General features: G+C 43.8%; 1 protein-coding gene across 7 annotated transcripts; it reads right to left on the bottom strand.

Moving 5' to 3' along the window:
- Positions 1-34,201: 34,201 nt before the first annotated feature.
- Positions 34,202-163,589, bottom strand: CRHR2 (corticotropin releasing hormone receptor 2). 7 transcript variants are annotated; one of them, XM_052693688.1, is made up of 14 exons: positions 163,489-163,581; positions 153,669-153,762; positions 126,179-126,298; positions 92,431-92,516; positions 85,931-86,037; positions 72,939-73,056; positions 67,799-67,952; positions 67,020-67,080; positions 61,957-62,029; positions 49,527-49,612; positions 46,434-46,569; positions 44,696-44,737; positions 37,538-37,603; positions 35,225-35,331 (listed from the first exon to the last, which is right to left on the bottom strand). In XM_052693688.1, the coding sequence occupies exons 1-13, from the start codon at positions 163,552-163,554 to the stop codon at positions 37,565-37,567; spliced, it is 1,182 nt and encodes a 393-aa protein (XP_052549648.1). In that variant the 5' UTR covers positions 163,555-163,581; the 3' UTR covers positions 35,225-35,331; positions 37,538-37,564. The 7 variants fall into 7 exon arrangements, with proteins under 7 accessions (XP_052549644.1, XP_052549646.1, XP_052549649.1 ...); XM_052693684.1 differs by lacking the exon at positions 37,538-37,603 and having other exon boundaries at positions 34,202-35,331; positions 163,489-163,589; XM_052693686.1 differs by lacking the exons at positions 37,538-37,603; positions 163,489-163,581 and adding an exon at positions 161,056-161,219 and having other exon boundaries at positions 34,202-35,331.
- Positions 163,590-261,893: the final 98,304 nt, after the last annotated feature.

Here is a 261,893-nt window from a genome sequence, read left to right as displayed (position 1 = left end):
TTTGCATTATTGCAATGCAATTGTTGCAATTTCTCCCCCAAGCCCCTAAGAAAACAAAACTTGGCACTGCTTGCAGAACAAACTTTGCTGCTTTGTGCTAGCAGACCTCCATGCACAGGGGAAGTGGGGTCAGTGTACATCTGGAGAAGTGGGATGCAGAAAGCTGAAGTGACTTTGTCCCTTTCAGAGAAGGGTCAGTATGCTGCAGGATCTGGCTCCTATGTGCTGCCATTAGACAAAAGGAAGGGCCAACAGATGTGAGCAGCATCTCCTCTCAAGACTGTGAATTCCAGCTGGGAAAAGATCAAGAAAGACGTAGGGGAGGAACATTATTGCTGGAGGTGACTGCCAACAAAGCCATATGGCTGGCCAAGCTTACACTGGAGGTGCTGCTGCCAAACCTACCAGTTATGGGGTGGCTGCCAACATGGACATGGGTTGCCAGTGGGACCTCCCCTGGAGCTCTGGGAGGGTGTGACTGGGAAGATGAGTCCCTGGGGAGATGGCCACCAAGGCACGAGGGATGCAGGGATGTGCCATGGATCAGGAGATTCAATGGGAGATTGGGCGCACGGACATCCCAACACAATGGTGGTGAGGAGATTGTAACTGCGTGCTCCTCAAAGGAAAGGCTCAGAGAGGTAAATGAAGAGGGACAGCTATTTCAGAGGGCAGTTATAATGAGAAAAGTTATTTCAAATGTAGTCCCCTTCAGCAAACCCAGGATCCCCACTGATGTCTGGAGATCCACCTCTGAAGCACAATGATGCTCCTGTCCAGGCAGAACTAGACAGACTGGGACAGAAGAACTGGTGGAAAAAGTAAAATATATGTAAAAAGCAACAACCTACAAGCTTTTCTAGGGTGAGAAGAGACAAAACATACAGACTTGGAGCAGGACACAGGCAGAGATTGACAGTGGGGGGTGGAAGCTCCCAAGGAACCAGAACCCTCCTGGGTGGGGAGCTGATATCTGACCCTACAACAAATTTTAATCCAGCAGACAAAGCCTCAGCATTGGCCAGGCTGCTAAGAGGGCTCAGAAAAGTTCCAAAGCACGCTGTTACCCAGAAAGGCCATCCACCCCCTGGGCAGGCAGCAGAGTCAGCCCCTGACCACCAATGGTTAGGAAATCTGCAGCAGCACTTCGCTGGGTTTTGTTACCCCTGGATTTTGGCAAAAAGCAACACATTCCGACTGGTGTTAAAGTAAAAATCCCTGTCTGCTTTCTTTCTTTCTCTTTATTTCCAAGCATCCAGATTCCTACCAATCCAAAGCCCGCCTTTCCTTCCAGCTCAGCAACCAAGGACAGCATCCCAGCGAGAGCCAATTTGCCTTTTCCTCAGCCTACCCGGACACATGGAGATGGGGCTGTCAGAAAAGCACCTTACCTGGATGAGCTGTCAGTCTGGGGCTGGCATCATCCCTCTGCCTGGGGGCAACCAAGGCACAGCGTGCTGCTGCCTCCCCGCATCCGCAGCCCGAACGACAGAAAGGAAGTCTGCAGGCAGAGCAGCGAGAGCTGCCGGAGGAAGGGTGAATTGAACAAAGGCAGAGAGCAAAGAGCCGAGGGGATGGGGTGCCAATGGGTGGGATTCCCAAGCGTGAGTCTCACTGCTGGCTGCAGCACTGGGGGGGAAGGAGGAAAGCTGAGGGCTGGAGCTCCGCGCTGCCTGCTGGGGATTGTAGTTCTTGGGGATTGTAGTTCTTGGGGATTGTAGTTCTTGGGGACTGTAGTTGTTGCCCTTTTGCGGTCAGGATGCGGATGCTTTGGAATGAAAGCATTTGCTTTGTATGAGGGAGGATGTATTTATCCAGTGGTTCTCTGTCCGCAGCAGCTGGCAGCCCCCAGAATGGAAGCAGAAAGGCTCGTGCCTTGCAAGCAGCACAGCAGCCCTTGTGTTGCTCAATGAAGGCACAAAGATTGTGCAGGTGGTGCAAGGTGAACGCTGAGGCAGTGCAGTGACAGAGAAATCACTGCAATGTCACCAGACAGGCTCCTGTGAGCAATATATTCTTAACTTCTAGATATAAGTTTGCAATAATGGTGGTGGTGGGTCGACAGTTGGAATAAATGTTCTTGAAGGTGTTTTCCAACCTCGACAATTCTATGATTCTATGATTCTATAATACTTAACCTGATAACAAATCAATATTTTGGTGGGTTGTTTGGAATCTCCCTGAAACTTAGGAGTGATCTAACACAACAGCTAAACAAAATATAATAATATCAAAGAAGGAATCTGCCTCAGGACATTTTTTAATGCAACATTGAGTCGCACAAAAATATCTTTAATTATAGCAGTAATTATTAAAAAGTAATGATGTTCATCTTAGATCTGCATATTTTAAATGGATAGATGTCAACAGCAGTTGGGAATTAGCAAGTGCTTCTCTTGCCCTGACATTTGAACTAGGACCTAAATGATTCTATGATTTAGCAGAGTGATGAGCACCACTTGGGTGAGGCTGAGGCTCAGCAAGACCTCAGAGAAATCACTCAGACCCTCCTGGATCTTCCTGGTAGAGAGGTTTCGAGACTCAGCAGGAAGCTCTGTCTTAAGGGTGGCACAAGGCTGCAAACATCCTATTCTCCTGCTCTTTGATTTTGGGAAACTGAGGCAGGGGAGGGTGAGATGCCTGCTCAGCTCACACACTTTTGTGTTGCAAGGCCCCTGGAGTTCAGAAGCTGTCTATACCTTGTCTGTGTCTTGGTTAAAGTCTGCTCATGTGTTTTCTACCCCACCACAAACCACCAACATCAAGCTTGCCTTACTCAAGTCTTCTGTTTTGATGCATGAGGTTGTACCACAGCAAGTCCTAAGCAGGACAGACCATGATGGAAAGCCACAGGTGTGTTGCAGCAAGATCCCTCACATGCAGGACTGCTTTGGCAACATTCCCCTTTTCCCATCCTTCCCATTATCACAATACATTCACCCTAACCTCACCTTGCACTCTCTGGATGGTGCCAATCATCAGCTCCACCAACAACCTCACCCTGGCGTGCCCTAGCTTTTGTGCTATCAAAAATGGACTCAGGGACCCTCATATTCATTCCTAAAAGTGCTTCATGGCTGAAGTCACTGGGGCATGTTTAGGATCCAAAAATGCCTCTTTATACTCCCAGTTTGGAAGTGGTGACCTCTTAGTGTGAATGAAATCTCTGCTACTCCACAGTGACCCATTTTGGAGGTGAAGCTGTACAGTTGGCTGCAGTGACTGCCTCTGCAACATGCCACTAGATGCCAGTGGAAGCTTTTCCCAGCCTGCTCCTGCCGAGGGGAATCTCACACTTCTGACAATTTGATTTGTTTCATTGTATTTTCCAGAAGCTAACTCTTCACTTTTGATTTAATAAGGCCTCCTTGCATTTGGGAATTTGGGTAGTTACATGTAAATATTATATGTGTGCTTTCTGTATCTTCTCCCTCTCTCTTTTTCACTCTCTGTATCTCCCTCTGTTTATTAAATGTATATAGATATAGCTACTATTTAGATAGGAACTCTTTCTAAATGGCTCCACAGACAAGGATTTCACCCTCATGCTCCTTCCCTCATCCCCCTTCCTATCAAACACCCAACTCCCCAGACTCTTCACCTGCCAACTCCTCTAGGCCATCATGGCCAATGACCTAACATGGACAGTAGAAACAGAATCCTAGAGTCATTAAGGTTGGAAAAGACCACTAAGATCATTGAATCAGTTTACCCATCACCACCATGCCCCCTAACCCGTATCCCTCGGTGCCACATCAATCCTTTATACATACAGGTGTTGGCATGGCGTGTCCAAGCCCTGTCCTGTGCTGGGAGATGTTCCCAATAACCAGCTTGTGTAGTTTGACATTTAGCAGGAAGATGGATGAATGAAATTGGATGGATGGATGGGTGGATGACTGGTAGATGCTATAATACCAAAATGCTATTTGCTGCTGGAACAAGCCATTAGGCTTGGTGGAGGAAAGATCCAACCCAGTCTGGCAATTCACGTGTTGTTTTTTCAGACAAATCCAACTCTGTGTTTGACCAACCAGCTGTGTCCAATGAGGCTGCGCACGAGAAGTGAGAACTAAATATAAGACAAGCTGTCACGTGCTCCAGTGGCTGATTAATTATACAATGAAATAAAAATGGAATTTGGCAAAGTAAAGGAGAAGAGGAAGAAAAATGAAATCTTTGCCCTGCTTTACAATGGAAATATTGCTGCAGGTTTTATTAAAGATGCCACAGTTAATCACATCAGGAGGCTGAAAGGAGTGAGGTTGCTGGGTACACACAAAGCAGGAGAGCTGGACAATGCAACGAGGGGAGATAAGGGAGGCAGGAACCCAAACTATTATTTGTTCAGACCATGATTGTTCCTGAGATTAGCGAACACGTTAGGTGCTAGCTGAGGCTCAGGACACCATAGATTGTTATTAATTTAGGAAACAGCTCTCATAATAAGGCAAATGTGACAAAGGAGAATAAAATTTTTCCCCCACTCTACCTTCTCTAATTGCTTTTGAGCATCTGATTAAGAAGAAAAGCTCTTTTGTTTTCAGTAGCTTCACTCAGGTTCTCTTACAGCTTCATTGTGCAGCCCAAGCTCACCTCTTCCCATCCTGATGCCATGAGAATCATGACAGAGTCTGTGGCTGCTTCTGTATCTGCCACACTCAGATGATAAGGGCCTGAAATGAAAAAGTGACTTGAGCACAATAAGTGCCAGAACTGATTTCAACCCATCCAGCTCACCATTACCTGTCCATGTCTGTCTTGTGAGTACAAGCATGCCTGGGGCTGGAAGTGGGCTCTCAGTGTCTTGGTCTGGCTGTCTGGAGTTGCTCAGCACGATAGCACCAGCATGGACAGCGGTGGACTTCTTATATGTGGGCATGGTGAGAGGGATCCAACACCTCCAGATGTCCAACACAAGGAGCAAAGAGCTGGGGCTTTACAAGGACTTTGGGACCTGGCCACCCTTAATCCCTCGAGTCACATTCCCTTCACCCTGGCTACAACGTCCCTTTCTCAAAACATGTCCACCATCTTCTTTCAATAGCTGTTTGCTGTCATCTCTCCGAGCCTTCTGTTCCTCAGGCTCACTCTTCCTCAGTTGAAGAAGGGCAGGGACTTCCATATATAAAGTCTACAAAACTAGATGATCTACAAGACAAGGGTAATAGAAACATTTTTAGGGAGTGGAAGTACTCAAGTTTGAAGTGTTTTTAACTACAGAGCAGAAGGACAATGGGCTGGTGAAGGAGAGAACTCAAGCAAGACCACACATCAGCTTATCTGACTTCCTCAAATGCCTAGAGAATAGCAAACAAATTTGCTTATTCTAAGCACTGTGAAGTGCCAGTGGAATTGAAGTCTTTTGCATTGTTCTCCAAAGACTCATTTGAGGATGCTACATCCCTGGAGGCAATCAAGGCCAGGCTGAATGGATGGAGCCCTGGGCAGCCTCACCTGGTGGCTGGCAATCCTGACCACAGCAGAGGGGATGGAACTGGATGATCTTTAAGGTCCTTTCCAACTCAAGCCATTCTATGATATTATTCATGTTTAGAGTGTGGTCCAAACTAGCAAAAAAACAGTCAAAAAACCCTGTGGATTCAAGCCATGCTGTCTTAAAAACCAGTCTTAACAACCTAGGAAGAAATGAGGTCTCTATAGAACATACAGTAGGATGCAGAGGGAGGCCAGTGTACAAAGAAAAATGTTTGGGAGCCTTTCTGCTCAAGGACACGTAGGACCTCCATACCTGGGGTATTTTAGAGGTGTGGCAGATGTGGCAAATGGGAAATGGTAGTCAGGTTGTTGGTTGGACTTGTTGATCCTGAAGGTCTTTTCCAACCTAATTGATTCTCTGATTCTAATGTACACATGCTCCTAGAGATTCAGGCACCAGAGGCATCGTTTGCTCTTCTGAGTCCCCAGAGCTTTAGGCCCCACTGGGTGCCTATGGTGAGAGACTCATCAACAAAACTTTTTGACATTTAATTATGGATACTTATCATCCTGCCCAAGTTTCATGATAAAATGCCTACATAGTCACAGTGCAGCATCTTCCAGTCTGAGCTTACAGTGTCACAATGATTTGTTGGGAGCTGACTCAAGGGAGAAAAGATTTTTGACATTTCGTGCTTTATTGTCTTCCTTTCTTACTCTTCTTTTGGAGGTGGAGAAAAAGCTGGAAACACACACTCTCTTGGTTTGTGGTTTTTTTTTCTGTTTTCTTTGAAATATCTTTTATTTGAAGCAAAACCTTGAACAAGCACTGGTTCTCAAAATTGACAAAATAATGACATCCAACTGTGATTCTTTGCGAGCACATAATGGATGTGAAAACAGTATGAGTAGCATTGCTCTTTGGACATGTGATTTCTTTCTCTGTGCTATTAATTTGAAGCTCCTAGACTTACCTCGTTTGCTGGCATTGTTTTAGGGTAAGAGACATGCTTCTCTGAGACAGTAAATATAAAGATATTTCTTCCACCTCAAAGCAAACAAGCCATGTTCTATAGCAGTGTTCCACCTGAGCACATGGTTGCTGTTTGGCTGTATCTTGTATCACTGGAAATCTGACACGACTGATGTGAGATGAGACTTCAGAGCAAGATTTGTTTTTATAATCATAGAATCATAGGACTGTGTGAGTTGGAAGGGATCCGTAAGGGCCGTCTGCTCCAACCCCACTGCAATGAACAGGGACACCTACAGCTCCATCAGGTGCTCAGAGCCCTGTTCAGCCTGATCTATCTCCAAGGATGGAGATGTCTCCATGAATGGAGAAACGCAGAGTTACTTTGTGTGTGTGCATATAAGACCATGGGCTGTCCTTGTTGTTATCCAACTCTCACCATGAAAACTTGCTGCATGGAAACATATCCAAAAGTGAAGCTCTGATTAATAGCCTGTCTCTAGAAAGACACCCAGTCTTGATTGGGTTCAACAGACAGTTCATTCCTTACCTACAGGTATTTGACAGAGTCACAGAATGGGTAAGGTTGAAAGGGACCTCAGGAGTTCTCCTCATACTTGAGCAAACCTGCTGGACTGTGTTCAGAAAGCTTTGAATATCCCCAGTTTCCAGGATTATAAGTAAAATAAAAAGAAGTTTTTGTTGCATTCAAGAGTTGTCTCAGCTTTAAAAACACCTGAGAATGGATGCTCTTAAGCCATGGTGAGAAGGCATGCTCTCAGGCCATGCTGTTCCGACCTCCACAGAGGACTTGTACATCTCCTTAACCAATACTAATTGTGCATTAATAAGTCCCAATTAGTGTTAATCCAAGCACTCTGTGGACTGGGCTGAGTTAGCAACTTGTGCCACAGAACTGAAAAATGTGAGGACTCTCAACACAAGCACAATGAATTTGATGGAAGTAAACCCCCTGTTGATTCTCAAGAGCTCCATGGTAAGGGGGGAGGCTGTCTGTCCCTCCCTGACAGTGTGGGGGAACTGCTGTGATTACATAAATTTGGGCCATGCCCATGGAGACATCAGGAAACTGGTGGATGGCTCCCTGTTGAAAGGAGCAGATGGTGCTTATTTGCAGGATAAGAACCACAAAAGGCACCTTTGAAGCATCAGAGCTTTGTTGTTCTGCTATTGAAGTCAATGAGAACTTTAATACTGTCTTCAGCTGGAGTGGAGCTGGGCTCTTGTCACAGGTCTTGAAGCACATACTTAAGCAGAATATATTCTCTGATCTTCCAGTCCCTCAAATCTACTGCAGGGATGCCCCTGACAGGGGAATGGGAACTGAAGGTTTTTGCCACTTCGTCCAGTTTCACTGGTGGGAAAGCCAAGGCTTAGGGGAGGGAAGTAATTTCTCTCCACACTGTTGAAACATGAATGCAGTGGTAGATATTGAAGCCACGTTTGCACCCACTTTTCTAGGTATGTATATGAAGAAGGACTTTTATGTAATCACAGAATCATAGGGGTTGGAAGGGAACTCTGGAGATCATCAGGTCCAACCCCCTGCCAAAGCCATTCCCTACAGTACACCACACAGGAAAGCATCCAGGCAGGTTTTGAATCTCCCTGGGCTGTCTAACACCTGCTTAAAAACTTCCAGTGATGGAGAAACAATTTTCCTCCCCAGGCAACCCATTGCAGTGCTTCTTCCAGTAGGAAGCTTTCACAGTGCCCCTAACACAACCTCACCTGGCTGTGGGGAGGAGGCTCCTTTCATAACGAATCCTTTCTTTCTGATCCTCTGGTTTTATTTACCATGCAGTGGTGCCCTTTTTCTGCAGTTGTTCCTGACCCAGCTAGGCTGTTGAAGATAAGTGGGCTGAGATATCTCCTAGAGAGCATCCTTTTTCCCTCTACTGACCAAATAGGGAACCTGGGCATCTGGCTTAGGTTAGACACATAAGGCTGTTTAAGGCAGGCCACCAGAGGTAGGTGAGATGAAGTCTGCAAAGAGTCTTGCTTACATCTGTGAGGCTGGTGTAGGAAAATAGAGTAGCCTTTGCTCAGTGGATAAACCATGAACGTGTAATGCCTTTGGAGATGTTCATGTCTCAGCAGCTCCAACTTTTGCTCAAGTACAAGTCTCCAAAGGCTCTATTTCATATTTCTTTTCTTTGTGTGGTATCTGGAATACCCTGAGGCCATTCAAATGGCAGTGAACACCCACATTTAGATTCCTAATTTGAAACTCTGGTGTGAGTACACATGATGTGGTGCACACATATGGGGCAATTGCTTTTGTGTGATTCCAATGTCCTCACGGCAAAGAAATTTCACTTGTGCTGTACATCTCTGTTGAATTCTTCCAATGGAAAAATATTATTTGGACCTTCTTACAATCAGGGACTCTCAAGAGACCTCTCTGCTCACTGCTGGAGGTACAGAGAGAATTTTTTCCTGGGGAAATTGTTGAATGAACCATGTGAAGGCATTGGATTTAGAAACAATCCAACAAGCTGTTGTTTTGGGTAACTTGTAGACTTCCACCTATCAGGAATGAAGGTACTTGTTATGAATTAGAATTTCTCTGTACATTTGTGCTGATGGGGAGGTGTCAGCTGCTCCTTAGAAATGCTTGTTGAAAATACAAAGCCCAAATTAAACCTGTCTGAACTGTGCCTCATGTCCCATTGACTAAATTGACTCGATCTCTACTGGCTTCAGATCTGATGGTGACTAGCTCAGATGGAGACAGCTCCTTCCCACGTGCTTGCTCTTGACCAAATATTCCTCCCTCCATCTTCTTCAGCCATTGTGCACCTGACATTTAGCACAGAAGGCCCACATCTCTGCTTATTTGTTTTCAACTTATATTTAACTATGTTTGTAGCAACTGCCTTCTGTTTCTTGATTTAATCCACAGTAATAGTAGGATTGTGGGAGGAGAGCATGATCTTGCCAGCTCTGCTCTTCCTGCATTGTACTGAATTCATGTACGAACACAGTGCAACAAAAGCCATGTCCAGTGGTGATGAATGCTTTTGTGAGCTGTCAGGGGGAGAAAAAGGGAAATTAGTTGGATGAAAATTCATGGGATGCACAACACTAGCCTTCTCAGAGGAGCTATTCCAGTTACTGGTGCAAAGTTTTAACCCATTCTCTTTGTGGTCTGCAAAGAGAGGCTGTGTTAAGGCTGGCTGCTAAGCTTTGAGAGTTCATGAGCCAAGCTTCAAAAAGGTGATGATTACTGCCAACATGCTCAACATAAAATTTGTCATTAGGAATAACTGCTTCACAATTAGCCTCAGATAGCCCATACACTTATATTTCCTGTAACACTAAGTAGGGTAATGCATTGTAGGACAACTGATAACTGGTCCTGGAGAAAGCTGGCTCCATCAAATGCAGCTGGGTTATCTGGAACAGATTAATGCAGCATGGTGCTCTACTCTGGTGAGCAAAGCCTGGGCAGCCCGAGCTGATGGCACATCCTCCTTGAGCTCATACCTAAGAACTACAGAGATTTCCCTGGAAACCTCCAAGGAAATTTCTAATTGTTGGTGACATCATTTCTGCAGAGAGGATGACTCTTAAGGAAAAACATGCCAAACTCCTGTAGCCTCCCTTTGAAAAGCTTGGGCAGTGAGAGAGCAAAGGCCTATTTACAGAAACATTTGCCCATAGTAACTTCAAAAGAGAAGAGAGGGGAGCTCCTGGAAGATTCAGGTTGTGCCCTTGCACTGGCTTTAGCATACTGGGTATCAGTTATCAGGTCTCCTGCCAGTGTCCTGCTTCAGGGACCTCTAGGACCCCTGGAGCCAGCTGCTTCATCTGTGCCAACTCTTCTAGACTGCTGCCAAGAAGGTTGTGGTGCTGCGGTTTCCTTCTCAGGAGGGCGCTGCCACTGTCTGCCACACGGACACAGAGCATTTCTTTACCTGAAGCTTTGTCTGTCTGTCAGAGGGGAAAAAGAGCCAAGAAACAGGTGAAAACCTGGCTATTGGTCTAGTAGAGAACTGCTGTACTGATCCAGAACCATACACCAGGATACATTTGGATGTCACTGACCTGTGAGTGCCTTTTGGTCAAAGGCAAATCTAACATCTACAATCCCTGGAGCTGGGGACATCATAGCCAGCAATATGTTCCATGCTGCAAGGAAGAAAGTATCACCAGGATATTTTTCCATGCTCGCCAGTGATTTAAGAAGGCTGATGTGTTAGCTCCCAGTGATGCATTAGCTCCTATCCCTGCAGTTACTCGAGGCCAGGTTGGATGGATCCCTGGGCAGCCTGATCTGGTGCCTGATTTGGTGGCTGGTAACCAGCCCATGGCAGGGGGGTTGGAACTGGATCATCTTTGAGGTCCTTTCCAACCCAAGACATTCTATGATTATCAGTGGATGAGCACATGTTGAGACCAAGTCCTCACAATATTTCATAGCAAACACAACAGGGTGCTCCAGATTCAGCAGCTGCGGTCTCTGAATTATGCACTGATGCTCTTCACTTCTTATTCATCAATGCAGGAAGGGATATTGTCTGATCTGTGTGGACAGCACAGCGTAGGCACCAGGAACCCATTATTTTCTTTGTCACTCACTGGAGATTAGCATTAATTGATGGTCATTAACTGAGAAATGCTTCTAATCAGTCAGGATTTTATCAAGTTATATACCCAACCTTTCCAGAAATTGAAGGCATCCTGTCTGACTTGCAATTGAAATTGAACAAAACAGAGAAAGACACAGCCTTCAACCTCTCCCCCCAAACACCCAGGAATACATTATTAGCCGCTCCTTTTCTTAGCCATCCATTTGCTCTTGTGGGCTCAGTCTCAAGGGATTAAGATTAGAAGACATTATGTAGCATGGAGTTTTGCTAGGTATCTGTTTCTTGCAAGAAACAACTAGATTCAGAAGAAAAAAAAAAGACTTATGAAGTGTTATTATAGAGCTATCTATTGAAAGGGAAAGTTAAGATAATTCACGTAGGAAGACGGCGAAACATTAACCAACTTGTTTTAGGGACAGTCCCCATGCTTTGCCTTACAAGAGCATTTACATTTCAAGGAACGGATCATGGAAGACATTTCAGTGTGACTTAGGTGCTTAATTTAGTAGAAGCAGGCAGGGTTTCAGACACACTTTCCTGTGAGCCCCCGATGAGTGGTGACTTATCATGGATCTATGGGGATCCCGATGGATTCATGTCTATGGAAGACTCTGCTGGCAGTGACTTCTCTGTGGAATGGAGAAGGACCTGAGTGTGTGCCAAACTCACCCAGTTGGGCCACTTGGCATGTGGGGATGGTGGCACTTCACGTCTATGCCTAGATGATCTTAGTGGACTTTTCCAACCTCAATGATTCTATGATCCGATAATTCTAAAAGATATCAGGATAAGAATGAAACCTTTACCCAGAACACATATAAATCCCTTTGTAAGTGACTCCCTCCAAATTTTTCTGAAGCACAACTAATCTGGGCTGAAAGCAGACCTGAAGAAAAAGACACGTGCTCCACAAATGCCCTCTTACCTCAGTGGTACTGTGCAGGGAAGGGCAGACATGCTGTGTAATGCTCAGACACATACTACAGAGCCCAAAGTTAGATGAGACAACTTCTTATTGGTGCTTGATAATGAAAAAACCTTTTTCTATGCTGACAGACTGCTCTCCTATACCAGAGGAACCAGCAACTGGGTTGGTTCACCAAACCCTTTAAAAGTGATGGCTCATTGCTATGTGAGGAATGATTGGGTTTGCAGGAATGCAAAACGCAAAGCATTTGATTTTGACAGGGTGCTGTTTTGTGGGCTTTCTTTCCTTGCTCTGTTCTTTTTATTCTTACGTTAATCTGTGACAATAATAACAGCCTAACAGAGGGAGGGGAAAAAAAAAATTGTTAGCATAAAACCAGAAAAAGCTTCTTTGGAAAACAGCGGTGCATCGTTTGACATATTTTTGCATACAAATGAGATTCATTGCTATAGAATTAACCCACGTGTGGGATCTGAGGTTTTAGGCAAAGTAAGGCTTTAATAAAAAACAGATATTAAAAAGTGATGATGAGGGCATGAACTGGAATTGCTTGGGGATATTGTTTATCCTTTAAAGAATCTGGGAGCTCAGATGGCATGCTTCTGAGGCTTTCTAGCATGTTTTTATTACTTGTAGTGCTACAACATTTAATTTCTGGAGACCTCAGCAAGAGAGAGGTGGTCCTGTCACAGGAAGAACAGCTCAGATGGCAAGGAGGGAAGCAAATCAACAGAGAAGGGCTCACCAATGTAATACTGAGAACTGCTAAAGCCAGGAGGGGACCTCCAGCCCCTGCCTGGTGGGCTCTTTTCCCTCTTACGTTGCCACTTTACAGCAGGGAGTTTGCATTTCTTGAAGTCAGTGAATGCCAAGACACTTTCCAAATCCATAAATTTTGGATCAGTGAAGTGCTTTTTAAAAGGAACTTCAGCAGGTGCCCACATGCTCACAGGTTCATAGAGCTGCAGGAGAGGAGACAAAGCACAGCACAGTCAAGGGCTGCATGCATTTTCAGCCCAGCTCAGTCATCTCCCAAACGCTCGGGATAACATCATTCATTTCTAAAGCATCTTTTGAATGAGGCCCCTTTTTCCATTAACTTCACCTTGTGCAGGCATCTGACTCTTGTTTGAGGCATCTTGTCCACTGATAAGCAGAGGGTACACAGTTCTTCAGTGACATGGGCAAAATGTTCCCAAGCACGTCATTTTATCTCAGGAAATGGCACCCGTGTGCTTCTTTTTTTTTTCTCTCCTCCTCCACCCCTCCCAGCATCCTGCCTTTGAAATCACACTCTGTCTTCCCAGCTCCCCTGGGCTTCCAGGCAGCTGGCCTGTCAGAAGAGGAAAGCTTAATTGCTTTGACCTTGACAAAAGTAAAAATGCACAGGAAGAAATGGAAAAACAAGGAGGCAAGCTCTTCAGTCATTAATTTCAACAGTAGTTAAAATGAACCAGTTATCATGATTACATTTAATGAGAGTTAGTTATTTTTTAAATAATAAAATAATTTCACTCAATGAAAGCCTAAAAGAATGCTTTTAAAGATGGCACAGCAGAGAATTGTTATTTTCCTTCCCAAACAATAAGACTTCATGTGTAAAATTCTTACTGGTATAAGAGGTCAATTGTTTTACATCACTGCAAGCATCATTTTATGATTAAATGCTTTGTGTTTAAAAGATACAGCTTAATTGAAAAATATGTATGTATCAGGTTCCTAACTTCAGTTTCTCCTGAGACAAAAATCTTCCACATCTCTATGAAGGGGATGGTTGTGTTAGTTTCAATTCCTACTGCACCAGAGTAAGACTCCCTAGGGAAGAAATTTCAAACTCTCTTTTCTGCATTCAAAATTCAAAGTGCTTTACTCAGTGGCTCCATCCTTTACCTAGTAAGTTCTCAGAAAAGATTTCCCTTCTACAGACTTTGAACTAAGGAAGCCAAGAAGGGCTGTGTCATCCTGGCACACAGCCTCTGGTAAGGGCCAGGTCAAGCACTGTGCCTGGCTGCTAAACCTGATTTCTCCCATGAGGTGACCAGGGATTACTTGGAGTTGATGCTTCCATTTACATTTAATGACAAAGCTCAAGCTCACTGCTGGAATCAAAGCAAAATATTCTACTGTGCAGCTCAGGTTCTAAGACTTTTTCTAAAACAATGTCCTTAACCAGAGCAGAGACTTCTTACCTTGATGCAGCCTGTCTGCAGGCATGGGGTTGACAGAATATTTTTGTTTTTGTTGGGACCCAGCCCAGCTTGGCTCTGCATACCCAGATATTTGCTTTCTCAAGAACTATCTATGTCTCCTGAAGTAGTCAGGAAAGAAAATACACAGTCTGAATTGAGGTGCTCAAGGCCAGGCTGAATGGGGCTTTGAGAAACCTGGCCTACTGGGAGGTATTGGAACTTGTTGATCACACAGGTCCCTTCCAAACCAAACCACTCTATGATTCTATGATTGATGATCTGGCATTACTGGAAATAGAGAGGGATGCACTGCTGTCCTGTGTCACTCACAAATAGCTGTGCTTAATTGACCTGTGCTTGCTGCAAACTCCAGGGAGCTGTAACATGAAGATTTGCAGAATATTTTTTCCTGATTTCCTCCCTCTGATACATTTCTTGCTGGTGTTGTTTCTATTTATAAGATTCACAGGAGGTGTGACCAAAAATTATCCTAAAGTTCTTCACCATTTCTACAAGGAATATTTCTATTGCAATAATTCAGTGATTACTAGCACACTCTCAAAGGTTTGCTTCAGTCTGTTATTATCTGAACAATGTCTTTCCATACAGGTTTAATTGTGACAGCAGGAGAGCAATCACAGAGCTGACACGTCTTGTCTTCTCATCAAACGTGGGAAATTTTGGTCACAGCTTGTCTTTCCCTTTCCTCCTCTGGAGCTATGAAGTTTTCAGGGCTGTTCCTCCACCTTCCAAATTACACCAGATTTCCTCTCCCAAGGAAGAGGAGAGGCCCCAGAGAAGAAGGCATCTGTGTTTGCCTGCCCATACAAGGTCCAGTGACATCTCCTTGGCAGGCAAGCAGAAGACCAAGGGTAACATTTAATCCCTAATGCAATTCTTCAATTAATCACTCAATTAGACTGCAATTAGACTAAAACAAGCTTATCAGCTACCTGGGTCAGGCCTTTCATTTCTACTTCCATCCACCAGTCATTATCTCAGTCAGATAGAGGGAGTGATAGGGCTTATACTGCAGTGAAGGTAACTCATTTCTGTATGGTAATTAGAGGTATCAGCATTAAAAATGCAGTTGTACTTCCTCTCACAAGCTTATTGTTTTGAGTGACTCAATTCGAATGTGTCCAATACAACCTAATGCGCTTATTAGCCTTCATGATAATTTTTCAGAGCTGTGACTGTGCATGAAACTATTCCATCTATGAAGTGTCCCATCTGCCACTTACTCTGTGTTTATCTGTGATGCAAAAGCATGTGAGAAGAATGCACATGGCACTGGGAGTTGGACTAGATGACCTTTGAAAATGATTCTGTGATTCTATGATAACTGCAGGACTGAAGAGGGTCGTAAGGGGTATTATGGTTTTGTGTATTCACACTGGACCTTCAAAGGATGCTGGTGTCAAACCTGTGCTCTGCTAAGCATCACAGAGGAAAACTGTTACATAGGGGAGTTCAGCTGGTGCACACCTCTCTGTGTTGGGAGGACGTGCTCTGAAGGAGAAGAGAGGAGGTCAAGGATGCACCTCACCCAGGCTGCTTTCACATCAGCATAAGGCATTGATCCCTGGTGTCAAAGGGCAGGTGATTCAGAGAGGCCAGCAGATCCTGCATATGATTGTAGAATATCTCATCCAAGATGAGGGGCGTGATGAAGTGTTCACTGTTGCTAGTTTACATGGGTTGGCCAGTGAAGGTTTGGCTCTCTAGTTTTCATATTCCTACATGTGCACACAGATAGTCTATTGCACATGTTCTGAATATACAGCGTTGTGTATGCTGAACATTTATATCACATGTACTCAGTACAGCCAAATGTCAGCACAGTTCTGGCATGAGAGCCCATGGGTACCACAACTGGCACTGGTAGAGAAGGTGAGCACCTTGTCAGCAATATCGCTTTCCAGCTTTGTGCCATGGACTTCTCTGAGTCATGTAGTATTCATGATGAGTCTCTTGCTCTCTGAAATGCTTTTTGCAAACGTGGGAAATTTTGGTCATAGAATCATAGAATTGTTTTATTTAGAAGGGACCTTTAAAGGTCATCTGGTCCTACTGCCCTGCAATGAACAGGGACAGCCACAGCTGGGTCAGGTTGCTCCTGAACAGTGACAGCGTTAGCCTCATTCCTGCTTTTGGCATAAGAAGCTCAGATACAGAATCATAGAATCCTTAAGGTTGGAAAAGACCACTAAGATCCTCTAGTCCAACCTCCAACTTATCCCCACCATGCCCACTTAAGGAATCACAGAATCATTAGAATTAGGAAAAACCTTGAGGTCATGAAGTCCACCCACAGAGCTGTATGATCACTACTTAAAGACCCTATAGACATACATTTTCTTTGTCTTTTCTCCTTCGCTGACTTCAACGCTAACTGAAGATCCTCTAAGGTAGCTGCTCAATCTAAGAGCTTCTGGGAGACCTTCCAGTGACACAAAGTTCAGTCTAAAAATGTTGGTCTGTTTTGACTGAGCTATTTCACCCAGCTGCAGTGAACCTCCCCCAGCGTGAAGAAGGCTCTTCCTTTCAGTCCTTAGGTGCTAGGAGTGGTGAGTTTCCCAGCCCTGTGCTGGCTCAGAGATAAGAAGCCAGGGGCATCAAACTCTACATGGGACTGATGAGGCCAACAGGAATGCCAGGCTCCCTCATCACTTGCAGACACCAAATCCAATACACCACCCCGAATTTTGTTTGTTCGCTGGTCTAAGTTCCTTTTGGCTTCCTTATGAGTCACCACTAACCCCAGATAAAAATAAACATGAAATATTTTGCCTTCTCCCTCTCCGTCCAGCAAATCACACTCATACACATATGTACGCCCCTCCCTGGCAAGCATCCTGCATTTCTTATGAACGTAGGAAAACAAGGAAACCCTGTTTTTCTGCCAGATTTAGCCACTGATTATGTTCCGCATGACTTCTCAAAATCACTTTATTTTGAAGGCCAAATAGCAGGCTGCAGAAAGGAACAGCCTGTGTGCCCAACAGCTTGTCTGCTTTCTTGAGATGCACCAATTAGATTAACAAAAGATATTGTTTCTACTCACCACCCTTCTCTTGCTACAAACTTTAACCACAATTTCTGTGCTAAAAGAGGTTCAGGGAACCCTTTGCATCATCTTAAGGCCAGGTGAGGGTTTGTGGGAACCTTAATGCTGTCCAGGCAATGTGACTTACATTGCTTAGCACAGTACAAGCTTAAAAGATTTGTTGATGAGGAAAATCTGTTTCTTTATATCCTTACTGACTGTAGAGCACCAGTAGTTCCTGGCTTTGTGCTGAAGAAGAGAAAGGACAGAGTGAGCAGATGCATGGCTTGGCTTTGAGTGATTTTGCTTAGGAACATCTTGGTCGATTGATCCTGAGAATCAGCTCAGAACCTGCTGCTGGATCAGGTTTGTGTAATGCAAGGGATATAGGAGAAGAAAAGCAGAGGCAAGTGGGAGCAGAAGCAGGTGGGATATTATTTGGTTTATTTCCTGTCATGGTAAGTACTGGTCTATTTGCACGGACAGGGTTTGCTCCTGGGCAGTCTGATCTAGTGGCTGGCAACCCTGCCCATGGTAAGGGTGTGATCTTTGAGGTCCATTCCAACCCAAGCCATTCTATAAAAGCAAATAAAACATATGGGTTGCTCTGTCACCAGAGCAACTCCAAGTCACTTCTTCAGAACATTTTAGTACTGCCTGTGGAGTCAGCGTGGATCTCACACTGCTTCAGCCAAGCTCTGACAGTGTAAGGATGTGCCCTCTAGGTCTTGCACAAATGTGACACCAGAGAATGTCTTGGATAAGAACCAGTTTTGTCAATGAGTCAGAAATGTGCTGGCATCCTTGGAGGTAAGTTGTATGTTCTTCCTTCCCTCCTGGTCTTCTCCAGTGTCAGTTGCCTTCCTTGCATGATACAGACGACTCAAAGAAATTGCAAGGTCAGACATGGACTTTTCATCAGCTTCCCTGCCTTTCCCTAATGCCATTGCTCTGCTCAAGGCACTCCACATGAAAAAGTCATGGAATCACAGAATCACTAATGTCAGAAAAGATCTCTAAGTTCAAATCCAACACGAATCCACCTCCACCACACCCACTGACCGTGTCCCTGAGTGCCACATCTACACTTTTATCCAAAACCTCCAGGAGAGGACAGACAGAATTCTCCTTTGGTCTGGAGTTACTCAACAGTACTGCTGCTGGAACAGTGCAATGGGTGAGAAAGTAATATCTGGGCAGATTATCAGCTGAATTGAGATGGGTAGGAGTGAAGCAGCACTCTGCTACCAGCACACTGAGGGGTATAGAAATGCTTCTTCATCGCAGCTGACTACTCAAGCAATCATTTCATTTTAGAAGAGAAGCTGCCAGTATTTTGTTCTGAAAAAAAAAAAAATAAAAAATTGGAGACAGTAAAAAACAGCATAAGATTCTGTACCTCTTCTGAGATGGTTTTACATTTTTAATGGAAAAATTGGCTTCTAATAGGACAAGGCATGGAAAAGCTTCTGCAGGGATAATGCATTGCACAGCTCGTATAATTCTCTGTTGATATCTGTTTTGAGTCAGGATGTAGGGAGTTCAGTTTTTGGCACCCACTTGAGCTCTCTGCAATGCAGTGAGAAAGAGCTGAAGGAATTTTCGGAGGCTGAGAACCCACTGAGCAGCTCTGACAGAATGGTGGGAATTGACCCAAAGGGACATGGCAGCACTTGTGGGCTCCTTCTTGGGAAAGCTTCAGAGAAGTGATTTACAATGTGTTTTGACATCACAGACTCCATGGAGAGCTCCTCAGGAAGCCTTAGAGGACGTGATAGAAGGAAATAGTGCACACTACAAAGGGGAAAAGATGGAGCCAGCATGACCTGCTAAGGGTCTTAGGTTAATTGAGGAAAGCTTGCAAACACAGGGGGAGACGCCAGGGCTCAGGGGTCCTGTAGGAGAGGCACTCAGCAGAGACACTGCAGCCTTGTTGGAATAGCTCAGAGACAGCACACGGGGCTGGGGAGCAATGGGCTGCCCCTCCCCATGACCCCATCAGTCCGGTGCAGACCTCACAGCACACTAAATCCTTCACCACCTACAAAGATTACAGGCTTGGTGATAAGGGAACAAGATGGTCTTCCCAAAGCTTTGGTGGTGTGAACCTACCCTGGGCAGGACTGGGATTCTCTCAGCTTTGTCACCTTCTTATAGCAGGATACAGACTCGCAGGAGATACAAGCAAAGGATCAGAAGGAGATTCTCCTTCTGATATAACTTCATCATTTGGGAATGGAACCAGGCTGATCTTGGAATCCAGGCTTGCCTTGCTTTGCTTTGTGTCCTTCACAGGGCCACTAAGTGGCTCCTGAAGGCAAGGGGTCAAGGCTGTGACAGCTGAAGCTGGGAAAAGGATCTTTATGGCGAATGCCCTACTGTCACAGAGACATTTCTGATGGGACAGAGGCACACTCAAGAATGCATGTTTTCTGTACCTAGCTTTAATTTGTGTTTAGCAATTTGTGGTTTTCACTTGGTGCTTAACAGTTTAATGAGTTTAATGCATTCATTTGCGTCCTTTAACCTTGATTCCTTTTAGAGGTTGTCAGACTAATTTATGTTCCATCCTGATGGTTCAGTTCAGCAGCAGACACCTAAGTGGGAAAGGGTCCATTTGTCAGTGGTGTAAACCAGAAGGGAGCCAGCCAGACGGTCCCTGTGCAACCCCTGTTGTCCCTTGGTGGTGACACATCAAATAGAACTCCATCCTAAGCATTGACATCTTCCTTTCTTGCTCTCCTGGTGTGTATGTGCTTCTCTTGGGCTTGGCTTCTGGGCATTTCTGGAGAAGCTGAGTGTGAACAGGTGTGAATATTCCTGCAAGGGGAATCCTCACCCATTTTGCTTTGCTGCTTTCAGGAAACAGCCACGTTCTTGTTGTGACTTCACAGTCAGGCTGGCTGGTGCCAAAATCAGGGCTGTTCAAAATACTAAACAAGAACACGGTGACTCCATTAGCTCATTGCCTGGTCTGTGCTTTCTGCACTGCACCTATTCATGTGGCAAGAGGGCCAACATTTAGTTATGTGGGGTATTTTTAATACAGGTATCAGAATAATTTGCTCAATTAGTTAAAGCTAACTGAGAGTTACTCAAATGCCACTTTACTTTTTGGGCTACCAATATTTCTGTTCTCCAAAAATGCACTGCAGTTTGGGCAGAGATGGATCACTGTGAGCTGGGGGGTGAGTTGGCTCATCTTGTACAACCCTCTTTAGAGCCACTTACGAAGCCAAAATACTGCCAGAAAACTGTTGGGATCATCCTACAAGCTATAGGATTATTTGATATCGGGACTTGTGGGCGTGCATAACCGCATTAAGTTACATTTAGATCATAGAATTGCAGAAGCATAGAATCATTGAGGTTGCACCTCTGAGATCTTCCAGTCCATCTCCTCCGTGCCCACTGACCACAGTGCCACATCCCCACAGTTCTGGAACACTTCCAGGGACGGAGACCTCACCAGCATCATGGACAGCCTGTGCCACTGCACCACCACTATTTCTGAGAAGGAATATCTTTCAATATCCAACCTGATCACTTTATGAAGTCTTCTATAACACTAAATTCTGGGCTCCTGATTCCTCTTCCACATAGAAAATATTTTCAAATCTTGGCCATTGTGCTGCTGGTGGTGTCAGAAGTTGCAATCATAGCATCATAGTCTCATTAAGGTTGGAAAAGACCACTAAGATCACCTAATCCAGCCATTAACCCATCACCACCAAGCCCACTAACCCAGTGCTAACACAGACCCATAGGTCTCCTCATGCTAGGTGTTGGTAGCAAATAGCTTGTTTCAGCTGCGACATGTCTGGAAGCAGTGTGGGAGGATGGGATAGGCTCATAGTGTGGGTTTTCTTCTCTCTGTGGAACGCAAGGATTAGGCTGGTATCTTCCATCTAGCATAGATCTTACAATAGACTCCAGCATGACAGCTCCCCAGCTCCTCCATCCGCAGATGGCTGCAGACAGAAAGGCTGTCAAAGTCTGGCATTAAGGAAGCCTCTCTTGCTTTGACTCAGCTAAAAATTTTATATTAAATCCAGAGTGGCAATTTGAACATGGATCAAAGCATTAAGACAGCTGCCAGCCTTTGAGACAAGGTTTTCATTGGAAAAAGCGGTGGAAGGAACGCAGCTCATGTGTTATCGGTGGATAATGGATTTTAAATTGCACATACCTTGAAAGGTTGGGATTTTTGCTGAGAGCTCTTGATGTTTTTGTACAGACTACAGTATGTTTCTGCTCCAGGAAAAATGGGTTTTCAGGACTGGTTTCAAGGCTGCACCAATGCTTTGTTAAATTGAAAATGTTTAGCAAGACCTTGAACAGACAAAAAAAGCCTATTTCCCCCCCACCCTCTACTTGTAGTCCTAAGTCAACAAAGCATTTAAACACAACGAAATTGCTGCTACTTACAGTTTTACAGCATGCCAGTTTTACATTATCCTACGTTGCTGCTGTGGTTACAGGCTTGCTCCTTGTGAGTGCCTTGAATCCTCAGCTGTGTGGAGCAGGTCCTGTGTGGGTTGTGTGCAACCACATCAAAAGCCAGACCAGTGTGATTTATCATCCTCATAAATGCCTACAGAGGAGCCAGTCCTCCTCAGCTCCCTTCACTTCCAGCAGGGAGAAAAAGACATGGCAGATGCCTAAAAATTGATTTCAGATGCCCATGTTCAGATGAGGTAACACATGCTCTGGACTCCTGATTGCCCAGACACAGGGAAGTTAACTCAAAAGAGATGCTTCCACACAGTGAAGTGCCATGAGCTGGTGTGACAGTGTACATCCTCCCAGGATGAGCAGAATATCCAACAACAAACCTGGCTGTGATGGTTGAATCACCATCTATGGGTGCTGTGCTTATGATTTTAACCCAACCTATTTACTGACCAGCAGTGGTGCTAAACATAAAAATGAAGGCATGATGGAAGTCTCCTTTATTTTCATGGGGTAGCTTGTTTGGAATTCCCTGCCAAGATGATTTTCTATTTTTATTGCAGTCCATGGGATGGGAAACGGAAATGCTGTGCCCATGCTGCTATCCCAACGCTGAAGGGGCAAGAATTTTGGCAAGAAGAGGAAGAGGAAACTATGTTTACAGAAAAGAACAGCACTCCTGCTGTCAGCTTTTGTAAAAGTGGAATGGGAAAGAGGCAGTAGATGATGAGTGGTTGGTTGGTTTTTTTTTTTAGTTTCTGGGCTTTTCTTTTTTCAGCTGGAGGTTGTTTTGTCCCCACTCCTCAAGAACAGATTTATTATTTTACTTTATTTTCGCTGCGTGCTTTTGTGTGTGCAAATAAATTCTCATTCAAGAATACAGCTGATAGCATAAAATAAATATTTCAGTGTCCCACTTCACAAAATATATTTGTAGTGACAGACTGATTGAGGGAATGGTTTTCTCAAGAGGAATGACGACCTCATCAGTCGTTTTCTACTCTCACTTCTGCCACCCTTCATCAAGTGGAGCTCTGTGGAAAACTGTAGGTGTGATTCATCATTACTGTACATATTGTACTAATGTAAAAATGGGATGATACATCAATTAGGTGATCCTAGTGGGCCTAAACAAGTTCAGAATATGGGCTGTTTCTGTGTTGAGGAATAAAGGATGAATTATTTGACTGCTCAATGAGAATCTTTTCATTTTTAATAGAGAAGTCAATGTTGTAGTTCATGGAGCCCCAGACACCTGAGGCAGGATCTGTAAGAGGATGAGTGCTAGAACAGGCTGCCCAAGCAGGCTGTGGATGCCCCATCCCTGCAGGCATTCAAGGCCAGGCTGGATGTGGCTGTGGGCAGCCTGGTCTGCTGGTTGGTGACGCTGCACATAGCAGGAGGATTGAAACTAGATGAGCATTGTGCTCCTTTTCAACCCAGGCCATTCTACGATTCCATGATTCTATGAGTGAGTTGAGGCCACAGACTGCCCATTATTTTCCCTTGCATTGATTGAGCAGCTCAAAGGTAGATTTGCACATCATGGACATTCCACGTGACATGAGATGAATCTTTCTATCCAACAGCTCTGAGATATGTAGGAAAGTGATTGCTTAGAAACTGGACATGCTCTGTAGTGTTGTACACATGGACTTGGAATAGCATAGGGTGGTGAGGTGCTGGCATGGCTGCCCAGAGGGGCTGTGGTATGGGTGCCCCATCCCTGGAGGTGCTCAAGACTGAAATGGATGGGGCCCTTGGCAGCCTGATCTATTGGGAGCAACCAGACCCATGGCAGGGATTGGAGCCCAATGATCTCTAGGGTCCCTTCCAACCCAAGCCATTCTATGATTCTGTGATTCCATGATGCTATGATCTTATGATGGGAGCACTGTGCAAGCTAAAAAGCCTGGACTTTCCCTGTAGAACTGTAATAGAACTGTAGAACTGTAAGTACCCACTGTGTTGATACTGTGAGAGGTCTACGTGACCATTGTGGAGAATGGAGATTAAGGCAAAATCAAGTTCAATGAATACAGGTGCTCAGAGGAATGCCAGTCTGGATGTTGAGCCTGCTTGTCTGAACCAGAGGGAGATGATAAAAGATCTGATCATGACCTAGAGAAGAAATCAAAGAGAAAGCTTTGTGATCATATATGGTTCTCCAGCAAAGTAGACGTGAGCACAGGCAAAACTGAAGCTGGATCAGTTCAAACTAGACTAACACAGCAGTATGATGATGATAATTATGACAATTCCATTATTTGCAGTAGTTAGAAACAATGTGGCAAATGCAGGTGAGATTAAGAATTCATCTGCGCTCACCCTACAGCAGTCAGACTTGGATATTTGGTTGGATATTAGGAATTATTTATTCTCAGTATGAGAGGTGATGCAGTGGCACAGGCTGCCCAGTGAGGTGGTGGGGTCACCATCTCTGGGGGTGTTCCAGAACCATGGAGATGTGGCACTGAGGGATGTGGTCAGTGAGCATGGTGGGGTGGGTTGGGTTGGACTTGGGGATCTCAGAGGTCTTTTTCCAACCTTAATGACTCTGTGATTCTAAGAGTTGTCTCATGGGGACAAGAGAGTCCTGGGTCCTTTCTGGTTGATAGCTGGGTGCTCCTTGAAGGCACCCAGCTGGCAAGATGGCACAGACATGAGTCAGTTAAACTCACTGATGTTTCCACAGGGCTACAGACATTTGGCAGCAAGAGATGGGGAAAAATACTCATATGTGAGAAAGAAAAGGTTTTTTTAAATTTCCACATGTCTGACTATCAAATACTGCTGCCTGTGCATTTACTAATTCGTATAAAAACTTGAATTTCAATTTTCTTTCAATTTTCTGCTGAGCTCTAATTGAACCAACTAATTATTCTTTACTTAGAGTGAATTTGTGCTGGCAAAACACGATGTAATTACTCTTGATCCAGGCTGTGTTTGCATTATCTAATAAACCCAACAGAGAAGACCGCAGCCAAATCCTGCACTGGGCAAATTGTGAAGCCCTGCTTTGTTTACCTTCTTGCACATGATAGACGCACAGAAGTTCACTGAAAACCACAGTCAGATGGAGATTGTCATGGCCAGTGTTTGAGATGGAAAGAGAGGGGAAGGCAGAGAGCTGGGGGTGGGGGATGCATGCACAGTTCACTGGTTTCTGAAAGTCAGAGAGTCCTTAGGACGCAGCATTAGATCCAAACACACTATAGCTTAGTCACGCATATTTGAATGCAGTCAGTCTTTACTTATCCTCAGATGAGATCTGACATCTAAACTTTTCTACGCAAGCAGAATCCGATATTCATTTATTCTTGCAGCCTCTACTGACCCTACAGACTGGTCTGACTTGCTCTAATACAGCTTCTAGGCTGAGGGCATCTACAGTCAGATGCATCCCCAACGTCTCTGGGGAGAAAGATTGCTCAGGTAGAGGTTTCTGCAGTTTAGCTGGGACGTAAGCAATTTTATTTTTTCATCCATGAGGCAAAGTGTTGAAACGCATTACCCAGGAAAAATGATGTGCATGGACTCTGCAAGTATCAGTAATCAAGTATTCATCAATAACACAAGAGATGTAATGTAGAAAGAGTATCATGTGTGCGAAACCTCCATGAAAGTCAATAAAATATTATGTCCACTGTACTTGCTGCACAGTCTGGAATTTAAATGTAGAGAATAGGAGATAATGAACATGACAGGAGGTCAGATGTGAGGGTTGTTGCTTTCCAGTGGAAGTGCTTTGATGTTCACTTTGTTCTTCACTCTGAACTGTGAATGAGGGAATGTAATGATGATGCTACTGAAATATTATTTGGTGGCTCCTGGGGAACAAGCACAGCAGGGCAGAGACTGTCCTACATATGGGCTTCAGGCTCCTAGCAGGGAAACACAGTGAGCAGGAACGATGGGCAATAGGTAGGTGCAGGAACATTGTGGAGGACATATCTGGGAGAACATGTGAGACCTGTGGGATCTGGTCCAGTGCACCCATGTTGCTGATAATGCCAGTGGGAGTTGTGTGCAGGCTCCTGGACCCCCAAACCAGAGGGCAGCCAGGTCCCACGTGCAGCTGCTGAGCCCCTGAAGGTGATATGCTGTCGTACTGCTGGAGAAGAGGCATTCTCTTGTCTCCATCTTGGGAAATATGCCCTTCTAACTTACCTGCTAAAGTAAGTAGTGGTATTTTTCATTTCTTGTGAGTAACTTGGTGGTAGAAAATCTGGTGATGGTGGGCTCCAGAGAGTGTCTTTTTCTGTTAGAACTGCAATCCCTTCACAGGGGTGAGAACCCAGCATGCAACACCTGCCTGTATAACAGAAAACATGCTGGTGCCACACTGTACATTTCTTCATTACTTTGCACCCTTCCCTGACACTGCTGTCTCATCAGATGAAGCCCAAGCCAGCACCAAGCCCACATCTGAGTTTGCATGTACTGGTCTCTTTGTGCTGCACTGTCCCGGATTAGTTGTCACAGCACAATGAGAAATAACTCTGCTGGCATTCCCTCTCCTTTCCCCAGTGCCATCCAAAGCTGTGATAAAATAACAAAATGAATAAAAGTCTTCATTTAGGACATGACAAAGGGAGGAAAATTGGATGACTAATTCAGGGTAATCAAAGCATTTCAACTGCAGATGAAGAGCAGAAGGTACAAGAGAGCCTAAATAAATACAACATGGTTTTCTTTGGCTTGACACAAAATGATAGTGTCACATAGCACTCCTGATACAGAAAAGCCCTAAACAAGTGATTCACCTACGGGTGGTATCTACTGCCTTTGGAGACCCACTCAGCCTCTGGTTTCCCACACTGTCAGCCCTGTGGATGTTTCAGATGCCATAGGCCACCTCAGGTGCCCTTGGCAGCTAAGTGTAGGCAAGTCAACCAGCTTCTGAGATGTAGCTTGAGAGACTTATCTTTGTACATGCAGGTGTCTACAAGTCAGCCTCCAAACTCCTCATATGGCCAGCAGGAATATCACCTCTGAAAAGCCAACACCAGTGTAGGGTCACCCAATGGCCAACACCTACACATGGACAGTACGAGTCTTTCACGTGCTTCTGGAGAGAGATGTGATCTGGACCAAGAGTGGGATATATGGGATTCTCAAGGGGTACACAGACACTGTCTTTCCAACAAACTGCCTGTAAACAGTAAGTTGAGACAGTTTGATTGGGTTGTTATTCTGTATGGGAATAACCAATAAATAACACCATTCAAGATGGTGCTGATGAGTCACTGATAGAGGAAGAACGTGTGATCCTTTCTTGCTGAAGCATGTTTCGGGAGCTTTGATGTATCTGTTTTTTAACTGCCTTTGACTGCACAAACTTTTGGTGTTATGCTGCAGATGGGACTGCTTGTAATCATTTCCCAAGGAGCCTGTCCTGTATGAATCATAAATGTCTTGTGGCTAGGAGCTAATATAATTTCAGAACATGTGGGAAGGGCTGATTTATTGAAGGAGTTGCTTGATGAGGTTGAGGTCTGCAGAAGCTTGAGGCTTTCCTTTCAGTTCTTTGGAGTAAAGTGGGGGGAAGGGGGTGGCAGATTGAATCTGTTTCATTCCACATCTCTGCCTATGTGGATTCAGCAGGAGGGAAACTACAACCTTCCTGGAAGATCTTTGAAGTTGGAAACTTTGATAAAATGCAACATTTGCAACATTTTGTCTTTACTGCTTCGCAAGCAGCTTCCCAATATTTGTCAGTGCTGACAAAAGCAAAAATGCTTTGACAACCTCTATACACTGAGAGGGGGAAATGAATGAGGATGAGCAAGCAAGCTGCTGTTAACAAGGTGAAGTCTCGCCTGGAGGACAGCATGCTTGTGGAGATGTACAGCTAGTCAAGGATATGAAGCATTGAGCATGGAAAACGTGCGAGGAGAATAATCTCAAAGGTTCTACAATGAGAAAATACAAATCTGAATCACAACCTTCAAGCAACTTCATTGGTTATAGCATTGGACGTTTGTTGTCCCATGCTACTCATCCCAGGCAATGAACTTCCCTTGCACATAAGGAGCTGCCCATGACCAGCACAAGAACATCACTGCCTATTCCAGCTCCAGGACTACTTTCCATGGAGTTTCCTATGCCTTCCGACCATTCAGCATTTGCCACGTACTCAAGCTAGCTAACAAAATCCAGGAGAAAAAAAGTCTTGGATGCATTAAGAGTGTGCTGGGTGCCATCTGGTAGGAGGGAGGAGGAGGAGCTCTGTAAAAAGCTAAATGTTATGCTTCTCTAGTGAAATTTGAATGCAAGACAAATAAAACCACACTGTATAGTACATGAAGAAGGAGAAATGATGTGACCAAAGCTTACTGACATTTTCCAGTGGTGCCAATATCTCTAACAAAAGACACTGTTATATTATATGAGAGAACTGTGTAAGCCAAGCATCTGTCTGTATGTCCAAAGATGATGTGGCTTTTGGGATCTGAAATAAATCTGTGTTTTCATAGAATCATAAAGGTTGGAAAAGATCTCTAGGACCTCTAGTCCAGCCCCAACCCACCCCCCATGCCCACTTACCATGTCCCTCAGTGCCACATCTACCCTTTTTTTGGAGAATGTTTTGTCACATGCTGGTTGGGCAGGTTGGGGAGGAGACATAAGAGTCATGGTCACTGCAGTGCTACACATCTCCATAGGCTGCTGACCTCCTGAAAGGAAAGCCACCACGAAGCATCCTGTTGGGAACAGGCAGTGCATGGCAGTCAGACTGACCAAACAACTGGTTAAACAGTTTTCATCTCTGATGTCTAAGGCAGAAAGGAAAGACCAGTTAGAATTTCCCCTTTTCACAGGTCCATTTTACAAGGTGTGGGTGCAAGGATTAAGTCTGTAGACATTCATGTAAACAGAAGAAAGCACCAGGTAATGAAATTCCTTCTTATTTCACATAAGTAGTTTTGAAGATCCTCTCTCTCTCCCTCTCTAAATCTTGGTCCAATTTAGAATTTTTTTATTATTATTATTATTATTATTTTTAAATGAAAAGCCAGTGTTTATACTGACCTGTGAAATGCAGTGCTTAGTCACCAGGAACTGCATTTTGAACCACCTGTTTCCCTTCAGTTTTGTGAATAGCCTCAGCTTCTGTGAAATTCTCTTTCAGGAATGAGACACGAATTTGCTAACTATTGGGAAAATGTCAAGTTGTTCTGGTTCAGCCACAAACTGATGTGGGGGATGGATCTAGATATATAAGTGGTATCACCTGCACATACCAGCTCCTGCAAAACAAAAACACTGCCTACAGAAAAATCTGAAGAGAGAAAATAAAAAAAAAAAAAAATAAAAAAAAAAAAAGCAAGTGAAAAACAGGTCTTTTGTATTTTCATATACACCACTTTATAATCAATGGATATTAAGATGATATAATCACAAAAAGAACAAGAGAGGGAGGCAAAGTAGACTAAAATAATAAGAGAGAATAAATGGAAGGCTTACCCGTATGCTAGGCTCACCTACAAACACCAGAAGAGGGGATCTCCAGATGAGATCCTTCCCCACTGGTAGCCAGCTCTTAAATAGGTCTAGGAGGGGTGCAGCCAGGCTCCAGCCCTTCCAGCAGCACAGGTGAATTGCCTTCAGCTGTGCTCCTCTGGCTGGCTCATGGCTCGCCTCAGGTGATCAATCAGAGGTTCAGGGTGACTCAGCAGTTCCCATACAACCACCATCAAAGAAATCTAAAATGACTTTGGGAAAAAGTCCCTTGCTGTTTTCCCAAGCTGTAAGACTATGGGTTCAAAAGCTCAATTCAGATCTTCAAAGCTCTCAGTGGGTCAGACAGAACTGATCAATACAGAAAAGCAGTAAATTTTTGGCTGCAGTTAGTTATTTCTGCCCATGCAATGGAGCTTGGGAGCTTTCTGCCATACGGACGGCTCGGCACTCGGCCTCACGGCTGGGTTTGTCCAAAGGGACACAGCCATGTCCAGCACTGCATGCTGAGCTCCAGCAGAGCCTTTCTGTCCAGTTCATGGGACATTTCTATTTGTTGCTGAAAGACATGCATGCACCAAAGGACTGACCTTAGGAATTCTACGCTTCTACGGTTCTAAATCTGATAGGTACTCAGCTCCACCAGAAATCAATGAGAATTGATCAGGCATCTCAGCTGAAAGTCTCATTAGGTGTCCATCTGCATGCCTAGATCCCAACACCGGTTGCTAGCTTGAAAAATTATTTATTTTCACATTATTTATGAGCAACAGTGTGTTCATCAACCGCTCCTAGCAGGGCTTGTTGTTAGCACAATGGACAAAACTCATATTTCTGCTGTCTGTGATGAGTCACCGCTCTGACCCAGAGCTGTATGCCAGGTTTCAGATGTGCACTGAACTGTACACCTCTCTGATTATTATATTTTTTGTATTTTGGTTTTGCACTTTGAAAAAGAGCCCATGCTACCTTAGGTGCTGGATGTTTTACGGACATCCACCAAGGGAGGTCTGTGCCCCAGAGAACTTCTAAGTGCTCAGCTGGACAAATGGAGGAAGAAGCCAATAAAGGAAAAAAAGGAAAGAATCTTCCTTGGAGTGACACCAAAAGTCTGCAGAAGTGGAGGAGAGAGTGCACAGGGGTCCTATTCCCAATTTAGCACTTACTTGCTTTCTGAGAGTTTCTTGCTCTGTGAGTCATCCTCTAGCCACAAGACATCTTCTTAAGTAAGCAACAGGATTATAAAAATGTGTGCTTCTATATATACATGCAAACAAACTGAGGGCCAAGAAAAGGCATCATTAGCTATTCAGAGTGAACTCCAACCTTCCCTCGAGTGTTGCTATTGTGGCAACACAGTACAGGATGAGTAGTTGGTGGAGTTGTGGTTTGTTTGTTTGTTTTCATCTCCCAGAATGACGTATAATCTATCTTTTAACTGAGGAGAGGCTCTTCATGACCTGATGGCTTATCTGAAATGCATGCACACACTGAGAATGGAGAAATTCCCAGCCTGGATAGCAGGCAAAGAGAAGAGAATGGCAGGGATGCCCATAACCATGAAATCACAGCAATCAGCAGATCTCATAAACAATTCTGGAGCCAGGCAGCACTTAGGGTGCCCCAGGGGTCCTCACTGGCTTGGTTGTGTGCTGCTGCTGAGTTGGCTAAAATGCTGCTTTCCTTGTGCTAGGGAGAAACAACCCCTGCTTCAGACCCTGAAGAAGATTAGCTAGTGATTCAGTACCCATGGGTGGATAAGGCTGTGAGGCAGTGACTGCTTTAGCTGACCAGTGAGTGAATTCCTGAGCTGTAAGCCAGCAGTCAATGTGTATGGCCAAGGTCAAGCTGAGTCAACCCCTAAATCACAAGCAAGACATCTGAAGGATGTTCAGAAGTTTCCACCATCTACATGTGCTCTCAGGCTGGATGTGGCAGGGAGCTGTGCTCCCTGCTCAGCCTGGATCAGGCAGCTCATTAGCAGCCACGCCAAGAAAACACTACTGGATTCTGAGCAAAGCATCCCTGCAGAGTGTTGTTGCTGTTTCATATGACCTTGCCAGCAGCTTTATAATTTGCCAGTTTTCTCCCCCAGAAGACGAAATCACTCATTTGGCATACCCAGAGTGCAATTAATGGCTTCAGCCTCTGACATGGCCCTGTGCAGCCTGGGAGCACTGAGGAGAGATGTGTCAGAAGGGTCAGATGTTCATTTCACAGCCTTGGAGACAGTGGAGCACTGATACCTTTAATGGAAGCTGGCCTGCTCGTTAGCATCTGGGGAATTCATTAAAGTTTTATGAGTTCTTTTTTAAAGCTCTGGCTTCTCGTAGTTGAAGGTCACTACAGCAGTGCTCTGTGGCAATTATACTAATCGGAAGCATTCTCCTCCTGCTACGTTAATTAGCACGTGGAGAAATGTAAGAAACTGATGTAAGCCTCAAAGCAATAATAACTCCAATATGCATATTTTTTGTTTTAACCACGTATTTTGTTACCAGTCCACCATTTGTAGGTGTGCTTTGTTTTCCGCAAGTTTCTCCAGAGATGCCAGCTATCTTCCAACTGTTCTGCATCAGATGAGAAAAGGAATGAAATGAACTAATCCATGAAAATCTGAAGGATTTCAGTGAAGTCTTCAGTGAAGAAGTTTGTGAACCTACAACAACCTTTTTGCATGGGTAAATGCCACTTTCTGGGTGGGGAGCTCAGAGGACTGCGATCTCCAAAGTATTGGCTGCTCTCCACGAGCTAAAAGGAAAGTCTACGGGGATTGTTTGATGAAGCAAACTTCTGTTTGCAGAACAGAACATGTGAGGCAGCATAGGGCTGTCCCAAACCTCCTCTTCTCATATCTGCTACTGTTGGGATGCTGGGAGTGCTGAAGAAGTTTAACTCCTCTGTATGCTGAAGAGGAGCCTTGGCACTGCTGCTGCTCAGAGCCTGTTCCCCATTCTGGGAAGACTTCTCTAGAGGACATCTCCTATTTGCTGTGTTCATCCTTGAGACCTTCTCCAGGGGACACTGCCTATTTGCTTGAGACCTCAACGTCTTCACCTGAGCAAACAGAGTCAGCCTGCAGAAAGCAGTGGTTCCTTCTTTCTTCCTCTGGTTCTTAAGCCACATTGACCTTGGTGCCCTGGAAGTACATCCTTCCATCTCCCTGCCCAGGCAGGTGGTGGAGTCACCAACCCTGGCAGTGTCCAAGAGGCATCCAGATGAGGTGCTACAAGACGTGGTTTAGTAGCTTAGTGGGTAGTAATGGTGACAGGGGGATGGCTGGACTAGATGATCTTGTAGGCCCTCTCCAACTTTGTGATTCTATGATTTCCCAGTGTACAGACATGGTCTCAGAGAATGGTTCCATGCCTCTTTCTTTTTCTCATCATCCAACAGAGTGCCCCCAGGCTTGCTGTGTCTTTCAAAATGGCACATCTTCATTTTCTTCTTTTTTGGCATTTTGACCTTTGAAAACCACTCTGCTGTGATCTGGTGGCTAGCACAGTCCTTATGTGCTCCCATGGAACGGCTTGTATCAGTGCTTAACGACCATCTGTTCCAGGTGCAGAGGGTTTTTACTGGTATCTCCTGGGGGCTGGAGCTCAGTCTGGAAGCAAAAGACATCAGAGAAGGACACCATGTGCCATGCACTTCAAATGGCGTTTGCCATCTGACACAAATCTCTTCAGTATCAAACACAGTCCCTAAGCTGATAGCCTCGCATCCATGGAACTGCAGTGCAGCATTGCTGACTCCCAGAGGCCACAGTCAGGAGGACACAGGACGTCCTTTCCACTGCGAGCTGGAAAGGGGGGGTGAAAAGGCTGAAATAACATCAGAAAGAAGCAATTAGTCCAGATCCAAAGTAAGCTTACACTTGTTCTCACATGGCATTTAGCATGTGTATTATCTGCAACACTCAGCGCTGCAAGCTTTTTCCTGGAAGAGCTCTTAGGAATTCTGTTTCAAGTGCTTCAGTTCACGGATGCTCGTTTCCATAATAACTCAGTAAAACCAAGAAACCTTCTTTTCTTCCTGAACAATATGCTGTAAATCTGATGTAACTTTTCTGCTTTTGTTCATGTACACAGACATACATTCACCCACCTGCAAACAGATATGCAGGTACCGATGCATACACTGGTATGCAAAGACACACAAACAGTTTGTCACTCCATCATATCCACAGCCATTTTCCTGGCACACTGAGAGTTCTCCTGCTGATCCAGAAGGCACATATGAATCATCCCAAATCCACATGTTGAGTGATTATTCTATTGAAGGGAGATAGGGGAATGAAAGGTATTGCAGTATCAGGGAGTCTTGCCTAAAGCACATGAGACCCGATTCATCTTTGCACCCTTACCAAGAGAAAGCAATGGAAGAAGCTTCTTTTGAAGACAGAGCATGAGCAAATTTCCAAGCCCCCCTGATGTGCATTGAAAGAAATACAGCAGCTACAGCATGCTCATGTTCACTCCCTTATTAACAGTAGTACAGCTTGAGAATAATTCAGGGAATAATGTTTAGAGATGAAGATGAAGCAACCTCACTGGGCAACCATCCCATTGCTCTCCATCTACGTGCTGATGTTAAATGCTTGGTGAGTATTTACTGTGAGTGAAAATAAGGCATCCTGGAAACAGCCCTGAGAAGATTGGTACGAGGTTGGTACCCTAAGTAATTTAGCACTGATGCACTGCAGTGGTTTACTGTAAGGTTGTGAAAGCTGAGGGGCTATTGATAGAGACATTATTTCACTTCTTCAGGTGCCAGACGTCTGGGTTTGGTCTGGACAATATGGATTTGGAGTCAGCTGTATTGATTACTGCACTCCTGCTAAAGTTTGGGCTGTTCAGCTCACAGAGTATAAGACTTATTTCTTTAGCCACACCATGCAACTAGAAAGAAGCATGACTAACAACATCCAGGTTCAGATCTGGCAATTCTTCGGTTGCAGTTCTGTCCCTGGACTCCCCAGATATTATCCTGAAACTGGATTTCTTTTTTAATCTTGGATACAAGAACAATCTCAAGTCTACAGTTAGTCAGGGCTCATTTTTTTCCCAGATTAAAGAAAATGATGCCTGGTTTTATTGAAACCAACCCAGAGTAGTGTTTATTATTGAAAATATACAGTATTTCTGAACATCACATAAAAAGCCTAGTAGATACAACTGCTCTAGTTCAAAATGCTGAGTAGATAATCTTTGTGCAGCATAGAGCACTATCTTCAGAATGCAAACATCCTCTTCTCATGGTTGTTTTTTACAGTGCTTCCCTTTTCTATTTTTCAAACCCAGAAATCATGTCCTGCTGCCCTTCCCCAGCCCAATCCTCTTAGCTAAAACCAAACACTTCCCAAAGGCTACTTACATTGTGTGGAAAACACAGGGGTGAGAGGGTTAAGGATACTTTATAGAGCTATCAAGAGATACTGCTGTCCTTTTCAACATCTTATGCATGAACAGGGCACGGTTCTTGCAAGGCAAAACACCCCATGTGTAACAGTCCAGCAATGCCCTGGACAACTCCCAGTCTATCAAAGGGAGAAACGGGGAAGGTAGATAAATTCAGATTCTTCACAGCATTTCTCAGATACTCTTTTTCTCGCAAAGAAGAAACTTCTGCAAAGAACCAACAATGAGATGGGCTATCTACACATGAAATCTGTTGAAATCACTGGGATCCAATGTACAGGGTAGAGATGGGCAAAGTGTCAAAAATAGTTTTGTTCGCCACACTATGGGAGGGAAAAACAAAAAAAATAGAGAATGAATTTATTGTTCCTGCCACTGTGCTGTTTTAGACTGTGCCGTGGACTTCCTCGAGGTGCAGTCAGTGTTAAATCTCTTCTTTGAATCTGCTTTGCCACCCCTTCCTCCAGGAGGCTTTTGCCTGGTTGCCTTAAAGCAGCATCATGAAGGTGGGAAACGAGAGTCCACAAAAATATGACGGGCACCTCGTTGCCGAAAAAGCGCAGTGCAGAGTAAAGGAAGAGAGTCTGAAGAAAGGGGCTTGGGGAGACTGAAGAAAGAACCCTGAAGGCCACCCGGTGGTGCAGACATGTGCAGGGTGTATCACACAGCTGCGGTCTGTTTGATGCTATGGAAGCTGATCCGTGTTGGGGATGTGGGGATGGACATGGCACGTGCCACACGCACTCGGAGCGAGTGATGGTCCTGCCAGCGGTGCCATCTTTTCCTGGCAGCAGAACGGACCTGGTGAAAAAAGAAAAAGGAAAGGACGTGAACGCACGGAACAAACGGGTGTCCTCAGTAAAGGGACACCGTACAGCACCGAGAAACATGATGACAGCTGTTGAGCCACTGGAACACAGGGCTTGATTCGGATTACTACATGTGTGCATCCAGTTCAGTCAGTACTCTCCTGAGCACTGCGCTCAGAGGAAAGTGGGTTTCTCAGACCTCGCCTCTCATATCTGATGTCTCAAATGTGCCAGAGCATTTCAAATGGCAATACGTATCTAAGCTTAAGACAGTCAAATCAAGCCCTCAGAATGGATGGTCCTGATGGTTGTCTTACAGAGACCTGTTGCAGGCAGATGTCTCTGCTTTCCTTGTATATGATGGAGAATCCCAGACCATCTAAGTGAACACTGGCATCTACGGTGCAGACATACCTGAGCCTGTGGGCTCCCAGTACAGTCAATGGAAGCATCATCCTCCAGCAGATACTTACAACAGGCTAGATGAATCCTAAGTGTGTATTTTTTTGCATAGACCATAGAGGGAGCCCAGGGCCTCTAGCTGGAATATGCATGTATATAAGCAAGAGACAGATAGCAGGAATCCTAAAACACAATGGGTGAAAAGGCTGGAAATGCTCCTAACACCAAATGTAACTTTTTTTTCTGCCAAAACACTGGCAGATAAGACTCAAAGTTAGAGCCTGAAATAAAGTAATTAGACCAATTTCTGGATATTCCTCTTGATCTCTATTACTATAGGATCTCCTATGGAACTTACTGTTGAGTCTCAATTCAGTTCCCTAACCTAAGCAGCCAGGTAAGTCTTCAAAATTACAGTAGGTATTATACCTCAGCTATCAACCCCCAGTTCTCTTCCTGACCAAGAGAGAACCACTCAATATGTCAAAAGTCATGACTCATCTTCTCCTAAAGCAGATCTTCTCCAACCCTGGTGATTCTATGATTCTGTGATTCCTGTTTCTTTTGAAGCTTGTATCCTGTCTTCAGGTGCTGTGTGAAGCCTATTTGAGTTCCTGTATGAGGAACTCACACTCACCAGACCCATCTCAGACCAGCTCCAACAGGCTGTCTGTAATGGATGCTCAAATGAGTGGATGAGCTCCAGTAGAAGGGAATTCCTCACCCAAACCTGACACTGTGAGTATGAAGTGTCTCAGATGAACAGGAATGATGGATGACCCGATGGTTAAAACATACAGTCTATAAGCATGGCACAGGAAGGGAGGAACTGCACTCCATTTCTCAGCTGATTTCAATCCTATCATTTCCTGGTAGGCTTTCATAGAATTGTATCTAAGTGCCTGTAGCACTTAGGAACTCCGACCCCTCATCCCCAGCTTTGCTTGTGTATCACAGAATCATAGAATATCTCCAGTTGGAAGTGACCCATGAGGATGAAATACACCCCATTTTTTGGATGGCAAGTATCAGTCTGGAAAACAGTTTTGCAATTGCACCCTTAGATGTCTTGTCAAGGGAATCCTGAAGCTGGAAATGTGAATTTTCTACCAGAGTCCTTCTAGAAGGTGCAGACTGGGCAAAAAGGACCTGAGGATCTCTTTCTTTGGTTATTTTCTTGGTTCTGTGTGAGCTGTGCTGCTTACTCTGTTCTACCTGGAGTGGCAATGGGGTACTTCTTTCTGCTTCTGGATTTAAGGGTATGTAGTACATACCATAGGGGCCCTAATATATCATGAACATGCCAGGGGGATGTGTATCATCTGAAAGCTTCATACATAGTCTTGTCCAATTATTTATGCCTTCAATGCAGTCAATGCAGAAAGAAAGATGTTCCCCCAAAGAAGGTGATTTATATATGGGGAATTAAATTAGTTCAACTTGTTCCACTGAGTGCAAAACTATCTCAGCTAGATGTTGGGCACCTAAGGCAAATGCTATTAGTAATATGTAAAGTGTCACAGGGTAACTAATGTCTTGAAAGTGTCCTGTGAAGAACGTCTGCAGAGGGATGGTGGCTACTGAATGCTCATTTCTCCTCATATAACACTGAGGTTTTGTTAGAAAAGGTTTTTTTCCCATTCTGTAAGTGTGAAATTCACCCCTTTACAGAGAGCCTGGGACCCACTCAACTCCTTCAAGGTGGTCCTCTGGGAGCATTTCATGGGGCCAAGGAAAGGAGGAGCGACTTCATGCGCTTTTGTGTTTCTGAGCAACTTGTGTGAACAGGTACTTACTCAGCCAGTGAAGCCAGATTAGATTTATCATTTGAGCTTCAAACCAATCAAGTCATAAAGAGACACCTGGAGATAAAGATGTGAGTCTAAACAAGCAGTTGTCTGAATGCCGTTTATGACACGGTTTGCTTATGAGCTTTGAGATAGGATAAAGAGTAGTAACAAAAGTGCTGTCTTGTGCAGTTGGAGCCATTCCTAACGGTCTGGGCATATGAAAATCCACTCTGCACTTACAAGGCTGAGTGAAAGTTATTTTTTAATGGGAGAATAAGTCACTGCAATTAGGATGTGAACAAAGCAGAAGCAGAAATGGTTAAGCTTGAATTTATCTCTTAACTGAACTCAGACACAAAAAGATTGCTTAACTTCAAGTCAGAAAAGAAGAAATAGGGCTGTGACTGCTCCAATAACATTTATTAAAAAAAAGGAAAAAAAAATCTATTATACAGGGAGAGAAGTAGAGCATAAAAAGATAAAGCAAAGTAGCATCTTCAAAGCCAGCAGTTAACTGTGAGAGGCACTACTCCAATTCATTAAGCATTTGTAAAGTCAACACCAAATCCCAGAGTCAGCACTAGCTCCTCTATGACCCAAAATTAACAGCATTAGCTAGCAGCAGTCAAAAGAAGTACGTAGATTATCATCAGTGCTTAAAGCCTATCAAGCAGCCTCATAAATAAAATTATAAGCTTCATTCCTGTGCACCTTTAGTTGCTTGACATGGCAAAGTTTCTCCGTGCTGCTCAGCAAACAGCTCAGTTCTGTCTGACTCTGTCATTTTTTTCCCAATAGCTGCTCCCTACTACTTTAAACACTACATTTTGCCTATTATGAACAATAACAGTTCTCAAATGTGTGTTCAAATCAGATTTACCATCATTCTTCTGCCTATGGAGTGTGGGCACTGTTCTCCTTTGGCTTGTTTTTGGACAGCGAAGAGAAGGAATTTGGGTGATGGAGAGACAGATGTCAGAGGGTGGTGGTGGCTGGATTGCAAAACTGAGGAGCTTTCAAACCTTGAGATCACATATGAAAACCACTAAAATTCACATCTGGTCTGAAAAAATTGTCAAAAAAATTTCTCAGTGAAGAAGCAGTGACAGCATATAATCCCCTTGGGGTATGGAGGGGATGTAGTCAAAACGGTCTGCAAAACTCAAAGGAAACATGGTAATAAAGCCTGTAATTTTGCACAAAAAGGTGCAGATAGGTCCCTCAAATAGCCAACATCACACTGCTATTTTATGTACCAAAGTTTCTCTTTCTCCCTCAAAATTACCCATTTTAAGTGGTTTCCAGCTGTATTTTTCTTTTTTCCAAGAATCTTTAGCAGCATTCCTGTACATTCTAGTAACAGGGTCATACTTCTACAGCACCTGCCAGACTAAGACACAGAAGATAATTTCCAGAGATCACAACAGTGTGATTTCCTTTTAATGTATATAACAGCTCAAAAAGACATCAAATTCTGACTAGCTGAAAAGATTTGTTGCATGTTTCGTGCAGGAGGTAAATGCTGCTCCCTTTTTCTGAGCCTGCTAAAAAGCAGAACCAGACACCTGAGGGGAAGGCCATGAATGCCATCAACCCAAGGCACAGCTATGTGCTTTTGTCATGGAGTGCTCTCTGCCACTGTCGTGACAGCAGATAAAGGAAAATAAGGTTTGGAAGGATCTTTAGATGACTTCCTATTCTTCCCTATGCTTTGGCTCATTCTTCTCTGCTTTGTAGGATATCAGTCTGAGGAGACCTAATGGAGTCACAGGTGGTTTTCTGTGAAGGTGAATTTCTTCCAGAACACACTTGGGTGAGGAGATGGATACAAGGAGGAGACTGTAGTAAACTGTGGCCTTATGGTCCCAAAGGGAAGGCTTTATTCTTTCACTTGACTTTATATTGACCAGCCATCCGCGGGGACATTTAGCAGTAGTGCTCATATGTATTAGTAGTACTAATTGCTGGGCCCCTTTGTTGAAAAAGCAATAATTGTGGAAGATGGAATTAAATTTTAGCCCTCAAAGTCCAGCCCTATATTCATATTTATTCAGTGCTTTAAAGGAATGTTTAATGCATGTCTTTGGGTTGGGAATGATTAATGTGAAGGCTGCTTAGATTGATGGGCTAACCATTTAGGTCATGATTCATAGCTGGCTATTATAATGAATAGCCTCCCAAGATGATCAGATCAAAGTAAGCCACTTTGAGCTTAATAGATTTTGAGAGACAGATGGTGCCTGGGTAAAGGGCCAATATATAAAAGAAATAAATAAACATATTTATCCTCGACTTGCATCTAGTTGTGAGAATAATTTACAGTGCCATATAATGAAGTAACTTCTACTCCTCTTTAGGAATAATTGCTTTCTTTCTTAAATGTTAATTTATAGTAGATCCTTGGTTTTGACCTGATAGTACTAGAATCTGCTTGAGCTGAGAATTCACTCTTTGCAGGATAATTTCTGACACAGCCCTTGCTAGTTCTGCATCCTACCAGGAATGGCTGGAGATAAAGGACAACCACCTTATTACAGATAAAGGATTCATGAATTGTAGAATTAGAAGGGACCTCAGAAGGCTTCAGGTTTAACACTATGATCAAAGCAAGACCAGCGCAGAATTTATGTCCAGATTAAGCAATTTTTCAAGGCCTTATCCAGTCATTTTGAATATATCCAAAGATAAACGTCACAATATACCTCTTGACCTCTCTTCAAGTGCTTACCCATCCTCATAAGATCTTTTCTCACAATGTTTGATCAAGATTTGACTCATTTCTGTCATTCAGTTCGATAGTGGGGACTTCTGTGTCTATCCATTCATCAAGCACTATCACTTCATAAACGAGGGTCATTTTCACACATCACCACCTCCATTCCTAAGCATCTTGCTATGGTACAGTGTTATTATCTCCTATTCTGGTTGCGAGGTTTTCCAAGGATCACAGAACTTTCTCAAGAGTCAACTCCGATGGTCATTGAAAATTGCATGGAGCATTCAGCAACTATTAGATATTCTCTGGAGGCAAGGATCCTTCCCCTTTAATGATCTTGTTTCCACCATGCTTTTGATGAGGTAAGAGGACTGGAGTAGGGCCTATCGTGAAGTTCTCATTTTTCTGAAGGGTTACCAGAGGCTGACCAGAAATACTTTATTTCATTCTGGGAGGAAGGTGAAGCATCTGAGGTCTGATCTCCTGCTCTTTAGACTGCAACCAACAGCAGCTGCAAGACCAAGGCTAACAGATTCCTACAGGCAGGTATATTTGGAATATGAAATATAATAACTGAACTCTTTTACCTCTCTTTTCTCTCTCAGGAAAAGATCATTGCTGGAAAGGAGGTCTGGATACCACAGTGGAAAGAAAGCTAGAGGGAAGACCCATTTTCTTTAAAGATATTTTATCAGGAATCAATTAATAACCTAATAGAAATGCTGCCTGTGAGCAGAAGCTAATAAAAAGCCTGGAGACAAAAGTACAAAGAACCCCCAGATGAGCAGTGAGCCTAGAGATGAACAGTGATTAAATTGCTACAGAGCATCGCTATGGCTTCCCCGATGCTCCCCTACACAAAGCCCATGGGCTATGAAGCCCAATTAAACTGTCCTCATTGATTAGTTGTTAGGCCTCCTAAGTGAGCTTCTTCTGGGAATGAAGTTATAACAAATATTTTTCCTGGATTTCATGTAGTGAAAAGCAAGCAACTCTAAGGATCCTCCACGTATGTCTAGAACCTTCACCAAGCCTTCTTCCAATTTCAGATCTGGCTGTGACCTCGATAGGTAGTGATGTTTTCTTTCAACATTCACTCCTGAAGATTACTGTCAGAAAAGTAAGATGTGCCCTGTGAGATTCTTCCCACGCTACACATCCCTCTAAAAAACTTCAATTAAACACACACTATCAGTTACTGGATGAATTCACTGCAGAGGCTAAAGACACGATGTAGTGAGTTTTATAAATCTGTATGCTCATCTGTACTTACATGAAGATGAAATAACATGAAAGCATAACACTGCTTATACACTATTATATTGTTACAAGCAAAAGGATCTAGATAGAATAAATTTCAACTCAAAAATCCTAAATATTTTTCAGTGAAGTGCAGTAAGAATCATCCAGTGTTCTGCAAAGGTGTATTCCATTCAGTACAGCTTCAAGACAACAACACCACCTTATGTAAAGCTGAATTCAGCACTGAGATCATCAGTTTCATAGTTTGTTCTTCTCTTCAGTGATTCCACTGCAGAACTGTCAGACCAAAGCACTGCAAAATCAAGGCCAGGACCTTTTATGGTGAAGTCTTGTATTACATATGTACCATCTTCAGCTGGAGTGCTGGAGTGCCTTCTCCAACTGGAAATTAGAATTATTCAAGTAATACATCTTGTGTCATGTCTCTGATCTGGGGCAAATGAGCACACAAGGAGAAACAAATTTCTGCTCTATATCATAAGGACAAGTTGGTTTAAATCTAGGGAGGCTACAAGATGTTACACAGCAAAAACTCCTTCCTGCTTTCTCTTTTGCCAAATGTAACAGGTAGAACACTGACACCAAAAAAAAAGACAGAAACTTTGGTGTCATCTGTGATCCATATTGTGAGTGCTACTGCCAATGGTTGCTAGCTCTACTATAGACAGTTACTGGCATCAGTGTCAAATATGAAATGGCAGAGATGCAGCTGAGATCACAGCATTATTAAAGCTTTAAATTAATGTATTTTCTATTCTTTTGCTTGTGTCATAATTAAGAGTAGGACAGGCATTGCGTGGGCTGAATAACCTGCTGAAGACTATTACTTGCATTCAAAGCACCCAAGTCTGTCACAACTGGAGAACTTGAAGTATTTATAAACTTCTGAGATAGCAAATCATCAGCCCATCTATCACACAGACAGGAATACTAGGTTGATTGAAGAGATGATAATTCGTCAGGGCTTCGGTGATATTTATAAAGATTTCGTGCAGTTCTACAAGGAAGAAATTTATGAAAGTTCTGCAATCATAATTCCATATGAATATTTATGCAGATTCACTTCTCCAACAAAAGTCTTCGTAGCATGGCACTCCTCATGTTATGCAGTTAACTATTCAATGAGCCAAATCTGCTGTGGATTTTACTTATGGTGCTGGGAGATGGAGTGGCATTCCCTTCATCACTGCTCCTACTGGGGATGACTGTCAGAGGGCAACTGAAGTCAGGACAATGCAAATGGCATTTTGGTACTTCTTTTCCAATGCGATGCCACTAGCATGGACTAAGAAATGCAGACACTGCATATCTAACTGAGCAATAAGTCAATATGGCATTCACTGCTGAGACATGGAAGTTAACAAGAAGGAGAAGCTCTTTTACTATGCTAACCACCAAGGCCCTTATCTGTGCCTTTGGCTGGCAATTCGAAGGCCTTTCCCTTTGCAAGGAGGTAAGACACAGCATAATAGCAAAGTTTTGCAATGGGATGTGATGTGGCCTTCAGAATGCGATGAGAGAAACATCATCAGTTCTTGGAATGCTTTATGAGTGCGTGGAGATCTGGGGAGGATAGGCACTATCACCAGGGAGAGGTTTTATAACAGTGCACTATAAGATACAATCTTTTTCTGGGCAGAGGCACTGAAAACTCAAAAGTCTCTGAAATTTAATTGAATTTTCTACTTGTTTCTAAGCTTTGCAGATCTGAAGCTAGAACTGAGCGTGTAACTTCACCCTTTCAAATCCTTATGAATTTAAAATCATACCCATAGTACCATAAGATGAGTCCACATTTCTTTTACTCTTTTGAAAGAGAAAATGCTGCAATATTTAGGAACTTAGCCTTAAGTTTTATCTCAAAAAAGCAGATATAATGATTTAGCCAGTCAACCTGAATTTGCACAAGAGATGTAAACATGGATATAGGGAAGGTTTAACTCACAACTTCAGCTGTTTGTAGGTGTCTGCACGGGAGCCAAATATCTAAGCAAGCATTAGAGTGAGTAGAGAGCTAGTCCATACTGTCAGTGAAGTCTAGAATTGCTTAAGTGAGCAAATCTATTGTAGACTATGCTGATGAGAAAGAGATTGTACTGACCGGTTTGAAGTAATTGCACAGAAACCCCATTGTATCCCCTTTGGTTTCCCACTGCCCACCCAGAAGATGTGGATTTCTTACAGGTCATAAATCCCATCTGGTAGAGCCACAGGGATGACTCAAATACTTGACAGCCTCTCAAGTGACACTAGATACCCATTTCTGGGAAAATGAATCAAGACTCACATCACTCCAGTTGGGTATCTTAACCTTGAACTGACTACCAAAGAAGTGAAAAATGTAAATTGCAATGGTAGTGTGATATAACTGGGAAAATCACTGGTACAGAAATCCTTCCAGATCTGCTAGGTTGCTATCAAGGCATAGAGGAGAAACATAAATAATTCATACTGCCTTGTCTGATTATGTCTGAACTTCCTAACGTTGGAAGAGATGGGAAGTGGGCTCATGATCTTAGACAGTGATCTTCCAGATCTTCCAGAGAACTTTAACTGGACAAAGAAGATGTGTTAATGCAGATAAATCAGATGCAGGCATTGCAACCACAGAAAAAAATGTAATTTTCTGAGACTTTAGGGTGTAAGTCAAACATTAATAGGTATTAGTGAAACATTCCTTACATGAATATTAGTTCCCAAAACTAATCCAAAGTAGCACAGTGACCTTGTTCCCAACCCTTCTACAGCAGGGATTGTTCATTTAGAGAGAACCTCACAGAAAAGCTCACTCACCTCAGGATGGCATCCCTTTATAAAAAATGGGTCACCCTTAGCATAGTCCTTAACAAGAGCCCAGATGAGAAGTAAGGCTTATTTATGCCCAGAAATCGTATTTGGAATTACTGAGAAAATGGAAAGAAGTCTTAAAATGAGGAAAAAAATATATAATCTGGGAATATTTCTTTTCCTCTGCCCTTGCCTCCCAGTTGGAGCAGAATGGGTTAAAGCCTTCTGAACAAAGGACACTCACTAAGAGAGCTGGGAAATTCAGATGCACGTTAACAGAGAACAGACTGATGGGACTGCAGCCCCATGTGAAAACATCCCGTGTTGCACAAGCAAGCACTGAAGTAGGTTCCACCTCCTGAGAACTAATGGCACTGACAGCAGAGGACACTACTTACCTCACCGTTCAAGAAGCAGTAAAATACTGACACAAAGAAACCCTGGAAAGAACAGAAAACAATCAATTATTCGGTATTTGAACACGCAGAACTGGGGGCTGTGTTTTATCCTGGCATCATCCTGAGCATAAACACAACCTTGTTGATGTCTTAATGATCCTCTTACAGCCAGACAAAATCTTTGCCCTACAATTTCATGAGATTCCAGGTGTCTTGCAGCAAGCTCTTAAAACACGAGAGCTACAACCCAGACACTGATAGAGCAAATTATCCATCCAGATGTGCTAAAGCCTCTCTCCAGCTTCCAGCTGTCTCCCCCAAAATGGCAGAGTGGCAGAGCCCTTCACAGGTCCTGGGTCATGCCTGCCAACTCAGTGCAGATGTCTTACATACCACATTGGGTGTCAAATGGCCTCAGATGCTCTTGTGGGGGCAAGTGCATCTCTGGATTGCTTACATTCAAGTGAGCTGCAGTGCTCTGAGGAATCAATTGACTGCACCTCTCTAATGACTGCAAAGATTGTAATGACTGTAATATAAGATTAGGTGACAACATGATGACATTTCCATTTTTAGACCCATGAGCAGAGTCCCATTTCTTCTGTTTTCAGCAATGGTCTGCAATTATTGCCACCATAAAGGAGATATTCACCATGCATCCTTTCCTACGTATGCCTTTGTAATGCTAAGAATAAGACAAGCAGTGTAGCAGTTTTTGAGTAATAGAGTTAATTTTAGGGAATGAAAAACATGAGTTGATTCACTGTAAAGGTCTGAAGTCCTTTTGTTTGTTGATTAAAACTGTCACTTTCCTTTTTGACTTTCAATTTCTGGTAGGATGCTCTGTGCTTTAAAGCTAAACATGCAGTCAGTAAATACAGTAATCCAAAACTTCTGGTTTCCAGAGCCTTAGATTTGGCTTGACAGCCTGTGTACTGTACATTTGAATTGATATTCTGGGCATCAGAGTGTTTGCTCCTGTAGATATCATAACTAAAATTTTAATAACAGCAATAATTCCACTCCTGCTGAAGAGAATCTTCAAGCAGAAACAAGGTTATAGAACACACCTAAGCAGAGGTAAATGACTGAACATAACTTAATGATCTCAGCCACCTTGCCTTTTTTATGGTATTTTTTTTAACCAGATTCAGAAAGCTGGGACAATTACCTTCCACTGTATTTTACATACTGGCAGAAATCCTCTAAAATTCAGTGGAAGGAGGAAATAGAGTACAGCTATTCATAGAGCTGGTTAGTCTGGTGCTGCAGGAGAGCTGGAGTGGGAGCTGGGTAATATGGAAGACATCGTTAATGTCTTAATCAAGTATCCCCAACAGGCAGGAGCTGTTTTCCTTTGTTTTGGAAACATCTAGTTTAAATCTCAGCTCAATCTGTGAAGAGAGAGAGGCAGTTTGGAAGCATGACTCATCATCCTCTCTGAGGCAATTCGTGATGGGATGAAACATTATCTCTGTGCTGATTTTAGATGGGGCTGTAGCTATAGAGTGAACACAGTGCTGATAAGGGAGGTGAATGAATCCCTCTGGAACACACCTGGGAGATCTCCACTCCATGAGATATGCTGTATACATCTATTAAGTAAGCATAAATAACAAAGCTGAGTTCTTTTCAACTGTAATCGTTTGCCATGTAATTAATTGCTGTAAGGTGGTTGAAAAGCACTAAGGATCCTTTTAGCAGTAGCCAATACCCAAATATAAAATTGTCCTCCTACCTGAAAAGACTGCAGAAATGAATTGAAGTAGATGAAGACAATTTGGGAAATGTCATCTTCACCAGGGTTGACGAAGAAAAGCATGTATGTGATGCCTAGCAGAGGCAGAAGAACTAAAGTTGCTTTGACTGCCTTCCTGTTGGGAGAAAATAACCACCAGTGAACACAGGAGAGAACCATGCTTGTTACCTGACATTATACCACTCTGTAATGACACAGACCAAAAAAATCCAGTCCTTTAATGAGGAGAGAGCACAAGACACAGAGCAATTCAGAGGGAAGTACCTATATTGGCTGGAGGGGGAACTTAGGTGCCTGCTTAAGTTATTCAGCACCTCATCGTGTTGAACACGGGGTAGCTGAGAAGAAGCAGAAGGACGTACTGAGACACGGCTACTCAGTTCTGTCCAATATGTACAGTCACAAGAGAAAAGAACCATTTTCAGATAGGCATTCACATGTAAAATTCTGCCCAGTGTTTAACACAGGTGTTCGGAGTTAAGGCATACAAGTACTCCCAGTAGGAAGCTCCATTTTCCACCAGAAAGAGCTGTGATGCAGTGGCCACAGGCTGCCCAGGGAGGTGGTGGAGTCACCATCCCTGGAGGTGTCGTAGAGCCATGGAGATGTGGCACTGAGGGATGTGGGCAGTGGGCACGGTGGGATGGGCTGCTATTGGACTTGGTGCTCTTAGTGGTCTATTCCAACTTTCAGGATTCTGTGGCTCTCAGAGCATGCTGCTGAGGCATTTTCTAAGGGCAGCAGCAGTGGTCTCTATTTGCATAATGGCCAAAGAACTTGAGCATTTGCTCAGGTGGACAGCCAAGCTTTGGACACTTCTTGGCCTCCATCTACAGGAACAGGCCTGAGGTTCAAGACCTTATTGTGCGATGCAAAGTGAATGCTCCTGGAGCCCTCAGGCAAAGGGCAACACAAGTTCAGCACAAAAGACTGGATTGAGTTTAGCAGGGAGAAGGGAAAAACCATCAGCCTTCACTTTGAAACCAGGAGTGAGCATGTGAATTGTTTCTGACCAGTGCTGGATGACCTGAAGCAGTGTTCTGGGAAAGCCTTTGTCTTTCAATCCTCTTTGTCCCCTGAACAAACTGAAATCTTTTTTACACCCTTCTTTCTCTTTCTACTTCCTCCAGGCTGTTTCTGTCCTATCTCCATGACAATTAGGCTGAAGCCAAGTGAGTGAGCCCTTATACCTCAGGAGGATAACTGATAAATCCTGCACCTGGCCAGGACTGCCAAGCAAGACCTGCCTTATGCCCACCTTTTGATTCTGTCTGGAGTGTAAATGCTCCCTCTGCAGCATCTGTATCCTCAACACAGTGGTTTAGGGCCATCTTACAATAACAAATGTATGGTGCACACTGAAGCATAAGTTATTATTAATAGAATTATCAGAGGCTAATCTTTCTTTTTGGGGCTATAACAGTGCCTTGGGATGCTACAAGCAGAACAGCCTCATTCTGTAGAATACTTTGCAAGCACACACAACACATTTTGCTAAGTCTCTTCAGATCTCTTACAGATAGTAAGGCTGTAAGAGATGGATAAAGACAGGTAGGCAAGCAGGGGAGCACAAAAACACTACCAATATCATGAGACAGCAGTGGTCTTAACAAACTACCTGCCACACTGCCACACTACTTATAACTTGCTTAACAAATGTTAAGCAAGGCTTGCTCCAGGTTCCAGGAATCCAAAAGGTTCCTATTTCAGCTGTGAAATAGAAGATTCACCAACAGAGCTTGTAGTGTGGATATCATCTGTTCAAGGACAAAGGCAGTTACTTTAGATTGCCTCCAAATCTAATATCTCTAATCCCTGCCAACTGCAGCAGGGAGTACAATATAATGAGATTTGAATTGGTGCTGGGTAGGGCTTATTTTTTGGTGTACTTTTTTTTTTTAAAAGCTAACTTCAGTTTCATGGCATCAGCTTTGAGCACGAAAAAAGGATTCTTTTTTCCCCCTTTCGTTTCTCGTGAAATGCACAGAGAAGAATGTGAGCAAAGGAATCAGAGCACTGCATTAATTTCACGTTTGTCCCCAGGCCCAAGACAGGAGTGAAAGAAAGCAACCAGGTAGAAAAACAAAATTCCATTACTGCAGAACTGCCTCTGAAGTCAAGAGCAGGCTGATTTGAGGACATCAGAATTCAAGCCTCAGTTTGATGCACTGAGATTTTGTCTAGAAATGATGTTATGGACAATATTACCCCACAAAAACGGTGCTATTTCTCAGAGTGATAACCTGTCTGTCCATAAATGATCCAAAACACTGGCCCATTTGGCAAGGCACTACAAATGGCAATAGAGGAAAGGCACTCAGCGTCTCCTTATTTCTAAGAATTTTCTTTTGGGACTGTTGGGGTCTGATCTAAGTTCACAGCACTGCCAGAGGGGCCAGGCTGCCTTCCTTCTGCTGTGTTGGGCTAAACATCCCCATCCTTCTCTTTCTGCCACACTGTTTGGGAGGTGGCATGGTCCTGGGAACTGCTCTGCCTGAGAAGGAATCCCATAAACTGGTAGTTGATGGTTGGTGCCCTGATGCAGCCCACTGAGTGGTTACACTAATGCTGGTGCTGAAGGAAAGAGCACTAACAGCCTTCTGTCCCACACTCAGCACTAAAAAATATAATTAAACTCTACTGCATTGTGCACAGTAATCAGCAGTAATACTGCTATTGATTACAGATATGATATGAATGCTTTGCAGGCTCTGTTTTTCTTTAAATCCTGGCTCTGTTAGAATCTTATTATGAATGTAGATCTTAATATGCACACACACGTGATTTATTGGGAAGTCTTGATATTGCATTGTTCTGCATCTACAAAGCTGGAGCCTGGGATAGAGATCTAGAAGGGACAGAACATTTTTCCACTGATCCACCATATTAACTAAATAAATGATCTAACCCTCACTGTCATGACATATTTATATAGTAAATATACTTGTGGGGCGAGAAGGACACCCTCTGAGATCATAGTGGCATCTGGAAAGACAAACATGGGACGAGGACAGGATGGGCAAGGCAGTTCTTTGCTACCACACAAGGAGCAAGAAGCACCAGCTGACTTACCTGTACTGTATTGTTTCTGAAGTGGTTGAAGCTCTCAGCTTTGTCATTAAAATTCTAACTATGTTAAACAGAAATACAAAATTGATCTGGAAAAGAAGGAAGAGAGAGGAAAAAGTAAGATCAGTGAGTCAAACAGAGTCTTAAAGGATGATACACCTTAAAAGGCACATTTTGCAGTTCCAATCTGATCAAACCCAGCCACCTGGCTTTATCACCGACTGCAGCAGTTACCAGAAATACCAGATAATGCAGCAAATACCCAACAGTTATTAATCCCTTCAAAAGAGGAATGAACAAAATGGATGGTCCCAGCAAGCAGCTTTATTTCCACACCCTTTTACTCCTTCCGTGGGGCCGCGAGGAGGTGAGGGTGGGCTTTGTTTGGCTCTTTGCACTGACTCTGGCTCAGCTCACCCAGGCTCCCTGCATGGTGCATTTGGCAGTTCTATGGTGTGCTGACATGGCAGGCTGTAATGGCTGGGTAGGACTCCCCACACCCAAAGTACAAGACTGCAGTGCAGAAATCCAAATATAAGCTAGTCACACCAGACTCCCATCAGTTTCAATGGAGTCTACTCATTGCACTCTACAAGAGACATTTAAAACAAAGCAGATGAATCCCACTTACAAATATGTGGTGGTTTTTTTTTGCACTGTCTCTAAAGGTGAGACGATGGATTTATCATTTCCCTTTTTAATCTGCTGAGGCGGGTAATGATTATTTCCATTACAACATCACTGCTGAGAATTGAGATTTGCTCTAATTGCTGTTTTTGCATCTGCTAGCGAGTTTCTTACACAAGTTTCCTCCCAGTGTAAACAGGAAAGAGAAAAAAAAAAAAAAAATCTGAAAAGAAGATTCTGAATTGTAGACTGTGATATGCAGAGGAATTTGGCACCTAGAAACAAGTTGTGTGTTGCTTCCAGCACAAAGTAGGAAAGCCTGCAACATCCTGAATTGTCTCAAATTTGTTGGCGGTGCACTGTGATAGGGCTGCAGGACAATTATCTCTGGATTGCTGAGGTCACAACCTAAGCTTGTGAGAAAAGATGCTTATCAACATATTTCTCTCTCATTTCCTGAGTCTTGGCATTCTGTAGTCTGTGAACAGAGCGATTCCGACTGACTTCCAACTATTTATGGGCACTGCAGCAGAGGTGCTAATATAAAGGTGTTCTCAAAATATGCTCTTTATTTTCCCCAATGAAATGTGATATATTTCCATCATTACAATATCTTGGCATCCATCAAAGCATTCCCTGTGGTTTACAGTAGTATTATTTATAACAAATGGTGCAGTAAGCACTCAATGGGAGACTGGCAGTGTTGGGAATTTTGTACGTTAAATGCTTGTTAAGTGAGATAGCAAAATGCTGCTCTGAGACCAAAACGTTGCTCTAAGACCACAATATTGCTCTAAGAGTCATGTGACATTTTAAGAAATGTTTTTCTTAGCAGAGCAGGGCCATAGGGAGTCCAAGAAATAAATAAAACAGCGCAGTTTGTGTACGTGTTCTTACTAGAATTGTCTTTGTTGCATTTCAGAAATTGAAGTCAACTCAATTTGACTTTTGTTTCTCACTTCAGTCATCAGAGACAGATGCCTCAAATCACTGGTTTGATGTGGATCTTAAACTCTTCACATTTGTGACTGCATCGTCCTTCAGTAACAGAAACATTTGGACTCTACTGAGGGGCAGGAGATGGGGGTCTTCACCCACAGAAAGAAAACCTTTGCCTCTGGAATTAAACCAAGTATTGTGGTTCTTCATCAGCTCAGAGTCAGGTTTGGGTCACTTCTATCAAGAAGGCAGAATAGGCATTGATCAAAAACTTGCCACTTTTGCAGTCATAATGGAAGGTGGCGGATGGAATTATAGGCTCTTAGGCAAGGGTAAGTTTCAAATATGAAGACCAATCACATGGGATTAACATGATGAACTGGACTGGAGAAAGCATTTCAAGTTACAAGAGTTCCAGTTTGACGTGATATCAGGGAACAGAAATTAAATTGCCATAGGCTGCCTCAGAAAGATTAGGATTTTTGATCTTCTTTGAAATTAAATTGTGTTGTGTGATTCGTCAGTCCAGAAGGAGAACTGTGAGCAGAAAATTTTGAGGGTTAATTTCACCAGGGATACTCATGCTATATAAATCAATTTTTTATTCCCTCACTCTTTTCCCTAAGCTTCCCCATTCGAGGGCTATTGAAAGAAACCAGTGCTGACATTCAGAAAAGATGTATTAATACTTCTCACCTAGACTTTCATGTGTGCTTGCCCTGATGTCTGGTGTCAGCTGGCTTGCTTATCTGGCTGGCAGCATTAATGCTGACTGCCAATGGAGGCCACATCAGGTACAGAACTCAGCCACCAGGCACAAATGATGGCACTGTCCAACGTAGGTGCTTAGATGAGGGCTACAGGTGGCACAAACACACATTGACAGCAACAGCAACAGGAATGCAGATACATCAGTGCTCAGTGTAAAAGGTTGCCCAGGTGTCAGAGGAAGGTCTGCTAGGGCCTTTTTAACATTTACTGGCAGACAGGAACAGTGAGGCCTGAACAGGTTTTGGGAAGAAATAGTGTTTGGGCTTGAAAGAGTCACCCACACAAAGTCATCCATCCAAATTGATATTCACATCATTTATGGGCATCCACCTGAGTCTGGATGGAGTGAACGTGGCTGTACCTCCTGAGGGTCTGTGACACTATGCTATATGAAAGCTTCTAAAATGTTCAGTGGTGCCAATACCAAGGCTTCCTTTTTGCCTCCACTTGGATTTCATTGGGAGGTCTTTAAGAGCTGGAACAGGACAACATCAGAGTTCAGCAAGCAGAAAACTGCAGGACAAAAGATGCAAGTGGGTAACATTGAAATACTTTTTTTCCAGGTTTTGCCTACCAGAAGCACACTTGATTGTGTTCCATTTTAACGACTGCTATTAAAAGACCATTACAGCAGGACATGTGGCTCATTTGCACCTATTAGTTGCACTCAGAGGTCTAATGTGAAGATAGATTTTCAACACGTAATCAGATGGATTTTACGATCCATTTGTCTGCGGTGGATCTCATACCACAGCTCACAGGGATGAAGTTAATTTGTAGTTTGAGTTCATTCTGGAGAGAAGACAATCTGAGAACCAAACAGGGAACAGAGTGCTGCACATAGCTCAGAGTGGAAATCTTTGAAAGGAAAATGGAGCTGTTTTCTCAGCTGGAGCAGAACCACACTTTCTAGTGACTACCTGAATGAGTCTGATTTAGAAGCATGGAACGTCAAGTCTCTGGTGTTTATTCCGTGTACATTTATGTATATACACAGTAGCATCTCAAAGGAGAAAAGAGCTTACCACTGCAAAGTGAGTTTTCCTAGAGAAAAGCCTCTATACTGCATCCAACTAAGTACACAATTATCTGTTAAGGACTTTTTTTGTTATTACTGCAGTTCTGTATCAACACATGAATTTCTCTCTGAACTGGGCAGCTCTAGCAAAGCGCACACATCGATTCTGTTAATGGAGGCTGATGAATGGATATTTAAGAGAAGCAGTGATGACAGCCAGCGCATCCTTTTTATTCATCTTTAATCTGATTTGATATTCTTATTCAGTTCTGCTTATATAACACATTTTCTGCTTCATAATGGAAAAGAGAATTAAGGATTTTTCCCTTGATATGCACTGGCAGATAAAATCAATCCAAAGGCAAGATCCGGAATATAGCATAAAAGAACTTATTTCTTATTCTCTCACTGTTATTTGTGGTGTGCTAAGAATATCCTTATTGCTGGAATAAGACCCTCTCCAGTTACAGCTGGGAAAGAAGTAGCTTTCATTACTTGCCAGGACTTTGGAGGTTTCTTGTTTCCTTTCCCGAACTGGGATGAAAATTCCGAGCTCAAGAATAGTTTTATAAGTCAGTGATCCAGAAAGCACTTGGATCACCTGTTTTGGCAGAGATCGATTTTAATCTGAATTTTTAAACCTGGAAGGCCTTTTGAACCAACATAAACTTTACAGTGAGAGATTTTGGTTATTAAAAACGTACAAAAAAACTGAATTTCCTTCCACTCAAATTCCATTTGAGTGGAAATTCAGCTCCCTCAGAGAGATGAAATAGCCAAAGTATTCCAAGCAGCATAAAAGAGTACAAAGGCTTCTTTGCAGTTTTCATTAAAATCAAGAACTTAAATGCAAAGTCGTTATGCTCTTCTTCCCTTTTGAGAGCTTAATGGGCAGCTAGCGTTTATTTTCCTCATTTCTGTTGGGCTTCTTATTTTATGCTTTGCAGAAAGCTTGTATTTCTATGCTTCCCAGAATGCTTGCTCCTCCTCCTCACTCCCAGGGAACGTAAATAATAATCTACTTAGCCTTTGCGTTTTTGTGCAATGTGGTAAAATCCCCTCCAGCATTAAGTAACCCAAATTGGCAGCAAAGCAGTCATCTTAGCTGTCATCCTGACCTCAAAGGAAAAGTCTGCCAGTTCATGCCTCTTTTTAATTGTTCTGTCACACTGTCCTGACATGATTCTCAGAGAGGCCTCTTATTACTGGAGTTCCCCTACTGGAGGTCGTGGTCACTATAATGTCCTCTTTTGGCATGCAGCAAAATGATGGAAAATGCATTCTGATCAGAGATGTGACTAAGAGGAACAAGACATGATACAGTGGATAGTTAGGAACAGGGAGTCAATGGATGAGTCTCCCTGTTATAGCAGTGAAAGACCAATGCTTTGGGCATGCACAACAGGGCTGCATGCATCTTGAAGATTGTGTAGGCTAGAATGGAGTTTTGGTGGGGAAAAGAGAAGGTGGTCGATGAATGGCTAATTCCCTACCTAATGTCTTGTGTTACACATGAGCACAGAGAGCCTTGTCTTCATCCATGCTTTGGCCTAACATCAAATCCAACACCAGCTGCAGCTAGAGCCCTGCATCACACATGAGATGCCCAGTGCCTTTTCACCAATCTTATAGCCCCCATCTGTGATCCTCACCCTACTCTTCCAGGACACCTGCCTGCCCTGAAATATGTCATATTCAAAATGTTTTGTTAAAGAAAAACACTGTAGGACTCTTACAAGTCAAGAGACCCACCATGAGATCTCTAAGTCACGTAACTCAACAAAGCTTCTCTCCAGTTGTTTCATTTGGCAAGCCAGGAACACACTGAATGTTGTAACACCAGGAAATAAATATAGTAGTAAAAACAACAATGGCACACAAACAAACAAACAAACAAAATCAATAGGAAAACTGAAGTCATCAGCTTTTTAGAAAAAGCAAAAATGAAATGAATGCAGATGCATCAATAGATGCAGTGTTTCTTTATAGTAAGTGTTAATTCCATCCTGACCTGACTGGAACCATATCATAGAATCACAGAATTGCCTGGGTTGAAAAGGACCACGATGCTCATCCAGTTTCAATCCCCTGCTGTGTGCAGGGTCACCAACCAGCAGACCAGTCTGCCCAGAGCCACATCCAGCCTGGCCTTGAATGCCTGCAGGGATGGGGCATCCACAGCCTCCTTAGGCAACCTGTTCCAGTGCCTCACCACTCTCAGTGAAAAACTTCCTCCTCATATCTAACCTAAGCCTCCCCTGTCTCAGTTTAAAACCATTCTCTCTTGTCCTACCTCTATTAATGGTAGCCCCTCAACAACCAAATCACCCCCCATCACATTAGAGATGATCAAAATGATATGAATGACAGCCTAAAACACTGGCATATTGCTGTGAATGTTCACCTGGCAGTTGCTCAGGCCGCAGAGGCTCAAGGTGTTATCTGAACAGACTCAAGAGAGTCTTTCTTCAAAGGGTAACCATCCAACACAGATGATGAAATCTGATTTCCCAGCTTGAAAGGATGCTGAATACAAAGAGACACCTGACAGGATGAATTTCAGATAGATTTTTCTGGGCAACTGCTTCTGGTCAAGTTTATCAGCTGTAGAACATGTCTCACAAACAGAATTAGAAATTATAGGAAGAGACACTGTGAGAGTGGATGCAGTATTGTACGCATTGATTTTTGTTCCTGAGGGCACTACTGACTCTAGAGCTGCAGAGCTTAAACATCAGGAAGAGAGAAACAGCAGTAATGACAGAATGGGTGATAAATTCAATCAAATCAAATTAGCATTTTATCTCCATCCTAAGGGTATCCTTATGGGTATGTTAGCTATGAGCGCATGCTTGCAAACCAGTGAAAATGATGACAAATGTCTTGTAAGAGAAACTCAGATATGTCACAAGTTTGCAAGGCATGAACTACAATCATCTTAGCATTGGAAGAACTAGAAATTTGTAGAGAGAAGGAAATTAAAAAAAAAACTCATTAGGAAAACTGATCAACAATCCAGGGGCTGAGAAAAACCATACACTAGTCAATAAGAAGAAGGGAAAAAGAAAGACAGATCAGTAATAATATAAATTAATAATAAAAAGAAGAAAAATCCTCAGTCTCAGAACACGATGTTGAATTGCAAGCAGGAGTGAGAAAAGTCAATGGAAAGTAATAAAATATTCAGAGAAGCAATTATATTAGTAATAAAGACATTTGTGAAGAACTAGGAGATGCTTTTCAGAGAAAGAAAACATGAAATGCATATAGATGCATATACAGGTGCAGGGCTTCTGCAATTAAAGCGATAAACTGAGACACAGGATGGGAAAACACATTGAGTCAAATCAAACAGCTATTATAAACTGTTGTATTGAAACATCCTTTGCACCAGTGGGAAACATCCTCTCAAGTAAATTGTTTAAATTGTTACTATTCCTTTACATCTATTGGAAGATGGGTTGTGTATGCCATGAACTTGATTATTCTAGCTTAGATAAATTTGTGATAATATAAAATGATTTGGTAATTGGTGGTAATTACAGTCGTTAAAGGGGAGGAATGACCTGGTTTGTGAAGTCCTCTGAAAGAGTGAGCATGGGGACATGGGAGATCCTACTGGTAGTCAGGTTCTGGAAGGAACTCAGCATTTCTCCAAAGGCTCCTTTAGAAACCTGGCTTAGTTTGGATGGAATAGCATCACATAAAAAGTACAAGAATGAAAATGCAGGAAGGTATAATCTGTTTTCTCAATGGAGAGAGGCCAGCAGTGGATTTATGCTATTCAGTGTAGACCTACAAAAGGGAATGAGGAGCAGGCTGACAGGATATTAAGCTACTCAGGATAGCAAAAACAAAAGCTGATTGCAAAGAGTTGTACAGGGACTCACACTATTAAGTGAATCGTGACACACAAAACCACATGACATAAAGTTAAATGCAATGGGGAAGTAAAGCAATCAACTTTATACAAAGAATTATGAGCTCTGGGTATTTTAATTAAAGAAAGAAATAAGCTAATTCCCTGAAAATCTCATCTCAGTTCCCTGCAGCACTCAAGAAAAGAAACAAAACTTGTTTGGAATTAGAAAGAAAGAAAATAAAACAGAGACGATGCTGCTACAAAAATCCATTGGTGAGGTTGAGTACTGTGGCAAACTTTGATCACACCCCCAAAAATCACAGCATGGCTGGGGTTGGATGGGACCTAAAGTCCATCCAGTCCCATCAGACCAAGTTACCCACAGCCCATCCAGCCTGACCTGGGTTACCTCCAGGGACAGGCACCCACAGCTCTCTAGGCACCAATGCCAGTGCCTCACCAACTTCATAGGAGCAAATTTCTTCCTAATGCCCAATCTAAAGCTCCCATCTGTTAGTTTTAAACCCTTCCCCCTTGTCCTATCACTACACCCCCTGACAAAACTTGCTTTCCTGTAGGCTCCTTTAAGTACTGCAAGGCTGCTACACGGTACCTGCAAAGCCTTCTCTTCTCCAGGTTGAATAGCCCCAGCTTTCTCAGCATGAATGCTAAATCATTGCTAATTAGCACATCACAAAGACCACGTGTCAGCTGTTTCCTGGTCAAGATCGTTCTAAGGGTGAGCCCATTTTCTTCAGGGGCATTTCATTCTTCTACAGCATCCAGGGATCTCAAAGCGCATCATAAAGGAAGAGAAATGTCTTCAGGTTTGCTTTATGGCTGGAGAATCTGAGACCTAGAGCAGCAATGTCACTTCATGAAGACCAAATAGCTGTTCAAGTTGAATGTAACGTTTGAAAAAATCCTAAACATTTGAAATGCCTGTTTGAAAAACTGAAAATGTAACAGGCTTAGCTCTGAGAAAGATCACAGTGTGGTTCACATCTGGGGTCAGTGCACAACAACTGTTAATGAGAAAAAATGCAGCTCAGTTAGCCATCCCTGGAGCCTGTTTGCTGAGGCTCTTCCTCCAGTCTTGCCGTGTTTTCATGATTCACCAGCTCTTCGACAGGAATTACATTTAAAATTGCATGTAAGTAATGCATTTTTCTTAATAAATTCATGCTGACATTCAATTCCCTGGCATGCATTTCCAGCCCTTTGCCCCTTCTTTACTTTGTGACAGGGATGTACGATGAAAACTTGGTTATGCCATTCTGAGGAAAGATGTCATAGTAATAACACTAAAAAATAACAATTAAAAAAAAAATCCACTGTTTTGAACAGAAAATAACCAACCGTGTCATTTTCCATTGTTACCAGAAATTGAATCTGAGCACTGAATGGCTCAGTCTCTCCCGGGATGCGTCGAAGCCAATGTGCAGTCAGGAATTAAACAATGGAGAATGACTAAGGACATTTTCTACTTCACAATCTTTGTCACAGGTTCCTAGGATCAGAATTCATATCCAGCCTCCTTTGTCTCTGAAACTGTTTTAATGCAGGTCAACGTTGAAGTTTCTTCTAAAGAAATCCATCGAACAAATGCCTTCTGCATTGTTCAAAGTCCTCATGCACTGAGACATAACAAAGTAATATGGTTTAACGATGAACTTCAGGACAGTCAGCATGATCAAAAAGGCTTTATTCTCAGCCAACCTAAATTTTCCCCAGTAATGATCAGATCTGTTCCTTAGTGTTATGCTTTCTTAGACCGCAGCAGTCCAGAGCATAGAGACAAACGAGAGATCAAAACCAGCGGAAATAACATTTGACAGATGAAATCCCATCTTTTAAAGAGGCTCAGCATCTTTAAAAGTACTTTTCATCCCTCTGGAACTGAGAATATTTATCAACTCCAGTCATATTGTTCTGAAGGACATGATTTGGTGGGAAATATTGGTGGTAGGTGGATGGTTGGTCTGGATGATCTCGGAGGTCTTTTCCAACCTTAGTGATCCTATGATTCTGTATTGCCATGGGCTGGTATAATGATCCCTCTTGAAGAATACGATTCTGGTTTTGCCTAACAAGTGACCAGAACTCAGCTGAGCTGTACACCGGGCATTTGGCTCTCAACTAACCAAGAAATACAATTATCTGCATTAGTTAAAGCTTCCTTCTCTGTGTGTGAAACCAATTTTAATGGCCACAGGCTGAGTGCTTGCATATGGACATATAATTTAATGGACTTTTAAGACTGAGCCCTCATTTGGAAATAACATTGATTTCTTCTAGTAGCATTTATATCTCCTTATCTTCCAGCTCTAGGATGGCTCTCTCTCAGAATTAATCCTGGATGTTCTTTTGTAAAACATGAAGCTCAGTCTACCCAACAATTTTAATTCTTCATTAGATCAAATCCAACTTGTAGCTGTAATGAGGTCAGGGGCAGAGCTGTGTTGTTTTTAAAATCTTTGTGCCCTGCATTTCTAATGGCCACTTTTCAGTTACAGGAAGAGAAAAGCAGGCAGCTGGATGCAGTGCTTTGCTCCCATATATGATAAGGCAGAGGAAGAGGTAACATGTTTGACTGTGTTACCATGGCTCATGGCAGACACTAAATTTCAGTGGTTTCATTTCAGTACTTCTCACAGCATCCTTGAAAGTGTGAGTAACTCCAAGGACACTAAATAGGCTGCGTCCAAAGCAGGGTGGTCAGCAGAGTGAGGGAGGGGATCCTGCCCCTCTGCTCTGTGCTGTGAGAGCTCACCTGGAGCACTGCACCCAGATGTGGAGTCCTCAGTACAGGAGAGATGTGGACATGTTGCAGTGTGCCCAGAGAAGGGCCATGAAAACGATCCCAGGGATGGAAAACCTCCCTAAAAGGATAGGCTGAGAGAGCTGGGGCTGTGCAGCCTGGAGAAGAAAAGGCTCCAGGGAGACCTGAGAGCGACCTGTCAGTATTGAAAGGGGGGATGTGAGGAAGTGGACAGACTCTTCAGCAGGGTCTGTTGTGACAGGACAAAGGAAAATGGTTTCAAGGTAAAAGAGGGGTGATTTGGATTGCACATAAGGAAGAAGTTTATTACAGCAAGGGTGGTGAGGAACACAGGTTGCCCAGAGAGGTGGTGGTGCCCCATCCCTGCAGACACTCAAGGTCAGGCTGGATGGGGCTCTGAGCACCTGATGGAGCTGTGGGTGTCCTTGTTCATTGCAGAGGAGTTGGACTACATGATCTTTAAAGGACTCTTCCAGTTCAAAAGATTCTGTGATTCTAAGTGATGCTTGAATCATTATGTACAGTTTAACTTGCATAACAAGCACAACATGAGCCTGTCAGCTTGCTTTAACACATTGTAAAGCCACTCATCCTTAATTACAAACACAAGACTTAACAGTTATTTAAAGAAAAGCCAAAAACCACAACACATTTTGGTAATCAGGGCTGTACTGTAACACAAGTTTTCAGATTCACCTTTCAGAACACATTTGCAGAGAGCTCCTTCCCCCACTCTGCAGTGCTTTCTGATGGGAGGAAGCATGAGGAAAACAAAGAAAGGGCTTTACCTTGCTGCTCCCCACCCCACTGTACAATTACTGTTGATGGCTTATTAGTGCTTTAAGTAGAACTCAAGTGCAAAGCAATGTGGAATGGTTTAATAGGTCAGGTTGGTTGGTTGCTTGGTCACTAGCTCGCTAGCTATGGGGAGTGCTCAGGATTTGGTTTGGTTATCAGTTTGGATTAAAGGGTTTTAAGGGCTGCTCTAAATTACAGGCAGAGCAAATGGTCTGTATAGACAGAGCCTTCAACTGTTCTTTCATTTGTCATTCCTCTCTGGTGCCATTATGCAGAAAGGGCTATTTGGTGATTCTTATGATTCTGATCTACCTATGGTAGCCACCAGCAGTGACATGCAAGGTTTTTACAGATCTTGTGGATTTCTAGAGAGACACAAAGGATCTATGATAGATTCACAGTTCAGACTCCTAGGCCATGATGTAAAAACGAAATGTTTTGAATACTACAGGACTGCTAATTTGCATTATTTAAATAGGATTTGCATGCGAGTTGGTCTCCGTATCAGTGAGTTCACTTACAATTATATTGCGCGTCACCCCAAATATATTTCTCACTGTAAAGAATTTTTACATAAAAGCAGACCTTTTTTCTCTTTCCAGCTACATGCAGTGTGATCTATTTGCCTCATCGTAACAGTTAATTCAGCAATTAACTTTCCTACATCCAGGTTAGGAAACAATTAGATTAGTAGCTGGCATCCTAGGCAACAGAGAAGTTCATGCAGAATCACATGAAAAGCACAGACCTGACAAGGTGAGAACTCAAGGCTTAGTTTTGAAAAAGCTTTTTAACCTTGAAGAAGCTCTGAGGCATTTATACCTACTCCATGGAGGCTGGAGTAGCATTAAGGACAGTTACAACCTTTTTTGGTGCCCTAAGTGAAAGGGAATCCATTGAGCCTGGCAACTTTGCCAGGACATCTGTCTTCTTCCCAGTTGGCTCTTACTGTGGTAAGAAGATTGGCTTTTCTCCATATTGTCCTTTCTAATAGTGTTGATCTTGCCCATCCACACAAAGTACGTCCTGGGAAAGCATCTGTGTTTTTATGTTGAAGGTCCAGAACAGTTTCTGAGTAAACTTCCTAACTTCTCTGCCTGCTGTTGGTTGGCACAGAGGACAGAGCGCTGGCTACACAGACAAACAGCCTTTAATTGTGTGCAGCTCTGAGAAGGAAAGTTAGTATGAAGGCCTACAGATAAATACACTGCAATAATGGGGATAGAGGAGATGCAGATGACTGCACAAGGAAATGCAATTCCTTACCACAATTGCTACTTTTCTTTAATCAGTTTGCAGGATGGAAGTGATCTAGTTCTCAAGAGCCTCAAGTGGAGAAGCAGATGTTATCGCATGCTTACTGTTTTTGAATGTTCTTCCTTGCTACACCTCAAAAGATTCTACAAAGGAATGCAAGCAGCATTACAAAGGAGGAGAGAAGAACCCCTAAGGTCAAGGAAACAACCAAAAACAGATGGCAGCAATTTTTGACGTGCAGTGTTAGCTACCAAGGTGAAGGCGCTTCACCTCGTTTGTGTCTTATTGTATTTGAAAGTACAAGTGGAACTTCACAGGTACTTGTGAAATATCCCTCAATGGGACATGGCAGTGTCCTTCCACCCACATAAATCCTTACCAGAAGAACAAGAATCACTGGCCCTTGATATATGTAGTCGATATATTTCCCTGGTTCTTTTCCAAACCAGCATCTGTAAGAAACAAAACAAATGAGAAAGCTGTTTATAAAAGGAATGAAGGTAGATTGTAATATCAAGGACACAGTGGAGATACATTATATTCTAACTTCTTTAATTATGTATATAATCATCACTGATGGAGTTTTCTGTTACAAGGCCTTCTTTTGTTTTGGACACAGGTCTCAGCTCCACTTTCCCACCCCATCAGAAAATTAATGTTCCAACTATTGTTTTGATCACTGTCTATATAACTGTTTCCAAGAAAAGTGAGAACTCGCTATCAGAGGACACAAAAGATGTAACCTTCTGGGTTTGAAAGGGATGAAAGAGATTATTTTTAAGGAAGAAGTCTGTTACTTGTTGCAATGCCCACACACCCTTCAAAGAAAGCTATTATGTCAAATGTGTCTCAAGTTGCAAGGAAATAATGTCTAAATAAGGTATTGGATGAATATGCATTTCATCCAGCTGGCTTTGAACCAAGCTGGTGAACACCAAATTCAGCACTTAATACAAAGAAAATAAAAGCTAGCAAACACCTGATCCAACATTACTAAAAGGGAAAGAACTTGGGTTAAATGAAACCACAAGTAAACCACAGGAACAAAGTTCAGGCACAGACTCAATGATTTACAGCATTACATTGCCCTTGGTGTAGTTCTGTTGCAGTCCAGACAACAGCCAACTCCCAGACAATTCAAGGGAACAAATCTGGAGTTGTTATGATCTAGAGAATCTCCCCAGCAGTCCACAGGCTACTCAGACCATGTTTGAACTGGTCCCACTAGTGACTTCAGGCTCATCTGATTTAGTACTACAGACATGGCCACAACGTCTGGATACTGGTTCCACCAAGCAGGGACAACTTTGCTGCCATGATGCCATAACGCCTTAAGGCTTATGTTATTGCAGCTCCAAATCTTGTCCCTTAGGAAGTAGGTTTTGGACTCCAAGTGTACAAGGGCTCTTTCTCTTTGTGAACGCTACACTAATCTGCAAAAATGATGTCTTCTCTGCATTAGTCTTGTCACTAAATATAAGGCTGGTGGGGCTGGAGACATGAAAACAAGGGCAGTTACTGAGCCAAGAGGACCACTGATAAGGATGCAGATCTGCACTTTTACAAACATGAAAGATGTATTACTTGTTGCTTCCACAGTTTGCAGTCTGTAAGACTCACAAGTCAATAAAACAAGCAGAGGCAGCTCAAATGGAAACAATTTCACTCAGACAGTGCCCCAAAGCCTATCTTTCTCCAAAAGGCATTGCTTGCTAAAACAGAAGGAACTGTTTGCTCACTGCAAAATGCTCTTATCAATGTGAACCCACAGAAACGTTGAGATACGCAGTAGGTTTCTAGGAACACAATTCAGTACCACAAAACTGGCTGCTTTTCTGTAATATTTTAAGGTTCAAATGAATGATGGGCTTTGAATATTTTAGAGGTATAAAACACATCTGTTATTCCCTGGTTCACTGACTGCAAATTAGTGTAAATTGATAATTTTGCAACTAATCTCCCAAAATCTGGCAGTAAGAACGAGACTTGGAATAAAGTACTTTCTGCAGCCAATTGCTCTTCCAAGAAGAATCCCCAAGGCAGCTTTAATAGAATGAAACTTTTTTTTTTTTTTTTTTTTTTTTGGATTAGAGAGATGGAAAGAAATGAAAAAAGAAGAAGTGTAAGATATGCCAAGGCAGGAAATGCAACTCTCCAGAACTTGGATTTGAGAGATGTTTTTGAAGGGCATTTTGAGGCAACTACTACAGATTGCCTGAAAATTGTAGAACCGAAAGCTAATAAGGAGTTTCTAGGAAGCTGGCTATTCTAGCAGAAGAATTCAAATGGGACCAATAAGAGACTGAGACATGGAGCAGGACTCTGTGGGCTAGAAGAAATCCAAAGAAAATCTGGAAGGGCACTGGTAGAGCACAAAATGAGGTTACAGAGCAAAGGCTGCTCACTGCTCTCTGGAATTCAAGTATTGCTTAACTGCAAGATCATACTGAAGAGATAATACTAACATTTACTGTCTGAAGCTCAGTATGAGACCAAAGTTGTATTGAAATAACAATGTATATATAAACACGTCCACAAAATTTGAGGGAATCAGGTTGTTGCCAAAGTAGGCTAATACAACACAGGCAAGTTTGACTTTCCAGATTCCTTTTGTAGTCAGTAGAGAAAAAAAGATACAGAAAGCTTTTCTAGGATGGTATTCATCTTGTTATGCTATAATTAGGCTGTATTTTTAGTTTGCAATATAAACATTTCTAATCTGCCCATTAAATCAGCGGAGTGAGGACAGAGGATAGGTAAGTGCTGGTGACACTACATATATCTACATCTATTTTGCTGTACTTCATACCTTCAGTCTAACTTAACAGATTGAGGCCTTAGCTGGTGTGTTGCAGACTGTCTGCCATCTTAACTCTTGTTCCAAATCCAACATAAGCCCTTATTCTTACAGTAAAACCTGCACTACACGTTTCTTTAAAACCAAAAAGAGAAATCTAAAACACTGACAATCACACGGTGCATCAGAGTTTTAATCCCAGCTGTGTGAAATTACGTATGTAAAGCCATTTTCTTTTTTCTTTTTAATCTCTGCAAGAATAAACAAACACTCCCTCAATACTGAAGAGCAATTGTGCATTATCTTAATCTTTCAAGCTACTATGAGTTGCAAAACATGAACCCCAGTTCAGGATCCAAAAAACTCATACTACAGTTTAAATGGAATATCATGTGCTTGAGAAGATGACTGAATATTTATGACAACTGACAGGCTCTCAGCAAATTCACTTCTTGTTTTGCTCCAGTTCATTCACTTTGCTGAGTCTCCCCTCCATAGACATTACTACAGATGTGAAAAGTAGATTTCACTTAATATCCTTTGCCTTATAGCTTAATGCCCTCAACAGCTCTTCATTTACAAGAGTTCTGCCTTTGTGTGTGCATGTTTCAGATCAAAGGAATGCCACCAAAGCATCATGCATACAGTCTCAGTTTCTCAAGCAGAGTGATGAAGATCAGGAGTCCTGGCCCCACCACTGGCACTAAGGCTCTCGGTCGTTACACCTCACACTACTGTGGGCAGAAGCCAAAAGGACATTCTCAGTGCACAACAGATTTGGAGCAGCTGTGATGTACAATGAGGTCATCGTGGATGTTTTGCTACAAGCCAGACATCAGCATAAAGATGAAAGCATCCCGAGGCATTTGGTTAAGTTGTCTGGGTCAGCCAAGAAAACCTGGAACCTTCCTGATCAGCAACCATGTGAGCCAAATGATGTATATGAGTTAGAGCCCACAGATTTGCCCATGATATGAATTTATATGCTTAAGCTCCATTTCATAATCCACCCAAGACAGAGAGGTTTAGTCTAGGTACTCAAGAGCATCCTAGATACCAAATAAGATTCAGAACAGTGAACAGCATCACTTTGTCCTTCTTGACCTGCTGTCAGTATTATGCATCCTTCTTTCTTTCACAATGCCACGTTGTGATGAATCTGGGCAAGTTACATTTCACTGCTGAAAGGTGGCATACATGCCAACATAAACCTATCATGTCTTCCTTCTCATCTAAGCAAGGTACATCGAAGTGAGATTCTTTAACATTCACATTGCAGGCACGGAGGTGATGGTGAAAGGAGGCAGTGGTACCAATGATGCAGTGGCTTCTCTATCCATCCATCTAGTGTGCATCATGATCACAGTAAGACAGCTCCATGCTGCCCTGTGCAAGGCAACAGCTACAAGGAGCCTGACCGTGAGACCCAGAACATTGAAGTCTTCACTTACACAGAGAAAAGAAAGTCTGTGAGCATGGAAACTGGGGAAATTTGGTCATCCGAGGCTGCTTGACTTGAACACACAAGGAACAGATTCCAAATGAAGATTTTCTTCCCATTTTGCAACTACATAATGGATTCCCTCATGTGATCACTGCAGACTGGGATGGCATCACACAGAACATTTTTCTTGGTGAAAGAGTGTAGTATGACTGTCAGTATGTGTAACTGCTGGGAACTGGATTATAACCTTCAAAGTCACCACTAAAGCTATAAAGGAGAGACTGGTCAAGGGTTCCACACTCAGTGGGGAGCAGAGAAGAGGAATTTAGTAGTGCAGAACAGAATTCCTCCCACAGTGTGGATACCCATAGCTCAACCACTCATCCTATCCTTCTTCCTTCTAGACTCCTTTCTCTCTAGGAGAAAGAAATAGTGCGTGCACATCACATTCATCCAACCTACTTTGGACATCTCCTTCCAGATGAGATGAAATGCACCCCAGTCAGCATTTACTGTTTGATCACCACTAATCATACTACAGATAAGTGCAAATTCAGAAACCTACGAGGCAGACACATTTAATCAGGTAAACAGACAGGGTGGCCATATGAATAACAGATCTGGAAAGCAAAGAACTTCTTTACGGTTAAGAGAAGTGGGCTGTAACAGCCAGCAGATGTTGATCCAAACACCAGTTGCAAAGCACAAGGTATATCTGACCAATATCAAAGTTTGAAGAAAAAATCCCAACGCAGATGCCTGTTTATCTCCCTTATTTTTCAATTTCATGCACTTATCTGTTTTCAGGTGGAAGAGAGAGAACCAGAAATGCAAGAACTCCAACCACCAGACTATTGGCATGCTGACAATTGAATTCTGCACACCCTTTAGCACTCAACTGTAGTTTTCACCAATGTTTCGAGCAGGACTCTCATTGAAGGAGATTAACCTGACTGTAAATCAGACACAGAGCTATCAAATGAGAACACAGGGGTTTGGTGAAGGAGATTTGAGAAACTATCGATACTCTAGGAGCTGGCTCAGATAGGGCTCCGAAATTTGAGATTGTTTGGGTTTACATGAAGGGGATCTGACCTTTTCTCTTTCCAAACAGCCTAATTTCTAAATTCTTAGTTCAGCCTGTAGGAATTTCCTAATTTATTTAGACAGCCACATAAACACAAATGTTAACGTCACTTACTGCTCATTTTCATAATACAGTTTGCCAATGGCCCACGCAATGATGATTGGGCAAGGAATACCTGCAACAACAAACCAAATCCATTATTTAATCGCAGTCCATTTATGTGTTGATGATACAGATACAGAGAGAGGTTTGTAGTGAGCATAGGAAGTCTTGCTTAATGCACTGGTAGACTAAATGCAAGCGGTCCTATCTTGGTATATGTGAGACACTGCAATTGCTGTGACTTCTTTATGTATTAAAGAATGGTATCGACAAGAAAAGAAATTCAGTACTAGTAAGAAAAGTTAATAAAATTATTAACAACATAAATACATATTATTTTTCTCTAAACGTTACCGGAACATTTTGGTTCATTCATAGGTAATTCTGGTCCCATTTCATTTTCCTCCAATTTATATGGTTTTCTATAAAGTTTTATAGAGAGTATTTGGAGGTGGGTATTGCTTGAATGTTTATTTCCCAGGTTGCAAGAAGACTGTAAATTTAGTTGAATTTGAATTTCAGCATCTTCAACAAATTTGAGTTGTGCCCTGAACTTGTGAAACGGGTTGAAGAGAGTCTCTTGTTTTCCTGCTAGGTTAGAATTCATTCTTTTTTGCTCTTTTCTAAAGGATCCAGCTACTCTTAACCATATATATTTTCTTGAAGAAGTGCTTGGGAAGTTCCCATCTCCATTTCCCCCTTTCCCTGTAACCTGTCTCGCTGCTCTTGTTCTCATATCACTTTAATGCTCAGCACCATACAACACCATTTTAAATCCACGAGGCACTTACACCATCCAATGAAGAGAAAGACCCATTTCCGCAGCTTATCCGTGGAGTAGGTCATCACTATAGCAGTATGTAAGTAGCAGCCTTCCACAAACATCCAGAAGAAGTTGGTCACCACAAAATAATTGTAGACAGTGGTAATACACCGACACCAGGGCTGGAAAGGAGACAGGAAATAACATCTTGAAATAATGGTAAGACCATTTCAAAGACGCCATTTCTCGCTCATCTCTTAAAATCAATGACAGAAGTCATTCAAAGAGTGCACATTTATGCCTGGGACTTGGAACTGTGGTATCTTAGCTGCAGTTGGGAGCTCACAGCTGTATCTGTCACTTTCTGCTGAGGGTTGGCTTTGCCCACAGCATGCACGAGTCTCTGCCCCAAGCAGGTATGGAAGCTGACATGCCAGGAGATGTGCCCTCCTGAGCAGTCTGCAAGCAGCCATGTGGAAAGAAAACAAGAGGAGGCAGCCACTGGACTACAGGAGATCTTCCACAGTGGCACAGCCTTAGCCTGGGACCATTTCCAAGGACAGCTTGTGAGCGTGAGCATCTCTTAGGCAGTACTACTTATCTGCTGAGCAATTTGAAGAAAATTTAAGATAAAAGTTAACGTTGCAGTCCCATTTCACTTCCACTGAAGGAGCAATACTGACATTTTGGGGAAAAAAAAGGATATTTTTCTTTTAAGCTATGTGTTTATCAACTATTTCATCCCGTCTCTTCCTGCCATTTGTGTCTTTGCAGCACTGCCATTTGTTTAAGTTGCAGTACTGCACATGGCAGCCATGAATTTCATCATAACATCACAATACTTTTTGGTCAGGCTCAGTGTAAGCAGCTCCCTATGGCTGTGTGCAGGGAGAGCACAGCTGTGCAACAAGCAATCATCCACAGAGAGGCAGATGGTAACAACCCAACAATCATTCATTAAGTAGCTGCTGATGGTGATTTCCATAGCTCTACACACAGAAGTCTGGGAAAAGCCCTTCCTGGCCAAGCATGCATTCGGTGTATTCCCTGAAGCATGACATTAATTACCTATGTTAGCTGGTAGCACGAATGTCATTTTCGGTCTCACCATTCTCCAGCCTTTTAATTATCTCTACTGAAGAATTCGAAACTTTTGACCCTCAGTTAATTTCATTTTGGACCTCATCTGCTTGGGTACTGATGATCTCTATGCATTCAAAAGAGCAACAGACGCACTTTCAAACCCAGCAGAATTCTGTGGACTAAAAACTCATTGGGCAAGAAACACGGACACAAAATGATAGTGCATTGATAAGTGGCAATTGCTTCTGTTTTACTGAGCTTCAACAAACAGAAAGAAAAAATCCTTTTGGATTTGTTATGGCCTTTCATGTCTGTGTAATTTCATCAAGAGTTGAAATGTAGTTTGCCCTGATCCTTTCAATGGGACTTAAAAACAGAACCACTCAGCAGAAGATGAACTTCCTTTATTCACAGAATCACAGAATGATCCAGGTTGGAAGGGACCTCAAGGATCACGAATCTCCAACCCCCTGCCATATGCAGGCCACCAACCTCCCCATTTAATACCAGACCAGGCTGCCCAGGGCCCCATCCAACCTGGCCTTGAACACCTCCAGGGATGGACGGGGCATCCACAGCCTCTCTGGGCAGCTGTTCCAGCACCTCATCACTCTCTCTGTAAAGAACTTCCCCCTGACATCCAACCTACATCTTCCCTCCCTCAACTTAAAACCATTTCCCCTTGTTTTGCTCTTATCTACCCTTTCCAAGTTTAGTGTAAGCGAACTAGATATTTTTTCTCTCTCTGTTCAGCCTAAATGAAGTAGAATGAGAAGGAACCCCTCCTCTCTATTTCTGGCTACTACCAAGCACTTTGGTTTCATTCCTGATTGACTCCCAAACTACTAAGACCATTTTTCCTAAAGCACTCAGTCTCATATTTGCTTTTGCTGTCTAAGAAGGTGTAAACATGAATTAAATCCTTCCCTGTGACCTCAATCTCATGTAAACGCTCCCATGTGACACTGACACTTGTTCTGCCCTTTCCCATCGGCTGTAAAACTTACACAGCCTTTCTTCTTTTCAAACGAACTGTACAGCTAATTGTACTTCAACCTGCTGCTCCTCTGTCAGAACTGAGTGGCATTGCAGCGTGGGTTGTGAACGAGCAGGGGCACCTACAGACCCACACACACGAAGGCTGTCAGATCTCCCTCTGCACCGTTTCCATAGGAAACCAGAACAAAATGAATTTTAACGACTCCACGCAATTCCTATCGGAATCGTGCATTTGAGATTATCAAATAATAAACCCAATTAGCAGAACTCATTAATTTATGCCATTTCATTTATTTGCCAGAGGACACTCGGTCCTCCCATGTATCCACCATTCCAGCACTTCCCCTTCTTGATTTATTAGCATCAGCACAATTTCATGCAAAACGTTTTCATGTTGAGTCCTCTACGTTTCTGTAATGTATGATTTAGTCTCCTCTGATTAACCCCAAAGAGATAACGTGATGAGCTGCCATAAATTATGCTGCTCCCATTGGTTTTGGAGGCATTGTTTTGTCGCTGACTTCCATCACAATAAGAGCACGGCCACTAAGTTTGTATAAAGCACTCTCCCCAAAAAAGCCTGAGGTATTTTGTGGAGAAAAGGTGAGCAATGGTAAACTGAGCCATGTGAGGATCTGCTTTGTCTTCACTGGTTTATATTTTCCTGGGCATTTTGTGGTGCCATTTTAAAACACAGTTGAGTCTCTAAGTGCAATGGATTACTCCAAAATAACTGTAAAAATCTGCATTAATATTTCAGTATTATCCAGAAAGCAAACCACACGGCACAGAACTATCAGCAGTAAAGCTCATATCCCACTATCTTTCATAGCCTGAAAATGACAGAAACACAAAGCAAAGATGGAACTAATGAAAGCTCTATCTTCTTAAAGGAGTACCTACTTGAACAGAAATATAGTTATGCATAGATAAGACTAAAAAACTTAGAATCTTGGGCTTCATTTTTATCATGGTACTGAAGACTTCAGTACCACTCTTCCAAACTCTTCCAAACTGTGGGATCACAGAATCACAGAATCACAGAATGGCCTGGGTTGAAAAGGACCACGATGCTCATCCAGTTCCAACCCTATGTGCAGAGTCACCAACCAGCAGCCCAGGCTGCCCAGAGCCATCCAGCCTGGCCTTGAATGCCTGCAGGGATGGGGCATCCACAGCCTCCTTGGGCAACCTGTGCCAGTGCCTCACCACCCTCTGTGCGAAAAACTTCCTCCCAATACTTAACCCAAACCTCCCCTGGCTCAGTTTAAAACTATTCTCCCTTGTCCTGTCACTATCCACCATCATAAACAGTTGTACCTCCTCTTGTTTATATGCTCCCTTCAAATATTGGAAGGCCACAAATCTCACATTTGAAAAGTTAACCGAGGATGATTAAGTGCCCAGCTGACTTCAAACAAACGGATATCTGAGCTCCTGAAGTGGTTTTTAATTTCTGCAGAACCATCTCCTCCAGAAGCACACATCGCTTGCTATCAGTGAAGGGTCTAGCTTTTTCTTTATGGGCAGTTCTGCACTTTAGGCCACTTGCTTTCCAAAACAAAACTATGAAGGGTGTGCTCATGTATGTATCCGTAACACAATGGTAAATTGTTTATTGTGGAGGTAGCCATCAGGAAACAGTCCTAAAAGCAGAACGTTCCACTAGAAGAACACTACTGAGAACAGCACAATGTCTGTAAAAGGGATCTATCGAAAAGAATGATTCCCCAAGGAAATGCAGAATTATTTCCCAAGAAAACTGAGAACGAGTATTTTTCTTTATGAGAGAACGCTTTTAATCCATTTCAAAATCTACTTTATAATATTTTATTTTCAATAATTTAAACATACTCCTTCTCTGAAAGAGCGGTCAAGCACTGGAACGGGCTGCCCAGGGAGGTGGTGGAGTCACTGACCTTGGTGGTGTTCAAGGAACGTTTGGATTCTGTGTTGAGGGACGTGGTTTAGTGAGATCTATTGGTGATAGGTGGATGGTTGGACTGGATGATCTTGAAGGTCTTTTCCAACCTTGGTGATTCTGTGAAAATCCTCATGTTATTGGGGCTTCTGGGTAAGGCAAGGCATTGCAGTACTAACAGAGGGACTGCTCCCATGTCCTCAGTCAAACTAGAAGCATCAGTTGGGAGTTCCATGAGTGCACAAGAAATAAGAGAAATGCAAGCTTGGTGACGCCTTGTTTTTATCAAGAGTGCTCAGTGCCACGCACAGAAGATGCCCCACTTCTTGCCCCTCTCCCATTTTTTACTGTGTTGATCTGCCCTGTCCCTTGGAGTGGCCATTACCCTCAATCACCCATAAGAAAGCTGACTTAGGAAGCAGCAATGTCTTCTTTGCTATTAAGTTGGCTGTGCTAGTTTCCCATTAGTTAAGTGAGCTCATCTCCAAGGATTCAGCCTTCCCCAAGGGACCAAGAAAAGGAGCAGAGCTAGAGCCAAGCAGCAGGAGCTGGAGTGAAGAGTTTGCATCCCTGGAGAAATGAATCCCTGGATGCAGCCCATCTCACACAACCTCATAGTGAAGATGGGATTAGCAGAAAAATGGAACCACAAAGATATAAAGGGACAAAACTGTTCTGTTTCAGGTCTGATTTCTTTTATTTCCTGCAGAGCCCCTCAGGCTCCAGACAGAAAGGTGCCTGCTGTCATCAGACAAAGTAGCTGACTGAAAGCCTGAACAGCCAAAGCAATTATTTCTGTTCCTGTTCGTGGAGGTGTCGTCCTCTGGAATGAATGTTTTTTGCACAGAAATGCAATCACTGCAAGACGCTATGACAAGAATATTTGAGAACCACAATACTGTGTCTCAAAGCAAAAGTATATGGAAAATCTCAGTGGACAAAGAAGATTAGGGAGATTTTTAGAGCTGGATTATGACTATACAAATTTTGACGTTCAGCAATGAGCAAATAAATGGAAATTTAGAAAATCTAAGTTGTTTTTTTTTTCCCCTTGAAAGGACATGAAAAATGCTCTGAGTGTGTGCCCTTTGGTATATTTCTATCAGCTGAATGAATTCAGTGCCTCAGCTCCAAACTGTGTGCCACACCACCTCCAAGCACTTACTTCGTTGCTTTCATGTATGTTGTGATCTATCATTTGCAGCAGAAACCACATCACATTTCTCAGGATGAACGTGGTGATCAAATTCCAGTGGATAATATTCCGAAGGCATCTGATACTCCTAAACGGGGAAATAGATTTAAATCATTATATACAGTGAATATATAGACATTTATATAAAGTAAGTTGTATACAAGTGTATAAAATACACAGGCTAATTCTGTTCACATGCAAAGTTCCTCGTAATCTATTCCCACCCATAACCTTCTTACTCCATGAGAAAGGAGGTTCTTTGCCATGCTCAGCAATGATGGACTGCGAGGATGTCTGTAGCACATCCTCACCAACAAACAAATTACTGGGCCAGGCCCAGGTAACTGGCAGAACTGTGCCAAAGCCAAAAATTGGACTTTGCAGTGTAGTCACAATGAATATAAATGGTGTGAATACAAAACAGCAGCAGATGGATGGTAAAACATGTAGTGCTTGCTATATGCCTTTCTTCCAGGAACCAAGTTATCAGAACCACTTTCATAGGGGTTCAAATAGCCAGCGTGCTTCCTGGGATCATCAGGGTAGGATTCTCCATTTGGCATATCAGCCTCCCTGCTTGTAACATGAGACATATGCAGAAAGTGCTGTTTTCAATCCTGGTTCACTGTAACTAGCAACTGCTCATCTCACTGACAGCAAAGATTCCTTAAAATGAGAAGGCACAATCCAATAGCCCACATAGCCACTGCCTCAGGTCTTTTGTACTACAAGCAAGCCAGCCTCCTTCAGAACAAACATTTTGCTATCATAAAACCCTACTGCATTTTTCCAAGGACCTGATTAGTCAACCTGAGGGCCAGAAGCAATTTTGTTTGTGTTCTTCAGCCTCACAACCCTCTCAAAGACTTCTCAGCAATCCAGCAAAAAGCAAATGGAAAACCTCCCACATATGACACACTGCAATGCACAACGATGCTCCGAGGTATAACCCTACAAACTCGTGTTAGAACAGCTTCTGAGTTTAACAACTCAGGCTGTAAAATCAGTGTTTTGTTTTCAGAGCCCCAGTGACTGGAGTCAATATTGGAAAAAAAAAAAAAAAGAAAAAAGAAGTCCAGCTACTGACATCCATTCACTTTTATGTAGGGTACAAAGTGTTGTTCTCAGCTCACCTGTGCTAGCAGGGGATCTGGCAGACATGTCTCAGTTCTTTGAAAACTTTACTTCCAGCCAAAGGCCAGCATTCATGGGTAGGCTTTCAAAGCAACCATGCAACCAACCCAAGAGCCTATCTGGCTTCAGGCTGACTTTGAAACATGCCATTGAGGTTCGTTCTTTGTTGACCATTCTGCACACAAATGTCCTGCAGCTTCTGTTCTCCTACATGTTTTAATCACTTCTGTCAGGTTAAGGATTAGCTGATTAAGGAAGGAGTGTGAAATACTACTTCAGGGGGTGGGGAAAGAAGCAGGGGACTAAAATTGAGGAAATTCAGGTCAAACGACAGAGGTGCTCTCATGAAACTAATTGCTTTTGAGAACTCTAGCAGCAAAACAGATCCAGTGCACTATGCCTCTGCTGAGATGTAGTTTCATCATCCCATATGCTAGGACATCACTATGTCTGTCTGGAAGAAACCTGATTCCCACTAGGCATACAGCACAACATTGGACTGGAGAAGAAAACAGGATTAAACTGTTTCAGATCTTTTGGTTAAGTTCTTAGAAAGAGCTTTCCTGACAGCAAGATCCCAGTCATCAAAATCACTTTCTTTTCTGTGCCTAGGAATACAAAGACAACCCTTGCATACACTGTCCTCACAGCCTTTGCCCTCAGTGCTGCCTCTTGGTTCACACTGCTGTCTTCTTTGTCCATCTCTCTGCACTGGCTATTGTTTGGACTGGTAGATGCTTAGGACAGAGACTGACTTTTAGTGATGTCTGCTCAGCAACAAGAGCAAGAGTGTAGGGTCTGCGTTGGGACCTCCCAAGTTATGCAGGGGATGATGAAGATCAAAATTCCTTGTTTAAAAACAAAAACCAACACAATTACAATGTGATGAGGGAAGATATGGTCCTGGTGTGAAATTAAGTGAAGTATAAGTACAACCAACACCTGGAATTTACCAGTATGAGGCTTCAAACTTTGTCAAATAATGCTTTGGACATGGAACATGGACAGTTGGCTCCCACAACCCACTGCCTTTATCAAAAGACACCTTTTAGGAATGAGCATCCATGTAATGCAGTCTCATTCCCTTCTGACACTGTGTGTGGCACAGCTGGTAAGCTGTGCTTGACCAACTAAAAAGACTCACATCTTAGAGCTGATGGAGCAGGGTAGGACGATCTGCTGCTCCTCCCCAGTCACATTCCAACCCACTTCCCTGCCTTGGCACAGGTGAGAGGAAGGAACTGCTTTTGTGATGGCTGGGCCACTGCTCTGCCAGGGTAAATAGTTGGGATTTGAATGTACAACACTACTGTCAGGCTGAGACATGTACCACGGAATCATAAAACAGCTCAGGTCAGAAGGGACCTCAAAGATCATCCCTGCCAAGGGGTGCCAAGTCTGAATGTGCTGCAGAGCTTCTCAGTGGTTCAGATGGTGAGGATACCCCAGACACGGAATAGTTACCATTTTTCCTCTTTTGGTTTCTGTGTTTCTGTCTCCTAAGCAGTACTAGCACAAAAATCACAGTGTCCATAATGCAATTCATAGCCAAGGGTAGGAAAAGCACGAGAGAAGCATGTCAGATTCAGGCTGGGCAGGGAGACACAGCAGAGTAGTGCAGTGTGTGGAGGCTGCAGTGCACAGCAGTGAGAACTGTGGCTAAGCCAACTGGTACATAAGGGAAAAGCTCCTGCCAGGCACCTGAACAAGTTTCTTTCGTGTACAGGAACTGCTGAATATCAGCATGGTTATTTACTGTGGATAAAGCACTGTGAGGGATACTGGCTGAGACAATGGTCCCCAGAGCCTACCCATAAATTTTATTTGTGTACCTAAGAGATGGACAGAGGATGAAGGATGTGCAACACAGCAAAGAGGAGACTTGCAGTGCATCTGCTGTTTGGTAGAGGGACAAAGCCGGCCTGCTCATAATTATCTCAGAGCCTGAGGAAGAAACTCATAATTCTCAGAGTCATTTGTTCTCCCCAGGTATCTTCTTGGCCTTTGGTAGGTAGAAGCAAGCTGAAACTTACACACCTTAATTTACTTTGAAATGCTGCTGCTATTCATAAAAACGACCTGTCCTGAAGTCACAAACAGTCTTCTGTGGTTCCACAATGGGTTCCACAGCTCCTTTCTCCATGATTAATTATTACTGGCTTCACTTTGTGGAATGAGAAAGCAAACAAGTCAATGTTCCAGGAACAGCGATAACTGCCTTCACGGGCAGCCCTGAAAAGGAACTCACGTCATTACTGTGAGTAGGGGGAGCTGGAATTTGTGCTGTATGACAAGTTAGTGAATTGAACTCTTGTAAAGTCAGGTGAATGGCATGAATGCATTTCCTTGCAACTCAGAGGTTCTGAATTGAGGTGTTATTCTTACCTCAGCAGGGAGACATTGCAATCTGGAGTGTGGCAGTGACAGTATAAAGAAAATAATATTTTCCTGATACAGGGAAGCCAAATAGTCATGAAAGGGAAGAAATGGGTGACTGAAATGATGCTTCAGATACAACTGAAGCACTTCTAGGAAGAAATTGTGAATTACAGAGCCATTTTAAGTCCCTCAGCCTAAAATACTGGATGACAGAAGGTTTCATCTTCATCTACGTGTCAGGTATCACTGTTTCTGTCATTTCTGCCTCTTTGCAGCCCTTGCTGCCCATGCAGGTGTGCAGCTTTACTTCCAAGACCAGCAGCAGTAGATGCCATCCCAGTGAGCACAGAATCATGGAATGGTTTGGGCTGGAAAGGATCTTAAAGATCATCCAGTTCCAACCGTCTGCCATGCGTTGGTTGCTCCAGAGCAGCTCAGGCTGCCCAGGGCCCCATCCAACCTGCCTTTAAGGGCAACCTCCAGGGATGGAGCATCCACAGCATCTCTAGGCAGGCACATCCCAGAGGAGACAACATGCACTGAGGCTATGGATTTTCACTAAAAATCCTTCTCCTATATTTTCTGGATCCTTCTCAGACAAAATGTGCTGGTTGAGACCTTGGCTGGGCTCTTCTCCTGACTCTTCCCTGGTGCATGGGTCCCAGGGTAGTAGGAAAGAGAAATGCTGGAGCAATTCAGCCAGAACAGATTCAAGGAGTCAGGCCAAAACATAAAGACATTGGAGCTTCCATATTCAGTCAGACCAATGAGCCATGGAGGCTGAGGCTGTCAGCAAAAGGCAACACCCCTGAAGTAGCACAGTTCACACAGCAATTTCACTTTTGGCTGTGCCTGAAAGCAGAGTTTGGGCCTGACGTATCCCCCTGAAATACAGCAAGCAAGCAGTGCCAGAAAAGATGCATAGGTTACACCTAGCAAATGAGCAGGCAGAAAGAAAAGGGCTTCCTGGAAAGGAGAGAAAGATGATGAGTTTTCCAACTTGCAGGGAGGACACCACTTCCTACATACACGGGTATTTGACTAGCAGCAGGTCTCTGTGCTGAACAGAGCCAGACAAGGTGATCCAGGAGCACAAATCTCCCACTGCACGCATACACAGAGCCCCATAAAAGCATGAGCTTCAGCCCTATATATATATAGTAGAAACTTAGATGCAAAGAAGCAATTAAGAAGCAATTAAGGTGAAAGCAAACGTAATTCTCATTGGCCCTCCTAGCTAGTAATCAAAAGCCAGGTGTACGGTGGGAAATTGCACATAATGACCTCTTTATTTGATTTGAGAACAGATCGTGTTTCAAGCTCAAATGTCATTTTCTGACTTAATACCATACCCCTGGCATCCTGAATCGCTTGCTGTGCTGGATATCATAACTAGGCTTCCATAGCAGGAACAAGCTGCAAATGAAAAGCAAGGAAAACTCTCCTGCAGTTGGCTGCAACCTGTGTCAGAAGTGGGCAGGGTTTCTGATTGTTCATAGAGAAAAGCACACTCCGCTAATTATCTCAGTCAAATGATCTTAATTGCATGATGTGGTGTAGAAAGCAAAGAATTAGAAAATTCATTCTCTGGACTTGGGAAATGCTGAGAGCTGAAAAGGCAGGAAACTTATCCATTGTTCCCATACAGGTGATCTCCCTGATTCAGAAATGGAGGTCTTCCAAATGCCTTATGGAACTGCATTGATAAAACTCTGATGTAGCCTTTCTGTTGATTCATGCTTTTTCTTCTCACTCTATCCATACAGTGCTATTTTTTTCCTTCAGGATGTTCAGAGCTACTATTGTCTGATTCAAAGCACGATACAAATAATTAACGTTAGCAATCATCACCATGTGCTGGCATGGTTGAAAGCTGGCTGAATTAGCAGAATCATCTGCACCGAAATAATGCAAATGACAACTTTATTAGAGAAGCTTGGACACCTTCTACTACTTAACATATTATTCTATTAATAATGATGTCCAATTAAATGCCATCCTGAAGTCTGTCTGAAAACAGTTGGCATGAAAAATCTGCAAGCGCTTGGCTGGAGTCCTTCCCACTCCATGAGTGCTGAACAAGGAGGAAGGAAAACCATGGGCAATACTGAAAAAAAAGTATTTTCCCCCTTCAGTCTTTTTGAGGGTAGGCAAAGCTTGTAGACAATCCATAAATGGCACGGAGCAGGAGGAATACCTAACTGCACAGCTATTTCCCAGGCTGTCTGGGAATACAGGGTGTCTGTCACAGCCTATTTGTTTTCATCCACATGGAACCCTCCCCTGAGGACCTCATAGTTTTCCCTGTGTGCTCATGTATATATTCTAGTATTCCTGCTGCTTACAGATGGAAAATGCAGCTGGAGAGGCTGTCAGGGAAAATGAGTTTCTTGGTGGCAGTTGCCTAGGGTAATATAAATATTCCCACATGAAACATGAGGGGCAGTTGCAAGGGAAGAAAGCCATGAAGCCTTATTTTGAGAGCAGGGGTTAGGGTTAGCAGCAGCTTCCACCAGTGCTTAGGATGGGCACAGACACTAAAAGGAACCCACTGTGGAATTATCTGTGCTTCACTAAGCTTTTTCCAAACTCTATTTCTGCTTAAACACAGTGCCCAGCGGATTCTGCTGGTAAGTCAAAAAGCAACTGATGTTTCTTGTGCTGGAAGGCTGCAGCCAAAATACCCATGAGCAAGCTGAGAATGAACAGGATGGGTAACTATAGGGCACTACCTCAGCCTGTGCAGAAGCTTCCTTGCAGGCCAAGATTTTTGTCTCCTAACACACACTACCTTAAGATCAGCAGATGCTCATTAGCTAGCCACAGCCCTCTGAGGATGACACCTCAGTAGATACACAAAAGAAGCAACTCTACGGTGCTGATGCTGCTGTTCACGATCTCCTTGGCCTCATTTCCTTCAAAACATGGTGTGGATTGCTTCATTATTGCCCAGGGAGGTGGTGGAGTCACCACAGTAGAAGAACGTGGAGATAAGGCACCTGAAGGACACTGTCAGTGGGCACGGTCAACAGTTAGGTCAACAGTTGAACTGCAAGATTTAAGAGGTCTTTTCCAACCTTAATGGCTCCGAGATTCTATGATTATTTTAGAGTATCTGGCAAGGGATGGCAACATAAGATCATTCATAACTTGCTGTTTCCAAACACTCATTCCTGTGGTTGGCCTATGTTTGCTGGCTTCGTGTGCCTGTGGAATCACTAAACATCCTGAGTTGGACGGGTCTCCAAAGGATGTAGAAATGTTTCTCAGCCTGGGTACCTTCAGAGGAAGCTGCTGCTTCCATAACACACAAAAGCAGCCTACGCACTAGAAGAAGCATTCATTCCCTATTTAGGGGTGGCACATCTATTGACAAAATAATGCATCATAGAAGATTTTTTATTAGACAGAAAAGGTGAGTAGGTGCTGAACACCTGCAGTAGAGTTTTTGTGGGACATAGATGCGTGCTTCCTTGGGTGAAAATGGAAATCAAACCTTTCAGTGGTTAAACACCTGCAGGTGCATTTTTGGTGAGTAGCTCTGACCATCCAGGCTTTAATACATTCTGATTCACTTGCCCAGAAATGATACAGCGTATGTTCCTTTCGGAAGAAAATGGCACTCTTGAGCATTATTCATGTCTAACAAAGAAAAAAAGAAACAAACAAACAAACCTGCAAAGACCAAACTTTGCTCTCCTTATTCCTCTGAAATCTTGGAAAAGTCCACTGTTCCCTAAACCATTCCATCATCACTAATAGGAGAACACAGCACAGACAAGTTTTAGCTCATCATTCAACACAGTCTTGCACAAGGCATTTACATGGCCAGGATTTGAACAGGTCTGTGCCCATCTCCACAGACACTGTCTTGTGGCTAAAATCTTGGTGATAGCAGATTCACTTCTGGGAGCACACTGCAAGCTCAGGATGGAAAGTGGCCTCTAAACTCCAGGCAACCACTGAGTTAAAGACCTTCATAAATTCCTGAAACTCTAGTTTAACTGCAAGTTCATTTTTTCCTTCATCACCTTGCTCCTGAACGTCTTTGCTCTCTCTAGGTTGGAAATCATCCAATAATATCCACTCATAAGTCTATCCATAGAGTGTCTATGCTCATGTCCTCTTGCTGTCTTGTACATGCTTGTACATAGATGTCCTCTTTCTGATATTTATCCAACAGTCATGTATTTATAATCAGCAATCATTCTTTGCCAGACTTCACATTGTTAGTCTATAGTATTATTATTTCAGGTACAGTTTATGAAACTTCCCACATCTTGAGAATGTAGCTCTCTGGGGACACTTTTAATTGCTCGTATTATTCTAGGACTTCAGGAGACCTCTGCTCCTTTGTGATTGATTTAGGCTGTATACAAATGCCTAAGAAAGAAGTGGTACAGATACAAGATGAGCAGGGAGTGATTAAGAGCAGTGGGAAGCAAAGACATTGGCCTAGGGCTAATCAGTAGGAAATGACCTTCTGTCTTTTATCTCAGTCTCTGAGACAAGATACTTCAGATCACAGAATCATAGAATAATAGAATGTTTTGGTTGGAAGGGATCTCAAGGATCATCAGGTTCCAACCCCCCTGCCACAGATGGTTTTAAGCAGCACAGCACTTGATGTTTTGTTCTCACAGAAGACCATCTGAATGCATATGTGCTCATCTACAGAGCTCCATCGTTTTCATTCCTGTCTCGCTTTGAGAACTTTCAACACATGGTTGGACAGAGTGCTATCTTCAAATCCACAGCCATTAACACTCACCAAACACATACTCTTCAATCACCAGTATTTATTACAAAGTTTAAAAAATGCCCTGTACCTGAATCAGCATTCAAAGCTTTGATATTCTAAGTAGCAAATAAAGCAGACTGAACAAGGGTAGGTGGAAAGCCTGAAACTGGAGGGCAAAACAGAGCACGAATGTGACTTTTAGTTGATGCCTTATCCTGGGACTTGCTATTTTTCCCTTGCTCCATGACAGCAGGACTGCACCTTAGGTCTGGAGCCTACTCTGCTCTAATCACACTGGATACCTCATGACTTTTCAGTAGGAATTGCAGAGCTCACCTACCCAGGTGATACATCATCAAGGCTCTGACAGCCCTCAGATCACTCTGCTCCACGAAATCACAGAATCATAGAATCATTAAGATTAGAAAAGACCTCTAAGATCATCTTGTCCAACCGCTCACCTACCACTAGTATTGCCCACTGACCACATCCTTCAGTGCCACATTTCCACAGCTCTTGAACCACCTCCAGGGACAGTGACTCCACCACCTCCCTGAGTAGCCTGAGCAATGCCTCACAATTCTGTCTGTGAAGAATTTTTTTCCAACCTGAACCTATCCTAGGCACAACTTAAAGCCATTCCCTTTCACCCTATCACAAATGATGTGAGAAAAGAGACCAACTCCCATCTCCCATCCTCTCAGAGAGCTGTAGAGAGCAACAAGGTCTCTCCTGAGCCTCCTCCAGAATAAACAACCCCAGTTCCCTCAACTGCTCCCCATAAGATTTGTGCTCCAGACCTTTTCCCAACTGCACTGCCCTTCTTTGGATAAGCGCTAGGACCTGTAGCACTCTCACCAACTGTGTGCAAGAGTGAAGAACAAGAGACAGTTGAAAGAAACGTGGAACAAGAGAAGATAGAAGACAACAGATCTTCTACTCCTAAGCCCTGGGAGTTGATTAGAATTAAAAAAGAAAGGTGAACATGTTGCTGAAAGAAAAAAAGTAATAATTCAATCTGCCAGGAGAAAAAAAAAAGTGAGGTTTCAGTAACCTAGCTGTTATTCCAGAAAGAAAGGGCACACTGCCTTGCAAAATAAAAATTCAGATGTCTTAAAGTGGGAATATAAAGCGGTAAATTAGGAAGAACAGGAAAGCAAAGTTTCCCTCATCACTTCATTTTACTTTCATTACTACCACGCTAGCAGAAAAAGTTACTGTGCCAATGTTGGTGGCTTTTATTTTTATAGAGCTGCCTTTATCTTGCAACCTGTGCAGGAGGACCTGTCATTTTCAATCTTCAATCTTCCTCTAAGTGCCATCCTTCTTTATTGGATTCAAAACGCAGCAGTGGCTTCGACATTTCCCAGAACAAACACACATCTTCCTGTAGTTGGTGCTTCTGCTTCAGTCACCAATGCACAAATAAAACATTTGGAAATCAAATCCAGCCAGTTCACTGCTGGCAATTGCCGTCACTTTGTTTGATAACAAGAGAGGAGTTTTACAAGGAACTCATCCTCCACCTCGGAGAGGGATAAAACAGCATGCTAACAAGGAAAAAGGCAAGAGAAAGCAATTTGGGTTTCCGCATTCTCAGCAACAGCAGAACAATCTATTAGTGAAAGGAAGCATTTCAATCCTTCTTTTCTTTCTCCCTCTTTAGCTTGGTTGCTATCAACTTTAGCAGAGCTCCTCCTATGGAAAACTTCTGCTTTAGTAGGGTGAGAATGTGGTTATGTGGGAAGGTGAGCCCTGTGTGAGCAGGAACTGCCTGTGTGCACCTGCGGGATGAATTAAACCTTTACTACCAATGAGGAGAACAGATAACCCAGGAGGCTCACAGCAGTGCAGATACATTTAACAACGCCCTCTCCAGGTCCTGTGCTGGAAATCAGCACAGCTCTGCAGCACACCTGCCTTTAGGCACAAATGCCTCATTTTCCATTCTCAGCATATTTCTTCTTGCAGGTTTCGTTGCGCCGTGTAACAGCATGGCCATTAGACCTTTAAGAGCACCTACATTTAGACCCTGAGGAAACGTCCGTGACCTAGATCTTTAGAAGAAATTTCAGTGAATCATTCAGTCATAATAAACTCCTTTCTCACGAGGTGGGCTTCACTTTTTGGTATTTATGTGCTGAATGAAATGCTTACTTGCATATTTTTTATTACAGTGCCCATGAAGAAGGCTTGGGACAGAGCTGTATTAAAAAAGAGTTAGAATAGGTCTTCCCAGGTGAAGGGAGTCCTTGGCTGAGCCCTCCTTCCTTCTCAGCTGCTTTGGGGGCTCCTAATAACACAAAACAGATGGCAGTTGATTTCACTGCTTGCTTTTATGTCTGAGCTTTCTGCCCTTCAAAACATCTTTCAGTGTAAAATCCCCTGGGGTTTAGGACAGAACACTGCTAGTGTAGCTGTGAATGGAGGTCAGAAAGTGGCATAAGGAACTGAAGATGGAACAGGGAAAGAGATGAGCCAAGACCCATTTGGAAGAAGGACTACATCCAGCTCTGTCCCCTTCCCCCTTCAGCAGAACTGAGGACCACACCTCACTCAATGCAGCAGGTTGGGCTGGAGCAGCAACAGTGATGGAGCCACTCACCTCCAGAAGCACAGCACCCCTCTCATTGTAACCAAAGCAACATCCCTTGCCACTCCAGCCATAGACTAAACCTGCTCTTGAAACCTCCAATGTGAGAGATCTCCCAGCCCTTCCAGCAGTTCTTTCCCAACGCAGCAGCTGTTCTCCTATCTATCATTTGAGACAGGGTTGTCTTTGGGTCTCCATGTGCATTAACAAAGCGAAGGGCAAATCAAGCAGATGATGAGTGAGAAGCCTAAAACTATGCAGTTGTAGAATTTGAGCCTTCCTGGAGGCGTACTCCATCTTTACCCTCAGCAAGCACAAGGAAGTAAGGTAGATGGCAGAGTGGGCAGGGATAAGGAAATGATAAATTTCCACTATGGAAATTCCAATATAAGAAATTATCAGACCTTGCCCTGAAGGTCTTCTAGTGCGTTGGTTTTCTTTAAGGCAGGAATTATCTACATTCCTGTTGTGCTGAGAGACATGCTTTAGAGGGAACTACTGGTGACAGGTGGATGGTTGGACTGGATGATCTTGTAGGTCTTTTCCAACCTTGGTGATACTAAGATTCTCTCATATCACCCAAACAGTAGATGCCTTCTTCCAGCCCAACTAAAGCAGGAAAAAAAAAAGCCCCAGATAACAAGACTCAATTATCAGAATGGATTTGCTCCTGGGACACTTCTAGAGGTAAGGGTGATGAATACATACACAGCCTAGAAAATGTGTAGGGGAAAACAGTAATGCAGTCTGGACTGCCTTTACTGCAGCATCTTTTGTCTCATCTCTGCAGAGACTGAGAAAGCTCATGCTGGCTAACACAGGTTGGAAAGTTATATCAGAGCGCTTGGTTCTTCTTTTGCACGGTGCAATGGAAATGTAAAGAGACTGAATATCTTAATTCACAGCATGTATAGGGAGCTACTGAATTGCTGCAGTCCTTTTTCAGGCTGCAAAATTTAAATTGTAAAATCAGAATTTAAATACCAGCAAAACAGCTTAAAAGAGATCAGCGAGGCGACTTCCAGTAGAAGCTGGATACGTTGATCCCGGATCATCTCATTGTTTCTGCATTTATTTACTTAAGCATTCATAAAAGATTCAGCAACGAAGCAGAGAATATCGTTGCAATTAATAATCCAGTGTGAATTAATTCAGGGCTCCAAGCACAATGGGAATTAGCACTATCTGCTAAGTGAAAAGGTTGAAGTGGAAGTTTAAACTGATGCATCAGAAATGTTCCCAGAGAATGTTTAAAGCTTTACTTTTTTTCTTCCCACGAGCACAGTTTATTCTGCTTATACACACTGGGGTGAAAGAAGATTCTTGCTGTTAACAAGGCCATCCCTCCACTTAGCACTGCTTAAGGGAAAGACTCAGTGTAAGCCTTTGGAGGGATGCTCCAGCCTAGGAAAGCAGCACTGTTTTCACTTTCGTCACTGTCTATCAGCATATCACAGTCCTGGATGGGGTCTGATTGCACATTCCTAGACAAGGCCACACTAATAACATGGAAATATCCTTCAACCAGGTCACTCCCACTTGACCAGGAGAAGGGAAGCATTTCTACATGGTTTCAGTGACTGCATTCCTTGTTTCACGAGCGCTTGCAGAGATCAAAGTCCTACAAAGATGCTCCCCTTGTTACTTCAGCAAAATTCCAAGTTCTTTAATGGAAGAAAAATTGAAATTAACCCAAACCAAAATTGAAAGCTTTAACTTCATCTCCCTGGGTCTAGATCTTGGCATTGTCTGCCAGGCAACACGAAATGCCTCATGTTATCATGCAGTGCCTTAGAAAACTTGCCCCCCAAATTTGCAACTCAACACTCAAATCCCAGCTTCCCTTAATGAAGCACTCCACGCCCAGTGAATTTTTTGCTGCATCAATAAATCACGTAGAGCCCTCTTCCTGAATACCAATAAGCTTCAGGTCTTAAGCATGGCAGCCATCATCACAGCTCATCCAGTGCAGCAATCATTGAAGATACATACAGGCTCCGGAGCAGAAAAGCCACAATCTTTCAAGATGATACACAAACTGGACAGTGTGATTAGAGGGCTTGAGTAACCCAGTAACACCCAACCAAGTTAGAAGCATGCAAAGAGATTACTCACCTCAAGCACAAGAAAAGCATAAAGGCAACTATAAGGGCCCCTACTGATATACAGTGCCCCAGGTAGTTTATGATGAGGGCAATCTTGTAATGGTGTGCATACTTCCTCTGGAGGTAAAGAGATAACATGATTAAATCAGCATGACCCTCTGAGCACTGACATTAAGGAACAGTTAATCAGTTTAGGAAACAGTAATTACTTTTCTCGACATTCAAATGATATAACAGCCCCAGGGCTGATGCCTACATAGAAGCCAAACATGCTGCCCAGCCACAAAGTACATGCTTGGTTTCATTTCTGTTTGGGATTTATCCAGAGTTTCTTACAAATCTCAGCAGAAAAGTCACTTTTCTCTCGTTTTCCTCAATTTCCTTGAGACCTTTTATTTTCATCATCATGTAAAACTGCAGAACTTTGTATTTTTGGGGAAACAAAGCTACCAAAGACACAGGCAATGATCTTCTCACAGCTGCAAAACATCAGTACGTTGTAGAAGGTTCCTATGTTGGAGCCTACACAGTCATGAGGAGGCAGGTTATGCTACTTTCCCTCACACACGGCCTGATTTTCACATGGAAATGAATGGGTATGATGGGTGTGATTGTCATATAGAATGAATCAGTGAATCAGAAGAAGCCTTTTCCATATGAGCTGATTTTTCTCTGAGGAGCCTTCCTGCCAACTATGAGCCTTATCTTTCTCTGAGGGCAGAACAAGTGATACAGACTGACAGAGTGCTGGTGGGGTCCTCTCAGGTCTGAGAACTTGATGAAACAGAGCTCTTTGTTTTAGCAGGGTCCAACTATGCGATGAAATTTCTGTATTAGAGTCTGTTTCTTAGGATGCTGAGGGCTTTATTGGTAGGTTCTTGATCTTGTAGATTGAAAAATAAGTACAGAGTGCTCCCACCTAAATCAGGGAACGATGCAATGTGGCCAAAATTTGACCTTGAAGTAAATGGAACGTCTTGTTTCTTTCCAGGCTAAGCAAACTTTTCCCCCACATGGGATGTTCTCCTTCCTCAGAAAAGAAAGACCTAGAATCTAAATTTCCTCCCTTTTGATAAAGATACTGAACTAAAATCCTGCAAATAGCATCAATTTTCTAATTTAGGTCGAGCCTACTTTGTTTCATTTTTTCTAGCAATTTCCCTTCCCATTTTATTCCAGTCAGAGGAATTTGTCAGTGAATGGAAGTTTGGATGAAACTACAACCAACAGCTGTAGTTAATCTGCACCATTGTTCTATGGAGATAGCATCTCCCAGTGCTCTGCCAGAGAGCAAGCCCTCTTGGAACCATTTCCACGATGAAACCTGCCTGTATCTTCAGCACACGGAGTAATGTGCTGTTTCTGGACTGAACTCAACCACGTAAGGTATTTTTAAGTCTATTATAAAATGCCCTAAAATAAACTTCCCCAGCACAGCCCATTTTCTGAATAGCCTAGAGGAGGAAAGTGAAAATCCAACAATAACCCAAAACCTGAATTCCGCATGAAGCTTTAAGTCAGCAGGTCACCTAATGGAGGAGAACACTCCAACTGATGTGTCTGCTTGAAAAGCAATGCTGTGCTATTCAGTTCATGCTCTGGCAAAGTGGCTTGCTTAATTTTTTCCTGACTAATTGCTTATGTAGTGTTAGAAGTTTTCTAGAAGACGGCAGTGCTCCTCCCAGACCAAGCATCTGCTGTATGATACTGACCCTTCCAGTTGCTCCTTTGCCTCCTAACCTCTATCTCAACTTTACTTCAGTTTTAAGAAGGCATGGTTCAAAACATACAAAAAAAATTGACTGAAAAAAACCCCCAGCAAATAATTAAGGTCCTCTTTGATACGTGCATGCTGAAGGAAAAGCAGGCCTGAATTCATTTATTTTCCCTTTGCTGACACAACCAAGGTTTCCTGAAGGCAAATTTGAATATCATAGAAACAAGAAGTGACTCTGTGCCTATGAAAAAAGAAGCTGACAGGGTTGCAAGATCACTTCCCACCAGCCTACATGCAATCTGCATCTCTGGTAGAAGTGGAGACAACACCTCTAGGGTTGAAAAAACACGTGCCCAGAATGAGCCACGTTGGTCAAAGATGAGTTAATGTAAATACTTGCATAACTGTTCTGTCTTGAAGGCTGATGCATTTAAAATGCTGAGAAACTTCTATTGCTACACAATGTTCCTCTGCTTCCAGGAAGCTAGTGCACTACACTAAAATGCAGATTAAATCCTATTTGTGGTTTAGAAGGAGAGTCATTATATTAGAAAGGAAATAGAAAAGGGGATGGCAAGGACACTGCTGGCAGTGGGCATGTCACTGGAGCTCTCTTCCACTCCATACCCCGTGTCTGACAATCACACTGTGTCAGAGAGTGCTATCTGCCACGTAAAATGAGGAAATGCAGCTTTATTCTTTTACCTTGTATCAACTTCTCAAGTTTAAGGCACTCTGGGCTTCCCGGAGTGAAGGAGTCATTCTATTCTCAGGACTTTTACCTTTGCTAGGGTATCCCTACCCAAGCAGTTTGTGGATGCCCCAGCCCTGGAGGCATTCAAGGCCAGGCTGGATGTGGCTCTGGGCAGCCTGGGCTGCTGGTTGGTGACCCTGCACATAGCAGGGGGTTGGAACCAGATGAGCATCGTGGTCCTTTTCAACCCAGGCCATTTTGTGATTCTATGATTGTGAAAAAAGTTCCACATCAGTCATTTCAGATTCCTTTCTGTTGCTAGGTTGACTTCCTTACCAGTCCAGGGATGAGTGACCAGTTTGAAGATACCATATCTCCTCTTTCAAGACTTTTGGAAGCAGTCTCATAGAATGACTGAGGTTGGAAAGGAGTTCTAGAGGCCATGTGATGCAATCTGCCCAAGCAGGTTGCCCAGAGCCACCTTTAGCAGGTTGCCCAGGACCTTGGCCAAACTAGGAGTGTATTTGTTACACAAGATGCTGCTCTAACACAAACTGGCATTCTTTGGCTTCTACTATCATAGAATCATAGAATGGCCTGGGTTGAAAAGGACCACAACGATCATCTAGTTCCAACCTCTTGCTATGTGCCGGGTCACCAACCAGCAGACCAGGCTGCCCAGAGCCACATCCAGCCTGGCCTACTACTTCTGCTTTCTCCTAATACAGCTCTCCTTCTTCCTCCTATCTTCCCTGATGTCCAAAATAAGGGAGCCATCTCATCCTGTTGGACTGCTGGCAAGCTCAGTGGCCAAGCAAAGCCTTGGGCTCCCAGCAGTCAGGGAAAGTGCAGTGCAAGGACAGTTCAGTTCTTTCTGCAAAACAGTTGGAACAGCAATGAGTCACTCCTCAAGGAGGCCTCTTTATTGCTCCCTTGGCTGCATAGGAGAGCTAGACGACTCGTTGGACCGAACGTGTAACTTCTGGATAATTAAAGATCAGCTGAGATGAATCATAACTCAACACCAAACAAGTGAATAGAAAGCCAGGCAAACTTTCACTGCTGTCAGACTGAGGGGAAGAGGCAGCTGCCTCTGAGCTCACTGTTTTCCTGTTTGTGGCCAGCTGGAAGCTGGGTGGCTGTGCCTAACACGACTGTGGTCCTCAGCAGGATACGTTAACTTAGGTCCAGCACGATGCTGATTCAGCGACACTTCTTCAAGCCTCCTCAAAAGAGCAGCAGAGCCAACTTCATAGCCAGCTGCCAAAGGCCACATAAACAAACCCATAGTTCTTGATTTACAGCTCCTTATGAAGGCTGAGGCAGACTTTTTGCTGCTTGAGACTCTCATTTATCTTCTAACAAGAGCAGATTTGTACTAGATGCAGCAAGGATCTCTGACACAGGAGACTGCAAGCTAAGTAGGAGCTTCCCATTTATTACACACTGTGCCAAACAATCAGCTTCTGTACCTGATTTGGGTACCTGGAGAAGGTTAATTGATCATTCAGTGGGTGGAATTTGGTCTGATATTGAGACATGTACATTAGGATATCTGTGAAAACCTGAACCAACAGCTGAAGCAAGGGCTGGAAACAGCTGTGGCACAAACACAGGCATCCCTTGAGGTGCATGCAGGAGACTTTGTGCTTCCTTGACAGTCCTAGCAACAAACCAACCTCAAATTGCTGAAGGACACCGTTATCCCAGAAGACCTGTGTCACAACTGCCAGATGTATGGAGATACACTGGGGCATCTTAAACCACACTGCCTAACTACACAGGGGAAGCTAAATCCAGCCCAGATGCCCATCTAGGAGCAAAACAGCCCCAGAGCATGATTTTATCCGCTATGGCCACAGGTTAAGCACTCATGTATGAATGCAGTACATCAGTGAATGTGTACTTCAGGATCTTATGCCTCTTGAAACTGACCTACAGCTGAAAAGAACTGCAGTTTTCTGTGGTATGGCCCCACGATTCCATATAGCACGTAGCATTTGACACTGGGCTGATCCTGAGAACGCCTGCTCCTGTCCCCATGTATCATGTATTGATAGCTGCATCTGAAGTCCAGCTACATCCTTCCTTAGAACTCTGGTAAGTTCAGGCTAGAGACAAAACATGTGGGGCTACAGCCTGAAGATACGTGGCATCTGCTGGGATCAGACCACAAACAACAGGCTCATGTCTGTGCCCAAATCTCACCTTTAACCAAAACTGAGGATTATGGAAATCCATATGGATTTTGTTGTCTTTATTTGTTTTGAGGTCACAAAGCAACTCAAGTATTCATCTGCAGTGCTGAGCATTATGCAGAGATTTAGAAAATATTCACAAATATTAAAAATTGTAAAGCCTGTCACCAATCTTTAAAGGTCTAGTAAATGAATGTTTAAGCTTTTGCAAACAGGGGCCGAGGGAACATCTGCACTTTCCTCTGTTTAAGGAACATGCTACTTCAGAATCCTTAAACTATCACCATAGCTGCAAAGTTTTTAAAAGCAAAAACAGAGCTAATGTCAGCTCAGGTTTCCTGTATGAGCTAACCACCAAAAACATGCTTAGCCTCTGCCTGGCTCTTTACCCCATTCTCTAAGTCAGCACTGCATGCCTCACTCCACCCCCCAGTGCTGCTCACTGATAAGAGACTCAATTCACAGCACTGAAAATCCTCCTCAGTCAGAGCTACCATGGGCTGCTATCCCCCTCCATCCCAGACACCTCTTCCCTCCCTAACTGTGTGCCTTGTCCCCAAAATTCCTGCAATACTGCAATATGATGGTTCAGGGAACTGAGCCAGCTGGAAAAGCACAAAGCAAGTAAGGGTTTTCAATTTCAATGGAAGGTAACTGTAAGGATAGGCTGAACTGGAGCAGTCCCAAATTGGTTCAGCTTGAGATGCCATGGTGCCTTCTCCACTATGCCAGACAACCTTGAATGCTTATCAGTCCCGAAGGAGAACAGTTATCTTCTAGTGCATTCTTCTGACTTTCTTGAAGCCTCTAGCTTTTTTAGGGGGTGGATTCCACCTCGCCAATGAATGAGTGGGTACTCCTTAGCACCTGCTGTGTAGCTACCTGCTTTCTCATTCATTTGAGAAAGCCCACATTATGGGGATCTTATGGGTCAGGTGTCAAGGCACATTATGACTGTTCTGGGTGCAGACAGTCCTGAGACTGAAATCTGGATTAGTTCCGCAAGCAACTTGCAGTAGGCAAGACCTTGTCTTCATCCTCTGCTGGAACCTGGCGTGGCACAACTCTAATGACAGAAGAGTGCAAAGAAGCCCAAAACATAACGAGGTCTGAGCTGCTGGGCTTGGCCACCCTTGGCAAAGAGACAGGACAAAGCCTAAGTGTGCCTGTGTGCCCCACCACAGAATTGAAAGAAGAAGGGAAAGAGAACACGGCACGGAAGGATGAAAGGTTTAAGCTGTGTGAGGATGAATGCCTGTGATGCGTCCAAAAGAAGGTGACATCCCACAAAATAAAAGGGCTTTGCATAAGCTTGCAGCTTTTCTGAAGGTGCTTTACCCCTGTATGTTAATTTGATTCTGTAAACTCCTATGTAATGTCAGGCTGGCTCAGTCTTTTAAAGACAGCTGGGACTTGAGTTTGCTTTTTATGTATTTTTCTTTTGCCTTTCCTTTACATATTTGCCTTAGGGAAAATGGCATTGAGATCTGGAAAGGCCAGTTGTTGATGAGACTTCAGAACTGGCATACAGGGAGTGGAATCAGCTGATGAAAGCTTACATTTCACTCCCAATGAAGCTTTTGGTATTATTGCTCTTATTAATAACATTTACTGTAGCAGCTGTAGGCTCTCAACAAAGCTAAGAAGGATCTGCATAAACATACAATGTCAGAGACAAAATCTAGTAAAGCATCCTTTGTTTTTTTAGTAAAAATTTGAGTAGGAAATGTGGAGACTGGATTAATAATTTGACTGAACTCACAGAGAGGATTCACTGCAGAGACAGAAATGAAATCCAGCTCAGAAATCCCAAATTAGTATGTTAACCTTAAGCTTGGCTTTGCATTCATATATGCTGAGAAACGACACCGAGAAGAACGAAGGAAAGGAAAAATACAGACCTTGTCATCCAGAATAGGCTCACACTGAGAGTAGTTTATCTTGGAAGCCCACGTCCCATTGCCCAGGCATTCTCTGTAGGCATTTCCTGGTAGGGACCAAAATAAAAGAGAAATGAACACTCTGTGCTGGAGTTCAGTCTAACACATTCGTGTAATTAAGAACAGATTAACAGTACAGATCATTCACAGAGCAGATCAGCATATCCCAACCTCTGTGGGGTCTGAAGACTAGGACAGCCTGCCAAAAGGAGGGAAGAAGAGAAATAAGGGATGTAAATACATCTTAGAGACCATCAGTTTATCAAGATATTTATTGGGAACAGTTTGTGTAAGAAAATGGGTTTGGAAGACAGCAAAGGTATGGAAAAGAGATTTCAAGAGAAAACGTAACGTGTCTGTAACAGGTGTATTCAAACACAGGCAGAAAGGTTTAGGTTTTAAGTGTTCCAACTAGGCAAATACAATGCATGTAGTAAACATTGCTCCACTCTCACCATACTTATCCCAGTGCAAACTCAATGCTGGATACTGATTTTCTAGAGTCTTCCAATGCATCAGTATTACTGATGAATTCTGCAAGGAAGACAACCACACCTCCCAACCATGGGACGAGCAGGTGCTGTGGAGGTCTCACATGAACAGACCTTAGAAATGGGTAGGATGCATTCACCCATACTCTATGAAAAAGAAAACCCTTCTGATCTCTCTCCAAGGCGCCATTTCTCCCAAGACATGAGCAAAAATCAGCAATTACTTCACTGAAGATCAGAGATTTCGTGTCCAGTTGCAATGTCACCCTGAGGAGCTCCGGGAACTGTCTGCATTGGAAGTGGGGAAAGGGGTTCAACATCTGCTAAGAACTCCTCAAAACTCAGGGAGGTACCCATGCAGTATAAAATACCTTCTCCCAGACACTAAAAGCACAGAGAGTCCCATGAAACAGACTTTTCCATGCTTATTTTCAGCCGTCTTAAAAACAAGAAAGTTGAAGTAAAACAGGAAATTCAGATCCCCAAAGGATACATATAACTTCCTAATGAACTCTTCATGATGTTCTTTCTGCCCTTTATCCGATTTCTTGCTGGGACTCTGCCATGGTCAATCAGTATAATTCAACACTCAGCCAGCAGGAAAATAAGATGTCAAGTGAAAGCATCAGACTGAACGCTCCTAAAAGTGCTGATGGCAATAGCCACTGAAAAAAGCCACTGAGAAGACTTGACAAGGTGCTTTTTGCTATAGAGAGGGGAAGTTCACATGGAAAGCAATGAGGAACAACCATTCACCTACATGCTCCAAGTTACGCCGTATCTATTCAGACCACTGAACTTCATGCAGTTCTTTTCTACTTGCACAGTTTCTTGGAGTGACATGGCCAAATGGAATGGCTGCTAACATTTGGATCAACTAAGAAAACTTGTGCTAAAGTCCTCCGTTTCCATTTCTGTCAGCTATTACTGGCAAATTCATGCAGTTCCTGCTCCTTCTTACAGTAAAATCAGGTACAGACTGCCATTTTCTGTGCAGTTTTACATGCAATTTTCACCCGAGAAAGAAGCAGGTGATTAGGCTTCTTCCCTCACTGATGTTTATTACTATTCAACATACCAGGCATTAAATATGCCTCAAGACATCTTTTACCCTCTTCTCTGAGAGCAGATGTCAGTGGCATTCAAGAAGCCAGATCCAAGGCACAGTGCTGAAAGTCCCTCACTTTGGCTGCTCCTTTTGGCCAATGATGCAGCCCTCTGTGCAGAACGGTTGCAGATTTTGTACCAAACACCTGACTCTCCAAGACAGACAGTGGGAAGCTTCGGTGCTTAATCTGATCTTGAATCCCACTTTCAGGATATCGTTCCATAAGAAATCCAGAGAGGAAGGGCATATTTGAATCAGTGTCACTTATCCACCCAAAAAAAGGAAAACCACTCTTCTTCTAATTTCCCCCCAGATGAGAAAATTGGCAGCAAACAGGAATAGCCTGAAGTTGGGTGAAGGATGGGGGAAGTGTCAAAACCAGGGGAAGAAGAACCATTTGACTCGTGGCTCCCTTCAAAGACTCCTTTCGGTTGATAACAAATGTTGGGCTTTCTTTCCCCATCCCCACAAACTCCTTCCATTCCTTAGTGCTATTTCCATTTTACAGGTATGAAAACAGAAGCAAAACACGTGCACAACTTCCTGAAAGTGACCTGGCAGGCCTGCAACAGAGTTAGAAACCATCACAAACCATGCCTTCTCCTGCATCAGTCCACGGTGCCTCTGTCTCCTGCACTGCATCTCCCCTGCCCATTTCAACCTTCTTTATAGAAGGATAAATGACTTTCCACAGAACAGGATGGCCACCTGATAATCCTCCCAGCAAGCAAATGAGCAATCTCCCTACCTGAGAAATAATCCTGTCTAACGAGGCTCCCATGGCCTGCAGTGAATCACTGGAGGCATCCAGCTATTCCTCCGGGTTCACGCTAGCTGACTGTGACATTAAACATCCCCTGAAGGTTCTTTCGATCTTCTCTTTCTTACTGTCAGATATTCAAAGAGGGTCTTGTCCTGTCCTTTTTCATCTGGATTGACACAGTTGGTAAATGCAAAAAGGTCCCATTGCAGGTCACAAAGCTCTGTTTTCACATGAAACCTCTCTAATAAAATGGATGGGAGTCCTATGGTCAGTCTGGGATTCGTAGCCAAATCTGACTTCTGCATGGGCCCTGTCACTACCACCGGAGAGAAGAGAGAAGTGCTGCCCCTGTGCTTCTCCATCATGAACAGTCATCTTAATTCTTTCCACAGTGACCACAGGTTGTTTTGTAGACCCCTACTTACTGTCAAAAGTGGAATAGAAAAGGTGAGATAACACAGACTGGATTCAATGACAAACTGAGTCATCGGGACATGAGGAGTTGCAGCAATGATCAAAACACCAAAGACAGCAATAGAAGGCCGATGTGCCTCAGATCTGGAGTATGTAATGAAAGAGAAGAGAGAAACCACTGGTGATTTCATGAAAAGAACTTTATGATCTCTCTGTCTATTAAGCAGAAGAATATTCCTCCACACCTGTTTTTCCAGTGAGAGCTGGTTTTAATGTGCTTCTTGCTGTAACAATTATAGCACTTTGCTTTCAAGCTCTGCGTACAGGAGACTGGATGGAGTCCATTTGTTCTTCATCATGCTCATGAAAAAGGAGAAAAAGGAAGATAAAATGGAAGAACTCCATTGTAGGAGCACACAATGAGTGCCCATGAAGGGAATAGATACACGATCTTTCTAGGGCAACAATAGCTAATGATAGTTACAGCACTATTTTTTTCTAGTGAAACAAATGGTGGCAATTTTCATTTCCTTAGACAAATGGGATGCTGAGGAACCCAGTCTATTTTCATTTCTCTTGCCTCACTGACTTTTTCCTAAGGATCACATACATAAAATTAATAAAGAGGTTTTTGGTGGCTGTAACTTCTGGCTATTTGTGCCCTGTGTGTACTTGCACACATGTAATACAACCAGACAAGCAGATTTAATCTTTGTGCAAGCAAAAAAATGAGCAGCAGATGAGGCACGATGACATAGGCAACAGGCAGCCATTATACACACAACTTCTGACACACGACCTGACATTAATTTCTCTGCCCTCATCTATGGCCTCTTCTTTGACTTTGAAAATGTTGATTTCCTTCCTTTTACTGCAGATTATTAGCAACATTTCTGGCTCTTGATTGCTTCCGTTTAATCATCACTCCAAGGGACAGGAAAGGAGGTAAAAGGGGATTCCCTGAATAGCAAGAAATACTCAGTAGTGCTCAGCCCTTCACTCAGGTTGCTAGCTTCCAAAAAACATACTTCACCCCCTCCAGCCCAGCCACTAGAACACACATTTTCATATTCTTAGGAATGATTTGGTCATACAGACCACGGTCATATTTCAACAATAAAGCCAATGACAGCTTTGGAACTATTCCCAGAGCCAACTGCAGCAATTGCAGCCCTTCAGACAGCACTGCTGAATATTCCACTGCTGCTCCTGCTTGGTGGCTGCTGCTTTGACAGCAGGATGCCAAGCCTTGAGTCTACACCAGTACTCCAGTATTACACCAGTGAAATACACCAGTATTTCAGCTCCAGCTGTCTAAAATAGTTTTGAAACCTTTATTTACCTGCATACACAAAGACAGAGGAAATAAAAGCCACTGCAGCATAGTGAGGACACTGCAGATAGCAGCATGGTGCCAAATCTCCCTCACTTCAGGTTTTTGGAGAAGCTTGCCCAGCTCAGTCTATTTTTTACCATTCTTTTCTGAATGAAGTTAGAAAAAAAACTATCAAATAACTACAGGAATGTTTCACTTACATACATACATACAAACTCACGCATGCACTACGATAATAAACTTGATCTGCTCTTAGTGGAGAATAACTGAGAGATCAAAGGTTCCTTAAGTGGGGAAGAAAAATACAGTGTCACTTAATTTGGTCTGAACACAGAGCACGATAATTACAATTCTATCAGTGTGGGGAGGAAATAAGATCGTTAAGAAACCCCAGCCTGACTGTTGTTTACATAAAGGAGATCAACTTGGATTTGAGTAATGTATCCCCAGACAGCCCACAAGTCAGTAAGGGATAATGACAGAATCATAGAATTGCTCAGGTTGGAAAAGACCCTCAAGATCAAGTCCAACCTCCACCTAACCATACTATCCTAACTCTAACAACCCGTAATGGTACAGATCTGACAAGGAAGGTCTTGAGAGACCTTGTAGAAGCTTGTAGACTTTACTCCTTTATTCCATAACACAAATAGAACATGGTCAGGCTGGATGAGGCTCTGAGCACCTGATGGAGCTGTAGGTGTCCCTGTTCCTTGCAGGGGAGTTGGACCAGATGGCCTTTACAGATCCTTTCCAACACAAACAGTTCTGTGATTTTGTGATTCTGATTTTGAAGGAATCCTCACATTCAAGATAGTTGGTCTTAGATAAGAGGGGGAGACATCAAAACTGTTTTCAGCTTTGCTTATCACCCTTTCAGCATCCCTGCCAATCCATGCCACGATGAGCCTGGGGGAAGTCTAGAAAAATAAAATGTGACTTGTTGCCACCTAAATTCATGCAAAATAAATTCCTCCCCAACAAAGAACACTTTATTAACAGAACTGCCAGAGATTCCTCTAAAAGATTCCTCAGTCTTCTGTTTAATGAGGAAATGGTTCAGCAACATTCAATATTTGTCGTCCCAATTGTGATTTCCATACTTTTCTAATACATTCTGGACTTAGGATGTCAAATTAGAGACTTTGGGTGATGGTGATAAATGATGGTTTTCAGTGTATCTGCTTCAAAACTGCAAGTCTTCACATGAACATTTTACCATATCAGTACCATTTTACCATCAGTACCATATCAGCAACCATTAACATCAGGCAATAAAAGCATATGCACACAGAGTAGCCATGAAAGCTGTATCACAGGACACTACTATGCTCTGGAACAACTTAAAAACACAGCTTAGTATCAGTGGTTTACATCAGCTTCAGAGTTAAAACCTTGGCTTTAATTTCATCCCCAAAAGCAGATGATGTGGCATTTCTGAATGGAATTTACGAAGAGGGGTATTGGATGTGTGTGGTATTTACTTTTCTCTGCTTTATCACCTGTTTTGAAGAAAATAAAATCTCTTGTGTATCAGAAATCCAACCTGTATGGATTGGCCTGGTGGCAGGTTTGTATTTAGTCAGTAAAACTCTATTAAAAGCATGAAATAAACACGAGATGAATGGAGAGGAAATATAACTGGATGCAATCTTCAGCAGGCAGTTAACCACATCCTTGCAGTCATTAGCAGGTGAAAGACAAGAGGCACTGCATGCAAGCACTGCTGGAATGGAGCTCATCTTTGATGACTGGGGCTAAGCTGATTTTTAAGAAGAGTTTCATCGTATCATAGAATCACATCATAGCTGTGATTTATCACCTTGCTGTGTCTCACGTAGATGACTTTGACACAGTACACATTTCCAGTCATCGTTAAAACTAGAAATCTGCCTTCTCCAGCTATTTACATCTTCTGTCCTGGATCCCACGTGCCCAAAAAGAATGAGACAAGTTCATCTGCTACTGGATCAAAGGAATAAACAGGCAAATGAATAAATAAATAAAGCATGGTTAGTTAAGTTCTGAGCTGCACGCAGCTAGGGGTACCAGAGGGCTGGCTGAGTGCTGAGGCCCTCAACCAGACAATCAGAATCCCCACTGAACAAAGTCTCTATAATGAACACTTCCGAAAGAGGAGAGCTGAGCACAGATGCAGCAAATGACTGGAAAGCACAGCAGGTCGTGGTGTCCATCTCCCTGCTGATAGGATTTGTTCAGCCCAGATGAAAAAGAATGAGCCCCAAGAATTTCTAGCAATGGCATTTCTAGCAATGGCTTTGTAAAACTCTGTCAGAGAGTCTGCTAAACCTCTCTACTGGGATTTTATTTAATTTTTGCTATTATCTCGGTGGGAAAAGTCTATTAAAACAATTATAAAACTTTTTTTGTCTCCTGAAAAACGACTCAAGAACAATAATAATAATTATAAAAGAATCCCATAACATTCCATCCTCAAACATTACAGAATCACGGAACGGTTTGGGTTGGAAGGGACCTTTAAGATCCTCCAGTTCCAACCCCCTGTTGTAGGCAGGGACGTCTCCCTCTAGATCAGGTTGCTCACAGCCCCATCCACTGTAACCACATTACAACACAGGGAACTTCAGCTCTGTTCTTTCCACCACCAGCCTTCAGGAGGAACTTAAATCCAAGTCAGTGAACTTGTTCCTTTCAGAATCTCCTGACCATTGGGATTTGCCAACTTCTCCCAGTGTTTCCTCCAGTATTTAAAACTAAATGGTTGTATTTTGGGTACTCCAAAGCGACAGCCACTATACTTTGGTAAAAAAAGAAAAAAGTTCTATTTCACTTTTAGAGTTTCCATCTCCAAATAATTTTTATTCAATTTAAAAGGTGTTTCATAGAAGATATTTCACTTGGTATCAAGCAGAACTTTTCCTTGGGTGCTTATCCACTGTGATAAACAATAAAAACAAAGTTCATGATAGGGGAGACCTCACTGTGGCCTTCCAGTGCTTGAAGGGAGCATATAAACAGGAGGAGGTACGACTGTTTATGAGGGTGGATAGTGATAGGACAAGGGAGAATGGTTTTAAACTGAGACAAGGGAGGTTTAGGTTGGATATTAGGAGGAAGTTTTTCCCCCAGAGGGTGGTGAGGCACTGGCACAGGTTGCCCAAGGAGGCTGTGGATGCCCCATCCCTGCAGGCATTCAAGGCCAGGCTGGATGTGGCTCTGGGCAGCCTGGTCTGCTGGTTGGTGACCCTGCACATAGCAGGGGGTTGAAAATAGATGAGCATCATAGTCTTTTTCAACCCAGGCCATTCTATGACTCTATGACAGAAGCTCCTCACGACTGCTCAGATTTCATAGGATCCAATGAGACAGAAAACAAAGCTGTGTTGTATAAAGGATATGTCACTACATGTGTATGCTATTCTTAGCCCTTTCTCAAAGTCCCAGAAAAACAGCAAGCCTCTAAAGATAGGGACTGAATCACGAGCAATGAATTATTTATTCATGTGCCATCCTTCCCACCTGAGACCTGTGATGGGTTTCTTCTGAATGCTGCAGTGACAAGCTGGAGCCAGGTAGGCTTCACTGAGCATCAGTCTGCTGCTTGCTATTTCTAGAAACCAGAAGTGACAGTGGTAGCACTTGGATGCAATTGTAACAGCACTCAGCTGTGCGTGAGAGTGAAAAGAAAAACATCTCTGCATACTTCATCTGTGTGTGAAGGAGACATTCAGACAGAAATAAGGACAGGAAAGAAGAGTTATCAAACCAATGCTTATTGTTCTGTATGCCAGCAAACCCCATCCTGAGAGCCAGCCTTTTGTACAAAGGGGTTTTTGTAGATATCACGCTGTCATTTTGGGCTGGGTTTGTTTTTTTTTGACATTGATATTGAATGTTGATGCACTTACAGGTGGGGGTTGGAAGGCAGACAAATAGTACTTCAGGCAAGGAATGTTCCCCTAGAAAAACATTTCTGACCTCAGCTTTATCAGCCCACCAGTCTGATGTTTCTCCAGGCTTGAAAGCACACCAGAACTGCTGCTCAGCTTTCTATTGTTTTCCTTTGCCAGAAATTCTAAAATGCTTTACAAGAAACTCAAGCAGCCTAATGATGCTCACTTTCTGTATTGATTTCCTATCTGCTACAGAGCTCAAACGATTCACCCAGGTCATACAACGTGTCAAAAAGCAAAGTCAGGAAAGGAACTTTTAAGGAGTTTAGAAATCCTCCAGACTTCTTCACTTCAGAAAACAAATCTCCAGATTTCCAGCCCGAGGCCCATTAGACACACTGATAAAGTTTACAGTCTAAAGAACATCGTCTCAGTTCAAAGTTTCTGATGCTGATGGACCTCTGCTCTGCTCGCTCTTGTCCTAGGCTGGGGCTGCCTGCCTGCAAATACATCCTTATCAACACATTAAGACAGATCCCACAGAATAAACTGTGCAAAGCACTCAGAAACGTGGCACTATATGTCTTTGATCCATGAAATTCCCATGAATGTGAAATAATGGAAAATAAAGTGTACATTCTTTCTGACTTTCCAATTCCCTTCCAATCAATGCCACGCAGCTCTTCTCAGGAAACATAAACATGTCTTTTCACTTCTTTGACTCATCTGAAGCTAACAAAACCTGTACAATAAAACACATCTCCAGCACGACATGCATTCTGCCTCTTGACATCTTCATTTGGAACCGTTTCAGGACTGAGGTGTGAATGGTGTCAAACCAGTTGTCCTTTCCCAAAACAATCTCTCCTTAGAAGCATGACTCAGGAACTATCCTGGAAACTGCTTTGTCATTCTCTGCTTACAACACCTATTAATCGCTCAGCTAAATAATCATTATTCAATTCCTTGCAGAGGTTGCCTATCTGCAAGGGGAGCTCATCATGCACATGCTGCCAGATGGACATCGAGTTCTATCCAAGACATCCCATGTCCAAGGCACAGACATCAAGGTTCCTTAAGGACTTCTTGCCTTCAGTCAAGGACATCACAGACAGAACTGTAATCTTATGTTTAAGCAAGCAAGCTGATCCCCAGGGAGTGCAGTCACCACAGTGCAGGCAGAGACTCAGCAGACCAGTGGCTGTTCACTTTGTGTAGCTGTCCTGAACAGACCTGCCATTAGATGTGGAACAACCACTCCTACGCCTCTTCTAAACGCTTCTCACACTTGAAATCTGGATGATTTAGTTGTTCTAAGGAAGGCTATCATCCAAGGAGCGCTCATCAGGGTCACACGCAAATTAGTACAAGCATGTGGGAAGATCCACATATAGAGATACACAGAAAACGTGAGAAGGCTTCATCTGAGAAAAAGTTCTCACTGTTGGTCAGTCCAACAGGCCATTGGTTCTCCCCCATTCTGTGGTGGGTGTGAGTCACTGCAAAGCAACAAACTGGGAGGAAGGATGTCACTACCAGGGCTGAAGCCCAGCTTGTTTCTCAGCTTGATCAACTTGAAGAGCACAGAGCTATGAAGCTCCCTGCTTGGCCCCCTTCTGGGATGCTATCATGGCTGATAATAATATTTGAACTTCATAATAATTGCCTCGTAGCTGAGATTCAGAATTCAATTAGTCACTTGCCGTAATTACTGAACGCACTGAGAAATGGCAGTGACAACAAGAGGAGGTGTAACTGTGCTTTATTACCCACAGGTAAAGCACAGTGGAATTGAGAAGTGTTATGATCTGATCAGCACAGCAGTGGGAGAGAGGGGAAAGCAGCCTGAAAGTGGATTTGTCCTCAGCCAGGAGACAACGTGTGCCAGGATCTGCAACATCTGACTACCACACCATCAGCATTTGGGTTTTGCCTGTCAGGAATGTTTACCTGAACAGCTGTACAGCTTTGCAGGGATTTTTACTGTTGGCAGCCTATTTATAGAATCACAGAATGGCCTAGGTTGAAAAGGAGCACAATGCTCATCCAGCTCCAATCCCCTGCTATGTGCAGGGTCACCAACCAGCAGCCCAGGCTGCCCAGAGCCACATCCAGCCTGGCCTTGAATGCCTGCAGGGATGGAGCATCCACAGCCTCCTTGGGCAACCTGTGCCAGTGTGTATTCCAGTGTTCCAATGTATTCATTTCAGACTGTTGTCTGGATCATAATCTACTATTTTATAAGAATCATCTCCTCTTAGAAAATTCCAGTCTTCCAGATTGATCAGACAGATCCTGTTACACTCACATGTGGGGTGGTGTAAAGCTGACGGGCAGTGAAGCTCCATCCCACTGATCTCTCACTCCTTCTCCTCAGTGCAGGCATGGTACAAATGTCCATTTGCCAAAGTCATGCCTACCAGCTTTCCTAACTAACCATGATAGTTAGGAATTAACTATTAACCAATTAAAAATTCCAGGTGCTTCCAGGTAAGAATGGGCAAGTTCTTCCAACCTCTGCAAAGACAAATTGACTCTCAATAATATAAAATCCCCCCTAATCCCACTGTCCTGTGGGTTGAGCTGAACACTCAGCAAGACCAAGGGCTTGAATTTTGATTGTGGAGATGACTGCTGATGTGACAGGATATAAATAGCGCCTTTAAGCTGGTGCAGATAAGGTTTGTTGGAAATAAGAAGGCAAAGTCCCTGCAGACAGAGGGAAATACAACAGTAATTCTAAGTCTTGAAGTCCAATTACACCTAATAATAGCACTATGCTTTCTGTTGATTGTTTTTCCCTATAAATGCCTTCTTTTCTCCCACTGGGGAGCAGGATAAGGAAGGTTTAAGAACAAACGCATGAAAACACTTGGCAGGAGAAAAGCAACACCCACCTCAGATCTTTCTTTTCAAAGAGGAACGGAGAAACATTTGTTAAAGAAATTGTGTTAAAGAGCTCAAGCTCCAGTTTTGCCTCTCTGTCTACCAGCTTCTCCCTGATCACCCCTGAATCTAGTTCCAAAAGGTTCATTGAATAACAAACAGGGAACACTGCGTCCAGAGATGTTCTACCTGGTAAGAGGAAAGGCAGGCACCAGCTGACTTCAAAAATGCACTATGTGCTATGTTGCTAACACACCTAACTATTAGATCCTGCATTTGAATGCCCGACTTCTAAACTACCCAGGGCTCCCCTTCCTATGCCTTGGATCATTGCTTCCATAGCTGTAAACACTGACACATTCACATGCTTTCCCCACAGTGTAGCACGAAACATGAATCACGTTCCTATCCCATCCTCTAGGACAACATGTATAAAAACTTTAAGTGGAAATATAATTTCTGTAAGGTTCCTGATTCATCTAACATACAGTAGTACTGGAGAGGTATCACAGAATTACTCAATTTGCAAGTGATAGCACAAACGAAGTGATAAAGCATGAGATCTGTTCTAAGAGGGGACTGCAAAAGACCACATTGTTCTGTGGGGGTTGTTTTCATGGACTCAATCCCTTCTGACTCAGAAAAGGGGGATCCAAGATGAGTGTTTGGCATTCTGAGTGCCAGATGGGGCTGTCTGCAGCGTTCTCTTCCTCTGCTGGTGCAGCTCCCCAAGACATCTCCTTGCTCCCACCCTAACGAACTTCCTGCTTATATGAAATGCCCACACGCACAATTTGCTGAGCGACCACATGTGGGCCAGGAAGGCCATGATTAATCTGTAAGCTCAGGCAGGTGGGAAAAGAGGCTGTTCCCCTGACATAACCTTATTAACACAATGCATCCGTCATCTAGAAAACCTGCTGTTATGTGGGAAGGTGCTTTCCTATCAGCTGATAATTATTATCTCTTTGGGGGTTTGAAATGGCATGGGAGGGAGAAGGGAGATTTAAAAATCTCTTCTAATTTTGTAGTGTACAGTGGGTTCTGTCAGCACATGCTGTGACAGCCTAAGAAAAGCATTTCAGCAGCTTCGTTTCTTGGCTGTGCTTTCTGATGGGTCTTAAAAGCCTGAGCTCATTTTGACTAGGAGTGATTGGTAGGCAATCTCCAACACATCTCACTTTAGTTGGCTGGAGCTTCACCACAGATTGATAAATCGTGGCGTGGCAGGTTTCCATGCTGCCACACCAAACCCACATATATGTGACTTTATGGCTGTCTGTAACACAATTCCATAAAACCCTGCTGTGAGAAGGGTCAGGGTTTCAAAGCAGGCTGTGAGACATCCTTATAGTGATGCTCAGCCCCGAGAAGTGCCTCCTGTTGGCAGCCAGCCCCACAAAGGTCTGTCCTTTCTATGGAGAAGTCATTGTATTGGAGCTGGATGATCTTTGAGGTCCCTTGTAACTTAAGCCAATTTATGATTCACAAGGGTCAAGGTAATACAAAATCAGTTTGATCCAAAAATTTCAATTGTCATGGGGTCTGTTCTGCCTTTTGACCCCCTGTAGTTCCAGACCTACAAGGAAATGGATGGAAATTCCAAATAATTTCTTACAGACACAAAACACTGCAAACTGTGCAAACAGGAGGGTGGATACTATAAGCGTGTTCAACATCCCAAGCCTGTCTGTGCTGGTTTCTAAGCCATCACACCCATGTCCCAGAACACTAAAGCTTCTCTTCCATTTCTGAGATTGCTCAGGATCTTGTTCCTCTTTCCAAGAGGGAAAGGTGACTATGTTAAGGAAAACTTGTCTCTGCATATCATAGAGTTCTATCATAGAATGGCTTGGGTTGAAAAGGACCACAGTGCTCATCCAGTTCCAACCCCCTGCTGTGTGCAGGTCACCAACCAGCAGACCAGGCTGCACAGAGCCACATCCAGCCTGGCCTTGAATGCCTCCAGGGATCCACAACCTCCTTGGGCAACCTGTGCCAGTGCATCACAACCTTCTGAGTGAAAAACTTCCTCCTATCACACCCATGCCTTCCTTCCCCCCAGGCTGACTGTATAAAGCCTTCTCTTTAGCTCAAGAACTGAGGCTTTCAAAACACAGATTTGTCTCACCAGCCACAGATTTATGCACCGCCTTCCCAAAGGACAGCTTAAGCACCAATGAAGCACTGGGAAAGGAAAGGAGGAGGTGAGGAAAGCAAGGCAGGCATCTCAGCACAGCACTGCCTATATGCAAATGGCAAATCCAGCAAGGACATCAGCCGAGAACGTAGGGTGGGAGAAAATGCTCTACGTGTTCAGAGTAGAAAGAAAGTTTTGGGGATGCACGATCATATTTCAAGTGTAATACATATAACTGCACAAAGGGACCATAAGGCAGGAAGTCATGGAAAGCTCCTATCATTCAGCAGCTGATTTGATTGCTCTTTAATCAACTGCAGATTTCCTGTCATGTTGACATGGGAGAGAGACACGAAGACTGCTTGCTTACAGTGAGAATGCAAGAAGAGGATTTTTACAACATGCAAAGCAAAACAAAAATAACAAAAAAGTGACTTTAAAAAGATTTATCATTTCCTTGCAAAGAGAACAAGAAGATCTATATATGTCAGAAAGTGCTAACCCATCTAGGAGAAACGTTTAGTGCTCACCATGTGCTTCCATTTACTCCACATTCTCCCATTTCTACACTTACTGCTTTCCTTGGTAAAAGATTTTTCTCTTCTGAAAAGTACAACATCACTGAGTGCACACAAATTAAATTTCCTTCATTGAGATAGATTTATTCCCAGTGCCCTTTCCACTTCAACTGTGGAATTGCTCCCAGAGAGCAAATGGAGTGTGCACTATTTAAACACTGGGTATTCAAATGAGGACTGTTTAATTCATATTCTGGTCCTGAACCAGAAAATCTTAACACCCAAGCTTGCCAAAACAACTGCACTGGAGAAAAGACAAAATGCAAGAATGGACAAACTGCATCACATTTCAAAGGATGCAAAGAGCATGAAGAGGTGTCTTCAATGTTTTTTTAATGCTTTTCTGATCAACACAACATGGATTTCACTTCCCAAATAACACTGAGCTAATACTGCCTTATATATTTAACGTGGGAAAGGTGAAGTCAGAGTTTTTTTTCTTTGATAGGCCACCCAGAGAGGCTGTGGATGCTCTGTCACTGGAGGTGTCCAAGGCCAGGTTGGATGGGGCTCTGGGCAGCCTGATCTGGTATTGGCTATGGAGGTTGGTGGCCCTGCCTGCAGCAGGGGGCTTGGAGATTCATGATCCTTCAAGTCCCTTCCAACCCAAGCCATTCTTGCTTAGTTTACGTTTAAAGAGCATTGAATTATGTTTTATGGCTGCACAGCCTTCATGTTCACATTACAACCAGGGTACAAAACGCAATGTTTGGTTGAAAAAAGCAGGCTAGTTATGACAGTTTAAACCTACTTCCAATTAAACGTCAACAGGAAAAAAATCTGCAGTACAATGTAAAAGCACTGAAATGAGCACCCAAATCCTGAAGCCTCCTCTGTCAGAAAAATAAGCATTCACTTTCACAGTTTCCTCTGGAAATGCTCATTTTGGCCCGGCGCCTCAGGAGCCCAAGGAAGTGCTGTTCTATTAAAGCTTAACATTATTTGTTTTTGTTTTTACTCCAAGACTTTTCTTTTCACAAATTGCAGTGGGGTGACCCAGTCTTGCCTGCAACTGCTCTGCCCTCTCCCTTCTACACACCTCCTGGAAGGCACGTAGCTTTCTACTGAGTGGTGCACTCTCCTCCCCTGAAGGCATATCGCTCCATATGCGGGTCAGACCTTGCCTCTAGACAAGACAGAAGGAATAAAGACATGAAAGTACATGCTGAGTTTTTGTTTTTTAAGTAACAGAATGCTGTATAAAGATCCATAGCAATAAGTTCTGATTCGGTGTTGAAAACAGCTGTTCTAAGACAGGCTTCCATCGCATCCACCTGATGGAGCCCACCTGCATTCCCAATGATGACCTCAGAGAGCATACCAAGGAGAAAATGCTCTTACAGCTCCTGCACTCAAAGAAAATCTCACAGCTGAACCCCTTCACCTGCTGTAATGTGCAAGGAGAGCTTTGCTGCATAGCATTTCCCAAATGAAACTTCAGTGAATAAAAGACAACCCTGCTGTCAGTTACACAATTACAGCATCCTGGGATAGTTCCCAATTAAGGTTTTGTGTAAGAATTTGTCACCAAGAATCCTGGTTCTTCTCAGTGTCTGATCTTAATTAAATCATCAACTCATCATAGAACTGCCTGGGTTGAAAAGGACCACGATGCTCATCCAGTTCCAACCCCTGCTGTGTGTGGGGTCACCAACCAGCAGACCAGACTGCCCAGAGCCTCATCAGCCTGGCCTTGAACGCCTGCAGGGATGGGGCATCCATTGTGTACAACAATATATTGTGTACAATAAGATACATTGTGTAACAGTTTCTTCTGGCCATCATATGTGAAATTCAGCTAATCGCCCTAATTAGCTGTTACATGATTGTACATCCAGAATACGACAGGAAGAAGCATTCAGCTTCAGAGAATTACTCAGGAATTAGTTCTGTCTACCAGAAAAGCAGAGGTCATTATCTCTGTTTAAACAGATCTACAATGCAGAGTGCATACACCAATTACCTCAAGTGCCTCTGTTACTGTAGCATTGGAAATCATTTACAAAAGCCATTCACAACATGCTTCCAGTTGCAGAGAATATTGTGTGATTACATGTGGCAGCAGCCAGTTCACACATCCTCCTTTCAATCTGTCCATCCTCTTTCTATTTACTAATGGAAACATTTTTCCCATGGATGAGCCACAGTCACTGACCTCAGAATTAAAACACTGAGATCACAGAATCCCAGAGCATTTGGGGTTGATGGCCTTGCAGTAACTGTGAGGGAAGCGGATTGGCAAATGCTGCTTCAATGGAAACTGAAGTTGTTAAAGGTGAGTTGAGTGCAGAGAAGCTGGCCAAGGAAAGCCTGGAGCTGCGAGCTGATAGCAGCAGGTGGGGAAAAGTGAGGGAGGTTCAGCTTTGGAGCAAAGTCAGAGAAGGCAGAAACACACATTCAGCTTTTATGTGCAGCTTTCGGGACCACGTTAAATAGGATATGATTTCAGAAACTCCAGGAAAGCATCTATATATACCTATGAATATATAAAAGTACTTGCAGTGAATGAAGATAATTGCTTCGGATCAGTGAGTTTATTTCAATGAAAACAAAGACCCATTTTGATATCCTTTGAACTAAGACAACCACCCTAGAACTTAAAGTAAAAATAACAAGGCAGTGCAGCCTGGTGTCTATTTTAGGAAAGGATTTGTGCCTCAGGCAAAGAGAGTTTCTCCATAGGACTTCACTAAGCTGCTAAGAGACAAACATGGTTTTCAGGCAGCACACTGAATGAATTCTGATGGTTTTTTGAGACTGAAAAACAGCACATTTAGCAACAGGCCAGGTGTTGAATTTAAAGCACTTACAACTCACTTAAAATTCAGGCACAGATCTCCAGTGCTGACCAAAACAGCTCCATGACAATTACAAACGCTATCACAAAGCAATGGGAATGCAAACAACTGAACTGGGCAGTGAGAGCACAGATCCAGGTGTTGACATGTGTCTTTTTGTCCCTGCTGGGTTTGAACACCAGAAATTGGAGATGGAGCTGTTACACATTTGATGCTGTTGGCACTGAGGCTATGGGTGCAACAGCCAACAGCTGAAATCACACCTCTGGACTGCAAAGCAGACCGCGGTTCTTGGGAGAATAAAACAACCTCCTTCCATGTTCATGGCAGGATATACCACTAAGAAACGAGCTAGCTTGGGTGAAGTGCATGGAGATTCTGACCTACAACTACTACTGAGGACAGGCAGGTGATTGTCCCTCCCTACTCTGCCCTCCTGAGGCCCCATCTGCAGTACTGTGTCCAAGTCTGGGGCTCCCAATACAAGACAATACAATACAATACAACAGGGAACTGTTGGAGAGGGTCCAGACAAGGGCCACAAAGATGATCAGAGAGCTGTAGCATCTCCCCTACAAAGACAGGCTGAGGGAGGTGAGAAGGCTGCAGGGTGACCTCACTGCAGCCTTTCGGTATCTAAAGGGAGCCTACAAACAGGAGGGGAATCAACTCTTTGAAAGGGTTGATAACTGCAGGACAAGGGGAAATGGTTTTAAGCTGAGGGAGGGGAGATTTAGGATGGATGTCGGGGGAAATTCCTTACAGAGAGAGTGGTGAGGTGCTGGAACAGCTGCCCAGAGAGGCTGTGATGCCCCGTCCATCCCTGGAGGTGTTCAAGGCCAGGTTGGATGGGGCTCTGGGCAGCCTGGTCTGGTATTGAATGTGGAGGATGGTGGCCCTGCATGTGGCAGGGGGTTGGAGATTCATGATCCTTGAGGTCCCTTCCAACCCTGGCCATTCTAAGATTCTATGATTCTATGATTTGAAAAACTGTCAGAATGAGTTTTTTTTTGTGTTTATACCATATCTTCTGGTCTGCTAAAGCCCTTCTAGAGCCTCCTAATAGTTGCCATTTTCCATTATTTGTCTGGAGCCAACCAAAGACCCAATCCCAAGGCACTATAGAAGCACGAGAAGAATGAAGGTAATCATCAACAACCTCATCCATACAGGAAGGAAGACAAAAATTACTGCAAACAACACCATGACAACAAAGCACACAGCACAGCAAATTGCTTGCCTAGCCTTGCAAAAAATGAAATCAGCTCTTCAAAAACTGCAGAGGGTCAGTTACATTTTCATACATTCATTCATAAGATCTGTTTAAGCAGCCAGAATATTGCTGGTACTGCAGCTGAAAGCTACTTACCCACAAATCAGATTTTTAATGCATTAGCATTGCTTCCAAATGGACAGAGAATTGTTTCAAGCTGTTTGTTGTTATCAATGATCTGACTCTTATTTGGCCACTTTATGCAAGTTTCTCCCTTGTAGTCAAAAGCAGGCTGATGCAAATGGTTTCTATACAACACTCCTCCTTCATTACAAAATTATGTGTATGATACATAACCAAATTGCATAATCTATGTAATTAGCTCATCCCAGTCATTGCTGCTGATGGAAATAGCTGTGAAGGTTGAACAGTTGGGGAAGTTAATGACATTCGTTCATAAATAAGGACTGTAGAGTAAAACTGAGCAGCTCTGCTTGTGTTTCATCCCAGAGCACATGTTGCTGAGATGACCACTGAATTAGAGCACCCAAAGGATACCAATTTAAAGCCAACACCTGCTGTGCAGCAAACACACAGTGCAGCAAACCAGAAGATGACTTGTGAACTGATTAATGTCCACGAGCTGGGCTTTGGGATGGACAGAGACCATTGGTACAATGCCAAATGGTATTACTGGTGTAATCCCAGTGACAGAGCAAAGCCCCAAGGACAACCCTCCCCCTTCCCTATTCTCTTTATGCTCCTCCTCTGCTGGAAAACTCAACTGCATTTGTGGGTCTCCCATATCTAACAGGCAATAAGCTTCCAGAAAGTCAACATACCCTCTGCTTTGGTTTTAGCATGAATAGGCAGTGCACAGCCTCATCAAAGTTTGCTTTCTTTTAGCATACTGTCTTTGTCTTGATTCTACAATGTCTCCATCATTGCCTGATAGCTTGAATTCCTCTTCATTTGGTGCTGAATGATGTATCTGAAATGCATTTTCAGAAAAAAAGTTCTTTGCAGAACTGAGCTCAGTTTACAGAAATTGAAGACAATCTCCTCTGATAAAGCAAGACAGTTCAGTAATTTATCTTCAGTGGATCGAGGAATGAGGACAAAACCCACTGGATAGTTTATTTGACAACAGAATATGTATTACAATAGCAAATGTAGCCTAGGAAACAAACAACCCTGCATTGCAGAGAAGAGCACCAAGTAGCAGAAGAATTATGATTTTGATAACTAAGCATTCCCTTTGGCACGCAGAAAAACTGCAGGTGCTGGAGACAAGCAGATCTGCACCAAAACAAGATAAAGGGCGATAGATGAACCAAAAGTAGATGGTCAAATACAGAAACATATCAGCAACTGGAAGGATCACTTGCACAGATTAAAATATTAAGCTCACAGATACTCTGTTAATCACAAATGTTCAGTTTCACCAGACAGCCACGCAGAAGGGTGCTTCCCATTCACTTCACATTTTCTTGTTGAAAATAGAAGATTCTATTACTGAAAAAGAGCCCTGGAGAGAATATTATTACAATATTGAATTCTGACAGCCTACTTAGCACCCTGCACATCTGCAAGCCGTGGTATTAAAACTCTTACAAAGGACTGCGAAACACCAGTTCTGTCCTCAAAACTGTCCTTCTTGAACAGAGAAATTAATGGCACTGAGGAATAAAGGTGACATTTTATCAGACAACTTCTTGCACTCTAAACCAAAAACTCACAACAGAGGTCTTTCCAAGAGCTGTAAGGTTACAGACATCTTGATTTATTGGAGGCTCTTTACAAAGGGTAAGACCAAAGGGCAGGAGAGCAAGGCATCATGCTTGAGGGTATGGAATGGGTCTCATTTTCTGTCTGTTTTGACAGTCAGAGGTGAAACCTGCCTACTACCACCCCTTTCAAACTGGCACAACCACAAATGCTCTCTACTGACCACAGCTGTGCACCACAACAACCCCATATGTTAGTGGTGTCCTGGGCACACAAGGCAAGCCATGGCCAGGTCTTTGTATTCCCAGTGAAAACTGCTCTTTTGAGGCAATCAGTCCCCATCAGTTCTAACACAGGGCTGTGCTCCTGCTGCCTGCCTGCCCAACAACTCAAAAGCCCGTAAAGCCAAAGGAGAGGCAGCAACAGATCATTAAGAGAAACAATCTATGGACAGCTGTTTCCATAGGAGCACGGAAACTGAGCAAGCATTTAAGCTAAACACACTAAATACCAAACCAGACAGCATTTCATTTGCAAGACAGATACATTGACTCATCTATTTTTTTCCACTTTTTCTTGAGTTTTGCTTGCTCAGAGGCTCCAGCAGACACTGCTGTTGGCTACTGCGACCATTATTTCATCCTTGTTGTCATGCAGCATATATCACACAGTCTATGTATCTGATATTTAACCAACAGTTCCCCTCTCTCACTCTCTGCTCCTTGGGATGACTGCTCACATTTTCATTGCTGTCTCACAGTTGGCATGCATGGCACTGAAGCTGTTCTCTACAAATGCCTTCTGTGTGTCTTCTAACACTTGCCCCATCCCTCCATCAGGGTTCACACAATACATTTTTAGGCAGCACTGAGTCCGAGCCCTTCCTAGCCTGCAGCTGAGGCCATATTTCCATCCAACCCTTCAACACCCACCAAGGAGCTGCTTGCAGCTGCTCTCCTCTTCACTACCTGCCATGCAGTGCTGCCAACCCCTGTGTAAAGTCATTTCTGAATATAAACTTAATCCTTCCAAAGGGTTCTAAAGAAGGGTTCAAACCCTTCTCAAGTTTATTGCAGAAACTGTCCCCTCACTCATTCCCACCGTGGCTCTCAACTCATGCAACAGCTTTCCATCTCCACTCGCTTTCATCTCAACTGATTGCCTCCCTTTTCATTCCCAGCCTGCCAGGATGATTCCCTGCTCTTCCTCTGCCCAATCTTTTCTCTGCTATCCTTTTTAATTAATACTTTCACTCTTCCTGTACCCTTCTGCAATTCCTTCCCCTTAGAGTAAGGGAAAGAAATCAGCAGTGCAAACAAGTCAGTCCCAATAAGACTAGAGAGCTTTAAATTCTGATAGCCATTGTGTGTGTTTCTAGATGACTTCAGAGAGCCATCCAGGTGTGAAAGGGAATTCTGCATCAAAAATTTACCTCACTGCTTAAATGCAAGCTCCAGGCTCATCCCAGGGACCTCTGGAACCAAGTCACTGGTGCTTTCTGCTGAAAGCTGGAAAGCAGCTTTATTCTTCTTACCCCAAGATGGAAGCAGATGTGGATACAAAATTCAGAGTTCAAGATTTTCAGCAAGCATTACACAACACTCAGAACCCAGGCACTTGAAACTTCCAGCACTTAAACTATTCAACTTCACCTCAAGAAAGCTATTTTTATCCAGTCCTTCTACCTTGAGTATCTGCTTTCCAGAAAGAGCCATCAATGAGTCATCAGCAGTACAGGATCAACTCAAAGCAATTAGCCCTGCCTTTTCCAGTTGATTTTCATTAAGGCAACATGGCAACAAGACAAAGGTCAGCGCCCCATGAGCCTCATTTGATTCCCCAGAAATCATGCAAAGTGTGAACTAAAGCAAACAAGATGGTGCAGAGCAATTACACGGATCAAAAGGTAAAATCTATGGAATCCCAACAGGAAACCAAGCACTTGAAATCACTAGAAACACTTCATTTCCAGAAGAAGTTGGTTAATCTAGTGCGAAGTTTTCAAAGTTACTCCTGAACGCCAAGAGTTGGGTGGACAACCAACTTACCAAATGAATTTATTCTCCTGAGTTTTAAGAAAAGGAGTTTTAGCTCGGGTTTACCAGAAGCTAAGTGGAACTCATCAATTTGTTGATCAACTCATGGCTGATTTCCATACGTTCTGCAGAGCATCAGTGACTTATTCCTATGTCTGCCCCATTAAGGACACATTCAGTGCCTAGTCAAGGTGCTGCAGGAGTGGGGAACCAGGAACTGGGTTTTGGAAGCACATCAAGGTGAGGTAAGCAGGAAGCACGCAGCTTACCTAACCAGCTGAAAAAGTGATGAAAGATAGCAATAAAAAAAAATCTCTTGAGGACCCGTATTTGCAATCAGTTGCTCTACTTCTGCTCATCCACAGAGTGCTGATGTAATTGCAGCAACCCAGTCACAGGTCTGCAGCTGAAAACTAGCAGGGAATCAGCAAAACAAGGATCTCCAGTACCTTACACACACCTGCCGAAAAATCAAACTGCTCTTTATCACATTTCCAATGACACGAGAACATTTTACATTCAATGTAAACTGAAACACTGTGCTATGATGCCTGCCCTCAACTGCCAGACCTGCCTCTCCAGTGCAGTTCACACATCCATCTATTCCCTCAGCATTCACGGAGTGGATAAAAGAAAGCTCTAAGTGGTTCTTGGGAGGGAATAAAACTGCGATTATTGCTGCAGAATTCATTTTGCAGGAGAAAGGAGAGATGAAGGCGTTACAGAAACATCAGGATAAAAAAAAAAATGCAAATGCAGGCTGAAAATGGGATAGAGGTGACCTAACTGTAAGAGAAAAATCTTTATGATGGTCTTCTAGATCTCTACAAGGACAAAAGAGGAACCTGCAGCACTTACCTGTATTCAGAATGCTACATCCTCTGCTGGAAATGCACAGCACCAACCTAGATGCATTTGGGTCCAACCCTGTCCTTTTTGAGGGGGCTCTGAAGCACAGTGCAGATCCAAAAAGGTCTTTCTTCCCTCTTTTCCCCTTCCAAACCAAAATAAACCCAATAAAACACAACCCTTCTTATTTTAGTGCTGCAAAAAAGGTTTCCTTAGTCACAACCAACTCTGATGCTGTGTTGTGAGCTGACAGGTGGAAATGTTCATTTTTAGGGAGGCCCAACATGAAGCAGACGTGCTAACTATGAATTATTTACACACGAAGCTTATTTGAAGTGGGAAATGCAAAAGACCACACTGGATGGTTGAAATGAACCAAATATGGATCTATGGGATCCTGGCTTTCCTTAGGGCAAAGCATTGGTAAGGAACTATGAAAGGTTGTGACTCTGCAGAGGACCTGTGAGCTGGCAGCAGTCACCTGGCTCCCTGCAGCCCCACATCACTCAGAGAACAAGGGCATGAGCTCACAGTTGTCCAAGCATATCACAATACATAGATGCTGACGTTTCAGGTATTAGTGGCATAACTTGCCAATAATTAACACCCTCAGCACTGAGAAAAACATTAAGTAGGAGTTCACATCTGAGTTTAGTTGAGATGGTAACAGTGCACTAAAAAAGTAATTTCCTGTTTTGTCTTTCTCATTTCCAAAGCACACTTTCTGCTTTCCATCTCAATCTCTGCTCCCTGGCTGACTCAGGAAGATAAGGAACTGCATTAATTTATGGGTCACTTTATGGTCAGTACTTTCCAGCTATACAGGGTTTTGACAGTGCAGGCACGTTGGGAAAGATTCTTCTTTCTTCCATTTTCCATTGGCTTTTACAGGTACATCAACCCAAAAAGGAAAGTCCAAGCAGGCATACTCCCCTTAGTGAGCAATACAGGCAGGCTGGTGATAATTGACAAGGAGTCAGTAGGTTATGTACTCAACAACTTCTTTGTCTCAGTCTTCACTGGCAACTGCTCTTCACACAGCCCTTGAGCAGAAGGGTGATAAGGTGAGGACTGGAGGAGCAATGTCCTTCCCACTATAAGCAAAAATCAGGTCTAGAGCCACCTGAGCAACCCAAACATCCATAAGTCTATGGGTGTTGATGAGATTCATCCCAGAGTCCTGAGGGATGTAGTCATCAAGCTGCTTTCAATGATGTCTGAAAAGCCATGGTGGTCAGGTGATGATCCTGGTGACTGAATCGTACAATCACAAAATGGCCAGGGTTGGAAGGGACCTCAAGGATCATCAAGCTCCAACTTCTCTGTCACAGGCAGGACCACCAACCTCCCCATTTAATACCAGACCAGGCTGCCCAGGGTCCCATCCAATCTGGCCTTGAACACCTCCAGGGTTGGACGGGGCATCCACAGCCTCTCTGGGCACCTCACACTCTCATAGTAAAGAGCTTTCCCCTGATACCCAACCTATATCTTCCCTCCTTCAACTTAAAACAGTCCCCCCTTGTCCCTGATATTATCTACCCTTTCAAAGAGTTGGAAAAAAAAAAAAGTTGACTGAAAGAATAGCAACATTACACTCATTTTTAAGAAGGGTAGAAAGAATGACCCACTACCAACTGGAACTACCAACTGGAACTACCAACTGGAACTACCAACTGGAACTACCAACTGGAACTACCAACTGGAACTACCAACTGGAACTACCAACTGGAACTACCAACTGGAACTACCAACTGGAACTACCAACTGGAACTACCAACTGGAACTACCAACTGGAACTACCAACTGGAACTACCAACTGGAACTACCAACTGGAACTACCAACTGGAACTACCAACTGGAACTACCAACTGGAACTACCAACCTGCCAGCCTCACCTCTGTGCCAGGAAAGATCATGGATCCTGGAAGCTGTGCTAAGGCACAGGGAAGAGAGGGAGGTGATAGGGGATAACCAGCATGGCTTCACCAAGGGCAAATCCTGCCTGAGGAATCTAATGGTCTTCTATGATGGTGCAACTGCATCGACAGACAGGGGAAGAGCCACTGATGTCACCTAGCTGGATGTCTTAGTTTCCCCTGCGATAGAGTTGTTTTCTTCAGGGTGTATGTTATGATGCTATGCTTTTTATTCTAGGAGTAAAACAATACTGGTAACACACCGATGCTTATAGCTGCTGCTAAGCAGTGCTGTGCAGAGCCAAGGTCATCCTCAGCAAAGGGCCCAGGGAGATGGAAGGGAACAGAATTAAGACATCTGACTTAAGCTGGCCAGAGAGGTATTCCATAGCAAATGACATCATGCAGAAGCAGTTTTGAAGGTGGTGGAAGTACATCTCTATGTCTCTTCCACTGCTTGGGGGCAAGCTGAGCATCACTGGTTACATACATTTATGTATGTATATTTGCCATAGTTATTATAGATTCTTTTCCTCTATCTTAGTAAATAATTTTATTTTATCTCAACCCATGAGTTCTACCTTGTGTTCTTTCTTTAATTCTCTCCCCTTTCCCACTGGGAAGGGAAGGAGGGAGTGAACGACTGTGTGGTGCTTCACCCCCGGCCATGTGGATTACAACTGGATCTAAGGAAGAAAGTTTATACAATAAGGGCAGTGAGGCACTGGTACAGGTTGCCCACAGAGGTGGTGGATGCTCCATAATGTAGGCACTCAAGGTCAGGCTGGATGGGTCTCTGAGCACCTGACAGAGCTGTGGGTGTCCCTGTGCACTGCAGGGAGGTTGGACCAGATGGCCTCTAAAAGTCTCTTCCCATCAAAACAATTCTATCATTCTGTAGTTTTCCCAGGGAAAGATTTTTATTTTTAAAATACTGAGACAGTTTTTGTTCTTATTAATTGCTTCAATAGATTGCTTCTTATTTTACAGGTCTCTTTTGGAACAGCATCTGGCCCTCCAGTTTGTTTCCAAGCACTGCAGAACTTTGTCAGCATAATGCAGTCTGAGTTTTATTGATTTTAGGAATTTGTCCCTAGAGATTACTGGTTACTAATTCCACGAGTAACATCTGATCGGAATTAAACAGCACTGAAAAAGGAAAATATCTACTAAAAATCCATCTCCCTCCAATTTCCATGGGATACCATATTTCTCATTGCCTTCCCAAGCTACTAAGAATGGCTACTATAAGCTGACACCAAGTAATAAGCAGCGTTGTGGTTCAAAACTGAGTGAGAGCTTCCTTTCCACAGGACAGCAGACCACAAGCAAAGCCTTGCATGACATTGGCAGTTAGAACTTCGCTGGGACCCAGACACAGCTTAAAATACTGCTCTTCCAAGCCACAGAAATTGCAAACAATCACCACTACATGAAGAGCAGAGATACTTCCATGCCACTGAGGAACAAAGAAGGAAATACAAATAAGCATCTAAATCTAGTTGGTGGATTTGGACTTCCTGAGCTGCAGAACAGCCTTCCCATTGGCAACAGGCAACTTCAGCAGCCACAAATAGCAACCACATTCCCTATATCTGTTTGTTATTCTTGTTAAGAGGGAGAACCTACAGCATCTGCCAAGCACCTGAGGGTTCTCAGGGGGGAATCTAGCATTTTCACGCAGACAGGAGAGACAAAGGGATGCAACAGGTAGCAGCATGGTAATGAGCACAGGATGTACAACAAGGAAGAATTCCTCTGTCAGCCAAAGGCAAGTTGCCTGCTTAAGCTTCTTTCATGGAGGTTCTCCACCTCAAACGGCTGCGCTATGCTTTACACAGCTCTTCTGACAGAACACCTCCTTGGGAACAGAGCTTAGCACTTCCCTTCCTTTAGCAGCCCTGGTGAAACCAGCACCAGCCATTCCCTCCATCCTGCAGCCTGCTGCCCAGCAAGCGCTCCCCCAGGCCAATGACAGCCAGGCTCCTCCTAAGCATCCTCCACCACCTCCTCCTCCTCTGTTTTCCGGTCACTGCTTCCCTTCAGAGAGCCCTCTTTACCACCCAGCAGCTGTGGCAGCTGCTAAAGCATCACTGCCAGTGATTACAGCAGGACAACGTCCAGGACCACTGGTCACCCCAGTTCTCATTACACCATCCATCATTTCACCCTCAAGTGTCTCAGTGCAGATGCTTGTGGTCACTTTACCTGCACTTTAAGTGACACCCTGTGGCTGAGAGGAAGAATTACGGGTGACCATTTCTTCAGTGCCATTCCAATGACACTCCCTGGAAGCCAGAGTCACATCTTGGCTACACTCTCCCCAGCAAGCTCTCAGACCTCACCCTCAAACAGCACAGCTAGGTGGAAGATGTCATGATGGAGAATAACCAAAGAAATCCCACATCCACGTGAGGGTCCCCACACTGATCTAACTGGGTGGGATTTTTTCCCTTCTCGGATGAGCTTTGTATCCCACTGTAATGCATTTGGTTCTTCCCCTTTCCAACATTCTCATGAGCTGTTGTCTCCTCCATTCCTCCCCCGGACCCAGAAGCACACAGAAGATTGTGCAAGCATTATCTGATTCCCAATTAGTGGGAATCATCTGTTTGCCAGCTGGAAGTAGCTGTTTAGACAACAGCTTGCTCAGGGAAGCAACAGAGAGGTGCAGTAGGCATCTTAGAGAACAAACATCCAAAAACCCAGTCTTTGCCACGGGGCTCAGGCTCTCTCATCCCACTGCAACAAGCCACTTCTCCAACCAACCCCAGGAGATGAGTGCTCTGCCCCAAGCTCAAGGTCAGGGCACAGCAAGGGTCAGGGCAAAGGAAAGACACCGACTACTGTGCATGGCATAGGTTTGAAACTGCAGCAGTAAGCTCTGGGAAATGTGTCAGATCTGCCCCAAAGATCGAGCCTAAGTTTCAGAGCATCCCACGTAGGCAAAAGAGGATTATAGCAAAGCCAGCTCATAGCTCGCTGGTGAAGAACAAAAATACTAATCATTGTTTAATTAGCTGCAGGAAAGGTCCCTCAAATGACTGAAGCAGCATTAGTAATTTTCTTATTTTACTACATGCAATTAACTTCTGTTCTACGCTCAATAAATATCACGCACTTCACAGGATGATAGTAGCAAGAAAGATGAGTTATTTTCATTTCTCCTTTTGTTTCCAACGCTCTATTTCCAACTACAAAAGCAGAGAGATCTTTTACTGCAAATTATGCCTCACAATGGAAAGGAGAAAAAAAAAAAAAGAGAAAAAAAAAAGTTGAGGAAAAAATGTAAAGCCTTCCCCATTGTGTGTGCACTGAAATCAAGAGCTTCCCACTGCTTTATTTGTGGAAGAACCCAACCTAAAGTAAGAAGAGAAAATGAACGAAGATGGTTGAAATTTTCATCTGGATACAACTCTACTGGAGTCAAGCTGACCTCATCAGCTGCAGACTCAGGCTCCTCAGAGAGAGTTTTATGAGCTTAAAAATATGTTTTATTCCCTCCTCCAGAATTCCAATTCCTGCTTTATTTTCCCTCTGCTGTGTTTTTTCCCATTTCTCATCCATCTCCTTCCTTTAACTTTCATGTTTTCTTGACTCCCTAACTGGCAAATACTGTTGGTCATCCCAGCATGACTGAAGACTTTCTTTTATTACCTTTCTGTGGTAAGTCCATAATTAAAACTGGCTACAAAACATCTTTTCTTGACCCAAATCTCCTCCAGTCGCTAAGGAGTCCAGTGGGGTAAAAGCCTTCCAGGCATCTAAGAAGGTGACAGGGCTCAGTAAGACTTCTGTAAGTCTGAAAACACACATGCATTGCCTAGCAAAAGGAGAAAGCTTTGTATGTGACTTTCGAAACCTCATCTCAGCAATGTGTTTTAAATATGCAAAGAGCCCTTTGGTCCAAATGGCAGCACACCAGCACTGTTCAGCATCTGCTGGCTGCCACTTGGACACTTCCTCTTGCCTCATCCTTCTCCCCAGCCCACATCTCCACTGCATCCAGCTGTGCCTCTAGGAACTGCCACTCATGCTGATAAGGCACTCTTAATGGACCTTTAATTTCCTTCTCTCCCTTAAGACGAAAAGCCACCAAAGCATAAATGGTCTCCATCTGTCACAAAGGGACTTGGCTTGCAAGGACGTAGCCTTCAGAAATCAAACCCTAATAATCACTCAGGAGAAGGTAAGCCGCGTGTATGTGATCAACAGAGCTGCTCAGGCTGGTAAAATACACAAGGTAGAACACAATGTGAAAGTGTTAATTGAGCCTCTAGGCCAGCCACTTATAGAAATGCATGTTTCTGTAATTACCAGGGTGAATCTTATCCACACAGTTTGAACAAGACTCTAAGACTGATGATTTCCAAGCAAGGCTCCTGTTTTATACGTAGGTTAAAACCAGTGCTCTGGTTTTAACGTTGAACAATAATTAATCAGAAAGAAAAGCAGCACAGGTTAGATCTTGTCAAAACAATGGCTGTTTAAGCTCTGAAAATTAGCTCTTCTGCTCCTTTAAAACTAATCCCTCGAACCCCTTTTAGAAGAGGAGCATGGAAAAGAAAGAGAGCTATTAATTCACTTCTTCACCCTTCCCTCATCACACAAAAGATTATAAGCGATGAGGCAACAAAGAGCTGTGGGATTTTTTCTTTCAGTGTGAAGCAATTCATGCCAACAGATATAGCTGTGACACCCATGCCAGTGGCTCACCCTCTCCCACGTCTGGCCACACAAACAGCAGCCCAGTTGCTAAGTCATCAGCCCTCCCCAAATGCTTCGCCACAGTGCATCCAGTTACAGGGCCAACAAGGAAAAGGTGGTGAGCACACCCCTGTAAAAGACAGCGAGGGACCAGAGCTCCATTAGGTGCTTACGTGCCTATTTCCAGCAGCAGAGTGTCTAGAGAAAATAAGCATGCTTTTTGCAATACCCAAAACATTCATCTGAAGTGCCTGTCTCAAAGAGCTTTCGTGTACTGAGAGAGATGGCTTAGAGACCTTTTATCCCACTCACCACAAAAGTAGCATGACCTCCTAATGCCAGTTCCCACGTGGGGTTCATTTCAGCTCAACAGACACCCAGCACAACACCCACACCTCCACTGCCAGCCCTTAAATGAGGCCTGGGAAGGGGTGAAGCCAGAGTCCACACTTGCTGGTCACTCAGATGCATTGCATGCACCTGAGCTCCCCTGGGCTGGCCCTGCCTACCCACCAGGTGCTCAATCACTGTTTCAAGCTGTGACTTAGCATTTCCACAGCTCAACCTTAATCTACAGACCAGAGGCTTGCAATGCTTCCACTTCTGGCTTGCTACCACCATCTGCCATGCTGAGCCAGCCTGGGGATCTGTCTCACCACAAAGCCCTTTCCACTGGGCTGGCTGCTTTAGCCAAACTCCAACCAGCTATCCATGGCTACCAGAGCCATCTCTTGCTATCTGATGGACGCTGGAATTTCCCATTACAAAAGGCAATTTGCAGTGATAGGAAAGAGCTGAAGTAGACATACTTTAGCCTGTGACACGCTCCAAATACTTACAACCACCTCTTCTGTGAGCTGTGAAAAAAGCCTCGTTATGCCCATCTGCTGAATTAATCAAGCTTGAGGATACCCTAATAAGTGAATTATTCTGTTTTCTAAAAGAGGAATAAGAGCTTCACGCTGTCAAAGCATAAACACATCTAGAGGGCAGCAATGATACTGTCATCTTTAGCTAAATATAGATCCTGAACAGAGACAAGTGCACAGCCACACACGGCACCAACATTTCCCCCTTGTTTTCTACTTTTTCCCTCTAGGTTTAACACAAAAGCTTCGCTGCCAAAAAGCAAAGCTCTAAGTGGATAGCATCATTTTCAGATGGCTGGCCAGACAACTTTCTGCCTATGCTCAACCATCGCACTACGGAGAAACCAGACGTTAATTTGTCAGCATGACTGTGTTTCTCAAATTAAGAAGGGAAAAAAAAACAAAAAGCCCAAAAAGTAACAAAGTGTCAGAGATGAGAAATACTCCCAGACTGACAGACTGTGTTTTATGAATCCAGCTGAAACTTATCTGAGTCACTCAGCAGTTCCCAGGGGACGCATAGAAACACAGACACACCAGCACATCGCCGCGGGAATTTTTTGCAGTTAGAATGGGAATATTTGATGAAAAGTAAGGCAAACAGGATTATATATATCTTTAATGCGCTACTTCTTACGTGGTATTTTTTGTGCTGGTACACTGCAGGGTGTTGGAGCATTCCACAAGCATCTGGTTGCTGAGTTAGAGTGATGGTCAAAACGTAACAGCTGACAAGATGGATACCAAGAGGTCCATCCAAAGCCTTCCATGAGTTGATGTGTGGTTCCGCCTTGAATTCCATGCACTACATGTATACAAAACTACACTACAAAAACTACAATAAGGCAGAGAAATGGAACTCTGAGTTCCAGGACTCAGGGAGGCTGGTTTGCCACGGAGAGGAGGATTGAGCATGACTGAGCCTGCTGTATGTTCTCCATACAGTTTGGGCACTTACATGTCTGGCTTTTCTGGTGTCTGGAATGCAAAATCTTTTATAAAGAGGAATTCTATGGGTCTGTGTCCTCAAGCTGATGAGCTGCTTATAGAAAACGGGTACAAAGTTTGAATCTCTGAGGTCTTAATTTCTTAAAAAGAAATCACCGAAACGGATCCAGAAGTTTTATATGCATTAGATTGAAAAATAAACTAACAGCCAGGTAAAACACAACTAACACTATGCTACAGCTCCTCAAAGGCAACAGCTTTCAAATACAGGATTCATGACAGTGCAACAAACAGCTGAATCACAAACCAGATCTGGATAAGCCCTTAGAAGAGGAAAGGCAATCCACGGTTGTTTTTCTATACTTGCCTGAATTGTCTCTCAGAACCAACTCAGTACAATGTTACGAACAACCAAATCTCCCTCTGCCTCACCAAAATGCAAAACAGAATGGGACAAACTACTTTCCTTGTCCAAGGCAGAAATCTCACGCCACTCCAAGCCATCCCCTGACCAAGTCTTGACTTTGCAGCTGGGTTATTCACCTCTGAAATCTCAAGCTTCATGTCTCTGTTTTGTTTTAATCAGTTCTCTGTGTTTATTTTCTTACCAGCACACATAGTTCAGGCTTTGAGGACACTGAGTCCTTCTACAAATGGACAGCTAGTCATCCCACTAATATGGTGAAACCATGCAAGTAAAAAGAATCAGATCATAGAATCATAGAACCATTAAGGTTAGCAAAGACCTCCAGGACCATCCAGTCCAACCACCCACCTATCACCAATATTTCCCACTACACCATGTCCCCCAGTACAACATCTAAATGTTTCTCGAACACTTGGCCTCCCCAAATTATAGGCATATTCTCCATGTACTAACAGTCTATTCCTTCAAACCACAGAAGAAGTCGTACCTCCCTGTTCAATCTGAGCTTGCTGCCCCACTGCTTTTCCAAGCTGTAACCACCAAGGACTATTCCCAGCGAGCTGCTGACTGTACAAATTGACTCAAACCTCAGGATAGCCCTTCTGCTCCTCTTCTGTGACACAACTTGGAAGAGCTGCCCAAATGGAGGAGTATAAGATCCTTGCAAGCTAAAGTGTAGCTTAGTTCTCTGTTCCAAGCTCTACACACTGCTGCACCTGGGCACCAGCACAGCACGCACTGTGAGCCCGACCTGCAGACATGCATTTTCTTATCACAAATACTCACATTTTATACTGAAAGAGAAAAATGTCCATTTTCCCAGGCTGTGACAAAGAAATTATTACTGCCATTCAAAAGAAGAAACACCCAAAACAACCAACCACACAAAAAAAACCCAACCTCATCAGTATTTCTGCAATTCAAATTAACATGCCACTGCTTTAAGAATGTATTTGAGGAGATGTATGCCACTGTAAGATGAGAATAGCCATCAATGGAGAGACCAGAGAAGAACCTTACATCAGCACGGCGATGAACTACTGAAGGCATTAACACAGTTCATCAAAATACACTGGGGTATTTAAGATTTTTTTAATCCACGCACAGGAAAAACATTTAAATTCTCTCCAGTGTATTTATGACATAAATAAGAAATCAGCAGGGTTGTTTTTTTTTTTTTTCCCCTTTATTCTTTCTTTTTGGAGGAACAAAAATAATCCAGTGGAAATACTGACATCCTCTGCCAAAGAAATGGAAACAGAAAAAAAATACTGCTACTTCTTCCGAGCACCTTTGCTCTGCTTGCTCTTTCAGGGTACATTCTGATATGCTCGCTCTTGTTCAATCTGTCCTTAATTCTCAGAATGGGGGTGGGTTTTTTTGTCTCAACCAAGACTGGAAATGTTTGCCATATTTACCATAATCACAGACAGCATAACCCAGCCCATTCCCATCTATCTTACTGCAAAGCAGACAGGTCAGAGAACCAGAACGTGGGACGATCCCGCAGCCGTAACTCTCTTACTTTGCTTAAAGGCAATAATGATGGATCCCTAAGAACACATCTGGAAAGATGCTTTCTTTTGCACAGCACGTGCACAGAACTTTTGTTTAGTTGTCTGACCCGGGGAAAGAGGAAAGTCACTTTCTACAAGTTAAAAAATAAGGTGTGAGATGAGAGGGTCATTGCTAGCACCATGAAAGCAACACTACCTGAACATCAGATTAACACCTGAACAACAGTTAGGAATGGAACACAGAATGAAATGCTCCCAGCTAAAGGCGCCCAGAGTAGCTGGAAAATGAAGTGAGAAACAAGTAGGAGAGACGTATTTGGAAGTAATGCATGAAAACCTCTTAATGAAAGGTCCAAACAATATTGACAGATAAGGGAAAGGAAATGAGTGCCTGGGTCCGACAGCCTGAATAATGCATTCTCAGTGAGTCATCGCGACTGTTTACCCCTAAGACTGAAGCATCAGTTCCAAGAGATTATAAGGAGCCCCCGTATTCCCCTGCTCTGACTTTCATCTGCCTTGTAGCACCCTCTCCCCTTTCTCTTGCAGCACTGATGCAGCCACCCCGGACTTAAAAGAGGACGTGAAGTTACTGAACAGATCCCAGAGCCTTCTGCTCATCAGACAGACCTTCCAGCCCTGTTTGTCCCCATTCACAGAAACAGTCTCTCCAAGGGGAAGCCCTTTCAAAATACAATTGTTTGGACTTAACACCTTGCAAGCCAGAGGATCTTTAGTTACCCAAACGGCTGAAGCACTGCAACATTACTACAGGCATACAGCCATACATATCTGCATATAAACACACTGACAGCCAGCACAATACATTCTCCTTGAATTGATGGGGGCATTTTTACCCAGTCTGCCCAAACACGATTAACCAAAAAAGAATCAGCGTCCAAAAGTCAGAACTTCTGAGAAATCTGCATCATTCCAGGCAGGAATTTTGAGCATACAGGCTGGAATGTGGAGGAAATGTTAATTCCCAGGGAAACACGCATTTCTTTTTTTCTTTTTTTCTTTTTTTCATGGGAGAAATAATTTGGATGTCCCCAGGTGATTTCTCAACATCAGATGTGCCAGAGAAGGAAAGGAGTTTGCACTTACTTGTGGTGTTGTATTTGATCCCATTGAAGAACTCCGGGCAGGGTCTCTCCACCAGTTTCCCCGCCGAGGCTCTGGGCCAGCAGGTCCCGATCTGATCCGTGGTGGCATTACAGTACAGACCTTCAGAGTGAGAAAAAGAGACAGAAAGGGAGAAAGGAGCAGCTGAGAAAGCACACAAAAGCAACACACTGCATCACAAAGCAAACCCAATCTTAGCACTCGTCGAGCTTTTCGGAGCCCTGCGCTAGGTAATGTTTCCTACCATGAAAGCCCAGGAAAGAGATAGAGAAACTCTCTAAAATAGTCTCTTGTAGATCCAGGAGGCTGCAGTTGACATCAAATTCTTCTAAGATGAACTGAGAGATGGTCACGTCCATTATTCCCCCGTGGGGCTGTAGGGCTGGGTTCAGTCTCCTTTCCCCCTTATTCTGCTTTTTTTGTTGTTCCCTCTCCTTTTTGCCTTTTCGGACACGCCAAGCTGCGGACACCCAGCGATCCCTTGCAGCGTGCTGGCAACTTGGCTGAGACTCTCCGTCTGCCTGCGAGGCTCAGTGCTCCGAGCTTTTCTCGGCTTTAAACCAGCAGCTCAGGAACCAATGGGATGACGCTGAGCCCGGAGTGAGGGGTTTGCGTCTCCCAGCCTGGTTCCCTGCTCTCGCAGCTCCCCGGTGCCGCCTCGCATCGCCGGGCTGCGGTAACGCTCCGCTCCGTCCCACCCCTCGCACACCGCTGGTTATTGGGAGCATCAGAGATGGACGTTTCTGCGAATCGGAGCCAGGGGGAAAAGGAAAAACCATCACAAGCAATAAAACCGCATTTCTTTTTTTTTCTTTTTTTTTTAATTGGGAAAGCCAAGGCGATTGCTGCCTTTTGGTGCGGTGTGCGGAGCTGAGGATGAGCAGAGATGCTTGGATAGGGAGTGGAAAAAAGGGACCCGGCCCAGCAGATGGGGTGCTGGGTATGCCTGGAGAAAGAGGCAGAAATAATAAAATGGGGTGCTTTGGTGGAAGGGGGAATCAGAACAAAGGAGCCTGGAGTATTAAAACAGAGATCTCAGTGAGGGAAAAGCAGGGCAGGTGGACTGGGGGGACAGTGGGCTGGGGCAGGGCACTGTGAGTGGGGCACAGGATGAGGAATGGACTTTCAGTGGACCCGAGGGAGCTGGGGTTGTTCAGTATGGTCAAGAGGGGGCTCAGGGGAGACCTCATCACTCCCTACAACTCCTGAAAGGAGGCTGTGGCAAGGTGGGGATCAACCTCTGCTCCCAGGTAACAGCAATAGGATGAGAGTTGATGGCCTTAAGCTGCATAAGGAGAAGATCAGGTTGGATATTAGGAAATGCTTCTTCTCAGAAAGAGTGGTGCTGCAGTGGCACAGGCTGCCCAGGGAGGTGGTGGAGTCACCGTCCCTGGAGGTGTTGCAAAGTCATGGAGATGTGGCACTGAGGGATGTGGTTGGGGCATGGTGGGATGGGCTGGGGTTGGACGTGGAGATGAGAGGTCTCCTCCAGCCTTAATGATTCTGTGATTCTGTTTCTCTGATTAAGGGGACAAAGAAGTAAAGAAAGAACACTGGTTTCCAGTGGCTGGAGAGAGCAAGCAGTTTGGAAAGGATGAGTGCTCAGACTGAGCCAGAAGCAGGGGGAAGAGATATGGGCAAGGAAACCACGGTGCAGGGAGGGAGGGGTGCCAAGGGCTTGAGAACCTGAGGGCGTTGTGGAGAGATCTGGGGAAGGGAGAGATGAGAGTAAGCTCAGAGGTTTGGCTGGAGATGCTCAGAAAGCTGGGCCCTTTGGAGAAATGAGAGCTCAGTGGGAACCGGGCAGCCTGGGACATGGTAGGGAGAGGCTTTGACCTAGCCAGGCTTTTTTGGCTTCTGATACTAGGATATGAGGAAGCCTTTAAGCAAAAAAAGCATGGATTTGCTGAGGAGGATCATCTGGGACCATGGACTCAGAAGAATCTTAGGAAGAAAATAGAAATCTGACTCTTAATGTGGAAAAGCAAAATAAGTGCATGCCATAGCAGCAGAAATTAATGCAGAAACTGAAGATGAGGACAACAAAGAAATTTTGACAGAAAAAAGGGATCCAGCAATGGACTTCTGCTTGTTTACAGTCTGCATTCACAGCTTTAGATCAGACATGGTGCTTAAACTGATTTCTAAGCAATGGTACAGAATTTCTGGTGACATCCATCTCCCACTCTGCAATGGCCTGGATCTTCCTGGTGATCACAGTTAAGATTGAAAGGCTTCATTCTTCACTCTTCAAGGACAGAAAGAGGAATGTTATCCAAAGAAAGGAAAAAAGTACACTTGGGCTAGAAAGACAAATAAATTGCCAACATGCACTGATGTGAGAACTAGCCAGAAAACGATCTTGCCATCTGGGAAACTGGAGATTTTTGATCATTTTCATAGATGGCAATGCAAGAGGGGGAGAGAGTTTTGGAATGAGTATTTTTCGCTTTAAATATGCAAAACCAACAAATGCCCCAAGTACCCATGCAGCACGATGCTCTGAAACAAATGAACAAAGCTCTGTCCAGAGCTACGATCTCCTTCCCAAAGGAATGTTCCTAAAACTGCAGTCCTTTCTGAGAAACCTGCTTTTTGACACATTCACCTTCATCAGCACTTCCAGATCTCCTCATCCCGCGCATCACTAGGCCTAAAAAGCAGGAGAGAAAATGTATTCAGCATCATTCACACACCACCACAAACATACCGGTCGTCTCAGAGCAGGGCTTGTGGAGAAAACTCTATTTTGAGAACTCTGGAGTGAGAGGTGCTCCAAACCTCCAAGCAACTCACAGGGATCTGCCCCTCAAAGACCTTTTCCTGTTGCTTCTGTGCAGGGCAGAGGCACAGAGCTTGGGCAACAGCCTCCATCCCTTACCTGCTGCCTGCACCGCATGCTTTCCCACTGCTTGCACAGCACCTTCTGCACCGGCAGCAACATCTTGGCTGAAGGATTGGGGCAGCAGAGCTTGATGAGCTTTTGGAGGAATTAATCATTTTCTGAATTACCAAAAGAATGGCAGTTTCAAAAGCTGAGCTACTTACACATTTGGTAAACCCTTCACTTTTCTAAATATCGCCCTGTATTTTCCAGCAAAAATACGTGAAGATTCTTCAAGTGGTTCCAATATTACAAAGGCTGAGCTGCCTTTAATTTCAAAACCATTCTTTATGGCACTTAACACCCCTACAAAAAAGCACTGAATTAAACTAAATATATTTTCCACAGTGAAGAAAATGGTTTCTTCATTTAAGTCAGAAGAGCTAGAGAATCGATCCAAAATGATTCTCCCTTCCATCTTCTCAATCCAGCTACTCGTAGAAAATCAGAAGCAGTACATCAGGTAATGCTACTGTATTACATATACTGAACAACAACAAAAGCCCTCAAAAATAAAGAAATGAAATAAAGTAATGAAAAAAAATGTCTTGGAGTAAATCCGGGTGGGGAAAATAGCTTCTTGTTTCTTGGTCTGCAAATTAGCCCCTTCGTTGAATGATCTCTTTGCATTTCTACCTTGGCCTCTTCATGAACAGCTCCTTTTGAGAACTCTCCTCATGTACAATTAAGTACTGAGCCACAGTTTCCCTCTGGCTGGATCCGGTCAAATCATAGAATCATAGAATCATAGGATGCCTGGATTGAAAAGGAGCACAATGCTCATCCAGTTCCAACCCCCTGCTGTGTGCAGGTCACCAACCAGCAGCCCAGGCTGCCCAGAGCCACATCCAGCCTGGCCTTGAATGCCTGCAGGGATGGGGCATCCACAGCCTCCTTGGGCAACCTGTGCCAGTGGAGACTGGAAAGTGACTGACGGCACTTCTGGAAAAGGAATCAGCTCTGCTTAAGAGTGAGACCTACACTGCCTGGCTACAGAAATCTTTGTATGCCAGCTCTTGCACTACTTCACATACTTCAGTTTCTCACTCCCCAGCCACCCCACATGTGGTAGGGTTGCACAGCTGCTGTATCACCCACCTCCCTACCCACTGATGCGATGAGCTCCTTCCCATCTATGAAAGCTTTCCATGTGCAACAGCCTCTTCCACTGTGCAGCACAATGATTGGCACAAGAAATTCACGTTGCCCATCAAGGCACCTCGTTACACCACTGCTTTCCCTGACTTAGTTCAATAGACCTGCACATGAAAAGCCATGAACACTTTATGATGGTTATCACATTCTCAGTGATAAGGCTCAGGCGAATCTCAAAGGTTTCCCTACCGTGGTTTTGATGGAAAAACAGCAGGCAGAGAGAAAGATGAAAGAGAAGAAGGAGGATGAAATACATTTCTTATTTGTGGAACTGAACTATTTAAATCCTGAGAGGCCAACTGAGAGGCAGAACTACAGCTGATGGCAGAAATGCAGGATCATCAACTAATTCCTCACCACATCACTCGGCTGTTGTAATTGGGAGTTTAGTGCCTACCTTCGCATTTGCCTACCTCTATGCTTTTTTTAATGTAAGGCAGAAGGGTTTCAAATGGCACAAGAAGCGTCTCCTCACCTCTTCCTTTTCTGTTTGAAAAATAGCCCAAGAATCCTTATTAAGCGATGACATTTCAGCATCCAATCCTAAAATTAGTGGGACTACTCAGTTGGGCAAGGAATACAAGATCACACACTTTAAAGAAGCTACTGATTTATCAGAGGGGCTTCTGGACCATAAAGTTTCTCAACATGCACTGTAAAACGGATCCAACCACAATTTCAAATGCAGCAACAACGTGGCCATAACCTGGTAAAGTCCTATGCTGTACTATGGCTTCTCACCATGAACTGTACGCTGTTTGAGGACAGACTCCTAAAGAAACCATTTCCACTTGGTTGTGGATGCTCCATCCCTGGAAGTGTTCAAGGCCAGGCTGGATGGGGCCCTGGCAGCCTCATCTAGTTTAAATGTGGAGATTGGTGGCTCTGCCTGTAGCAGAGGGGTTGGAACTTGATGATCATTGAGGTCCCTTCCAACCCAGGCCACTCTGTGATTCTGTGATGCTATGATTCCCCTGTAGAGTACAGCTCTTCTAATCAAAACCTGGTCCTTGCTGCATGTACTTGAGATGAACACAAAATGAGCACAGCTGCAAGTTATCGCATGCTAAGGGAAGGATCAGCCATACAAATGAAAGCCTTCATTTCAGTTGATGGACTCATTTGTTAGAAACAGGGGACAGCCTTTTTTTGCTGGGAATATGATTGTAGTGAAGAAAGACAAAATTAAAAAATGCAGGTTTATGATGATGAATCTCTCCATATTCACTGAAGTTGGAAAATATTTACTGTGGGTGTGAAAAGATTCTAACAGCATAAATAATAAATGACTTCTAGCTACACATTAATGTATTTCCTCCAGCACATTAATACACTTGTCATTCTCTACAGCTACAAAACCTGTACAAGTGAATCATGTTACGAGATACTGCAGGGAGATTATAAGAACACACAAAAGAACCAACCTTGACATGCTCATATAGTGCCAGTGTTATTTTTTAAAGTGAGCCGCTTCAGGTGAATGTGCAGAACCCCACACATTGCACAAGAGCACAGACACATTCATTTCAGAATAGCTGTGATTTTATGCAAGGTCAAATTCAGGGTCAGTGTTTCACAGATAAGAACACAAAGGACCCATTTTACATTCAAGGGCTGCTCCAGAAGTAATGCCTCCTATTTTATTACGTTGGCCCGCGATGTCAGAGGTGGATGTTGGTGAGATGGCAGTAGAGGGTGAACCTTCCCACCAATATTTCATTGCAACATTTTGTTGCTGTGAGACAGATGGCAGCAGAGGGGCAGCCTGACTGAATGGTGTCTGACATGGAAGTGCATATGAAGCAAAGAGATGGAACTGAATTCCTCCATCCAGAAAAAATGGCACCCACTGATGTTTGTTGATGCTTGCAGAATATTTATGAAGACCAAGCAGTTGGATGTGAGCACAGAGAGGCAGTGGCAGGTGCATTTCAGCAGTGATGCAATCATAGCAGCTGTGAAACACTGGCTCACCTCCACTTTGTGTCTGTTGTAGTTTCCACAGAAATAAATAGGAGGCATTACTTTCAAAGCAGCCTACGTTTGTGTGTGTGTGTATGTGTATTATATATGTCTATATATTTAAGCCTTTCAATGGCCTGGTCCCCTGTTTGCAGTGTAGGTATGTAAAATAAAAGAAAAATGGGGTTAGGTCATATCTTATTAGTCCCACCTTCTTTAGGTCAAGTATAATGGGATCACTGCCCCATGCATGGATTAAGGGGTCTTGCCCTGCACTTTTCCTTTCAATACATTAAGCAGTAAGATTTCTTGTGGCATAATTCAGGCTGTGCCAGTCAAGCTTTTGCTGCCCCTGCCTCCCACTCTGTTTTAGCGTGATGTTTTTCAGTGCATGCTAGGAAGATCTGAGCAGCCATCCTGTAAGTCTCAAGTCGAAAGGAAGAACAGAAAGAAGAAGTGGAGAATAATAAAATTCTCTGAAGTCAATCTCAATTTTCCTCTGAAAACGTACAGACACTATGCATGATAACTGACTTGGAAACACTCTGTTCCTCTAAGTGCCCAGAAGTACCTTAGCACTGTCCAAGTCAGCAAGGAACTACAACAGCAAATTTGCTTTTAGGCCATTAGGTCTCTTGCTGTGTACCTCTACTCAGGTTACTTAATATGAGGCTGAACAAAAATTGGACCTTACACAAAAGGGAGGATGCCCACCATCAGCACATCCCCAGGGAGACTCACTGTTATTGCTTAGGCTTTAACATATGTGAAGAATTTGTGGGCCTTTCCCCCATAAATGTGGGAAAGAAAACACAAACAAAGGGCAGATGAGGTAGCCTTGAGAGCAAATGAAGCTTTCCTGCCAATGTTTTGGTCCTCATTGAGCAGTCAAGCCTACAGCATCCTCTCAGACATAGAGTGTCCCCTTTATAGCTCACAGAAGCTGGAGCTTGGCCTATCTATCAGTTTTGATTGGAATTAGCCAGAGTGTCCACGAGGAGAATGATGAAGAGCAATCCAAATACGTCTCTTCCCGAAGAAGCCATGTTTAAAAACAGGCTATAAAACATAAACTAAGTTGCCAGGCAGGATATTGCCTGAAAGCCACAAGAAGAGTCTCATCTGACCTACTAAAAATACTAGGCTGTGGAAAGGAGAAGAATATGAATCTGCGTTTTAGGAATAAAGAAATCAAAAGCCTGGATTAGGTTATTGGGGTTGCTAAGAGCTTTCTACATATATTGACTAATACATCTTGCACATGTGGAAAGAATCTTACAGTCCCCAGCGAGACTTTCCAGTTGACCAGAAACCTGTATTGGCTCCTTTTGTCTTCCCCGAAGTCTGAAACTAAATCTAATTTTCAATTGGTTCTGCTGGGAAGCAAAAAAGCAGTGGGTGATCTGCAGGCAGCCTTGGAAGTTCATCGTGCTTCTGTCTTCTGTGCAGAGCTAGTGGTATTTCATAGCTTCCCAAAGGTTGATTGGCATTTGAAGACTTTGTAACTGCTAAACATTCAGTATTTCAGAGGCACTGTTACATAGAAATTCCCAATTATTCTCCTGTTAGTATTTTGATATCCTAAAAAACATTAGGACCTTCCTCCAATGGTCCATCCATGAACACGTGAGGAGAGAGTCTCCACCCTCTCAAACACTACAGATGTAGAAAAGAAAGGAGGAAAATCAAACAAAACAGCACAGGACAGTAGTTTGTCCAAAGTCACACGAAGGTTAGCAGAAAAGGAAGGACAAAAACTCTGGAATGGTTTCATGTCACATCTCTTTGGTTTCTCCAGCACAAATATCTCCAGAGGAGCCAATTAGCCTGGGTTTCCTTTGCAGCCAGTGGAAAGAAATAGAATTTTTTTTTTGTAATGAAATTCACCTGATCTATTGTTGTCATCTACTTTAGGATGAGATTGATTTTGCCCTCAGCTCCATCCAATGCCCTGCGATCCTCACTGCCTGAAAGGGAATATATAGCAACTAGGGCTGATGTAAATGTCTACATTTAGCCCAGTGAGTCCCATTCCAGATGCCTGGAACACAGGCCAAAATGCTGCCAAGCCAATTCCCAATGCCCCACAGCACCTACCCTCATTGAGTTTGGGCTTATTATCTAATGGGAGATCAGACCAACACAATTTGAACAAAACACATCATGAATAACGAGGAAAAACTGTCCTGCTACGACACTGCTGTCACAATGCCAGCAACATGCACGTATGTCTTACAGATGTCATGGTCTCATATTGAATATAATTATGTGTAAAAAGAAATGCACACACCACGAACACTGTAAAATAGATTTGTATCAAGCTGGTTATTGCAAGAGTTTGAGGACAGCCAGCAAGCAGCAGAGAAAATGCCTAGGAATTAATCAGAAGAAATGATGAGTGGTCATGTCCATTTCAGAAAGTGAGACAGTTCTTCTCAGAAGCATCATTCTGTCACAGATAGCTAGGAAGGATCCAGTCACACCAGGCAGAAGGTGGGATGATGAGGTATGAAAAGTAGATTACAGCAATAGCATTAAGGTCATGTTAACTGAGGAGGAGGAACCTCCTCATTTGTGATTTGAGAAGCACTCCTGAGCTGCTACTGTATGAGGCTGCAGCCTCAGAAGAACAGAATGGATCAAAGAACATTTTCTCTGCCTGTAGCATTAGTTTGTGCCTGTCTGCAATCTGTGACTCTTGCTAACTATATAATTTCAGATACCTTCTGGGATAACAAATCCATCTACTTTGCTTCAGATCTTTCACTAGCGTGGACTTGCCATCCTTTACCCTTTCTATGAACACAGATAGTAATTTTGATTCTGTACCACAGAATAACTCAGGCCTTGCATCGGTATGAGCTGGATAACTGAGAGGTCCATGACAGCAGAAGGATCCATCTCACTTAGTTTCAGCCATCTGAAATGTGGGTGTCTAGACAATGCAGTGTATCTTGGCTCCTCAGCTGGGAGTTGGCTACTTTCACAGAATGATGCTCCATTTAATTTTGAGACAAATATTTTCTTCAAATTCATAATTCTTAGGTGTTCTACTAAGTAGGATGTAATTCAGCCCAAGAAATGGTTAGATAAATCTTTATTTCATACAGAGCTTTTCCATTCCAATATATCACATACCTGATACAGACACTGGAGCTGTAGATATATGACAGATGTTAAGCATAACTTGAAGAGACAAATCACATAGTGCAGTACAGAGCACACCAAAGCAGAAACAAAAATGGCTACACTACCCTTACATGATAAATTATATTAACTATTGCTCATAGAGATGGTTCAATGGTGGGGAATTCCAGTGAAGCACACACGTAACGGCCACTGACTTCAGGAATTAAGGAGGCATTTCAGTGCCTCATAAAATGGATGTAATTTGTTGATCTAGGGCTTAAATGCTGCTTTAATTGAAATGTACATGTAGGTGTTCAACTCTGACGTTTTCCATTAGGCTTTATTTGCCTTGTATAAAGCTTACAGAAGCTTTCTATTCTGAAACATAAGTTTAGAGCCACTCGTAAACCAACCGAGTCTGTTTTGCAGGTCAGAACTTACGTAGAAAGAATTAACCTTGGAACAGGGTTGAAAGCCAAATAAATAATGTTTTTCTGTTCTTCTTAAGTATTTAGACAGAAAGCTCAGTCTATAGCTGGTTATATTGGCACTGGGTTTTTATCAAAGCCAAGCATCCCCAAGGATTCAGTGTGAAACTGCTGAAGATTGAAAGAAGGGCTATCATTAAAATAGATGCATTCTAGAATAGATGTAAAATACAAGGAACTGTCATCAAGTGAAATAACTGAAATTGTGATAGTTGTCTTAATAACAGGTGCAGAAAAAATTAATTCTGGGAAGTGTGACATTTCTGATCTACGTGACAGCACAACTGTGTTTCGTTCCCCATGATGCCTTAATTTGTTTTGTATTTGGTAAACTGCATGCCTCAACCCAATGAATATTAAAGAAGGATTTGGGGAAAACACAGAACATTATGATTAAATATTTTGTCATTCATGTGCTTTCGCACTGCATTACAAACAGTGTGTAACTTGTATTACTTCTCTTATGGACTCATTCATTCCCCTCGTTTACCTTCCAGAACCTCCTTCCTCCAACCAGAAGAGTTGCTCCTGATGGTGCTAAGTGGCAATTATCAGAGGCAGACGTCAAACTATGTGGACTGATATCTGGAAAAGAACTTCTTTCAGCAGCTTTCTTCCAGCTAATAAAACCATCGGAACCATCACTTATAGCAACATCGCATGCAAGAAGCACCTGATCACCTGATCATCTCAACTTTGCCTTTGGGAGGCTATTTAATGAAGAAATAATTATTATTTGATTTTTTCTTTGCAAAGAGATTTTTTTTTTTTCTGCAGCTATGCAATGTCAGTACTAAGAATTACTTCGGTGAGGACCGAGTTTCTTCATTTTCATTTCCTGTACAAAGTTATTAAATACAAAACCTATTAGTTCATCCCTGAAGTATTTTCCCCTTTATGCAAACAAGCTCTCCTAGACAGGAATGATGAATGAGTAAATACATACCATTACACTCAGGGACGGACAGAGCATGGGTCAAGTGCTATGGAATTCTTCTGGATCAAAGGCACCAATGTAAGCAGGAAATAAGCCACCCCTAACAGAAGTGGAAGTCACTACCTTTTAAATATGTAGCACATATTTCCCTCCCTAGCTCCTAGCCTTGTTTGGCTCTCTGCCGTAGCAATGCTGATTTCTTTTGCTTGGCCACTGGAGGGCTCTCCTAATTCTCCATTACTGCAAAAGCCACGTTTGATTGAACTTTAATAACGTTAAAAGGAAAACCTGTTTATAGTTACCTGGATATAAAAACACAAAACAAAAACAGGAGAGTTCATCAGTTCACATGAAGATCTGCATGTAGACAAAGTGCACTGCACTTCCCCTTCTTCGGCAGCAAAAAATGTCACTACAGTGAGAGAGATGAATTTTGCTGGACGGAGAATTTCATTTTACGCACAAGATTATCAACCACAGAAGCGATGATGGGTTTGAGATGGACAGCAGCCTCATCAGCCAGTCCTTCCCATACCACATCCTTTCACTCTGAAATCACTGCACCAATCAATTCATTTTTCAACCAAGTGTGCTTTCAGACCTTTGTCAGCTGATTTCCAACCTATTTGCCCACCTTGAGACCCATCACCCCGGCTGATCTGATATTTTTCCTGATGGAAACAGTGATGGATCCTTCATCTCATCCTTCTCGCATTAACGCTCATCCCATGGAAAGAGATCACAAAAGGCTTTCATTCCCCTGCTAAATCCACACTGTGGTGAGAACCTGCAAACTATTGCCAATTGAGCATTTCTAACAAAGTGTTGCTGTTTTTCCCCTCCCTATTCTTTTTTCTTTTTTAATCCAAAGGACTGAGTTAGTTAAACCTAAATGATCTTAGGGAAACAGAAGAATTTGTTAAATCTTTTGTTCAGAAAGTGTTTCCGATGCCAAAATACCAGGCAGGCAGTTTTGTCCATCCCAGAATAATTTTTGGGGATGGACACAGCCTTGAGATGAGGGCAAACCAGTTACCATTGTAACTCACAGCTCAACCAAACTGTTACATATAATCTGGGTTAAAATCCCTCTTCTCTTTTCCATTCCCCACTAAATGGAAATCCTGTTAATGTGCAGAGAGCACAGCAGCTTTCACAGGCCTCACAGGAAGTTCCACACTTCCAGAAAGGCACCCTATACATCCTATACATATGTATATACAAATATACACATATATATAAATATAAATATATCATTTAGATACAAATTTGTAGCTATATATATATGATATATACATATAAAACCTCTCTGTTGAGTTTCCTAGCTGCAGGACTACTTGTGGTCTCTTCTCCTATTCACCCAAATACTCTGCATGTGACATGAGTAAAAAAGGCCAGAATCAGAAGGAGTGTGTCCTGAGAGATCAAGAACCTTTCATCCATCTCTTACACATCTGTGGAGGAATGTAGATTTTGGCATTTTTTCTGCCATTGCTTCTCTGAGTTGCTTTGGATGTATTCAGCTGTAAGAGATAAGCCGCTCAGCCTAACACATGTGGTAGAAAACATTTTATTTCCCTTCACTCAGAAGAAATGGCTTTGAATAAACAGTTCTATGACCAATTTTATCAAGACATTCTAACACAGATAGGAAAACTACCCATAATGTGAGAAAATTGGTATTCTTGGCATGTATGAATCTGCTTCAGTCTTTGAATACACGACCAGCTAGAGTTGGGATAAAGTTTGCCAGGTGACGGACCATGCAGGCAGGAGAATAAAGATGCAATATCTGGAACAGGAGTTTGTATCAGTTTCAAAGGCTTTTCCAAAATCTGCAGTTTCTTGAACAAAGAGGCAGATGAACTTATCCTAAATGCCAGTATGAAATCAGGAATGTATCTCTGTTAATCATTTCCCTGTGCTTGGACCTGCAGTGAGTGCTGTGCAAACACAGGCTACAAGTTCTGGGTGAGAACACTCCGACCAAGCAGATGTGTAGATTCTGCCTGCAAGCTGAAATAGTCAATGAAAGAAACAGGAGCATCTGGGCCTGGTTCATCACATTGCAAAGTGTACGTTTCAACTAGATGGATGTGTAAATGCACCTGTCATTGCCTATATCGAATCATAGAATGGCCTGGGTTGAAAAGGAGCACGATGCTCATCCAGTTCCAACCCCCTGCTGTGTGCAGGGTCACCAACCAGCAGACCAGGCTGCCCAGAGCCACATCCAGCCTGGCCTTGAATGCCTGCAGGGATGGGGCATCCACAGCCTCCTTGGGCAACCTGTTCCAGTGCCTCACCACCCTCTGGGAGAAAATCTTCTGTTGTTTCTGACAATCTCAGTTCTCTACACTAAGCATAGCTAAAGTTAGGTAAGAAGTGTCCTTTGTCCACCCTGAGCATGAGCACAGGTTACTCCTCCAGTACAGGGGGTTGGACTTGATGATCTCTGGAGGTCCCTTCCAACCCCTACAATTCTGTGATACAGACCACTAGGGTTGAAATTCCAGTCCCTACTGAACTCAGTAGGAGAGCATTCCTCCACCAGAAAGCCAGGGTGTCACCTGAAATAAACGCTTCTGAGACAGAGATAGGAGGAGATCAGCTCATTTCACCCTCTTACACGTAAACACCTAAGAGCCTCCCACCATAAAACTCCTCAGAAAAAGAAGCAATCTGCACTTCTTAGAGGAAAATACTGCTCCTCTCCAGAAGATCCGTACGAGACTGAATGCATTATGTTCTATGCATTATGTTCTACACAGCTCTTTGCTGGAGGCAAAATCTGCAGAAAATAGAAGGGACCAAATCCATAAAAGGATTAATTGATGGATGCTGCTCACACCGATTCTCCTCTGAGTTACAGAGGATGCAGTTGTTCCAGTTTAAAAGTCTGTGGAGCAGCTGCAAGGGGCAGAGAAATCTCCAGGCTCCCTCAAAGCAAAGAGGGATCAGTCTGTGGACTCTTCTGAATGATTTCTGTCACCCTAAAGGAGATCCTTAAATTGGGTCAGACAAATTGGCTTCTAAAAGTCACTCTTAACCATTAACTATAAGGGATACCTGGGCTGGCATGCTCCATGGGACACGTCTGCACTATAAATCTTTAAAGCTGGGGATAGGGATGCAACCTGTAGGGATAATGAAAGAAAAATAAAGCTTTGGAAATATTTCCCACAAAAAGCACTCAAAAATATCCAGCCTATGCAAAAGGCTGGGCTTGGGATTTGCTGCTGACTCTATTTGTGTGGAAAGCACCTTTTGATACCTTTCAACTGTCAATACAGCCCATCAGTTTGGGAGTGGTGCAATTCTAAGGGCACTGGGGAAGGGGTGTAAACCTCATTTAAGCTTGTGCTTCCCAGTTTAAATACAAAGGGAATGTAGCAGGCTACTGTATACTAGTCTATGAGAGACTACAACTCTCATTGTCTGAGGAATAAAGAACATTTCTCTTCTGAACATGTTCATATCTACCCAGTGTTGATTTGATTTGGCTTCTAGATACTATCATAATTTGAAAATGAGTAATAACAGTAGTTTCTCTTGTGCCCCTGAATTTCTAATTGGGTTCCCAGTCAGGCTGTGGATGCCCCATCTCTGAAGGCATTCAGGGCAGGTTGGATGGGATCCTGGGCAGCCTGATGTAGTGGTTGGCAACCCTGCCCAGGGTGGGGTGATCAACGTTCTCTCCAACCTAAGCCATTCTATGACTCTATGGCTACTGGCCTAGAGAGCTAGAACTTATATATACTGGGTGTACACGGATTTGCAAAGAACAAGGAATAAAAAATCAGGATTTCCAAGCCAGCTGCAGCAACGCAACTGGATGTTCTCAGTTTCATAGTGAGTCACAACTGCCCGTTTCTCTACTGATACAAAAAGGGATTTTGTAATGATTTCAGAGAAGCTTATCTGCATTTTAATGACCATTACAACTCTCAGAAGCTACAAGTATGAATAGCACTGCCCTGGAGACCTCAAGAGAAAACAAATGTTTCTCAACTACATAATCTCCACTACAGAGTGCTGATGATAAAAAATGGTATCTTTTCAGGATTAAAGTACATTTCTTCATCATGAATCATTGAAAATGATCTTCAGTGCTACACAAACTGTGGAAGCAGGACAGAAGCCCACAGCAATGGAGAAAAACGTTGAATCACTTTCAGGGCTGCTTTTACCACTCTTCCTAATTAATCCCCGCAGTTTTTCAGAACAGCATTTTCCCTGGATAATTACTACTCAGTTTCTGAAAGAAACACCGAAATACATGGTCCAAAGGTTAAAAAAAGAAGATTTGTATGATACCTTAATAGCAAAGAACTGATTGTACCAGCAAGTGGCTAGAATTCATCTCACCTCATTTCAGGCATCCACACTGGAGGGTGAGTTTTCTCCTGCATACCTTACAGTGTAGAAATGTCTCAGACAAGTCCCACTTGTTTTCTGACTAGGCATACATTAAAGAAATTGCTTTGAAAGAGGTTTGTTTCATTCCTGGATCAAATGTAATTCTTTTAATAAATGGATTTTCTCAAATTTTCCAAGCAAGGGTGTTCATTTTTTTTAACTTGTCAAAACAAAACATTTAGATTGATATAAACATTGATTTCTTTTTTCCCCTGTGGCACCAACTGTTGAAAATTAAACACATTTCTAAGGTCAGTCAATATCTGATTTGGAGACAAAACTGAAGGAAAACATTCACCCTGTTCTCTTTGCTACTGGGAGTCAGCAGACTTCATCTCCAGGATGTCTCTAGAATAGAACTGCTGAGCTCTAGAGGGAGTTCCACCACTTCCAATGCTCAACAGATGCAAAGCCCATCAAATTATTACTGGTCCTTTCATAGTTTGCTGTTCACTCCATCCATTTCATATTCTCACTGGACTCGGTTTCAACAAGTGAACCAATGACTGCGAAAGAGATGTGGTCAATCAAGTCAAGGTGAGCACAGTTTGAGAAGTCTCCACATTTTCTGAGAGCTGACAGTGTAAGACCATTGACTTGAATGAAAAGCAAATTGTCTAAATCAGTTTCAGAGGGTAAGAGGAGAGGGGAAATGCCTTGTTTAAAAGCAACCTGTAACAGCAAGTATGTATCTGACTGCATCCTAAATAAAAATCCTGCTGCTCTTCTTCCGGGCTGACGTTCTGGTGTTTTTTGTTTGTTCAGGGAAAAAAAAGCCAGTTAAGCAAGCTCTGTTTTCCTTTATGTACACTTGAAAGATGCTTCCAAAATCTTTTCAATGTCCCAGAAAGAAAAAAGTCTTCCTAAAGTTAAATTTGCTTTATTCTCATTTAGACATCTAGTAGCAAACAGCAGCATTAACAGAGTGGATTATTTTTTTTTTCTTAGATTTGCTTTTGTGTATGGGGAATTTTATGCTATCACTGCCTTCAGCATTGATGCTGGACATTCTTAAGCAGATGGGAACGGATAACACTCTGACACTAATTGTGTTATATTGTACTTGTGATCCTTGTGGGATCATACGACTCTATGATTTAGTGTTTGGGAACCCTTTGGTACATTGGAGGAACTGAAAGAAGAGCACTGAAGGCTCACACTGCCAGCATTTACTTCACATGGCTTTTCTGCAACTGTGTGTTATTATTTTTAACCTGGGTCACATTTAAAAACTGATTTGTTGGTAAGATTGTGTTTAAGTGCTTCATGGTACTTTTTAGGAGAATCTGTTTTTAAATACTCTGCCATGGAATCAATGTTGTGTTGTGTTGAGGGACATGGTTTAGTGGGAGCTATTGGTAACAGGTGAACGGTTGGACTGGATGATCTTTTAGGTCTTTTCCAACCTCGGTGATTCTATGATTCTAATACTGCTTTCTCAGATCTTCCGAATGTTTCAGATTGAAACTGTGACCTTAGCATAGCATCCTGTGAGAAGAAATAGAAATTGTTATTAAAAACACTTGATATGATATATAAAGCAGAATTAAAGGATCCACTATGGATGTTTTTGCCATTAGGTTTTTTCTTAGTTTTTCTATTGGGAAATCTGATCAAAACAAAGTATTCCCACGTGCTGCAACACTGAAAACAAAAAGTAACTGCAAATGCTGACAGTAAGCTAAGACACTGGGCAACAGATTCAAGCCTCCTGAAACCTCAGGAAGAGTTAAAATGTGCTCCAAAATCTGCAATGCAGACCAAAACTTAAGTATGCTTTGCTTGTTTCATCTGTAGCCTGTGGAACTGCAGAAAAACTAATAGATAGCACATAATACTGCATGCATTTTTTTTTTCAATTGTGTTTTCTCAAATAAAAGGGATGCATGTCTTTTGTTTTCTTATGGATGTTGACGAAATTGTAACACAAAAATAGAAGGCGTAATCATTTCCACTGTGGATGTGTGTGCTGATGCCCCTCAGCACTCTGCATTCCTGCTGAAAATGTTCCCATAACTCTTCAAGTTAGGGAAACATTAGCCAAAAGTTTGACAACATAGATGGCTATTCTCATTTTAATTATTTTATGAAAAAAATCATTGCTTGTCCTATAAAGTACATGTACTGAGCTACTTTCTGCTTAGAGATTTGTGTCTTTAATAGTAAAGCAAGATATTTTGTAGCAGCCCGAAAAACCACGTCTTTCCTGTTAATACCAGTTTTACACTGGGTTCTGAGATGGCTTCCAAAGAAATTAAGTACAAAAAGAAGAGCAATCAATCAAAACAGCATGGGAGAACACCAGCCTCATTTCTGAGCCAATAAGGCAGTCTCTCCCAAGGAAAAATAATATGCAGTATATATGGTGCTTGCCAAGTTCACCCGGTGGCTACTGGAGGAAAGGCAATTAGAGCATCTGACATTTATCATTCTTCAAATGACCATATATATACAGATATTATCATATCGTAAAAGCAAAGCAAATTGGTCGAATAGGACACCATCCATCTTTGGCAGGGATTGTGGTTTTAGCTTGCTAGTTCACATTTGAAAGATTTGATACTCACTGGAGCATGGCTGCACACGGAGGGAGGATTAACCTAAAGATTTCATTCCCATGTTCACAGTGATGAACTCACAAGAAGTGTCCTCGCGCAGATTAACAGTGAAACTGCAGATGTATTTCCCTTTCAATTATGAACTATTTCCCCTTTACTTAGACAGAAGGCAGAAAGTAATAGTCCTCCACGTGTTGCTAAATCACCTCAGGGATGCTTTCAAAGAAAGAAGGTTCTTAGGAGTATGATTAATTTCCTGTAACCCCAGATACTGCAAAGCAGACACATGCAGCCACGTGGGCCTTAGGCTGTCTCTATAATCAACGAAGAACCCAGGCTTGTTTAAAAGACCAGCACAGCCCTACTGGTCCTGACTGAAGCTCCAGCTGCTGCAGCATCCCATCTCCAACAGCAGCCCTAAGCGGGTGCTTAGGAAGAGCAGGAGATGCATAAGCACTCTCCCATCCATCGTACTAATCTCAGGGGATTTTCTGAACAGGATGAGCTTTCTCTGGTACAGGAAACCTCTGTGCATTTCAGTGTTAGCTAGGAAGATACTGGCTCCTGAATGCTTGGCCTTACGTACAAGAGGCATCTGCACAAGACAGTTTAAAGAGAGAGCCTTGCAATGCAAACATTCCCTGCACTGCTCGTGGCAGGGTGTTAGGAAGAACAAACAAACCCACAGACAGGCTAGCAACTTCATTACCACACTATTTAGAGTGATGGAATTCAATTCCTGCAGCGCATTAATGGAGATGAGATACCACACAGCATTTACACCTTTGGGAATCTGTTTCTCATTTGTTTCCTCTGTTAGCCATGGGTACGTGTACTTTAAGTATCTGAATCCACAAACCATCTTTCTGTCTAACATTTACGCACCAGAGTAATATCACTCAGCAGGGTGCACCTCCAGTGCCTGAGTCTTCTTGCATGAGCAAAGATATACACAGGGCAAAGCGGTTGAACAGTTCAGGTCTTAGAGGCTTACATAAATTCTGTTAACATTTTCCATTATCTTTTTCTTACGGAGCCAGCTTGCACACTTTGACAGCTTAATGAGTAAGATGAATGTCTGGAGGGGAAAAAAAAAAAAATAAAAACTTGCACAGTTTTTATTTTGTAATGGAATAAGAAAGCCAAACGATTTAAAGCTGGAGCTTTACAGGTCAGCTTTGCATTTTGCCTAGCTTTAGTCATTAGCTATTTTTTCATATGTGGAATAATGCAATAAGATGCCCTGATTGCAGGGTTGGAGGTCAAGGCAAATCAATTCCATGCTTAACAGATTTTATTCAGAAAAGGCCAAACAAGTTGATGCAGCAGAGAACTAAACAAGGAAGGATGAGCTGTCAGATGCACCTTTACACTAGGTGATGAATGCAAGCTGAATCTCTAATCCATTTTCTGTATTCACTTTCTAATCCACAGTAGGCCATGAAAACATCAGTAACTATGAAGCATCATATCACAGAATCATAGAATGGCCTGGGTTGAAAAGGAGCATGATGCTCATCCAGTTCCAACCCCCTGCTATGTGGGTTGAACCACAACCAGCAGCCCAGGCTGCCCAGAGCCACATCCAGCCTGGCCTTGAATGCCTGCAGGGATGGGGCATCCACAGCCTCCTTGGGCAACCTGTTCCGTGTGACACCACACTTCCTCAGACCAGCCACTGTATTCTCAAACAGCATTTCTGAGCACATCTCTCAATATAGTGATGGCAGACAGCAGAAGGTCCCCTTGTTTTTAAGCTTTTGGTAGATACTGGTAGATAAGGCAGCGCCAGCAGGTATGGGTTCGTACACATGGGCCTAAGCCACATAGGAATTATGATTAAACCTTCACACAGAAATGGATAGAGCTCTGTCTCACCTCAATCTGTGTCTACGGTGGCTGTGACTGTGCCTCGGGAACACTTCTTCACAAGCATTATGGAAACACCAATTTCCCAAAAGCAGGGAGAAAAAAGGCAAGACAGCCACTGGATGCCAACAAGAACACATTCAGAAGCCCATTCCTAAACTACAGAGCCAATACCAGAGTCTTGATCATTCTATAGAAATCAGAAACAAAAAAAAATAATAATGATTTCCTATCGTAGACCACCTCTACCATTTCCTAATAATAATTACCACGTTACACTTTATGTTTTAGAAATCTCATGAACCACCCATCTTCCCAAACAGTGCAGTCTGTGGGAGCACTGTTGCTCTGTGGCTTTGCTCTGTGGAATGGCCACAGTATTATTCCCCTTCTTGGAGGGCTCATCAATTCACAAACCCTTCAGAAATGTGAACCGAAAGGACAGCAGGTGTTCTCATGTAAGACCAGATTCAACGTGAACAGAAAAAGCACTACATCTGTTCAGTAAATCTCTACAAAATGAGAAGCTCTGCAAAGTGTATTTTTATCTGCCAAATGTAAGAAAATATCTAATTTAGAAACTGCACTCGGCAAATGGTAGTTATTGTATCAAACGTGTAAATCTGAAGATTTAAGCCTGGTTGATGAAGCATGGTGTTGTAGCAGTCACTACCAAGCATTTGCTCAGAACATGTCACACAGCAGTGACAGATCCAGGATTCAGATATGCCAAATAATACATCTCAGTGGCACGTCCCCACTGTAACATGTTTCTGTTCAGGGGCTCTGCCTGTGCTATTTGCATTTTGCCCTGTTCCTTTTCCATTTCCTTACCCTTCACTGCTGCATCTCAGGCTGGCAGCATGGAACCTCCATGCCAACGCCATCAGACTGATTGACGTCAGTGCTTCTACTCCTCACTGGGATTATGGGATCTGCCCTGACTTCATGCCATCAGCAGCCCTATTCTACAGTCAGACCCACATACCCAGCACCTCTGTCACTCCATGCAGTTGTGCTACAGATGGGGTTTTTTTAGCCAGTTCAGTGCTGATGCCATTAAGAGACTTTGCTGATGAAGGTGTTTGGAGGTTGCTGCCTTCCTGCATAATGCAAAGTCCAAGGAAAGTGATTACTGACAGTAAGGTTGTTGATAGTTCATTCTAAACCACTTCTAGTGTAGTTGGTCCCTCTTCTAAGTCAAGGCTATTTCACTGAGTAGTGTACAGAGGTTCCGCACAAGTGCTCATATATGGGGTCAAGGCACTGGAGCAAGTTCTTATTAAAACACATTTTCACATTCAGAATCAAAGCAAAAGTCAGATCACAAACTATAGGGACTCTTTTTAAAAGCACAGGAACAAAGGAAAAACAAAACCCCAATCTCTCTGTGTTGCTGTCACCGCTGTGATGGCTGAGAGCTTCACAGCCTCATTTCAGGCTGATAGCTTCACTGCCCAAGCAGGTTGTGGATGCCCCATCCCTGCAGGCATTCAAAGCCAGGCTGGATGTGGCTCTGGGCAGCCTGGTCTGCTGGTTGGAGACCCTGCACATAGCAGGGGGTTGAAACTAGATGAGCATCGTGGTCCTTTGCAACCCAGGCCATTCTCTGATTCTGTGATTCTATGATTTCTACAGCCCAGAGATTTTTTTTTGCGGTGAATTTTGGAGGAACTGGTCAGTCTTTGGATATCAGGGGCAAATGTGGGAAACTTCACTCGCACATGTTTTCACATCTCACCCATAAAAATGTTGCCAAAAACAAGACTTCATTTATTTATTTCTTCATTTATTTTAACAGCAAATAATCCTTGCTGGTGAGACACAGACCTTGCTGGGATGTTTGCACAGTCCCTTAATACCTAAGAGTTTCTGCACAACCTCAGCCTTGAACTGACCCAGATTTGAGAAATGTAGCATTTTAAATTATAAGGACCAGCGACAACAATATGAATTGTGCAATACTGCACGCTGCACTCAGCTTTATTTTGGGAAGTCCAAACAAGCAGCACTGGACTAAATGCCTGGTATGTCATATGAGGCAGTGAGAAAGTAAACCACCATCATCACCTCTATTTAAACAGTGCCACTGCAACATCTGAAAATAGGAAGTGCTAGGAAGTTCACTCGTGTCCTCAGTTCAAGGTCTGCTCGAGCAAACGCTGTTGTTCAAGGTTAACTTTATGCCCATGAGCAGTAACTGAGTTGTGTGGATGTGACAAAAGCATGTTCTTGAGAGCCCAATGGACAGACCATGCTCCAGCCAACAGGCTGAAGCACCAGGAGCACAAAGCAGACTTTAAAATAAATAGCTGATCCAAGTATCATCACGGATGGAAGGGCTCACTAATGCAACCTGCTGGGAAAATGTGAAGGGAAACTGTGAGAACTGCTGCCATGCCCTAACTGTGGAGGGATATTTAAAGATGTAATCAGGCCAAACTTTCTGTTTCCAAGAAACTGAGTAGGGCAGTGCACAGAAATAAATAACCCCTAGAGCAATGAGTGTCTCACCTACGCCATTTTGGATAGGAAGCCAGTTATAGAATGTCTGTCTGTCATGAAACTTCCATTTGCCAAAAGAACGATTGATCGAAACTGACTTCTAAAAATAACAATAGTCAGCCAAGCAAAATCTGCAGCATATGAGCATTCATGACAGTTTTCTTCGGTAGCCATCATCTTGTTAGAGAGTATTTCATATGCGTTTCGAGCTACAAATCTGGATTTAACTCCCATTTTGCGGGCTACATGATGTATGTCAGACCTCAGTGAAATTCCCACGTGGAAATGCCTACATAAGGTGCCTAGATGGAGTGGAACCTCTAGTTCAACTCATCTAGCTCACCCAGTACAGTGAGAGTCAATGGAGATCTAAGGAAGGACTCAGATGACCACACGTAGGCGCCCAGTGCCACCAGATCCCTGAGACATTCCTCCAGCCAGCAGCAGCTGTTCCAGAGGACACAGGTCTCTTGTGGGTTCTGTGCCATATCTGCCAGCCCCACAAGTCTCAGGTGCTCTAAAGCATCTCAGAGGGCACCAGGACACTAAATCCAACCCCAGTGACAAAAATGGGAGATCAGATACTTAATTTACATGTAAACACGAATACTCAAGTTGACAAATCTGTGAGTTGAGCCCCATCCCTGAGTCCAGGATAGCCCTGCTGAGAGCATGCTGGCTCCTAACCACGTGCACTTCCAGTTATTACCTTTTGCTCTCAAACTCCCAAGCTCACTATTCTTCCAACAGGCTTTGAGCTTGCCTTAAGAAAAGGCCTGTGTTGCTCTCATGCTGGAAAGGAAAGAATCTGGATGACAAAGAAAGTCTTCTAAACACAAACAAGAGAACCCTTTCAAGTTACAGCAGCACAGATAAAACCTCCATAAATAAAACCTAGAAAACTCAGATTTTGTTCTAACAAAGCTCCGAGAAGACAGAAATTATGTAAAAATGAAACCATTCACCACGTCTGCAAAGTCCATTTTCTCACAAATAGTTACAAAAATTTGTTTATAGATGTTTGCACTTGTGACAAGTTCACTGAAGCATATCCATCTAGGGACATAATCAAGGAACTAAAAGCATTTAATGAATCATCAGCTTCAGAGTGGGAGAAACACTGTGCTTAGTATCAAGTGTCCGTACCTTTTCTGACCAAAAAGGGTGGGAAATCAATTTCTGAAGATACACTTGACGATTTTTCATGTTTAAAATAAAGCTTTACAATTATGTATATTTTTTTTTCTTGTACGTGAATATTTCAAATTGAAGTTAAGAGAAATACAGTGCCTGTAACAGAGGTTAAGTATTTAATTGGTTCTCCAAGTAAAGCCTTCAAATTTTCATTTCAACAAGAAAGCCACATTTTAGGATGCTGTTTCCCACTTCATATGGTTTTGTCCCCACTCAACACAAACGTACACATCCATGTACTCTCCCCAGTACTTTTCCTAACTGGAAATGGAACTAGATCCATGATGGTATTCAAAGGTCAGAAACAACCTGTCTGAAGTAGTGCTTGCTTATGTCACAAGTTTGATGAGGTTCACTGTGGGACCTTTAAGATGTTCAAGGAAGAATAAGAACACAGCTTTTAGGATCTTTCCTGTTTTGCCTTGTTTGAAGCACTGGAGAAGCCCCAAGCGTGACTCACTGTGCCAGCAGCAGAAGAAACGATAGAAATCTCCAAATGGAGTCAGATTAGTTGATGCTTGACCAGCAATGCTGAGAAGACGTGTTGGAATCCAACACTGGACACATCCCTTTCATACTCTGAGAGGATCCATCTGCTAGAGCTTCCTCGAAGACTTAAGAAGACAACACCAAAGCAGTATAGTACAGATTTTGTACACATGGAATCCTACACTACTGAAGGGATTTATGCCCTCTCTGTGGGACATCACTCTTTCACCATAGTATGAAGTGACCAGAATAGGGGCAAGGAACCATGCCTGAACTGAAGAGGATCCAGTTAAACAAGAGCAAGGCATCATTTTGTTCTCTCAGTGAATCCCAGAACTTCATGAAATGGAATGCATGACACATCTAATCTAGTGTCTCCCATTTAGTGGATTGTATGAATAGCTTTAAATACCATAGATGCAAATTACAATCTTCAGTGTGAGTAAAGGAAAAGAGAGAAAACAGAAAATGTAATTCCTATATTAACACAGCAATTACGGTGGCACTGGCCATTCACCTTCTTTCAAGCCTTCAGTTTTGGAAAGAAAATCCTGTTTTCAGATTAATAAGGTCTTAAAGATTGCATCCAAACAAGTTAATGGACCAAAAAGTGGAACAACAAGACTTTCACAGAGATCAAAAGTGAGTAGGAAGAGATGGAACACAGGACTTGTAGTCTGTAGTGGAAATATGTAAGATGGGAAAATGAAAGGAAGCACGACAAAACCCACTGAAAAAAACCAACATAACAAACCCCACATTACTATGAACAGAGGGCTCACCTCCTCTGAATAAAAATTCAAGCTCTAACTCATTGTGGGTATCAGACAATATATAGAGAGTTACAGTCAAGTGGACATCTTGGAGATTAATGTAACTGCAGTCACAGCATATGAAGAGATTACAACACCAGGAACATCTTCAGCTGAACCACTGTAGAATACTCAACCAGTATCTCTTTCATATGAAAGAGAAGTGAGAATAAAACAAAATTCCTCTTCAGGTCCACAAATATACACACAGTCCCATCAAGCTCAGAAGCTGCACCCAAGCAATCATGAAGGCATTATTCAGGAATTTTTCAAGGAAACAAAACCCAATAGAGTGAGTGAGATATATTGCATTTCACCTCCTCAATTGCTTGGTTTAAATCACTTCAGACTGAATTTACAAAGTCGTTCACTCAGCAATTTGTTGCACTTACACATAAATGAAAATCTCAAAGCCATTCTACTCCATCTGTCTGGGAGGGGGAGGAAATTAACATATTGGACTAATTAACAGCACCCTCTGAAAAAGAGACAAGGAATATATCCAATTACAAAACCTGCATGTTTCTGTTCTGCCAGCTATAAATAAAGATCGTTCAATATGGCTCTCCTTGGGTTATTTATTTTTTTTTTGGTGGATTTATTTTCCTCTGTCACAGATTATATCTGCCCTGTGTCAAAGACTGTGAGCCAGAGAAAAGACTCAGACATACAGACAATGGTTCTGGGCTGATTCTGCACATCTGTAGCGCTGGGCAGAGGACACCAAAGTTCACTGTGATAGATCCTTGCTTTCATAAGGGTCCAAAGTTCAAGATGCACACAGTAACCTAATTCTGGGTATCAAAATACAGAGTTATTCATAGGAGCTTTTATTCTTTTATCCCTTTAGGGGAAAAAAACAAAAACAAGCAACCATTTCACAAGCATAATACCTCTGTCTCCTTTTAGATCTTCCTTTAGGATGCAGTAATGCCCTGCAATTTTGACAAGAACTTCACTGATGAGAAAGAGGAGATCTCTGTGCTGTAGACCTCCATTTTTAAAGGGAAGACTCATGGCTGAAAAGCACAGACCTTTCTGAAGACCCTGCAATTGTCACGTAAGACAAGAAGAGCTTGTGGTGTTGAGAAGCACCACCTTGGTGCTCCACCACACTGATCACACCAAGAAAAACGTACACTAGTGTGTCTCACAGCCGTGCTTGAACCTAGGCCTATGTCCAACCTGCCTGAAAACGAAGCAGCTTAGGGGCTTGCTACTTGTATAAGCCCAAGCTCAAAGAAGATGGCAGGCTCATAGGGTTTTGAAGCACACTGCAGGCGTCACAGGAAGGTATATTCAATAAACACCCTATGAAGGTATGTTGGGTTGTCTCTACATAGCAATCGAGTCTCATTAAATCTAGGATAGTGCTTTACTTCTTTGATTGGTGATACCTTACAATCATAGAGCGATGTAAGAGACCTCTGTGGGTTCTCTCTACCTTGTTTATCTTGAAATCCTATTATAATACTTGCATTCATAGATGCAAATAACCCAGAAAATTAAATTTTTGCCAACAATTGAGAAGCGAAATGTTTGCCAACTTTTAAGACAGTCTGCTGTAAAATTTAGTTCTTTGCAGTAGAAGCCATGGAAAAGAAAGCACACACTATGAATTAATTGAGAGTTTTACAATAGTATTTACAAAAATACTCAGAAGTCAAAGAACACCTGAAAGAAAGGTCCAAAGTTATGGAAGCTTTCACAAAACCTCATTTATCTCTCCTTTGTTTCCAGCCACAAAATGGTCATTAAAAGTTATACAAGTGAATATGCCACAAGGCAGTTGCTCCCTGGAATACAAAGGCACGAGTTACAGAGCTCAGGCTGGATTCATAATACAGGTCAATGCACCCATTTATATGCAGATGAAGAGGCAGTTAAGGCAACACAACTTTCAGACTTCGGTCTGATCAGAATATTTAGATCAGTTTATTGTCCTTAAGTCAAACACAACTGATCTGATATAGCATATGGAAAGAATTTTTTTTCCTTGAACCTCATTTGCTTTGTCATTTCTCTAGGCTGGAGAACTGCATGATTAATAACAAGACAATTTAAGTTCCTCCCTCTATGAGGATTTGGTGTGGGGAAAGCATAGTGCAAAGCAGCAAAAAACCCTACATCTGCCCCCAGCAGAATCACTCATTGCACCATGCACCCTCAGTCCTCCTGCAGAGGAGTGACTGACTTTCAGTGCGCCTCTCCTCCTCCAAAGCAAAGTCAGATTCAGTTTCACATCTCTTAATCAACCACTTTTGTGTTGATGCATTTTAGCCAAGAATCAAACACACGAATCACTGCTTTGCTCTGTTTTAAAAGTGGAATAAGGAAAGCCTTAAATCCTCCTCATATCCTTCTCAGTCCCTCCTCCTGCCTGCATTCACCTTCTGAAGAATCTGTGCTGTTCCATTTTCCCTTCGTCCCAGTGCTGTCTCCATCTTCTACCAGAAAAGACTTATCTCCTAACATGAAAAGAGTCAGGCTTTGAAGATTTACGATCAGGAAACAGAAATTGTAAAGTTAAAATGTTAAACATGCTTTGATTTGAAGGACTGATGTCTTTCACAGAAAATAATCCATCGGCCTGACTGAAATGGTCCAAGGTTCATCTCTGGCTTAGATAAGCTGTCAGTCAGGTCAGAGAACCTGTGAATGCCATACAAGGACAGGATTTGGCTACTGTGGCCACCTTTGCCTGCCCAGGCTGGCTATTCCACGTGGCACCTGGAGAACTGCAGACAGCCTGTGACACTGAATCCAGACCCGTCCAGATACAGGCACTGGAAGTACAGCCCCTCAATGATCTTATTGGTGTTGACTCAACAGATTAAATTACCAAAAAAAAAAAAAAAGCTGTCGTTATTCCTTCACTTGAAGCTCTTTCCAGGTGTGCAAAATTCAAAGTTTTCTCTCCACCTCACATCGCTGTATGGTGCTGCCAATGAAATTTCAAGGCTGGAAGCACTATGTTTATCTCAGCAGGGAAAGATGTTCCTGGAGCAAGGACACTTTGAAAACAGATCCTACAGTAACAAGAAGCCACTGAGAAACAGAGAAATAAATACCTGTGACATTGGTGCGGGCTGACAAAGCTTCACAGTACTTTTCCAGCAGAACAGACAAGGGCAGGTTCACAGAAGATTCACAGTGGAGAACTATCTGGATGAACAGACAGAAGCAGCACAAAACAAACAGTAAAGCAGCAGCAAAGGGCAGAATTTCTTCATCATGACTACAAAACCCCCCAGCATTTCACAGCAGTTCCCATTCACAATCAGTTTGGGTACAAACAGTCCCTTACGACAGAGAAACTTATGGTTATATCTGCCTTGGTTTGTGACAGCAGGTTTCATTCGTCTGCCTACAGGCAGACATCTACAAATGAACCACATACACTGGATCTTTTCTTGTGCCAGCTACTCAATGGTTTTACCAAAGCCCAGGGCACAGTTCAGCTCTCCTAACAGTATATGCCTACAATGGAGTAAGTGAATCAAATCCCATTAAAGTCTATGGGTTAAATTTTTATCAGCTACACTTAAAAGCCAACCTGACTGCTAAAAATCATTACATAGTCAAGAAGGAGAGGCAGGAATTACCAAAGGGCAAGGGTGAGGTGCTGGAACAGCTGCTCAGAGAGGCTGTGGATGCCCCAGCCCTGGAGGTGTTCAAGGTCAGGTTGGATGGGGACCTGGGCAGCCTGGGCTGGTATTAAATTAGGAGGTTGGTGGCCCTGCAGGGGGGGGTTGGAGCTTGATGATCCTTCAGGTTCCTTCCAACTGAAGCCATTCTATGACTCTATGATAAAAGACTTGAAATAAGTGCTTCCACTGCTTGCATGGGGAAAGGTGGCATCCCTGTGATGTGATCCATTGCTCGGAGGGCAAGTGTTAGCAAGAGTAAAAGTAGCATCATCAACGTGGCACTTAAGGAAGCTGTAGGTTCAAGATAGGACAATAGCACCAAATAGATTTTAGGAAATGTACACGCAGAGATGAAACCAAGAAATATGTTGTCATTTTCAAGCTAGAAAATTAAAATTATTGAAGTACCCTCTGCAGACAAAGGACAAAAGACAATAGAATTATACATCTCAAAGTGCAGCTGAATTGGGAGCAAGAGAAGCTCTTGAAAAGCCCTTGATGAAAGGCAGCACTAAAAGTGCTGAGAAAATTCAGGAGTCACACATCAATGACAGAAACCTCCATTTTCACACTGTGAAACAAAATCTTCCTGACTTCTTCTGAAGGGATGTGAAGCCCTGACAACAGACAAAATGCTTTTGCTTTTCTACTTATGCAGAATGACTAACATAACACAGGGAAACAGCCACAATCTTTGAATGCTGACACTATATTTCAGTGCTTTCAGATGCATTAAGTGACTGCAGAGCCCTTTTTATATCACCCAATTCCCTGCTGCTCAATAAGAAGTGGAATGAATGACCACGACAATAGAATTCATCAGCAGTGTTGGTCTGGAAAGAACTTTTCTTTGTACAGTACCACTTCTATGCCTTTCTCACCACTTCTACGTCTTTCTCACTTCGCTGTTATTTTACATAGGAGGAGGTCTTGGAAAACAAACAAAAATCCTTTCTCAAATTTTATTCTCTTTGAACCAATATGATGATCTCCAGCAGGAAGATTAGAACCTCAGCTTCCCATAGCAAAGCCTTGCAGCCTGGTGGTCAGGACGAGGAGATGTGCAAAGGCCAGGGCTGCCATCCTGAAGGGACAGCACTCTAAGCCAACCTGCCTGAAAGCAGACTCTGTTATGGCTATGTCAGAACCAGCCACGTGAGCTGACACAGCAGACGTAATTCGTCCCTCCTATCTCTCCACCCTTCCACCTCCTCTCAGGCCAAAGCACTTGGCTCAGTTCAAAGAAGAAACCTGAGACATCTCCATGCACTGTAAATGCACTGCATGTTCAGCTGTCCGCTTCCTAAGATGACGGGAAAGAACAGACAGAGGTCGAGTTTAGCACAGCATGCGTAGGAACGAGAAAGGTTAAATGTCACATTTGCTTTAGGGTCAACTTGGGTTCGTTTGGCTAGAGGGAAAAGCACCTTCTGCTTCTTATGTTGCTTTTGCTTTCATTTTCTCTCCATTAACCACAGCAAACAGCTTTCATCTGTATGATATTTTTCAAAACCTGTATTTAAAGCAGGCAAACCCTAACAATTAATATTTAAAAATATTTATAAGTATACAACAATAATAAAGAACAGCAAAATAAGGTGTAGCCTCTCGATTCCTACTAGAAGACTACTTTACTCACACAGCATTTCTCCTAAGACAGCCAAGTCCTCTTCCCATCAAGTCAGTTCGGTGTTATCTTGCATATTAACCTGAAATGTCTACCTTAATTTCTACTGAGGACATCAACAAACAAACGAAAGCAATGCATGAGACAGAAATTAAAGTGAAATGGAGTCTTTTAGTGTCTCAGCAGGGAGGCCAACTATTGGTCTGCAGACCTGTTCTGACTGCAGAACAACGTACAGTCAGTGTCCTGCCTCTCCTGTGCTTATCTTCTTAGATCTTTTCCCTTGGCCATGATCAGTGTTAATTAATTCGTTACAGGTCTTTATCTCATGTCACTCACACTGGAGAGGTTGGTTTTTTCTCTCACACACAAAGAAATGGTCACCGTAACACAAACGAGTCCAAATGGGTATGAATGGGATCCAAAACTGTCAGTACAGGCATGAGATCACCAGAGAGATGGAATGGACAGCATCTTGAAATTTAACTATATCATAATAAGAAGCAGCAGAGGATGAAGTCAGCATGACTGGAAAGTGCAAAGAGCTGAAGTGGGAGAGGATGACACACAACAGTGCAACATTTGCTGTCAAGATAAGGGAGGGATGCTCGGGAGGCAGTGAATGCCAAACATGGACAGATGCATACACTCTGCTCTTCCATTCTCATATAATAACTCCCAGATGCTGTATTTCAGTTATCTAATAGCAGCCAACTTTTCTGAGAAAGCTGTTAGGGATGTGTGCTGTAGATATATACATTCAACAGCATTAATCCCTACTAAATCACAGAATCTCAGAATGGCCAGGGCTGGAAGGGACCTCAAGGATCATGAAGCTCCAACCCCCTGCCACAGGCAGGGCCACCAACCTCCTCATTTAATACCAGACCAGGCTGCCCAGGGCCCCATCCAACCTGGCCTTGAACACCTCTAAGGACTGGGATCCACAACCTCTCTGGGCAGCCTGTGCCAACACCTCACCACTCTCACAGTAAAGAAATCATCTTTAGACACCAAATAGAAAAGGATAGGTAAAAGCATTCTTCACGGCTAGAGAAGACATGAATCTGACATGTCCTTTTGGACACACTGAGCAAGATGAAGCAGCCTTCCAATACCAGTTTTGCAGTTATCAACCACAAAACATACACTTTGTCCACAGCTGTCAGGATTTAGATCCATCTTCTATCTCCACTGCCACATAAAGTTTCAGGCTAAAGTAGGTATCTATACCCCGTAAAGACTCATCCTGAGTACAGATCTGTGGTGACAGATTAGTCATTAGGCAATTCAAATTAATTAGGTTGAGAAATCCTTCTGGCTCGAAGGCAACCTGAAGCTCTCCAAATGCACCATTTCTACAATGAGATCAAGTATTCACCTGAATGTAAGCCACAGCAATTTTTAGAGCTGTGTAACAGAATTGGGAAGGAGCATTCCAGAGCAGCAGCCCAATTAAATGCCACAGAAGCTCAGTTTAGGGAATCAGATGCATCTAACTTTGCCTTGAAAATACAATTAGTGGAAAGCGTAACACAGCAAATTCAAAGCAAATCCCACTCCTCAACAAAACCCATACCTTGTTCAAATACAGCTAGGGAGCTTCCAGGGCATATGGGCATCAGTAAAGATTTACAGGGCCTCCTGCCATCACCAGTGTTTGCCAATGAAAACAGATGCTTTGAAGACAGCCTGGGAGAGGAGGGGATGGCACTTTCCTGTAGTAAAGATGGTTACTTTCCTGTCCTGCAGTTCCTTTACACCCAAGACGTATGCAAGAGAGATGGTAACTCAAAGACAGTGCCAGAAGGCCATCACAGTGGAAATATTTTGCTTGCTGAACAACCAAAAAAAATTCAGTCCTATGCTTAAGATATCTTAGGCCTTTCCCAATTCTGTTGCTTAGCTTTGCTTAACGCAGCAGCATTTGGTTGCATGCAGTCATTTGGCTCTGCTTCACCAAAAAAATAATTTCCATTCGTGACAGAAGGTCTAAATAGAAGTTTTCACAAGAATCTGCAACCTGAAGCCTAAGCCAGCTAAGGTTACAGTAGAAGGACAGATTGCAAGCATACTTCAAGGAAAAGCCTCCTTTTCGAGTCATCCTTCAGCTCTTTCACCCCCCTGTCACTACCTGCCTCTAAATTAATCCCAGTGGCTACACAAAACTGTGCTGCCAGCTACTGATCCTCAGATGAGCTGGGAGATGCTGCTCTATGATCTTAGTGCCCAGCAGGTATTCTGCAGTTCTTCCAGAAAGTCTGGAGAAGCAGAATGTGCATCTGCAAGGAACGGGAAATGTGACCTCGGTTCAATAAATCGGCCACAGACACGTTGAGTTCTGAGCATGAAATGAAATTCAGAAATAAATTAAAAAGCCTCCAGCATCTGCTACACTGAGACAACTAAACAGCACTGCTGTCTTCCAAACTTGACGTTACAACTTCATTAAGCATCTGCCTATGTGCTCTGCTGATGAAGGGTGATGGGGGGACATCACTCACTGCATGCACTGTGTGCCTTCTGAGTCACAGCATGCAAAGGGAAACTGTTCAAAGCCACCCATCAGCTGGGTTTGTCTGACCAAATCTCTCCCAAAACAACGAGATATTAAAAAGGATTAAAACAATGCTTGAATCATGGGCCACATCTGTCTTCAAATAAAACTGTAGAAAGGACAGGTTTTTAGATTCATTACACTTGAAGAGTTTTGCTCCTCATTGCCCATAACCGTAGATATTCTGTTCAGTATCTGGAAGGGCAGCAAGCCTTTCATAGCTCTGGCTTCACATCAGCCCTTATGCTAAGACTTTACACTAGGACCACGACTAATTCCTTCCTTCATCAGTATTTGTGGAATTGGCTTGCTGGGGGATTGTTACTCTATGAAGGGTCTCTCACATTCACTGTGGTCTTTATTGCAGATCTCCCAGCAGAGAAGACAAGAGGCAAGAAGAGGAAAGATCCTCACTCCTGATTTGGAGCTCACCTACTCAAAGTCCTGTCTCCCAGCCATCACTCTGGCCTTCCTCCCTGCTCTGAAAGAAACAAATGACAACAGAAGGTGCAGCCTGGCTCCCAGACATCCTCACTCCCAAGACAAGGAAATTGCAGGAGCAGCACAGCAGCTCCAGGGCCTGCAACAGAGAAAGCTGAACAGTTGTGCCTATGATGTCCACATTACAAAGCTCTGCCAGAGCTGCTGGCTCACACACCATCCCTCTGCTCCTGCTGGCATGAAACTCCTGAAACCCAAGCTATGGCTGGGCTGTGGGAGCCTGCTACTGCCACTCAAAGGGAATTGATACTTCAGTCCATGCACTGAGATGCCTGCTAGCAGAGCCTGGCTGCCAGCCCTGCAGACAGACTGTTCAGGTTCATCAACACGCTTCCTTTAATTCACTTTCACCTCCTTCCCTCCTTCCTCCCACAACTTCCCACTGGAAAAGGCACCCCTGGGAGATGACAGAACCCCCCAAAGCTAAGGCAGCACCCAGATATCAGCATCACAAAGCCTCCAATGTCCCAGGGACTTGAGTAACAGCAAGAGAAATTATCCCAAAGCTCTCACGGGCAGGTGGATCCCTTCCAGTCCTCTGGCTACTTCAGCTACTATTACTAGGGCAAGGCTTTAGCATTGTAGCAAGGACAGCTAATGTATTTTAATCTCCACTGGCATTACTCACTATTTACTTTCCCGGCATACACATCCCAAAGTGGATAATTATTCATCCAGTATTATGTAAAAACTTTGTAGAACTTCAATTCCTTTCACTTTCTTACAGCTCTGTTGAAGAAATATTTTTCATCTCTTGACAAACCTAAGGGATTTCCTTTCCTTATTTAGAGAAAACATGCCACCTTTCCGTACAAACAGACGCCATTTATTTGCTTGTTCCCAAAGGTCGGCTTCCAAGTCCTCCACCCATCCAGATCCACAGTAGAGCTGTGGGTATGAGTCTTGTCAGAACAAGGTGTGCATGGGCAGCACGTCCCCAGCCTTGCCCAGCTACGAGGTACTCGTGAACTGGAGGTCAGGACAGGATGTCACAGCCTGTCTCTGCCAAGTAGCTTTCTCAGAATGCTGCTGTCACTACACAGCCCTTCCCAAACGGCCTTTGTTGGGATGCTGCAGGCAAGCAGGCCTGCGAGAGCTGATCTAAACGATCTTACACTGGGAACTGATCAGTGCTTCCAAAAGCAGGACGTGCTGTATGTCAGAGACCATTGCAGTGAGCACCCAACACTCATCCCCACTGCTCCGCAACAAAGAGTGCAGTTCTTCTACGCTGGGATGCAGTCGATGGAATTCAAGCAGCCATTGATCTGAAGGACGGCTCTCACAGGCTGACTCTCAGTGCTAAACGACTAGTTCCTACTTGCCTTCCCCTGGAATAAAGGCTGCAGCAAAGTTTACCAAACTCTTCAGAGAAAAAAAAAGTAAAATGCTTAAAGCTCTGCGCCGAACGCTTGCCAGCTCAACCAAATATAGCCATTTTCATAGCTATTCAGATACAAAGAAAAGGATTAGCTGGGGGGAAAAAGTAATTCCATACAAAGAAACAGGTTGATAAAGCAAAGCAGCAGCGAGTGTTTAGTTGTCAAGGCTGGCTGTTAGGAATAGAAAGCTGAGGAGGCAAAGAGGATGCATCTGCAAGGCCTTGGCACGTAGCACTGCATATGTGGAGAGGGGGCAAGGAGGTGCCACGGGGCCACCGCAGAGCTCCAGCCTCACATCTGAGAATTTACGTTTGCACTTCACGTGGGAACAGTCAACACCTGAGATCACAAGTGGTACAGGGCAAAAGAAAGATGTTTACAGGATTGAGATTTGTAGAGGAAGATGTGAATTACTGAAGTGTCATTTACTGGATACAGTTTTACACTGAAGCGAAGCAGCTTTCCGCAAAGCCTCCTTCTATGTCTCGTGCTGCAAACCTGAAAGCACCATAAGCTAAACATGATCAAATTCAGCAGTGGTTAGTGTGCTTCTACCACCTGCATTTACTCATTTCCCCCACAGGATTAAAAAAGAAAAAGCAGGTTCATTTTTCAAAAAGCCATAGCTATATATATATTTTTCTAATAGCAATGTTTTTTTTTAACACGTTTTTAATAACTTAATGAGCGAAACAAAAATAAAAGGAAGCACAGAGACGTTCCTTTATAAGCTGGTATTACCCACTGCTCTGGTGCTTTCATTGTGAATCTCTCAGCTCATCCCATCACCAGCAGGATCCCACAGTAATCTCCAGCAGAAAGAAAGCTGATCGCTGAGCTCAAAGCAATGAAGAGTTTGCTTAGAGGAAAATGCCTCCCTCGGGCACTCAGTGAGAGCTCTGAGCAATGGGAGTAAAGCACGCACCGTCGGAGCTAATAAATCAAACAGTCCAAAGGTCTGTTTTAAGCACTTAATCATTTACACTGTTAAATTTTTAGAATGGTTCCTGGCCACGTTTTTTGCCCCAAGCAATCTAGCAGTATCTCAAACAGTTCCCGGGAATGACCTGTGAGTTAGGCTGCTCCGCGGACTGATCTCAATACGCAGTTTGGGCACAGCTTCCCCATTTTAGAGGCTAAAGGAGTTTAGGAGTATGGGCACAAGCCACGCTTGGGCATCCAGCCTGAAGACTGAATGGCTGTCCTGGCAATCTTAATGTACCAGCAGAGGTAACAACCTTGAAACTCAAGAAGTGTGGACCTGATGGTCCTTGCTTTGCCCTGTCCTTCTTCATCAGCTTCAGCAGGCAGGTACAGCTGAGCTCTAGTTTGTAAAATGAAGACACAGAATTAGAAGATGGTTATACCTCTGCTGCTCCTGGCAGAACAGTAATACAAGCAGATGTCTTAACGAATGAAAGCTAAAGTCTGCTTTCCCTCAAGCTAAGGGCAAGTATCACAGAATCACAGAATAGCCAGGGTTAGATGGCATCCCAAGGATCATGAATCTCCAACCCCCTGCCACATGCAGGGCCACCAACCTCCACATTCAATACCAGACCAGGCTGCCCAGGGCCCCATCCAACCTGGCCTTGAACACCTCCAGGGATAGACGGGGCATCCACAACCTCTCTGGGCAGCTGTTCCAGCACCTCACCACTCTCATAGTGAAGAACGTAAGTATGAGAATCACTGAAACATTTCATGGCAAAACTACCATCAACCATCTTCAGCCATTCTCTCCGTGCCCCCTCCTCTAAACCACATGAGCTCAGCAAGGGCTCTATGTCAGAATGCCAAAAGAATCATTCACTTTTGCTTCCTGGTTTGCTTGTTTGTTTGTTTTCACATCCAAGTACTAGCATTTTCCAGTGTATCATATGTGCAGAAACCCTTCAAGTGAACGTAAATCTCAGAGCCTGAGCAAGTCCTTCCCCCCAACTGGCCCTGTGAAATCTGACAGCCCATTTGCACCGGCATTTTCACGTGGCAGATCCAATTCCGTGCTAGAAAGCTGCCTTGTTTCATACCTACAGTCCCCATAAAACACAGTGCTCAGCTGCTGTGAAGACTTCATCTTCCTTCAGTACTTAATCCCATGCCTTTGCCCAAATCCACCTAAGTGAATGGGGCCATTGACTTCCTGTCAGCTCTGAAAGGTTCTCAAGTTAAACAGGGACTTACAAGCCTAAGAAGGCTCCATCCCAACAAGCTCCTCCATCTATATACTGAGTATACCCAAAGTAAGCATTCATCTCTGAATAAACACCTCTTACAGACCCTTGGCACTGTGATGTGACTCCTAATGGGTTGTTTTTTTTTCCTTTCTTTCAGGGCGACTAAAGAAACAAGTCAGCCACCCAAATTTACACAAACAATTCCAATGCAAAGCTACAGGAAACTGAAGAAAAAAGCCGTGCCCATAGATTAGATCTGCAGGGGAAACACAGGGCGTTTTTTATTCAGCAGCAAAGAATGAGTTTGGCAGCACTGGGCACCTTGGTACTTCTGATAAACTCATGGCAAGGAGTCCTCCTGTCTGTGTAGGAACTGAAGTATTGTTCTGTACCGATGGAAAGAAATAAGGGAAAGCACAGGTAGGAGGACGAAAGCCAGAAATCTGCTGCTTTTATGTTATGCGAGCAGCCGTCATGAATTAGGAGGCAGATCAATGTCTCCTGCACACCTCACACACGGACAGCCAGACCGGGCAGCGTGGGTTGGAAATGTTGGTTTTTTAGGTTGAACCCAAACCGGCCGACCTCATCCCAGGGACGGTGATGGAGAAAGATCAGAAGGAAAGATCTCTCTGATGTTCTACTCAAGAGAAAGTTGGAGCAAACGCTTGGGCAGATGCATGGATCGAGCGACCGCGTTGAGAAGGCGATGGGAGCGGAGCACGTGTTGAGAGCAAGCACGGCACGGCGAGCCGCCGAGCTGCGGCACGAAACTCCTTCACGGACAAGGGGAAAGCGAGGAGAGCCACGGCACGGCCCGGGAGCTCAGCGGGGACCCGGGGCTCGGCGGCCGCGGGGACACCGGCGCGTTCCGGCGTTGAGGGACCGGGCGGGAGCCGCGGAGCTGACCGCGCGGGCTCCCGGCGGGGCGCGGGGCGCCTCCCGCTCTCCCTCCCGCCCCGCGCTTCCCCACCCCCTCCCCGGCCGTGGCACTTACGGGCAGGAGAAGGAGCGCGGCGGTGGCCGCCGCCGGAAGGCTGCGCTGCGGTGCCCGTCCCGCCATGGGGCCGGCGGGGGTTGCGGGGGGCTGCCCGGGCTGCGGGGGGGGCTGCCCGGGGCCGGCGCTGCCCGCTCAGCCGCGCTGCCCCTGCGCTGGCATCTCTGCCGCAACCCCCCCCCCCCCCTCCGCCCCGCTGCCGCCCCTCACCGCCGCCCCGCAGCCGGCCCCGGTGCCGCCGCCGCGTCCCAGGGCAAACCCCCGGAGGGAGGGAGGGAGCCTGGCGGGGGAGCCGAGCCCGCCCTCCGCCTGCAGCACCGCGGGGATGGAGGCGGCCGAACCCCCAGCGGAGCGGGACCCCCTCGGGGATCTCCGTCCGCCTTTGCAGGGGGGGTAAAAGGGGTCACCCCTCGCCCTCAGCCGGCTCCTGTAGTGACTTTACTGCGCGCAGCGCTGCTGAAGCAGTGTGGTCATCCCTTCCCCAAGCGCCGAGTGCGGTGTTGAGCCCTTTCCGCCAGCACAAGGTGAGAGGAGGTTGCCCTCAATGCGAGCCTCCAGAAATGATGGCGATCTCCTTCAAGTTCCCGTCTGCCGGGGATTCCGCTGCCCCGAATTCTCCAGGAGCAATGCAGCTCTCTGTGGCCGAGCTGCAGGCACAACTGGTGTCCCTCTCCAAAACTGAGACTTCTCACAACTAGCTGAAATACAACTAGCTGTTGTAGCGAAGTGGAGTCAGCCTTTTTCCCAGATAACAGCGACGGGACAAGAGGTGATGGTCTCGTGTTGTGCCAGGGGAGGTTCAGGTTGGATGTTAAGAAATGCTTGTTCTCAAAAAGAGAGGTGATGCACTGGCACAGGATTCCCAGGGATGCATTAGAATCACCATCCCTGCAGGTGTCCAAGAACCTTAGAGATCAGGCACTGAAGGACGTGGCAGTGGGCATGGTGCTGTTAGGTAAAACAGTTGGACCAGAAGATCTTTGAGGTCTTTTCCATCCTTAATCACAGAATCATGGAATCATAGAATGGTCTGGGTTGCAAAGGACCACGATGCTCATCCAGTTCCAACCCCCTGCTGTGTGCAGGGTCGCCAACCAGCAGCCCAGGCTGCCCAGAGCCACATCCAGCCTGGCCTTGAATGCCTGCAGGGATGGGGCATCCACAGCCTCCTTGGGCAACCTGTGCCAGTGCCTCACCACCCTCTGGGTGAAAAACTTCCTGCTAATATCCAACCTAAACCTCCCATCTCAGTTTAAAACCATCCCCCCTTGCCCTGTCACTATCCACCCTTGTAAACAGTCTTTCCCCCTCCTGTTTGATTCTGTGATTTCAAGTGTGCTGCGCACACCCTCACCATCATCCAGGAGCAATGGTCACTAGGTGCACCCCCTTATCCTCATGCCATACACTCACTAGCACACTTGCCCATGAGGTATCTGGCCTTCTGCTGTCTTGCTCTAGGGTGGCTGTTAGTTATAAGGGAACTAAAGTCTTATCAATTTGGATGCCAGACCCTGTGGAGGCTCAAAAGCTCCCGTGTCTGACAGATATCAATTACACACTGCCTTCAGCATCCAGCTAGGGCCATCCTTACAATGGATGCATCTGTGGTATTGTCAGACTGCAGATATCAGGCCAAGGTCTGGGCTTCCCAGTGAATCAATGTCCTGCCCACAGATGCAGCTGGGACTGTCCCCAAAAGCCCAGCCATGTCCTGAGTCACAGCTGTGGAGCACAAATAGATATCACCTCCTTCTTTCCCAGCCCAGCTGCTGGATTTCCACTGAGAGGAAAGTCATATATTGCCTGTCACCCCCAATGAGCGAAGCTTACCCTGGGCACCTTGTGGTCTACTTTCAGGAAGGCAGTGCCTCCTCCTCCTATCTGTGACATTGTCTTTCTACCACTCTCCTTTGTTGCTGTTGTTTTTTGTGTGGGTGTGTCCAGTTAAAACTGACTGGCATAAAAGTCATGGTAGCACAGAAGAAAAGAGAAAAGAGTCCCTTTTGCACAACAAGTTCCCAGGGTTTGCATGAGTTGCTTTTGCACATCAAATTCCCAGGGTTTGCATGAGCTTAGCAAGGCTCACTTGGGGTGAGAAGTGCCTGGACATCTTTCTCTGGGACGTTGTATGATTTTGCCTTTTGTCATTTGATCACAAAAGGCATAAAGCAACAGCTTCTCAGCCTCTCCAGAACACCTACAAGGAGGTTTAAGTACCTAAACCCATGCAGAGGTTGAGCTTAATACAATGTGAATATCACAGCAAGGTGATAGATAGACTCTATAGACTTGTAGACCTGGGGAAAAAAGTGAAAAAAACCCACTTTATTTTCTCTTTTCTTTCAATTATTCAATAGTCTGAATGCATCTAAATATTTAAGCTTTCCTACTTTTTCCTCTCTTGTCACTGTGCTGCACCATTTGTTTCCTTTCATTATTAAAAGAAAACAAAGCCGTAACTCAGTGTTGCATGCTTCCAATTAATATGAATGCTTTCATGAAAATGCAAAAGGAGGAATAAATCCAGCAGAAGTTTTTATTGCATTTAAACATCCACCTCCAGGACTGGAAACTCACACGCAGTGGGATGGCATGAATTCATGAGAACTGGTGAAAGAAGCCTGTAGCTGCAAGTGCATAGACATAGGTCAGTTCCCTTGAAACCAGAGAGGTTTTCCATCACACTCCGTGGCTTTCTGTTATGATTTATCTCTGTTTATTACACTGTGCAGAATCAGAAGCTCATAATATTAACGCTGTATTGGAATGGTTCAAAACAACCCCGAACTATGACTATCTAAGGATTAAACTGATCATTCCTTCTGTCATGATTCTAGGGCTTTTCCACTTATGGATGACTGCAAAATCCAGCCAGAGCTTTCTGTTGACTGGGTTGCTTGCTTAGAAGGTCAATCCCCTTCAGATTCCCTCATATTTCTTAAGGGCTGAGCTCGTGTTGCAAGCTTCTCCTTCAGTCATGGTGCTTCTGGCTGCTCGTCTCACAGCCATCTCCATTTATAAAACCTGTGGAGACCTTCATCATACTGTTTGACTTTGTGTGTAAGATTGGTGAAAGATTTAAAATGCAGACAGAGAGATATGTATAGATACAGATAGATACACATAGCATGAGCAGATGTTTAATACGAGATACAAGCCCTGTTCTTTCAGAGAGCAGATGAAGACCCGTGAGGCCAACAAGCAGAGATGTAGGAATGCAGGAGAACATGACAGTTCTGATCAGTTGGATGGAGAGAGTCTCCATATAGGATCATGGCATGGATCCAATTGCTTAGCTCTTGCTCAAATGACTTTCAGAGATTACTTTCAGTCATGACCATACAAGGGTGACTCCTTTTTCCTTATCTGGGGATTTGAGTTTTCTGTTGTTGTTTCTTTGTCTTTGTGTTGTTTTTTTGGTTTCTTGTTTTGTTCTTTTTCCTTTTCAAAGCTCAAGACCTGAAAGGGTTTAAACAGATCTTAAACCCTAAACCTGCAAACGTTCTTACTGCATCCCAGTGGGGAAAAAATACAGAATCCTTCCTCTCTGATGGAAGGACATGGCCAGCTCTGGGTGTAACACCTCAGTCAAGAAGGTTCTTGCCACATCTGGAACTCGGAGAAGTTTCCACAATAAAGCCAGGTGGTTTGACAGGCAGTTGTAGTAACAGAGACACAGTATGTAAGCATCCAAAGGGTGGAGCTCGACTGAAATATTAGAACATCTCTCAGAAGGATGAAACACAGTAAAAGGAAAGTAAGAAATATCAAATGTGTCTCTCCAGGAGACATCCAGAGCTCTCTTCTGTAAATGTGTTCCCAGCAGAGCTATGGCAGGGATGACTTTACTGGGCTGCTATTCTGCAAAGTGGAACACCATCAATATTCAACTATTGTCCTAAGATCAGTTTATATGGACTGAGCTCCAGTTGCTGCATCTGTCCTGTAAGTGTTCTGAAAGACACGTTCTGTATCTTCTCTTGAAGTACAACCTGGACTGAAAAGTCCTGAGATCAGAACAAGGTAAGTAAGTGATGAACACAGGCATATGGTTGCTTGCAGGGTGGTGCTTGCACTTTATGGTAGACTTTCACTGGGTGAAAATAACCACACAGCCTGGGCTGATGACTGTAATCTCAATCTCTACATACGCCCTCTCTACACAAGGCAAAATGTAGGTTTCACTCCTATTTTCAGCATCCAAATGTTGTAAACTTCTGTGGAAGGTAGACTGACTGGGTTCCCAGTTGGGATCTCAAGTAGGGTTTAAATATCTTTCGCAATGTCTGAGTGGATCCAGATTGTAGTATGTATCAGAGGTGTTTTATTCATCTCTTAAACTAATAAACTCTTTCCAGAGATGCTGTGGTAGCTCATAGCATCTTCAAGGTCTCTGAAAGTGTTGTGTTGACGTGTCCCTTTTTGGCTGCATCGTTTTTGAAGAGCCAGGTGCGTTGGTGTGGGTATGCTGGATCTGAGGAAAGTCAGGCTAGGAAGGGGAATGGGAGGAGTCCCATGCTACTTGCAGAGTGAGTGAATGCCACAGAGAAAAGAGCACATGATGACATTTGAAGCCAGCATAATGTCCGCTGGGGAAGAAAGCTAGCTGGAGGGATCTTATTAATAATAAATGTAATGGTTTCCTGAAATAATGATGGGTCAGAGTTGGTAACAAGCACAGCTTGGGATAATAGAAATCACCCTGACAGTATAGAGGCACATAGTTTCTTCCTCCTCAATGCCTGCAGTTACACTTGAATGAAGAATGTAAGTGGGATGGAGGAGAAAATAATTATATTTAAAGAAAGTTCCATTGTTTGAAGTGGTTCCTAATAGTGAAGTCTCTGGAGTGTTATATAAACCTTAAGAGTGGGGACTGAGGAGGAAGATTAGGTGGAAGCATCCCCCCGTTGGGCATAAAATACATTTTTTCTTTCTTTACTGTGGAACTCATGTAGACACCATATTCTCATGGAGCAACGCAGCTTTTCCTTGAGATACATGCCCAGCTCGGGGTTTTGTACGTGCTGCTGCCAAGGCAATGCAATCAGCTCTTGGCTTCTCTGGACCTCCATAAACCTCAGAGAGCAGCAAGCCTTTCTTTCTGAAGTAGCTTCCGTTCTGAATTGAGAGTCAGACAGTGGATTAAGTCCTGCAGTTTAAATAAGTTACTTTGTACAGGACTCCTCACAGACTGGGAGGAGTGTCACCATAGTTTAATGCTGAGCTTATATCTTAGTGGAGAGCTGGTGAATCCAGTGAAACCTCAAGAGCTGCTTTGATGCCCAACACAGGTAACCTCTCTGGGGCTCACCCTGTACATTCCACTGCCTGTATGAAGTAGGTCTCCCTTAACCAGAGTGTGGCAGCCAAGCTGAGTGGACACATCTAAATACAGTGTGCTTTAACATTTGCACAGAGTCCTGCCCTGCATGTCAGCTGAACCACGATTCCACAAGTTTGCACGTTCCCAGCCCATCACGAGTCTCAGGTAAGTTGAGGTGCTGTGGGTTGAGTGCATGCACGTGCCAGGTGACTGCAGCCAGCACTTGGCAATTCAATAAGACCTTCACTAATTTCCCCGCATTTAAGCCTGTCATTTCTGACAAGCTTCATCTTTGCCTTTGAAAGCTTCGTTGCTGAAGTGCAGTTTCAGCAGATGATCTTAGGAGAGGATTCTCCTCTTGAGTAGGCTGCTCTGAATTTAATCACAGAATCATAGAATGGCCTGGGTTGAAAAGGACCACAATGATCCTCTAGTTTCAACGCCTTGCTATGTTCAGGGTTGCCAACCACCAGACCAGGCTGCCCAGAGCTACATCCAGCCTGGCCTTGCAATTGTGGGATCTCAGTTATTTCAACAACTGAATTGTGCTTGCTTAGCTTTTGTAGTGACACATTTGAACATCACTTCTTGTTTTCTTTTTCCCCCAGGAGCAAGCTCACAGCATAGCAAACAAACAAGAAATGTTCATGGTATTTCTTCATGTAATTGCCTGACACTGTCAGCTGTAGTGGAGGAGCCTCTTAAATTTGCCTCAGCAGTTGGCAGGTAAATGGGTTAGAAACAGTTTTACATACATCCACTTGTCAGTCACAGCAATAATGCCATGAGGACTTCAGTGAAATAATAGTGGAGTTACACACCAGAGAACCAGGCTTACAGAGTGGAGGAATGCATGAAGTGGGGATTTGCACATCCTCTTGCCCAGAATTCAGCTGCCAACATAAATGATCTCTCTTCATCTCTGTAGCCCAATAGCGCTGTGTCATTCTCAAAGAAAAGCATCAGCTTTTCCCAAGAATAACAGTCATCTATTCTGGATCATGCTTGCTGCATTTTTCCATCCTGGGTGCCTAAAGTTAGCCACTTGAAACTATATTTGGCATGTAAGCAACATGCGTATGTGTATAAGTACCAGCTTCCCTTCAACAAGACAAGGATCCTTGCAAACTAAGTTAGAATTCAATATTTCTTGAAGTTAGGACTCTCAAACTGGCCATATAGTTATAACAGTTATCCTGAAGTTACCGAGTGTGACTGTAGAGTTTGCTTTGGCAGCATTTGCATTGCATACAAATTGCTTGCAAAAATCTTACTGACAAGAAGCAATAGTCAAGCAAATGACTTGTCTTTTGTTAGGAAAGAAAAAGAAGAAACTTGAACATACTATGTTCTTCCTTTTACTTATCTTTGTGCAGTCACCTCAGTTTTGCTAGCTATTAGAGTCATTAGCAGCACAATACTCCATTTGGCAAGCAACAGGGCTGGAAAATATGCTGATAAATAGCTATAAATGCGAGTGAACAGGTTGCATACTAAGCAGATGATCTTGTTAGTATTTCAGTCTCTGCGTGAGGCGTTCACGACATGTCCAGTATAGAACAAACTGCCATCTTAGGTAGGACAGGGCTGAATAAAATTATCTATGAATATCATTATCAGCAAGTACCTACAGATGGTCTGATGTACTCAGGCTCCCTTTATAATCACTGGACTTCTCATCAGGACAGTTGGAAAAGGCCAGCTTCATTCACATCACCCTAAACTCAGCGTCTACACTCAGTCTGTTGACTCACAGCCCTGCTCTGTTTCTTCCCTTGGCTACGAGAGGAGCTGAGAGCAAGGAGTTCAGATGGGAATAGCTACACTGCAGACATCGAGTTAGATGGGATGAATCCCATCCAGTCTTTCCTGAAAAAAAAACCCCACCCTATATGGCAGTTTGTATTCCTTGCTACATACTTGGCTGTTCTGCATTGCAACTGTATTACGACAGTTTGCAGTGAATGAAGATATGGCCCAATATGCTTGAATCTTACAGGAGTAAGTAAGAGCACTTAAAGAGCGTAAGAGCACATCTGATTTTTGATGCCCATCTTGTTCACAGCATTTTTGACAGTAGTTCCCTATGATGAACATCTGACTCCCAGAGTATGAATCGAATGTGTGCTTTATTTTATGGGAGAGCCCTCCCAGGAAGGAAAGCTATAGGACCTTTTAGTCATTTCATTAATCTGCTCCTACGTATTTCAGCAATCAGCTAAAGCAGTTCCAAACGTGATGGTTTGGGGTATGAAATTTTACAGAGCAATGCTTAATACAGTCAGGTTCTAATTAAAATAGATGGCTAGAGGGTTTACTGTGACTTGGGCTTCGCTTTCTGCAGCCCTTTGAAGAGCAGTCATAATTCCTTTCCGTGGGGGTTTTTTGTGTTAGACATCATTAGCTCCAACTGTCTCCATTTTCATTAATAGGCCATTCTGGGCGCCTTACAATGACTTATTTTGCCAAGAAATTATGGCTTACTTATGCTACTTTAAGTCAGGATAGTTCAGCCTTTTCCAGGCTGGATGCCTGTATTGAAATCTCCCACCTGAAGGGTCAGATGAAGCTGGCAGTGGATCCTCCAAAGTTGAAGGATGACTTCTGAGTTATGATAACAGAATAGGTTTGCATCATTTAGTGCTTATTTACCAAAGAACTGGTAATAAAGATTCATTTTCTTTGTTCAGTAATCAGGTTCCCCGGGTATTGGCTGTTTGTCAATAAATGCTGCATTACACACTGCGATATAAAAAGGAAAGGCAAAGATTGTTGCTAGGACTAAGGCAATTTACACTACAATGAAAACAGAGGTGGAGAGACTGAACTAAGGCGTATGCAATTGAATTGCTTAAGGATGTGTGATTTTTCAAATGTATTTATCTTCTTTTTATAAGGGGAAAGCAAGCAAGACACTTTTTCCCGGATAAGATGATGAGAGCAATTGATTGAATCTTGAGCTTCTTCCCAGAAAAAAAAATAACAAGTTCTAGGCTGTGAAAGACTGAATCTTTATGTATAAAATCATTCAACTCATCTTAGACTCTGAGAGCAGAGACAGAAGGCAATTGGCCGACTGAACAAAGGCTTCATTCATTCCCACTTGAAATCTTTGAAACAGCTGGATAAGGCATGTCAGGATTGACAAAATAATATTCTCCAAGTACCTACAGCTGTCAATAACACTGGCTGAATGGTAGGCAGGCCCTGCACACTTTTCTCTCAATCCACATGAAAAAAAAAAAAACCATAAAAAAAAGCCAACAGAATGCAGGTAGAATGTTACCTGCAAACAGCACTTCTGCCTGTGCATCCCTGGTAGGTGCAATGGTGAAAATGCAAAATCACACTGCTCTTATTATGCCTGAATTAAAGTTAAGACAGGAGTTGAAGTACTACACAGCAATTCTAAGCTGTGGAGTGCCCTATTCAACTCCAAAACATTCTGCAAGAATGAAAAACCTAGAAACGACCCTCTCTGGAGATAGAAAGCAAGCAGCAGAAATAAATGAAGCCATCATTTCCTAGCATGCTGGTGCATTTCTTCTGATCCACGTTGGAAAGAGTTCCAGTGGATTCAACGTTATTTATTAAAAAAGGACTTGGAGATGCTATCAGTGCTTTGGGTAACTTACCTATTTTAAAAAACAAGTTGGGGATTTTCAGGCTCTCACAGAATCCCTGAGCCTGATTTTGAAGTCAGCCCAGTCTGAGCAGTTGTTAGACTGGAGATCTTCAGGAGGGTCTTCCAACTCAAGTTTGTCTATCGTTCTGTATTTCACTGCCATTTAATTTTCCTCTGAGAACAGCCTTTGTAGAACTCCTGAGGAGGAAAAGGTGAAGATTAGTATTGGCAGATCGTGGATGTTTTCAGTTTATGCTCTCTTTATGTGATTTATGCTCGAAGTCAGATGTTGCACAGCCAGGCTTCACATCCTGATGCTCCAGGAACCTGGACTTGCTTTCCACGCACCTCCTTGCTGAGGATGTTAGCAACCAAATGGAACCAGCAAAAAGCTGAGTTAACAGTCTGATCTGACACAGGAGGCAAATGTTGGAGAAGACAAACATGAAGCAGAGAGCAACAGAGCCAAAAAAGACAGACAAAAATACTTTTATTGAAAGAAAGGAAAAAGCACTTGTTGTACAGGAAGTTTCCCATAGCTGAGTGCTTGCTTAAAAGGATGCATCCCCTTTTCTTGGCACAGGATCATACTTGCTATTCAAATATCTTCCACAGCTGAGGGAAAAATAAACAACAAACAGCCTTTCTCTTGACCTCTCTATCCAGAGTAATCACGTTCATCTACTTAGAGCAACAGTCAGGATTAAAACAAATGCACCAGGCTTTGCTCTAGTTGAGAGAGCAGAACAAGACTTGAGGTTATGGAAGTAAAGCCTAAAAATAATAAAAAGCAAACTGAAGTGCACTTGTTAAGTGCCTCTTTTTCACCTTCCACTGAAGTGCCCCGTGGAATAGGAAAGCCATTTCAGCAGTACCTCTCCCCTTTGGTGATTCAGGGCATGTTTTTGAAAACGTCCTCTCAGTGATATAGGAAACCAGTATCCAATATGCTGACTCTTGAATTCAGGCAAACGAAACAAAAGAGTAACAAGGGAAGAAAGGCAGCCTCTGTTTTCTGGGTTGAGCAAGACCTTGGGAGCCAGGAATTCAAATCTCTCATGTTCCACTGCTGGCATATTGTGTTTCACATCAAGTCTTTATTTCTCTGTTTTCCCTACCTGTAAAGGTTGAGCGGTGGGGTCACCATCCCAGGAGGTGTTCCACAATCCTGGAAATGGAGCACTGAGGGACGTGGTGCTCAGTGGGCATGCTGGGGGTGGGTTGGGCTTGGGGATCTCAGCGGTCCTTTGCAACCTTTATGATGCTGTGAAATGCTTGTATGCCTGGGTGGCAGGCAGATAGCTCTCCTCTGCTGACATCTGTCTCAACAGCGTTATCGCTTCGTGCTGAAATCACAGGATGCTGGTTTCCATCTATCCTGTGGACAGCACTATGCAACAAGAAATGCCTTGGGGACAGCAGCTTGCTTTTGCCTTTCTGCCTCAGAACTTTGACATTTCCTGTATTCTTACAGGCAATGTGTTACAATAACCAGTCTGAGTCAGGACCGCTGGCATAGGGCCACCGGGATTAATATAACCAAGTAATCCAATCTTAATGAGGTTTAAAAAGGAGCTTGACAGTAGTTCAGAAGCACTTATTAGATGTATGGCTTGTCTGTAATCACTGAAGCATGCGAAGAATGTTGTTAACAGGTCTGCAGTCAGGTGAATAGGTCTGCGGGGTTTGCATTCATTTCATGTAGCAACAGGCAGTGGTGTCAAAAGTAAGTGGAAACTTCAATGACAAACACGTTGATAAACTTTCCAAGAGCTTGAGGAAACACAGCTATGGAAAATGGATAAGGATGAATGTGCTGAGCAAACATTTGTATCCTTCAAGCACATCTGCTCTACCGAGCCCTCTTTCACAAGCTTCAATACCTGGACGTAAGTTCATTCCAGAATGAGCTCTGGTAGGACATTCCTCCCTCCTCACCTGGGAGCATATGTGGCCACGAAGAAAAATAAACCACAATGCATGGAAAGTGCAGGTGCCACTGATTCCTGTCCATGTGTGCGTGAGCACTGCGGTTTAAATGAGGAGTTGCCTCCTTGAAATTGCAGTGAAATTGCACCCTGGTCTGTATGGCTGCGTGAGGATGGCTGTGCCTGGTTGAAGCAGAGGACTCTCCCATTGTGCTTCAGGGGCTGTGTGACTACCATAGAGATGGGACAAGCAGACAGTACATCCCTGGAGTACTTACCCATTCTCAGGCAATTTCTGTCCTATTATTAAGCATCCTATTTTAGGAGGAAGTTTTTCTCTCAGAGGGTGGTGATGCACTGGCACAGGTTGCCCAAGGAGGCTGTGGATCCCTGCAGGCATTCAAGGCCAGGCTGGATGTGGCTCTGGGCAGCCTGGGCTGCTGGTTGGTGACCCTGCACATAGCAGAGGGGTTGAAACTTGATGATCATTTGGTCCTTTTCAACCCAGGCTATTCCATAATTCCATGATTCTATGTCATGCACTCTGTCTTTCCATTTAAAAAATTATTAATACTTGTTTTTTTATATAGCTTTTATGTCTTCTTCTATTCTACAAACCTTACAAATGTATTTCTGTAGACGCCCATTATTTTGCACTCATGTAAACCATTACCAAACATGCTGTGTCAAGGAATTTCATAGGTTTACACAGTCCAAAGAATCATTTTCTGCCATTAGTTTTAAAACAGACCTGTGCTAGTTTTGTTTTAGTTTTTGAATTGGAAGGAAAAAGATCCCTTTACCAGATCTTTCAGACAGTGTAGGTTTTGCAATACAGTCCATTGTAAAATCACAGAATATCACTGGGAAATGGAAATAGAATAATAAGACAGGAACTGCTCACAAATATCTAGTTTTTTTGCTATTTTTTTTCCTTCAAATTGCTGTGTTCATTTGTAGCCTGCTGGCTTACAATATCTCCTGTCCTTCTCTTACTGTTCATGGTTAAGATCAGTAGTTCTCCTAGTCTCAGAGTTGAGCATATGATGACTTCCAGGTCCATGCTCCTTAGTGAAAGAGTTCAAATGGCAACTTGTGGCTTCGTAGATTTAACCTGGTCTAAATTCTGAGCCAGATCTTGCCATCTGTGTGTGCAAAAGGCCGTAGTGCTCACTGCTCTGCATGGGGTCTCTCCTTAAAAGCTGAGGCCCAGTCCATTTGTTTTCAAGAAGTAAACGCCTCTCAGTAAGCGTGCTTTTCACTTAGCAGCACATTCAGTCTGCTGAGCTCCTGAGCAGCTATTTAAGTCTTCAGACTTAACAGATTAGTAGGGGAATGCTTATTAAAAGTCAAGCTATTAAGTCTCACATTAAGGGTTTTTTACATAGGCTGTGTTCTCATGGTTCTCAAGAGGCATCGGGTCACCTGCTCCACGAAGCACCACTATTTGCTTATGCAATTCACTAAGGCAGAATGCAAAACGCAGTGATGTGTCTGCTTCCACACGCTTCCTCCAGATCCCAGTGGAACTATTATAACTCCTTTCAGCGTCCCACACCTTCTGCCTTTGCTTTAAGATCTGCACATCATCTGAAACAACCCATCAGAAACGTTCCTGGGGAATGATTTCCCGCTGGGAAATGTCAATCTGTCAAAAGAAAAAAGGCATCATGGAAATACGTCAGGTTTGATGAAGCACTGTATTGAAATATCAGAGAAGAACATCCACACAAACACTCACTGCTCACTCTCTCAGGAGCAGCAGGTTTTGTTTTCCATTCTAAAACAAAGGTTTTTGTTTTACTTTACGTCCCACGAAACAAAAGGCAGAAATCGTAATGAAAAATTTTGGCTCCCCCCAAACAAACAGCATTTGGTGTTACTGTTAATTTCGTTTCATGGGTAAATCTGTTTTTCTGTTATCCACTTTAAATTGATTTTTTTCCCTCTTGTCAGAATTTCAAGTGAACATGGAAATCTATTTCTTTCTCCAATTTTAATTAAGCTCTGTGTTTCCCAAATGCTTAATCAGAAGTGGAATGGTTAAAGTCCTTCAAGAACTCTTAAATTGAGTAGAAACTTGTACTATGTAATTACAGTAGAAATATAGGTACAGAAAGAAGGAAATGAAATGAAAGAAAAATAGAGTAAATGAGGATGACAGCCTTCTCCCCATAAATTGCCTTTGGGTTCACATCTTAGAATCGTAGAATCACCGAGGTTGGAAAAGACCTACAGGGTCATGCAGTCACACCATCCAGCTGTCACCAGTAGTTCTCACTAAATCATGTCCCTCATTCCTCCCAATCCTTTCCCACTTGAGTGTCTCCAGGGACATTCTAAGGACAGGGAATGACAAATCAGATTCTCTTCCCTACTTGAACTGGGAAGAACATTGTATATTTCCCCCATCATTATAACCTTTCAGAAAGGGAAAGGAAAATGTAGAAAATACAGAAGTACACATTATTAAATACGGAATGTTGGAATATGTATGGATAGAATGGAAAATTGAAGGGGGGAAAAAAAAGTTATTAAGGGCTTTTAAATAGAAAGACACACCAACTGCCCTTGGGAATGTGGCTGATTCCAGGAAATCTTCAGGTCACAAACACCTTAATCTTAGCAAATGTGGCCTGCTTTCGAGGCCCCAGTGCAAAAAGAAGCATAAACTAAGGTTGATTCTTGCTAGGATGAACCTCTGTGCAATTGTGCATCTTCTGAGACTAGTTCTTTTTTTACATCTGGGTCTGCCATTCTGGTCTCCTAGAGTTACGTGTGCTCTCTTTTCTGTGGGAAGCTGTGGATGACAGTCATGGAAACTCATTTTGCCACAGGTCACACGCCTCTCAGAAAGGAGCTATGATGGGTCAATTAGCAAGGCTAATTTATCTGAGTGGAACATCTTACTGACACAACTATACTGTTTCCATGTCCAGAATTAGCTTGGTTGGGACTGGACTGAATATCAGCATGTTGCAGAACATAGATTTTTCCCATGGGATTTACCCATAATCTATCTGCTTTCATGACAGACGCTGTCAGATATAATAATATGTCATTGCTCTCCGTGTACAATCAAGAGCACCAGCAATATTGTGCAGATTCTCTGTCATTCCACCTTCCTAAATTCAGGATAGATTTAAGGCTACAATGTTTTCTGGCTTAGTTGTGTTTTGTGACGGTGAAGGAAGTTTTGGGAGAATTTCAGAACGGGAAGGATATTCTCCAGAACTGAGGTGTTGAAATCTTTTCTGAAGAAATAAAAAAGACTTCCTTGAATTTCTTGAGCAGCTTTCCCCATAGCCACATATCAGTGGTGCGCAGGAGTTTGTTCCCATGCCTTGTTTTGAGAGCCATTGGATTGTTGGAGCCATTGGGATACAGATATCCACGTTTTGTGCTTGCTGGTGTACAGATAATGAGGAGTGAGTCCCCAGATCGTAGCCTAAAGGTGGCAAATGCATGGATTACAGTAGCCTATCAGGAGAAAGACATGGCAATCCTCAGCAAGAATGAAGTGCTACAGTCAGGAAGTCTGGTTCATTCTCTTGGCCTCTTCTTTCATGCAACCAGCAATAGGACAAGAGGGTTTGGCCTCAAGCTGTACCAGGGGAGATTCAGGTTGGACATTTGGGAATACTTCTCCAACAGAGTGGTCAGGCACTGGAATGGGCTGCCCAAGGAGATGTGGAGTCACCAACCTGGAAGTGTCCAAAGAACGTTTGGATGTTGTGGGACATGGTTTAAAGGGATCCATTGCTGATAGGTGGATGGTTGGACTGGATGATATTATCCAACCTTGGTGATTCTATGATTCTATGATCCAAGACTTGGGAGTCAAAGTGGAAAGCTTAGTATCACCTGGACAAATAAAGACTGTTATGCTTTTGAAGGAGGCAGATTTTGTTTTACTTTTTGGTTCTAGCATCACATTGTATTTCTCAGGCCTCGCCCTGTCTCCTGCCCTTCAGACAAGAGCAAACGGAATGCACTGAAGGTATTTCAGTGTGTTACTAGTAAGAGTAGTTGTTTTTGTGCAAGAAAAAAACGTATGTGGTTATTAGACTAGATTTAGTGCCTCATTAGCCAGGCTAATGGCACTGCTTTTACTAATGGCCTCCTGAGATATTGAGGGAAGAATGGTATCTATCTTTAGGTGATGCTGGAGTGGAGGCTTGGAAGAGAGAAAACATTGCAGCAGATGAATTAATCGATGGAGATACAACACAAAGCCTGAGCCCTTTGCTCTCGCCACACAGGTTTGTGAGCAGTGCTCTGCTTTCTAGTCTGTATGTCATCCCACTCACCACTTAATGCACTCTTCAGACAGAGGATGTCTCCCCCATGTAGGGCTCACGTGATCTAATTCTGACTACTCGGCTGATTTACAAGGAGATGGATGCTGCAGTAGAGTCCTCAATAAAGACCCTGAAAGGATGCTTTGTATTGTTTAGCTGTGGCCTGATGTCAAAGTAAAAATGTGGTGCTCCCAAAACTGATTGTGATTGCTTTCTCTGGATCTGCCTCATTCTGGGACACAGTCTCTCCTGTGAGGTCTCATCATGCTGGGTTATCACTCTTGGTTCCTGGCTCTCTGTGCCTCAGGAAGCAGCTGGTCCGCTCTGCTCCCTGACAAAGGCGTTTTATAGCTCGTGCTGTTGCCTGACAGCTGCCTACTATGACGTGGAACAGGAGCAACTTTTCACAAAGCCTCCCAAACCCCCATCAGGAGGTGATTTTTCGTTATGAGATGTGGCTGTAAGACGGTGCACCTGAAAAGCTTTTGGGAGACATTCTTGAAACATAAAGTAGAGGAAATAGCAACAGGGTTTACCTTTGTTTTCTTGTCTCACTCCAATTGCCCTAGGGACCTGGTTTGTGGTTTGGCTCACAATGAGTTAAAGCAGTCCAGTGAAGCTGCAAACAACCTGGTAAGAAGATGGAAGTGCTTCCAACCTCCCCTCACTGTGAGGGAGCATGAACAAGCTCTGCTGCTGCAGGCAGTGCCACACAGAGCTGTGATTTTTGCTCAGATGTAGCTGAGATATGGCTATCACTTCTGAAACAGTGGTCGCAGGGAGGATACTGAATACCCAGCAGGTAAAGAATCAACTCCAAAGAAAAGATAGATGGCCTTATTGGCTTCCTTGGTTTCTCCTTCCACTGCACATCGTAAATCAAGTTTTGCTCTCATTGCTAAAGAGCCTTTCTTTTAATTTAAACAAGAAAAATCTACCAGATCTTAACTACTAAGACTGCAATTGCTAAGATGTGATGTAAAGTTACCCAAGAGCTGTTAGCAGCCAGGTAAGGCAGCGCTGTGCTTCAGCACACCCTCACCTCACCTGATCCTTGGGCTGTTTTCTCTAAAGTGCACAAAACAGCGATGATTTTAATCTGGGATATTGATGCATGGACTTGATGCCACTCTTCTATCTTTTCTGCTTTCTTGGGTTGTGTCCACACGGCTGTCTCTCCATTTCAAACATACAGAAGTACAGTAATTCACACAATCTTCCTGCTCGCTCAGTTAACACGCACATGTTTGCTTCCTTCTCAAAGCTGCAACACAGGCTCATCTGTTTCATGAGACAGAACTCCTTTAAAAATAGCAGCGTGTGTCTGGGAACAGTGCCTGCCTTCCCCTGCCATAGGATACTCATGGACATTGCATTTCCCTATTGTGTTAACATGAGGCTTTTGGCCCTGGAGATGCAGTCAGACTTTAAATTCTTCACTGAGATCCCAGCAGCAGCACGACCCTCATGGTGAGTGCTTTAGTCTTTTATTTTTAGAAAGGCTGCTTTGAAGATTCTGTGCCTGTCCTCCTGTGCCCAAGAGTAATACAAGATAAATTGTGCTAAGTAAAGGGAGCCGCAGATCCCAAAGCAGCCTGTGCCACATCCAATCCAGGCGTCCCAACCCAGCCCTTCTTTGCGCATGTCTAAGACAGATTTTACCATTGCTGTTGATTTTTCTATGGGTGTTTCACTACTCAGGCAGACAGCACCACGAAATGCAACTTTTGGAAAATGAGGTCATTGAAACTGGAGATCACTTGGATAGAAGATTTGGGGGAAATGGAAGGATTGGATATGCGTGATTCTTGTAATCGTGTGCTTGCTCAAAAGCCATTTCTCCAACATGTTAGCATGGTCTAAAACAGAGATTGTGTGTGATGGTGTCTCCAGGGAGTGCTAAACAAGGCTGTTGGCTTTTTGGGCATCATATAGGGGGTAAGCAAGGAAGCAAGCAAGCAGTTCTCTGCCACTCGTGGTGCTTTTTGTTTTGGGATCCTTGTGGTCATGGTTTCAAAACTGCATTGCATCAGTACAATGGAGTCCAAGCAAGAAGCAATATCCATAAGTTAAATGCATTCCCTGGCCCTGGGCAGCAAGCAGCAGAGAACACTCTACATTGTATTAAACTTGGCCTTGGAGAGAGGGGGCCTCATCCAAAAAATCTGTTGGGAACAGATGCTGGTGTGTGCTGACTCCTGTCCCATCCAGGAAATGCTTCTTGGCTCAGGCTGGAGATGTGACCAGCAGCACTCCCTGTTGACAGGAAAGATGCTTGTGCTCTAGCAACGGCTCCTGGCACGCTTTAACTTCTCAGTGTAGGTGAAGCTAAAGGGGGTGAGGATGTGGCACTGAAGGTCAGACCTCTTCTGTTAACTCAACCAGGTGGTTTTCATCTGTCCATGAGAAAAAAGACCAAATTCAATTGATGAATACTTTGAGAAACTGAAGCAGAGCAAAGAACAAGTAGGACATTCAGGCATGCAGCTCTGCCCTGGGCACTGCTTAGGCTGCTGTACAACCCAGCCTCTGTGCAGTGCTTGGGATGGAAACAACAACAAATCTTGAATGTGGATCCCCACGCTCCCCAACTTCAATATTTAAAGTAAATAGCAGAAACACTCCATCCAAATACCAAGAAAGTATTTCTCTGTGTCCCTTCATTGTGAGATATTCAAACATCTACCCCTAGGGACCCTCTGGGCTCAGAAACCAATTTTTATGTCAGTGATTAAGTAGATGAAAGTGTTGGAATCAAGAAGACAAAGTGTTTCTGATGTACTCCTCATCATTCATCTTGTCACTCCAGGCCCACAAGCATTGAATTGTGACCAGTGCCCAAATCAGCATACGGAGTTTGAAGAATCTCAGTGCCCCAAAATTTGTCCCAACCCTGGATCTGTGTCTTTCTCACAACATCACGCACTGCACCAGTACCCTGATCATTTTAACTCAATAGTCTTCCCAGTTATATGGCTTAAGATCCCACCTTTCTAGTTTTTTTCGTATTTTCATAATCATCCTTCAACTTGATTAAGGCAGATTAAATCTGCATGTATGTTAATGCTTGCTAAACCACACATCTTACTGTCAGTTCAGAAAGCTCGGTTTGGAAGTCCAGTGGAGCCTGACACTTTCACAAGACACTTCATACAAGATTCTTGGAAAGGTGCTCCTCTATCCAGTGGATTATTGAATCAATTGACAGTAGTAATGCCTTTGCTGTGTATAGATGGAAAAAGGAAAGCCAAACAGCTCACTGACTTGGAGCCGAGACAGTTCCCTGAGGATATTAATGTCACCAGTCCAAAAAGGGATTAGATAGCCCAATAAAAATAGAAACCAAGTCAATTCCTTGTTTAAAAAGACAAAGAAGGTCAACCATAACTTGATCAGGGCAGTTCAGAGAAAGACAGCACAAAGTGAATTGAAACACAATCATCAAGAATTAACAAATGACCCTAAGTGAGTGATTTATTCTCCTGTTTCTGTCTGTAGTTTGCCCTTGCCCATCAGTTACCACTCCTTTATTATCCTCCCACCCTGAAATTCCTATCGAAACACTCCAGGACATAAACTGTGCCTTCTAGCCTGGCCACAAGCAGTATGTGCCAGAATGCAACATCTGACATCAAGAAATCATCTTCTGTGGAAAGACTGCAGCAGGCTTTTGTGTCCTCCTTGGAAGAAAATAAATCTTCAGATGAGTTATCCTTGTTTACAAATGTGAAAGGAGCAATTAGCAGTAAATATTCTCTTCTGGGTAATAATATTTTATGCTTCTAAGAACTAGGCTTAATTGAAGAACAAGCATTTGCTTTATCCTCCAAGCCATTGGAGCCTGCAGAGGGAGGAGGAGGTTTCTGTGTGATGCATTTTGTCTGTTCTTGTGTAAGGTCAGCTGTGCTTGCTTGGCTAATCCCAATCACAGATTTATAGGTTTGTTGTTGTTGTTGGGACCGTTTTGCAATATTCATTAAAAATGAACAATTCCACTCTCTCTTGCAGTTGGTAGCACTGCTATGGAGTGTGTTAGGTGCATCGGGCACCTGGAAGTAGCTCCTATCTCCACTACAGCACTGATCACAGAGGGGCATAGGGATGTGAGCACAGTGTTGGGACTAATGAGGTGCCCACAGCAGATGCTGTAGCATCCAGAGGGCACCCAGCTGCAACCAGGGACTCCATGAGCTTCATAGAATCATACAGAGTCATAGAATGGCTTGGTTTGGAAGGGATCTCAGGGATCATCAGGTTCCAACCCTCCCGCCCCACAGGCAGGGCTGACAGCCCCTGGGCCAAGCACTGGATCAGAATGCCCAGGGTCCCATCCAACCTGGCCTCAAACACCTCTAGGATCAGAGATCCGCAGCCTCTCTGCTGAGCTGTGTTGGCTGAGGGCTTTGAAACTGCAGTGAAGGGATTTGAAACATCAGTGGCTGCAAACTGTTGACAGCAGGCAGAGGATTTTGCTCCGCTTTGCCACCCCTCCTCCTGCCCCACACACTTTTGTGGAGTGGAAACGTGTGCTTCTGGCACTCACCTGAGCAGCAGCAGCAGCTCCTGCTGTTCTTTTCCTTGCAGACAGGAGCAATATGCAATTTGCAGAGCTGGCAGTTTGGGTCTTTACTGCAAAGACCAAAGTGACTGGTAATCAGACCTGAGCATTATTGAAGCATTATTACTGCAGTGAATCTCCTGACAAAATTCCCCCCCAGGAATTTTCAGGTACTGACAAGGCCCTACAGCCATGGTATGAGCAGCAGCTAGTTCATGTGTAACTGCCTGTGGCAATCTGCAGCTGCTTCTTCCCTGAGAGATTTCGGATATTGTCCGTATGCATTTACAAACCAGGATGCTGTTTTCTGTGGATTGAGCTTTTCTAAGAAGGACTGGGAGAAGAGCTGTCACTTCTGAAGCACTGCAAGCCTGTTTGGACCCACACATACCCACCCCATGCTCTGCCCTGGGCAGTGCTACATAACAGCCATCTATTCTTTTTTCTGCTGGTTATTTTGTCATTGTGACTGAGTTAATTTAAACACAAAGTGGGAGAATGCAGGCAGGTGGCATCTGGAGGACAGTGAATGGATTGAAGAGCAAGGAATGACTATTCTCAAGTGCTCTTGGATGGTACTGATTGATTAAAGGTTAAATCTTACACTCAGCACCGGCATCCATCTGTGATACAGGAGGACAAGGGCAATTCTCTGACCTGAATCTGACAGCAGATAGATTGGAATTGGAGTCCTAAAGCTCCTGGAATGAACAGTGAACTGTTGCCCCTATGGTCAGACCTTTTCTTGATCAAACATTAGAGCCCTGTTGAACTGCTGGCGTTGGGGGTATTGGAGGCGCAGAGGGGTGAGAGGGGTGATGCTGGACCACTGGGCACTGCTGAAAGGTTCTGTTTGAAGGGATATATCTTGTACTTCTATCTGGGGGCTCTTAATGGTGTCAAACTACCGTGTTTCTGCTAACGCTCTGGGGCAGGGATTCTCTGAACTCCCTTCTGTAATCCAGTGCTGATGTCTGCAAAGAAGGCTTGAAACAAAGCCCCTCTATCAGTTCATCCTGCCATCCTGCAAACCCATTCAGCAGGGGCAGAGCTGGATAGGCCCCATGGAACTTCCCAAGCTCGCGTTGAGCAGAAGTGGCTTTGGGAATCTGTAGGTTCTCCAGCTCTATCGGAGTTGTTTTTCTCTCTGTGCATCATCTTAAAAGCTGGATGTGGGAGACAGCTGGCTCAAATTCCACACCCTCCCACAGCAGAATTTTGATGCTTCGGTGTCAACAGTTGGCAAGTCCAAACTGCAGCAAGGATAGTGAGAAACAGTGAGAAAGTTGAGCCCGTCATGCTGAAAAAGGCTTCATTCCCCTGCTGGAGTGATGTGTAAACGAATAGCTAGAAATATTTTATTCCAGGCCACATAAAGCTGTGGATGTGACTGCAATATAAATAAAATTTTTCAGGCAATACAAAGCATGGGACATTTGCTAATCTGAACCTTTAAATACCAACAGCACAGCAGACTGGGTATATAAGCTTCATATTCCCGGTCATTCAAACTACAAATATTCAAGAGATATTCAGCAAATATTTGCTCCTTATTTCAAATAAACTTTGGTTTATCCTGGTATTCCATGTTTGTTCTGTGCAACAGTCCAGAGAAATTATTTATGTGGCAGATCACATCTGTGAGTGATTCTTGGTCTGTCCTTTACGAGCCATTTGTTTTGTTGGTTTGAACAGAGGGGTTTGAAGCTGAGGATGTTTTGGGTCGTTTCTCTGCATTTCGGTTTCTTGCACAGGGAGGGAACAGTGATGCTAGAATTGTTTTTCTACAGAGAATAATCATCTTTACACATTTCAAATATGCTCTGCAAACACACTCAATGACCAGCCTAAATTAGTCAGCAGTGTCCTGGTTTGTTTGAACTACATTCATGGGATCCATCTTTTTGTAAGAGTGAAGGACACGTGCTCTCCTTGTCCCCACCTTGGATGTATGGAGCTGCAATTCACTGCCAAAGAGCCTGGATTTGGTGGCAGAGCACAGGCCTGGGGATTGAAAGGCAAATGACCTTCTGTCACATTCAGGCATTCAGATGACAAGCCTGGGTGCTGTTGTCTTTCCTTGCAGTCAAACACCACTTTATATATTCCCAGAAAATGGCAGGAAGTCTCCAACCACTGTGAATTCCTGAAAAGCTCTAAAATATCCCATAAATAACAGTGATCCTGTACTGGCAGACATGTCTAAATTCTGACATTCAGCTCATCTTTCACTGGTGAGATGTGCCCTACGAGTGCTGTGCAGTGCGTTTTGCTCAAACAGAACGTCACGCACTCTCAGCTCACACCTTGAACAGTGCTGTGCTGTATAGCTGTACATATAAACCAAACACAGAATGGTAACTCGGTAATGAAAGCACTAAGGCTGTCCTCCCAGCCATCACAGGGTATCAATTCTTAGCACAGACAGTGTATAATAAACAGATGCATGAAATCTTTCGCCTCTTCCTTCCCAGGGCAATTAAGATGATTTTAGAAGTGACACTAGGTAGGAATCACCAGACAAGATAGTGATGACCACAGTGCCACTGTTGTGCTTTGCCAAGATTCTCTGTGATAACAGGAAGAAATAGGTGTTTTCTGAGTATTATTTCTCCTACTTTAAGCAGACTTTAAATCGTGGCAGATAAGGGACCGCAGTACACCTCCAATCTGACTTCCTGCTTTAAGCAGGACTGTCAGGAAGAATAGGTTAACTCAGATGTGGTTTTGTCTTGGATAGTGAGGTGAGGATGGAGACACAACTTCTCTGAGCAACCTATTCTAATGTTTTCCTTGTTAATGAAAATGTCACTGTCAGTGTCCAGCCTGGACCTTGGAAGCTGCAAGTTGCAGTGGTTGTCTTTTGTTATCTCTTCTGTCAATGCTGAGAGCAGTTTGACCCCCTTATCATTGTATCTCTCCTTTAGAATCAGCTTTCCTTCTCTTTCTCTGCTGCCACTGATGGCGTCTCAAGGTCTCTCCATGCCCCCCCCCCATCAAGAAAGCCTGTCAGACTGTGATGCTGCTGAAGAGGGTGATGCTGTGCAGGCAGCAAACTTGCACATCATGTTGACATTAGCAAATCTCATTATGCAGTACTCCACCTCCAGTTGTGCTATGTGGTGAACTGCAGCACACGAAAAGAAGAATAGAGACATTCCTTAAACATCTTATGCTGGCATCTTAGCTGCAATGGTAGGTTCACTTCATGCTTGTCTTCTCTGCTAAGTATGAAGCTTGGCAGAGAGAATGCAACAAAAAGAATTTTTGCATAAGTTATAAGGGCCTCTGATTCAAGTTCTTTACTGTGAGAGTGGTGAAGTGCTGGGACAGCTGCCCAGAGAGCCTGTGGATGCCCCATCCCTGGAGGTGTTCAAGGCCAGGTTGGATGGGGCTCTGGGCAGCCTGGAGTGATATTAAATGTGGAGGTTGGTGGCCCTGCGTGTGGTAGGGGGTTGGAGATTGATGATCCTTGAAGTCCCTTCCAACCCTGGCCATTATGAGATTCTTTGATCCTGTGATTCTGATCAACCGTTTCAAATTTTTCAGCTGGATCTGGTGTTGGTGTTCAGACACAGAGATCCCTTTTGCTCCCAGCTCCTCTCACCTGGAATGACCACAGACTTTCAGTGAGTAGCTCTCAGGCCTCACAGTCACAGACCAAGCATGACCTGCCACCTGGTTAGTAAGCTTATGAGATGACACCATGATCCAGATGCTCCTACTCCTTCCTTCCGCTGAGTCACTGAGCAGAACCAGACCTTCTGCAAATGCACTGAAGCATTCTACTCTGCTATTCACAGCTGCCATCTGACTCAGCATGCAGATTAAAGGCTTGTTTGCCAGGTTAAATGGCAGCAGTGACATTCTTCTTCCTTGGATGGCCATGACTTTGATGTTAATCAGTTCTGTGTAATGCCACCACAGCTCCATCTGAATGCTGACATTTCTATGCAGTCTTTAAGGTAACCAGTTTAATATTTGTTGAGGCTTCTCTCCCTCAAGACCCAAGTGTTACCTTGCTCTGAGCAAAATCTGCAGGTTTTCTGATCATGGAATCATAGAATAATCTAAGCTGGAGAAAACCTTCGAGGTCATCAGGTCCAACTGTCCACCTGCCCTTCTGCATCCCATCACTTAGCCGTGTCCCTTATCACCATTTCAGTACGTGTCTTAAATACCTCCAGCAATGGGGACTCCACCACTTTCCTGGACAGTGTATTCCAATGCCCAACTACCCTTTCTGTAGAGAAATTCTTCCTAACATCCAAACTAAACCTCTTTTGGCACAACTTGAAACCCTTCCTCATTTTCTATCACTTGTCACTTGAGAAAAGAGAATAGCATCCTCCTCAATGCAACTGCCTTTCAGGTAATTGTAGAGATTGATAAGTTCTCCTTTGAGTCTCTTCTCTAGACTACATAACCCCAGTTCCCTCAGTCCATTCTCATAATTCTTGCTTTCTGGTCCTTTCACCAGCTTTGTTGTTCTTTGTGAACTCTTGAGTGACTCAATATCATTCTTCACAGAATCACAGAATCACAGAATGGCCAGGGTTGGAAGGACCTCAAGGATCATGAATCTCCAACCCCCTGCCACATGCAGGGCCACCAACCTCCACATTCAATACCAGCCCAGGCTGCCCAGAGCCCCATCCCACCTGGCCCTGAACACCTCCAGGGATGGATGGGGCATCCACAAACTCTCTAGACATCCTGTTCCAGCACCTCACCACTCTCTCTGTAAAGAATTTCCCCTTGACATCCAACCTAAATCTCCCCTCCCTCAACTTAAAACCATTTCCCTTGTCCTGCTGTTATCTGCCCTTTCAAAGAGTTGATTCCCCTGTTTGTAGGCTCCCTTTAGGTACTGAAGGCTGCCATGAGGTCACCCCACAGCCTTCTTTTCTCCATGCTGAACAAGCCCAGCTCCTCAGCCTGTCTTTGTAGGGGAGGTGCTCCAGTCCCCTGATCATCTTTATGGCCTCTTCTGGACCCTCTCCAACAGCTCCCTGTCCTTCTTGTACTCGAGGCTCCAGACCTGGACACAGTTCTGCAGATGGGGCCCCACAAGAGCAGAGTAGAGGGGAACAATCACCTCCCTGTCCCTGCTGGCCACCCCTCTTGTAGTTCTTGTAGTGAGGGGCCCAAAGCTGAGCACAATATTTGAGATGCATTCCCACCAGCACCACTTAAAAGGGAAAATCACCTCCCCAGTCATTCAGGGTGGTGAAAACTCCCTCTGTCCTGCACTGGTTAGGAACACCTTTGATAGCTTCCTTGTACCCAGAGAGCTGCAGCAAATGTCCTGACAGTCACTGGGCTTCATCCATTGGCAACCTGTATCTATGCTGGAAGTACACCCTTCATCTTTGGGTGAAACAACGCTACTTTTTGCCACCTCCCATCCAGCACAGCTGGAACAGTGAGGTTAATAACTCTCATTATCACTCTCTTGTAAGGCCAGTTATTGCCACGAGCTGCCTGACATGCAAACACAGGTGTATTTATTCTCTCAGTTCCACATACAGCATGGAAAATGATTATCACGTGCGGACACAGTTGAAGGAATAGAAGATAGCATTTTCCAGTGTGATTTTCAGAATTCATGTGGTTTATCCAGGATATTAATAGAAAATATCTCAAAGCTGCTGGCTAAGACTGCAGCTCAGCCTTGTTCTTCTGTGTCCAATAGCAGGGATACCCCAGTTACAGGGGTAACCACTACCTAGATGGACAGCACACCATAGCATGGTGTTGGGGTGTGAAGTTGTTGACATGTCATAAATAGGTGGATGAGTCTTTGCCCTCTTGGAGTTTTGTAATTGTTATTATACTCTCCAGGTATTGAGTCCAGGCCTGTAGCCCCCAACACTAGAGAGACCCTTGTTTGGAGAGCAACAAAAGCCAGCTCTCAGACTTCAGCATACTCTGGTACCATTCACAGCATCTGCAGCACATTTAGGTCCCTGCATCAGATTGTTCAGGGGATGTAGCAGCCTACTACTGCCTTCCCTTACAAAATAAAAAGGTCAAATAGACACTAGGAAATTCATCTGTCCTTCACTTCCAGCCTCTGAAATCCATGTTGACAGGTCCATCCAAAAAGTTCAAATTAATTTCTTTTTTTAGTGCTCTTAGCTTGGCCAAATGGGATCAAAAAAAGCCAAAATTTTGTCTTCTTATACCATTTTTCTGCTTATAATTTTAAATTAAAACTGTGTGGAAACGGTTTTAAATAATTCAGTGCACTTTTCTGCCCTTTGCATTCACCTTAGGCTGTACCTGCAGCAGTGTCAGAGGTGCCCAAGTCAGTGAAGAAATGCTAATTCAGGTTCCAGAAGCAGTCCTTCTACTGGATCCCTGTTTCACATGGTTCCCAGCAGGCACAAAATGCCAAGGGGAGTTCCCCAAGTTTGAACACCACGTGCCCATTCCGTGCACGGTTTTGTTTTGATTCCCAGAGTTCAAAAACAGTTAAAAATACTGACCTTGCCCTTCGGTTTGACAAAGCCCTGTTTGTATGAGAAGCTTGTCATTGAGAAGATGAGTCGGGTGTGCTGAGCAGGGACAGGAGCAAACCTTTCATAAGAGACCACGGTCAAATTTTAAATTGAAGCTTACGAGATTAAAGCCATTTCCACTGGGTTAATCAAAATGCCAGACCTTTTACAGAAAGCACCTTGGTACTGTTGTTATCTCTGCACGATTCCTCCTGCAATTGGAAATAACCTTTATGGAAAGTCATGGCAGGTGTGAGAAATAACATAACCAGACCTCCAGGCTCTACCCTGTTCTTGCAGCAATATCCCAACCACAGTTGTGCACTCCAACTATTTTTAATTTCCTTGTACTTGCACCATCTGTACTGTACCTTCCCACAAGAAATTCTATCTACATGTGTTGGGATTGGTTTCTATCTCAGATGAGAGGACATCTACTATACTTTTCAGTCTTCTGATGGATTTGTCCATCCTCCTCTCCAGATTTACTCTGTCAACATGAAGCCTAATGTGTTTGAAGATGATCTGATTCCATCTGCCGATCACATCTACCTAGCTGCAGTCCCTGCTGTTCTGGTTTGCAGGATTTATGTCCCAAGGGCACCTGCCAGGAACAAGGAGGCAATATGCTGTTAGATTCCCAAAATACCTTTTGCTGATAAATTAAGTTACTCAGTAATTGCCCTCACTGAAATTTCCACAAAGAAAACCACACAGACAGTTGATAGTTCTTGTGTTGTTTTCTGTCCTTTTCTTTTTTTTCCTGCTGTGCTGTTACAAAGTCACAGATCATTCCCATTCAAATCAGGTTTTCCAACCCAGCAAATATTTGATTTTCACATCCTGTGCTCAGGAATAACAAACAGAATTCCCTAACACCAGCTACTTTCACTCTGCAGCCTTCCACGCTGGTATTTCTGTGCAAAGTGTGTTCCATATGTATCAGCAAAAGCTGGGAAGGACAATTTCTCTGATCACGAGGAAAGTGTGGTCTTTTTTCTAAGATCCACAGGTGAGAAAAGATGGTGGTTGGCTGTTGGGTGTGTTTCCTGTCAGCATCACTGCAGGTGTTCCAGAACAGTGGAGATGTGGCACTGAGGGATGAGGTCAGTGGGCATGGTGGGCTGGGTTGGGGTTGGTCTTTTCCAGCCTTCATGATCCTGATTTCTATTTCTATGCATTCTATGGTTTCAGAGGACATCTGAGCAATGCTAGGCAACCTGCTAATGTAACACCATGGTGCAATGGGAGGATAGGGGAGAACCTCATCCTTTGCTAAGTACTGCAGGAACATGAGAACAGTGGAGGTTACTGAGCATTAAACAATTGAAAACTAATCTGACGTGTAGTTCTGTGTGGCACAGTGATGGAAAGCCAGGTGTGCAAGGTGAGATCATTGCTTCCTCTGTGCTGATTAGTAGGGAAATAAAGCACCTTTGTCATTAAGGGTCAATTTGCTGGAGAGGGATATGCGTCCTTACCAACGCTTCAGGCCAGCATGAAAGCATTTCAGCAAATATTTATCAGCTGGCTTCTGACTTGAGAGCTTTGTGTCTCCTCTGAGTTACTGATACTGTCACCTGGGCAGAAATAAGAAGCCAGAATCTTTTGTCCCTTCAGCTTACTGCCTTGTGAGACCATCTACAAAGTGCACTTAAAGCTGAACTTCAGTGACAGAAGGAAGGAAAGAAAACTGCTCTTGCTTTTTGCCTTTGCATCCTGGCTGGGCTTCAAACGTTACATGGTGGTTTAGAGACCAGGACACCTGGTTGATTTTTAGCTCCCCTCTATTCCAGAAGCCATCACCAGCATTCAAAATTTCCTGCTGTACCTCTATCATGAGCCCAGCCCAGACCTCACCGATTCCACCAGCTAGCTTGAAAACCATCTGACTCATAGCCCCTAAATACTTATTTGTAGTCTTAAACAAATTCCTCTTAAACCTCTGAACCTGCAGCAGATTCTCCCACAGTATTAAAAGCAAAACCTGAGGATAAAAAGCGCATTACAGTGAAGACTTGCTTCCTGGAGTCTGGCATTCCTCTCTGCGTGCCCATTCCCCCTTCAGAAGGATGAAGGGATGGGAGGGGGGGGATGGGAGCCTTCCTCAAGAGCAAGTGTGTGTGAAGCAAAGGTTTGTCACTGAGTCCCTCGGTGCAGAAAAAAATGGCACCCACTGACATTCACCAATGCTTGCTGAGCATTAATGGAGACCAAACAGTGGACGTGAGCACACTGAGGGGTGGTGGTGCATTTCAGCAGTGGTGACAGGACGTGAAAGACAGGCCACGTTATGGATGGCCATATTTATGAGCACAGCCTGCAGGCTCTTAGAATCATTGGAACATTAAGATTGGAAAAGACCTCTAAGATCCTCTAGTCCAACTGTCAACCCAATCCCACCATGCCCACTGGCCGTGTCCCTCAGTGCCACATCTCCATTTTTCTTCAGCACCTCCAGGAACAGTGACTCTGGTGACCATGTTGAAAAACGCTTCATAGCTGAGAATTTGCTCTGCCAAATAGCACTGTTGTGCTCTTTGTAGCTGTTATAGTTTCCATGGAAATTAATACGAGGCATTACTTTTGGAGCTGCCTACATGCATCCCTAGAGACTTTTGCAGCCTGGTATGAAGGCATTTTAGCAGCACACGGAGTGCTTACAGCAGTAACAATTGCTTGTGCATTTGTACACGTCAGGGCTGAGCTCGAGGTTCTTGCTGAGCACAAGGCTGAACTAATTTATTGTGATTCTGAATTGCAAATAACGGCAGGAAACAACAAGGGCCTTTCAGGAAAGCTCCTATTTGTTCTGAGATCTCAAAGGTCACTGCAGGATTAGTAGATGGCTGATCTAGAATTGATTTCAAATATATGGAGGGGAGAAGAGAACCATTTGTCCTTAAAGCTAACCCATTGTCACCCGGTTTAGCAGAGACCTGGGTGAAGAACATGAAGATCTGCGGTATGGGCACAGCTCGTTCTGTTCTCTCTTCTCTGTTTGGTTTGTATTCACTTACAGTCTCCTGTATTTATCCATTTCATCTCTTCTGTGGTACAACAACCCTCATTTTTTTTGTCTCAGATCTTCGTTCTCTCTTGCTGCCAGTTGGTGAGTTTCATCCAAACTTCATTTGTTCCAGCAGCATCGATTTTCTCACCCAGCAGTCCTATGGGGCATCTCGAGGAGAGCACTGTGGGCTACAAAACAACACGCAGACCTTTGTGCCCAAGAGAGACATCTCAGAGATATCTTTTGCATCTAGATATTTTTTTCACCTGTAGCTCTGGCTGTTTCATTTGATGAGAGAGACAGATTAGAGATATCACAATGGCAGATGGATACTGTGGGTCTATCCCAGTGGAATGGCCTAGATTGGAAAGGACCTCTGGAGCTCTCCAGTCTGACCTCGCACTGAAAGCAGGATTTGGAAGCTCAGCCAGGCTGCCCAGAACGTTGTCTGGCTGAGTTCTGACTATCTCCAAGGACAGAGATCTTCATGTTTCAGGCCAGATCAGCGGTGGTTTCCAGTTGGCTCCATTTCTCCCCAGCAGCTGTCTGATACTCCTGGGTTCCAGGCCAGGAATTTATCAACGTCTTGTTTGAACTAGACAATAAAAACATTGGCCACTCAAGTGTAGACAAACCTGTATCTCAGAACTGAAACTATTCACACACTCTGAATGTTTTATTGAGCTTCTGCTGCACACTGTTCACCGTAGGTGAACAGTATCTGCTATAAATGCAGATAGCTGCCTCGCCATCCATGGCTTTACTTGGAAAGTGCTTCCATTTTATTTCCCTTTTTCATAGCAGAGCTCATAAGAAAGAAAGACAGAAGTCACCTGCAGAAGCTTCCTTGATCCTGAGATGACCCATCTATCAGTTTTGACTCTGAGTGCTCTCCCAACTTCCAGGTGGCATTTGCCATACAAAAGGTGCATAACCACCATAACTAGTATCATAGAGCACTCAAAGAAGTGCAAAGATACTATTGAATCAAAGCCTGAAATAATGGCTTGAAACTACACCTTCAATAATTTGCCTACACTGCTCTAATAAAGAAATAGATTCTGCCTTGCTGTATGGAATTTGGAGGTTAGCCACAGCCAGCAAAGGTTAATTTATTGTGAGAAACCGAAGAATATGTCAGAATAGCTCAGTAACACACTGTGAAATAATAACTTATTTAAAAAAAAAGAAAGGCCAGTCCACAGCAACATTAAATTCCTTATTTAAAAGACTCATACACAGACAACAGAGAGCATTAACTTTCAGGAATGAAATTAGGCAGAGACAGACAGATAAATATCTGCCTAATTCCTGCTTAGATTGTGCCTGCCTCCAAGTCTCAAAACAATCCTCAAAAATGTCAAATGGATGCTCAGAGTTCAGAAACAGTGATTTTACTTTTAGATGAATGGCTGTCGGGAGTCATTTCAAGTTTGTCCTTTACAGCTCTCCTTAGATCAGTCAACCAGCAGCAAACACTTTTTGGAGGGTAAGGATGATCCAGCTGCTGGGAAATAATCCAGTGCTACCCGATATCACCGGTGTGGCATTCCTGAATGGACTGCAACTGCTGGATGGGGAATGGCAGCAGAAGAGAAAGCACCGGTTGACAAGGTAGCTCTAGGAAATGGTCATGGGGTCATAGAGTCATAGAGTGGCCTGGGTTGAAAAGGACCACAATGACCATCTAGTTTTAGCCCCCCTGCTATGTGCAGGGTTGCCAACCACCAGACCAGGCTGCCCGGAGCCATTTATCCAAAAGGAAGCCATCAGGGGGATGGGTGTTGGAGGATGTAACAGTAGAAAAGAAAATCAAGAAAAGGGTGGTTATTCCAGTACATGAAACAGATTACCAGAAGCAAGAATCGTCTCATAGCTGTACTCACATCCCACAGAGATCCTTCCAGTAGCTGGCTTCAGGTAGCTAGAAGCTCTACAGAAACACGCACACATGCAGGGTCTGTTTGCAGACCTCCAGAGCTCACGGTCTCTGCAGTGACTGGATTGATGCTCTCCTCCCTACAGCAGCAACTTCTTTCTATTGATGTCTTTGGGCTCCATGTCCCTCTGCACGCCTTGTGCTCCCTCAGATGTGAGGGATGAACTGGCACTCACAGAACTGAATGGGTCTCATTGGAAGCGATGAGCTCCTCATCTGTCCCCCGTCACTTAAAATTACAGCCCAGGCTTTTCAGATCCGTGAGGTTTCTCAACATCGCAGTTTCTCTGTTTTTCTCTCATTTTATTGACTGCCAGAGAAGCACATTAAGCCCAGTTCATTTTCACATATGGATTTGTACTCTCGAAGTACCTTTCTTGCAGATGTCTCTGTGTGAATTACCTGAAAGCGGCTACAAATCAAACCAAACCAAAACAACAAAATAAAGACAACCAATTAAAAAGAACAAAACCCGCGGCAGCAAAAATCCCTGAAACTCTCAGAACTGCTGTCAGACACAACTGCCCATTCCATGTATTCTCCCTGGCCTGAAGACAAACCCTACAGAGGTATTAAGTTGCTTTCTTTCACGTTGTCCTCCGCATTTCCAGAAAGCTTCAACTTTGGCTGAGGCTTTGCGTTGTTTTGCTCTTCAGCATGCCTGTATTTGTAGACTTCCCCACTATATGTGTGGATTTCCCCACTGACTGATCACCTGGTGACCCATTTTTAAAAGCTCAGCCTGCGCAAGATAGCTTATAGCATTTCAAGTGTGAAAGAGAAGCAGCCAGATAAGCATCCGCTGAGCTAAATCCTCCTTAGATACTTTCTGCCTCTGAGCCTCAAAGCGATTCTAAAGTAAAGCAGGCAGGAATCAGCAGAGCAGGGAATGAAAAACAGTTCTATTTTTAAATTGATAATTGAAATGAGCCACCTCAGGTGGTTTGAAGTGGTTTAATGAAGGTTGATGCACAACCCTTCCCTGTGCTGCTTACACACAGCAGAGTCCCACCAGCTTCCCCAGTGACAAACACAGCTTAAGTTCCGCTTTGTCTGTGAATCAAGCAGCTGGACCTTTATAGGAGGTTATAAACACAAATAAATTGTTTGCTTGGATTGCTGTGATTCTGCTTAAGCTTTTAAACCTTTCCTAGAATCAATCAGAGAGCTGAGTTGGAAGGAGCCCTTAAAAGTCATCCAGTCCCACTCCCCTGTAATAAACAGGGACACCTACAGCTCCATCAGGTGCCCAGAGCCCTCCCCAGTCTGGTTCTTTCCTCGCTTGGTTCCTGCTGAATTCTTCACAGCAATTGAGGCTCAGCTTCCAGCACCAATCACAAGTCCTTATGGCAATTCAAGGGATGCCAGAGCAGAGTGAGGCATGAGGAGGGACGAGAAGGATACATCTTTCCTTTCTGTTAGGCTGCTTGCTGGTGGACAAGAATCCCACCTGTTTTAAACTAGAACATCCCACAGGACTGGAGGGGCCAATAGGGCCCTTGTGGTGGATGTCCACCAGTGTTGCCCAGGCAAACTGTATGGCAGAGTTGCCTGCCCCTATGCAGAGCCATTCACTGTGCCAGTTTGCAGCAGGTCAAGGTGCTGACACCGTGTTCTGCTTTTGCTCTTTTCAAGACTGGATTAAAAATAGCAGCTCATTCCCCCATAAAATGCAACCAAGAACTAAATGCCTCTGGTTCCAGAGGATGTAAATATCCAGGATTTACTGTGCTTGCATTATGTAGCCTGCAGATCTCCAGCGCCTTTGATTTGCCCTCCACCCTGAACTCTCTCACTGTGCTGTCCACCTTGCACCGGGCTAATGCAAATGTGGTTTGAATTTATGACCTCTGAAAGAACCAGGCCAGCCTGAAATCCAGCCTTGAAACCCATCTGGGCTCTGCTCACAGCTCCACTCCTGACCTGCTGTGCAAGCTTGACAGATCTCTCAGCTTTATTTGGCACCTCCCCCTTATCAGCACTGGCTGGATTGGCTATGATTACAAGCTCTGCAGGTACAAGTCATCCCTCTCTGGGTTTCAGCATCCCATGCGGCCATGCCCCCTTGTAGGTAGCTCAACCAAATCCTCCAGTGCACCAAATAAATTGTCTAGACTGGCAGCATAACACTGCAGATGTTCTCCTTGGGCTGAGGAACTCATGCGTTTATCCTTGGGTCGTTTCTCTTTTGGAGATGGTGAAGAAGTAAAAGACCATTTGGGGTTTCCTCAGACATAGAGGAGGATCTCAAAGGGGTCCTGGGCTTTTTCCCTAACATGCTCTTGTAGACAAATACAAGGGCTGTCCATTTCCCATGCAACCGATGCCCTCAAATGTTGATATCTTTCCATAGCACAGCAGGGACTGTGAACTCCTCCACATTCTCACCTGGCTTTATTCTTGGTTTCTTGAGGAAATAGACTTCGAGTAGCCAAGTGAATTAGGATCATCACGAGAGTCTGAAAGAGTTGTGCACTCACTTATTTTGCAGTGCTATTGGCTCTTTTGATGCTAAGGAAGTGACTTAACCAAGTTTGAGAGACCTTGTTTTGAAGGTGAGAGCTGGCACTATCACACGAGAGGCCACCAACCTCCCCTCCGAGGCTGAGCCCTTTAGCTTTCATTGCCTACACTGCTGAGTTTAATTAAAACCTGACTTAAGGTTCAGTGATTCATGAGGCTTGTCTCCTTCAATTAGCAACTCGTGAAAGCTGAGCACAAAGCCTGAGAGAGCTCGCAAAGCAGCAAGGAGTGCAGACTGAGAAATACCACTGCTTCCCTTCCAGCAGATACAACAGAGCCAAAGATGAATTATCACATACAAATAATAAGACAATACAGAACAGCAGATCTTATCAAGTATTCACATATTTACAGCCCCACTGAGCTGCAAAGGGATGCTAGCTGAAGGCGAGGTGCTCTTCTATAAAACACCAAGTCTGCTCTTTCTATCCTTTAGCAAAGCTCTGTATTTATGTTCCTGTTTTGCACTTCTCTTCGTTACAACATCATTAGCATTTTCTTTACCACTCTGTGTTACAGTCACCACTGCACACTCAAGATTTATGGGATCACAGTGCGTGAGTCTGCGCCTGTGTATGCAGATGCATATTGCTGTGATGGATTCAGGATATTTATAACTTCATTATTCTATAACCATTAAAATCAGACACGCATTCCTCACTCCTTAATTTGCACGAGTACTTGAAATCATGCATTCTTTATTACGATTTATCTCCAGATCGTAGGACACTGGCTGATCACCAAGCTGCTTGCACCATGTAAATCACCACAACCTATACCTGGAGACACGGTGTTTAAAGCAAGCCTTAGCCTCACTGCTGGAGCACGGTGATTCAGCCAAGCTAACGTGTTTGTTGAGGGGAACAGAGTCGTCTGCAGCCTGCTGCAGTCAAAGGAAACTCTCTGAAGTCCAAAGTTCTTTGCGCCCACTGGAGGGAGGTTCCCCGCCACCATGCAGGCATCTCCAAACAGGAAATCTCTGCAAGGCAGTGCTCAAAGAGAGCTCAAATCCTGTCCTGTATAACTGCTAGGAATTAATTGGTGTATTCTAAATCTCTGAATCCTCCGACTGCCAACAATCTTCTTGCCCTACGGGTCTGGGCTTGAAGTCACGGGATTGCGAAAGGTGAATTTCAGCTTTTAAGATTGATCTGTTTTGACGCTGGCACATGCCTTACACTTGGTGCAGGAGTTCCATTCCAGCTGCCCCCCTGGAAATCCCTTGTCTTTAGCCTCAATCCTGTCCCTGATTTCTTTCTGCACACCTCCTATCTTTCATCTTCAGGACACATCAACCCAAGAAGACAATAAAAACAAGAAAACAATCATTGAAAAGCATATCATATTCCAGAGCTTATATGAGTGGACACCCAACTGCAGAAATAACTCTGTGCTATGCAAATCCAGTTTAGGATTATGGCTTTGTGATAAGGGATCACAGGTATTTGCAAGTTTAGTGCCTGCATTTGTCTTGCTCCTGTACTTTGCATTTAAACCATGCAGCGCTGGGAACTCAGAGATGAGAAAAGGTGAGAAATCCCTCTATGTGTTCATAGTTCTTTGTACATTCAAACTGATTTTGAAGGCCTCCTTCATGGAATGATAAGCTGCCAGACTTTCCCTGTGCTCACAGTCTCTGAGCTCAGCCTGCAAGCAAGTTCCCAGGCATTATGAAACAGAAAAAAATTGCACCGACTTCAAAACTCCAGAATGACTTTGAAAAAGCTCCATGAGGATCCTTTTGCTGCCCCAAGTTATTCCTCATGGGAACAGAGCTGCGTCATCCCGATTGCTTCTTTTTTAGAGGGAGTTGAAACATAGCAGTTCTGTTAGCAGAACTTACAGGCTGTAATGTGGACATTAACAGAGCTACCCGAATAGATCCTCTATTGCTGATCGTATCCAACTGGCAATCAGAAATTGAGGCAACTTTGCACTTCAAGGATGAGGTCCTGGAGCTCTAAAAAAAAATCCAAGCAAATCAGCAGCATCCTGTATGAGTGGGGCTGTTCATTTTGCTCGTCATTCTTAATTTTAGAAAAAATAGTTAAAATGTCATATTTGTAAAGGAAAGCAGAGGAGTACTTTTCCATTTGATGAGCACGTTGGTGCAGGAAAACTGTTGCAATAGAACACAGGCAGGCCAGGAACAAAGGAAGGTTCAAGGAGGTGCAGTGATAACAGAGATATCTGCGGTGCTGCAGTTACTGCAGTCTGTTTTAAGCAGATGGAGCAAATTTGAGGCTGGAATAGTGGGGATGTGGTCATGTTAGCTGACACCTGCTAACACAGGAACAGCCCTGGATCCGAATGTGTTCTTGGGTTGGCTTGGGTCCTGAAGCCCAACCTGCTCAGTTCCCTCCATCTCTCCTTGCCCATAGGCACAAAGCAGCCGTGGCAGAACCTGCTCCCTGACCTCTGTGCTCACCTTGGTGCCAAGAGCTTCGCTGCAGTTGGATGGAAGCAGAATATCTCTGTGCCTGGTATCTGGGATGGCTCTTCCACTAGCATGACTAATGCAATGCTGAGGCTCTCAAATGCTAATCTCAGTCATTCAACTTGCAGGATGCTATCTGAGCAAGAACCTGAAGTTGCTCATTTAGGTGCACAATTAAACTGTCAGTCACGGAAGATGATTCAGAGGGAGGAAAATGCTAACAGGTAAACTGCATCCGATTGGGTGCCAGGTGTCCTGCAGAGCAACTTGTCAGAGCAAGGGATCAGAGAGTCAGAAGTTGGAAGGGTCCCTTAAAGGCCATCTGATCCAATTGTCCTGCAATGAACAGGGGCACCCACAGGTCCATCAGTGCTCACAGCCCCATCCAAACTGGCCCTGGGTTTCTCCAGGGATGCATCCCAACAGGCCCGCATCTCCCCTGTACTGAGGACTCCACATCTGGACGCAGTGCTCCAGCTGAGGTCTCCCATTGCCACGCAGAGGGGCACATCCCCTCCACAGCCCTGCTGCCCACAATACAGAGAGATCCATTGTGCAGCAAGGCACGGCTGTGGGACTCAGTTCCTTCCTGTTTTCCAAGGAAAATGTTTAATATTCCACCTTCTCTGTTTCCCCCACCATCTCATTTGGATCTTTGATGTATGACATCCTTTCTGATGATTGATTTGAGCTATTCTTGCTTTATCAAATTATAGAAGAAAGAAAATACAACCAACGCCCCTTGGAGAAGATTCAAAGAAACTTCCTCTAGAAACACGAGAAAAATAGGTGCATTAACTCACTAAAGTGAGACAAGACGTGCTGACTATAAAAGGATTAGGTTCTGTTTAGAGAGCTGTTTCATTTTCTGAACACAGAAAGTAAGATATCTCCCAAAAGTTAGCATGTTAGCTAACTAAATTAGTCCAATTAATCTTTTTTTTTTTTTTTTTTTAACTTGTCTAAGCCTTTTTGTATTTGGGTGTTTATTTTTACCTACCCAGAGGCACCAGCTCTGCCAGGAGCAAACGAACAAGCAGATCTGGTTCACTGCAGCTGAAGTCAGAGTTCCCATGGATGATTGCAACAAAATAGCTCTGGGAGATCCAAAATCCCTTCAACCTCAAATCAAACAGGCTATGGGGCATTGTGCAAAGAGGGACTTCTCCTATTATTCAGTTCATTGCATGGCAACATGTGCACAGATTCAAATTTAAAAAGGATCAGGCAAACAGGAATATGACTCTGATCCATTGAAAAAGGCCCTGAACCAGAGGGGGGTGAACCTGATGCATCTGTGCTCAGTGTCAGGCAGATGGTGATTGACAAAAGCCAACACCAGTGTGAAGGAGCCCAAGGTTGGGATGCTCCATGTGGGAGGCCAGGCCTTCCTCCTCCCCTGAGCAGCAGGACGGTAAGCACTGATGCCTCTTCCCAGCATTCAGAGAGAACAGATTGGGAATCAATATGGATGACAGCACCCCATTTTGGGGAGGAGGGAACGAGAGAGTTTAGCTGAAGGATGAAAGCCATGCCACAGCTGTCTGAGTCAGATGGGAAGTGCTCAGAGACCTTCCCACCGCCGAGCTCAGGGGATCCCTGTAATGACTGCAATGGAGCCCGCATTTCACACCGTGGCAATCGATGGTCAAGCATTGCACCTCCCTTTAAACACCTACTGAAGAAAGTTTTGATCTTTTCAGCACATTTTCCACCCAAGATGGGAGGTGGAGTGGAGCTGGATGTTGCTGTGTGGCAGGAGATCAGCTCATGACCTTCGTATCTGTTTGATAGTTTCAATTTCTTCCTTTTTCTTTCTCATTTGGAATGGTTCCTCCATTACCTTGCAAATTGTTTCAGAATAACTGGCTAATACGTATTTTCTAGAAATCCTGTAGGTCTCATTTGTTTAAAAGTCAGGCAGGCATTTAAGAATCTGAGCTCCACTGAATTTCAAAAAGGTTTGGGACTGCTGAACTACTTCAGTGCTTGGGTTTGAAGGCTGCTTTGTCGCTTTAATTCCACCTCTTTCATTCTTGGAGTTGTATCACAGCCAAGCCCAGTTATAGAAGCAATGAAGAATTACTCTGTACAAATAATTGGGCTGCATGTGTTCAGATTTTTGTGCTTTTCCAAAAGTACAGGTTGATTACTAACATCAAAGTATTACAATAATGAACAAGCATAGCAGGAAATACAAAAATCACAGCTTAAGCAAAGAACCCATTAACAGCCAACTATAGCAATACTTAAACAATATAATACCAGAACACAACTGCATTTTGACCTTCATTACGTACCACTGAATGGAAAAGGAAAGGTTGCTGTGTTTGTGTGTTAAATTTCACTTCCCACTGATGGAGGAAATCGAAATGCCAGCCAATAACTCAATAGGTCGTACTTCCAGAGAGATGTTTTAATAGAATGAAGCTTTCATTTTCAAGGGGGAAGGAACTTCAGCTGTAAGAATGCCATCTGCATTAGCTCTTATTGACTGATGAACAAGCTGTTGGCTGCCGTTGTTGCACTGCACACCCTAAGAATGACATGGTACTCAATGTTTAGGTTATTTGAACTGCTGCGTTTGGCTCGGTGAGAATCAGACAGATACTCTGTAATGACAATCAGACAGGTGAGATACAGGCAGAGCCAGCAGTGATTCTGTGAAGACCCATGCTATGGGTAAGACTCATATAAGGGAATTAATTGAGGATACGGACAAGCACAGAGCATAGAATCTTAGAATCATCAAGGTTAGAAAAGACCTCCAAGATCACACAGTCCAACCATCCACCTACCAGCAATGTCTCCCCACTAAACCATGTCCCTCAGTACAAAATCTCAGCAGCCATAAAGGATGGGCTCTCCCCATCACCACGGTGACCATCATCTGCCGACGTCTTGCGTGCCTACTTGTGCCTCTGCTCCTTCCCTCTCTGGCCAACTCACGTGAGATGGGAAAAGCTACATGAAACGTCCTCACAAGGTGTATCTGTCTTTCTCCAGTTGGCCACAGAGAGTCTGGACAGGTAATTCAGATTGCAGACCTGAAATTATGGGATGTTAGTCCAGTTTATATCCACAGTATCCTGCTGTAAATTATAATCACTTCTACCGTTGCATTTCAGCCTTTCTTGGTGATGCTGTGGCTGGAATCTGTAGTAAAAATCATGCAGCTCCCCCAGTGCTACCTGATGGATTAAATGTGGTACTGCAAAAAACAGAGCTGTGCCCCAGAGTGTGGAAGTTTCAGCTGTGGGGATGAGTGCAGAGAGACAGGAATTTATTCATTTTTATTTTTTTTTCCCACCCCGGTGAACTGGAAAGGAAATGGAGAGGAAGATGGAATCTTTTGAGCTCATTTTGAGACATTTTTCTTAAACCAAAATTAGATGTTCCGTGAATTTGAGGGGATTAACACAATTATTTTTTATGGTCAATCTTCAATTCGAAATGCCATTCTCCAAATGAAATACCAGAATGTTTCCTTAAGCAAATCTAATTGGAGCACTTTGCCTGTCATGTTTTTCCGTATTTTTCAAGCCAAAACTCTTTGCTTAATTTGACCCAGACCTGTCGATTTGTCCCCCTAAATGTTCTTCTACAATAAATTTACTACATTGGTCACTGAAATATTTCAAGTCTTTAAGGCACAGGTCTCTTTCCCAATGTTTGCAATATTTATGGTTTGTAGAGTGGACAGCAAAAGCACTACAAATACTGTGGATGAAGACATAAATCAGCTGCAATTTCAGAGAAGCTGATGGCTTGGGACACCCACAGTGTCTCTGCATTAATGCTCAGCATCCGCTGATGAATGCTAACACACCAGCAAGGCGCTGTATCTCTGTATTTCTCCAGCTATAAAGTGGAAGCAGACCTTTCTGCTCCTGCACTTAGTTTTCTTGAGGGCTGTAAAATTGCAATCTATCTCCAGAATAAACCCACTCTCTGAAAAGTGATTTCTTATTCGCTTCTTTATGTGAGGTGTTAATACTTCTTACTAGCTGTCACCTTCGCTCCGCCGAGCAATCAATAATTACGGCTCTCTTTACACCTTCAACAATAAGCACCTATAATGAATGGCAGCTGCAAAGGTTGCTATTGCTCCAGTGCTCCCTATAGAATTGTTTTTAAATGCTGTCATTCCATCTGCTCTCTCTCCTGTATGGCAGAGGAGCGTTTCTGTGGCTGACGGTGACGCGCTGGAGTCCAGGTGATGGCTTTCTAGTTATTGATGAGAATGTATGTGAAGAAGGAAAGTGCATTTCAAATCCTTCCTGAAATACTTCAGTGCACACCAGCACAGGCAACAGGGAGGCTGCCCCAGTGCTTTTGTGAAGGAGAATAGAAATGGTGTCCAAATGGGACGATTGCCCACGGAGGTTTTCCTAGTTAATATTGGTGATTTGCTCAGAATCAGATGCTTCTCACTTTACATTCTAGTTTTTTTATTCCTACTGGTTTCTTATTCAGGTCCCAGAAAGACCTTCAGCCACCTGTCCCACACGGCCTGGTGTAGGGTTTGGCCACCCAAAAGCACACAGTGGTTCTTCCAAACTGTATGGGAAGAGCTTGTGCATTCACATAAAAACATCACGTCACTGTTTTTCATGTCAGATGGAGCTGATTCTAAATTAAACTTCTAAGAATTTCTATTCAGAAGGAGGGGAAGAAGAAAGCTTGCCTTTGTCATCAGAGAATAGCACAGATACAGCTGTCTATTTTATCTCTAGTGACAGTGATGCTGAATTGAAATTCACCTGCTTTTCTGTGGGTCTCAAGCTTGCAGACACGGAGTGCTTGCATCTCTCTTAGTGTTAGAGCCAGTGAGTGGGGCAAGAAAGGTGTTCTTTTTCTCCTTTCTGTACCACACAGCAAGCACTGAGCACTGATGGAGGTCAGGACATCCCTCCTGTGTTACACATGGCTGGAGGTGACAGCTGCTCCCCATCGGTGTGGGTACTCTGTGCTGTGGCACCTGACAGAGGCAGGCTGCAGGCTGCAGGCAGCAATCAGAGGGGCTTTTTACTGCCTCCTGCAATTTTGGGCTACAGGAGTTACCCAACCCTTGGCTTCCCACAGAAGGCAATGGTGGTCCCGTGCACCCTCTTCACCTTCCTTTGAGTGGCCCAAAGTACCACTCGGCTCTTCCTCTGAGACACGAAGAGGCTCCTGAAGATTAAAATGCTTTATAATTCAATTAACGTGAAAGCAACTCTTCTCTATAGAGAAATGCTCGTGCTGTTTCCCCAGTGAAACAGAGGTACAGTCATGTGTGAGACACGACTACAGCTATGTGCTTTAGCTAGGGAGTCAGCAAGCTCTGAGACATCCTTGCTGCATGGCACAGACGCCTTCCACCACTGAAGGTGGAGCCATTCCCCACTCCCACTTGGCTGCAAGATGAGGTAGCACTGCTTTTTTTGTAAATGCATCTTCTATATAATTGCTCTCCAGGCTGAACCATGTCTGAGGACCTGATGGAGCTGTGGCTGTCCCTGTTCATTGTGGCAGAATTGGGCCAGATGGCTTTGAGCTCCCTCCCAACTCTAAGGATTCTATGATTCTGTGTAGGTCTACTTGCTGGGAGACCTTAGTCACGAGAAAGACACAATGGAAGAAAGAATATGCTTTGCAGACAAGCCCTACCTAAAGCAGTAAATGAAGTCATAAAGCCTTACAGAGAATGACACAGGGAAGGAAATTGGCTTTTTCTCCATCAGTCATGAAACGATAAGGAAATGAGGACAATTTCAGTTAACACATCAGAAGGCAAAATGACACTGAGGAGTGGCAGGAAGAGGATCACAAGAGCTCCTCAAAGAACTTTTTCACCTGAGTCGCCGGTCTGATACTCGTCCTTTCAAACTGCATTGACATGGATGCAATAAGTGCCTGTAGAGATGTACCAGTAGAGAAATGGATGGTGGGGACATAACCAACACGATGTGACTACATGGGGACTGTGGGTCAGCCGAGCCTCCATCAGAAGGAATTTGGTAAGAGCCAAAGCTCTTGGTATTGCTTTCTTGTAACATCTGAAAGCCCTCCGTTCAGAAGCACCTGCCACTCTCAAGTGTGGTCGCAATAAAATGAGATGGGGTAAAAAAAAATGTACAAGACATATTTTGCTCACAATGCTAAAGTTGAATACATTTGCACTTACAGAATTAAGCATTTCTCATTTCTCGCCTAAGTTTCAGCATATTTTCTGCAGGGAATTTATGGCTGTGAGATTGCCTTAGTTGAGAATTACTGGAAGTGAAAAGTAACGCTCCCTATCCAGCTAGGGCTATGAATAATGTGTGCATGTGCTCTCACATATACCCGTGTGTGCTGCTGTCAATTTTGGGCACTTAAAGATTTATGAAGTGTAAAATGCAATCTCCAAATGGTGGCAATTCTCACTGAGAATAAAATTCAAGAGTGAAAAATGTATGTGAATGGCAAAGAACTGAAAGATCTTCATCATGAAAGAGAAGTCCTTCACCTCTCAGCCTATGTTTTGCATTTAGAACCTTCTCACTTGTAGGGTCCTTGCAAGACACCTCCTTTTTCCCAGTATGAATGGAGGACACGCACAGTCACAACACTCATGTCAAGGAAGGTTTCTAAAACCACAGAATAAGATTTATTTATTATTATTAATAAGATTTATTTATTATTGTTTTACACCTCTGGTACCCAGCAACCATCCATAACCTCATAATTCTTTTGGGGACAAAAGCGGTTCTCCATGCTTCATCCTGCGTGTTGTGAATGGCTTTATTGCCACAACTCTGGTTATTAATTTAAATGTTGTTTAACCCCAAATGGATCAAAATGAATATAGCAAAGGGGTGATGGTCACTGGAAGTAGGCAAGCAAACCAGATGGAAAACTTATCTGGATGGATAAAGTGCAGCATAGGGCGAGCCATGTAGCCAATCTGTTGGCATCTGAGCCAGCTCAATCCATGGCTCTTACACAGACCTGGACAAATCAGTTCATGTCTGAGTGTATTCCCTATTTAGCTGCATCTGTCCACCTGCAGTGCTACAGGTTGGTGCTTCCATGACGTAGGGCAGAATCTTGCTGATGGTTCATCATACACTTCAGGCACAGGCCTTGGCCAAGAAGCTACCGGAGTAGGAGCAGATAAACAACAGAAAGGGGTTTGTTTCTCCTTAATTGAAAGGGGTTTGTTTCTCCTTAATAGAAAGGGGTTTGTTTCTCCTTTAGGAGCTGCTCGTCTGTGTCAGTGTGCAGCACTGTAGCACGACTCAGTCTGCAGAGTCTGGATGCCATGGGAATCAGATGGGGAATACCAGGGATGTTATGCAGGGAGAAAGCAGTCTGGGCTCAAACAAAGTTACACACCTCAGCTATTCTTGTCTCTTTAAACCAACAGATTGCAAGTCTCTTGTCACACAAGCTTTCAACTCTCCTCTGGGAGGAAAACCAAGAGATGTAAGCATTATATGCTTTAAGCAGCATTTGGCAAGGACATTAATTAATGAAGAACAGCGCAATTAAAATATTTAACTGTGAAGCATAATGTGAACATCTGAGCATAGGTGCAGTAAACCACAGTTCTCTTTAAAATACATGTACTTTCTGATAAACAGATTACCCTTTTTCTTTAAAGATCAATCCAAATATATCTTGTATGTAGCAGGGAGCTCATGTTCTCAAAACCCAAATCCTGCAATATCATGGATTTTCCTCCTAGCCAACGTTGTTAACTCAGTGCTATCAAACTATGATAATGACTTCTAAAACAGGAGGATGTTAAATGCTAATAGCCAATATGTGGCCCAATGGGCCGTGGCTTCCTAATATAGCTGCAGCCTCCAAGGACAGTAAATGATGAGCAGATAGCAGAATTTCTCACAGGGTTTCTATCAGTTCTCTCCATCAGTGATGTTTTGTTAAATATTTTTGGTTTGTAGTAAAACCATCACTCTCAGAACATCAGAATAACTCGGTGCAGTTAAGTGGAACAGCTTTAAAGAGGATATTGGTGTTACTTTAAATTTTCTGGACTTACTGGTCTGGTATTTCATGAGAGAGGGCCTGCATACTTGTTTACTAGCATGGGTTTTTTTTCCTGAATTTAGGTTCTCTCTTTAGTACTCTACATATCTCGTATTTACCCAGATCTACTTCCCACCGTGCTGAACCCAACATTTAAGAATATATATATATATATATATTTACATGTTTTAAATGATATCAGAACTATCAGAAATACATTAATGAAAGACTTCTTGCAGCTTCCTTCATGAACCACTGTTCACAAAGTGCTGAATCACAGCCTGAGCATCTGATTGACCACCTGAGGCGAGCAATGAGTCAGCCCTGGGTGTGCAGGTGAAGGCAATTCACCTGTGCCACCCAAAGGGATGGGGCCTGGCTGCACCTCTCCTAGACCCCATTTAAGAGCTGACTACCAGTATGTAAGGATCTCTTTCTGGAGATCCCTCTTTCTGGAGTTTTCCAGCAAGCCCAGGATAAGGGTAAGCCCTCTATCTATTCTTTTTGGTGTAATAATCTGCTTAGCCAAGCTCTCTTGTATATTTCTTAGTTATAACACATATGTATATTTATTGATTATACAACCACCAATTCATATTTAGACTGCTCTTTTAGTAACCAGCTGTAACATTTAATCCATGGGTGTCCAACCTCTTGGCTTGCCTGGGCCACGCTGAGTGAAGAGGGATTGTCTTGGTTTGCATGTAAGGCACATAATGAAGTTGCCGTGTGTAAGAACACAACTTCTTTTTTACATATTTTTTATTAAAACATGAAATAAAAAGAGCAAAAAAATCATAAAGCTGTTGACCTTGTTCTGGTGAACCTGATGCATCGTTCTGGTTCGATGGCAGTAGTTGCAGTTCTCTGTGAGTTCTCAAGGTGTTTGTCAGAGATTTTTGATGAAACTTTACTCACATTCTTTTGCCAGCAAGCTTTGCAAGCAGCTGTAGGCAGTCTGTAGGAGGGTGCTTGGAAGTGTGGTCTCTCTTAGCAGAGAGGTAACCTTTAATGGTATGAATGGTGGTGGGGGTGAATGCTGGTGAGAAGGGAGCTCGACGGCTTGCTGTGGAAGGCAGCTGTTTCGTGCTCTTTGTGAACAAATCCACGTGTCCAATTTTGTAGCATCAGCCTCACCTGCATGTGCAGTTCACTTTTTTTTTTACCTGACATACAAATGAGTCCACACCCCCCATTTAATTCTACCACTCCATTTCTTGTGCTAGCAGTGGACTCAGCTTGGAAGAACACAAGGTCACAGTGAAGGGTGTGGGTGTATGGGATGTATTGCTCTGAGCGAACGTCAAACACACAAACCTCCAGAGCACAAAAATGAGAAACCTTGACAAAAGAGATGGAAATAGAAGGAACGCGCTGCAGACAGATCCCACTTTATCTTTACAGATGCAAAGAAGTTCCACTGCCATTCATATACAACAAAGAAAATAATACCCAGGTGTGAACCGATGCTTTTCAACAGACAATTCTTTACTCTTAATAGTCCCTTTAAACTTGACCTTGATTAATGCAAAATACTTCTCAGGTAAGTGTGGGTGGACACAAGATGGCCTGGGTTAAATTCTTACATGTCTCTAAAGAACACCATCCTGGGCTCCTACCCTGAGCCCATCTGGATGCCGACTGCTGCAGATCCTACTTGCAAACAGTAAATTAAATAGCTGAGTAAAGCTATTCTTTGTTGAGGGATGAAAATGCCAATGGAAAGACAAACAGCCAAAGATGTGATACCAACCTGTTGTTCCCTGGAGTATAATGGTATTTCTTTAAAGCCCTCCTGGTTTAGGTGCTGGCTGTGCCTTCCTCCTGTAGTAACCCAGTGTCCCCTGTTGTTACCTCTGTCTGGCCAACTCTCCTGGGTAGGAACCTACAAAGGAGATACAGCTGACTATATATATGTATAGCATGAGATGCCTGTGGTTGATACGACTGAGGCACTCCATGAGCTCATCCCACTTTTTTTCTGGCTTCTGTGCTGAAAAGGCCACATGGAGAGAAGATGCAGCCCATGAATCACATAATTGTAGGTGTTGGAAGGGACCTCCAGAGATCATCGAGTCCAACCCCGTGAACCCGGTAAGGATCTTGTGGAGGGAACTCTCTGTGGTTTTGAAGCCCCATTTACCCAACAGCAGCAAGGTACAGCCTTACACTGTGTTATCCACAACCTGGGCACACTTCTCTGAAGTTGGTTCCCCATCCTCTTACATGTTGCTTTAATACATCCATCCTCTGCAATAGTTTGGCTCCTTTTGAAGAAGGAATATCTTCCATATATGATAAGAAATACATCACAAGTCAAGTACGTCTTGGACTCTTCCCTTCAGGTCCCTCACTCTAGCAGACACCAATGGGTCCAATCCCCCTGCCCTAGGTTCCCATCCACATTAGTCTGGTCTCATCACTCAGGACTACTGTCTTTGTTCTGGAATGCTGTATAGAGTGTGTTTTAAAAAGCTCTCCCTTCCCACTCTTTCAGCAAGAGTTTCTCATTTGTAATCTGTTAGTTGTTGCAGGACTGCCTATTTATGACTTATTTAAGCGCTCTCCATAGTGTGATATTTAGCAGCTCTTCTCTTAAACAGTTCCTTGGTGTCTCTGTAGTTTTGTGTCCCCAGAGCTGCTTTCAGAGTGCTTAATGTGACTTTCTGCCTCTTGTCAAACCCAGTGAGGACACTGAACCATAAACCTAGCCCAGTTTTCTTCAAGGGCATCAGCACAGTGAAAGATAACTTCTGCCCCTAAACCCCCACCTACAAAGCACTGCAGGGATTCTGCTGCCATACATGATCTTGGCAACCCATATGGCTCTGATATCACTTGCAGAAATGGCTTTGGGCAGAGAAGCATTAGTGTGAAGCAATACAGTGAAGCAATACAAACTGGGATGGCCAGAGAGGCACCCCAAAGTTCTCCTGAAGGCTTTACACACCAAATGCCTTTGGTGTCTTGGGATGTTTTGTTGTATTCAGGCACAGTAGTCAATAAGCTAGAAATGCAAAATGACCTTCACTTTTTATGTGTTCATCCCTTGTACACATTAGCAGGAAATTCTTTCCCCTCACTGCACTGCAGTCCTTCACTGTCCCAACTGTCCTTTCTGCTTTCCTCTGCTGCACTCTGGCAGTGCAGAGGGGAGTGCTGCTATGTGGCAGCCTGACAAGCTGTCAGGTTTTTAATTTGTGCCTAGAAGTTGCAAGTGGAGGCTGGAAGTGTTATTCCCATCAGCTGAACTGAAATAGCACCACAACTATAAGTCCTTCCACCAGAAGGAGCAGGAATGGGATTATTTTCAACCAGATTTCAGTCCTGACCTTCCACATGGCAAGCTGCAGAAGCCTTTGTCCCTGTGGATGCCCTAGGATGCGTGCTTCTCAGTGTCAAAGGACCCTCATAATGCAGCACCACAGGGCCAGCAGCGCCCAGTACTGTGCTCACACTGACTGGAGAGCCACAAAGAGCAGAAATAACAGATAGAGCTGAGAAACATAGAATCACAGAATGGCCACAATGCTCATCTAGTTCCAACCCCCTGCTGTGTGCAGGTCACCAACCAGCAGCCCAGGCTGCCCAGAGCCACATCCAGCCTGGCCTTGAATGCCTGCAGGGATGGGGCATCCACAGCCTCCTTGGGCAGCCTGTGCCAGTGCCTCACCACCCTCTGTGTGAAAAACTTCCTCCTAATATCTAACCTAAAGCTCCCATCTCAGTTTAAAACCATTTCCTTTTGTGTGGATTATCTTCCTTCAGCCATGGGCTGATTTTCACAGTGCCTGGAAAGGAGACCAAAAGACAAGTGGACAGATGGACGTACAGCTCCAAGAGGCTGAGTTTGCTCAGAGCTGAAATGAGACTTTCACTCCAAACCTCCAAAAATACATTGAATTTACCTGGTAGCACAGGGTGACAAAGTCTGAAATTTCAACACATCTGCACAATTCCAAGTGGAGCTCAGCAATTCTGCTTACGTTTGAATTGGTGTGGCTGGTGTTCATCAACCCATGTGCCAATGTGAACCCATTGCTACAGTAGAGATTGGGAAAGTAAATTCACCAAACTCAGAAATGGAAGGAAAACGCCATTGAGAACATTTGGATGTGACTCAGAGGAAAGCTTTCAATTGATAAATGACACCGAGGTGCTCAGGATCTCCTTCATGTTGGACAGACATAGCAGGGCTGCAGTAGATGCATTTGGTGCTGTCTGTCTTCAGAGGTGCACAACAGGACTTGTTGCTGTATTCATATCATCCCTGAATATCAAGAATAATGCCTGGTCCTCATTTTCCTGCTTCCCTGTTGCACACCCTTTGTTAACACTGTTTTCTGCTGTTTCCTCGGCACTGGGAACAACCTCTCCTTTTCCCTTTAGACGTAGCTTCTCTTCTGGTGTGTTTTTCTCCATTCTCATCATCAACAGATGTCTCACCTGGTGGAGTCACCTGGGCCTCTCATTCAGTCTCTCTTCTTCAGTCCTGGCTGTGCTGAAGTCTTTCCTTTCGTTGTACACAACACAAACAATTTCTGTCTGCTGGGAACTGAAATGTTCTGATTTTAGGCTTGATGCTGTGCTTACAGCGTCCAGGAGATTGATCTGGGTAACGCAGGGCATCCTTTCTTAATAATCTGGGAAACCAGAAGCATAGAATTACAGGATCACAGAATCATTAAGGTTGGAAAAGACCCCTCAGATCATCATGTCCAACCGTCAGCCCACCCCCACCATGCCCACTGCCTGCCTCCCTCAGTGCCACATCCACACGTTCCTTGAACACCTCCAGGGACGGTGACCCCACCACCTCCCTGGGCAGCTGTGCCACTGCATCACCACTCTTTTGGAGAAGAAATTTATCCTGTATCTAACCTCAACCTCCTCTGGAGCAACTTAAAGCCATCACCTCTCATCTGATAGCTGTTATCTGGGCAAAGACGCTGAGACCCACCTCACAGAAGCATTAATGTTTTCATGCACGTTCCCCCAAACTCAGTGCGTAGAAAGCTGGTTTTGAGTTCATGAACCAAGCTAGAGGCTTCTTTCTAAAATATAATGCCTCTGGTGTGTTTAAAGTGTCTCAGTATGATCACAGAGCCAGACTGATCACCTCCTTCTTGCACAGTCTGCACTGAGCGTCTTCAACATCAATTCAGAAAACACTCCTCCAAAGCCAAAACAGCAACCAGACATTGGGCACATGCTGCCCTGCCTCAGCTACTGGTTTCTGGCATGTGAGTTGAAGTGAGGGGACTGGTACTTCTTCCTATTGCTGTTTTGGCCTGGGCTTTGTTCTTCCCATGTTTAGCTCTGCTGAGCACAGTCAGTTTTTGAATGCATGCAATTTGGTATAGGTAACACGTAGACATGAGGGCAGGCTGCCTGCCTTTACACTGAAAGTAGCAGTTGTCAGTGCTAACACACATCCCTCTAATGCTTATAGGCAGAAAACACTACGGTTACAGACCCTGTGAGATGAGTTTCCTCACACAGCAGGGGGATTTGCCCAGAAGGATGAGAGAGGAACTGGGTTTATCTGCCCCTCCTGTACAGTGACACTACCAGAAAAACACTGCAGGACATACCTAAATGTGGGAGGGAGACAAGTCAAGCCAGCAGTGGAGCTCAGCATGTATTCCCTGTGCACACATTCACATCTACTACATGCATACATATATGTATACAGCATATATATCTATACTTGTATACACAAGGCATCTGTGTGCATCAGCACAAACAGAAAACACAGCACTCCCAAGTACAGACAGCTCCAGTCACCCCACTCTGTTCCTCCTCTTGCAAATCAGGGTGGAATTCTGCCAGTGCAATATGTGTACACACACATATACATACAAATAGTGGAATATATATATATTTGTATATATAGTTAATGCAATACACACACACAGTGTGGATTCTTTCAGTAACTGAGCTTAGTCACTTGGATTGTAATAGCTGGTTCTTGGAACCCAGCCTCCCGTTGCTGTCACCTGGTCCAGATCCATGGCCATCCCAAGGTCCTGTTGGGTTCAAATACTGGAGGGAATGGAGTGTCTGTAAGTCAGCTCCTGGAGGACTGTAGATCTCAGCCAGCTGCTGGAAAGACAACTTGAACGTGTGTGGATGTGTTGTTGGAAGTACACACTAAGCATCACAACTGGCTGAACCTGGGGATGAGGAGATGCTGCCATCTCCCATCCATCCCCAAAGCTCTTCCTTTCCCTGCCTTTGGTATAGCTCCTCAACATCCCAAGATGTTTTTTTTCCTCCATCCCATAACAAACCCTGTGCTCCTCCAGGCGGAATCTCTTCTCTCCTGGTCTGACTCATGTTGACTGGTGTCATCCCCAAACAGTGGGCTGAGCATGCTGTGGTGGCACAGGAGTTCCCTAGCACTGATGGAGCATCTGGGGATCCTTTGGCTTCTTCTTACACAGCTTTTGTGTTTATGGAAGTTAACTCTTCATAGCACAACCAGACAATGAACCGGACAGTGAAAACTTGGCCCCACACAGAATGGTTTGGTTGTGTGACCACAAACACACAGCCAGAAGTCAGGCCCAAAAAGATGCAGAGAATGTTAAACTCAATGTTGAGTTGAGAATGTTGAGAATGAGAGAGAATGTTGAACTCAAGTTCAACAACAAGGTCAAGAGCAATAAGATAACATCCCAGAACGTCTCAGTTTGCTCCTCTAGTAGATGGACCTCCATTAGCCCCACAGATTTGAAGGAAGGTTAACGGATGCATCAACCTGTAGACAAGTATGTAGTACTGATTCTTCATTTGACAAATTATTGGTTTTGTTAAAGACTTTGCTTCGTTTTTGCACAATTCTGGGCAGTCCTGATCTCAACACAGCTAATAAAGTGTTATGACGACTGCTGTAAGACAGAATCATAGAATCATTGAGGACCAACCGTGTAGTCCAACATCACCCCTCGCTGCCATACCCACTATGACCATGCTGCGATCAGCTGTTGCTAAAATAGAAGGCTGCTTCTTTCTCTTATCCCAGAATCTCCTCCTCCTTGAGACACTCTGATTGAAAAGTATCCCCGGGAAGGAATTGGAACAGCACAGAAGCAAGGATTGTATCATGAATTCTCCTGATAGCTCACTTTCAGTATATGTGCCCTTTTCTTTGTAATCCATGCATACCTCAGCATTAGCTGTGAAGTGAAGGAATGGGGACACTGGACAAAGCCACCAACACTTCAGATGTTGGTGAGTCTTTGTCTTTTGAGGCTCAGTTAGATAATAGGCATCTGGGACCTAAGCCAATGTCATATGCTAACTTCCTCCTCAACTTGGAGGAGGTGTTGCCATCTGACCAGTGCCTTGTTGCACAACTGGGAATACCTGTGAGGACTGGCTTGGAGACTATGGGAGAGAGTTGCCTCTCTGGTTGTTGAAGGGCAAAGTCTTTTTATGTAATGTCAGGTAGGTCCCACCAGTAATCTATGTACTCTTTTAATAGCATGCAAATTAGACAGCCATTCATCCCTGGAGATGCCTCAGGCAAAGGCTGTTATTGCATTGGAAAGGTGAGAGAGAGCATTTGGCATTTATCTGGATGACATGATGTCACTGATACAGCACATTCCCCAGGGGCACTGGAAGAGCTTTCTTAACAAAAAGAAGAGAAGCAAGTGAAACTTTTGCAAACACCAGCTCTGTCACCAGCCTGCTGTCTGCCCTACACCTACAGCACCATCCAACTCCTCATGCTGGCAGGGCACTGAGCTGCAAGAAGGATGGAGCCCCTAAATTCACAGATCACCACTGTAAGGCTCCCCAGATCAGCGCATATGCATGAAGGCAGTCTGTCGTGTGCTCACCACTTGCTTCTGAGGATGGGGAAGAAGGATTGCCATAAGTGCCAGCAGCAAGGCAGTGTATATATCCTCCAGGCATTTGTCAGTTGTAAGGCTGCCAGAAACACCTCCGCCGCTCCATCTGTCACCAAGAACATTTTAAGAATGTGACTGTGTCCCTCATCCCGAGAAGGATATTGGAGGAGAAAAAGGATTCTGAGGCAGAAAGGTCTTAGAAGCCGTGTTTTATGCAAACACAGGAAGCACAACCAACTCAGCACTTCATGCCTGGCTTTGTGCTTGAAAGCACACAAGTAGTGAATGCTTTCTGTGCTGCCTATTCCTGATGGTTGATGTTTAGTTGTAGGGTTCATTAAGGCTTTTATTAATCCTCCATTTGCTTACTGTGCCAAATGCTGACAGTTCACTACAAATAGCTTGACCGTGTTGAGGACAGGGCATTTCAAGAAGTCATGAAGGCATCTTTTATAATAAACCCTCAGCACAGGAGATGCAAATTTCTTGCTCAGAAAGCACATGCTTGTAGAGCTCTCATCGCTGTGCTATATTGGAGGTCCTTGGTGTCTGCTGCATGTCTCTTCCTGGAACATGACTTGAGAACAGTGAAAAAGTGTTTAAATTACATGTCAGCAGTCACACAGATGGTCTCTGTCAGACCAGGAGCTGCCTGCAGCCTGTTTCCCTCTCACCTGCTCTGTGGCAGTGAGACAGCGATGCTGTGGCTATAAGAAGGATCTTGTTTTTAATTCAGTGTAGCATACGAGCTCAGCCTCCTCACTGAACACAGCGCAGATGGAAAAGGCTGGGCAGCATTCCTGCTCAGAGGGCTTTTCCAACCTAAGGACAGCATCCTAAACACAGCTAGCACAACACATGTCTGCTACGAGAAATGGAATCGTTCCGTAATGTCAGCAAATAGAATAGATAGCATGGCAAGGAGAGGTGCCCACCTCACACACACTGTGGAATCACAGAACCATTAAGGTTGAAAAAGGCTTCTAAGATTTAGCCCAACCATCCATGCACCACCAGTATTGTCCATTAAACCACGTCCCTCAGTGCAACATCCCCATGGTTCTGAAACATCTCCAGGGGCAGTGACTTCACCACCTCCCTCAGCAACCTGTGCCAATGCATTGCCACTCTTTCAGAGAAGAAGTCGACCCTGATATCCTCCCCTGGCACAACTTGAGACCATCACCTCTCATTCTACTCCTGTTACCTGGAAGGAGGTGCTGTCTGCAAACTTAGTGAGGCTGTGCTCAATTTCCTCATCCAAGTCATCAACCAAAATGTAAAACTGGACGGGCCCTGATAGTGACCAAGTGACTGCATCCCTTAAATCCATTAAAGATGAACCTGCCAGACACGTATGGATGCAGTGGAGGTACAGTGGTGAGCAGCAGGAGGATACACAGCCACAAACCAGGGAACTGAGAGAAGCTAACTCAGTTTCACAAGGGCAATGCAGAAAGACTGAGCAGAGCACTAGGATGGGCCCAACGTTGTGTCCATCTGGTTTGTGTTGTTCTGAAATGTGTTTGCAATCAGTGGCTGAGTAAGGGGTGAGAAACCAGCCAGCTTCGGGGAGGCACACAAAGAGATCTGACTGACATGAGCACCAGCCCTCCACCAGTGAGCAGTCTAAGCACATTGCCATTCATGGGATTTTACTGCATGCCTTTACCAGCAAAGCATCCAGCCTCTGGCTATAGATGCTTAAGGCTCTAGGGACCAGGTAACACGTGGGAAACAAACTGCTAAGGCACTGAAGCAGAGATATCAGTCATTGCCACTTTCAGCACTCATTGTTGTTAAGTGGTCCCAAATGGCACCATAGTCCTTGCATGAATCCCCTGGAAGAATCACTTTTGGGGAAGAATGGCTCTGGGAATTGCACAGATCCCTGTGTATGTACTTTGTTTTTGGTGGGAACAATGTGCTGTGAGAACAGTGCTGTGATGTCAGCTCTCACTTGTGATGTTCCAGCCCCACTGCAGCACAGAGATTTGTTGGCTTCGGCATGGAAACAGGAGAGGCAAGAATATGGCTGATGGGCTGGGACAGCAATTAGCTCTATTTTGACATCAACAGTCTGCTGCCAAGTGGCACTACATTTTGCTGAGGTCATTTTCCAGTGTCATCCAAATGCAGACCCACACTATTTCATCACTCTGGTACATCAGAGCTGCCTACAACCGCTGTCATGAGCCTGAAGGGGAGAAAACACCAATATCCTCAAGAATATAGATTCATAGAATCATAGATTCGTTAAGGTTGGAAAAGACCTCTAAGGTCGTATAGTCCAGCTGTCTACCTACCACCAATATTGCCCACTGAACAGGTGCCTGCTCAGAAGGCTGGGCCTGAAATAAGCAGTGCTACAGGAAAAGCAAATTGCTGCTGGCGCCTAAAATAGTCTGAATTGGATTTTATGTAATATTATCAACAGCTTAAAAGTTTATGTCTGGTCACACAAAACATATGCAGTCACTGCACACAACATGACAGTTTATGGGTGTATATATATATATATATTATTATATATATTTATAAAATGTTTGGAAAGCCTATTGAGTTTTGGTTTTCTCGTGTTTTTTTTTACACAACTAGAGCCAGGGGAACCTGTGTCCTTTTGAAAGAACCCGAGAATCTCTGTGTCAGCTCCATTTAGCATGAGCTTCTAGGCTTCCCCTCAGTACCAAAGTGAGTGGTAGGGAACACATCTGCAGGCTAGATGTGCATCACCATCACACCCCATCCATTGCCAGCTGATTCTGAGACTGAAAGCAGTAACTCCAGCTTTAGATTTGTACAACTTTAAAAATGAGTGATTGCTGCAGATAAGCCTTTTGTTGTGAAGGACAGGATTTCTTAACTCGGAAGGTATTTCTTTTTCTTCCTTGAGTATATATAACCCTCAGTGACATTTTTATGACTTGGCATTTGCTGAAAGACAGTCGACAGACCCGGTTACATGTATTCCAAAGGGTCTCACTGGAACTCATCCGTTCTGTACACAGTTTTAATGAGGCTATAACCATGGTATCTATTGGCTAAATCCATGCAATCCAATATAGTAACAGGATTCTCTGACATCAGGAAGCCCACTGGGGATGTTTGTTGCAATTTCTCCTGTTTTATGGGATGGACAGTGAGATAAAACTGACAGTGAGATTGGAAGCAACCGATCTGTTGAGAGAAGCTTTCGGCGTTGAATCTGGGTCAGGATCTGGATGGTCCCCATCCCCTTCTATCAAGACTAAAGCCCTTTGCTGACCCCACGGCCATTCTCAGTGCTGAGCAGAAGGTGATTATTGTGGATAAAGTTTTCTCACAAAACCTGAAATGATCACATGCAGACTGGCAGATGCAATTCTATGCGCACACAGTACTTTTGACTGCTATCATTTCACCAAAGCATTCTAAATGCTTCAGGTTTCCTCTCTAAAGCCCAGGGAAGACAGGTGGGGCTGAGCAAGCAGCAAGGCAGGCAGCATCACCTCCAGCCCTCAGTGCCCCAGGGGTGGGGTATTCAGGCTGAGGTCTCCCTGCAGCCTGGAAATGATGACTGCCACACACTGTGCCCAAGTGCCACTGAGATGCTACGCAGGATCTCCCCAAGCCTTTAACGTGGGCATAGCCTCCTCCCTCTGCCTCCACTGCTCCTAATAGGCATTAGAGAAGAGTTCTGCGCCAGAGGGTGGTGGGCATGGAATGGGCTCCCCAGGGTAATAGGCACAGTCCTGAGCTGCTGGAGCTCAGGGAACAATGGGGCAATGCTCTCAGACATAGAGATGGGGCTTGGAGTGGTCCTATGCAGAGTGAGGAGTTGGATTCAATGATCCTTGTGTGTCTCTTCCAGCTCAGGAGGAGATTCTTTGGAATTACAGTACTTTGAACCCTAGATAGACCTATTCAACTTGGTAAATGTCCCCTACCGGGGTCTGCCCAGACAGCTCACAAGAGCTGTGCCTTTTTCTTCCACCATACGTGGGAATCCATGCCAGATAGCCAGGAACAAGACTTCACACACCTCTCCTAGCAGGTGGGATGTGGAGAACTATCTGGAGCTGGCGTGATCACTGCCACAGCCTGACGTGTCACTGAAGTGCCAGGAGCAGGCATGCTGCCCAAAGCATCATTAACTTTACAGCCAATTTGTTTTCAATACAATTCCTTCCTGCTGAACTGTAATCTACTTCTGATAACAACAACTTCATTTCACGAAATGGCTTTTTAATACTTTAACTATATAAAAGAAGGGTTTTGCCACATGTCGCTCCTCATTGTCAGCTCAGCAGTGGATTATCCTAATTTGGATTTAAGCTTCCAGGGCATGGACCTCCAGGGCCTAAGTATGGGTATGTGCTAATGACCTGCCAGTTTACTTGAACAATAGAGATTTATGAGAGTAAAGAAGGGAATTCCATTTCTGTGTGCTCTCAATAATCTGTAGGATTGAGGACTTTTTTTTGCCACAGCATTCATCACTGACAGGCACTGGAAAGCTGGAAATCAAGCATACAGTAATAATAATCACAGTGTAATGGCCTCCTGGCTGAGCTGAACATCTGTTTTGCTTTCAGCTCAGCTAGTGACAACCTTCTGCTCTTAAACAGAAATTCATCTGACTAAATATAGGCATCTCCGAGGGAGCAGGGCCTCTGAGCTAGTCCTCCTGGGCTGCCTGGACTGTGGAGTACTGGGACTAGTCATGAATCTGTGCGTCCCAGGGCTCAGATGCCTCTTGTCTGGCATTTTCCCATGTCTCCCATGGGTTTACCCCGTGGTGAAGCAGCTCATGGTCTGGCCCCAGGCAGGACAACTGGGGGGTCCCCTGGGCTCCCATCCCAATCCAGATCTCACAGATGATCACACACGCTGGTATCACTCGCGTGTCCATGAGCAAAGTCTTTATGCCAGAGCCCTTTCTTTCCCGACCAATCTATGCAGTAGGTACTCAGCTCTTTCCCAAACTGACCCATTCACACCTTTTCCCCCAGACCCACCCTCGGAGTGCCTGGATGGGTTGTGGAGCTTTCATCCTTGTAGGTATTCAAATGCCATTCAAACACATGGTGCTGCTCTCAGAGCAGCATTCAAATACACCGGACAAGGTCTCAGAGGCTGATGGTTGAGCAAGGAGAGAATTGAACAAGAATACATCGAAATATCCCTTCCAACCCCAACTATTCTGTCACTATCCCCTTGTCTCAGCATGGCCCAGGAGCACTCTTCCTGTGGTTTCCAGTCCCTACAATAGAGGAGAGACAGTGCCCACCCCTTGCTCTCACCCAATTCCAGTTGAAGTACTCATGTTTTGAGGACCTCAGATCCCCTTTATCACAAGCATAGCTTGTTTTGTATTGATGTACATCTAAAATGGGAAAGATAAGCATTGCTTTAGAGATGTCTACTGTCCAGTCCCTCTACAAGGAGGATGGAGAGTTTGGTCTATGTGTCTAAGGCTATGTGGATCACACTGTAGTTTTTTCCTGAAAACCTGACATGAGACTTAGGTTCATATGTGATTGGTAAGAGTGCAAAGCTGCAAGCTGCATACAAGGATGGCACAAGTGAATGCCCCCTCCCTGGAAGCATTCAAGGCCGGGCTGGAGGGGGCTGTGAGCAACCTGGTCTAGAGAGAGGTGTCCCTGCCTATAGCAGGGGGTTGGAACTGGATGATCTTAAGAGTTCCTTCCAACCCAATCCATTCTATGATTATACGATTCTTTGATAAGTCCTACTTGCTACTCTTCCCTCTGGGATGTGGGAAAAAGTTTGTACTAAAACAGAACATTTAAACTGCTGTTTTGCATGGGGTCAGATGTTTAAATGTGAGAGCAATCTGCCACAGCAAGGCTGGGCTCAGCTCTGCATGGGTTGAGCTGCACTGTTCAGCACACCAGGACATCTTTCCTGTGAGAACTTTGACTCAAATATCTGCCAGGAATAAACACTCAGAAAAGTATGTTTAAAGCTGATTTGTAAGTGGCAAGTTAAGTTTTTCATTGCTATCCTGAAGTGCAGGATATTCCATTACTTTCAAGGAGGCTTTATACATTTTCCCTTTTTGATTATATTGAAATGCTGTGACTGCAGGGTGTGCTGAGATACAAAATGAAGTAGAATAAAGGCTGACAGGCAGGCTTCTTAAATGCAGATCTACTTGAAATTGTGATTACTTCTCAATATTGCATAGTATGATGAATCCGAGAAGTGGAGCAGGAATAACATGGAAGCACTTTATCAGAATATTTGTGATCCATGTAAGGGAGTTCTGAAAATGTCTTGATCCCAATCTTTTCACTGTGGTCTGACAAAGTGACTGGAGGACTGTAAGGAAAGCACCACAAACAGGTCAAGGTTTAGCTGGTGCTTTGGGGCCATTTGAGCACCGCAGAATAAATGACTCCACCAGGTACAAACTGTGTAATCAGACTGTAACGGGGCAACCTACCACAACTTGTCTTAATCTAAACAGGAAGAGGCAACAAAACCTTGTTAATGCTTTTCCCTTGGCTTTAACAAGTCTTTCATTGGTTTGTACCACATGTAAATTAAATTATCACTTGGTCTTGAAGAAGCTGCTTTTGGGTCACTTAAGCATGTTGGGAAATGGGATCCCACCAAGGAAGTTCTACCAAAGAGCTATGTAAGATGTTAAAGTGATGTCTGTGAGCAGATCTATCAGTGTTTGGAATCCGAGGCTCAGATGTGCAAGAAGGCATCATACTGGGAAAAAAAGAACGAACTGTAGTCTGTTGTAAAGCTTGCTCCTTTTGGTGGCTGTCCTCTCCCTGTCCCAGATCCTGACTGTTGGAATAGACAGAGAGTCATTATCCCCCCTGGCATGATGTTCTCTAGATAGAAGGAAACTGTGAAGGTAAATGGGGCATCATAAAGGCAGTATCAGGTAATGTCGTCTGATAGAGATGGCTATTGTTAGAACACTTAGAGCAATTTTGGAAGCAAGTATCCTGTCACCAAAGTGAAGAAAATGGGCTTTTTCTTAGGGAAACACAACTCAGTGTCTGCAGAAAAAGCAGATCCGATGAAAGATGGTGAGTTAAAGCAAAACCTGATCTCAGGACCGGTATTACAAGAAGAGAGTTGGGAATGTAGCTGAGAGCAGCACAGCTGGTTACCAAAACCACTGTAAAGGCAGAAACTCTGCCGACACACTGGTCTCTGGCTCCTTTTACATCATGATGTGAGTGCACAGCTCCATGACTGGGGGAATGTCTGAGAGTGACAAAGTCAGAAGCTCACATGCGTGAGAAATGGAGGTAGAGAAATTCTGGAAATTCGGCACTCGCCTGGATACAGAGGCAATGTTTAATCCAAAGGGGCAGGAAGGAATTATTCTTGGGTGCCACGAGTCAGAGGATTAAACTCTGAAAGGGAATTCAATGCTGAATATCAAGAAACACAGTATGGGACTTTACTACAGCTGCTATTGGTAAGCCAACGTTAAGGTGAGGGCAAAGTCCTCGTGCTCCTGCCCCAATGCAAGGAGAATAGAGAATCCTTTTGGGCTCTGGTGGAGTGATGGTGAACTATATGGAAGGCACCAACTGACAGGTTTGAAACTTCTTTATTCTTTTGCTCTTCTTCTGTGCATGTTTTGTGAAAACGCTTCTGCTAAAGAGCAGTTAAAAATGGCAAAAAGCCTGACAAGGAGCAGGATATAGCAATCTGGAGTCCTAACCGCAGGCAATGACCACCAGCACTGGAATGGAAAATCGAGGGCATGGGAGAGACGAGCAGCAGTATTCACACTGGGCTCAGAAGAGGTTCCTGTGAGAACTGGGTGAAGGTGTTGGGACATTTTCTGTGGGTTAAAATCTGCTTTTAGTTTACAACTTAGAAATTTCTCCTCTGTGAAAATGAACAACTTGGCAGTGAGGATGAGTAGAAGGTGCCGAGAAGTCTTGATGATGATGATGGCTCTGCCACCACCTCATAGGAAGCAGAAAAGCCTTCTGCTTGTACCGTAATGCCAGAAGAGCTCTTACAGAGAGAAGAGCAGGAGATGTCCATGGGTTACATGAGAACAGCACAGACCTGAACAGGAGGAATTCTACAGGGGAGCGATGGCTTAGTTAAAAGCACTGGGGAAGAAAGATGAGCAAAGTTATATGGGCTCTCTGCAGCTTACAGACAAAGCCTTACACAGTTACTGGTAGGGAAAACTGTGCAGACTCAGATGATCCCACCCACCTACCCCAGAAAGCCCAGTTCTTCTCTTTCTTCTATGGGAAATGCTGTTCTGTCTCCCTCACCCACATTTTGCCAACACAGTTATCTCAGATATAATTAAAACCTTATTCAAGAACATAATCATCTTCTTAAAAATTCATTCCTTTCTTATATATTCCTATACACACATGTATACTTCATAGGAAAATGAGAAGCTCCTATAAATAATAGCTTTTTATTAGTCTTCATTCTGTGCTTTCCGACATCTTTCAGCAGATGTAAATGGCTAAAAGTTAATTGTGCTCGTCTGGTCCAACAAATGACCTTTCATTTTGGCTCGAGGCACAGAGCCAGAGTATGAGCACTTCTGGAGGCTGCTTAGCCGAGATAAGTCATGCTTCCAAGTGGCAACGTTTCAAAAGAAGTTATGCTTTACGAGACCTCAGATCAATTTTTTTTCATTTGTGACTTAGAAGCATAGATTGAGAACATCGGTGGCACAAACGTGCCAGGTCCCAAAAACCCAGTGCTATCAGTAAGAGTCAAGACCTTTTGGAGGCTGAGTCCTGTGAGTTCTGATATTCCAGGGCTTTGTCCCACCAGCCAGACTCTGAACATCAGCTGCTCGACAGCAGCTGTCCGTATTCCTGGGCAAAGCACAACGTGGCAAACAGAAGGTAATTTATCCCTTAGGAAAATAGAAACCTTCTATTTGCTACTGTCTTCTAAAAGATGAAAGGAAACACAGTTATTGAGCAGTTGATGAACAATTGCAGTCGCATGGGAGCTTTGAGGCTCAGTGCTGACATCATAATTAAAGATGAGGTCTTTCCTCTTCAAAGCTTTATCCAAGACTTAAATACATGTATTTAATGGATTTGGTGTGAGTGGTCTTAAAATTCCTCACAAATGCTAGATGTCAGCTGTGGGAGAGATTCACTTCTGTGCTAAGTCAATATATGTGTTTTGGGAAGCTTTTTCAGCATACTTTCTGCACTGCTTTTTGTGTCAGTATTGCTTCTCTTCGGCCTGCCTGAGGAAATGAAATCACATCTTTAAAATCTATAAAAAGGAAATGTACATCATGACTCATGATGGATTCATTCTAAAAAACTTCACTGTGAAAAGAGCCTGATTCCGTAGGATTTAGTGAGAAGACTTGGGAAAAAAGCATCCACTTTGAAAAGATTTTGCAGTAGTTGCCATTTTGATTACTCCTAGAGTGGAAAATGTGAACTGAAGATCATTGTTCTCCCTCTGCTTTGGATTGTATTGACTTCAGGTAGAAATTGTGACTCAGCACTGTTGTTTCCTTTTCCTTTCTCTCCAGAGGAGGTCAGTGACTTGGGAGGACCTCTTGGTTGGCTGGGAATAAACTACAGCTGAATCTCTATGCTCATCTGTGTGACTTATAACTTCTAAAGCTGTATGCAGGGACACTTGGCCAATGGCAGAATCACCGATCAGTGAGAATTTGGATCCACTATGGGAAGAAGGAGTAGGTAATTCCACTTAATGGCCCAGATTTTCCCTTATGAGGCCCCAAAAAGTGCAATCCTCATTCCTCTTTTTCTTTACTTAGTTGACAGAACTCAGATTATAAGGTTGCAAATTGATCTTGCTGATGTGAACAAAGAAGTCCCATCTTATCTGATAACTAAGACAATGAGTGGAAACCCTCAAGAGGCTACTGAGAACACAAGGATGCTGCAGAGAAGTGCAGCGATGCCAAACTAAGGGTATGTATTGGCAGCAGATGACTTACACCATTTTTCCATTGTCCATTTTCCTCTAACAGAGCGCTGGGGTAATTGAGTATGACATTGGTACAAGTGTGAAAAACCACTGTACAGTGCTTTAGCCTCTTTTTAACTCCAGAAATAAGAGGTAGAGAGAGTCCTAACTAATTAACTGAGGGAGATTTTTGCAGGAATGTGTGCTTGGTAGGAATTGAATCTGTATAAGGTAATACCAGGAGGTTCATTGGCAGCCCTGTATTTTACAGCTAAGGATGCAAAGTTCTTGCAGCACTGGGCACAAAAGCCCACTACCACTCAGCACAAGTGTTGCTCTGCAAACAAAGTCCTACATTATAGCAGCGTTCAGCTGCTTGAAAGACAGTGCATCAGAGACATCTGGGGTACCCTTGCAGCAGCTGCTACAGAAGGGTTCAAGTATCCCATAGGTCTTGTGACATCTCATAGAGTCACAGGATCATGGAATTGTTGTGAGTTGGAAGGGACCTTTGAAAGTCATCTGCTCCAACTCCCCTGCAATGAGCAGGGACACCCACAGCTCTGTCAGCTGCTCAGTGCCCCATCCAGACTGACCTTGAGTGTCTCCAGGGATGCTGCATCCGCTGCCAGTCTAAATAGCCTCTTTCAGTTTGAAACCATTTCCCCTTGTCCTATCTGCTTGCTGCTGTGTGGATGTTTCAAATGTCTCAAACACAAGGTCTTTTCAGAACTTCAGCTAGGGCCCTTGTTTCACATCCATAGAAGACCATGGCTGAAGGTCTTTCATTTTCCATCTGAAAAAAAAAATCATGTTAAAGATGTGGAACTCTCCAGCACATTGTTAATGTGAGCCATGTAGTCCATGACAGAAACCGACCACAAGAATAATGTGTTCTGCCTTTCTCTGGAATACAACAGTTCAAATGCAGATCCCCCTTTTACATCTTTCTTCAGTGCTTTGCATTTGTTTTTAAAAACTAAGATGGAGCCCATAAATTGTTTCTTTGTTGTCATGCCAGTACTTGCAAAACCAAGATCAATTCTACACGATGAATTGCAATTGTGATCTCAACCGGGTAACAGATAGAGACATGTCCCTCCAAACACCTTCTTTTATGCAATTACATCAGACACACTGGAAGATTGGTACTTCAAAATAATTTTCAATGTTGAATCCAACCAGAAGTACTTTGAGAAAAGCAAACAAAGCGTACTTCTCAAGGCAGGGACTGGAAAAATAGCTCCGCTCCCATTCCTCTTCAAAACCACAAAGAAAGGCCCCAAACTGAATATTTTGTTTGTTTGTTTGCTTTTACCTAAAAAGGAAAAGCCAGCGTGTCTCTGAGGTCCAATAAGATCTTTTATTCAGAGCAGATGAGAGCTGGAGCGTAGAGACGCAATGGAAGTTGGGCACGTTATGGGTGGTGATGGTGGTCGCCTCTGGTGCCTTGCAAGACAGCTGCACGTGTGACTGCTCTGACCCTTCTTTTTTTCTACAAGATGACCAGACAGTGTAATCTGGAAGACTTTCTGTATGAACTAGAAGGCTTGCTTGTTTTCTAGATTACCATAGTTAAAGCCTGTGCTCCCAAGGCAGTTCCCGTAGGCTCCGTGATTTACTGCTTGGGATGACACTTGCCAGGTTGGGAAAAAAAGGTTTTTGTCCAAATCTCTGTGTGACTCCTGGTTTTATAGAGCTGAAGTAAAGTTGCTCCAGCTTCAGTTGCTTTGTGTTTTAGTTATCAGTGAGTTTTATGACTGCAGAATGTTTTCCCATTTATTAGCTGCTCTGCCTGGAATGCAGCATTGGGTGATTTATTACAACGCCCCTCTGTAACTGCTGATGTGGTGTTTGTCCAGAGATGAAAGACTGTGAGTGAGCAAAATGGGGTCCAGCTCTGTTGCAAGACCCAGAGCAGCCCCAGTCTTTGGAGGAAGAATTCTTTTCCCTGAAGCACACAGAACTATGGCAATTTCTACCAGCACCAGCTTCTGCCCTGTTTCTTCTCATACCTTTAGAAGTACCCAATTCATGCTATGATCTTGGCAAATAGATGACAGGGCGATGGCTGAGCCATTCCCCAAACAGCATTAAACTGTCTGATGGCAACCATGAAGGTTCAGCTTTCATCCACGACTCTCCGTTGTGCAGTGCGTGTCTTTAGCTATGTCTTGAGACTCTCAAAGCAACATTTTGGCATGGCATCACTTGCAAAATCCAGTTAATTTGGGCCAGTGTTGAAGTCCCTTCAGCCATATGACCAAGGGACATCTCACCCCCAGATGTATGTGCAGCTGGCACTGACTGGCATGAAGATTTCCAGCTGAGGGATGAAGCTGGGCTGAAAGCAAGCCAGATCCATTCCCCCGTTGCTTCTTCCAGTTGGCGGACGTAAGCTGCAATTCTAATGAGACCAAAGTTTCCTTTTGAGAAAAGGGCATTGATCTCAGCCAGTCCCACTATAGCTATTAATTTCTAAAAACCAGATGAAGCTGAGCTTCTTTTTTCAGCTGATCCTTTCACATTAACAGCAGCGTATGCACAGCCTTTGCTGTTTTGTTGGTTTTTTTTTTCCCCCTCTAATTGGCCTACCTAGGGGTTGAGTAATCTGTTGGTTTATATTTCCTGTGTTCATATTCTGCTGGGAGCAGCAGGCAACCATTTTACAGTGAGTTTTGTCTCTCTGCTGGAAGGACTGGGCCGCTTCTGACGGCCCTCTGACACACCGGGGAGCCAGGTTACCTTGCTCAGTGGCAAAGAAACAGCAATTATCTGTGGTTTGAGCTGCAGGCAGAAATGATAAATAAATACAGAAAATTGAAAGCAGGCAAAAAAAAACCTATGGGCTTATGGAAAACTCTTTTCTAAATAGGAGCAGATAGGTAAAAGAGTGCCATCTTCCTGGAGTGCTCAAGGAAAAGAGATAGCACAGCTTGGAGGCTGTAATTCCTTCTGAGAAAGAAAAAAAAGCACCTTGTGATTGTGATGATGCAGTGTGTCACACAGTGAGTATTTAGTCTGTGAGTGCTGCATGAGAATCAAGAAACCCATTCACTTCTATGCCTGATCCCAGCACGCCCTCTCCTTGCACAGAGACTGGAGGAATAGGAAAACAGCATTGCATCTTCATAGGATGGAAACCCACCCAAGCATCACTGGGGCATGACTGAGTCTGACACCATTTCCCTGATGACAACTTCATTGCCACAGGAGCAATTTGGGCTTTTCATAAGTACCAGTTCATCCTCTGCAAAATCAAAGAGTTAATTTCCATGCTGTCGCTTAAGAGTAAGGACTTTTGTGATGGCACTGCTAAACTCAGCTCCTCGGATAGAGATTGTTGGTTTTTCCATGCTTTCTTTCCCAGCAGTGTAAGATAGCAGCAACAATCCCTCAGCACACGATTGTCCCAAGGTCCCTACAGAGCAGCATCCTGATGGCTTCGTTTCTTGGCACAGCTACATTCCTCCTGGCAGCTCTGTTGGGACTGTGCTCCCTTTGGGGAGAATTGGCTCCCACCAGCCCTGCAAACGCTGGGACACAAAGGCCATAGCCCTGAAGAAGCTGGCTGTAGTATTAATACTCCTTAAGGAGGACATTAGAGCAGTTTTTTCCCCTGGAAATTAGATGTGTCTACAAGGATCTCCTATAATTCGGAGGGTATGGGCTCTTCACTCAAGGTCAGGCTGTATGGGGCTCTGAGAACCTGATGGGGCTGTGGGTGTCCCTGTTCATTGCAGGGGGGGTTGGGCTGTATGGCCTTTCAGGGTCCCTTCCAACTCAAACAATTCTATGATTCTATCCCCCGGTCTCCACTTCTCCCCTCACATGCAGATTAAATATGATGGATATCATTAAACGTACACAGAAAATTCACACACAGTCCCAGAGACTGGCTGTGATACAGCATTGCTCCAAGGGCAGCACAGGTCAGTAAGAGCTAAGAGCCAAGATGATTTGGGACCGCAAGGTAGCAGAGGGAAATTGTACCCCTTTAAGCAGTGTGCAGCCAGGTTTCCTGAATTGAGTTTCATACCCAGTGAGGTGAACCACAGATGGTGAGTCTGCATCTCTCAGGGCGGATATAAATTATGACCTTTTGCCTCATTAAGATTGTCTGGTAATTCTGCTGCTCTCTTAAACTGTGCCAAGGGAAACTTGTTAGTTAGGGATGCAACAGTCTGCAGCTTTTCTGCAACAATTTCTGCAATTGCTGAACAATGAGTATTTTATCTACTGGAGGGGGAAAAAAAGATGGGGAGAAATCTGTGGAATTGCCATTTTTATCAGCTAGTGCTCAGGCTTCAGAACTTACAATCACAGAAGAAATATCCAATTATTTGGAAGATTTCTGGATGTTTCCTTTAAGCACAGGTGAGCTTGGAGAGAGTTAACATAGAGGGATGTATTTATTCTTGGGTATTCTCATTTGACAGCTGCCAAATGCTGCACACACTACCTGTGGGCAGGGATCCCAGATAACAGCAACCAGCCTAACTGGGAGCCAACAAAGAAAATGAAACCCATCAATTTGCAGCACTCTCTGAAGCAGATGCTGGTGAAGAGCAGAGCTATGCACCTTGCTGTGCAAGTGCATTGATTTAGTATTTAGGGCTGGTGTTAATGGAGCAGTGATGTGAGCAGTTATCAGATCAGTGCTTCAGACAATGAAGAAGTATGGAAGCATTTTACTGAAGAGGGAGATTTAACCCTGGGCCAATTCCTTCCAGCAGGAAAGGGCTTGATGGGCAGAGGTCCATGGATGCTCAGCAGCGTTAGAGGAGCTGCACTGTTGAGACAGAAGTGGCCTCCTATATGTAGTGCAGGACGTTCTGAATTTGCCATTTCCTGCAATGGAAAGAAGCTCTCTTTCTCAATATACCACTGAGAGAAGCTCAGCACGCTAATTTAATCAGAAGGGAAATTACAGGCAATATTAGGCTTAAAATGAAATCCTGGCCTCACTGAAGTCAGTGGAAATTTTGCCACTAATTGAAAAGGAGATTTTACTCCTTGCCTTTGCACAGAGCTGATGGGAAAGTGAGAAGAAGTGGAGAAACTCAGTAAAGTCTTGTGGGGTTTCATGGGAATTCAGCTAGTTAGGAAATGCGATCAGGAGCAGGAGATCATTCCTTTACACTTAGATCTGGTGAGGCTGCACCTCAAAGCTGTGTTTGGTGTTGGGCTCCTCACTACAAGAAGACATTGAGTCCCTGAAGTGTGTCCAGAGAATGGCAATGGACCTGTGAGGGATCTGGAGCACAAGTGTGATGGGAGCACCTAAAGGAGCTGGGGTTGTACAGTTTTTAGAATAGGAGGCTCAGGAGACCTCAGTGCTTTTCACAGCTGCCTGAGAGAAGGTTCTGGAGGAGTGGGGGTCAGCCCAGAATAGGACGAAACACGATGGCCTTAAGTTGCACCAGGGGAGATTCTGGTTGGATATTAGGAAGAAATTATTCTCCAAAAGATTGGCCAGGCACTGGAACATAAAAGATACAGATAAGACATTGGTACTTAGAATCATAGAATCATTAAGGTTGGAAAACAACGTTAAGATCCCCAACTCCAGCCCCAACCCACCCCCACCATGCCAACTGCCCACATCCCTCAGTGCCACATCTCCACGGTTCTGAACACCTCTAAGGATGGTGACCCCCAACACCTCCCTGGGCAGCCTGTGCCATCACCACTCTTTCAGAGAAGAAATTCTTCCTGATATCCAACCTGAACCCCTCGGGTGCAACATGAGGCCACATCACTTCTCATCTTACCACAGTTACTGGTGGGAAGAGGTTGACCCCCACCTCACCACAACTCATCTGCAAGGAAAATACTTTTAGCACCCAAGCATCTCCATGGGAAGGGGCCTCCTTGGTTCGCTGAGTAGTCTCACCCACGTCATCCTAAAAAGATGATTGAAACAAACCAGAATGTGACTCTGCTGAGATAGACCAGAGGTCCATTTACCCCTTCTCTCATTTCTAACAGCTTATACTCATAAAACGAAAGAACATGCAAACGCATAGCCAGAGTCTCTACATCAGTTTGCATCTTCGAGAGTTCCCACATTAAGCATATCATCTTAACATACAATGGCCCTTCATTTTTTTTCCATGAACTTTCCAGTCCTATTTTAAATCTGTGTTAATTTTTAACAACCACCTTGAGCTTAACTACATGTTTGCTGATGGAAAGCAATGCATGAAACTCTTGTGTTGTATACCCATGTTCCTGCAATGGCATTAGGCATCCAGTGCAGACAGAAGAGATGACAGATGCATCATTTTGCAAAGAGATCTCCCTTAGCACCAAAGTGAGCAGCTCTGCACAGAATTACTGCTGCCATCTCGTATCCTAGAGCAATAACATTACTGTGTGATGTGGTTCCTGACCTACAGCCAACTCCAGGCTGTGGGCACAAGGGTTCAGCTCATCCCAGCACAATGGGATCCCTATCCAAAGAGAAAAATTACCACAGAGATAGAGGAAATAGGCATTTCCAGGAGATGGACAGGTCTTTTTAGTCATAATTAGCCCTTGGAAGTTGTTTTCCTCATTCCACTGATCAGACATGGAATTAAGGGTGATCCCAGTTCTACTTATATAATAAAATCTACAGTATGCAGCAGCCCACTGGCAGAAGTTGGTCTAACAGGAAGGGCTCCTAAGCCTTCTACCACTCCTCACCATTCCTCCCAAGAGAAAGAAATGTCATAAAATAGAACAGCTCTTGTTAATATTTTAGGTCCACACAAAATCCTTCAAAACCCAAATTATGGCCCCACTGACCAAACAGCCTTGATGTGTGGCAATTTTAGTGGTGCTTGGAGGGTCACAGAAAGTCCCCCACTGCCAATGCTGTCTCTAAGGAGACAAGAAGCAAGACTCTGCAATCTTTGTTCTTGCAACACATTAGAAATGAGGATTTTATTTTTACTCCCCTGCAGAGAAGCTCTGATCTAAATAAATTATAGGTGTACATTAAAAGAAAGAACATCCCCTCCCTTCCTGCAGCCAAGTAAAATTTACTTAAATGACAAATCTGCATCGAAATAGAAGATGCTGTCATGCCCGACAGATGATCACGGAGCAGCACAACTGCATTAGCAGGAAGACAGTAAACATCTTTGCTTTCCCTTTTAAAGCAAATTATGCCCCATTAATGCTGCCGTAATAAGGCCAACAATGAAATTACTGGCCCTGCATTGCAAACATCAAAGCTAAACACATTAATTTTCTGTTGCAGCTGTTAGATGTGCCCAGCTCTTCAAACGTTACCAGGGACTTCATGAGAGCCTCTTCATGGTAAGTCACCAAATGTATTTTGCCTTCCCTTGAGGTGAGTGTTAGAAAGCAGAGTTTTGGGGAAGCTGCTGGGTTCAGGAGAGGTGTCACAGCTTTCCTATGTATCTACTGCTGCTATCCCCTCCAAGCTTCAAAGCAAAGTTGCACCATGGAGACCATGGGAAGAAGCAGCCACCCAACTGCTCTGTGACCTTGCAGAGCTCAGGAATACTAAAAAGTCCTGGAAAATGCAGGGTCTGAGCAGTCACAGATTTTAATGGTGCCTTAGGTCAGTGGGCCAAGCGTTTTGAATTTTTCTGCATGCAGCCCAAGGCCAAAGTGGAGCTTGCTGTGTAGAAAACTTGCAGTGGGAAAACCCAACACAAGCTCTCATCTACCTGCTGCATGGGTGACCAGAGAGTGCTTCTGGGGCTACGAAACCAATCTATTTGGCAGCTATCTTAAAGCCGAGGCATAACAGCTCTTCAGCTCAGACACATACAGAGAGAAGAGTTTCTGAACGATTGAACCTCAGTGCTTATCATTAGGTAATGTTATCAGAGAGGATGGAGCTCAGAGTGCGTGCCCAGGAGAGGCCAGCCAGACCACTGCTCCCTTCTCATGGCAGCAGCATGACAGCTCAAAAACACAAACCAGACTCATTCTCTGCAGTATTTGATGGTCTTTTGTGGTAACAAAGATCACAAAGATCCACTGACAGCAAACACCCTATGCAAAAGAATACTGATCAATCCTTGAACAAGTAAGCAGTCTTGAATGTAGCTCTATGATACAGTAGGAACCTTGGATACCCAACACTGGAAATTAAAAGTAAATAAGTAAACTTGGGACCTCCATTCATTCCCTTGTGGTCCTCTTTGAATTTGCTTTACTAGCAGAAGGGATGAGGGCAAGACCAACATTAAAATGAAGAATGATAACCTCTCCCCACTTCTCTGAGCCACACTGCTAAAATGACAGAAAGGAGTCACTTATGACATTAAACCAGAAGCCATTTGGATAACAGCACTGTGTTGCTGCATGGCACCCCCTAAGTATTATGGTCTCAGTTGTGATGGTCATCAGGTGGCATTTCACCCCTTTTAGACACCTTTGGTTGCATACTGCTCTGTGACTTCACAATAAATGTGAAATATGATTACAGAATGCCTTCTTCATTGCCTGTGTGACATTTAAATACACTGTAAGAGTAGATGAGGGTCTGTGCACACGCCCAGAGCAGCGGCAAGGAAAAGTGTCTTGCAGGGTCATTGCAAAAGACTGGAGGAACAACTTCAGGAGGATAGAGCCGTGATTTATTTACCTTCTGCTCTGAGTTAATATTTTATAAATGCTACAGCTGCACCACTTAGCATTTTGCATTCAGTGGCATGGTTTGCCAATGCAATTAATTGTGTTGAAGTCGATGCAATAAACTGGCAATCATAAAATGGTTTAGGTCGGAAAGGACCTTAAAGATCACTGAGTTCCAACCCTCCGCCATGGGCTGGTTGCCAGGCACTGGGTCGGGCTGCCCAGGTTTATCTCAGCCAGGTGTTCAAGCCAGTGGCTCAGATTGGCCATATGCAGGACTTGAGGCTGTTTTGAACTACAGATGTTAGAGGCAGACAATTTCTAGACCTTTCTTTGTAGGATGACTGAGCATCACTAAAAAGTAACGCTAATGGACAGATGTGGCTTCAAGCTCAGGTAGGGTAGAGTTAGGTTAGATATAAGGAAAATTCTTCTACACAGAGAGCACGCAGAGGGCAGTGCAGCTCACTGCCTTCCCACTGACCCCTTCTGGCTGTGTGCTGTTGCTGACTCTCCACCTGCAGCATTTGCAAACGCAAGAGTGGTTCAAGATGCCATCGGCCCCAGGGCAGCTGAACCCATTCCCTCAGACATCAGGAAGCAATCAGGATGGTTACCTCTGAACTGCCTTGTGAGGTTTGCCCAGGAACATATTTTAAACAGAAAAGGCATCATCCCCTCTAGAGAGTAATGCTTTCATTATCCAGTTTTATGCTTCTTGACACTCAAATGCAGCTAATGGCACACGAGGAGCAAGCAGGACAGGGATCTTTCAACTCTGGGGTCAGGTTTTCAGCTGGCATTTGATACTCAAAGCATGTAGGTAGTAATCAAGCTGTGCTATTTCCAGCAGATATAAAAATGTGACCTTAACAATGTCCTGTTAGGACTTTTTGCTGTTCCTCATAGGGGCAGGACTTTCTGCCTGGAAGTGCACAAGCAGCAATCAGAATTTTTTTGCTTACAACTGCGATGAATTTGGACTGACGTTATTTAGGCCTTGGTTACAAACTGCACAAAGCTTCAGAGAAGGACTGTTTGGGAAAAAGAAATTTACCAAACACCCTCCTCCTGGGCAGTGATGGGTGGACAGCTGAACTGGATGATCTCGGAGGCCTTTTCCAACCTCTGTGATTCTGTGTTTCTATGAAAGGTGCTCAGGTGTTGGAATGAGCTGCTTGGGGGGGGGTGGTGGTGTCATCCCTGGGGGTATCTAAGGGACGTGTAGATGTGACACTGAGCGACACTGCTTAGTGATGGACTCAGTGATGGTACATTGAAGGTTGGAGCTGATAATCCTAAGGGTCTTTTCCAACCTAAAGGATTCAATAATTCAGTGTTCCAGCAGGAGCAAGTCACCCAGCCTGACCAACCAAACACATCACGGTGGTTCCAAACATATGAGTCATTTTGCAGTTGAGTTTGGAGCTGTACAAGTGAAAGTGCACATCACAGGGTGCAAATCCATCCACTAGCATTGAGATGGGCTGTGAGACGGATGGGCTGTGAGGGCCCGCCTGGGAAAACGACAGCAAGTAATAAAAATAATCACTTTTCCTGCCCTGTAACTTTGATGAATCACCTTCATGTTGACTCTGGTTTAACCACGTGTAATTAAGAATGGTGTGAATGTTAACTTTGAGTAATGAGGTGATAACTCTTTGTATTTAAGCTGAAGGAGTTAGCACAGCAATGAATCCAAGTGCATACATATATATCTGTTAATCTCATTATCCACAGAGTGTCTGACCATGACATGTGCTTTCTGAATTAGTGATGCATTTCAAAATAACAGTCAGGCTTCTTCACTCAATTACAACAATGGGCTCGATGATTTTTTGCTCGTATCTGTTAATTCTCCCATGGCAGGGTGTTTTGGAGAGTGCACATGTATTTTTAATGAACTGAAGTTGCCTTCTGTACAGTAAGTTATTGTTTCATCAGATAACGATATTAAAGTGAATCAAATGCAATTTCTTGAATTCAGTTCAGCCTCTCTCGGTGTTTTGTAGCTGGCATGTTTTCATTTTATACATGTGGTATAAAATATTATATAAAATATATACCGTACATTGGAACTAGGTGATCTTCAAGGTCACTTCCAACCCACGTTGTTCAATGTCTCCATATGATCCTTGTATGCCACACAAGTATATAAAAAGACAAGTCATCCCTGACTTCAACAGACAAGACACACCATAGGAGTGATATTTCTAACAGGCTTCTTCATGCCATACATATCCATTAGGACATAAGCTTCACTCCTTTCTCTGCCACTGACCCTCTCAGAAGCCCTGGGCACTTGCAGGATATTCCCCTCCTTTAAGTTTAGCCTTGGGTCTACATGAACTTCCCAGGCTATGGAAAGTTATCTCCAGAGAGTGATTCAGTTGGTGGTAAAATGGGAGAAGGGAAATTAATAACTCACTGGAAGAGCCTCTTTCCCTCTGATTAACATAGCAACAAATAAAAGAAATAAGACAAAGTACCCGAGTGAGCTGTAATAGGTGTCAGAGCTGCCATCTCATTTGTTCGTAGCTCCAGAAAAAATATAGCTGAATTACACAGTTATGAGTGAAAGCCAGAGGTGGCCATAAAATGTAATCAAGATATACCTTCACTGTGGGTTTGGTTTGGTCCTACAGGTAATTTAAGAAAAGAAGGAAAGGGAAAAGAATAAGAAGAAAAAGAAATAGAAGAAGAAGAAGGGAAAGGGAATAAAGGGAAAAGGAAAGGGAATAAAGGGAAAGGGAAAGGGAATAAAGGGAAAGGGAAAGGGAAAGGGAAAGGGAAAGGGAAAGGGAAAGGGAAAGGGAAAGAGAAAGGGAAAGGGAAAGGAAAAGGGAAAGGGAAAGGAAAAGGGAAAGGGAAAGGGGAAAAAAAGGAAAAGAAAGAGAAAAAAAAAGAGAAAAAAGAGAAGGACAAAAAGAAAGAGAAAAAGAAAAAGAAAGAGCGAAGGAAAGAGAACAAGAAAAATGAAAACCCTGAAAATCTTCACTGTAAACTTGCTTCCAAATGTCCTTGTTCCCAGCCAGAACTAGTTATAAGCTATGAAAATAGATCTTATTCTTACAGAATTCGTAAAGCGAAATTTGGCTGAGTGAGCTCTGCCTGATCACTGCATGAAGGGACAAGATGAGATGGGAGGGAAAAGGCCCCTTCCAAAATAGTTTTAAGAATCCATTGTAACAAGCACAGCCACGTTCAGACCAATTCCACTCCCATTTCATCTGCTTTCACATCTTACCATGAGCAGTAGTGGTACCAGATGCCTGTGCTAAGGCAACTGAATCCTGCTCTCAATCCCTGGAGCTCAGGGAAAGCTGTTCTTGGGGTTAAGTGGGGACTGTTTAAGGGCTATCTGGGGATGGGGACTTTGTGGGCGGTAATGGGCATTCTGGGATTCTCAGATTCCTACAGACTTTGGGAAGTTGTGAGTATCTTTGGGAAAGCAGTGAATATTTTAAGCAGCAAAAGGCATTCACAGTGCCAAACAGAGAGGGAAGCATCTGGGCCCTGAAGCAGACTGTGAAATCACACTCAAAGCTGAATTAAATCTGGCATTGAGGTGGTGCAAAACTCACAGCATTTTGTTCCAAAATGATGGAAATAAGCACTGAAAAACTGTCCCTTATTGACACTCTGATAAACACCGAAATCCACCCCCAGGCTCAGTGGCGGATAACGCAGTCCAGGTGGAATAGATCGAATTAGGTCAAAGACTAATTCTGTGCACCTCCCCAGCACGTTTAAGGCACTGCTCAGCCAAAGCACAGATATGCCTGTCGGCACCAACAGCAGTTGGCATTTATTACACTCTCTGCAGTGTGATTAATGAAGTTAACTCCATCACGGCATTCAAATACATTCAAATCCGCCAGGTAATGAGATGCTGTACGTGAGGCTTGTTGCACTGTTATCACTTTCTCTCATGATATCATTAAAAATATGAATGAGTGCACTGAATATTGGAGTTTTCATCCTAACAGAAAAGCCTCCAATGTTTTTTTCAGCCTGCACTGGTGCCAAACATTTCAATGCGACAAAATTTAGTGCTATTGGTTTGATATTGTTATTACTGGGCAGGAAATACCAATATGAGCTCCAAAGAAAAGCCATTAATTTATTTTTGAAGTGCTGCATCAAGTAGATACGTTTCTGATTTTGGAGGCCCTGCCTGTGGCAGGGGGGTTGGAGCTTGATGATCCTTGAGGTCCCTTCCAACCCATTGCATGATTCTATGATTCTATGCTCAATACCACATTTTATTGAGTCTATTTTTCACTTAACCAATGCTGTCTCAGTTTTAAGACATACATATTACAAAGTAAAAAGCCACCTTCAGAAGAGCAGGAGCGCTCACTGTTGCCTCTTAAGTTAACTATGGTCTTCAAAGCAGTTAGTAATTAGTGATTTAAATTACAACAGGCTTTCTGTGTCCATATTTGGAATTAGGCAGGAAGCACTTATGACTACCATGGGTGAAATTAAGTCCCTCTCTCTAACTAGAATCAAAGTCCAAGTTCCCCATGGAAACCTGGGGCAGAGCAGTCCTACAGTATGGGTTCACTGTACTTCCCTCCCAGGGAAACACATTATTTATGAGGCCTTCCCCACAGCATCATTTTCAGAGATGGGATTGAATATCTCTGAAGCGGTCATGCAGCAAGATGGCAATAACATAAAAATAAAGGGATTTCTGTGAGCTGACCAATGCCAGATATCCAAGAAGTGATCAGTGACATACAAAATTGTACTTAAAAGTGATGCTCGTCTTCTTCCAATGAGTTTCAGAACCTGTCTGTTCAATACCATTTTTCTCATTGTGCTTTTTGCATCAGAGGATGCAACAAAATCGTAGAATCATAGAATCATAGAATCACAGAATCATTCAGGTTGGAAAAGACCACTGAGATCCCCAAGTCCAACCCCACCCCACCATGATCACTGATTGTGTCCTCAGTGCCACATCTCCACGGTTCTGAACAACTCCAGGGATGGTGACCCCACCACCTCCCTGGGCAGCCTGTGCCACTGCATCACCACCTTTTCTGAGCTGTTCAGAAAAAGTGTCTTGACTTCAGTTGTCTTGACTTTCCTGTTTTGATCTCCGCGTTGAGGCAGCTCTGAAGTGCCTATGACCACTGCAGGAGCAGTGGATGGTCATGGCAAAACCTCCACGACAAAGACAACCTGTCTCCAGAATGACCCAGAGATCTTTAGCAGCATGCGTCCGGATCTGTGGTCAATTCATAATTCCAGCCAAAGCAGATGTGAGCTATTTAACCTTCCTTCTCACTGTAACATTTCTGAAACAGGTGATAAGGCCAACAAAGAGAAAGGGAGTTCCAACATTAATACTGAAAATAGCAATTGCAGTTTCCATAGGCCCCTAATTTCCAATTCCATTCAAACTCCACCATTATGTATTTGACAAGTAATTTCTTTTTGTGTCTTTTTGTAATATATCTGGAGTTTCTCCTTCAGAGGAGCCAACATGAGATACTTTGTTCAAGCGTTTTGATCTCTCTGTTGGGTTTTGCATTGATAAAATGGGATTGCAATAAACTGACATGTGCAAAGCTCGTAACTTCACAGCAGTCATAAGGCCAGAAGGAATCCATATCTTGTTTCCCTGTGTCTATCCACTGCAGACTTCAAGCAGTATTTTTATCTTTTAGTCAGGCCAGTGGAATAACAAGAAGAAAAATAGCAAGCAGCATCAAGCCACTGTTGCATTGTGCACTGCTGTCAGAAAGATCACAGGACTTCCAGCCTCAGCCTGGATGCTCTAATCTCTCAAGGCAATCCATTTATTTTGAGTGCAAGCTCACTGTTGATCTAGCATGCAACGTGCAATTAAATCTCACTTACTCAAGTGGGAATTTCACTTGCCATAAGTTCCTGAAAACAACCTGACTTTTTCCCCCCAAGGATGTCTTGCAGGAAAATAACATTTGTACTTAACTCATTTATCTTCATGAACCTCAAAAAAACGCCCTTGTCAGAATGAGCCAACAGTGCCTAGAAGCTGAATTTCTCATTTTGGCAGGACACATCATACAGCTCTTTGGAAAATGGAGAATGCTATAAAAACACAACGTTTGCCATAAAGTTACAAATGCCCCAACTCAAGTAGTGCTTTTTTATTCCTGCTTTGTCTTGAAGATGTATTACACTGCTACCCTAAGGGAAATAAGATTGTTGGAGGTCTAGCAGACCTAAAAAATGCTTTGTAGATAAGACAGCTTAAACGTAACAATGGTAGAAGGCATGGGATGTCAAGACTTAGCAGGGGGCATGTGTACGACAACAAAATGCAGTTCTCTCTTGTTAAGCTGTTGATCAAGGAGAGACGTAAAGATTCTGGGACTACAACTTCCAACACCTCTCCTGTCCCAGATTTGCCTATGTTACAGTGAAGAAAGGTTGAGGGAACTGGGCTTGTTTAGCTTGGAGAAGGGAAGGCTCCAGGGAGACCTCATTGTGGCCTTCCAGTGCTTGAAGGGAGCGTATAAACAGGAGGGGGAACGGCTGTTTGTGAGGGTGGATGGTGACAGGACAAGGGGGAAAAGTTTTCAACTGAGACAGGGGAGGTTTAGGTTGGATACTAGCAGGAAGTTTTTCACTCAGAGGGTGGTGAGGCACTGGCACAGGTTGCCCAAGGAGGCTGTGGATGCCCCATCCCTGCAGGCATTCAAGGCCAGGCTGGATGTGGCTCTGGGCAGCCTGGGCTGCTGGTTGGTGACCCTGCACACAGCAGGGCTTGGAGCTGGATGAGCATCGTGGTCCTTTGCAACCAAGGGCATTCTATGATTCTATGATTCTAAAGGCATTAAATTTCCCACTCCAGTATCATCAGTACTGTTGCTGAAAAGACACAAAACCAGCTCAACAATGCAACAAAAGGAAAAGTATTTCGGGGAAAAACAGCTTTTAGAGCACGAACAAAACAGCACATAGCCTTACTGAAGCATAGTCTAGGGAAAAAATAGCATTATAGAAGGTAACTGTTAGCATGATAGAAAACAGTACAGGGCACTGTAGAGCCTCTTCCCATAGCCAGTGCTTTCACAGTGTTCTGGGACACAGGTGCTAAGAAAAAGCAGAGCATCAATTTTTGTTTGTAGCGAGAGAGTGAGGAATTTGGGAGCAGCAGTGATGAGAAGCATGAGGAATCAATCAAGGAACTGAATGCAATTCAGCTCGCTGTCGCTTCTTGGGTGCTTGTGTTTTCACTTGGATGAGCATGGAGCTGCCTTGTTCACATCAGCAGGCAATGCTGTGAGAATGGCTGTTAAGGCAGAGCTGGCCCAGAAGTTCCCTGGAGAGTTCAGGCTTAAATTTACCGTGTGCTGACCACGTAAGTGCTAAAAGACATTCCTGACCCTCAAACAGCCCTTCTTCAGTCCTTTCCAATTCCAGCTCCAGGTAATCTTAGGCACCCAGATGAAGGAGAGGGGTTTGACTCAAATCTCTTTTGTCACTGCTTCGCTCCTGAAGATCTCACAGTGCCCATCAGGTCCCAGCATTACTCCTTTGGGATTTGATCATATTGGAGTTGCACTTGCTGAAGCCTGGAGACCTGCCCTGCTCATCATCAGATTTTAGGTGAACTGCTGCTTAGGTTTCATGGATATTATTTACTACATTTCCCTTGGCAACAAAGTCAGCTCATACATTCAGGCGCCCAAATCTTGAAATGAGCCTCACCTTTAAAATCAGGACGTACCCATCTGGAGCTTGAATTTGGTTTCCCAAGCAGAAAGACAAGTAATGCTTTTGTATCATTCACAGAGGCAAGGGAGAAATGACCTGGATAGGTTTGGCATCCTCAGACTGTACCTAAGACTATACTGAATTGTCCAGCATTCAACACAAAATGGGTGAGGTTTTGCCCAATAGGCTCAAGAATTCACATTCCTCATCTTTTTGGACTATATCTTCCTAGAAACATTCTTGTCCATATCCATTCAAACAAATGTGCAAGAGTAATTAATAATCAGCTTTTAAAGAAAGGTTCTTAGTGCCTTTTATATAAAACTCCACATTACTACTTGATTATTTCTTAGCAGTTTATGAGGTTCCTCTGTTGCTGCCTCCCAGTCTGCTAACATGGCAGAGCTCTGTATGAAGAGGGGATATTACTGCTGTCTTTCCCTGCCAGAGCTGATCTTCCATGACAGAGGGAGGACAGCTGGGAAGAGGCTAACCATTGTGTAGAAGTACAGTGCAAATCTGATTAAAGAGAAGAGCCAACCCAACTGGTCTTTGAAACATCCTTGACACATTTGAAGCTTGTCTGAGTGCTCTGATAGGTTCAGGCATTTTGCATTGCAGCGTCCACTGCCAATGGCTGGCAGTGAAAATTGAACCATTGCAGAAAAGATGCCTGAATGTGGTATCCCACATGATATCTCGCTACTTTTGCTTTAGACTCATAGAATCATTAAGGCTGGAGAAGACCACAGAGATCATCAAATCCACCAACCCATGCAGCCATGCCATTAACAATGGCCTTCAGTGCCATGTCTCCATGGTTCTTGAACACTTCCAGGAACATCACCTCCCTGGGCAGCCTGTGCCAATGCATTACCATTGTTTCTCATATCCAAGCTGAACCTCCTCTGGTGCAACTTGGGGCTCCTGTCTTCTCACTAGATGATCTTATTGGTCTTTCCCAGCCCAAATAATTCAATTACTCTATCTACATCAGGTGAGGATTATGCCCAATACTTTCTGAAAGTGCCAGATTTCCTGCACTGCACACAGTGACCCACTGGATACTGGACTGCCTACATCCACCCAAGCAGATGGCAGCCAAGATGAGCCATTAACTCCCATTGGTACAGAAGATTTCCTGTGAGACCCCTGTGAGGCCTCATTTCGTCTCTGTGTGCTCTATATCTTAGTGGAGGTAACAGCTTTTTGTTGATTGAACTGTCTGGAAATCATTGCCATCTCTGCATTGCCCAGGATATATTTCTCTTGAACTGCTGCACACATGTTACTGCAGTAGATTAAATTGCAATAACACAAAATATTCAAACTTTGCAGGACATTGAATTCAAAACAGGAAGTTTGGAACGCAGAAGTTAAACTCACCTGGTTTCGATGCTGCTACTTTCTTTGATTATTACAACAAAAAATGAGCACAATTTTTTTTTTTTTAGAGATAGGCTTGCCAAAAAAAAGTCACATTATTAAGAATCATGAACATTCTATTAAGCACAACTCCAGCTTTTTGCAAACCTGCTGAACAGTCCAGGTTGGCTTCAAATTGGATGCAGATTTCTCAGGAAAGTTCATGAACTTTGATAATACCTTTATAACCAGACCAGCTTCAGAAATATTTCTGGGGAAAATTAAGTGCCTAAAGGCTAAACTGCATCCTCTTTTGGAGCTCCCATGTTAAGGTCATATTTATAGGGCATAAATTACCTTTGTCTGTTATTAGCTCCCTGACCTTTAAGGCTTCAGTGTAAAACCCTGTAGCTTTTGACTAAAAGTAAACTCATAAAGACAAGCCAGGTAGTTAAATGGACAAAATGATACAGCAGCAGCAGCAGCACACAGATGTTGTTGTGCTCCTGCAAATGCTGTCTTTTGTAATTTTCATCTGTTCCACTCATTCTCCAAGACCTGCTTTATATTTAATGCCAAAATGAGAGAATGTAGTGATGGGCATCTTTGCCCATCTGTTTCTCCTCCAAAGTTCTCAGTACTTCAGGAGACCAATAAAAATAAGAATGATAGGAGCCAACAATTTTTCAGAAGGGGCTGGTATTTTGAGAACTAAGAGAACTAGACTCTTCCCAGCAAGGTGTATATAACATTCCACCATGTGTTTGTTGGTGTGTAACAACATACAGCCTTGCCTGCAAGTCTATAGAGTCAATACAGCTGCTGGAACATATTGCAAAGAGCTTGGGGTCAAAGCTGTGCTTAATGTGCATCTCCTACATACTCCTCTTTGAAGTCTTTGCATTTGATGTGTCTCTAAAATTGCCTTTGGGTCTGATTCACTGAAATCACTCAAAGCTTTTTCCATTTCCTTCATCCTCTTTTTAGGCTAGAAACACATGCCCCAGAATTCTCCTTGGGAAACAGAGGTAATAATTTGGCCTTTTTCCCTCTAAGGGAAGGGAAAGGAAGGGAAGGGAAGGGAAGGGAAGGGAAGGGAAGGGAAGGGAAGGGAAGGGAAGGGAAGGGAAGGGAAGGGAAGGGAAGGGAAGGGAAGGGAAGGGAAGGGAAGGGAAGGGAAGGGAAGGGAAGGGAAGGGAAGGGAAGGGAAGGGAAGGGAAGGGAAGGGAAGGGAAGGGAAGGGAAGGGAAGGGAAGGGAAGGGAAGGGAAGGGAAGGGAAGGGAAGGGAAGGGAAGGGAAGGGAAGGGAAGGGAAGGGAAGGGAAGGGAAGGGAGAAGACTTTCCTCAAAAAAAATCATTACAGAAAAACTGAAGACTTCATCTCACTCCTCAATATTCCGCACACTTCCAAGAGCTACATCATGTGTCACAGGGCTCTTTTATGGCATTATTTGAAACCAGAAGCCTGCTTTAAAAGAGCAATTCTTAACCTTTTTTTTGTTAGCAGAGCAGTAGCGGTCTCTCAGAAGAGATGTAATTGGAAATCTAGGACTTAGCCACAAAGCACAGCCTAAGAACCTTCAGTTTCAATGCATAAAAATAACTAGGTGCCAGACTAAAAGCAGTGGATACGTGTGGGGAACCACTCTCCAGGGGAGAATATCTAACCAGGTATATCAAATAGCTTCAGACAATTCTGCAGGGCTTTGTCTTTCTGACTGTTTCTGTTCCATGCATTACTGGAACTTATAACTGAACACGACCCTGTGCCAATAGCGGGTTGTGTGCTACCATTCAAAACCTGGAAGCTTCTACAGCCAGTTAACCTTCACATGCCAGCAAACACCGCATTACCTACTTCAGTAGATGGGTCACCAGCTATTGCCAGCAAAAAAAGAGCAGACACTTTAGGCTCCATGACCTGAAATCTGTTACTTTCGACTCAAGTCGCTTCTAATGGTCCTTCAGGGGAGCAGAAGTGCATTTGAGTGGGTGGCTCTGAATACATGATTTACCTGCGAGAGTTCAGGAATGGAACCTCAGCACAGAGAACTTTATCCGGAGATCACTGGAGTCACTGGAAAGACTCTGAATCACCACTGTAAGAAGCTGGGCAAAAGAGAGTGCCACAGCACTCAGGACTGCCGGCTCTTACTTCTGACAAGCTCCTGCCTTGCTGTTTCCATTAACATTATTTTCTCCTCTCCTTTCCCTGCTCCTTCCTGCTAGACAATACGTTCACAAGTTAACACGGCGCAACAGACTGCGGCGACATTAAGAGCAACTAACAGGAAGGTTTTATATCTAAGCTCCAGGGAAGGAGTAATGAAATAGTAGCACAGAGATCTCCACAGCTGTGAAGCGCAGCAGCTCCAGCTATAAAAAGAACCCCTTTATACAGATATATAAAACGAAATGCAGTCTGAAAGCCTGTCTACTCAGAGAGAGGCATTAAGCAGCCCATAAGCACCACGCTGATGGGAGAGCAACTGGATTGGAAGTGTCTGGGAGAAAGGTGTTTTACAGATCCTCATCATGCCTCCCTAAACCACTTCTGTAGTTGGTGCACACAGGTACAATGGAGAAGAGGTGCTTTATCTTGGCAAGGCTGGTGCCAGGTCTGGCTTTGTGCATGTGATCAACCCCAACGGTTTGGAAGATCTTTTGGAGTATCACAGGAAGAAATGCAGTAGATAATCATTACTGCACTCTTTTAAGCAATTTTAAGAAGCCATGGAGGCTCTGTATAGGCTACAGTAAGCACATTTACCAAAACACTTGTGTTGCCTTAGAATCTTGGGTAGGCATCTGGAAGTGTGAATGGCAGAAAAGGTTTGTCACTTGTCGACAAAGGTTGTGATTGCACAGGAAACCACTGCGTGGTGGGCTGTTGAATTCTGCATGCATTTAAATTTCTTCTCAGAAAGAGTGGTGATGCAGTGCCACAGGCTGCCCAGGGAGGTGGTGGGGTCACCATGCCTGGAGGTGCTCAAGAACTGTGGAGATGTGGCACTGAGGGACGTGGTCAGGAAGCATGGTGGGATTGGCTGGGGTTGGACTTGGGATCTCAGTGGTCTTTTCCAACCTGAACGAGTCTGTGATTCTATGATTCTGTGACCAGTATCTGAATAATTTTGCTACTGCCCTTAAGGAAAGCCCAGTAAATTCTGGTAAGAGCATTTCTCAACGAGAAAATTTGGAGTTTGTTCTTTGGTTAAAAACAGAGGTCTACTTGCCTAAGTTTTCCTCTGCAAACCAACACTGGCTTTTTCTACATTGCCCACAGATTGGAGAGCCTCTTAACTACTTTGCTGCTTCTTTCAGAGAAAGTACTTCTAGGCTGTAATCATGCCACCTCTCAATCATCTATCTGAAGAGACTGAAGCTCATTAAATCACTAATCGAAAGTGCTTTCCCCAGCCCTCAAATCGTTTTATGTGTTGTTCCTGTTGCCTGATTAGTTTATCCACATCCTGACACTAAAACACCCCGGGGTGGGTCTGCCCAATGCCTATAACTGTACTGGTTTTTCATACCAACTGCTTCTCTCCCAGTGCATCTGCAGGGTCAGTCAGTGCGTGCCCCTTCCCTCAGCAGCCAGTCTGAAACAACCAGCACAGGCTGCTCAGAACTGCATTCACATGGATCTTCTTCAGAGTCAGTGCTTTTTAAAATGCTGCCATCTATCCCTCAAGAACTACCTGAATTACAAAAGGCAGCAGATTGCATTTGTCTGTAATAAAAAGACCATTAGCACAGGCCAAGCTGACAAGCAGTCAAAATTGCCCTCTCTAAATGTCTTGTCTTCATTATTATTTATAGGTGCTTCATCATCTTGACACCCACAAATTTTATCAGCTGTGATTGCATATTTACGTTTGGATCATTAATGGCACTGTTGACTGGTGCTGGGCTGGGTGCCAATCTTGTAAAATGTCAGTGGAGTATCTCAAAAAAGTAGTTTCATTAGCTACTATTTTCCTTGCTCTTAATCGCTTGAAAGTGTTTCTGTGGAAAATAATATCTACTCATAAGGTCTCATCATTGCCCCAAATATTATTCAATACTAATTAAAAACATCTCAAAAATGCTTTAAGATATTTATGTGTGATGCTTCCTAATTTCCCTTTATCAAGTGTCCAACAAGACCTATGTTCAATAAAGCCATGATGATAAACCTAATTGCCTTGCTATCCCCTGAATCTTCACTAATCAAATCCCACATCATCTTCTCCATAATTCTGCCCAGGGCTCAAAATCCAATAAACCAAATTGTAGCTAACTGGATTATCTGATACTTAGACCTCTAAAATTAGTTCCTTGCTGAGTTTTCAGAAGCACCACGACACGTGGCATCGAATCCATACAAGATGAAATGCTGAAATGTTTCCAATTGTTTGGGCTCAGTTTTCCTTCAGAAATGACATGTAGAGCTGTAACAGGGCAGCCGTGGCAGATGCAGCTGCAAATGAAGCCAACCAGGTTGAATAGAAGGTGCTCCCAGCCACATAGGCACCTTTACACAGACCCAACTTGGTTTAGCTCCCTACGTAATTATATTGCCTGCTCATTGTCATAGTGACCAAAATACTGTAAGAATAAGATTATGACTTCAGTAACTGCATTTGGGATTAATCTGCCATCTATAAAAGTCTCTGCTTAGCTCTGCATTAATCCCCACAGCTGCTCACTTCACACTATAATTGCAAACTCAAGCAAGCACCAGTGTGTGAACTTGTAACCACAAAGGAGCTTCAAGAAATATATGAAGCTTGCTGCCTGAGTTTATGGATGAGTTAGCCTGCTTCTTTCACTGTGAACAGTGAGACACACTGCTTTGGGGAGCTCTGCTCACAGCTTGAGCCTTACATTCTGTCTCTTATGAGAGCAGGAGCGCTTCTCAATTAAATGTATTTGTGACCTTCTTTCTCTTTCTCTCTTCCCCCTCCCTGACTTTTAAAAACAAAGTAATACTAAGACAAAATGAAACAAGAAATCATCATAGATTGCCACATACCCAAGTATATATGTCCAAAATATAAGGATTGAGTATGACATTCTCATGAAGACCCAGATGAAAACAAATGCCCAAATCCTACCACAAGGCTTAGGGAAAAATCAGCAGAATAATCTGTGAAAGATATTGTGTTTTTTTTTTTTAAATTCCCTAATGCAAATTAAAGACAATGGAGTTCTTAATGTGGCCTCTGAGTAATTAAAGAGCAAACTGAAAACCAAGAGTAGATAATGTTGAAGAAGCTTTAAGGAAAGGCAGCTCCAGAGAGCAGACAGCATGCACATCACTGCATGCAGAGCAAGGATGTGCATCTCAGCTACTTGCTAGTCGAGAAACCAACGGCCCACACACATCCAGCAAAAGGAGAAGAGAAATCCTTAACCCAGCCAAGACAGCATTTCATTGTGAGTTCTCAGTCAAGGCACTTGGTGGTAGAGAGGAGGTGCTTGAAACTCGATTTCTGGTATCTCTAAAATGTGGATAAAGAGTCTTAGGCACTGCATAACAAAGCTCAGAGGGTTAGGCAAGCTTTGTATCGTGCCCTGGAGACACCACGTTCTATATTCTAAAGCTTATTTTGTATAGCCTTTGATCCTGTTGTTATTATCATTCCATCTAGCAGTCATGTAAATAAATGTCAAGCTACCGGCTGCATAATTGTATAGAGGAGGAAGAAAACACAGAAGCCTTTAGTATGAGGAACAGACGTGGTAAATGTGTTCTATCACCTTGAGAGCAGTGAAATATTAAGCCAAAGGAGAAGCCCCTTGGATACTGCATCATAGAATCATAGAATCATAGCATGGTTTGGGTTGAGAGGGACCCTTAAAATCACCTAGTTCTCCCTGCTATAGGCAGAGACAGCTCCCTCTATAAAATGTCCCTCCCCAGCTTTCCTGTAGGCCCTCTCAGGTACTGGAAGGCTGATAGAAGGTCTCCTTGGAGCCTTCACTTCTCCAGGCTGAAGAGCCCCAGCTCCCTCAGCCTGTCCCCATAGAGAGGTTCTCCAACGCTCTGATCGTCTTCATGGCCCTCCTCCGGACCTGTTCCAACAGCTCCATGTCCTTCTTGTATTGGGGACTTCAGAATTGAATGCAGTACTGCAGGAGGAGGCTCACAAGAGCAGAGGGGCAGAATCACCTCCCTTAACCTGCTGGTCACACTTCTCTTGATGCAGCCCAGGATACAGTTAGCCTCCTGAGCTACAAGCTCATGTTGGCAGCTCACATCAAATCTTTCATCAACCTACACTTCCAGGCCCTTCTCCTCAGGGCTGCCCTACAGCCATTCACTGCCCATCCTATATCTTTGCTTGGGATCGTCCTGACCCACATTCAGGACTTTGCACTTGGCCTTAATGAGCTCCAGGAGGTTAGCATGGACTCACCTCTCAAGCCTGTCCAGGTCCCTCTGGAGAGCACCCCTTCCCTCTAGCATGTCAGCTGCACACTCAGCTTGGTGTTGCCTGCAAACTTGCTGAGGGTGCACTCAATCCCACTGTCCATGTCACCTACAAAGACATTAAATAACCTGACCCCAGCACTGATCCCTAAGGAGTGCCGCTCGTCACCAGTCTCCATTTGGACACTGAGCCACTGACCACAACTCCCTGAGGGTGACCATCCACCCAATTCTTTATTCATCCATCAAATCCATTTTTTCTCCAATTTGGAGACAAGGATGTCCTGTGGGACTGTGTCAAATGCCTCACACAAGCCCAGGTAGATGATGTCAGTTGCTCTTTCCTTCATCTACTGGCACTGTAAATCCATCATAAAAGGCCACTAAGTTTGTCAGGTTCCCTTTGGTGAAGCCATGCTGCATGTAATCTGGCTGTAGCAGAGAAGGTAAAGAATAAGAGTTGCAGTTGGTGTGTGAGCAGAACCACGAGAAAGATTAAATAGATTCTGAAGGGAAGTAGATAGAAAATATGTGTGTGTATCATGCTCTTCATAGAGGAAGGTCTTGAGAGGAATGATGAATTCACAAGGACAGGTATCAAGACAGCGTGTTATTTCTTTGCATCAGCCCCTGTGACTGCATGCACTGTGGATCTTGATCTGGATTTTGATTTCTGGGCAAACTGCTGGCTCTACAACTCTTCCAAATCCAACCTCCCAAAGGTTGGCCTGAAAAATCCGCCTGTCTCAGAACCAGAAAGCCTTGGAGAACAGCAGATTTTAGTTCAAAAACTAAGTCTAAAAGATAGTTAAAATCTCATATTGAATGTTCAAAACCATTGTAACTATAGTCCAAACAAGACATCCAGATGCTTCAGTCACCTATAGTTCTTCGGGTTGAATAGACAACTACTCTGACCCTTTTATCTCAAACTTGGAAGGAGATTTCCATGATGGTTATATTGTGAATGCATGTTGTCCAGTGTGTTTTTCCCCAACGACATGTGGGAAGTCTCTGTTACAACAGTATGATACAATTTGTACAGCACTACAAAGAACCACAACAGTTTGGAATAGGGGAAATCAACATAGCAACATACAGTAATGATTGTATCCTAACAAATAAAGTCCATGTGAAACAGCCACGGAGAAGAGAAGATAAGCTGAGGGGAGGTAGTCAGAAGCTCAACTTCATGAATAGTGACACAAGATCTGTCTACCAAAAGAGAATTGGGCATCCATTGTTTTTTTGCTTCATCTGTTCATTCCCATCAGCAGGACACTCTGTGTGCCAAAGTTTGTTTCCACAGTGGAAAAAAAGACCTTCTATCTAACAAGAGACGTGCATCACCACCATGGACAGAACTCCCTTCCTGCCTCCCTTCCAGTCCAAGCCACAATTAGAGCCTGTTTCACTGTGATCACATATCAGTACCAACCCCAAGAGTCCTCCCTGCAGTACCACTTCCACCCCAAACAGTGCCTGTTTGTTCTGCCAGCAGCGCTTTCACATCATCCTACCTCCAACAGCAGCTGATGGCTCATTCCTCTCCCTTCTGGCAGATAGCTAATATCAGAATAGCCATCGATTAAAAATAGCACATAGCTCATTGATGACAGCATGTGGGGTTGGCAGCAGAGACACTTCATGGCCGTCCTTCGAAGCTGATGGCCATTGTCCACTGCTACAAACCCTGCTCTTCCAGACAGACACTGTGGTTCAAAGCACTGCCCAGGCAGTTCCAGTGCTGTCACTGTCAGTGCTGTTGTGTCACGTACATTTAGGATAGAAGCACCTCATCTCCCCTTCGCTGTCCGTGGAGCAATGGTGGATTCTATTCTGTGTTTCTTGGCTTCAGTCCTTAAATTTGTTATGTTTGGCTCTGTTCCACGCACAGCTGAAGAGCCAAACAGCCAAGGGCAGAGGGCTGCTATTTCACCTTTGATGGATGAGAATTGAAGTTACTCTTGGCAGCTAACTTGAAGTTCCTCTAAAGAAACTGGGGGCTCAGTCACAGAAGGCCCGAGCTCTACGGGCAATGATGACAGGTTTAGTTAGGGTTACTTGAGCTTGGCTTTAAAGGGACTTGGGGAACATTTTGCTTTCAGGCTTATTTTGCTGAAGTGTATGCAGAAATGTCATGGTGGGCTTTAATAGATTACGGTAACGGCGGCTACAGGCCCAACAAACAAACAAACAAAAACCCAACAGCAACAAAACCAACAAATCCCTCTCATTTGACCTCTTTAATATCAGCTCCGTTTGGCACTGCTAGAAAACGAAGAACCCCACAAAATACAGACAGCACCACTTCTTTATGTGGAATCTGAATACTTAGGAAAATGTGGCAATCATAGAGTCACAGAACCACCAAGGTTGGAAAAGACCTTCAAGATCAGCCAGGCCAACTGTCCACCTACCACAAATATTTCCCACAGCATCCCTCAGTACATCTAGACATTTCTCTGCCTTGCCCTTGGTACAGCCAAGCACATGCTGGCTACAAAGACTGTGTTCGCCTGTCACACCTTATTTGAGGCTTAGCTGGTGGAAGTGCATGCTGTTCCACAACACCCAGAGGAGCCAAATCCAGGTTTGGTAGCTGAAGCCACTACATTTCTCATTGCTGTATCTATGCAAGATGTTCTCTTTAAGCATTTTTCAGTCTTTTATTATTCCTGTGTCAAGTGGGACAGAAGTTGCTAGCTTTATATAATTTAGACACCTGAGAACACCATTACATTCCCTCTTTCTAATAGATCAGTGCATAAAAGCATCCTTAAACCAGTTAGCCTTGCTTTTCAAGGACAGTCATGGCACATGTCTATTTTTTTCAGATCTGCAGAGTAAAAAAGGCTCACTTACAGCGCATGCATTGATCTGCCAGCCTTTACCACCATGTTTCCCCTTCACCTTGGTGCTAATTACAAAACACACTTTTTAGTCAATGTAGTTTTAGAAGAAAGTCTATGTTTGTTTACTTGTTGCTGCAGAAGCTCAGCAGCTATTTCCAGCTTGAAACATCTGACTTGCTTCCATTTCCCATTCTGAAATACCAGAATGGATATAATGGTATTGTCTGGCAAGCTTTGGTTTTTCAAATCCAGTTATTTCCCCCTTTCAGGTTTTCCCTGTCTTTCACGTTCTCCTTCGTGCAATAGCACCAGAAAGAAGAACCCAGAAAGCAGTTGGCAGATGAACATTGATGCTATCACAGGGCAGCAGCAGGATTTCCCTTCTGAAGTTTGGCTGTCTGTGTGTCCCATTTAAACACTGCACACCCAGAAGGATGCACAAGTGATTAAGGAAGAACTGGCCCAGGACAGCATCAATCATTCCCCTCAAGATGTAGATGGAAATTCATTTCACTTCTCTTCATCTGTCTTTGAGTATTTGACTGTTGACCAAGATTTGACAGCTGTGCTGACAGCAAAAGGACATTGAGGTGCAATACTGATTGCCACGGTAAGTAAATGTTCCTCTCCATGGTCACATCCAGAATTCTGTCTAGTTCAGGGCACAAGCAAGACTCTAAAGAACTGAAGTGAGCCCAGTGGGCTCAGTGACACTGCTTGGGGTCTGAAAACCAGGGCATGTAATGCATGAGGAAAGCACATGAGCTTGTATGGAAGGAAGGGCAGGGGGGAACATAATGCCTTTTCTGTCTGTCAGATAGAAGTCAACAGCAAAGAGGAGCCATAGAGCAAGAGGTGGTGATTAGAAGCAGCAGAGGGGTTAGTGAAGGCATGTTGGCTAGGACCAAGTCCAGCTGTTCAATGTTCAACCACATCTTTGCAATGAAAGATGGGTGTTCTTGTGTTTACATGGAATTTCCTACATTTTAATTCATGCCCATTGCTTCCTGCACTGTCAGTGGGAAACAATGAAAAACAAAGTCAGGCTCTATTTTTTGTTGACCTTCACACCGGTTGGGAAGATACCGGGCACTGCTTTATGAATGAACAAGTACATTAGAAAAGACAGACTCCAGCTAAAAGAAGGCAAGTGCTTTTTATTGCTATGAGGTACACAGAATGCAGTTAGGTAATTTTAATGGACTCATTCCTGGCAGTGAAAATAATTAGTTTGCAATAAAAACAAGCAATAACAATGTTTCCCAAATTGAACTCCAGCAAATTCCCCGTTTTCATCTAGATTCTTAACTTTCCTTCCTATTTTCTGTATTAAAGTTCATGATCTCCAACTGTATGTACAGTGTTGGTGATGAGCTCTAAGTGCACAGTATTACTTTTTAAAAAGAGAAATGGATGAGAAACATGTGCAAAATAAAAGAGTAATGCATAACAGGTATTCAAGAGCCTACATCTGACGTGTCACATTGTGAGGAAACACCTGGAGGTGTACATGGACTCAAATTTGGGCACAGAATTAGGGTAAGGTTAAGTGAGCATCTGGATATGGACTAAAGGTGACCCAAAAATACTGACAACCATAGCTAGGACATGTAAATGTACCCAAATACTCACAAGAAGTGAGTTTGTTCCTCTTACTAGGGAGGAAGCACATGCCAGGAAGATGACAAATGTCTGAAGGATAAGCAAGCTGAGCCATTCTAGGCAAGTGTCTATCTAGAACATCTGGATCCCTGTTGAAAGCTGCCAATTTTGTACACGTTTAGGCCCACATCTGCCTCATAGTTTGCTTAAACACCAGTGTACTTCTGTAGCAACACTGAAAAACGACCTGGATTGGCAGTTTTGTTTTGTTTAAAGTGGGAGGGAATTAATTTCTTCTCTCGGAGTAATTTTGAGATGAGGACAATACACTGCTCTGGCCCCATCAAAGAGCAGTACCATGTACACTTGCAAGTAAGGCAGAACTTCATGCATCCACTGAAGACGTAAAGTCAATGCATTGATTCTTATCACAATGCCTAGGCTTTTAGCAAATTTTATCTTCCTTTCTGGTATAATCTTATCTGTAATTTGCATCACTTCTTCTGTGGCTGACTATTCTTGTTAAAAGCTGGCTCTGGGAACATAGAAGTTAATGATGGTCCTTCAATAAGTGCTGTTAGGGCTGCTCAGAAATTTCCAGGTGACAAATAGAACATTTTCCCTTAGAGGCAAATAGTCCCCATTCCCATGCTCACTCAGAGGAAACCTGAATTTATTTAGACCCAAGCAATGCTAGTGCCTCATGTTACATGGATTGACAAAATGTTTTCTGAATGGAAAAAATGGGTCACAGTGACAAGAGGAACCACCTCTGTCATTGTCTGAAGGTTCCTTCCTAAGTGCCCTGTGAAATGATGCACTTCCAGGTGTGGCATTGATACAATGATTGCTCATCACATTGGTTATCTCTATGAAATGTGTTTGCATCAGATGTCCCAGTGAGAGGTGGCCTTGGTGGTCTAACTGCTGTGGCATTGCTTCAAGAGCAGTTCAGTGCCAAAAGCTTGAAGCTGAGGAAAGAAGAGTTAAGCAGAGAGAGAAAGGAGCAGTTATTCTGGTTGTATGTTGGAAGACCAGAGGGGCAAAATGATTAAAGGTCTTCTATAATGGTTGACAAGGCATACATCTTTAGCTCGAGAGCAGAGTTCAAGCCCAAGTGCTGGTCTCTCTGAAGCACAGCCACAGACTATTTGTCCACAGTACCAGTGTGGTAAATCCTTTCAGAGCTTTTGTTCCAATCAGAAAGAAAACTCTCCCTCTCACCTCCGCACCGCAGGTCAGAGCCTTCATAACATCCCATGAAAGATCCAAAAACCACACTTCAGCCACAACAGGTGGGCTGCTCAGCATCCCAGACACAACATTTTTGCACCAGCCTGACTGCTGTGCCATCAGCAGCTCCGTCTAAAAGCCTTTTGCAGAAAGGAATGGCTACCACCTACTGACTGACTGACCCACTGTTTGGGAGGGCTGCTGGAGCAAAGGAGGAGTAGATAACAGATCTGGTGTTATTCCCTCCAGGAGATGTGAACAGCAATGGAATTAGTACTCATGGTTTTGTGTCCTCTTTATAGTCATTGTTCCCAGGGCAGCCTGAAATTTGAGCTGCAAAATTTTGCTGAAATCTGAGTTGCAGCTGCCTATTTCTACAGAACCACAGGAAAAATTGGATTCTTTTCTCTCCTATTAGAATGCTTCAAGGAATCGTTATTAGGGCCTCCACAGGAGAACACCTAATTTTCTCCTTGATGCAAAAAAAATCATTCATTTTCTACATCTACCTTATCTGCATCTACACAGAAGTAATATACAAGCCCTAGAGGAATAACAAGAGAAGTTTGCTTAACCAACCATCAACACCTGGCTTGACCTGATCCCAACATAAACATAATTAAAGCTTCTTTTTGTTTCAAACTAATATCATTAGTAGTTTATTACATCTGTCTCTTCTCAAATCAGTGTACAAAAGATGCAGGAAACATACATTCTATGAACAGCAGTGGCACACTTGCTGATGAAAGCATTTACTGCCAGCAGCTGAAAGGAGCCACTTCCCTCCCCGGTGCCATTAAGTCTCCTACACTAATGGTGCCTTAATTGAATGATGACACGCTTTGCTTTACAAGAGAGTCATGCCCTTGGTAACAGACAGACATGCTCTGGGCTTTTAAAAATTTGTGGTATTTCTGTGGTGTTTGGTTTTCTTTGTTTTTTTTTTTAAAGAATCAGACCCTATTTTGAAGATGCAACTACTTCCCATAAAGAAGTACAACAGGTAGAATTCGCTGAAGTCAGTGGAGCCAAACCAATGACCAGGTGATGAAATAAACGAAGAGCAGAAGTAGCCAAGTGATAGAAATCATTTCTCCAAGAGCTGATGTTTCAAGTCAAGGAGATGACCAAAGGATGAAAGAGGAAATGTAGAACCAAAGAGGGAACGATCCAGATTGAACACAGATTGGCACCACAGCCTTAACTAGGAACATCATCTCTCCTTTTACTCGAAGGAGAGGTACTGGCATCTCCTGAGGGCTAATGTAGCCTCTGTTGACCACACAGGCCCACGGTAGGTTTCCAGCTTAGACACCTATGTCAACAACCAGAAAATCAAACCGAATAATCTCCCCATATGGGTAAAAAGAAGCCACCAGGGGGATGACAGGAACCTCAATCCAGTGGATGGAAAATGGCCTGATCCATTAAACCTCTCCCTTATCTAAAAGGCCTTTTCGCCCCTCAAAAAGGAGTATACACCATTGTACATGAATGGGATCGATGGCCAAACTTTACAGCAAAAGAAAATTGCTGCAAATGCAATGAAATCTGATGTTCCAAAACATTAAAAATGTATTTTCAATGATTCATATGTTCTGAGGAACAAGAATTTATGTTTATGACTAAGCTGGTGGTAGTCATGCCTCACCAGAGAAATAATTGATAGGATGGAAGGGTTTTACCCCAAGTCTTCGCTTTCAGCGAAACGCTTGAAAATGCAAGGAGATCCACTGGGACAAAAAAATCATTACACTGCAATAAAAGTGTACCTATGTGGCTATTATCTGCTTCAATATTAAATAGAGAATGAAGAAGTTCAGAGCCAGTGAGGGGGGCTTGCTGTATTCCAGAATGAAAACCAACAGGGCAGTGAGGCACTGGCACAGGTTGCCCAGAGGTGTGGTGGATGCTCCATCCCTGGAAGCAGTCAAAGTCAGGCCGCATGGAGCTTTGAGCACCTGGTGGAGCTGTGGGTCTCCCTTTTCATTGCAGGGGGATTGGGCCAGATGGTCTTTAAGGGTCCCTTCCAACTCAAACAATTCTGTGATTCTATGATTCTGTGATCTTTCCACATCTTGCACAAGCTCTAGGGGTAGTGACAGTGCTGCATCCACCCCTCCGTGCTCCACAAAGCTGCAAGTTAGCAGAAATTTCATCTAATGGAATTTTATTTCTGCACAGTTGTTTACCTGTTCGGTCCCACTAAAAAGTCATGGGAAGGGCAAGTGAGCACAAGGCATGGCTGGGCTGCCTCATGCCAGCCTGAGAGCTGTTCTACCGCTGAACCTCTTCTTGCAATTTCCAGTCCACTGTGCCATATCGCAGTTTGAGAGAGTGATAAACAAGTGCTGGTCTCAAGGAGAGAGAATTTTATCTAAGCTGGTGCAGCTGAGGGTGTCTTATTCTTGCTTGTATGTATTTGTTCCAATTCGCTTGCTTTCACCTCCTCCAGCTCCCATTGCGATCGGAGTTCTCAGCTGCCCGCTCTACAGGGCAGGCTCTCACACCAAATCACAAAACACTGAGAATGAGAACACAGCTCCTAAGGCAGCAGTGGTTTTCTATGTCAGGCCCTCCTAGAGCCTCTCAACAGGGCAAAGATTGGAAATTCTCCTTCAACCCAGTCCCACTTGTTATTAAAAATTGCCAGAGAGAGGAAGGCCGGTTCTGATAACTGAGTCAGAAGAGAAGAAAACATTAGCTGCTCTGAGCAATTTATTTTGCACCACCGGTATAATCCCTTCCAAATTCAATTACAGCTAATTAAAAATAATTCTCCCTTCTGAGCTGATCGCTCACAGCTCCAAATAACAGCTAAATCCTGCTGTAAGACTGACTGAGGAAACTGCTTAAAGACAGACAGACTATGCAAGGTGTGAACCTGATGTAACAGTAAGGCTATAGCACAAAATACTTTATTACCAGCCCCGTGGCACACTGCTTGGTTTAGAGCTAATGTGTATGGATGACAGTCCCGAGCATCCTCATCCCTCTCCTGCTTTGCTTGACCCCCTTTGCTGACCTCGGATTGCTTGGGAGAAGCAGTGCTTGAAACACTGCTGCTGCATTTCAAATGCAGCTTCCCTTGGAATTGCATTATCTCATTGGTAAAGAAAGGATGCTCTGGCTCCCATCCACCCATTTTCTGGTCCAGCACAAGCAGGCATGCAATTGTGTTATTATTAGTAGGCAGTTAGACCAAGGTCAAGTTCTAGTGACCATTTCCAGTCTTTGGTCTGGATAAAAATGCTTCCTCTGACATTTGGGATGCATGTAAAGCATGTTAGTAAAGCAATAGTAATAATAAATAGAAAAGGAGTGACTCAGAGCCATTGGCACACTTCTGGAAAGGGTTCCAATAGCCAAACTTCTCCCTTTCTCCAATAGCATCCAGTAGGACTGGATCTCATCAGTTGTCAGGAGTTGGATATTGTGCTCTTCCATCACTCGCTGTGAAACAAGGGCTCACAAAGCAGCTACAAGACATAAAACACCTCCTTCATTATGGCAATAAGTGCTCAGCTCCTGGGGCTCTCCATTAGCAATCCCTTTATCACGTTAGCTGGCTAATAAGCCAACTGCTTACACAGCGCTTACCACGATCAACCACGGGATTTGCAGGAGCAGAACTAAGTTGCTGTTTGCTTTCAAGCTGCCAAGGTCAACACAAGACAGAACACCCCTCAGAGCAAAGATCTCACACAAGAAAGACGTGGTTCAGGAGGAAGAACAACTTTCTGGTGCTTTCACCCCAAAACCAAAGGAAGACTGGCCAACAATTGACCCTATCACAATATTGGAAGGAAGGATGCTTCCTCACACTTCAGAGCGGAGTCTGGGGATCATTTCCAGAGTGCACCATGCCCTCTGTGCTCACCAGGACTCAGAAATACCTGTCCAATATCTGATTTGCCCAAGACAATTCAGTGCTCGCCAATACATTGGCTCCTACAGAGAGCAGAATATCTAACGGACCTCCCATGAAAGAAAACCATGCTTCATAGGGGAAAAAACTCCTCTGGCTCTCGCAGAGAACAGCTAAGCCATGTTGCACATGATGTAATTATCCACGTTTTTATTACCTTTTGTGTTTTAATTACTATTACAGTGCGCTTGGCATACTGTTATTTAACAGCTTACAATCACAGTCTATGACTGCATTATTTCATTCATTAGATTATAAAAGCATCCGAAGGAAAAAAAAAAATGCTGCAACACAGATGCTGGTTTCTGTCCAGCTCCAGACTACACAGCTGACAACATGGGCAGATCTGTTTGCTCCATTTAAATGAATTGCCCATCAATTTGGCTGCACTGTGTCTTTTTGGCACGTTTCTACGGCAGCTGAGAAGCTGCAAGTATCAGTCCCTGGTTAGGTATTGCTCTCCCAAAAGGAATGGAGCTGATCTCCAGCTCCAGCACTGGGGATGGTAACCAACGTGGGCTCTGTCCATTCTATTCATTGATTTCACAACAGCTGTAGAAACAATGAGGAGTGCTCAGATTTCTGACCTTGGGATCCAAATTGTCAAATCCCATTGGGGAGGATTAGCAGATGGGAAAATGAGGGAAAAAAGCCCTTCCAAAAAGACCAAAAATGACCTTTCCCAAATTATATACAAATTATCGTCGTACAAATTGCTGCTTCTGCGCTGAAAGGAGGCATAATCTTTTTGAAACATTTGACAATGGCACGTATGTTCAGATGAGCTCTTCTGGAATCATGCTTATTCATCCATCCTCCAATTACTGCTGGTTATCCTCCAATTACAGCTCCAGCAGCACTGATGTTAGATAATCGAGAGAAGGAGATGGGATCAGAATTTTGCAACCTGCTAATTCTCTTCACTCTCCTCCCCTCTCTGAAACAAGGTTGTGGTGAGGTAGGGATCAGCATCTGCTCCCGGGTTGCAGCAGTAGGACAAGAAGTGATGACCTTGAGTTGTTGCAGAGTAGATTCTGATCGGATATTAGGGCCAATTAGTGCTCAGAAATAGTGGTGATGCAGCAGCACAGGCTGCCCAGGGAGGTGCTGGGGTCACCATCCCTGGAGGTGTTCAGAACCGTGGAGATGTGGCACTTGGGGACATGGGCAGTGGGCATGGGATGGGTTGGGGTTAGACTTGAGGATCTTACATGTCTTTTCCAGCCTTCATGATGTTATGGTTCTCTCAAGACACTGATAGGAAAAGGAGTGAAGGGGGTGTCACCCTCCATGTCAGCATATTTCAGAAGAGAAAAATATCTGCAGTTGCTGTTCTGTTCACTCCCTGCAAGTGATTGATGATGGGCTTGTGATAATAGTTCATTTTAAGAGTTCTTATGGAGGCACAAATCACTATTAATTAAATGATGATATGAAAAAATCACTCGTTGAGAGATGAGTTTGTTAATAAAACAATGATGAATTACATGGTGGATTTAATTAGAGAGGAAGTGCTTTATCCTTAAGTCTGTTCTGTTAATTTTCATATGGAAGGCTTACACCTTTTGGTAAGCTATTCTTTTACTCAGTAAACGCACACTTACCAGCACTTATCCATGCCTCTGCTAAAACGATCTAAGGAAACAGAAACATCAGTTTGTGATTTAGTATTGCCATTTGGACAATGTGGGGTGATCCAAAGGAGTTAGGGTAGTGCTGATGAAGAGCACATAGCTGTGCATTTTGGAGGCTTATCACAGAATTCATACAAAGCAAATCTTCGCTTTTAAAGGCACGCAGGGCAGGGAGCAAACCCAAGCTCTCAGAGAAGCTCCTGCTTCATGGGTGGGTGCACTTCAGCAGCATTTGACTGCGTTCTGGGGCAGAAAGACCCAACAGGGAGCTTTGCAACCACCACCCCTGCAGCACAGAGTGGAGGAGCAGCCAAGAAGCTGCGTCTGTGTGCATCTGTGTGTGCTGCACATGGCTTTGCCAAAAGGTGAAACCCTCTTTGAGCTCAGTCTCTGGTGATGGTGCCAGTGCCTTCTTTGGTTTTGTGCTTGCTGACATCCCTCTGGATGCTTCTCTGAGAATGTCATCTGCTTTGGCACATAGCAGGGGAATGATCATGGAATCATGGAATGGCTTGGGTTGGAAGGGACATCCATTGAAGATATCTGAAGTATCCCTTTCAGTATCTAAAGGGGAGCTACAGGAAAGAAGGGGACAGACCCTTTAGCAGAGTCTGTTGTGATAGGACAAGAGGAAATGGTTTCAAGCTTAAAGAGGGGAGATTTAGGTTAGATGTAAAGAAGTGTTCTACAGTGAGGCTGGACTTTCAAGGTCAGACTGAACAAGGCTCTGAGCACCTGGCGGAGATGTGTGTGTCCCTGTTCATCGCAGAGGAGTTGGACTAGATGGCCTTTAGTGGTGCTTTCCAACTCTAAGGATCCTGTGATTCACTGATTATAATGGACTTAAGCTACAGCCAACCAGGCACCTCTAAGTTGTAAATCGAAGGGCATGTGATGCATGGTTGAGAGTGCAGAGCTTTCTGGTGCAGCACGAGAGGACACGAGGAGCCAAATCTAGCTTATAGTTGTCTCTACTGCACACAGAAACCCTGGAATGAACCAATCCCAAGCCTCTCTCCAGAAATAACTAATTTTTCACTCCTGTAAGGGGCCTGGGAATTAACTAACATGGAAAATCACAGACCCAA

Source organism: Tympanuchus pallidicinctus, unplaced genomic scaffold (genome assembly GCF_026119805.1).
Source record: "Tympanuchus pallidicinctus isolate F22 unplaced genomic scaffold, pur_lepc_1.0 scaffold3, whole genome shotgun sequence".
NCBI lineage: Eukaryota > Metazoa > Chordata > Aves > Galliformes > Phasianidae > Tympanuchus > Tympanuchus pallidicinctus.
Note: the sequence above shows the minus strand (reverse complement) of the source record. Positions and strands in the feature narration are given on the sequence as shown.

Coding starts and splice junctions, on each gene's coding strand:
- CRHR2 (XM_052693684.1), bottom strand. CDS start 163,554: ATGGCGGGACGGGCACCGCAGCGCAGCCTTCCGGCGGCGGCCACCGCC. Junction 153,763..163,488: donor CCGCGCTCCTTCTCCTGCCC/GTAAGTGCCACG, acceptor CTGTTCATCCAG/ATAGTTCTCCACTGTGAATC. Junction 62,030..67,019: donor CTGTATTATGAAAATGAGCA/GTAAGTGACGTT, acceptor TGTTTCTTACAG/ATGCTGGTTTGGAAAAGAAC.